This window comes from Schistocerca piceifrons, chromosome 8, assembly GCF_021461385.2.
Source record: "Schistocerca piceifrons isolate TAMUIC-IGC-003096 chromosome 8, iqSchPice1.1, whole genome shotgun sequence".
In the NCBI taxonomy this organism is placed as follows: Eukaryota; Metazoa; Arthropoda; class Insecta; order Orthoptera; family Acrididae; genus Schistocerca; species Schistocerca piceifrons.
In genome coordinates this window covers 502,920,412-503,208,769 of record NC_060145.1, presented here as the reverse complement: position 1 = coordinate 503,208,769, position 288,358 = coordinate 502,920,412, and the positions used below count along the sequence as shown (strand labels likewise).

The 288,358-nt window shown below is 42.2% G+C and overlaps 1 protein-coding gene across 1 annotated transcript; it reads right to left on the bottom strand.

Annotated features, from left to right (window-relative positions):
* Nucleotides 1-75,779: 75,779 nt before the first annotated feature.
* On the bottom strand, nucleotides 75,780-256,147 carry LOC124712493 (uncharacterized PE-PGRS family protein PE_PGRS54-like). The gene is made up of 7 exons (XM_047242787.1): nucleotides 256,035-256,147; nucleotides 182,790-183,357; nucleotides 159,073-159,287; nucleotides 131,651-132,946; nucleotides 84,177-84,526; nucleotides 80,997-81,133; nucleotides 75,780-75,860 (listed from the first exon to the last, which is right to left on the bottom strand). The coding sequence occupies exons 1-7, from the start codon at nucleotides 256,145-256,147 to the stop codon at nucleotides 75,780-75,782; spliced, it is 2,760 nt and encodes a 919-aa protein (XP_047098743.1).
* Nucleotides 256,148-288,358: the final 32,211 nt, after the last annotated feature.

The window sequence follows — 288,358 nt, the reverse complement described above, 5'->3', positions numbered from 1 at the left end:
GTTACTTTATAAGATGGCTGCCCACACACCCACCCACTTACCGCCCACAAACACATACAATGTCTTATTATGGGCAAGTATCAAGCCTGCTGCCTATGATAACTGCAATTTAGTTTGTTTACACAGGTTAGAATCTGATGAGAAAGGGGAACAGTGCTGCAACATCACTCCCCACTCATGAGATGCCTCAGGGTAGTGCCAAGTGACATAGAACATGGTTGTTGCTAGTCGTAATACGAAGTGCAGTGACCTTCAGCATTTGTTGCTACAAAACTTTGAGTTAATTTAATGGCCAGATCATCACCACCTACACAATAGGACAAGAGAAATGGTACAAAGTTGCTAGCCCAAGACCCCAGGGAAGTACAAAGCCACAATGTACAATGCATGTGGTATGAGTGGATTGGTTGGCGAACTACGGATAAGGAGAATTAGTGTGCTGCCACTATCCCTCAAAAACCCATATTTTTTATTCAGGGCAAGTTTTCTATCTGACCATTGGGGCCCCAACTCCTTGTCATTCATAGCCAGCCTCTACTTCTACATTGCTCCAGCAGATTGCCACAACTCTGGATCTCTTATTATATTGGCCACAGTAGTGGAGAGGAGATGGTCCACTTCACATACAAGTGGTGGAAACTAGGGTCTCCATACCTGTACTGAGGGATTGCCAATCAACACTTACGTTGTCTGGAATAATTTTTCTCTTGTTTTTCAAGCACGTGAATTGTCTCGATTATGAACCTTGCATGAATGCCAGGATTCTTGGCTTATCCCAAGCAGACGATATCAAGTACTGATACTGCCTGGTCTCTATCATGACCCCTCTCTCCAGACATTGGAAACCTTTCATATGCACACTAACACACAGTGGAAATTACAATGGGTTTATTACTGAAGTTTAATGAGAAGCAATCATATAACAAAGTAATATCCACTAGAAAAAAATCATATGCTGCCAGCTGACCCAATCTAACACTTCTACAAGCATATTTGATAATGCACTGCCAGTAAGTCTTATTTTTTCATCCTATGCAGTACCAGTTCATTCAACACAAGATGGTATGTGCAAACTTGCAACCAGCGAGATCTGAACTTCGACCATTAGGACTTGACAACTCTGTCAAACATGCATGTCTTATATCTATGATGTGTATCTTAGGTGGCTTTCCGTACCTTCACTTCTGCAAGATACCAAACGGCAACCCTCCAGAATTATGGAGGGGTACAAAGTTTAACATAAATTATCATTGTTCAGAGCCAATAACTCCATTGACACTATGACCTCAAATAATAAGGAGAACAAGGCTACATTATCACATCTCCTCCACACGGATCAGCCAAATAGTACAGGCACAAGGCTGTAGACATTTTAAATACTGAAGTTGAACAACAGTTGCATTACCCCGTATTTGGTTCTTAATAACTAATACCTGGAACAGATACTTCTCTGAAAATGCACCTGTTCTTCTGAGAGAATTTTTTTTTACCACCCAGTCTCACAAGCTATTAAAAAGATTTCTCTAATGAAATTGTGTTTTTCAAGCTTTTTGGCACTAATATTGCAGATATGATAGTATCCCTTACTACCAAATATACTGACAACCTTGAAAAAAAAAATGTACAAGAGATTGTATAGCCATGGATAGTCATGAAATTATGCCAATATTTGGCATTTTGCATTTGACAAGTATAGAGAAAGGTCAGCATGTAAATGTAAAAGAATTTCAGGAGTCAGGCAGTACACATATGAATATCCTGAATGCCATAATGGGCTACGAGAGATTTCTGCTTGTAATACATTGTATGAGATTTGCTGACATTTCCTCTCCAAATGAAATGAAAAAAATTGACAGCATAACTGCTGTCAGAAAATGTCCACATTCCTTTGCAGTCAACCTGAAGTGATTCTATAATCCTGCTGATTATGTTACAGTCCATGAAATGTTGACTGTTTATATAGGGCCCAGGAGTAGCAGCCTCTATACACCACACAAACCCACAAAATATTCAATTAAAATATGTGCCATGAGTGACAAAAAGGTTTTATACCAGTAATATTGAAGTATAGGTAGGGAAGCAGCTTGATGGACCATTTCTAGTAACAAACAGCCCAGCAATAATTGTAGGAAGGCTTGTCAGTGACATCAAAGATACACACAGAAATGTCATCATTGACAATTGTCACACAAACTGCCAGTAGTGGAGGACATGTTGGAGAAAAAATTGACCATTCTACGCACTCCTCACAAGAAGGAAAAGGAGATACCTCTTGAATTTTGCATCTAAGAGACCAACATGTGGAGTTTCAAAATGTTGCTTCCAAGCTAATGAATTCATTTTTTGTACCCAACCAAGAAGTAACTGTTTGCTGATACTCCTATCTACAATGCATGACATGGATGATATCAACCCCAAAACAGGGAAGCCAATTATCATTTTTTTACATTCACACTGAAGGAGGAGTGGATACTGTAGATAAAATGATTACAGGTTATTCTGTTTCCAAAATCAGAAAAAGTTGGCCTATGGTGTTATTTTATAGTAAGCTAAACATATCTGGGATAAATTGCCAAATTTTGGATTCACTTTCAAAACCAAAAGGAACCGTAAAAATTTGATGTAATTTTCTGAAGAATTTAGCATTTCCATTAACAAATGAACACTTAAAAAATAGGTTGGAAATCATATCACTCAGGAGTAAAATTCAGAGTAGGTATTAAAATCCATGGAGAAGAAATAAAAACTTTGAGGTTCGCCGATGACATTGTAATTCTGTCAGAGACAGCAAAGGACTTGGAAGAACAGTTGAACGGAATGGACAGTGTCTTGAAAGGAGGATATAAGATGAACATCAACAAAAGCAAAACGAGGATAATGGAATGTAGCAGAATTAAGTGGGGTGATGCTGAGGGAATTACATTAGGAAATGAGGCACTTAAAGTAGTAAAGGAGTTTTGATATTTGAGGAGACAAATAACTGATGATGGTCAAAGGAGAGAGGATATAAAATGTAGACTAGCAACGGCAAGGAAAATGTTTCTGAAGAAGAGAAATTTGTTAACATTGGGTATGGATTTAAGTGTCAGGCAGTCATTTCTGAAAGTATTTGTATGGAGTGTAGCTATGTATGGAAGTGAAACATTGACGATAAATAATTTGGACAAGAAGAGAATAGAAGCTTTCAAAATGTGGCTCTACATAAGAATGCTGAAGATTACATGGGTTGTCACATAACTAATGAGGAGGTATTGAATAGAATTGGGGAGAAGAGGAGTTTGTGGCACAACTTGGCAAGAAGAAGGGACTGGTTGGTAGGACATGTTCTGAGGCATCAAGGGATCACCAATTTAGTACTGGAGGGCAGCATGGAGGGTAAAAGTCGTAGAGCGAGACCAAGAGATGAATAGACTAAGCAGATTAAGAAGGATGTATGTTGCAGTAAGTACCGGGAGATGATGAAGATTGCACAGGATAGAGTAGCATGGAGAGTTGCATCAAACCAGTCTCACGACTGAAGGGCACAACAACAACAACAACGACAATTCTTTCAAATTAGGTTTTGACTTAAAGTTTTGGGAACTATTTATTAATAGAATGTATTATTTCCTTTGAAATTTTCAGCCTAGTGGAAGGATGATTGTTGTATCTTCATTTCTACGAAAATGTACTCTTTGTGCCTACTACCAGCAACGTGTGAACACATTTGTCTAACTATTGTTGCATTTTTAGCAGTTACATGGAAGAATGATTTAGCCAACAAGATTGCAAAGCATACTCAATGTCAAGAAGTAAAGAAATTCAAAAGCAGATTTCCATATCCACTCTGTGAGGAAATATACTGAAGATGCACATATATTCCATCAAAACTAGCTAATATGGAATTTTCCCTTACAAATGAGAAAATATGAAAATCCAGTGCAAAAGAGAACAGTGCCAATATGAGCAATTTACGTACAATGCATTTAAATCTTGCAGTCCAAACACTAATTTCTGGGCAGGAACAGAAATACACGAGAACACAGATCGTAGGGTGAAACCAGATTCTGTATCATACGAAATGAAATCATATATTAAGTCTGTAGAAACCTTACACTGCTGCACCTCCACCACCACTATTGCTCATTAGAGTAGTGCACCGTTCACTTGCTTTGTGTCCCAAACAGGAGCCACTGATCTCAATCCTGCACCACTATTGCCTGCAGCTGAAACAGAGCTGTCCTTGGCAGGCAAATGTTTCTCATGTAGCTACCTACCTCATACTTATGCTGACACATCCTTACTCACTAACTAGACCATTTCTAACAGCCACAAGTTTTATTGGGTCCAGAGTTAGAAAACAAGTGTAACCAAGTACAACTTTCAAACACTCAGTTTGTGTGACTCTTCTTGTATCTTACCTACGAATGTGGTACCTCTACCACTTGTCTGGCACCAGCAATTTACTATAGCCACCTCGGAAAAACTAGTGGCTACGTTGATGGTTCAGGTTCCACCATCACAGGTGCTACCCACGATGGTTTATGTCATACGACGACTCTGCTGAAGAAGTGAAACATGAAAACTGGCTACACCAACACCTCATTGCATTCAGGATAATTGACACATAAACTTAAGGGTTTGTTGGGGATTCCTGCCATGTGTCCAACAGTAGTTGTGCTTTAAATGAACTGGCCTCACACTTTTGATGAAACGTGTAGTTTGTCATCACCTTATAGCCACGGGCGCATTCAAATCAGTGTCACTTGTGTAGAGTTTTACCAGTAACGCAGGCAGTCACATCAGTCTTATCAGGATTAGGTAGCAGAGCTAAAGGGTTTGAGGGCCGTAAGTGTCACTTTGTTCCTAAAAGCTCCACAGAATCTAACGCAGACTTTGCAGTTGATGATATGATCATCTGCCTAGTGGCGAATAAGGATATTCATCAGAGAACCCTTTCAAGTGAAGATCTGTCTTCAGAAAACATTTTAATACTGGCCATTGTCTAAGTCCCCCATGCAGTAGCCTACAAAATCGAAGAACCAGGCAACGTCACCATCATTTACAGTGAACAATTTCTGCACATGGCGCAAGATGATGAAGACATTGCTGCTCAAGCTGGGAAGCCTAGCTGAGATGGATAAACCCAGTGATGATGCTGACAAGGAAACCGTGTGGCACTTGCAACAAATCCCTCTCACTTTGTGCGGCGTGAGGAGGCTGCTTGCCCCCCAGATGGTGAGAGTTGTGGGACAACAAAATCTACATGGCTTCAATTTGTCACACCCAGCCTTCCTCAATATGAATGGACCTTGACATTCATTCCATTTCATTATTGTCTACAGGTTAGAATGAACTTTTTATTTAAGTGTTTGCACTGAAGAAACCGTTATCTCCAAAAGTGAACACCATATCAACTGTTCCACTCCTCAGCTCGCAGACTCGCACACAGATCAGCTCCCTCTGTCAGCAACCATCAAATGCCATGTGCTAAGCTACAAACGAGCAGCATATTACAATTCTCACTCTGTTTCTGTCCACCACAGCTCATGTGGTTGAACGGACTGCAGATGTGTATTTGGTTATTAATGATAGTGACACCAAAAATGTGTTTGGGTTCCATGCTTTTGTTACTTTTGAATTTTCTATAAATTAAAATATGTATCTTTTGTCAGATCTGGTTCCTTATCAAGACCTAGATTAACTGTGTTCTGAATTTTTGGATTTGTTTTCTGTGCGAGTATGGTGTGTGAACAACTTGATAGCACAAATCAATGTAACAATTTGGCTTGACTGCATTTTTTCATGTCCTTACATGAATGAGTACAACTGAATCTTTTGAGTCACCAAGCATAATTCAACTGCTTTAGACAAGTGAGTGGGCTACATGATTATTTAATGATCAAAAAAACAAACAAAAATAAATAAATAAACAAACAAGTGTGTCACCTCCAACTTTGTGGAGACATGAAATTTATCACAGTCATGTTATCTGCACATACCTTCTGCCACGAGCTCATGAGTTACTTGCAAAATTGCACTAATCCTTTTCCCAAACTGACTGGGGTATGGTCTCCCTCCAGGTTCCATTAAAAGACCAGACACTGCAGCTTTCCAGTTCACAGTACCACTCTCATGGAGGAGGCCAGCAACTGTGCATCTCTGCACACACGACTTTCATTCCAACTCAGCAGTTCACACAAAATGGGAACTGTTGACACCTGTCATGACCGCTTCAAAACTATGGATGTGTCAACTTTAGTGCACCACAGAGGTGCTGTCATCTGGTCACTTTCCCCCCCGAAGCAATGAGAGTTATTAGTAACATACACACTACTGTACCTTTGCCATCACTAATGTACAGTGTGTTGGTATGTGTGCTGATTTGGGTAGCATGCTGTTCAGCTGTTGGGTGCCCCCACCCGAGAACCCTGACCTCTGTCCAACACCTTTATCACATGCAGACAAAAGCCTAGTGCATGACATGTAGGAGCTCCAACTGGAAAACTTGTTTATGGTCTCTAAACTGTATTGTACTTATGCCTTCACACCATGACTAAATAGGTATTAGGCTGGGGTAAAAATTTGTAGCTTTTGTGTTTTGCATGTTGTTATTCCAACTGCTATGAATTTATTTATTGCTTATTTTTTATTTGAGGTTCACCATTGCTTGTCAAGTTTATATATTGTCATTTTTTCAGTTAAAGGCACCTTAACCCACGATGAACTACATCAGTGTACTTGAGAACAGGGAAATACGATTAAGTGTGATCATTTTGCCATATGTTACATTTGCATGCAAAAGGGGAATATTCAAAAACTGTTTTTACAGGTATTGTGTGCTCCAAGCCAAAATCACAAAAACCGGCAGGGGTACATCTGTGTCTCACTGCTTGATCGGATTCTAGTGGTTCATTAAGAACACCAATGATTCCTATCCTGTATTGTCACTGGCCTTGAGAAATGGTGTGTGTGTGCTAACACAAGGAAAAGGAAGGAATGATTGTGTCCAGACAAAGCAGCAACTCCCCATACAAAGATCTGCACACATCAACAAAAGATTCACAAAGAAAATACATTCATTTTAAACAACTACTACTTCTTGCAGATGCAGTCCAAGAACAATGACCAGGAAGACTGTATGAAGTGATGCTGCTCCATTATAACAGCCTCTATCATTCTGCTAGACTGACAAAAAATATTGTACAGGAGTTTCTTTTAGAAGTCATTCCAGACCAATGTGGTTCACTTAATCTTGTGCACTCAGATTTTCACCTTTTTTGCTCTCTGCATAACAACCTTTGAGAAACTTACTTCCTTTCTTTCTGGATGAAAAGGCACTGTGAACATGGATTGGCGAGTTCTTTACTATTCTGCGACTAGAAATCATGTGGTTTTGAGGCAAAGTTGCCCCAGTTTTGGCAGACTGTTGTAAATAGTGAAGAAAAACACATTACTGGTGACTGAAATCTCTTATGTGTGTGTCTTGTGTTTATCAAAATTGGAAAAATGATATGAACATATACACCAACCCAGTATTTGCTTTCTTACTGCCATGACTTTCATCAAGTTCACCATACACACTATCATTTTCTCTCTAACAGATGTAAGTGAATGTCACACTCAACACAAGCAACATATTAACAGTTCAATTTGGAGACTGTAAGATGCAGAAGTCCCAATCACATATGGAGGACAAGAAAAAAAAATCACACAATGAGATCCACATATTGGACTGAAAAACGTGGAGCACTTCAAATCGCCTAAGAGCATACCAGAATTGTGTTTCCAGAAGTCCCTGCACGACTTTCAGTCCCCCTGCTGTCATGCACAAATGGAAATCGCATCTTTCATTCTGATTTCGAAACTCCTGCTTTCTACAGATTAGTTTGTGTAGTGTTTGTTTCCTTTTCTTTTGTTTTGTATTTGGGTGCAAAAGCAACTATAATGATATGTGCCCATATCAGAACTATACAACATGAAGACTAAGAGAGGAGGTAGAAATGACTACACTCTATTCACAATCGATGGAACAGAAGAATGCTAAAACAAAGACGTGGAGAAAAGTGTATGAAGTATGCCATAGAGTAATGGAGGTCCTGAAATAAAAATTACATGGTCTTTGCCATATTGCTTTTATGGATAAAAAGTAACACGCGGTCAACAGCTCGCTTGTCGTTCGCTAAAACGGGCAATAATTCAGATGGAAAACTCAAACAGGCACACAAACTATTAAAAAAAAAACCACCATTCTGCCAGGAAATGTCTGACATTTTAACATTGCACCCAATGTCCACAACATGCTGCTGGAGCGCCACTTAACAAATGGCGAAGGCTGAAAAGGCAGTGCAAAATACGCAGCCTAGATAAAATGACCTCATGAAGGGAGGGCTAACAGGAGTTTGTCCAAGCCACAGGGAGAAGCTTAATAACCCAGAGTTTATTCCATTGAATGGAAAACCAGTGAAGCTAAAGTGACACCACCTCCTGACAGATGGCAACACAGTAATCATTAGAGGGAATTTATGAACCAATGGGCTGAGGTAAAATTACTGCACCCTTGGCACCAGTATCAGTAGCTTTGTTTCCTGCCACACCGACATGGGCATGAACCCACATGAACATCTCAGTGGCTCTATCACGAGTGATCAAGTGACAGTTTTCCTGGAACGATTGCACTAAGGGATGGGTGGTGTACAGCCCACAGAGGCTTTGAAGGGTGCCAACAGTGTCTGACACATCTAAAAAGCCTGTGTCGCCAAATGTATTCAGTGGCCTGATACAGGGTGAAAACTACACTGTAAATACTGAGCAGTGCACCAGAAGCCAATAACTAAAGACGTTGGCACCAATGACAATGGTGTACCCAGCACCATGGTACAGTCACTGAGGAAGGAATACTTAGGAACACAATCTTCAGGAATAAAGGTGATTGACAAGGGAGAGGACACTTGGGCCTTGAAAACTCTGTTCAGGCTGCCACGGAAGTCCCGTGTGTAGAGAGTGCACAGGATACCAAAAACTATTTCCTTGAGGAATTTTTCAGGCATGGAGCAGGTGTCTTAGATTTTCTCCAAATCATAAAACATGGTCATAATCTGGGATTTCTGCAGGAAACCATTCATAACACGGGTGGACGTAGTGAAGAGATGGCGAATTGCAGAACAGCGTCCTCGATATCCACACTGTGCAGTGGTTAGTAAATTGCGAGACTCGAGCCAACATACCACCCAGGCATAAATCATATGCTGCATCACCTTGCAAACGAATCTGGCAAGAGAAATTGGGTGATAACTAGAAAGAATGCATTTGTCCTTACCGGGCTTAGGTATGGGTATGACAATGGCTTCCCACCAGTGACTGGGAAACGTGCATTCTGGTTGTCCACAAGAGAGTATTGCTCTCTCATATCATAGGCAGTACTGAGCCTCACAATTCAGAGAAGGGAAGGGTATCACTTGAGCCACATCCATTCATTTCTGATGGAAGAAGGCCGCGCGACAGTGGGAAGAGCTTGAAATTTCCGCAAAATGATGACCTAAGGTGTTTGACATGCATTGTATAGACGAAGAGCAGGGAACAGAACGTTCTGCGGTGATACGGATAATGTTTGTCCTTACAATGACCAACACTTCCCCAATTGTGATGCCAGGTAGAATATCTTACAAATACGATATGGATAAAAGTCAAGGGGTTTCACCTCTGTGCTCTGGTGGCACGGAGGCTGGCCAGGTGAAGGTAGTACATGATGACACCATCGAAGAGTATCTCCGAGTCAGTTTAGGAGAAGACCATTTGCCTTTGTTGGATTTCTTGAGCCTTTCCAGTTGGCAGAGGAAGTCTTAGATGTTGGTTGACTGAAAGGAGATAGGAAGTCTTCATGGGAGTATTTCATCTGTCCTTTCCAGCAGGTCGGTTATGTATCTGGTGACTTCTCCCATTGTGGCGAGGGTTTGATGGCTTGTTGCACAGCTGGACAAGGGGATGGTGATACTACCATGACAATGGGAGATTTCACAATCTCTGGGATGTATTTGAGCTCACATGTCTGCACGGCCATGTCCTTCATGGAGCAAGATGAAGCAAGAACCACATTATAAGTGCCTGACAGTAGGACACAGGGTTTTTAAGTAGCCAGTAACTTGCGAGTGAACGGGTAAGGAACTTTTTCCTTTACCCAGATCTCCTAGACAGCTGCTCATCAAAACATAACAGATAATTACGACAGGAGGTGGCATGATAACCATTGCAGTAGATGCAGCAGCAAGGTGGTTGGCTTCCCTACATCAAGTTACACAGTTGGCCGCTTGTCAACAAGACTATGAAGTGTGGTTGAAATGATGACACTGGGAGCAGCACTTTAGGTTCATAATGTACAGTCAGACTGTGATAACATCATAGCCTGCTTTGATCCTGGACAGATTCTCCCACTGTAACAAAGATGAGAAAAATAGTGCTTGTGAGCACTAAGGAGGCATCTACCTTTTTTCGTCACCCGATGGACTGCAATGCCACCCTGATTAGACATACATTTGGATTTAGGCCTCTGTTAGACTGTTGAGCAGCACTGTGATGCAGCTGGGAGGGTCTTTGAATTGGGAGCTTCATTCCATTTATGTTTGGTAGACGTGGACTGCAAAGATGATAATTGGCTCACTTCGAGGAAATCTCCCATGACTGCCAGCATGTCTGATGGCTTGCTCCTTCCAACTGGGTGCCCCTTTCAAATGGGCACACAACAGCCTTAGGTGATTGGTCCCTGTGCCAGGTGTTTGGGACATGTGACTTAGGAGTGAACAATCAGCAATTTAGGAAGGTAGCAGTGCAGGCAATCGCCCCTCTCTGGGCCTGGCCTGCACCAGGTGGTACATGCAAACATTACCAGTTGGCCCAAGGCTGGGAATTACATGTTACCCAGTCACCTACCACATTTTAGATGCATTTACTGGCCTTCGCGTGGACAAAGGGGGGAAGAAGGACAAAGAGGAGCCTCAAATATTGAAGAGGAGGAATGATAGGAGAAGGTGAATGAAGGAAGGAAAATGGGCATGAAAACCAGTGGTGAGACTGTGTATGTCAGCTATGAACAGTGTGCAACATTCCAAAGAAAAAAAAACACCAGACATGTTCTCCAAGGAAAGGGAAAAATGATACTAACATGATAGACATGCAGAACGAAAGGGAAAAGATGCTGCAAAGGCTGGGAGCCTGTGGTAGCCAAGTATGAACCCACCAAAGAGCGGCGAGTCCCCTGGAGGTTGTGAGCTCAAGGTTGAAGTGTAAGGTGGGCATTATGTTGTGAGGAGAGAGTATTGTTAATGGATGTGATAGGAGTTGTTAGTAAACAAAATGCACAGCACACATCTTCAGCATTGGCAGTGTTGAGATATTTTTAGTGCAATACAAATACTGGGCTAATCTGGCATGAAAGCAAATGGAATGCAATAACTCTCAAATGAGTTACTGGAGAGTGCAGACCCCTTATGCCAAAATACTGAAAAGGTAACCCTAAATAACCTCTGAAAGCTGGTTGTCGGAGGACTGTTTCACTGTACATGTGGAGTGCTGCTGGATCTGTCTTACGACAGATTTAATCTGGAGTCAGTCTGTCTGTCCTGTTCTGACGATCTTTCTTCATCTGTTTCTATGCGCATCTTCTCCTATGTCGTCCATCACTCCAATTCTTTGTTATAGACAATTCCCACAGAGTATATATCAGAGGCAATACTACTGACTGAAGTGAAATCGATGGATGGATGGATGGATAGATCAGTGAATAACCGACTTTCTTGCATCTCATCAGCATAGTGGCAGTAACTCTAACAGATGCAAGAGCTGGGAGACCCCGATGCTGTACATTAGCCACTCTTCCTTTTGCTGCAACATTCAGCCGCTGATTGATACAGGTGCGGTATGGTACATGTTCGTGGGCGCAACCACAGGTGCACAACCACATGAAAAAAATGTGGAAGTCGGGAGATGTTTAAAAACTCAAAACACAACTGAAGCAAGAGGAAAACTAGGAGACACAGGGGTGTATGTGGTTGGCTGACCATTTACAATATACAGTGAAAGGGTATTTATAGGTGAGAGGGCCTTGAGGAGCAGAAGTTGGTCATATAGTAATTTAATAAAGCACGTCAATTTTGTAACTCCCCCATGAAGGCTCTACAAGTTATTCATCCAAAGAATGATGAAGTCAGATTCTATTTGCGGGGGGGGGGGGGTTATGAAACGGTCTGGCTTCCAAGTATTCCGTAACCCCCTTGATGTTCACATGGAGGTTTAAATCTTAATTCTTGTGTTCAAAGCGGTTTCTGGATGTTACAGTAAAATATAGTCTGGGTATTACTGAGCTAACGAATAACATGGGGATTCTAATAGCAGTCACAAGACATTTGTGTCGCAGGACCAACAGCAACAAAAGAAACTGGATTCTGATCAAATGGCTGTTAACTTAGTGGGGAATGGAAAATGCAATATTTTAAATCTGCCACAATGTCCCTTGGACGACACTTTTGGTTGGCTAAGTCAGAGAAGGAGGCAGCAACAATGAAATTAGAATGTTGAACTGTGTAACCAGCGAATCTCCACCTACGCATTGAGGCTCTTATCCACAAGTAGGATTCATCATGTTCACTTAGTTAGACTCCCTTCTCACTGCACCTGTAGGATCCAGCCACTGGATAAAATGTTTATGGGACTGATGAAGACCTATTACAGTGAGGAAATGTGGCAATGACTGAGGATGCAATATAACACTAGGACCGCACCAACTAATGTTGCAAAACTCTGGTCAAGCCTATATGAAAGTTCAGGATTACTTATTCCTGATGTGGAATAGGTGCTTCTGGATGCCATGGCGAACAGAGGTTTTTGCCAATTGCAGACGGTGGCTCATGTTGGTACTAACACTGATCTGATCCAAAGCAACACACACAGTGTGTCTGCTTTTTGGTGGCTAGCTGATATGGTAAAGATTGCCTGTCTTGCTATTTGAAGGTGGAGCTCACTATCAATAGCATTATGACAGAATTGACCATGGTCCTTTGTAACATACCAGCAATTCCGCTCTGTATCAGGGGCTACGACAGTCCTGCACTCAGTCTGCAGATTCTCTGACTTGCGCCTTACGGTGGTGTTTCCTGGGTTATGCTTAATATGTCAGGGGACCACTACACACAGGAGGTGCCTACTCGGATAGTGGGGGCTGTGTTGTGGTGAATGGCTGTCTTACTATATTAGAGGGTCTCAGTAAGCTACAGAATGGTTGACAGTTTAAAACAGTGCAGGGCAAAAACAGGATGAAGGTAGTTTTAGATGCAGTTGGTATTGTAACTGTAAATTATTGTAGCTGTGTTGGGAAAGATCCAGAACACCAATCGCTAATAGAAAGCACTGAAGCTTACATACCTTGTTTAACCAACCACCTGAATGAGTTGATGAACAGCTCAAAGAAGAGCTTAGCCATTCCAAATAGGTACCCCAGTCAGACAAACACAGTTGATGACTTCAATCTAGCCTCCATATGTTGGCTAAAATACATGTCGCAAGTCGATTTTAGGTATGTCATCTGACATCATACCAAAAGCTTTCTCAGAGAAGTATTTACAGCAATAATTATTAGTGCAGGTGCCCACATTAATTGTAAATTATTGCAAAAGCATTGTTGAGTACTTAGCAACAAATAATAATGAGCAAATAGGGAGCATTACGATGGATACACGGGTTAGTGTCCACACGCTTATTGTAGCGAGACTAAATGTTGTAAGATCCAAACACACAAAAATATACATGTAGAAACACAGTTAAAAATGCACTTGACACCTTTTTCAGAGGCAGCCTGAACTCCATCTGTCTGACTATGTGGGCTTAGACCAGAGATCATGGATACAAATAAATGGAAACAATGGCAGTTGACAGCTTTGTACAAAATAAATTAATAAGAGGTCCCACATAGTACACAAAACAGATTGGAACGCTATTACAGAAGCTATGAAGATATGAATGCTAAATGTAAAACAATGTAAAATCCCAGTGTGAGAGGCTTTTAGTAAGTTCCACAATGAAACTGGCCTTAAAACTAGAAGAATCGATAGAGATCTTGGTCGTATGTAAAGTACAACAACACCAACAAGGAATCAATACCTTCACTGTGCGATAACAATAGTGATGTTACTGATGAAGTGAGACTAAAGCTGAGTTACAGAAAGCATAGTTTGCTTTGCTGAAAGAATTTCAAAAACCAAGAATATATTCCAGTATTCAAATCAAGAATGAATGCGAACATGACTAACTTGGTAGCAGGTTTTCTCCATGTTGAGAAGCAGCTTACATTACTTAATAAAGAATGCTTCTGGTCGGGATTGTATGCCACTCAGGTTTGTTTCAGAGTATGCTTACACAATAACTCCATAATTAGACGAATGGAAAAACTGGTAGAAGCCGACGTCGGGGAAGATCAGTTTGGATTCCGTAGAAATATTGGAACACGTGAGGCAATACTGACCTTACGACTTATCTTAGAAGAAAGATTAAGGAAATGCAAACCTACATTTCTAGCATTTGTAGACTTCGAGAAAGCTTTTGACAATGTTGACTGGAGTACTCTCTTTCAAATTCTAAAGGTGGCAGGGGTAAAATACTGGGAGCGAGAGGCTATTTACAATTTGTACAGAAACCAGATAGCAGGTATTAGAGTTGAGGTACATGAAAGGGAAGCAATGGTTGGGAAGGGAGTGAGACAGGGTTGTAGCCTCTCCCTAATCTTATTCAATCTGTATATTGAGAAAGCAGTAAAGGAAACAAAAGAAAAATTTGGAGTAGGTATTAAAATCCATGGAGAAGAAATAAAAGTGTTGAGGTTCGCCGATGACATTGTAATTCTGTCAGACACATCAAAGGACCTGGAAGAGCAGCTGAACGGAATGGACAGTGTCTTGAAAGGGGGATATAAGATGAACATCAACAAAAGCAAAACTAGGATAATGGAATATAGTCTAATTAAGTCGGGTGATGCTGAGGTAATTAGATTAGGAAACGAGACACAAAGTAGTGAAAGAGTTTTGCTATTTGGGGAGCAAAATAACTGATGATGGCCGAAGTAGAGAAGATTATAAAATGTAAACTGGCAATGGCAAGAAGAGAAATTTGTTAACATCGAGTGTAGATTTAAGTGTCATGAAGTCGTTTCTGCAAGTATAAGAAGGGACTGTTGGTAGGACATGTTCTGTGGCATCAAGAGATCACAAATTTAACATTGGAGGGCAGTGTGGAGGGTAAAAATTGTAGAGGGAGACCAAGAGATGAATACACTGAGCAGATTCAGAAGGATTTAGGTTGCAGTAGGTACTGGGAGATGAAGAAACTTGCACAGTATAGGGTAGCTTGGAGAGCTGTATCAAACCAGAGTCAATACTGAAGACAACAACAACAACAACACACCCATTTGCTCTGGGAAAACAATCTGTTGATACACAGTCAGCATGGATTCAGAAAATGTTTTTCTCGTTAAGCAAGGCAACACATCCACACTTTAGTTCCACAATGTAGCAATTGAGACTGAAAGGGGGATTCAAAGTGGTGTCATATTTTAGGCTTCCAGAAGGCTTTCGACACTATTCCTTAGACACAACTTCTAATAAAATTGCATAGTTATGTGTCAAATCTTAGTTATGCACTGGATTCATGATTTCCTGTCAGAAAGGTCATAAGCCATAATAATTTATGGTGAGCCACTGGACTGTTATAGGCCCTCTGCTGTTCCTGATCTACACAAATGATTTAGGAAACAATCTGAGCAGTCCTCTTAGACTGTTAGCAGATGATCCTTTCATTTACCATCTAGCACAGTTGTCAGATGATCAATACGAATTGCAAAATGATTTATACGATATTTGTATGGTGTGAAGAGTGACAATTGTCTCTCAATAAGGAGAAATGAGAACATCCACAAGAGTACAAGGGGATACCTGCTAAATTTCTGTTTCACAATATCTCAATCTAAAGGCTATCAATTAAGCTTAATACCTAGAAATTACAATTTCAGACAAATTAAATTGGAATGATCATATAGGCATTGTTGTGAGAAAACCTAACCAATGACTGCACTTTATTGACGGTACACTTTGAGAGAACCACAGGTCTACAAGAAAGAGTGCATATAATCAAGATTGTCCACAGTCATCTGAAGTATTGCTGTGCTTTATGAGATCTGCATCAGATATTATTGACAGACTAAAACAATCGGTTCATAGAAGGGCCACTCAATTATTATTATCCTGAACTAGGGGGAGACAGTGTCATGGATATAATAAGCGAATTTGGGTGGCGATCATTAAAACCAAGGTGGTCTTCATTGCAGTGAGATCTTCTGATGAAACTTCAATCACCAGTTTTCTCCTAGTCTACCACCACCCACCACCCACCACCACCACCACCACCACCAATTAAAGTAGAGCTCACATGGTGTGACTAAAGTGTTCATTTTTCCCCATGCTGTCCTTGAGTGGAACGGAAAAGATAGCTTGAAGGTCAGCCAACGAACCCTCTGCACGCACTTTATTCTGAATAGCAGATTAGTCATGTGGATGTAGATGGTGTCAAGCATCACAGTACCGATACTGTGTTTGAACATTAATGGCTTGTTTCTCCTACTCGTCCACATCCACTTACATTTTTTACATGTGGAACAAGCTGCCGTTCATCATACTAAATAGAAATTCAGTCCAAGTCAACATGTATCCTCCAAGAGTTCCTAAATGATGATACGTTTCTGTGTATTACAGCGTCATTAGCAGATGGTACTCTAGGTAAAGTGACCAAAAGGCAAAGCAGCTGAACATAATGCATGTAAGTGTAGAAGAACATAAAGTTATCTTATTTGCTGAGGGTTTGATAGTTCTAATAAAAGTTGAAAACAACGAGAAGCTGCAACAGGTTGTTAACTGCTCCACGAGTCAGATCAGCAGTCTGGCAGACCACATCCACCAATAAGACTGTGGCTTATGTGGGTTGTTCTGCTGTTGTGTACTAACATTTACTGCAACTGTGTTTTCCTTAAGGGTGATAAATTGGAGAGTAGGCCTGTTACAAAACGCAGTGGTGTTTGACTGTGAGAGGCTATGAAAGTGCTTCCCACAGGTACCCTTATTACGTTTAATCCACCACAGAAAATCTTGTTTCTAGAGACTGCATCCTTGGTGACAGAACTCAGCAATTCACATGTGTGGCACTAAACTAAAGAATTATGTGCAGTGCCACTGCTGCAGAGAGATCTACATATGCTGCTGTAAAAATTTTCAACCTCCTTCCCATGGAGCTGAAAACCTTCTGTAGTTTTCTCATATTGCTCAGTTTTGAATAGTTATTTACTATTCCATAACTATATCTCTAATGACCGTTGTACAATGTGTTTATAAACTACTTATCCAACATAAGATATACCTAACAAGTTTCATAACTGACAAAATGTTAATAAAAGTATTTCAGGGGGCAATGCAGCTTCACATGTGCACGTGTCAACCTAAACGGACCCTACACGTGGTCTCTGGGTGTTACTAAAAAACCGACACAACTAGCTAACCTGACTACATGAGAAGTACATACCAGTCAGGGAAGGAATGACTTATCACATCAAAAGCTCTTTACCAGGGCCTAACATCTACAGAAGTGAGACCAAGTATTAAAACATGTCAACTCAACAATGAAGGCATTAGTTGAACCAACCAAATTCTAGGGAAGATACTGTTTAAGCATGTTATCAACATGGTTGTCCAACAGCAAAGCCATACTAATCATGGAGATCAGCTACATACAAGAGGAACGTGGCTAGCAAGCATCAATGTGCAGTAGCGCGTGTGACAAGAAATATCTGTAGAGGTTGTAGGTGAGCAGCTGTGCATTGTGAAAAAGACAAAATTCACCGGAAATCCTCAGACTGTGACAAAGGATGAAAAGGAATAAATAAAGAGCTTCTACTACACAAAATTAATGCAGCATTAGATAAAATAGAGACTAACATTGACAATGCACCTCAAATAACCGCAGATAATGGAACTTTCAGGACAATCAAAAATGGGCACAGGGTGTTCACCTTGGTTGGGTTCAAACAGTTCAAACATTTCAGAAACATTAAACCAAACAGGGCAAAGTAGACGTGTGTGTTAGCCAGATGTAATGTTAAGCAAATATCTGGGTCATTTGTTTAACAAAAATTTATTCCAATTCTGAAGAATTTAAACCACCTTCATAAACAAATTTTGGTTTTGTGAAAAAAAGCAGGATTGAAAATAAAATACTTCCAACATATGCCAGAGAGAGTGCAAAACCAATGGCCAGGTATTCCAAAGCTGAAGTCATAAAGCTGAAGCTGTAATATGTGAAGTTATGATACAGTAAACTAAATGAATTTTGGAAGTTGGCCACTCAGAAACTGAAATTGTCAGAAATGAGTCAGAACACAACCTAGTGCAAACCTGTCACTGTAGTGAGTTAGGATTTATAGAGGAAGGAGAAATGGAAACATGAATACATTTTAATGCTTTTCATGCGAGGAAGATGGGAGCTATTACAGAAAATCTACATCCTTGCATTTTGAATATTTCCTGTTGATCATTTCCATATTGCCATTGCTGTAAACAATCAATGCAATCCCACCAAAGGATAGGCACTATTAAATTTCAGAATTCAGGAGAGTATGTACAAGCAGAGTGTATTCATTTTACCATCACTCGACATCAGTTTAGTTCTCAGAGTTGGCTGATTCTGAATAGCTTTGTAAATGCATTCTCTTGCACTTCCTTCCACTAGTCAGACAGAAATTAACAGAAGAGGAGATAGTTTCAGGATTCATCAAGGGAGACAATTAGGGTGCTCCATTCATAAATATGAGCTTGGGAACTGCATCTTCAAGTAAGTCTGAGGAAATGCTGGTCTGCAGGAGAATAATAATGATTAAGATGCTGTGACTAGTACTCAAAATATGATTCAATCATTAGTGGACATGCCTGAAGGTAAATGGGAGGAACAGGTAAAAATACAAGGGTGTTATGTCGATCTGTTCTAAAAACACTTGGTCCGATCAGATGATGCGCTTGTGAAACTCCAGTTAAGAATCATGAGTCATTCCATAGCAAATTGTACCCAGTATCCTTGCCCTAGAAAGTAGTAGTTAATAAAGCAATTAAGAATATGTAGGAGAATCAGATAATTTATAACTCAGGTAGGGAAGGTTCTATTCCAATCCCCACTGTAACAAAAGAAGATGGCAGTGTGCATTTACTAACTGATGCTCATGGAGAAATGATGCAGTTTACTGTACAATGTGACCAACTGGAAGATGAAGGCATAGCAGGCAGAACACAGGCTTTCTGTGGAGTGGAAGGTGTTACCAGTTTAAAAGAATGGCCTTTGGTCTGTCAGTATCATCAATGGCCTTTATGACAGCACTTAACGAAGTTCAAAGAGAAGAATTATTGACACACTTAGTCCGCAGGTCGTGGTCGTGCGGTAGCGTTCTCGCTTCCCACGCCCGGGTTCCCGGGTTGGATTCCCGGCGGGGTCAGTGATTTTCTCTGCCTCGTGATGACTGGGTGTTCTGTGATGTCCTTAGGTTAGTTAGGTTTAAGTAGTTCTAAGTTCTAGGGGACTGATGACCATAGATGTTAAGTCCCATAGTGCTCAGAGCCATTCAAACCATTGACACACTTAACATTATGTAGGCAGTATACAAATTAGTACTGCCTTTAGAGAGCACATTTAGACATTCTGTGCCATGTAATTAAAGTGTTTAGTGGAGCAAGAGTCACATTAAGGATGGATAAATAAGAATTTGCCAAATTGCAAAACAATTTCCCTGGGCATGTCATTTCTTTGTGTGGAATCATATCTGACCTGATGAAAATGAAACCAGTGAAAAATTTTCCTGCACAAATATGCTGTAGACAACTGAAAAATCTCTCATTTCATGCAATTTCTATCACGGTATTCATCCTTGATTTTTTTTATCTTCACAAGCCCATCTCCATCTGGAAATGGAATAAGGAATGTCAAGAAGCAATTGAGTTAATTAAAAACCAGCTGCATGAGGCACCAGTACTTCATCATCCTGATTTAAGAAGAAATTTCTACATCGGTACTGATTCCATTTATTCCTACTGGTTGCTTAGTACATTTAATCCACCACAGGAAATGAATATGAGTATAGCAATCTCTCTAAATAGGCACATTGAAAGTATTTAGAAACATTCTAGAGAACTACTCCAGCTCTTTGCCTTCTATCCAATCGTAAAGTTACTGAATCACAGTAATCGAGAGGTACAGTGAAAGAATGGAAGTGTGCAAACATGTCTACTCCCATTGACTTGCAATGTAGGGGAAGTTAAACTGCTAAATCAAACCTACTGCAGCTCACTATCTTGGTAATGACCCGATCAGGTCCCCCAACATAATGACAAGTAAATCACGGAGGAACAACTTATGGAAACAGCTGTCTCATGCTTTTGATGGTATTTGTGGGTCTTTGGATTGTGGTAGTCCACACTCACATGCTCCGAGTCCTGTATCCACTAACAGAAGTTCATATTCAAACAACAACAGTTAACAGACACTTTGTATACTTGGTCCCCTGTATTGCAGTGATCAGTATCAGAAGAAGAATGGAACATGTGTTTAAGTAAAGATATGACATAGGAGAATCAAGAACCTTCCACAGCTGGGAACTGCTTCTAACTTTAGCCATAAATTAATGGATTGAGTTAATGATTTATGACCACCCAACAACCATGTACACAAACAAGATCTACACTAATCAATGTTCATGTACCCAAAATTCTTACACATTAAGTAAGAAATGTGCATGGAGTGGACATGCATGGACACATGCATCTGATGGAGAAAAATCTGTAGCCAATGGCTAGTGTAATAAAAAACAGATAAGAGCCCAATGAAGATGCACTATATTAATAACAAGGCTTTTTTGACATAAGTCACTTTACAATCAGACAGTATTGCGAAACTAACTTTCTATGCACAGGATACACATAACGAGTGACATCACTTATTAAACTAATGTTATTCCAGTAACTGACCTTCAAGTTAACTCTTACACTGTGGTACTGGAGATTCAGTTGTATATCCTGGAACCCAGTACCAGTCGCAAGTTGCCTAATTAAAGCCTTCCAGGAACTACAAAAATATTTTGCTTAATTATTGATGGACTTTAACACAACAAGACATTTTTAATGTTAGATTATACGTCTTAGCGAGTAGATATTGTCCAGTAGTACAGTGGGAAACTGTGTGCTTGTCAAGGCAGTGTAACATTATTTGTTGAGTATTTCAGGATGAGTGCACTTACAGACTTCTGACGACTTCAAGCATGTAAAGAAGAAAACGTCAAGCAAATGTTTGCAATTATGCTTTAAGTGAAACATTGAGCTCATTAACTTATTTGCAAACCAGTCAGAAGATTAACTCTTGTGTATAAAAGGCCATCAGAGTCTGAACAATTGGCAATTTGTTGATACCTTTACAAAATCTGGATGGTAAGGTACTAAATTTTCACATATGAACAACAGGAACATGCAAATATCACTATAATTTGTGTACATATGATTATCACAACAGGGATACTATGAATACAAAGACATTATTGCAGTAACTTGTGAACCACAAAATAGTTTGTTGTAACAGAGTAAGTGTGCCATATATACATTCTTGCTGACAGCACATGCACTCAGAATATATTTATGAACGAACTATTGTAATATTACCTGTTGTGTTTCAGTCACATTCTTCACCACTGTAATACTGAATTTAAAAGGGAAACATGGAAGTCGATAACTGAAAACGACAAACTGAGGTAATATTACTACAAAAGACATCTAAACTGAGAATCATATGGACTTCACCAAATAATGATGTTTTTGTATTATTGCATATTTATATTGATTAGGTGAGACTAAAGCAAAGCTTATTAAATGCAAGATTTTTGTGACTATTGAGCCTCAGTAAGTCTACACTCAACACATGCCATCCACCTGCTCACTAATAATTCCAGAGTGTTTCACAATTCCTATTACAGAGAGGTTCTAGAGCAAACTTTATCCACCAGGTTTCATTAATGAACCCATGTCTGGAAACATACAAAGTCCCTTCTATAACTCTTACACACCTGTAATAGGAATTCTGACATGCCTTGGGTACAGCAAGAGGAATCTGTGGCAGTTTTACAACATATTGTATATTTTACATTAAATGCATGTAACACCAATGAAATATCCCAGAAGCATATGGCATTTAAGACTAAATAAATAAATGACCAAAATAGCGACTTTACCATTTCTATTATCCATTTAATTCTGAAGTTATGTGATCCTGCCTAACCACACCAGGTCTCACTGGATGCATCTTAAAACATCTGGAAGGGAATTCCACATCTGAAGTGCTGGGTTAACACTGGAAACTTGCACAATATTTATTTTAAGCTGGCTCCTTCCACGCCAGACAATAGTGATATCCACAACCACTTAACATCACTTTCTGACCAATATGAAGTGCTGTGAGTAGCTACAGTGTCGACACGTGATGGAGAATCCACAACTTGTAGTTGACGACACTCGTGAGCTACCCTTAATACATTTGTGCTCTGGCTTTTATAATGCTGATGCACATTTTTGGGAAGGTGAGGCATGCAAATGGCTGGAAAAAGTGTGATGCTCAGCAAGTAGGGCTTCTGATGTGAGACAGTTTGGTGCCTTCCCCAAGCGATAGGCTGCAGGTAAAGGTACTTCAGGAATCTGACAATGCTAGCTGGACCTTGTGTCATCTTCCTGTTAGCAGCCTTGGAGAACATTCACCCATGATGACAATTATCTGTCTCCCAGTAGTGGACACCAAAATACAAATGATAGGAGCAGAGCAGACATCCACGAGGTCTGGGATGAGAGACATCACTCTGAACATAGTAGCATCTGGGAAACTGTTTAGCAAGAAGATACTCTCTTGTGAGGAGATACAGCAGTACCTCATACTTTCAACACTGCTCCATCACAAAGTCCTGTCCTCATTTCTATTTCAGTCTTCTCCAAACATCTGGCACCTCCAAATTACTTTTGTGTCCATCAGGGATGTCCAGTCTTTTGCACAACTTCACGGAAATTTAATAATGCTCCACCACAGCATGGTCATCACTCTGTTCTGATACAAGTATTGCTTTGAGGAGATACTAGATTGTATCACAACTGCTTCCTCTTCATCTTCATCTTCATCTTGTTCTTGTTCTTCAATACATCAGCATGTCCTCCTTCCATCAGAGAGAAGATTAAATAAAGAAAATGAAAGACACCCTCTGGCCTCGCAACCTAATACCATTGGGGTCGAAAAGATCAAGAGTTGGTCAAGTGAGACCGACAGGAAAGAAAACAGAATATGTCTGACAAGTAAGTGGAAGTAATGTCAGACATTTCTAGAAAGGTGATAGTGAGGCACACATGATTGTTCTGTTTATGGCAAGTGGTATTTGACCATATTTAAAACCAAAGATCATGTCAAATTTAATACTGTGAGATTTACATGTTTATGCTGAGCCAACAAGTTGGCAATACCATGTTTCCTAACATCGCATGTACATTGTTTGGTCATGGTACAATTAACAATGGGTAAATATACAGAAGTGCAACATTAAATTCTTCAAAAATGTAACAGCACTTTATGCACTGATGTATGCTGTTAGATATTCCTTCCAAGTAACTGGTACCTTGCTGATATTAAATTGTTTGAAATTTTATTTTTACAACACAGACACATTAATGAAATTTAACATCTAACAAGCATCTGTAGTCAGTACAGGCTACACCTCAGCTAACATTAAATAATAAGTGTTAAAAGGAATTTCTTAGCACCTATTACAATTTAAATAACTATGCAGCTTGTTTGAGCTGATCATAATACACAAAATAGTATGGATTGTCTAAAATGCTCAATTAATTGTATGAGGGATATACAGTAAGTAATGCAACAATTTTTCAGAAAGCAGGTTGGTTCTATTCAGGATTCCGTAACACCATATTATTTCCTATCATCTTTGATACAAAACCTGAGTTTTCAACATAATTTCTGTTCAATTTGATGGCCTTATGCCACCTTTCTGGGAGGCCTTGTATACCTGTGCGACACCAATCTACTGATTGACATTGGTGCCATCTTGTTGCTTCAACAACTACCCTATCATCCACACACTGCTTTCTGTAGAGAGCATCCTTCAATGGATAGTTCTTCCTTGTCCACACAACAGTCTGGATATCGCACCTTCTGGCTTTCGTTTCTTTGTCCCAATGAAGTATGTGTGCTCCTCTAAAGTGTGCAGACTTGGTGCAGTGTTGCCATGCCATGGAGAAGGAAAAGTTCATTTCAATTTTTGTGGTGATCTACATGCTGAAGTCATTTTTCAACTTCCTGATGGTAGTGCAGAACACTACATTATGATGGAGGTAAGCACAAAGAATAACAACTTCAAAATTTCAGAAGACCACCACCATGACTTCATTGGTTGAGGATGCAGCTTTCAACTTTTTCTTCAGAGGTGGTGATGTGGCACTACTCTGTGGATTGCTGTTTTGTTTCTCAGTTCAAAGTGTTTCACCGTCTGACAAATTCAACAAAAATTATCACTATATCACTCCTAATGCACAGTCTGTTTGGCACAGATGGTCGTTCGTTGGTCTTTACCATCTCTAGTTTGCCGGAACAGAGCAGGGCACATCTTTGATTACCCTAACTGGTGGACAACTGTGTCTGCACTAACAACAGAGATGTCCAGCTGAGAAACAAGATTGTTCCATCCATTGAGATTGCCAGATCACCATCAGAGTGTCTGCATGTTCCGACACTGCAGAGTCACAACTGTCTGCGAATGGCACACGCCTTTTTTCCACTACCAGGTCTCTGAAGATATTCTGCAAGTGCCTATGAATAACTGTGATGGTCTGCTTTTGCACTGAAAACTCAACAAGTCCCTGCTTGGAACATACCTCTGTTACAGACAATTTTTAAGGCACAATTAGTGCTGCCACTTAATGGAACTTTGTGGAATATTCCTACCTCAGCTCCTATAGTTTCATCATATCCAAAGATGTTTCGTGCACATTTTTTTGAACTGGAATAGAAACATGAATAGAAATATGTTCCATTACTTAGTGAATGCCCCTCCTACATTGGGTTACAAATGCAGACTGTCATTATATAGAAAAGCATCATACAGAAATATCAAAGTTGAGAGAAACTAGAATTTTAGGAAAACATACTTATATTGTGGTAATGGTATGAATGTGCGCAGATAACAATTTAACCAACACAAAATATGGTAATTGCCTGTATACACAGGTTACCTAACACATGGTAAATATAACATTCCACAAATTCATCTGAGTTTCTAAATTATGCTAAAGTACGTTTTCTATGAATAAATAAAATTTAAAAACTAATAACAAATCATATTTACAATGTCATTAACAAACTACCATACCTTCTTGACCAGCAGTTATGGTAGCTACATTTAACAACTTTGATTATATGCACGTCCGCAGCCTCCAAATATGATAATCAGTTTGTAAAAGAAAACATCGTCCACTGTAGACTGCACTGAAAAATATGCACCATGTTCCATGAAATGTGATATACAGATAATGAACAGCCCACACACACAGGCACACATGAACAACAGTATGTTCTGTATCAAATACAAAGGAAGGAGCAGTACAGTATGTGAAAATATCCACACCTAGTATGTGAAAATATCCATACCTAGTATAATTTAAGAATGAAGATCCTGTCCTTTCACCTCAGAACCATACTGGATCATGTGTAAACTACAACTAATCGAATCTACCAGTAACATCAACACACAGAATGAGGGATCAATTAGCTCTTCCAGTTTCCACCACAGACACATTAAAAAACAATATACAAGTCTTCCGATTCTGTATGCTAAGGCACATTACATAGTTTTCTGTTGTGCCATTTAGTGTCAGTTGAATCTTATATTCTAAAATGGACCAAAATAGTATAAACACTGTTACTGGAATGTTAGCAACAACTGTATGCAGTGGGACGACTGATAGTATCCAGTCACTCACGATTGCCATCTCATACTTTAGTATTATAAAATATGCATCATATTAGTATAGTAAAGTGCTCTGTCAATCTTGAAAGATTGCTGCTTAGTAAAAATATATGTACATTATGAACTGCTTTTTCAAGTTTTAATGCATGTATCCTTGTAACAGACTACTAACATTCTGATTATTAGGACAATGGCACAATACATTTCAGCAAACACGTGTATCCATTAATTATCTGTGAAGTACAGTTAGAAGAGAAACCTATAACTGAAACTTCTAATAATACTTAGTAATCATTTAGGCTATATACTATTGTTACATCTGCATAAGAGAATTTCAGGCATGAGTGACGAGCCACATTATTGTAAAAATATGCTCAAATTATGATGCACAACAAGTATCTTCCATATAAAACATACTCAGTATGTTTAAGGAATCAAACTACAATGTATATAACAACTTCATACTTCTGACTGCTTTGCAAATGCACAAGTATGTTCTGACATTTAGCATTTAGAAGAGGTTTGAAATTATGTTTGAAGTTTTTGGAAATCACAAAGTGCTCTCACTATGAAACATTGGATATTTACAGTATGTATAAATAGTGCAACTTGAGCAACACTGCTGCAAGACGTGCATGCACAGTTTCCGACTGTAATACTCGTCCTACAGGGTAAAACTTTTGTTGCAACATATAAGTACTAAATTATGGCAGGGATTTAAATTCACTCTACATTTGTATTAAATACTGAAAATCAAAGAAAGCACTTATATAGGCTACCTGCAACTGGTACTGTGTGTCATGAACCTGATAAGTCATCTAATAGTACAGCTGGAACAGAGTTTGGGTAAAGAAACACCTTCTGTCCTTCAGAGTCCTTTAGCATCTCTGATTTATGCTAAGATCTGCCTGCAGTAGTGAATGGTGTATAGTTTAAATGTACCATGTTTACAGATGACACCATCATTGTAACAGAATATCTGTCAAACACAGTTTCCAATAACATTTCACAAAACTTCTGTAACAGGTTCATTAACTCCCTTCCTGCCAATATAAACATGTTAAATTTTATGCAATTTACATGAACTCACAAAAAGCCAGACAAAACACCCAGTGACACTGAATAACCAGCATATTACCAGTTGATACCATCAAGTTATTGGGCATTGACATCCACTGCAAATCATGCAAGTAATGTCACATTTATCACGCTGAGCAGAGTGCCAGCTCAGCAGCTTTTGTTCTCTCATTCTGGATGATGAAGGGGTCAGACAGGTAGCTTATTCTGCTTCTGTGCACTCTATAGTGTCACATAGAAATATGCCCTGGGGGAACTCTTCCTTAATCAAACTATAATCTCCCTGCTGAGCAGTGAAAATAGTCATATATAGAATGAGTCCATGAAACTCTCATTGCAAATAATTTAGCCAGCTGAGAATATTTGCTACTGCTTCTCAACACTTATTTTCTCTAACGTATAGTGTTCCTGGAGACTGGATCCCTTGTGACAGAACTCAGCAGCTCACAGGTGTGGAACTAAACAAAGAATTATGTACACTGTCTCTGCTGCAGCGAGATGCTATGTATGCTGCTGTAAAAATTCTCGACCTCCTTCCCACTGAGCTGAAAATCTTATGGAATAGTAAATATCTATTAAAAACTAAATTACATATATTACAACATAGTGATTGAAGAGAAAGTTATGTTTATAAACTACTTATCCAACATGTGATATACATTTATTAACCTTCTGTCAGTTATGAAGCTTGTTAGCTATATCAGCGGTCAGTGTAGCTTCACAAGTGCATGTGTCAACCTCAAAGAACTCTCCATGTGATCCCTGGGTGGTACTACAAAAAAGAACACAACTGGCTAATCTCCCAACTACATGAGAAGTACATACGTCAGGAAAGGAGTGACTCATCAAGAGTTCCTTACCTGTGCCAAACATCTACAGAAGTGAGACCAAGTATTAAAACATGTCAACTAAACATTGAAGCGTTAGTTGAACCAAAGGCCTAATTCTAGGAAAGATACTGTTTATGCATGTTAACATGGTTGTCCAACAATGAAGTCATACAAATAATGGAGATCAGCTATGTGCAAGAAGAAAGTAACTAGAAAGTGATTTCATAGTTACAAAGTACCACTCTAACTAAAGAAGGGAGCAGTACCCATACATCTTTGAATCTAATATCCCTGACAGCATTAATGTACAGTAGCACACATGGCAAAAAATGTCAATAGAGGTTGTGGGTGAGTGGTAGTGTGTACTGGAGAAAATGAAATCCACCAGCAAGCCATACACTATGAGGAAGTGTCGATGGAAAAAATAGAGGGCTTCTACTGCACAACATTAACGCAGCATCAAGCAAAGTAGAGACTAACATTGATAATGCTGCTCAAATAATTGTAGATAACGCAACTTTCAGGACAATCAAAAAAGGCCACAGGATGTATGCCATGGTTGGGTTCAAACAGTTCATACATTTATTTCAGAGACATCAAACGAAACAGGGCAAAATAGACACATGTATTAGCCACATGTAATGTTAAGCACATATTTGTGTCATATGTGTAACCAAAAATTATTCCAAAGGTGAAGAATTTTAAGCCACATTCTTAAACAAATTTTGGTTTTGTGAAAAGCAACAGGACTACAAACCAAAAATTCCAACATATGCCAGAGAAAGAGTGCAAAAATAATGGCTAGAATTTCCACAAGCCCAAGTCATAATATGAGAAGTCGTGATTCAGCAAACTAAATAAAGCTTTGGAAATGGGTCACTCCAAAACTGAAGTTGTCGGAAATGGTTCAGAAGTCACAATGAACACTACCAAGTGCAAACCCTTCACTGAAGTGAAGGAAGATTTATAGAGGGAGGAAACACAGCATCATAAATACATTTTAATGCCTTTTGTGGAGGTCCAAATATGCTGAATTATGGATGTAACAGCCATTTCGTTGGGGAGAATGGGAATTATGGAAAATCTACCTCATTGCATTGTCGGTATTTCCTGTTAATAATTTGCATATTGCCATTGCTGTAAACAATCAAAGTAAACCCATTAAGGATACTGGGTACTTTTAATTGGTGGAAAAACTTAAATTTTTTAATGCCTTTATTAAATTCTATAGTCTTTCCAGATTACATTGATATATGTACATTATAGGGTTTCAAATGAAAAATGACCTACATATAGCAAATTTTAGAGTTATGGACATGTATGCCACCACACCCCCTTTATTTCTGTTGCAAAAGCCAGTATTATTTTGGGAAGAACAGTGAACTTTCTGTTTCCAGTGATTATTCGTATGATACATTGTATATGTTAGAACAGTGCAGGTTTCTAGTGTCTGTAAATGATTATATTTGTTAGTATTTACCACTGTTCTGCTGAAACAGTTTACCCACATGTTACTGAATGTCTGTTGCCCAAGTGCTACATATATGACAAAGCAAGCCACAATGTTGAAAGTAACTTATGTATCATTTCTTTGGGGAGAAATTCCCACCATGCCTCCCAGTGATTAAAATTTTTTGTTAACAATGATGCTGTTCTGTAGTGGATTTTTTGTTGGTGATGAGGGCATTTTTTCTTCTTTGATAAAGGAAGTGGGGAAATGTAAGCAGCGTGATGGTGTAGGCTGTCTGGAAATAATTGAACAACAAGGTAGCAGGAAGGGTTTAGCATCAAAAGTAGCTTTTTTTTTTTTTTTTTTTTTTTTTGTGGTTTTGGGGCGCACAACTTCAATGGTCATTAGCGCCCTGACTACGTTAAGAATGCACCGCAAGGCACAAGTTTAAAACAACAACTAAAAGGGAAAACACGATAAAAGACAGACTGACAGGCATAGGATTAAAAAGCAGCATCATCAAATGTCCTTAGAGAGGTTTGTCAAATTGATAAAACGAAGAACACTAGCAGCTGTTCGTGGGTCATCCGCTAAAATGGCATCTAAAGTACATGGCAGGTTAAGATCTAGACGCAGTGTGTTAAAATCCGGACAGGACATTAAAATGTGGCGGACCGTCAGCAATTCCCACATGGGCAGAACGGCACTGGCGCAGCCGTCAGCAGATGGCGATGGCTGAACCGGCAGTGTCCAATGCGTAACCGGGCCAAAACGACCTCCTCCCGCCGAGAAGGGCGGGAGGAGGACGTCCAAGCCGCGGGAAGAGGTTTCAAGGCCCGAAGCTTGTTGTCTGTAAGTGCAGCCCAATTGGCATGCCACAGCGATAAAATGCACCGACAAATAACCCTGCTACAATCTGATGAAGGGACACAACAAGAAGCTGTCCGAGGCTGGAGGACTGCAGCCTTGGCCGCGGCATCTGCAGCTTCATTCCCAGGGATACCGACATGGCCAGGGACCCACATAAAGCTAACCGGAGAACCGACGTCCACCAGCTGCCGAAGAGAGCGTTGGATCCGGTGCACGAAAGGGTGAACCGGATACGGATCACTGAGGCTCTGGATGGCAGGGCAGAGACATACAACCCGTATTGACGGTCGAGAGAGTCCTCAAAAAAGGAACGATAAGACGGGTGGTCGGGCATTGACAGTAGCCGACAGGCATACCGACAAAGCAGTATATCGCGCCGGTAGGTGAGTGGCAATTCGCCAGCGTCAGCATGAAGACTCTCTACGGGACTAGTATAAAACGCTCGGATCACAAGTCGTAAACCCTGATGTTGTATGGAGTTGAGGCGGCGTAAAATGGATGGCCATGCAGAGGAGTATACGAAGCTCCCATAATCCAGTTTGGAGCGGTCGATCGACTGATATAGACGGAGCAGGACGGTTCGATCCGCTCCCCACGACATACCACCAAGAACACGGAGGACATTTAAAGAACGGGTACAACGGGCAGCCAAATATGACACATGTGGAGACCAGCTTAGTTTCCTGTCAAATGTAAGACCTAAAAATTTGGTTGTCTCCACGATTGGGAGAGCAACGGGACCGAGTCGTAAGGACGGTGGGAGAAACTCTTTGTAGTGCCAGAAGTTAATACAGACCGTCTTCTTGGCAGAAAAATGGAAGCCATTGGCGACACTCCAGGAGTAAAGACGGTCAACAGAACGCTGAAGACAGCGTTCCAGGATACATGTACACTGCATGCTGCAATAGATGGTAAAATCGTCCACGAAAAGGGAGCCTGATACATCAGCTGGGAGGCAATCCATTATTGAATTGATCGCGATGGCGAAGAGACCGACGCTCAAAACTGAGCCCTGTGGCACCCCATTCTCCTGGCGAAAGGTGTCTGACAGGATAGAACCCACACGTACCCTGAACTGTTGATCCATTAAAAAGGAACGAATAAAAAGAGGGAGGCGACCGCGAAGGCCCCATGTATGCATGGTGCGGAGAATGCCCGCCCTCCAACAGGTGTAAGCCTTCTCCAAATCAAAGAACACAGCCGCGGTCGGGCGCTTCCGCAAGAAGTTATTCATAATGAAGGTCGACAAGGTAACCAAATGGTCAACAGCGGAGCGGCGCCTACGAAATCCACATTGTACATTGGTAAGTAGGCGTCGAGACTCGAGCAGCCAAATCAATCGAGAGTTAACCATTCGCTCCATCACTTTACAGACACAGCTGATAAGCGAGATAGGTCCATAACTGGAAGGCAAGTGCTTCTCCTTCCCCGGCTTAGGAATCCGGACAACAATAGACTCGTGCCAGCATGCGGGAACATGTCCCTCAATCCAGATGCGATTGTAAATACGAAGAAGAAAACCTTTACCCGCAGGAGAAAGGTTCTTCAGCATCTGAATATGAATAGAATCAGGCCCTGGAGCGGAGGACCGTGATCGGCCAAGTGCGTTTTCGAGTTCCCGCATGGTGAATGGGGCATTATAACTTTCATGATTCGAGGAGCGGAAGTTAGGTGGCCTAGCCTCCTCTGCCTGTCTGCGGGGGAGGAAGGCAGGGCGGGAATGAGCGGAGCTCGAAACCTCGGCGAAAAAGCGGCCGAAGGCATTGGAGACATCCTCAGGGGCCACAAGGGCGTCATTCGCGACCGTCAAGCCAGAAACTGGTGAGTGGACCTTAGTGCCAGATAGCCGGCGCAGGCTACCCCAGACCACAGAAGAAGGAGTAAAACTGTTGAAGGTGCTTGTGAAAGCAGCCCAGCTGGCTTTCTTGCTTTCTTTAATAATACGACGACACTGCACGTAATCATTTGTAAGTGATACAATTCGCCACTGTAGGGTGGCATTTAAAGGTGCGTAAAGCACGTCGACGAGCACGTAAAGCATCTCTACACGCTGCGGTCCACCATGGGACCGGTACGCGACGTGGAGAAGAAGTAGGGTGAGGGATGGAATATTCAGCAGCAGAGAGAATGACTTCCGTGAGGTGTGCGACCTGACGATCGCAGCTTGTGAAGGTTTGATCCTGAAAGGTCGCCCTGGAAGAGAAGAGCCCCCAGTCTGCCTTGGAGATGGTCCAACTAGAGGAGCACGGAGAGGGGGTATGCTGCAGGAGATTGATAACACACGGGAAGTGGTCACTCGAATATGTATCAGAAAGTGCATACCACTCAAACCGGCGTGCAAGTTGGGGAGTACATATAGAGAGGTCTAAATGGGAATAGGTGTGAGATGTGTCCGAAAAAAAAGTTGGGGCGCCAGTATTGAGGCAGACAAGATTGAGCTGGTTGAAAAGGTCTGCTAACAGGGAGCCCCTCGGGCAGGATGCTGGAGAGCCCCAAAGGGGATGGTGGGCATTGAAGTCTCCAGTTAACAAAAATGTGCAGGTAGCTGAGCAATAAGTTGCATCATGTCTGCCCTGGTAACGGCAGATGACGATGGAGTGTAAACGCTGCAAATGGAAAATGTAAAAGTGGGGAGAGTAATGTGGATGGCAACTGCCTGCAGGCCGGTGTGCAACGTGATGGGATCGTAGTAAATATCATCCCGGACCAGCAACATAACCCCTCCATGAGCTGTGATACCTACCACAGGGGGTAGGTCAAAACGCACAGAGGTGTAGTGTGCCAAGGCAATTTGATCGCATGGGCGTAACTTCGTTTCCTGGAGGGCTAAGATGAGCGGACGGTGCAAGCGGAGCAGCAACTTCAAGTCCTCTCGATTGGAGCAAATGCTGCGAATATTCCAGTGAATAAGTGCCATCGTAAGAAAAGGAAGATAAAAGAAGGGGTCACCTCCAAGGCCGCGGAGGGCCTGGCTTCGAGCGAGCACTGCCGCCGCTATCAGTAGGCGGACAGTCATCGTCCATTGGGTCTATAGTTTCATCGGCCATCTTGGAAGGATGGCCGGGAGGGGGAGCTTCCTCCGCCAGTGAACGGCCAGATGTTCGGCTACCAGCGGTGCGGCCAGGCGAAACGGATGACGGTCTGGGGCGGCAACACCTGGGTGGCGCAGGAGAAGAAATGCGCCGTGGCGGAGAAGGAGAACTGTGCTTCCTATGAGCCTTCTTGGAAGGACGTTTGGTGGAAGTACCGGTAGAAGGCTGGGAGGTCGAGGTACGTAGGAAGTCTGCACGGGACGGTTCCTTCTTGAAGGCCCGTGCATCTGCCTTCTGTGTCTCCGTCTTAGCAGAAGCTGATGAAGGGGCTGGTGTCTGTGGGGTGACGGGAGGAAGAGGAGACGTCGACCGTGTGATCTTAGCACTGGCCGAACGGACGACCATGGTGCTGAAGGTCAGATCGCATGTCTGGGTTGCCACCTCCCTGGTAGTCCGAGGAGAGGCGAGGACAGTACTGTATTTCCCCGCTGGGAGCAGCGTGGGCTTCCTACTAGCCAATAGCTTGCGAGCAGCCGAGGTGGACACTTTCTCTTTCACCCGAATTTCTTGGATACAGCGTTCTTCCTTATAGACAGGCCAGTCGCGGGAGGATGCGGCATGGTCACCCTGACAGTTCACACAACGATGAGACGGAGGTGGACAGTCACCCTCATGGGTATCCCTGCCACAAGTGACACATTTAGCCGTATTGGAACAAGACTGTCGAGTGCGATTGAAATGCTGACACTGGTAGCAGCGCGTAGGTGTCGGGACATAGGGGTGAACAGAAATAACCTCGTAGCCCGCCTTGATGCGCGATGGCAGCTTAACACTATCGAAGGTCAAGAAAAGTGTCCGGGCCGGTACAAGGTCATTGTTGACCTTTTTCATGACCCTATGGACAGCCGTCACGCCCTGCTCAGCGAGGAAAGATTGAATCTCCTCATCAGTCAATCCATCGAGGGAGCTAGTATAGACTACACCACGAGACGAATTAAATGTTCAGTGGGCCTCCACCCGGACAGGGAACGTGTACAGGAGTGTGGCCCGAAGCAGTTTTTGTGCCTGAAAGGCGCTCTCAGTTTCTAGTAATAAGGTACTGTTACGCAACCTGGTACAAGATTTGACAGATCCGGCTATGGCATCTAGGCCCTTCTGGATAACGAAAGGGTTGACAGAGGAGAAATCCTTTCCGTCCTCAGATCGAGAAACGACGAGGAACTGTGGGGCAGGCGGTAGTACTTTTGTCACTGGTGGCTGGTCATGTTTCCGTTTTTGGGCAGAAGTCGAGAGAAATGTAGTGAAATCCATTGCGGAGGAATCCCCCATGATTGCCAGCGTCTCCGATGACGCGCTCCTTCCTTGTGGGGACCCTCTCAGAGGGCACTCCCGCCTTAGGTGAATGTTTACACCTCAGGTCACACCTCCCGAAAAAAAGACGGAGGGACCAATCAGCATGGTCAGAAGGTATCAGCTCAGGCAATCACCCCTCCCCGGGCCTAGCCTTTACCAGGGGGTACGCGCATGCCTTACATGTCAACCCAGGGCGGGGAATTACGCGTTACCCCGTCACCGGCTAGGCGTGCGAACGCGTGGGTCGGCCTTCAGGCACGTACAGGGAGGAAGGAAGAGGAGGAAAAAGGGGGGAGAGAGAGAGAGGGAGAGAGAGAGAGAGTGAGAGAGAGAGGGAGAGAGAGAGAGAGAGAGAGAGAGGACAGACTGTCTCAAACGCTGAGGCGGAGACCAGATAAGGCAAGGAGAAGAAGGCAATGAGAAGGCAAGGAGAAGGCAAGGAGAAGGCAAGGAGGAGAAGGCAATGAGAAGGCAAGGAGAAGAAGGCAATGAGAAGGCAAGGAGAAGAAGGCAATGAGAAGGCAAGGAGAAGAAGGCAATAAGAAGGCAAGGAGATTTTGCAGGGGAAAGAGTAAGGAAGACAGTGAGGTGGAGAAGAGCAAAGAAAGGAACCAACCAAAGGTAGGAACAAACGAGAAGTGAAAAAGCAAAATGACCGCAAATAGAGGTCGTGGAACCGTCCGTCTACGGACGAAGGCGCTAACTACCCCCGTGAGGGGGAGGGACTCCTTTTAGTCGCCTCTTATGACAGGCAGTAATACCGCGGGCCTATTCTAATCCCCAGACCCGCAGGGGTGGTAGCTGTTCTGTGTACATCCTCCAATAAATAACCTCAAAAATGACTTAACATTGTGCATAATACATATGGTGTGAATCTAAAGTTAGTGCCTGCATGTGTGCAATATGAAAAGGGAAAAGGCTACTCAAACATTTTGTGGTTTGATGGACCTTCCTCTTCCTCAAACTAGGTTCAACAAGTACATAAAAATACTTTTAGGTGCCTTGACAGTTGTGCCTAAGGCATCTACAAAATGTGCAGTTAAAGAAACTGTAAATATTAGTGGAACCAGGGACATCGCCATGTCCCATCAAGTGCAACAGCAATGTCAAGGACATGGTTTCTTGAATGGTGTTTTAAGTGGTACTTCTCTGGAGAATGGAAAAGTTGTTGATGATGAGTGCTTATCTAAGAACTGCCACACCTGTGATGGTAACACTGAAGTATGTATTGAACATCAGTGTTCTAAGAATTATGGTGGTTACAGTGGTGGTACGGAGTGTGATGGAGCTCTAAAAAATATTTCAGAGGTCGGTGCCCACTTATAATGTTACATATACGAAGTACCTAGGCAATGGGGACTCTAAAGCTTTCAACAAAATTTGTTACTAAGGTGTCACCATAGACAATGAAGTCATTAAACTGGAGTGTTGTGGAAATATGCAAAAGAGGATGGGTGCTAGATTGAGGAAGCTATGATGAGAAACGAAAGGAAAGTTGCTATCGGGTGGAAAATCTCTGTCTGGCCAAAGCAGATTGACAGAAACTGAAATAGACCTTCATTCAGAGGTGCATGTCATCTAAAGGTCAGTCCATAACAACTCTGAAGATGTTGCAGCAATGAGAAAAGCTGTATGGGCTACCTACTTTTACGAGTTGCCCACAGATGACCACCCTGTTCACGGACTTTGCCCTAGAGGAGCAGATTCTCGGTGTGGTTACAATAAAGAAAAAAAAAATTTCAGATATATTGTTACAAGCATTCTCTTCCTAAGCCTGTTATGAATAAAATAAAACCAATTTTTAGAGATGTGAGTGACCTTGTTTTGCTTAGTACATGTCTTCACTCAGAAAAACATTGTTGCATAATCTTTCCCATACGCAATGGTTGAAACTTTCCTTTTTATTATAAGACTAAATACATTAAAAATGGTGTACTAGATGCAGTGATATGTTTCAGTGATGGAGTGATAGGAAGGTTGGAAGCTCTGAGAAATTTAGGCATAAAATGTGGATCTAATATGGAAGATCAATTGCTTGTGTGTCACGGACAATGGGTACATGTAGCTGAAAGATTCAGCTCTTGAAGTTACCTAAGAAGCAAGAAGTGCTAAAAGGAGGGCCAAGAGGGAGCTTGAAGATGAATAAATGCTGCAGGGTGAAGAATATGCTTCAGCAATGTTCTGAGGCACGATTTAATTGGACTCATCTTCATTCACAATTTCCCACAACCTGTATTTTTCAGATTTCAAGTACAGATATTTCCTGAAGTTATATGCCATTGCTCTAATATTTTTCTTTAACTTGTAATAGTTGATAGTTAGGTAGGAGATATAAGGTATAATGCAGAATCAACTAAATTATAGAAAATGTAACATTTTTATTAGGATAAAAATTGTAAAGGTTAAAATGTAAGATACAATGTTTTCATACTTGTAATATACATAATAGGTGGAATTAAATAGGTCTAGCAGCTCAGCCATAATATCATGCATATCTGGTAAAAATTTGGTCTCCTTCAAATGTGCAACATTGGATTAAAATGACATGTCAATTTGAGGAAGCATTTTGGGAAAAAAAGAGTTGCATCAGTTTCTATGTAATCTTTTTGAATAACCTTAAGCAGGTTCAAAAATATTGAAAATACTTCTAATTTATTTAGAAAGTGTGCTGCATTATCTGATATCAACAAAAAAATCTGTGAAACATATACAATGTAAACAGTGCCTGAAAGAAATAGGTGTTGATTTTCACATAATATGGAGCCGGAAAAGTACCCTGTATAATTGAAGACCAGGCACTGTTAAAATTCAGAATTCAGGAAAGTATGTGTGAGCAGAGGGAATTCATTTTTGGATCACTTAATATCAGTTTATTTCTCAGAATTGACTGATTCTGAATAGCTTTGTGCATGCATTCCCCTACACTTCATTTCTGTCTGACTAGTGGAGGGAACAGAAGAGAAGAGTGTTTCAGGATTCAACAAGGGAGACGATTAGGGAGCTGCAATCATAAATATGAGCTTATTCATTTTCGACAAAAGGGGCAACTGCAACTTTAAGTAAGTCTGAGGAAGATGCTGAGTTCCAGGAGAATAATATTGATAAAGATGCTCTGACTAATGCTCACAGTATGATTCAAACATTAGTGGACATGCCTCTAGCTAAATGGAAGAAACAGGTAAAAATATTAAGGTCTATGTATTTTAAAAACACCTGGTCTGATCAGATGTTGCACTTGTAAAACTGTAGTTAAGAATCGTGAGTCATTCCATAGCATACTGTATCCAGTACCCTTGCCCTAGAAAGCAGTAGTTAAAGTAATTAAGGGTAAGTTGGAGAATCAGGTAATTTAACACTCAGATAGTGAATGTTCTAATCCGATCCACACTGTAACACAAAGGGATGGCAGTGTGAATTTACTAACCGATGCTCATGGTGCAGTGATGTGGTTTACTGTGCAATGTGACCAACTGGAAGATGAAGGTATAGCTGGAAAAACACAGGCTTTCTGTTGAATGGAACATGTTACGTGTTTAAACGAATACCCTTCAGTCTGTCAGGATCATCAGTAGCCTTTATGACAGAACTCTCAGAAGTTCTAAGAGAAGAATTGACACACTCAGCATTATGTGGGTCATATTCTAATTAGTGCTGCCTTTAGGGAGAACATTTAGACACACTGTGCTGTGTAATTTAAGCATTTAGTGTAGCACGAGTCACATTAAAGATGGATAAAAAAAGAATTCACCAAGTCACAAAACAATTTCCTTGGGCACATTTCTTTGTGCAGGATCATATCTGATCTGACAAAAATAGAACCAGAGGGAAAATTTCCTGCGCCAAAATACTGTAGACAACTGAAAGTCACACAGTATATGTAATTTCTATCACAGTTTTCAACCTCAAAGTTTTTCATCTTCATCTTCACAAGTCGATCTCCATTTGGAAATGGAATAAGGAATATCAAGAAGCATTTAAGTTAATTAAAAAACCAGCTGTGTAAGGCACCGATACTTCATCATTCTAATTATGCAAAATTTCTACATTGGTTCTGATTTTGTTTATTTTTCCCTTGGTGCAGGAAAGTGTGAGGGTAACAGTCATTGAACATTTCACTGTAGCATTCACAATTAGTGTACTCACAAACTCAATCACTCACTGGGAGACGTAGTACATAGTTACTGGAAGAGATGCACTTTCCATATCAAAGTTTTGCTGTTACTGGGATGTAATATTGTCACATATAATAATACACTTTGATTCTTACTAAATTGGTGACTACTATCAAGCAGACCAAACCAATTGAGAGTTAGAATCTGAAGGTTGTGATTTTTAAATTCAGTGTATACCAGTACAACAAAAATTATATCTCAGCAAAACCAAGTTATAATTCTTGTCGAGAGAAATTTAGGAGGTGGGCATCTTAGAGAAAATTTTGTATGTAATACCACATGGGAGTAGGTGGTGGTTGAAATTCTTAAGAGGAATAATAAAAATATGGTGTTCCTGATGCAGACAATGGTTTTAATGGAAGCATTATTTTCTTGTTGGGAAAAAAAAAAGAAAGAAAAAAAAAAAAGGAAAAAAATTGTGCTCAATGATGGTAGAAGAGCAGGAGCTTTCAAAATGTGGCTGAACATTTTACATCACTGCATTCACTATCACCCCACCACCCCCCCCACCCCCCACCCCCCCACCCCCCCACCCCCTAAACAACGAAGTGTGGGAGATTAATTAGCAAATGTAAAACACAAAAAGTTTAGCTCTCACCTCTTTTTATTTTGAAACCTGGAAGAAGTAGTAGCATTTATTTCCCATCTCTATGGTGTTGACCTGTGTCACTACCGTGTTCAGGTCACTGGCAGTATCTCCATTATTTACAGAATTTAATCTGTTTTTGTTTTTATATTCATTCAAACAGCAATTTGCGGATTAACATTTACAAGAAAGATAAATGAATAAAACAAGAGAAGAGTAAAAATGATCTATAGAGCAGCTATCACATTTTCAGTTCATGCAGAATATAAAATGTAATATGTACCTACAAAAAATGGAGATACAAAAAGGTATCAGATTATATAATGATAAGACAGATTTAGGAACCAGGTTTTATATTGTAAGACATTTCCAGGGGGCAGATGTGGACTCTAACCACAATCTATTGGTTATGAACTGTAGATTAAAACTGAAGAAACTGCAAAAAGGTGGGAATTTAAGGAGATGGGACCTGGATAAACTGACTAAACCAGAGGTTGTACAGAGTTTCAGGGAGAGCATAAGGGAACAATTGACAGGAATGGGGGAAAGAAATACAGTAGAAGAACAGTGGGTACCTTTGAGGGATGAAATAGTGAAGGCAGCAGAGGATTCAGTAGGTAAAAAGACGAGGGCTAGTAGAAATCCATGGATAACAGAAGAAATATTGAATTTAATTGATTAAAGGAGAAAATATAAAAATGCAGTAAATGAAGCAAGCAAAAAGGAATACAAACATCTCAAAAATGATATTGACAGGAAGTGCAAAATGGCTGAGAAGGGATGGCTAGTGGACAAATGTAAGGATGTAGAGGCTTATCTCACTAGAGGTAAGATAGATACTGCCTACAGGGAAATTATAGAGACCTTTGGAGAAAGGAGAACCACTTGCATGAATATCAAGAGCTCAGATGGAAACCCAGTTCTAAGCAAAGAAGGGAAAGCAGAAAGGTGGAAGGAGTATATAGTGGGTCTATACAAGGGCAATGTACTTGAAGACAATATTATGGAAATGGAAGAGGATGTAGATGAAGATGCAATGGGAGATATGATACTGTGTGAAGAGTTTGACAGAGCACTGAAAGACCTAAGTCGAAACAAGGCCCCGGGAATAGATAACATTCCATTAGAACTACTGACAGCCTTGGGAGAGCCAGTCCTTATGAAACTCTACCATCAGGTGAGCAAGATGTATGAGACAGGCGAAATTCCCTCAGACTTCTAGAAGAATATAATAATTCCAATCCCGAAGAAAGCAGGCATGGACAGATGTGAAAATTACCGAACTCTCAGTTTAATTCGTCACAGCTGCAAATTACTAATGTGAATTCTTTACAAACAAATGGAAAAACTGATAGAAGCTGACCTTGATGAAGATCAGTTTGGATTCCGTAGAAATGTTGGAACATGTGAGCCAATACTGACCCTACGACTTATCTTAGAAGAAAGTTTAAAGAAAGGCAAACCTACATTTCGAGCATTTGTAGACTTAGAGAAAGTTGTTGATAAAGTTGACTGGAATACTCTCTTTCTAATTCTGAAGGTGGCAGGGGTAAAATACTGGGAGCGAAAGGCTATTTACAATTAGTACAGAAAACAGATGGCAGATATAAGAGTCGAGGGGTATAAAAGGGAAGCAGTGGTTGGGAAGGGTGTGAGACAGGGTTGTAGCCTATCCCCGATGTTATTCAATCTGTATATTGAGCAAGCAATAAAGGAAACAAAAGAAAAGTTCGGAGTAGGTATTAAAATCCACGGAGAAGAAATAAAAACTGACAGAATTACAATGTCATCGGCGAACGTCAGGGACAGCAAAAGACTTTGAAGAGCAGTTGAACAGAATGGACAGTGTCTTGAAAGGAGGGTATAAGATGAACATCAAGAAAAGCAAAACGAGGATAATAGAATGTAGTCTAAGTCAGGTGATGCTGAGGGAATTAGATTAGGAAATGAGACACTTAAAGTAGTAAAGGAGTTTTGCTATTTGGGGAGCAAAATGACTGATGATTGTCAAAGTAGAGAGGATGTAAAATGTAGACTAGCAATGGCAAGGAGAGCGTTTCTGAAGAAGAGAAATTTGTTAACATCGAGTATAGATTTAAGTGTCAGGAAGTCGTTTCTGAAAGTATTTGTATGGAGTGTTGCCACATATGGAAGTGAAATGTGGGCGATAAATAGTTTAGACAAGTAGATAATAGACGCTTTCGAAACGTGGTGCTACAGAATAATGCTGAAGATTAGATCGGTAGATCACATAACTAATGAGGAGGTATTGAATAGAATTGGGGAGAAGAGGAGCTTGTGGCACAACTTGACTAGAAGAAGCGATCGGTTGGTAGGAAATGTTCCGAGACATCGAGGGATCACCATTTTAGTATTAGCGGACAGCGTGGAGGGTAAAAACTGTAGAGGGAGACCAAGAGATGAATACACTAAGCAGATTCAGAAGAATGTAGGCTGCAGTAGGTACTGGGAGGTGAAGAAGCTTGCACAGGATAGGGTAGCATGGAGAGCTGCATCAAACCAATCTCAGGACTGCAGACAACAACAACAACAACAACAACAACAACTAATGGTGCTCAGTTACTACTATCTGAACTGTGTTCTTCACATTTGCGATATTTGAAAATCCATATGAAATTTGGAATGGTGGTCACGCATGCGCTAACTGTGGATGAAGGATGTCATTGGCAAGATAGTTGAGGAGGGAGCAGGTCGAGCATGTGTCGTTGTCTTTTGGTCGCTGTTCTTGCCTGGGTAATGCATTAAGAGCTTCAGCGTATGATGTGTCATCTGTGTGCTGAAGTGGTCAGTGCATCGGTTTGGAACTTGGTAATGTGTATTCATTCTGAATACTGATTTTTGGTACTGAATAGCAATTCAGCAATAACTATTAAAAGTGATTAATTTTTCCTGTCAACGTGGCACACAGCACAAGGACGCTGGCATATGCTCAATGCTGCCTGTACACGCTCTGCTTCTTCTGACTGCACTGCTATTTCAAATCACATTTATTACACTATCTATAATATTAACCTCTGTAGTTGTCAGTACATCCCTATCCTAATAGCCTGTTACCATATCATCCGGTTTAATATTCAACATTTATTGGTGTTTTGCAATATAGTCATTGACTTTCCCTTGTGATTCTCATATTTCTTTAGGGCACAATGGAAGGTTGCGCAACCAGACACCTACGTTAGTAGTGAAAACACTAAGGCAACATAATTTACTTGAGTGGAACTATATAGTTCGAGAGGCCTCAAACACCAATGATATATACATGGAGACTCAAAAGAATGAAAATTAATTGTGAAAGGCAGGATTTGAACCCAAGCCCCCTGCTCATTAGGCAGATGTGCTAACCACTATAGTTAATAAGATGGCAAAGTTGTTTTGCATAACCTCACCAATTATCCTGCATGCTTCACTCCTCAATCTGAACTCCGATTCATGCCACAGCCCACTCAGTATTCCCCAAAAACTAACAGCACTTCATAGAGTCTCAGTATGTAGGTTGTTACTATAAAACCACTGGAGAACACATACACTACTGTAGTTTCATTTGCTTATTTTCGCTTTACAATTTTGTTACTATGAACAAAAGCATTAGGTTGCACAGTAACCTGACAAATGCCAATAGATGAATGAGATATGGACAACAGGTCCCACAGCTGCTGGTTCCTTGTCAGATCCTACTGCTGCAGCAGGTAAGTCCTCTAATGCTCCAGTACTTTAAAGTAATTGAAGAGTAGTAAAAGGAGTGACCTCAGGAGAATTCTACCCCATGATGATGCCAGGGGTGCCAGATCCCCCATGCCATCAGACTCAGAACCCAATTTAATCAACATTCTTCTAGTTCAATTGATGGAGGTGGAACACAATTTTGGTCATCAACAGAGGATAGTACAGTGGTAGCAAGCAATGATGGGTGCCGTAATGAACAACACGACTCCCAACATTACGAGCTCCTCTGAGTACGATCATTTTCAGAGGCAAAGTATTCGTCGTACCATTCGATAGATCACAAAAAACTTGCAGGTAAAAGACTTCAATGGCTCTCTTGTGCCTTACCTGTCACAATATTAAGGTTGATGTGCAGCTCCTTAGAAGTGGAATTGTGTATCAGCATGTGGCCTCTTCCTTATATGTCCTGTCATGTGTTACTTTCGACCTACTGATTACAACCAGTGTAAGCTGATACCAAACAACATCACACTCAAATTTCCAACAATCTGACTTTTTAGAAGTCTTGCCCATTTCCTCAGATGCATGGTTCCCAAGAAATAATAGTTTCTGACAATCCATGTAGTCCTGCACAACTGGTTATCACATATTTGTCTAACTTACTTGTAAGTCTAAGACACATGATATCAGAAAACCATTGCACCAGAATTTGTTAAATTTGTTTCCTGACTGATAACGTCGAGTAGCTATGGAGGGCACTCAAATGTCTTGCTTCAGCCATACAGACCAAATAACTGAATTTCACTTGGTTATGATATTTATATACCATCCAACTGCCACACGCATTGGCTCTTGTACCCCCACAAAGGAATAAAAAATATTATGTCAGTTAAGTTCAGCAAAAACAGCCATTACTAGCAGAGATCAGTGGCATATAATGATAAGATTGTTAAGGTTACATTCATGACCCCAGGAAATAATCATTCGAGAGAAAGTCTCTCCCAACAGTGACAAGCCAAGTGGTAATTGACAACAGTGAGGACAGAGGGCAGGGATAATGAATAACTAGTTTTGCTCTTTTAGTGATATTGCATATGGTAGGTGCGAGAAAGATGGCATCTGGCCAAATCAATTACAACCAATAATGAAATTTAAGGGAACAATTGTGAGGGAGGAGGAAAGGTTGAATGTGAATTACTTTGAACTACATGTGGCAATGACCTAAGTTAGCAGCAACTTTTCTCACTATTGCACTCCTTACCCAACACACAATTTTAAGGGTGGATTATTTAAGTGAACAAGAAGCCCTAATCAATTTCAGCAGTTCAAAAATAAAGCTCACAGTAAACGGTATCTGTGTGTTGTTAAAGAAAGCTGCATCAAACCATACTTTCGACTGAAGACAACATGGACAAAATCTGGAAACTGTGTTTTGTGACAAGGTATCTCAATTATGGTCAGATTAAAATTAGGACAGCTTACATTTGTCACTTTCCGCGGCACTGCTATCACATTGTCAGCCTGCTGCTGCTCATTTATGGGCTGCACACAAAGATAGTGTGACACTTCACAAAGGCTGTTAATGTGTAACAAGAGCAATTTTCAAAATAGGCTCACGCATCTTAGGCTCATGGCCAGAAATTTGTATGTCGGTGCATGTACCTTGTAAGTAAATTTTTGAATGTCTCACCTACAGTTAAGGCACATTATACAAGTAAGCTATTGCAAAGATAATATTTAAGCATTTCAAAGGTTTCTACAAAAACTGGAGTATTACAACTTGAATTTTTGATCGTGATTCTTCCGTCACTGATGGACGCTAGAGGTGTTGCCACAGCCATACAGACCAAGTAACTGGAAATCAAAGACAAAGATTTCTAAATGAGTGTGCATTTTTGGCATCTGAGGCTACTGATCTCTGAATCATAATGACAACAATTATGACAGTAGGTTCAGTAGAAATGGCTATGAGTAGAAAAAAATTGTCGAGATTGGATCTGCAGGATGAGGAAATAATCCTGTGGGAGACAGTACCTCATAACAACAAAAGCAACACCACCAATGACAACAATTACAAAGATGATGACACAGGTGATAGTTGAGTCAACAGTCAGGGTAGAACACATGATGATGATGATTTGTTTGTATTGTGCTCAACTGGGCAGTTATCAGTGCCTGTACAAATCCTTAAATTTACTCTATCCAATCTCACCACTTTCATGAATGATGATGAAAACTATACAAACACAGTCCACATGTGGAGAAAATACCCAACCGGCCCAGGAATCGAACCCAGGACCCTGTAATCCAGAGGAAGCACTATTAGCCACTAGACGGGTTAAACAGAGCAGACTTTGTAGCAAATCACTTTTTACATCATGATGATATATGGGGATGGTATCTGATACACGTTGTTTCATTTTGTATACATCTACACCTACATACATACTCGGCAAGCCACCATGTAGTGCATGGTTGAAAGTATCCCATAACTCTAGTAGTCATAACTATTTCTGTTCAACTTGGAAACAGAGCGAGGGGAAAACAATTATCTGAATTGCTCCATTCAAGCCCTAATTTCTCTTTATCTTACGTGAAATGTATGTTGCCAACAGTAAGATCATTGTGCAGTCAGCTTCAAATAGTGGTTATCTAAATTTTTTCAACAGTGCTCCTAAAAAAGAAAGTTTCCTTTCTTCCAGGGAGTCATTTAACTTCCCAATCTCTATAATACTCACATATAGTTCAAACCTATGGGTAAAACATCTTGCAGCATGCTTCTGAATCTTTCTTTAATCTGACTTTGTACAGAACCCGCAAAGTCATTCACCCTTTTATGATTTCTTTAGGTGAGGTCTTGCTGTTTTGCATGAAGTGGTGTTCTGGTTATCAGCAATATCATGTGTCAAGATGAGAAACCTCACTATTTCAATCACAAAATATAATTGACGTTTGGATTGTGGGAAGGAGAAAAATTCAGTGCTAATTAGGTTGGCCCAGAAGTACCGAGGACATAAGCTGTCACACACACACAGTTGTTGGAGAAGATCTTTAAAATTAACACCAAGCAGTATTGAATTTCAGTGGTGCAAAAACAGAGCTGAGTGTAAATGGAATTTTTGTGTTATTAAGAGCAGCTGCATTAAAAACCCGTGTTTGCACTGAAGCCCACAACAAGAAAATGGTTTGAAAACTGTGTTTTGGGAAAAGATATTGGAACACATTGACTGATGTTTCTCACTCCATCTAGATCATGAACTGAACTAGGATTCTATGAAGGGGGTACAGGTGAGATCGAAATGTCATCAGGTTGAAAGTTCTTCAGATTCAGGCAGACTGTAACTTGTTTATATTTTGTGATTCCAACGTCATGAGAAAGGGAGGTAGAGAAAGAACCGGCACTAAAAGGATGCAACATATTGGCGGAGGCATCAAATTCCTTTGCCATGCAGTGCAACACTTTACAAATCCATCCAAAATTAAATGCCAACCTGGGACCCTCAGATTTCTCGCATTTACCACTGGAGGGCATACCAGTAGGCTGGCACTGTGATGTTCATGATATGTTTTCACTGTTTCAAATATGAACAGCCATCAGTTGTATAATGGAATGACAATCATGAAAATTTCTGCCGGGCCAGGACTCTCAGCCAGATTTCTCCTTATTGCACAAGGTAGTCTTACCATTATGCTATCGAAGCACAATTCATGGGCAAACCCAGACTTCCACTTATTGTCAACCATGTGTCTTCAACTCTCACTCTTACATTCACTAGGTACACTACTGTATGGGTGAAATATTGTGATTGAAATGCACATTTTGATTCAAATGTCACTTACCTGGTATCAGGGGAGAGACATGCTCTGTGCTGTTAAGAAGTACCGTCCAATGTTCCTTCGGACAGGCATGCATGTCCAAAGCAACAGTGCATCATACTTCTGAGCATCACTATCACTGCGTTACCCCACTCCAGTGTTCAGATTGCCACGCTTCACACACTGTATAAGGAACCACAGATAATTGCAATTACTATACAGGTATGACTAGCAGCTTCATTCTGACTTCAATCAAGGCTGTCAAAGAATGTGCAACAATTTTTGTAGCTGTGACATAAAATATGGGTGTAAAACGTATTCAGGTATGTGTTGATAGAAATACAACAGTTTTTTAACCAAGACCAGAGGCCTTTTGTTCAATGTCACATCTGTGAAAGTTGTTGCAGAGCTATTTCACAGATAAAGGTATTGTGCTATGTAATGGACTGAAATTAAGAAGTTGCTGTACCATGTTCTTCATAACTAATCGAAAGAGTGGCCTAACATTAATAAACTGCATTACTGAGGTAAAACTTTAGTCTAACTGGTTGAGCAAGGCAGGATGTAAGGATGAAATCATGCCTATTTTCATGATGAATAGTCCAGTCCTTGAAGTACATTCTATGCAAACACACTAAGGGTTACTCTACTGGAGTCATTAATGACATACTTTATGTGCTGAACTACAGAATCCCGAAAGATAAGGGTTCACCTCTATGCAACAGATTTGGAATCTGTATTACAATTCAGGAGAATACTATAAAAATTACTGTATGTCATATATTGAGAACATATTGACTGGTACATTGTTAAGCTGAAGGCTATTGGAAGTCAGCTTTGGAACTAGAGGATAGGAAATCAGACACAAAGCAGATAGCAGGCAGAGTGACAGTATTTAGAATACCAGAGTTAGATAGTATTGCCTCCAAATAGCAGGCACTAACAGTCCCAGGGTAGAATCTTCAGTTCAGAAAATTAAATGGCAACTCCATTCACTTCCTAAATGCTGCTGAACAGTGTCACTTTATAAGATGGCTGCCCACACACCCACCCACTTACCGCCCACAAACACATACAGTGTCTTATTATGGGCAAGTATCAAGCCTGCTGGCTATGCTAACTGCAATTTAGTTTGTTTACACAGGTTAGAAAATGATGAGAAAGGGGAACAGTGCTGCAACATCACTCCCCACTCATGAGATGCCTCAGGGTAGTGCCAAGTGACATAGAACATGGTTGTTGCTAGTCGTAATACAAAGTGCAGTGACCTTCAGCATTTGTTGCTACAAAACTTTGAGTTAATTTAATGGCCAGATCATCACCACCTACACAGTAGGACAAGAGAAACGATACAAAGTTGCTAGCCCAAGACCCCAGGGAAGTACAAAGCCACAATGTACAATGCATGTGGTATGAGTGGATTGGTTGGCGAACTACGGATAAGGAGAATTAGTGTGCTGCCACTATCCCTCAAAAACCCATATTTTTTATTCAGGGCAAGTTTTCTATCTGACCATTGGGGCCCCAACTCCTTGTCATTCATAGCCAGCCTCTACTTCTACATTGCTCCAGCAGATTGCCACAACTCTGGATCTCTTATTATATTGGCCACAGTAGTGGAGAGGAGATGGTCCACTTCACATACAAGTGGTGGAAACTAGGGTCTCCATACCTGTACTGAGGGATTGCCAATCAACACTTACGTTTTCTGGAATAATTTTTCTCTTGTTTTTCAAGCACGTGAATTGTCTCGATTATGAACCTTGCGTGAATGCCAGGATTCTTCGCTTATCCCAAGCAGACGATATCAAGTACTGATACTGCCTGGTCTCTATCATGACCCCTCTCTCCAGACATTGGAAACCTTTCATATGCACACTAACACACAGTGGAAATTACAATGGGTTTATTACTGAAGTTTAATGAGAAGCAATCATATAACAAAGTAATATCCACTAGAAAAAAATCATATGCTGCCAGCTGACCCAGTCTAACACTTCTACAAGCATATTTGATAATGCACTGCCAGTAAGTCTTATTTTTTCATCCTATGCAGTACCAGTTCATTCAACACAAGATGGTATGTGCAAACTTGCAACCAGCGAGATCTGAACTTCGACCATTAGGACTTGACAACTCTGTCAAACATGCATGTCTTATATCTATGATGTGTATCTTAGGTGGCTTTCCGTACCTTCACTTCTGCAAGATACCAAACGGCAACCCTCCAGAATTATGGAGGGGTACAAAGTTTAACATAAATTATCATTGTTCAGAGCCAATAACTCCATTGACACTATGACCTCAAATAATAAGGAGAACAAGGCTACATTATCACATCTCCTCCACACGGATCAGCCAAATAGTGCAGGTACAAGGCTGTAGACATTTTAAATACTGAAGTTGAACAACAGTTGCTTTACCCCGTATTTGGTTCTTAATAATGAATACCTGGAACAGATACTTCTCTGAAAATGCACCTGTTCTGGTGAGAGAATTTTTTTTTACCACCCAGTCTCACAAGCTATTAAAAAGATTTCTCTAATGAAATTGCGTTTTTCAAGCTTTTTGGCACTAATATTGCAGATATGATAGTATCCCTTACTACCAAATATACTGACAACCTTGAAAAAAAATAAAAATGTACAAGAGATTGTATAGCCATGGATAGTCATGAAATTATGCCAATATTTGGCATTTTGCATTTGACAAGTATAGAGAAAGGTCAGCATGTAAATGTAAAAGAATTTCGGGAGTCAGGCAGTACACATATGAATATCCTGAATGCCATAATGGGCTACGAGAGATTTCTGCTTGTAATACATTGTATGAGATTTGCTGACATTTCCACTCCAAATGAAATGAAAAAAATTGACAGCATAACTGCTGTCAGAAAATGTCCACATTCCTTTGCAGTCAACCTGAAGTGATTCTATAATCCTGCTGATTATGTTACAGTCCATGAAATGTTGACTGTTTATATAGGGCCCAGGAGTAGCAGCCTCTATACACCACACAAACCCACAAAATATTCAATTAAAATATGTGCCATGAGTGACAGAAAGGTTTTATACCAGTAATATTGAAGTATAGGTAGGGAAGCAGCTAGATGGACCATTTCTAGTAACAAACAGCCCAGCAATAATTGTAGGAAGGCTTGTCAGTGACATCAAAGATACACACAGAAATGTCATCATTGACAATTGTCACACAAACTGCCAGTAGTGGAGGACATGTTGGAGAAAAAATTGACCATTCTACGCACTCCTCACAAGAAGGAAAAGGAGATACCTCTTGAATTTTGCATCTAAGAGACCAACATGTGGAGTTTCAAAATGTTGCTTCCAAGCTAATGAATTCATTTTTTGTACCCAACCAAGAAGTAACTGTTTGCTGATACTCCTATCTACAATGCATGACATGGATGATATCAACCCCAAAACAGGGAAGCCAATTATCATTTTTTTACATTCACACTGAAGGAGGAGTGGATACTGTAGATAAAATGATTACAGGTTATTCTGTTTCCAAAATCAGAAAAAGTTGGCCTATGGTGTTATTTTATAGTAAGCTAAACATATCTGGGATAAATTGCCAAATTTTGGATTCACTTTCAAAAGCAAAAGGAACCGTAAAAATTTGATGTAATTTTCTGAAGAATTAACATTTCCATTAACAAATGAACACTTAAAAAATAGATTGGAAATCATATCACTCAGGAGTAAAATTCGGAGTAGGTATTAAAATCCATGGAGAAGAAATAAAAACTTTGAGGTTCGCCGATGACATTGTAATTCTGTCAGAGACAGCAAAGGACTTGGAAGAACAGTTGAACGGAATGGACAGTGTCTTGAAAAGAGGATATAAGATGAACATCAACAAAAGCAAAACGAGGATAATGGAATGTAGCAGAATTAAGTGGGGTGATGCTGAGGGAATTACATTAGGAAATGAGGCACTTAAGATAGTAAAGGAGTTTTGATATTTGAGGAGACAAATAACTGATGATGGTCAAAGTAGAGAGGATATAAAATGTAGACTAGCAACGGCAAGGAAAGTGTTTCTGAAGAAGAGAAATTTGTTAACATTGGGTATGGATTTAAGTGTCAGGCAGTCATTTCTGAAAGTATTTGTATGGAGTGTAGCTATGTATGGAAGTGAAACATGGACGATAAATAATTTGGACAAGAAGAGAATAGAAGCTTTCAAAATGTGGCTCTACATAAGAATGCTGAAGATTACATGGGTTGTCACATAACTAATGAGGAGGTATTGAATAGAATTGGGGAGAAGAGGAGTTTGTGGCACAACTTGGCAAGAAGAAGGGACTGGTTGGTAGGACATGTTCTGAGGCATCAAGGGATCACCAATTTAGTACTGGAGGGCAGCATGGAGGGTAAAAGTCGTAGAGCGAGACCAAGAGATGAATAGACTAAGCAGATTAAGAAGGATGTATGTTGCAGTAAGTACCGGGAGATGATGAAGATTGCACAGGATAGAGTAGCATGGAGAGTTGCATCAAACCAGTCTCACGACTGAAGGGCACAACAACAACAACAACAACGACAATTCTTTCAAATTAGGTTTTGACTTAAAGTTTTGGGAACTATTTATTAGTAGAATGTATTATTTCCTTTGAAATTTTCAGCCTAGTGGAAGGATGATTGTTGTATCTTCATTTCTACGAAAATGTACTCTTTGTGCCTACTACCAGCAACGTGTGAACACATTTGTCTAACTACTGTTGCATTTTTAGCAGTTACATGGAAGAATGATTTAGCCAACAAGATTGCAAAACATACTCAATGTCAAGAAGTAAAGAAATTCAAAAGCAGATTTCCATATCCACTCTGTGAGGAAATATACTGAAGATGCACATATATTCCATCAAAACTAGCTAATATGGAATTTTCCCTTACAAATGAGAAAATATGAAAATCCAGTGCAAAAGAGAACAGTGCCAATATGAGCAATTTATGTACAATGTATTTAAATCTTGCAGTCCAAACACTGATTTCTGAGCAGGAACAGAAATACACGAGAACACAGATCGTGTGGTGAAACCAGATTCTGTATCATATGAAATGAAATCATATATTAAGTCTGTAGAAACCTTACACTGCTGCACCTCCCCCACCACTATTGCTCATTAGAGTAGTGCACTGTTCACTTGCTTTGTGTCCCAAACAGGAGCCACTGATCTCAATCCTGCACCACTATTGCCTGCAGCTGAAACGGAGCTGTCCTTGGCAGGCAAATGTTTCTCATGTAGCTACCTACCTCATACTTATGCTGACACATCCTTACTCACTAACTAGACCATTTCTAACAGCCACAAGTTTTATTGGGTCCAGAGTTAGAAAACAAGTGTAACCAAGTACAACTTTCAAACACTCAGTTTGTGTGACTCTTCTTGTATCTTACCTACGAATGTGGTACCTCTACCACTTGTCTGGCACCAGCAATTTACTATAGCCACCTCGGAAAAACTAGTGGCTACGTTGATGGTTCAGGTTCCACCATCACAGGTGCTACCCACGATGGTTTATGTCATACGACGACTCTGCTGAAGAAGTGAAACATGAAAACTGGCTACACCAACACCTCATTGCATTCAGGATAATTGACACATAAACTTAAGGGTTTGTTGGGGATTCCTGCCATGTGTCCAACAGTAGTTGTGCTTTAAATGAACTGGCCTCACACTTTTGATGAAACGTGTAGTTTGTCATCACCTTATAGCCACGGGCGCATTCAAATCAGTGTCACTTGTGTAGAGTTTTACCAGTAACGCAGGCAGTCACATCAGTCTTATCAGGATTAGGTAGCAGAGCTAAAGGGTTTGAGGGTCGTAAGTGTCACTTTGTTCCTAAAAGCTCCACAGAATCTAACGCAGACTTTGCAGTTGATGATATGATCATCTGCCTAGTGCCGAATAAGGATATTCATCAGAGAACCCTTTGAAGTGAAGATCTGTCTTCAGAAAACATTTTAATACTGGTCATTGTCTAAGTCCCCCATGCAGTAGCCTACCAAATCGAAGAACCAGGCAACGCCACCATCATTTACAGTGAACAATTTCTGCACATGGCACAAGATGATGAAGACATTGCTGCTCAAGCTGGGAAGCCTAGCTGAGATGGATAAACCCAGTGATGATGCTGACAAGGAAACCGTGTGGCACTTGCAACAAATCCCTCTCACTTTGTGCGGCGTGAGGAGGCTGCTTGCCCCCCAGATGGTGAGAGTTGTGGGACAACAAAATCTACATGGCTTCAATTTGTCACACCCAGCCTTCCTCAATATGAATGGACCTTGACATTCATTCCATTTCATTATTGTCTACAGGTTAGAATGAACTTTTTATTTAAGTGTTTGCACTGAAGAAACCGTTGTCTCCAAAAGTGAACACCATATCAACTGTTCCACTCCTCAGCTCGCAGACTCGCACACAGATCAGCTCCCTCTGTCAGCAACCATCAAATGCCATGTGCTAAGCTACAAACGAGCAGCATATTACAATTCTCACTCTGTTTCTGTCCACCACAGTTCATGTGGTTGAATGGACTGCAGATGTGTATTTGGTTATTAATGATAGTGACACCAAAAATGTGTTTGGGTTCCATGCTTTTGTTACTTTTGAATTTTCTATAAATTAAAATATGTATCTTTTGTCAGATCTGGTTTCTTATCAAGACCTAGATTAACTGTGTTCTGAATTTTTGGATTTGTTTTCTGTGCGAGTATGGTGTGTGAACAACTTGATAGCACAAATCAATGTAACAATTTGGCTTGACTGCATTTTTTCATGTCCTTACATGAATGAGTACAACTGAATCTTTTGAGTCGCCAGGCATAATTCAACTGCTTTAGACAAGTGAGTGGGCTACATGATTATTTAATGATCAAAAAAATAAACAAAACTAAAGAAATAAACAAAAATAAATAAATAAACAAACAAGTGTGTCACCTCCAACTTTGTGGAGACATGAAATTTATCACAGTCATGTTATCTGCACATACCTTCTGCCACGAGCTGATGAGTTACTTGCAAAATTGCACTAATCCTTTTCCCAAACTGACTGGGGTACGGTCTCCCTCCAGGTTCCATTAAAAGACCAGACACTGCAGCTTTCCAGTTCACAGTACCACTCTCATGGAGGAGGCCAGCAACTGTGCATCTCTGCACACACGACTTTCATTCCAACTCAGCAGTTCACACAAAATGGGAACTGTTGACACCTGTCATGACCGCTTCAAAACTATGGATGTGTCAACTTTAGTGCACCACAGAGGTGCTGTCATCTGGTCACTTTTCCCCCCGAAGCAATGAGAGTTTGTAGTAACATACACACTACTGTACCTTTGCCATCACTAATGTACAGTGTGTTGGTATGTGTGCTGATTTGGGTAGCGTGCTGTTCAGCTGTTGGGTGCCCCCACCCGATAACCCTGACCTCTGTCCAACACCATTATCACATGCAGACAAAAGCCTAGTGCATGACATGTAGGAGCTCCAACTGGAAAACTTGTTTATGGTCTCTAAACTGTATTGTACTTATGCCTTCACACCATGACTTAATAGGTATTAGGCTGGGGTAAAATTTTGTAGCTTTTGTGTTTTGCATGTTGTTATTCCAACTGCTATGAATTTATTTATTGCTTATTTTTTATTTGAGGTTCACCATTGCTTGTCAAGTTTATATATTGTCATTTTTTCAGTTAAAGGCACCTTAACCCATGATGAACTACATCAGTGTACTTGAGAAATGGGAAATATGATTAAGTGTGAACATTTTACCATATGTTACATTTGCATGCAAAAGGGGAATATTCAAAAACTGTTTTTACAGGTATCGTGTGCTCCAAGCCAAAATCACAAAAACCGGCAGGGGTACATCTGTGTCTCACTGCTTGATCGGATTCTAGTGGTTCATTAAGAACACCAAAGATTCCTATCCTGTATTGTCACTGGCCTTGAGAAATGGTGTGTGTATGCTAACACAAGGAAAAGGAAGGAATGATTGTGTCCAGACAAAGCAGCAACTCCCCATACAAAGATCTGCACACATCAACAAAAGATTCACAAAGAAAATACATTCATTTTAAACAACTACTACTTCTTGCAGATGCAGTCCAAGAACAATGACCAGGAAGACTGTATGAAGTGATGCTGCTCCATTATAACAGCCTCTATCATTCTGCTAGACTGACAAAAAATATTGTACAGGAGTTTCTTTTAGAAGTCATTCCAGACCAATGTGGTTCACTTAATCTTGTGCACTCAGATTTTCACCTTTTTTGCTCTCTGCATAACAACCTTTGAGAAACTTACTTCCTTTCTTTCTGGATGAAAAGGCACTGTGAACATGGATTGGCGAGTTCTTTACTATTCTGTGACTAGAAATCGTGTGGTTTTGAGGCAAAGTTGCTCCAGTTTTGGCAGACTGTTGTAAATAGTGAAGAAAAACACATTACTGGTGACTGAAATCTCTTATGTGTGTGTCTTGTGTTTATCAAAATTGGAAAAATGATATGAACATATACACCAACCCAGTATTTGCTTTCTTACTACCATGACTTTCATCAAGTTCACCATACACACTATCATTTTCTCTCTAACAGATGTAAGTGAATGTCACGCTCAACACAAGCAACATATTAACAGTTCAATTTGGAGACTGTAAGATGCAGAAGTCCCAATCACATACGGAGGACAAGAAAAAAAATCACACAATGAGATCCACATATTGGACTGAAAAAAGTGGAGCACTTCAAATCACCTAAGAGCATACCAGAATTGTGTTTCCAGAAGTCCCTGCACGAGTTTCAGTCCCCCTGCTGTCATGCACAAATGGAAATCGCATCTTTCATTCTGATTTCGAAACTCCTGCTTTCTACACATTAGTTTGTGTGGTGTTTGTTTCCTTTTCTTTTGTTTTGTATTTGGGTGCAAAAGCAACTATAATGATATGTGCCCATATCAGAACTATACAACATGAAGACTAAGAGAGGAGGTAGAAATGACTACACTCTATTCACAATCGATGGAACAGAAGAATGCTAAAACAAAGACGTGGAGAAAAGTGTATGAAGTATGCCATAGAGTAATGGAGGTCCTGAAATAAAAATTACATGGTCTTTGCCATATTGCTTTTATGGATAAAAAGTAACACGCGGTCAACAGCTCACTTGTCGTTTGCTAAAACGGGCAATAATTCAGATGGAAAACTCAAACAGGCACACAAACTATTTAAAAAAAAAACACCATTCTGCCAGGAAATGTCTGACATTTTAACATTGCACCCAATGTCCACAACATGCTGTGGGAGCACCACTTAACAAATGGCGAAGGCTGAAAAGGCAGTGCAAAATACGCAGCCTAGATAAAATGACCTCATGAAGGGAGGGCTAACAGGAGTTTGTCCAAGCCACAGGGAGAAGCTTAATAACCCAGAGTTTATTCCATTGAATGGAAAACCAGTGAAGCTAAAGTGACACCACCTCCTGACAGATGGCAACACAGTAATCATTAGAGGGAATTTATGAACCAATGGGCTGAGGTAAAATTACTGCACCCTTGGCACCAGTATCAGTAGCTTTGTTTCCTGCCACACCGACATGGGCATGAACCCACATGAACATCGCAGTGGCTCTATCACGAGTGATCAAGTGACAGTTTTCCTGGAACGATTGCGCTAAGGGATGGGTGGTGTACAGCCCACAGAGGCTTTGAAGGGTGCCGACAGTGTCTGACACATCTAAAAAGCCTGTGTCGCCAAATGTATTCAGTGGCCTGATACAGGGTGAAAACTACACTGTAAATACTGAGCAGTGCACCAGAAGCCAATAACTAAAGACGTTGGCACCAATGACAATGGTGTACCCAGCACCATGGTACAGTCACTGAGGAAGGAATACTTAGGAACACAATCTTCAGGAATGAAGGTGATTGACAAGGGAGAGGACACTTGGGCCTTGAAAACTCTGTTCAGGCTGCAACGGAAGTCCCGTGTCTAGAGAGTGCACAGGATACCAAAAACTATTTCCTTGAGGAATTTTTCAGGCATGGAGCAGGTGTCTTAGGTTTTCTCCAAATCATAAAACATGGTCATAATCTGGGATTTCTGCAGGAAACCATTCATAACACGGGTGGACGTAGTGACGAGATGGTGAATTGCAGAACAGCGTCCTCGATATCCACACTGTGCAGTGGTTAGTAAATTGCGAGACTCGAGCCAACATACCACCCAGGCATAAATCATATGCTGCATCACCTTGCAAACGAATCTGGCAAGAGAAATTGTGTGATAACTAGAAAGAATGCGTTTGTCCTTACCGGGCTTAGGTATGGGTATGACAATGGCTTCCCACCAGTGACTGGGAAACGTGCATTCTGGTTGTCCACAAGAGAGTATTGCTCTCTCATATCATAGGCAGTACTGAGCCTCACAATTCAGAGAAGGGAAGGGTATCACTTGAGCCACATCCATTCATTTCTGATGGAGAAGGCCGCGCGACAGTGGGAAGAGCTTGAAATTTCCGCAAAATGATGACCTAAGGTGTTTGACATGCATTGTATAGACGAAGAGCAGGGAACAGAACGTTCTGCGGTGATACGGATAATGTTTGTCCTTACAATGACCAACACTTCCCCAATTGTGATGCCAGGTAGAATATCTTACAAATACGATGAGGATAAAAGTCAAGGGGTTTCACCTCTGTGCTCTGGTGGCACGGAGGCTGGCCAGGTGAAGGTAGTACATGATGACACCATCGAAGAGTATCTCCGAGTCAGTTTAGGAGAAGACCATTTGCCTTTGTTGGATTTCTTGAGCCTTTCCCGTTGGCAGAAGGAAGTCTTAGATGTTGGTTGACTGAAAGGAGATAGGAAGTCTTCATGGGAGTATTTCATCTGTCCTTTCCAGCAGGTCGGTTATGTATCTGGTGACTTCTCCCATTGTGGCGAGGGTTTGATGGCTTGTTGCAAAGCTGGACAAGGGGATGGTGATACTACCATGACAATGGGAGATTTCACAATCTCTGGGATGTATTTGAGCTCACATGTCTGCACGGCCATGTCCTTCATGGAGCAAGATGAAGCAAGAACCACATTATAAGTGCCTGACAGTAGGACACAGGGTTTTTAACTAGCCAGTAACTTGTGAGTGACCGGGTAAGGAACTTTTTCCTTTACCCAGATCTCCTAGACAGCTGCTCATCAAAACATAACAGATAATTACGACAGGAGGTGGCATGATAACCATTGCAGTAGATGCAGCAGCAAGGTGGTTGGCTTCCCTACATCAAGTTACACAATTGGCCGCTTGTCAACAAGACTATAAAGTGTGGTTGAAATGATGACACTGGGAGCAGCACTTTAGGTTCATAATGTACAGTCAGACTGTGATAACATCATAGCCTGCTTTGATCCTGGACAGATACTCCCACTGTAACAAAGATGAGAAAAATAGTGCTTGTGAGCACTAAGGAGGCATCTACCTTTTTTCGTCACCCGATGGACTGCAGTGCCACCCTGATTAGACATACATTTGGATTTAGGCCTCTGTTAGACTGTTGAGCAGCACTGTGATGCAGCTGGGAGGGTCTTTGAATTGGGAGCTTCATTCCATTTATGTTTGGTAGACGTGGACTGCAAAGATGATAATTGGCTCACTTCGAGGAAATCTCCCATGACTGCCAGCATGTCTGATGGCTTGCTCCTTCCAACTGGGTGCCCCTTTCAAATGGGCACACAGCAGCCTTAGGTGATTGGTCCCTGTGCCAGGTGCTTGGGACATGTGACTTAGGAGTAAACAATCAGCAATTTAGGAAGGTAGCAGTGCAGGCAATCGCCCCTCTCTGGGCCTGGCCTGCACCAGGTGGTACATGCAAACATTACCAGTTGGCCCAAGGCTGGGAATTACATGTTACCCAGTCACCTACAACATTTTAGATGCATTTACTGGCCTTCGCGTGGACAAAGGGAGGAAGAAGGACAAAGAGGAGCCTCAAATATTGAAGAGGAGGAATGATAGGAGAAGGTGAATGAAGGAAGGAAAATGGGCATGAAAACCAGTGGTGAGACTGTGTATGTCAGCTATGGACAGTGTGCAACATTCCAAAGAAAAAAAAACACCAGACATGTTCTCCAAGGAAAGGGAAAAATGATACTAACATGATAGACATGCAGCACGAAAGGGAAAAGATGCTGCAAAGGCTGGGAGCCTGTGGTAACCAAGTATGAACCCACCAAAGAACGGCGAGTCCCCTGGAGGTTGTGAGCTCAAGGTTGAAGTGTAAGGTGGGCATTATGTTGTGAGCAGAGAGTACTGTTAATGGATGTGATAGGAGTTGTTAGTAAACAAAATGCACAGCACACATCTTCAGCATTGGCAGTGTTGAGATATTTTTAGTGCAATACAAATACTGGGCTAATCTGGCATGAAAGCAAATGGAATGCAATAACTCTCAAATGAGTTACTGGAGAGTGCAGACCCCTTATGCCAAAATACTGAAAAGGTAACCCTAAATAACCTCTGAAAGCTGGTTGTCGGAGGACTGTTTCACTGTACATGTGGAGTGCTGCTGTATCTGTCTTACGACAGATTTAAACTGGAGTCAGTCTGTCTGTCCTGTTCTGACGATCTTTCTTCATCTGTTTCTACGCGCATCTTCTCCTATGTCGTCCATCACTCCAATTCTTTGTTATAGACAATTCCCACACAGTATATATCAGAGGCAATACTACTAACTGAAGTGATATCGATGGATGGATGGATGGATAGATCAGTGAATAACTGACTTTCTTGCATCTCATCAGCATAGTGGCAGCAGCTCTAACAGATGCAAGAGCTGGGAGACCCCGATGCTGTACATTAGCCACTCTTCCTTTTGCTGCAACATTCAGCCGCTGATTGATACAGGTGCGGTATGGTACATGTTCGTGGGCGCAACCACAGGTGCGCAACCACAGGTGCACAACCACATGAAAAAAATGTGGAAGTCGGGAGATGTTTAAAAACTCAAAACACAACTGAAGCAAGAGGAAAACTAGGAGACACAGGGGTGTATGTGGTTGGCTGACCATTTACAATATACAGTGAAAGGGTATTTATAGGTGAGAGGTCCTTGAGGAGCAGAAGTTGGTCATATAGTAATTTAATAAAGCACGTCAATTTTGTAACTCCCCCATGAAGGCTCTACAAGTTATTCATCCAAAGAATGATGAAGTCAGATTTTATTTGGGGGGGGGGGGGGGGGGGTTATGAAACAGTCTGGCTTCCAAGTATTCCGTAACCCCCTTGATGTTCACATGGAGGTTTAAATCTTAATTCTTGTGTTCAAAGCGGTTTCTGGATGTTACAGTAAAATATAGTCTGGGTATTACTGAGCTAACGAATAACATGGGGATTCTAATAGCAGTCACAAGAAATTTGTGTCGCAGGACCAACAGCAACAAAAGAAACTGGATTCTGATCAAATGGCTGTTAACTTAGTGGGGAATGGAAAATGCAATATTTTAAAGCTGCCACAATGTCCCTTGGATGACACTTTTGGTTGGCTAAGTCAGAGAAGGAGGCAGCAACAATGAAATTAGAATGTTGAACTGTGTTACCAGCGAATCTCCACCTACGCATTGAGGCTCTTATCCGCAAGTAGGATTCATCATGTTCACTTAGTTAGACTCCCTTCTCACTGCACCTGTAGGATCCAGCCACTGGATAAAATGTTTATGCGACTGATGAAGACCTATTACAGTGAAGAAATGTGGCAATGACTGAGGATGCAATATAACACTAGGACCGCACCAACTAATGTTGCAAAACTCTGGTCAAGCCTATATGAAAGTTCAGGATTACTTATTCCTGATGTGGAATAAGTGCTTCTGGATGCCATGGCGAACAGAGGTTTTTGCCAATTGCAGACGGTGGCTCATGTTGGTACTAACACTGATCTGATCCAAAGCAACACACACAGTGTGTCTGCTTTTTGGTGGCTAGCTGATATGGTAAAGATTGCCTGTCTTGCTATTTGAAGGTGGAGCTCACTATCAATAGCATTATGACAGAATTGACCATGGTCCTTTGTAACATACCACCAATTCAGCTCTGTATCAGGGGCTACGACAGTCCTGCACTCAGTCTGCAGATTCTCTGACTTGCGCCTTACGGTGGTGTTTCCTGGGTTATGCTTAATATGTCAGGGGACCACTACACACAGGAGGTGCCTACTCGGATAGTGGGGGCTGTGTTGTGGTGAATGGCTGTCTTACTATATTAGAGGGTCTCAGTAAGCTACAGAATGGTTGACAGTTTAAAACAGTGCAGGGCAAAAACAGGATGAAGGTAGTTTTAGATGCAGTTGGTATTGTAACTGTAAATTATTGTAGCTGTGTTGGGAAAGATCCAGAACACCAATCGCTAATAGAAAGCACTGAAGCTTACATACCTTGTTTAACCAACCACCTGAATGAGTTGATGAACAGCTCAAAGAAGAGCTTAGCCATTCCAAATAGGTACCCCAGTCAGACAAACACAGTTGATGACTTCAATCTAGCCTCCATATGTTGGCTAAAATACATGTCGCAAGTCGATTTTAGGTATGTCATCTGACATCATACCAAAAGCTTTCTCAGAGAAGTATTTACAGCAATAATTATTATTGCAGGTGCCCACATTAATTGTAAATTATTGCAAAAGCATTGTTGAGTACTTAGGAACAAATAATAATGAGCAAATAGGGAGCATTACGATGGATACACGGGTTAGTGTCCACACGCTTATTGTAGCGAGACTAAATGTTGTAAGATCCAAACACACAAAAATATACATATAGAAACACAGTTAAAAATGCACTTGACACCTTTTTCAGAGGCATCCTGAACTCCATCTGATCTGACTATGTGGGCTTAGACCAGAGATCATGGATACAAATAAATGGAAACAATGGCAGTTGAGAGCTATGTACAAAATAAATTAATAAGAGGTCCCACATAGTACACAAAACAGATTGGAACGCTATTACAGAAGCTATGAAGAAATGAATGCTAAATGTAAAACAATGTAAAATCCCAGTGTGAGAGGCTTTTAGTAAGTTCCACAATGAAACTGGCCTTAAAACTAGAAGAATTGCTAGAGATCTTGGTCGTATGTAAAATACAACAACACCAACAAGGAATCAATACCTTCACTGTGCAATAACAATAGTGATGTTACTGATGAAGTGAGACTAAAGCTGAGTTACAGAAAGCATAGTTTGCTTTGCTGAAAGAATTTCAAAAACCAAGAATATATTCCAGTATTCAAATCAAGAATGAATGCGAACATGACTAACTTGGTAGCAGGTTTTCTCCATGTTGAGAAGCAGCTTACATTACTTAATAAAGAATGCTTCTGGTCGGGATTGTATGCCACTCAGTTTTGTTTCAGAGTATGCTTACACGATAACTCCATAATTAGACGAATGGAAAAACTGGTAGAAGCCGACGTCGGGGAAGATCAGTTTGGATTCCGTAGAAATATTGGAACACATGAGGCAATACTGACCTTACGATTTATCTTAGAAGAAAGATTAAGGAAATGCAAACCTACATTTCTAGCATTTGTAGACTTCGAGAAAGCTTTTGACAATGTTGACTGGAGTACTCTCTTTCAAATTCTAAAGGTGGCAGGGGTAAAATACTGGGAGCGAAAGGCTATTTACAATTTGTACAGAAACCAGATAGCAGGTATTAGAGTTGAGGTACATGAAAGGGAAGCAATGGTTGGGAAGGGAGTGAGACAGGGTTGTAGCCTCTCCCTAATCTTATTCAATCTGTATATTGAGCAAGCAGTAAAGGAAACAAAAGAAAAATTTGGAGTAGGTATTAAAATCCATGGAGAAGAAATAAAAGTGTTGAGGTTCGCCGATGACATTGTAATTCTGTCAGACACATCAAAGGACCTGGAAGAGCAGCTGAACGGAATGGACAGTGTCTTGAAAGGGGGATATAAGATGAACATCAACAAAAGCAAAACTAGGATAATGGAATGTAGTCTAATTAAGTCAGGTGATGCTGAGGTAATTAGATTAGGAAATGAGACACAAAGTAGTGAAAGAGTTTTGCTATTTGGGGAGCAAAATAACTGATGATGGCCGAAGTAGAGAAGATTATAAAATGTAAACTGGCAATGGCAAGAAGAGAAATTTGTTAATATCGAGTGTACATTTAAGTGTCATGAAGTCGTTTCTGCAAGTATAAGAAGGGACTGTTGGTAGGACATGTTCTGTGGCATCAAGAGATCACAAATTTAACATTGGAGGGCAGTGTGGAGGATAAAAATTGTAGAGGGAAACCAAGAGATGAATACACTGAGCAGATTCAGAAGGATTTAGGTTGCAGTAGGTACTGGGAGATGAAGAAACTTGCACAGTATAGGGTAGCTTGGAGAGCTGTACAAACCAGAGTCAATACTGAAGACAACAACAACAACAACAACAACAACAACACACCCATTTGCTCTGGGAAAACAATCTGTTGATACACAGTCAGCATGGATTCAGAAAATGTTTTTCTCGTTAAGCAAGGCAACACATCCACACTTTAGTTCCACAATGTAGCAATTGAGACTGAAAGGGGGATTCAAAGTGGTGTCATATTTTAGGCTTCCAGAAGGCTTTCGACACTATTCCTTAGACACAACTTCTAATAAAATTGCATAGTTATGTGTCAAATCTTAGTTATGCACTGGATTCATGATTTCCTGTCAGAAAGGTCATAGGCCATAATAATTTATGGTGAGCCACTGGACTGTTATAGGCCCTCTGCTGTTCCTGATCTACACAAATGATTTAGGAAACAATCTGAGCAGTCCTCTTAGACTGTTAGCAGATGATCCTTTCATTTACCATCTAGCACAGTTGTCAGATGATCAATACGAATTGCAAAATGATTTATACGATATTTGTATGGTGTGAAGAGTGGCAATTGTCTCTCAATAAGGAGAAATGAGAACATCCACAAGAGTACAAGGGGATACCTGCTAAATTTCTGTTTCACAATATCTCAATCTAAAGGCTATCAATTAAGCTTAATACCTAGAAATTACAATTTCAGACAAATTAAATTGGAATGATCATATAGGCATTGTTGTGAGAAAACCTAACCAATGACTGCACTTTATTGACGGTACACTTTGAGAGAACCACAGGTCTACAAGAAAGAGTGCATATAATCAAGATTGTCCACCGTCATCAGAAGTATTGCTGTGCTTTATGAGATCTGCATCAGATATTATTGACAGACTAAAACAATCAGTTGATAGAAGGGCCACTCAATTAGTATTATCCTGAACTAGGGGGAGACAGTGTCATGGATATAATAAGTGAATTTGTGTGGCGATCATTAAAACCAAGGTGGTCTTCATTGCAGTGAGATCTTCTGATGAAACTTCAATCACCAGTTTTCTCCTAGTCTACCACCACCACCACCACCACCACCACCACCAATTAAAGTAGAGCTCACATGGTGTGACTAAAGTGTTCATTTTTCCCCATGCTGTCCGTGAGTGGAACGGAAAAGATAGCTTGAAGGTCAGCCAACGAACCCTCTGCACGCACTTTATTCTGAATAGCAGATTAGTCATGTGGATGTAGATGGTGTCAAGCATCACAGTACCGATACTGTGTTTGAACATTAATGGCTTGTTTCTCCTACTCGTCCACATCCACTTACATTTTTTACATGTGGAACAAGCTGCCGTTCATCATACTAAATAGAAATTCAGTCCAAGTCAACATGTATCCTCCAAGAGTTCCTAAATGATGATACGTTTCTGTGTATTACAGCGTCATTAGCAGATGGTACTCTAGGTAAAGTGACCAAAAGGCAAAGCAGCTGAACATAATGCATGTAAGTGTAGAAGAACATAAAGTTATCTTATTTGATAGTTCTAATAAAAGTTGAAAACAACGAGAAGCTGCAACAGGTTGTTAACTGCTCCACGAGTCAGATCAGCAGTCTGGCAGACCACATCCACCAATAAGACTGTGGCTTATGTGGGTTGTTCTGCTGTTGTGTACTAACATTTACTGCAACTGTGTTTTCCTTAAGGGTGATAAATTGGAGAGTAGGCCTGTTACAAAATGCAGTGGTGTTTGACTGTGAGAGGCTATGAAAGTGCTTCCCACAGGTACCCTTATTACGTTTAATCCACCACAGAAAATCTTGTTTCTAGAGACTGCATCCTTGGTGACAGAACTCAGCAATTCACATGTGTGGCACTAAACTAAAGAATTATGTGCAGTGCCACTGCTGCAGAGAGATCTACATATGCTGCTGTAAAAATTTTCAACCACCTTCCCATGGAGCTGAAAACCTTCTGTAGTTTTCTCATATTGCTCACTTTTGAATAGTTATTTACTATTCCATAACTATATCTCTAATGACCGTTGTACAATGTGTTTATAAACTACTTATCCAACATAAGATATACCTAACAAGTTTCATAACTGACAAAAGGTTAATAAAAGTATTTCAGGGGGCAATGCAGCTTCACATGTGCACGTGTCAACCTAAACGGACCCTACACGTGGTCTCTGGGTGTTACTAAAAAACCGACACAACTAGCTAACCTGACTACATGAGAAGTACATACCAGTCAGGGAAGGAATGACTTATCACATCAAAAGCTCTTTACCAGGGCCTAACATCTACAGAAGTGAGACCAAGTATTAAAACATGTCAACTCAACAATGAAGGCATTAGTTGAACCAACCAAATTCTAGGGAAGATACTGTTTAAGCATGTTATCAACATGGTTGTCCAACAGCAAATCCATACTAATCATGGAGATCAGCTACATACAAGAGGAATGTGGCTAGCAAGCATCAATGTGCAGTAGCGCGTGTGACAAGAAATATCTGTAGAGGTTGTAGGTGAGCAGCTGTGCATTGTGTAAAAGACGAAATTCACCGGAAATCCTCAGACTGTGACAAAGGATGAAAAGGAATAAATAAAGAGCTTCTACTACACAAAATTAATGCAGCATTAGACAAAATAGAGACTAACATTGACAATGCACCTCAAATAACCGCAGATAATGGAACTTTCAGGACAATCAAAAATGGGCACAGGGTGTTCACCTTGGTTGGGTTCAAACAGTTCAAACATTTCAGAAACATTAAACCAAACAGGGCAAAGTAGACGTGTGTGTTAGCCAGATGTAATGTTAAGCAAATATCTGGGTCATTTGTTTAACAAAAATTTATTCCAATTCTGAAGAATTTAAACCACCTTCATAAACAAATTTTGGTTTTGTGAAAAAAAGCAGGATTGAAAATAAAATACTTCCAACATATGCCAGAGAGAGTGCAAAACCAATGGCCAGGTATTCCAAAGCTGAAGTCATAAAGCTGAAGCTGTAATATGTGAAGTTATGATACAGTAAACTAAATGAATTTTGGAAGTTGGCCACTCGGAAACTGAAATTGTCAGAAATGAGTCAGAACACAACCTAGTGCAAACCTGTCACTGTAGTGAGTTAGGATTTATAGAGGAAGGAGAAATGGAAACATGAATACATTTTAATGTTTTTCATGCGAGGAAGATGGGAGCTATTACAGAAAATCTACATCCTTGCATTTTGAATATTTCCTGTTGATCATTTCCATATTGCCATTGCTGTAAACAATCAATGCAATCCCACCAAAGGATAGGCACTATTAAATTTCAGAATTCAGGAGAGTATGTACAAGCAGAGTGTATTCATTTTAGCATCACTCGACATCAGTTTAGTTCTCAGAGTTGGCTGATTCTGAATAGCTTTGTAAATGCATTCTCTTGCACTTCCTTCCACTAGTCAGACAGAAATTAACAGAAGAGGAGATAGTTTCAGGATTCATCAAGGGAGACAATTAGGGTGCTCCATTCATAAATATGAGTTTGGGAACTGCATCTTCAAGTAAGTCTGAGGAAATGCTGGTCTGCAGGAGAATAATAATGATTAAGATGCTGTGACTAGTACTCAAAATATGATTCAATCAATAGTGGACATGCCTGAAGGTAAATGGGAGGAACAGGTAAAAATACAAGGGTGTTATGTCGATCTGTTCTAAAAACACTTGGTCCGATCAGATGATGCGCTTGTGAAACTCCAGTTAAGAATCACGAGTCATTCCATAGCAAATTGTACCCAGTATCCTTGCCCTAGAAAGTAGTAGTTAATAAAGCAATTAAGAATATGTAGGAGAATCAGATAATTTATAACTCAGGTAGGGAAGGTTCTATTCCAATCCCCACTGTAACAAAAGAAGATGGCAGTGTGCATTTACTAACTGATGCTCATGGAGAAATGATGCAGTTTACTGTACAATGTGACCAACTGGAAGATGAAGGCATAGCAGGCAGAACACAGGCTTTCTGTGGAGTGGAAGGTGTTACCAGTTTAAAAGAATGGCCTTTGGTCTGTCAGTATCATCAATGGCCTTCATGACAGCACTTAACGAAGTTCAAAGAGAAGAATTATTGACACACTTAGTCCGCAGGTCGTGGTCGTGCGGTAGCGTTCTCGCTTCCCACGCCCGGGTTCCCGGGTTCGATTCCCGGCGGGGTCAGTGATTTTCTCTGCCTTGTGATGACTGAGTGTTCTGTGATGTCCTTAGGTTAGTTAGGGTTAAGCAGTTCTAAGTTCTAGGGGACTGATGACCATAGATGTTAAGTCCCATAGTGCTCAGAGCCATTCAAACCATTGACACACTTAACATTATGTAGGCAGTATACAAATTAGTACTGCCTTTAGAGAGCACATTTAGACATTCTGTGCCATGTAATTGAAGTGTTTAGTGGAGCAAGAGTCACATTAAGGATAGATAAATAAGAATTTGCCAAATTGCAAAACAATTTCCCTGGGCATGTCATTTCTTTGTGTGGAATCATATCTGATCTGATGAAAATGAAACCAGTGAAAAATTTTCCTGCACAAATATGCTGTAGACAACTGAAAAATCTCTCATTTCATGCAATTTCTATCACAGTATTCATCCTTGATTTTTTTTATCTTCACAAGCCCATCTCCATCTGGAAATGGAATAAGAAATGTCAAGAAGCATTTGAGTTAATTAAAAACCAGCTGCATGAGGCACCAGTACTTCATCATCCTGATTTAAGAAGAAATTTCTACATCGGTACTGATTCCATTTATTCCTACTGGTTGCTTAGTACATTTAATCCACCACAGGAAATGAATATGAGTATAGCAATCTCTCTAAATAGGCACATTGAAAGTATTTAGAAACATTCTAGAGAACTACTCCAGCTCTTTGCCTTCTATCCAATCGTAAAGTTACTGAATCACAGTAATCGAGAGGTACAGTGAAAGAATGGAAGTGTGCAAACATGTCTACTCCCATTGACTTGCAATGTAGGGGAAGTTAAACTGCTAAATCAAACCTACTGCAGCTCACTATCTTGGTAATGACCCGATCAGGTCCCCCAACATAATAACAAGGAAATCACGGAGGAACAACTTATGGAAACAGCTGTCTCATGCTTTTGATGGTATTTGTGGGTCTTTGGATTGTGGTAGTCCACACTCACATGCTCTGAGTCCTGTATCCACTAACAGAAGTTCATATTCAAACAACAACAGTTAACAGACACTTTGTATACTTGGTCCCCTGTATTGCAGTGATCAGTATCAGAAGAAGAATGGAACATGTGTTTAAGTAAAGATATGACATAGGAGAAACAAGAACCTTCCACAGCTGGGAACTGCTTCTAACTTTAGCCATAAATTAATGGATTGAGTTAATGATTTATGACCACCCAACAACCATGTACACAAACAAGATCTACACTAATCAATGTTCATGTACCCAAAATTCTTACACATTAAGTAAGAAATGTGCATGGAGTGGACATGCATGGACACATGCATCTGATGGAGAAAAATCTGTAGCCAATGGCTAGTGTAATAAAAAACAGATAAGAGCCCAATGAAGATCCACTATATTAATAACAAGGCTTTTTTGACATAAATCACTTTACAATCAGACAGTATTGCGAAACTAACTTTCTATGCACAGGATACACATAATGAGTGACATCACTTATTAAACTAATGTTATTCCAGTAACTGACCTTCAAGTTAACTCTTACACTGTGGTACTGGAGATTCAGTTGTATATCCTGGAACCCAGTACCAGTCGCAAGTTGCCTAATTAAAGCCTTCCAGGAACTACAAAAATATTTTGCTTAATTATTGATGGACTTTAACACAACAAGACATTTTTAATGTTAGATTATACGTCTTAGCGAGTAGATATTGTCCAGTAGTACAGTGGGAAACTGTGTGCTTGTCAAGGCAGTGTAACATTATTTGTTGAGTATTTCAGGATGAGTGCACTTACAGACTTCTGACGACTTCAAGCATGTAAGGAAGAAAACGTCAAGCAAATGTTTGCAATTATGCTTTAAGTGAAACATTGAGCTCATTAACTTATTTGCAAACCAGTCAGAAGATTAACTCTTGTGTATAAAAGGCCATCAGAGTCTGAACAATTTGCAATTTGTTGATACCTTTACAAAATCTGGATGGTAAGGTACTAAATTTTCACATATGAACAACAGGAACATGCAAATATCACTATAATTTGTGTACATATGATTATCACAACAGGGATATTATGAATACAAAGACATTATTGCAGTAACTTGTGAACCACAAAAAAGTTTGTTGTAACAGAGTAAGTGTGCCATATATACATTCTTGCTGACAGCACATGCACTCAGAATATATTTATGAACGAACTATTGTAATATTACCTGTTGTGTTTCAGTCACATTCTTCACCACTGTAATACTGAATTTAAAAGGGAAACATGGAAGTCGATAACTGAAAACAACAAACTGAGGTAATATTACTACAAAAGACATCTAAACTGAGAATCATATGGACTTCACCAAATAATGATGTTTTTGTATTATTGCATATTTATATTGATTAGGTGAGACTAAAGCAAAGCTTCTTAAATGCAAGATTTTTGGGACTATTGAGCCTCAGTAAGGCTACACTCAACACATGCCATCCACCTGCTCACTAATATTTCCAGAGTGTTTCACAATTCCTATTACAGAGAGGTTCTAGAGCAAACTTTATCCACCAGGTTTCATTAATGAACCCATGTCTGGAAACATACAAAGTCCCTTCTATAACTCTTATACACCTGTAATAGGAATTCTGACATGCCTTGGGTACAGCAAGAGGAATCTGTGGCAGTTTTACAACTGATTGTATATTTTACATTAAATGCATGTAACACCAATGAAAATATCCCAGAAGCATATGGCATTTAAGACTAAATAAATAAATGACCAAAATAGCGACTTTACCATTTCTATTATCCATTTAATTCTGAAGTTATGTGATCCTGCCTAACCACACCAGGTCTCACTGGATGCTTCTTAAAACATCTGGAAGGGAATTCCACATCTGAAGTGCTGGGTTAACACTGGAAACTTGCACAATATTTATTTTAAGCTGGCTCCTTCCACGCCAGACAATAGTGATATCCACAACCACTTAACATCACTTTCTGACCAATATGAAGTGCTGTGAGTAGCTACAGTGTCGACACGTGACGGAGAATCCACAACTTGTAGTTGACGACACTCATGAGCTACCCTTAATACATTTGTGCTCTGGCTTTTATAATGCTGATGCACATTTTTGGGAAGGTGAGGCATGCAAATGGCTGGAAAAAGTGTGATGCTCAGCAAGTAGGGCTTCTGATGTGAGACAGTTTGGTGCCTTCCCCAAGCGATAGGCTGCAGGTAAAGGTACTTCAGGAATCTGACAATGCTAGCTGGACCTTGTGTCATCTTCCTGTTAGCAGCCTTGGAGAACATTCACCCATGATGACAATTATCTGTCTCCCAGTAGTGGACACCAAAATACAAATGATAGGAGCAGAGCAGACATCCACGAGGTCTGGGATGAGAGACATCACTCTGAACATAGTAGCATCTGGGAAACTGTTTAGCAATAAGATACTCTCTTGTGAGGAGATACAGCAGTACCTCATACTTTCAACACTGCTCCATCACAAAGTCCTGTCCTCATTTCTATTTCAGTCTTCTCCAAACATCTGGCACCTCCAAATTACTTTTGTGTCCATCAGGGATGTCCAGTCTTTTGCACAACTTCACGGAAATTTAATAATGCTCCACCACAGCATGGTCATCACTCTGTTCTGATACAAGTATTGCTTTGAGGAGATACTAGATTGTATCACAACTGCTTCCTCTTCATCTTCATCTTCATCTTGTTCTTGTTCTTCAATACATGAGCATGTCCTCCTTCCATCAGAGAGAAGATTAAATAAATAAAATGAAAGACACCCTCTGGCCTCGCAACCTAATACCACTGGGGTCGAAAAGATCAAGAGTTGGTCAAGTGAGACCGACAGGAAAAAAACAGAATATGTCTGACAAGTAAGTGGAAGTAATGTCAGACATTTCTAGAAAGGTGATAGTGAGGCACACATGATTGTTCTGTTTATGGCAAGTGGTATTTGACCATATTTAAAACCAAAGATCATGTCAAATTTAATACTGTGAGATTTACATGTTTATGCTGAGCCAACAAGTTGGCAATACCATGTTTCCTAACATCGCATGTACATTGTTTGGTCATGGTACAATTAACAATGGGTAAATATATATCTAAAAACAAAGATGATGTGACTTACCAAATGAAAGTGCTGGCAGGTCGACAGACACACAAACAAACACAAACATACACACAAAATTCAAGCTTTCGCAACAAACTGTTGCCTCATCAGGAAAGAGGGAAGGAGAGGGGAAGGAGAGGGTAAGGAGTCATTCCAATCCCTCTCCTTCCCTCTTCCCTCTTTCCTGATGAGGCAACAGTTTGTTGCGAAAGCTTGAATTTTGTGTGTATGTTTGTGTTTGTTTGTGTGTCTGTCGACCTGCCAGCACTTTCATTTGGTAAGTCACATCATCTTTGTTTTTAGATATATATTTCCTACGTGGAATGTTTCCCTCTATTATAACAATGGGTAAATATACAGAAGTGCAACATTAAATTATTCAAAAATGTAACAGCACTTTATGCACTGATGTATGCTGTTAGATATTCCTTCCAAGTAACTGGTACCTTGCTGATATTAAATTGTTTGAAATTTTATTTTTACAACACAGACACATTAATGAAATTTAACATCTAACAAGCATCTGTAGTCAGTACAGGCTACACCTCAGCTAACATTAAATAATAAGTGTTAAAAGGAATTTCTTAGCACCTATTACAATTTAAATAACTAAGCAGCTTGTTTGAGCTGATCATAATACACAAAATAGTATGTCCTACATTACTAAATTGGAACATTGGATTGTCTAAAATGCTCAATTAATTGTATGATTGATATACAGTAAGTAATGCAACAATTTTTCAGAAAGCAGGTTGGTTCTATTCAGGATTCCGTAACACCATATTATTTCCTATCATCTTTGATACAAAACCTGAGTTTTCAACATGATTTCTGTTCAATTTGATGGCCTTATGCCACCTTTCTGGGAGGCCTTGTATACCTGTGCGACACCAATCTACTGATTGACATTGGTGCCATCTTGTTGCTTCAACAACTACCCTATCATCCACACACTGCTTTCTGTAGAGAGCGTCCTTCAATGGATTGTTCTTCCTTGTCCACACAACAGTCTGGATATCGCACCTTCTGGCTTTCGTTTCTTTGTCCCAATGAAGTATGTGTGCTCCTCTAAAGTGTGCAGACTTGGTGCAGTGTTGCCATGCCATGGAGAAGGAAAAGTTCATTTCAATTTTTGTGGTGATCTACATGCTGAAGTCATTTTTCAACTTCCTGATGGTAGTGCAGAACACTACATTATGATGGAGGTAAGCACAAAGAATAACAACTTCAAAATTTCAGAAGACCACCACCATGACTTCATTGGTTGAGGATGCAGCTTTGAACTTTTTCTTCAGAGGTGGTGATGTGGCACTACTCTGTGGATTGCTGTTTTCTTTCTCAGTTCAAAGTGTTTCACCGTCTGACAAATTCAACAAAAATTATCACTATATCACTCCTAATGCACAGTCTGTTTGGCACAGATGGTCGTTCATTGGTCTTTACCATCTCTAGTTTGCCGGAACAGAGCAGGGCACATCTTTGATTACCCTAACTGGTGGACAACTGTGTCTGCACTAACAACAGAGATGTCCAGCTGAGAAACAAGATTGTTCCATCCATTGAGATTGCCAGATCACCATCAGAGTGTTTGCATGTTCCGACACTGCAGAGTAACAACTGTCTTCGAATGGCACACACCTTTTTTCCACTACCAGGTCTCTGAAGATATTCTGCAAGTGCCTATGAATAACTGTGATGGTCTGCTTTTGCACTGAAAACTCAACAGGTCCCTGCTTGGAACATACCTCTGTTACAGACAATTTTTAAGGCACAATTAGTGCTGCCACTTAATGGAACTTTGTGGAATATTCCTACCTCAGCTCCTATAGTTTCATCATATCCAAAGAAGTTTCGTGCACATTTTTTTGAACTGGAATAGAAACATGAATAGAAATATGTTCCATTACTTAGTGAATGCCCCTCCTACATTGGGTTACAAATGCAGACTGTCATTATATAGAAAAGCATCATACAGAAATATCAAAGTTGAGAGAAACTAGAATTTTAGGAAAACATACTTATATTGTGGTAATGGTATGAACGTGCGCAGATAACAATTTAACCAACACAAAATATGGTAATTGCCTGTATACACAGGTTACCTAACACATGGTAAATATAACATTCCACAAATTCATCTGAGTTTCTAAATTATGCTAAAGTACGTTTTCTATGAATAAATAAAATTTAAAAACTAATAACAATCATATTTACAATGTCATTAACAAACTGCCATACCTTCTTGACCAGCAGTTATGGTAGCTACATTTAACAAGTTTGATTATATGCACGTCCGCAGCCTCCAAATATGATAATCAGTTTGTAAAAGAAAACATCGTCCACTGTAGACTGCACTGAAAAATATGCTCCGTGTTCCATGAAATGTGATATACAGATAATGAACAGCCCACACACACAGGCACACATGAACAACAGTATGTTCTGTATCAAATACAAAGGAAGGAGCAGTACAGTATGTGAAAATATCCATACCTAGTATGTGAAAATATCCATACCTAGTATAATTTAAGAATGAAGATCCTGTCCTTTCACCTCAGAACCATACTGGATCATGTGTAAACTACAACTAATCGAATCTACCAGTAACATCAACACACAGAATGAGGGATTAATTAGCTCTTCCAATTTCCACCACAGACACATTAAAAAACAGTATACAAGTCTTACGATTCTGTATGCTAAGGCACATTACATAGTTTTCTGTTGTGCCATTTAGTGTCAGTTGAATCTTACATTCTAAAATGGACCAAAATGGTATAAACACTGTTACTGGAATGTTAGCAACAACTGTATGCAGTGGGACGACTGATAATATCCAGTCACTCACAATTGCCATCTCATACTTTAGTATTATAAAATATGCATCATATTAGTATAGTAAAGTGCTCTGTCAATCTTGAAAGATTGCTGCTTAGTAGAAATGTATGTACATTATGAACTGCTTTTTCAAGTTTTAATGCATGTATCCTTGTAACAGACTACTAACATTCTGATTATTAGGACAATGGCACAATACATTTCAGCAAACACGTGTGAAGTACAGTTAGAAGAGAAACCTATAACTGAAACTTCTAATAATACTTAGTAATCATTTAGGATATATACTATTGTTACATCTGCATAAGAGAATTTCAGGCATGAGTGATGAGCCACATTATTGTAAAAATATGCTCAAATTAAGATGCACAACAACTATCTTCCATATAAAACATACTCAGTGTGTTTAAGGAATCAAACTACAATTTATATAACAACTTCATACTTCTGACTGCTTTGCAAATGCACAAGTATGTTCTGACATTTAGCATTTAGTAGAGGTTTGAAATTATGTTTGAAGTTTTTGGAAATCACAAAGTGCTCTCACTATGAAACATTGGATATTTACAGTATGTATAAATAGCGCAACTCGAGCAACACTGCTGCAAGACGTGCATGCACAGTTTCCGACTGTAATACTCGTCCTACAGGGTAAAACTTTTGTTGCAACATATAAGTACTAAATTATGGCAGGGATTTAAATTCACTCTACATTTGTATTAAATACTGAAAATCAAAGAAAGCTCTTATATAGGCTACATGCAACTGGTACTGTGTGTCATGAACCTGATAAGTCATCTAGTAGTACAGCTGGAACAGAGTTTGGGTAAAGAAACACCTTTTGTCCTTCAGAGTCCTTTAGCATCTCTGATTTATGCTAAGATCTGCCTGCAGTAGTGAATGGTGTATAGTGGAAATGTACCATGTTTACAGATGACACCATCATTGTAACAGAATATCTGTCAAACACAGTCTCCAATAACATTTCACAAAACTTCTGTAACAGGTTCATTAACTCCCTTCCTGCCAATATAAACATGTTAAATTTTATGCAATTTACATGAACTCACAAAAAGCCAGACAAAACACCCAGTGACACTGAATAACCAGCATATTACCAGTTGATACCATCAAGTTATTGGGCATTGACATCCACTGCAAATCATGCAAGTAATGTCACATTTATCACGCTGAGCAGAGTGCCAGCTCAGCAGCTTTTGTTCTCTCATTCTGGATGATGAAGGGGTCAGACAGGTAGCTTATTCTGCTTCTGTGCACTCTATAGTGTCACATAGAAATATGCCCTGGGGGAACTCTTCCTTAATCAAACTATAATCTCCCTGCTGAGCAATGAAAATAGTCATATATAGAATGAGTCCATCAAACTGTCATTGCAAATAATTTAGCCAGCTGAGAATATTTGCTACTGCTTCTCAACACTTATTTTCTCTAACGTATAGTGTTCCTGGAGACTGGATCCTTTGTGACAGAACTCAGCAGCTGACAGGTGTGGCACTAAACAAAGAATTATGTACACTGTCTCTGCTGCAGCGAGATGCTATGTATGCTGCTGTAAAAATTCTCGACCTCCTTCCCACTGAGCTGAAAATCTTATGGAATAGTAAATATCTATTAAAAACTAAATTACATATATTACAACATAGTGATTCAAGAGAAAGTTATGTTTATAAACTACTTATCCAACATATGATATACATATATTAACCTTCTGTCAGTTATGAAGGTTGTTAGCTATATCAGCGGTCAGTGTAGCTTCACAAGTGCATGTGTCAACCTCAAAGGACTCTCCATGTGATCCCTGGGTGGTACTACAAAAAAGAACACATCTGGCTAATCTCCCAACTACATGAGAAGTACATACGTCAGGAAAGGAGTGACTCATCAAGAGTTCCTTACCTGTGCCAAACATCTACAGAAGTGAGACCAAGAATTAAAACATGTCAACTAAACATTGAAGCATTAGTTGAACCAAAGGCCTAATTCTAGGAAAGATACTGTTTATGCATGTTAACATGGTTGTCCAACAATGAAGTCATACAAATAATGGAGATCAGCTATGTGCAAGAAGAAAGTGACTAGAAAGTGATTTCATAGTTACAAAGTACCACTGTAACTAATGAAGGGAGCAGTACCCATACATCTTTGAATCTAATATCCCTGACAGCATTAATGTACAGTAGCACACATGCCAAAAAATGTCAATAGAGGTTGTGGGTGAGTGGTAGTGTGTACTGGAGAAAATGAAATCCACCAGCAAGTCATACACTATGAGGAAGTGTCGATGGAAAAAATAGAGGGCTTCTACTGCACAACATTAATGCAGCATTAAGCAAAGTAGAGACTAACATTGATAATGCTACTCAAATAATTGTAGATAACGCAACTTTCAGGACAATCAAAAAAGGCCACAGGATGTATGCCATGGTTGGGTTCAAACAGTTCATACATTTATTTCAGAGACATCAAACGAAACAGGGCAAAATAGACGCATGCATTAGCCACATGTAATGTTAAGTACATATTTGGGTCACTTGTGTAACCAAAAATTATTCCAAAGGTGAAGAATTTTAAGCCACATTCTTAAACAAATTTTGGTTTTGTGAAAAGCAACAGGACTACAAACCAAAAATTCCAACATATGCCAGAGAAAGAGTGTAAAAATAATGGCTAGAATTTCCACAAGCCCAAGTCATAATATGAGAAGTCGTGATTCAGCAAACTAAATAAAGCTTTGGAAATGGGTCACTCCAAAACTGAAGTTGTCGGAAATGGTTCAGAAGTCACAATGAACACTACCAAGTGCAAACCTTTCACTGAAGTGAAAGAAGATTTATAGAGGGAGGAAACACAGCATCATAAATACATTTTAATGCCTTTTGTGGAGGTCCAAATATGCTGAATTATGGATGTAACAGCCATTTCGTTGGGGAGAATGGGAATTATGGAAAATCTACCTCATTGCATTTTCGGTATTTCCTGTTAATAATTTGCATATTGCCATTGCTGTAAACAATCAAAGTAAACCCATTAAGGATACTGGGTACTTTTAATTGGTGGAAAAACTTAAATTTTTTAATGCCTTTATTAAATTCTATAGTCTTTCCAGATTACATTGATATATGTACATTATAGGGTTTCAAATGAAAAATGACCTACTTATAGCAAATTTTAGAGTTATGGACATGTATGCCACCACACCCCCTTTATTTCTGTTGCAAAAGCCAGTATTATTTTGGGAAGAACAGTGAACTTTCTGTTTCCAGTGATTATTCGTATGATACATTGTATATGTTAGTAACAGTGCAGGTTTCTAGTGTCTGTAAATGATTATCTTTGTTAGTATTTACCACTGTTCTGCTGAAACAGTTTACCCACATGTTACTGAATGTCTGTTGCCCAAGTGCTACATTTTTTTTTTTTTTTCGAAACGTAGGTTATCCTTTCTTTAAACTTTCTTCTAAGATAAGTCGTAGGGTCAGTATTGCCTCATATGTTCCAACATTTCTACGGAATCCAAACTGATCTTCATCGAGGTCAGCTTCTATCAGTTTTCCCATTTGTTTGTAAAGAATTCACATTAGTAATTTGCAGCTGTGACGAATTAAACTGAGAGTTCGGTAATTTTCACATCTGTCCATGCCTGCTTTCTTTGGGATTGGAATTGTTATATTCTTCTAGAAGTCTGAGGGAATTTCGCCTGTCTCATACATCTTGCTCACCAGATGGTAGAGTTTCATAAGGACTGGCTCTCCCAAGACTGTCAGTAGTTCTAATGGAATTTTGTCTACTCACGGGGCCTTGTTTCAACTTAAATCTTTCAGTGCTCTGTCAAACTCTTCATGCAGTATCATATCTCCCATTTCATCTTCATCTACATCCTCTTCCATTTCCATAATAATGCCCTCAAGTACATCGCCCTTGTATAGACCCACTATATACTCCTTCCACCTTTCTGCTTTCCCTTCTTTGCTTAGAACTGGGTTTCCATCTGAGCTCTTGATATTCATGCAAGTGGTTCTCCTTTCTCCAAAGGTCTCTATAATTTCCCTGTAGGCAGTATCTATCTTACCCCTTGTGAGATAAGCCTCTACATCCTTACATTTGTCCACTAGCCATCCCTTCTTAGCCATTTTGCACTTCCTGTCAATATCATTTTTGAGACGTTTGTATTCCTTTTTGCCTGCTTCATTTACTGCATTTTTATATTTTCTCCTTTAATCAATTAAATTCAATATTTCTTCTGTTATCCATGGATTTCTACTAGCCCTCGTCTTTTTACCTACTTGATCCTCTGCTGCCTTCACTATTTCATCCCTCAAAGCTACCCATTCTTCTTCTACTGTATTTCTTTCCCCCATTCCTGTCAATTGTTCCCTTATGCTCTCCCTGAAACTCTGTACAACCTCTGGTTCTTTCAGTTTATCCAGGTCCCATCTCCTTAAATTCCCACCTTTTTGCAGTTTCTTCAGTTTTAATCTACAGTTCATAACCAGTAGATTGTGGTTAGAGTCCACATCTGCCCCCTGGAAATGTCTTACAATATAAAACCTGGGTCCTAAATCTGTCGTACCGTTATATAATCTGGTACCTTTTTGTATCTCCATTCATTGTAGGTACATATTACATTTTATGTTCTGCATGAACTGAAAATGTGATAGCTGCTCTATAGATCATTTTTACTCTTCTCTTGTTTTATTCATTTATCTTTCTTGTAAATGTTAATCCGCAAATTGCTGTTTGAATGAATATAAAAGCAAAAACAGGTTAAATTCTGTAAATAATGGAGGTACAGCCAGTGACCTGAACACGGTAGTGACACAGGTCAACACCATCGAGATGGGAAATAAATGCTACTATTTCTTCCAGGTTTCAAAATAAAAGGAGGAGGTGAGAGCTAAACTTTTTGTGGTTTACTTTTGCTAATTACGCTCCCACACTTCATCGTTTGGGGGGGGGGGGGGTGGGGTGATTGTGAATGCAGTTGATGTAAAATGTTCAGCCACGTTTTTTAAGCTCCTGCTCTTCTACCATCATTGAGCACAATTTTTTTCCTTTTTTTCATTCTTTTTTTTCCAAACGAGAAAATAATGCTTCCATTAAAACCATTGTCTGCATCAGGATCACCATATTTTTATTATTCCTCTTAAGAATTTCAACCACCACCTACTCCCATCTGGTATTACATACAAAATTTTCTCTAAGATGCTCACCTCCTAAATTTCTCTTAACAAGAATTAGCACTTGGTTTTGCTGAGATATTATTTTTGTTGTACTGGTATACACTGAATTTAAAAATCACAACCTTCAAATTCTAACTCTCAATTGGTTTGGTCTGCTGGATAGTAGTCACCAATTTAGTAAGAATCAAAGTGTTTTATTATGTGACAATATGACATCCCAGTAACAGCAAAACTTTGCCATGGAAAGTGCATCTCTTCCAGTAACTATGTACTACGTCTCCCAGTGAGTGATTGAGTTTGTGAGTACACTAATTGTGAATGCTACAGTGAAATTTTCAATGACTGTTACCCTCACACTTTCCTGCACCAAGGGAAAAATAAACAAAATCAGAACCAATGTAGAAATTTTGCTTAAATTAGAATGATGAAGTATCGGTGTCTCACACAGCTGGTTATTTAATTAACTTAAATGCTTCTTGATATTCCTTATTCCATTTCCAAATGGAGATCGACTTGTGAAGATGAACAACTTTGAGGTTGAAAACTGTGATAGAAATTACATACACTGTGTGACTTTCAGTTGTCTACAGTATTTTGGCGCGGGAAATTTTCCCTCTGGTTCTATTTTTGTCAGATCAGATATGATCCTGCACAAAGAAATGTGCCCAAGGAAATTGTTTTGTAACTTGGTGAATTCTTTTTTATCCATCTTTAATGTGACTCGTGCTACACTAAATGCTTAAATTACATAGCACAGTGTGTCTAAATGTTCTCCCCAAAGGCAGCACTAATAAGAATATGACCTACATAATGCTGAGTGTGTCAGTTCTTCTCTTAGAACTTCTGTGAGTTCCGTCATAAAGACCACTGATGATCCTGACAGACTGAAGGGTATTCGTTTAAACACGTAACATGTTCCATTCAACAGAAAGCCTGTGTTGTTCCAGTTATACCTTCATCTTCCAGTTGGTCACATTGCTCAGTAAACCACATCACTGCACATGAGCATCAGTTAGTAAATTCACACTGCCATCCCTTTGTGCTACAGTGTGGGTCGGATTAGAACATTCACTATCTGAGTGTTAAATTACCTGATTCTCCAACTTTCATTTTTATTCAGAGTGCCCCTTAATTACTTTAACTACGGCTTTCTAGGGCAAGGGTACTGGATACAGTATGCTATGGAATGACTCATGATTCTTAACTACAGTCTTACAAGTGCAACATCTGATCAGACGAGGTGTTTTTAAAATACATAGACCTTAATATTTTTACCTGTTTCTTCCATTTAGCTGGAGGCATGTCCACTAATGTTTGAATCATACTGTGAGGATTAGTCAGAGCATCTGCATCAATATTATTCTCCTGGAACTCAGCATCTTCCTCAGACTTACTTGAAGTTGCAGTTCCCCCTTTTGCCAAAAATGAATAAGCTCATATTTATGATTGCAGCTCCCTAATCGTCTCCCTTGTTGAATCCTGAAACACTCTTCTCTTCTGTTCCCTCCACTAGTCAGACAGAAATGAAGTGTAGGGGAATGCATTTACAAAGCTATTCAGAATCGGTCAATTCTGAGAAATAAACTGATATTAAGTGATCCAAAATTGAATACCCTCTGCTCACACATACTTTCCTGAATTCTGAATTTTAACAGTGCCTGGTCTTCAATCATACAGGGTACTTTTCCGGCTCCATATTATGTGAAAATCAACACCTATTTCTTTCAGGCACTGTTTATATTGTATATGTTTCACAGATTTTTTTTGTTGATATCAGATAATGCAGCACACTTTCTAAATAAATTAGAAGTATTTTCAATATTTTTGAACCTGCTTAGGGTTATTCAAAAAGATTACATAGAAATTGATGCAACTCTTATTTCCCAAAATGCTTCCTCAAATTGACATGCCATTTTAATCCAATGTTGCACATTTGGAGGAGACCAAATTTTTACCAGATATGCATGATATTATGGCTGAGGTGCTAGACCTATTTAATTCCACCTATTATGTATATTACAAGTATGAAAACATTGTATCTTACATTTTAACCTTTACAATTTTTATCCTAATAAAAATGTTACATTTTTTATAATTTAGTTGATTCTGCAACATGCCTACTACCCAACTATCGACTATTACAAGGTAAAGAAAAATATTAGAGCAATGGTATATAACTTCACGAAATATTTGTACCTGAAATCTGAAAAATACAGGTTGTGGGAAATTGTGAATGAAGATGAGTCCAATTAAATCATGCCTCAGAACATTGCTGAAGCATATTCTTCACCCTGCAGCATTTATTCATCTTCAAGCTCCCTCTTGGCCCTCCTTTTAGCACTTCTTGCTTCTTAGGTAACTTCAAGAGCTGAATCTTTCAGCTTCTTGCACCCATTGTCCGTCACACACAAGCAATTGATCTTCCATATTAGATCCACATTTAATGCCTAAATTTCTCAGAGCTTCCAACCTCCCTATCACTCCATCATTGAAACATATCACTGCATCTAGTACACCATTTTTAATGTATTTAGTCTTAGAAAAACATTATTGCGTAATCTTTCCCATATGCAATGGTTGAAACTTTCATTTTTATTCTGAGTGCCCCCATGAAGACATTTACTAAGCAAAACAAGGTCACTCACATCTCTAACAATTGGTTTTATTTTATTCATAACAGGCTCAGGAAGAGAATGCTTATAACAATATATTTGAAATTTTTTTTTTGTTTGTTTTTTTTCGTTTGTTTTTTTTTTCGTTTTGCTTTATTGTAACCACACCAACAATCTGCTCCTCTAGGGCAAAGTCCGTGAACAGGGTGGTCATCTGTGGGCAACTCATAAAAGTAGGTAGCCCATACTGCTTTTCTCATTGCTGTAACCTCTTCAGAGTTGTTATGGACTGACCATTAGATGACATGCACCTCTGAATAAAGGTCAATTTCAGTTTCTGTCAATCTGCTTTGGCCAGACAGAGATTTTCCATCCGATAGCAACTTTCCTTTCGTTTCTCATCATAGCTTCCTCAATCTAGCACCCATCCTCTTTTGCATATTTCCACAACACTCCAGTTTAATGACTTCATTGTCTATGGTGACACCTTAGTAACAAATTTTGTTGAAAGCTTTAGAGTCTCCATCACCTAGGTACTTCGTATATGTAACATTATAAGTGGGCACCGGCCTCTGAAATATTTTTTAGAGCTCCATCACACTACGTACCACCACTATAACCACCATAATTCTTAGAACACTGATGTTAAATACATACTTCAGTGTTACCATCACAGGTGTGGCAGTTCTTACATAAGCACTCATCATCAACTACTTTTCCATTCTCCAGAGAAGTACCACTTAAAACACCATTCAAGAAACCATGTCCTTGACATTGCTGTTGCACTTGATGGGACGTGGCAATGTCCCTGGTTCCACCAATATTTACAGTTTCTTTAACTGCACATTTTGTAGATGCCTTGGGCGCAACTGTCAAGGCACCTAAAAGTATTTTTATGTACTTGTTGAACCTAGTTTGAGGAAGAGGAAGGTCCATCAAACCACAAAATATTTGAGTAGCCTTTTCCCTTTTCGTATTGCACACATGCAGGCACTAACTTTAGATTCACATCATATGTATTATGCACAATGTTCAAAGTCATTTTTGAGGTTATTTATTGGAGGATGTACACAGAACAGCTACTTTTGATGCTAAACCTTTTCTGCTAGCTTGTTGGTCAGTTATTTCCAGACAGCGTACACCATCACGTTGCTTACATTTCCCCACTTCCTTTATCAAAGAAGAAAAAATGCCCTCATCACCAACAAAAAATCCACTACAGACAGCATCATTGTTAACAAAAAATTTTAATCATCTCTTTGGGGAGAAATTCCCACCAAAGTTACTTTCAACAGTGTGGCTTGCTTTGTCATATATGTAGCACTTGGGCAACAGACATTCAGTAGCACGTGGGTAAACTGTTTCAGCACAACAGTGGTAAATACTAACAAAGATAATCACTTACAGACACTAGAAACCTGCGCTGTTAATAACATGTACAATGTATCATACGAATAGTCACTGGAAACAGTAAGTCCACTGTTCTTCCCAAAATAATACTGTTTTTTGCAACAAAATTGAAACATTTCTGCTCCAAGTTAAAAAATGTGAGACCACTGGACCTTAACAGTTATCAAAGAAGCAGCTTCACTGTACATGGACTACATTTTAATTGTCCCCCCACTGCGGGTCTGGGGTAAGAATAGGCCCGAGGTATTCCTGCCTGTCGTAAGAGGCGACTAAAAGGAGTCCCACCCCCTCAAGGGGGTCGTTAGCGCCTGTGTCCGGAGACGGACGGTTTCACGACCACTATTTGGGGTCATTTTGCATTTTCACTTCTCGTTTCTGCCTTCCTTTGGTTGGTTCCTTTCTTTGCTCTTCTCCACCTCACTGTCTTCCTTACTCTTTCCCTTGTCTTCTTCTCCTTGTCTTCTTCTCCTTGTCTTCTTCTCCTTGCCGCCCCTTCGTCTCCCTGCCGCCCCTTCTTCTCCTTGCCGCCCCTTCTTCTCCTTGCCGCCCCTTCTCCTCCTTGCCGCCCCTTCTCCTCCTTGCCTCCCCTTCTCCTCCTTGCCGCCCCTTCTCCTCCTTGCCGCCCCTTCTCCTCCTTGCCGCCCCTTCTCCTCCTTGCCGCCCCTTCTCCTTCTTGCCGCCTCTTCACCTCGTTGCCACCCCTTCTCCTCGTTGCCGCCCCTTCTTCTCGTTGCCGCCCCTTCTCCTCGTTGCCGCCCCTTCTCCTCGTTGCCGCCCCTTCTCCTCCTTGCCGCCCCTTCTCCCTGCCTTCTCATTGCCCTGCCTGGTCTCCGCCTCGGCGTTTGAGACAGTCTGTCCTCTCTCTCTCTCTCTCTCTCTCTCTCTCTCTCTCTCTCTCTCTCTCTCTTCTTCCTTCCTCCCTGTGTGTGCCTGAAGGTCGACCCACGCCGGTGACGAGGTAACGCGTAATTCCCCGCCCTGTTTAGACATGTAAGGCACGCACGTACCCCCTGGTAAAGGCCAGGCCCAGGTAGGGGTGATTGCCTGAGCTGATACCTTCTGACCATGCCGATTGGTCTCTCTGTCTGTTTCTTGGGAGGTGTGACCTGAGGTGTAAACATTCACCTAAGGCGGGAGTGCCCCGTGAGAGGGTCCCCACAAGGAAGGCCCCCCTGCGGGTCCGGGGAAAAGAATAGGCCCGAGGTATTCCTGCCTGTCGTAAGAGGCGACTAAAAGGAGTCCCACCCCCTCAAGGGGGTCGTTAGCGCCAGCGTCCGACGACGCACGGTTCCACGACCTCTATTTGCGGTCATTTTGCTTTTTCACTTCTCGTTTCTTCCTTCCTTTGGTTGGTTCCTTTCTTTGCTCTTTACCACCTCCCTGTCTTCATTACTCTTTCCTTGTCTTCTTCTCCTTGCCTTCTCATTGCCCTCTTCACCTTGCCTTCTCATTGCCTCCTTCTCCTTGCCTTGTCTTTACCTGTGCGTGTTTGAAGGCCGACCCACACGTTCGCACGCGTAGCCGGTGACGGGGTAACGCGTAATTCCCCGCCCTGGGTAGACATGTAAGGCACGCGCGTACCCCCTGGTGAAGGCCAGGCCTGGGGAGGGGTGATTGCCTGAGCTGATACCTTCTGACCATGCCGATTGGTCCCTCCGTCTGGTTCTCGGGAGGTGTGACCTGAGGTGTAAACATTCACCTAAGGCGGGAGTGCCCTCTGAGAGGGTCCCCACAAGGAAGGAGCGCGCCATCGGAGATGCTGGCAATCATGGGGGATTCCTCCACAACGGATTTCACTCCATCTGTCTCGACTTCTGCCCAAAAACGGAAACGTGACCAGCCACCAGTGACAAAAGTACTACTGCCTGCCCCACAGTTCCTCGTCATTTCTCGATCTGAGGACGGAAAGGAGTTATCCTCTGTCAACCCTTTCGTTATCCAGAAGGGCGTAGATGCCATAGCCGGATCTGTCAAATCTTGTACCGGGTTGCGTAACGGTACCTTATTACTAGAAACTGAGAGCGCCTTTCAGGCACAGAAACTGCTTCGGGCCACACTCCTGTACACCTTCCCTGTGCGGGTGGAGGCTCACCGAACTTTGTATTCGTCTCGTGGTGTGGTCTATACTAGCTCCCTCGACGGATTGACTGACAAGGAGATTCAATCTTTCCTCGCTGAGCGGGGTGTGACGGCTGTCCATAGGGTCATGAAAAAGGTCAACAATGACCTTGTACCGACCCGGACACTTTTCTTGACCTTCGATAGTGTTAAGCTGCCATCGCGCATCAAGGTGGGCTACGAGGTTATTTCTGTTCACCCCTATGTCCCGACGCCTACGCGCTGCTACCAGTGTCAGCGTTTCAATCACACTCGACAGTCTTGTTCCAATGCGGCTAAATGTGTCACTTGAGGCAGGGATGCCCATGAGGGTGACAGTTCACACAACGAGGAGACGGAGGTGGACAGTCAGGGTGACCATGCCACATCCTCCCGCGACTGTCCTGTCTATAAGGAAGAGCGCTGTATTCAAGAAATTCGGGTCAAAGGGAAAGTGTCCACCTCGGCTGCTCGCAAGCTATTGGCTAGTAGGAAGCACACGCTGCTCCCAGCGGGGAAATACAGTACTGTCCTTGCCTCTCCTCGGACTGCCAGGGAGGTGGCAACCCAGACATGCGATCTGACCTTCAGCACCACGGTCGTCCGTTCGGCCAGTGCTAAGATCGCCCGGTCGACGTCTCCTCTTCCTCCTGTCACCCCTCAGACACAAGCACCTTCATCAGATTCTGCCAAGACGAAGACCCAGAAGTCAGATGCACGGGCCTTCAAGAAGGAACCGTCCCGTGCAGACTTCCTCCGTACCTCGACCTCCCAGCCTTCGACCGGTACTTCCACCAAACGTCCTTCCAAGAAGGCTCACAGGAAGCACAGTTCTCCTTCTCCGCCACGGCGCATTTCTTCTCCTGCACCACCCAGCGGTTGCCACCCCAGGCCGTCATCCGTTTCGCCTGGCCGCACCGCTGGTAGCCTAACATATGGCCTTCACTGGCGGAGGAAGCTCCCCCTCCCGGCCATCTTCCCAAGATGGCCGATGAACCTATAGACCCAATGGACGATGACTGTACGCCTACTGATAGCGGCGGCAGTGCTCGCTCGAAGCCAGGCCCTCCGCGGCCTTGAGGTGACCCCTTCTTTTATCTTCCTTTTCTTACGATGGCACTTATTCACTGGAATATTCGCAGCATTCGCTCCAATCGAGAGGACTTGAAGTTGCTGCTCCGCTTGCACCATCCGCTCGCCGTAGCCCTCCAGGAAACAAAGCTACGCCCATGTGATCAAATTGCCTTGGCACACTACACCTCTGTGCGTTTTGACCTACCCCCTGTGGTAGGTATCCCGGCTCATGGAGGGGTTATGTTGCTGGTCCGGGACGATATTTACTACGATCCCATCACGTTGCACACTGGCCTGCAGGCAGTTGCCATCCGCATTACTCTCCCCAATTTTATATTTTCCATTTGTACCGTTTACACTCCATCGTCATCTGCCGTTACCAGGGCAGACATGATGCAACTTATCGCTCAGCTACCTGCACCATTTTTGTTAACTGGAGACTTCAATGCCCACCATCCCCTTCGGGGCTCTCCAGCATCCTGCCCAAGGGGCTCCCTGTTAGCAGACCTTTTCAACCAGCGCCCCTACTTTTCTTTCGGACACATCTCACACCTATTCCCATTTAGACCTCTCTATATGTACTCCCCAACTTGCACGCCGGTTTGAGTGGTATGCACTTTCTGATACATATTCGAGTGACCACTTCCCGTGTGTTATCCATCTCCTGCAGCATACCCCCTCTCCATGCTCCTCTAGTTGGACCATCTCCAAGCCAGACTGGGGGCTCTTCTCTTCCAGGGCGACCTTTCAGGATCAAACCTTCACAAGCTGCGATCGTCAGGTCGCACACCTCACGGAAGTCATTCTCGCTGCTGCTGAATATTCCATCCCTCACACTACTTCCTCTCCACGTCGCGTACCGGTCCCCTGGTGGACTGCAGCATGTAGAGACGCTTTACGTGCTCGTTGAAGTGCCTTACGCACCTTTAAACGCCACCCTACAGTGGCGAATTGTATCAATTATAAACGATTACGTGCTCAGTGTCGTCGTATTATTAAAGAAAGCAAGAAAGCCAACAGTTTGACTCCTCCTTCTGTTGTCTGGGGTGGCCTGCGCCGGCTATCTGGCACTAAGGTCCACTCACCAGTTTCTGGCTTGACGGTCGCGAATGACGTCCTTGTGGCCCCTGAGGATGTCTCCAATGCCTTCGGCCGCTTTTTCGCCGAGGTTTCGAGCTCCGCTCATTACCACCCTGCCTTCCTCCCCCGCAAACAGGCAGAGGAGGCTAGGCCACCTAACTTCCGCTCCTCGAATCGTGAAAGTTATAATGCCCCATTTACCATGCGGGAACTCGACAACGCACTTGGCGATCACAGTCCTCCGCTCCAGGGCCTGATTCTATTCATATTCAGATGCTGAAGAACCTTTCTCCTGCGGGTAAAGTTTTTCTTCTTCGTACTTACAATCGCATCTGGACTGAGGGACATGTTCCCGCATGCTGGTGCGAGTCGATTGTTGTCCCGATTCCTAAGCTGGGGAAGGACAAGGACTCGCCTTCCAGTTATCGACCCATATCGCTTACCAGCTGTGTCTGTAAAGTGATGGAGCGAATGGTTAACTCTCGATTGGTTTGGCTGCTCGAGTCTCGACGCCTACTTACCAATGTACAATGTGGATTTCGTAGGTGCTGCTCTGCTGTTGACCATCTGGTTACCTTGTCGACCTTCATTATGAATAACTTCTTGCGGAAGCGCCCGACCGCGGCTGTGTCCTTTGATTTGGAGAAGGCTTACGACACCTGTTGGAGGGCGGGCATTCTCCGCACCATGCATACATGGGGCCTTCGTGGTCGCCTCCCTCTTTTTATTCGTTCCTTTTTAATGGATCGACAGTTCAGGGTACGTGTGGGTTCTGTCCTGTCAGATACCTTTCGCCAGGAGAATGGGGTGCCACAGGGCTCAGTTTTGAGCGTCGCTCTCTTCGCCATCGCGATCAATCCAATAATGGATTGCCTCCCAGCTGATGTATCGGCTCCCTTTTCGTGGACGATTTTACCATCTGTTGCAGCGCGCAGCCTACACGTGTCCTGGAGCGCTGTCTTCAGCGTTCTCTTGACCGTCTTTACTCCTGGAGTGTCGCCAATGGCTTCCATTTTTCTGCCGAGAAGACGGTCTGTATTAACTTCTGGCGCTAAAAAGAGTTTCTGCCACCGTCCTTACGACTTGGTCCCGTTGCTCTCCCAATCGTGGAGACAACAAAATTTTTAGGTCTTACATTTGACAGAAAACTTAGCTGGTCTCACATGTGTCATATTTGGCTGCCCGTTGTACCCATTCTTTAAATGTCCTCCATGTTCTCAGTGGTATGTCGTGGGGAGCGGATCGAACCGTCCTGCTTCGTCTATATCGGTCGATCGTCCGCTCCAAGCTGGATTATGGGAGCTTCGTATACTCCTCTGCACGGCCATCCATCTTACGCCGCCTCAACTCCATACATCGGGGTTTACGACTTGCGATCGGAGCGTTTTATAATAGTCTTGTAGAGAGTCGTCATGCTGACGCTGGTGAATTGCCACTCACCTACCGGCGCGATATACTGCTTTGTTGGTATGCCTGTCGCCTACTGTCAATGCCCGACTGCCCGTCTTATCGTTCCTTTTTTGAGGACTCTCTCGACCGTCAATACGGGTTGTATGTCTCTGCCCTGCTACCCCCTGGAGTTCGCTTTCGTCGCCTCCTTCAACACCTTAATTTTTCACTCCCTGCAACCTTTCAAGTGGGCGAGAGCCACACGCCACCTTGGCTCCAGGCTCAGGTCCGCGTTCACCTTGACCTCAGCTCGCTCCCAAAAGAGGTTACCCCCGGTTCGGTCTACCACTCCCGTCTTGTTGAACTTCGTTCGAAGTTCATCAATATGACCTTCATTTATACAGATGGCTCAAAGACCAATGACGGGGTCGGGTGTTCTTTTATTGTCGGGGCACAAAGTTTCAAATACCGGCTCCATGGCCATTGTTCGGTCTTCACAGCTGAGCTCTTTGCCCTCTACCAGTCTGTTCTTTACATCTGCCGCCACAGACATTCTGCTTATGTCATCTGCTCCGATTCCCTGAGCGCCATCCAGAGCCTCAGCGATCCGTATCCGGTTCACCCTTTCGTGCACCGGATCCAACGCTCTCTTCAGCAGCTGGTGGACATCGGTTCTCCGGTTAGTTTTATGTGGGTCCCTGGCCATGTCGGTATCCCTGGGAACGAAGCTGCAGATGCCGCGGCCAAGGCTGCGGTCCTCCAGCCTCGGACAGCTTCTTGTTGTGTCCCTTCATCGGATTGTAGCAGGGTAATTTGTCGGCGCATTTTATCGCTGTGGCATGCCGATTGGGCTGCACTTACAGACAACAAGCTTCAGGCCTTCGTGTTTTCCCTTTTAGTAGTTGTTTTAAACTTGTGCCTCGTGGTGCATTCTTAATGTAGTCAGGGCGATAATGACCATTGAAGTTGTACGCCCTAAAACCACAAAAAAAAAAAAAAAAATCTTAATCGTCTGGGCAAGAATACTCTAGCAACTGACATCAACAGAGCTATTTAGGAAACAAAATGCGATAATTCAAATGTGATACCTTGTATCTCAGATGTTATACACACGAAAGACGGAAGTGATAATTATATATGCCTGCAGAGCAAGCAAACAGAAATAATTCCTCACTGCAGTGTCAAGACTGTTGATTTTTTAGGATAAAAAAGTCCCTCAGTGTTCCCAATTTAGAAACCTTGAGAAGGATATATCCTCTCATGATTGTACTAATGTATCATTTTGATATTATAATGTTGAGGGCTTGGGTAACAAAATCGATGTATTTGAGGCCTTAGTTACAGATCTAGCTCCACATGTAATCGTGGTTACAGAGCATCAAAAAGCTAACCATAATATTCAGTATTATAAGTTACAGGAGTATAATCTTACATCGTTTTTTTGTAGAACAGAACATAAAGGAGGGGGTGTTGCTACTTACGTAAGGAAATGTAACCTAATAAGTTCTGTAGAAAAAGTATCATGGGTTAAGGTATATTGTATCAAGAAAGACTTTGAAGCAGTGATAATTAAGTTAATGATTGTATCTGTCCCACTTATTGTGCTAGGTATATATCGAGCCCCTTCTAGTAATCTCGAGGTTTTCCTGGAAGCACTGGATAGTGTATTGGGGAAGCTAAGCAAGGGTGGCAGTTCAGTAAATATTGTAATGTTAGGAGACTTTAATATAAACACACTAAGCAACAGCCAGGAATGCAAAGGTTTACAAGACTGCATAAGATCCTATGATATTAAAGATCTACTTGGTCATGTGCCCACTACAATAACTGTGCTGAAACAACATTTTCATAATTGGTCATCACATGATCTATGGAAGTGCTGCTTGACTCAGACTGTAAACGGGCACATATCTGATCATCTAGGACAATTATTAGCGATTGGTTGTCTTAATAAACTTAAGGAAAACAAAAAATTTGAGAATAGAAGATTATTTTCTGAATACATCACCACCTTGCTAAAGAATACTTTATAAACTGATTCCCAAGATTCTTGATCCAGAGAAAGGGGAGTTGACAGCAAATGGGTAGTATTTGTAAAAATTTTAACTAGACATATTGATATTACTATTCCGGCAAAGAATATGAATGTAAATAAAAATAAACCTCCAGTAGTCAAACGTGTAAAACTTGATGAAAAAACGAAAAGACTCAAAGAAGGAATGGAGCATATGTATAAGCTACACAGAGAAACCAGTCTTGATTCATATAAAGAGGATTATAAAAAATATAAATATGAGTATCGCAAGGAAGTAAGGAGAAGGAAAGTAGAACATATTAGTAAACAGATCCGAAATTCTGACTGTGTCTCAAAGTCGTGCTGGGCAGTAGTTAATGATATGAAGAACACTGATTCAAAAACTAAAATTAACAATATAGTGTTAAGTATACATAATGATAATTTTTCTGATCCTTATATAGTTAGCAATATATTTAATGATTACTTTATTTATGCTATTGAAAATGATATTTGCATGAAACAGGAGAGGCCGTTTAAATATGATAAGGAAAAGGAAAGGGACTCTTGTATGCTACCTACAGTAACCATCAAGGACGTAACAGAGCTAATTGAAAACCTAAAAAATAAAAGATCAGCTGGATGGGATGAATTACCTCCTTTTCTACTGAAAAAATGCAAGGGTGAGTTAGCCAGACCATTAGTCCATCTAATAAATTGTGTACTTGAAGGAGGTGTGTTTCCGAAGAAACTGAAACTTGCTTTAGTTAAACCTTTATATAAAAAAGGGGAAAGAAAACAACCACAGAACTACAGACCAGTTGCCTTAACGTCAGTGTTTGGTAAATTAATTGAAAAAATAATGCTAGAAATCCTAATTGAGCACTATAATATGAATAACTTAATAGGAGATTTCCAACACGGCTTTAGAAGTCGTCGGAGCACCATATCTGCAGCAGTACAGTTTGTACACTGTCTGATGGAGAAAACAAATGAGGGATACGAAATGGCAGGAGTGTATTTAGATGTTTCCAAAGCGTTTGACAGAGTCCATCATGGCGCTCTTTCAAGTAAACTTGCTTATAATGGTGTCAGTGGGAAACTGTTGCTTTTAATAGAATCTTACCTTAAAGATAGACAACAATGCACAGAAGTTGTGTATGATAATGGAGAGGTAATTAGAAAAAGAAGATCAAAGATGAGGAACATAAATTTTGGTGTGCCACAAGGCTCTATCTTGGGCACCTTCTTGTGTTTTTGCTACATGAATGATTTCCCAAAAGCATTAGACACCAGTCATCGTATTACTATGTATGCTGATGACACCTCTGGGGTTTGCTGGGCACGTAGTAATGATGACCTAAATTCCGTGGTACAGAATTTTGTTGAAAAAGCCCAAACTCATTTTGAAAAAGAAAACATGAGGGTCAATATTAACAAAACTAATTTAATTTATTTTAAGACAAGTAGTTCAAATAAAAATACTGTTCTAAATGAGGACATTTAGGAAAATACCTGTTCAGAATGTAAATTTCTGGGGATGTATATAGATGACAAGACTTTCATGGAATCAGCAAATAGATCATTTCTGTGGTAAAATAACATCTAGTCTGTATTTACTAAGGAGATTAGTTCAATATTTAGATATCAAAGCCAATACAATATAAAAAGGGTATTTGTATTGCAGAAAAGAGTAATAAGAACTATGGCAAAAGTAAGACCCAGAACTTCATGTAAAAACCTGTTTATTAAGTTTAATATTATGACTATCTATGCAGTATATATGTTTCAATCAATATTATTAGTGAAAAAAGACAAAAAGTGACAAACAGGAATATGGAAATCCATGATTACAATACAAGACAAAAATCAGACTTTCATATGGTGAGCAGACGATTGAATCTAACAACAAATACCCCATTCAATAAGGGAGCAATATTTTATAATTCTCTGCCAAACAACCTGAAACAGCTTTCTGGCAGAATTTTTAAAAACGAGTTAAAAAAATGGCTTGTATTGAAGTGCCCATACAGTCTGGTGCTGACATGATTTGACCTCAGGAATGCTATATTAAATATACTTAAATGATATTTTACTTAGTAGCATGTAATCCATTTATATTGTGTATCAATAATCTGAATGTAATTATTATAACATTGCCCATGCATGTTAAATACATGTTTCGAGCTGTAAGATAAATAAAAATTAATCAGAAATAAAGGGGTTGTGGTGGCATACATGTCCATAACTTTAAAATTTGCTATATGTAGGTCATTTTTCATTTGAAACCCTATAATGTACTTATATCAATGTAATCGGGAAAGACTAAAGAATTTAATAAAGTCATTAAAAAATTTAGGTTTTTCCACCAATTAAAAGCACCCAGTATCCTTAATGGGTTTACTTTGATTGTTTACAGCAATGGCAATATGCAAATTATTAACAGGAAATACCGAAAACGCAATGAGGTAGATTTTCCATAATTCCCATTCTCCCCAACAAAATGGCTGTTACATCCATAATTCAGCATATTTGGACTTCCACAAAAGGCATTAAAATGTATTTATGATGCTGTGTTTCCTCCCTCTATAAATCTTCTTTCACTTCAGTGAAAAGTTTGCACTTGGTAGTGTTCATTGTGACTTCTGAACCATTTCCGACAACTTCAGTTTTGGAGTGACCCATTTCCAAAACTTTATTTAGTTTGCTGACTCACGACTTCTCATATTATGACTTGGGCTTGTGTAAATTCTAGCCATTATTTTTGCACCCTTTCTCCGGCATATGTTGAAATTTTTGGTTTTTAGTCCTGTTGCTTTTCACAAAACCAAAATTTGTTTAAGAATGTGGCTTAAAATTCTTCACCTTTGGAATAATTTTCGGTTACACAAATGACCCAGATATGTGCTCAACATTACATGTGGCTAATGCATGTGTCTATTTTGCTCTGTTTCGTTTAATGTCTCTGAAATAAATGTATGAACTGTTTGAACCCAACCATGGCATACATCCTGTGGCCTTTTTTGATTGTCCTGAAAGTTGCGTTATCTACAATTATTTGAGTTGCATTATCAATGTTAGTCTCTACTTTGTTTAATGCTGCATTAATGTTGTGCAGTAGAAGCCCTCTATTTATTCCATCGACACTTCCTCATAGTGTATGACTTGCTGGTGGATTTCATTTTCTCCAGTACACACTACCACTCACCCACAACCTCTATTGACATTTTTTGCCATGTGTGCTACTGTACATTAATGCTGTCAGGGATATTAGATTCAAAGATGTATAGGTACTGCTCCTTCATTAGTTACAGTGGTACTTTGTAACTATGACATCACTTTCTAGTCACTTTCTTCTTGCACATAGCTGATCTCCATTATTTGTATGACTTCATTGTTGGACAACCATGTTGATAACATGGATAAAGAGTATCTTTCCTAGAATTAGGCCTATGGTTCAACTAATGCTTCAATGTTTAGTTGACATGTTTTAATACTTGGTCTCACTTCTGTAGATGTTTGGCACAGGTAAAGAGCTCTTGATGAGTCATTCCTTTCCTAACGTATGTACTTCTCATGTAGTTGAGAGATTAGCCAATTGTGTTCTTTTTTGTAGTACCACCCAGGGATCACATGGAGAGTGCTTTGAGGTTGACACATGCACTTGTGAAGCTACACTGACCGCTGATATAGCTAACAAGCTTCATAACTGACAGAAGGTTAATAAAAGTATATCATATGTTGGATAAGTAGTTTATAAACATATATTACAACATAATGATTGAAGAGAAAGTTATGTAATTTAGTTTTTAATAGATATTTACTATTCCATAATATTTTCATGTCAGTGGGAAGGAGGTCGAGAATATTTACAGCAGCATACATAGCATCTCACTGCAGCAGAGACAGTGTACATAATTCTTTGTTTAGTGCCACACCTGTGAGTTGCTGAGTTCTGTCACAAAGGATCCAGTCTCCAGGAACACTATACGTTAGAGAAAATAAGTGTTGAGAAGCAGTAGCAAATATTCTCAGCTGGCTAAATTATTTGCAATGAGAGTTTGATGGACTCATTCTATATATGACTATTTTCACTGCTCAGCAGGGAGATTATAGTTTGATTAAGGAAGAGTTCCCCCAGGGCATATTTCTATGTGACACTATAGAGTGCACAGAAGCAGAATAAGCTACCTGTCTGACCCCTTCATCATCCAGAATGAGAGAACAAAAGCTGCTGAGCTGACTCTCTGCTCAGTCTGATAAATGTGACATTACTTGCATGATTTGCAGTGGATGTCAATGCCCAATAACTTGATGGTATCAACTGATATTATGCTGGTTATTCAGTGTCACTGGGTGTTTTGTCTGGCTTTTTGTGAGTTCATGTAAATTGCATAAAATTTAACATGTTTATATTGGCAGGAAGGGAGTTAATGAACCTGTTACAGAAGTTTTGTGAGATGTTATTGGAGACTGTGTTTGACAGATATTCTGTTACAATGATGGTGTCATCTGTAAACATGGTACATTTCCACTATACACCATTCACCACTGCAGGCAGATCTTAGCATAAATCAGAGACGCTGAAGGACTCGGAAGGACAGAAGGTGTTTCTTTACCCAAACTCTGTTCCGGCTATACTACTAGATGACTTATCAGGTTCATGACACACAGTACCAGTTGCATATAGCCTATTTAAGTGCTTTCTTTGATTTTCAGTATTTAATACAAATGTAGAGTGAATTTAAATCCCTGCCATAATTTAGTACCTATATGTTGCAACAAAAGTTTAACCCTGTAGGACGAGTATTACTGTCAGAAACTGTCAATGCACGTCTTGCAGCAGTGTTGCTCGAGTTGCGCTATTTATACATAGTGTAAATATCCAATGTTTCATAATGAGAGCACTTCGTGATTTCCAAAAACTTCAAAAATAATTTCAAACCTCTCCTAAATGCTAAACATCAGAACATACTCGTGCATTTGCAAAGCAGTCAGAAGTATGAAGTTGTTATATACATTGTAGTTTGATTCCTTAAACATACTGAGTATGTTTTATATGGAAGATACTTGTTGTGCTTCATGATTTGAGCATATTTTTACAATAATGTGGCTCGTCACTCATGCCTGAAATTCTCTTATGCAGATGTAACAATAGTATATATCCTAAATATTACTAAGTATTATTAGAAGTTTCAGTTATACGTTTCTCTTCTAACTGTACTTCACAGATAATTAATGGATACACGTGTTTGCTGAAATGTATTGTGCCATTGTCCTAATAATCAGAATGTTAGTAGTCTGTTACAAGGATACATGCATTAAAACTTGAAAAAGCACTTCATGATGTACGTACATTTCTACTAAGCAGCAATCTTTCAAGATTGACAGAGCACTTTACTATACTAATATGATGCATATTTTATAATACTAAAGTATGAGATGGCAATCGTGAGTGACTGGATATTATCAGTCGTCTCACTGCATACAGTTGTTGCTAACATTCCAGTAACAGTGTTTATACCATTTTGGTCTATTTTAGAATGTAAGATTCAACTGACACTAATTGGCACAACAGAAAACTATGTAATGTGCCTTGGCATACAGAATTGGAAGACTTGTATATTGTTTTTTAATGTGTCTGTGGTGGAAATTGGAAGAGCTGATTAATCCCTCATTGTGTGTGTTGATGTTACTGGCAGATTCGACTAGTTGTAGTTTACACATGATCCAGTACGGTTCTGAGGTGAAAGGACAGGATCTTCATTCTTAAATTATACTAGGTATGGACATTTTCACATACTGTACTGCTCCTTCCTTTGTATTTGATACAGAACATACTGTTGTTCATGTGTGCCTGTGTGTGTGGGCTGTTCATTACCTGTATATCACATTTCATGGAACATGGTGCATATTTTTCAGTACAGTCTACAGTGGACGATGTTTTCTTTTACAAAATGATTATCATATTTGTAGGCTGTGGACGTGCATATAATCAAACTTGTTAAATGTAGCTACAATAACTGCTGGTCAAGAAGGTATGGGAGTTTGTTAATGACATTGTAAATATGATTGTTATTAGTTTTTAAGTTTTATTTATTCATAGAAAACGTACTTTACCATAATTTAGAAACACAGATGAATTTGTGGAATGTTATATTTACCATGTGTTAGGTAACCTGTGTATACAGGCAATTACCATATTTTGTGTTGGTTAAATTGTTATCTGCGCACGTTCATACCATTAACACAATAGCAGTATGTTTTCCTAAAATTCTAGTTTCTCTCAACTTTGATATTTCTGTATGATGCTTTTCTATATAATGACAGTCTGCATTTGTAACCCAATGTAGGAGGGGCATTCACTAAGTAATGGAACATATTTCTATTCATGTTTCTATTCCAGTTCAAAAAAATGTGCACGAAACATCTTTGGATATGGTGAATCCTGAATAGAACCAACCTGCTTTCTGAAAAATTGTTGCATTACTTACTGTATATCACTCTTACAATTAATTGAGCATTTTAGACAGTCCAATGTTCCAATTTAGTAATGTAGGACATATTATTTTGTGTATTATGATCAGCTCAAACAAGCTGCATAGTTATTTAAATTGTAAAAGGTGCTAAGAAATTCCTTCTAACACTTACTATTTAATGTTAGCTGAGGTGTAGCCTGTACTGACTACAGATGCTTGTTAGATGTTAAATTTCATTAATGTGTCTGTGTTGTAAAAATAAAATTTCAAACAATTTAATATCAGCAAGGTACCAGTTACTTGGAAGGAATATCTAACAGCATACATCAGTGCATAAAGTGCTGTTACATTTTTGGATAATTTAATGTTGCACTTCTGTATATTTACCCATTGTTTATTGTACCATGACCAAACAATATACATGCGATGTTAGAAAACATGGTATTGTCAACTTATTGGCTCAGCATAAACATGTAAATCTCACAGTATTAAATTTGACATGATCTTTGGTTTTAAATATGGTCAAATACCACTTGCCATAAACAGAACAATCATATGTGTCTCACTATCACCTTTCTAGAAATGTCTGACATTACTTCCACTTACTTGTGTCAGACATATTCTGTTTTCTTTCCTGTCGGTCTCACTTGACCAACTCTTGATCTTTTCGACCCCAATGGTATTAGGTTGCGAGGCCAGAGGGTGTCTTTCATTTTCTTTATTTAATCTTCTCTCTGATGGAAGGAGGACATGCTCATGTACTGAAGAACAAGATGAAGATGAAGATGAAGAGGAAGCAGTTGTGATACAATCTAGTATCTCCTCAAAGCAATACTTGTATCAGAACAGAGTGATGACCATGCTGTGGTGGAGCATTATTAAATTTCCGTGAAGTTGTGCAAAAGACTGGACATCCCTGATGGACACAAAAGTAATTTGGAGGTGCCAGATGTTTGGAGAAGACTGAAATAGAAATGAGGACAGGACTTTGTGATGGAGCAGTGTTGAAAGTATGAGGTACTGCTGTATCTCCTCACAAGAGAGTAGCATCTGGGTACCTGTTTAGCAAGAAGGTACTATGTTCAAAGTGATGTCTCTCATCCCAGACCTCATGGATGTCTGCTTTGCTCCTATCATTTGTATTTTGGTGTCCACTAGTGGGAGACAGATAATTGTCATCATGGGTGAATGTTCTCCAAGGCTGCTAACAGGAAGATGACACAAGGTCCAGCTAGCATTGTCAGATTCCTGAAGTACCTTTACCTGCAGCCTATCGCTTGGGAAAGGCACCAAACTGTCTCACATCAGAAGCCCTACTTGCTGAGCATCACACTTTTTCCAGCCATCTACATGCCTCACCTTCCCAAAAATGTGCATCAGCATTATAAAAGCCAGAGCACAAATGTATTAAGGGTAGTTCACGAGTGTTGTCAACTACAAGTTGTGGATTCTCCATCACGTGTCGACACTGTAGCTACTCACAGCACTTCATATTGGTCAGAAAGTGATGTTAAGTGGTTGTGGATATCACTATTGTCTGGCGTGGAAGGAGCCAGCTTAAAATAAATATTGTGCAAGTTTCCAGTGTTAACCCAGCACTTCAGATGTGGAATTCCCTTCCAGATGTTTTAAGTCGCATCCAGTGAGACCTGGTGTGGTTAGGCAGGATCACATAACTTCAGAATTAAATGGATAATAGAAATGGTAAAGTCGCTATTTTGGTCATTTATTTATTTAGTCTTAAATGCCATATGCTTCTGGGATATTTTCATTGGTGTTACATACATTTAATGTAAAATATGCAATCTTTTGTAAAACTGCCACAGATTCCTCTTGCTGTACCCAGGGCATGTAAGAATTCCTATTACAGGTGTATAAGAGTTATAGAAGGGACTTTGTATGTTTCCAGACGTGGGTTCATTAATGAAACCTGGTGGATAAAGTTTGCTCTAGAACCTCTCTGTAATAGGAATTGTGAAACACTCTGGAAATATTAGTGAGCAGGTGGATGGCATGTGTTGAGTGTAGCCTTACTGAGGCTCAATAGTCACAAAAATCTTGCATTTAAGAAGCTTTGCTTTAGTCTCACCTAATCAATGTAAATATGCAATAATACAAAAACATCATTATTTGGTGAAGTCCATATGATTCTCAGTTTAGATGTCTTTTGTAGTAATATTACCTCAGTTTGTCGTTTTCAGTTATCGACTTCCATGTTTCCCTTTTAAATTCAGTATTACAGTGGTGAAGAATGAGACTGAAACACAACAGGTAATATTACAATAGTTCGTTCATAAATATATTCTGAGTGCATGTGCTGTCAGCAAGAATGTATATATGGCACACTTAATCTGTTACAACAAACTTTTTTGTGGTTCACAAGTTACTGCAATAATGTCTTTGTATTCATGATATCATCCCTGTTGTGATAATCATATGTACACAAATTATAGTAATATTTGCATGTTCCTGTTGTTCATATGTGAAAATTTAGTACCTTACCATCAAGATTTTGTAAAGGTATCAACAAATTGCCAAATGTTCACAGACTCTGATGCCCTTTCGTACACAAGAGTTTAGTCTTCTGACTGCTTTGCAAATAAGTTAATGAGCTCAATGTTTCACTTAAAGCAAGATTGCAAACATTTGCTTGACGTTTTCTTCCTTACATGCTTGAAGTCATCAGAAGTCTGTAAGTGCACTAATCCTGAAATACTCAATAAATAATGTTACACTGCCCTGACAAGCACACAGTTTCCCACTGTACTACTGGACAATATCTACTTGCTAAGACGTATAATCTAACATTAAAAATGTCTTGTTGTGTTAAAGTCCATCAATAATTAAGCAAAATATTTTTGTAGTTCCTGGAAGGCTTTAATTAGGCAACTTGCGACTGGTACTGGGTTCCAGGATATACAACTGAATCTCCAGTACCACAGTGTAAGAGTTAACTTGAAGGTCAGTTACTGGAATAACATTAGTTTAATAAGTGATGTCATTCGTTATGTGTATCCTGTGGATAGAAAGTTAGTTTTGCAATACTGTCTGATTGTAAAGTGACTTATTATGTCAAGAAAGCCTTGTTATTAATATAGTGCATCTTCATTGGGGCTCTTCTCTGTTTTTTATTACACTAGCCATTGGCTACAGATTTTTCTCCATCTGATGCATGTGTCCATGCATGTCCACTCCATGCACATTTCTTACTTAATGTGTAAGAATTTTGGGTACATGAACATTGATTAGTGTAGATCTTGTTTGTGTACATGGTTGTTGGGTGGTCATAAATCATTAACTCAATCCATTAATTTATGGCTAAAGTTAGAAGCAGTTCCCAGCTGTGGAAGGGTCTTGATTCTCCTATGTCATATCTTTACTTAAACACATGTTCCATTCTTCTTCTGATACTGATCACTGCAATACAGGGGACCAAGTATACAAAGTGTCTGTTAACTGTTGTTGTTTGAATATGAACTTGTGTTAGTGGATACAGGACTCGGAGCATGTGAGTGTGGACTACCACAATCCAAAGACCCACAAATACCATCAAAAGCATGAGACAGCTGTTTCCATAAGTTGTTCCTCCGTGATATACTTGTAATTATGTTGGGGGATCTGATCGGGTCATTACCAAGATAGTGAGCTGCAGTAGGTTCGATTTAGCAGTTTACTCCCATTGACTTGCAATGTAGGGGAAGTTAGACATGTTTGCACACTTCCATTCTTTCACTGTTCCTCTCTATTACTGTGATTCAGTAACTTTACAATTGGATAGAAGGCAAAGAGCTGGAGTATTGCTCTAGAATGTTTCTAAATACTTTTAATGCGCCTATTTAGAGAGATTGCTATACTCATATTCATTTCCTATGGTGGATCAAATGTACTAAGCAACCAGTAGGAATAAATGGAATGAGTACCGATGTAGAAATTTCTTCTTAAATCAGGATGATGAAGTACTGGTGCCTCATGCAGCTGGTTTTTAATTAACTCAAATGCTTCTTGATATTCCTTATTCCATTTCCAGATGGAGATGGGCTTGTGAAGATAAAAAAATTCAAGGATGAATACTGTGATAGAAATTGCATGAAATGAGAGATTTTTCAGTTGTCTGCAGCATATTTGTGCAGGAAAATTTCTCACTGGTTTCATTTTCATCAGATCAGATATGATTCCACACAAAGAAATTACATGCCCAGGGAAATTGTTTTGCAATTTGGCAAATTCTTATTTATCCATCCTTAATGTGACTCTTGCTCCACTAAACTCTTCAATTACATGGCACAGAATGTCTAAATGTGCTCTCTAAAGGCAGTACTAATTTGTATACTGCCTACATAATGTTAAGTGTGTCAATGGTTTGAATGGCTCTGAGCACTATGGGACTTAACATCTATGGTCATCAGTCCCCTAGAACTTAGAACTACTTAAACCTAACTAACCTAAGGCCATCACAGAACACCCAGTCATCACGAGGCAGAGAAAATCACTGACCCCGCCGGGCTTCAGCATTATGACTTCAGCTTTGGAATATCTGGCCATTGGTTTTGCACTCTCTCTGGCATATGTTGGAAGTATTTTATTTTCAATCCTGCTTTTTTTTTTTTCACAAAACCAAAATTTGTTTATGAAGGTGGTTTAAATTCTTCAGAATTGGAATAAATTTTTGTTAAACAAATGACCCAGATATTTGCTTAACATTACATCTGGCTACATCTGGCTACATATGTCTACTTTGCCCTGTTTGGTTTAATGTTTCTGAAATGTTTGAACTGTTTGAACCCAACCAAGGTGAACACCCTGTGCCCATTTTTGATTGTCCTGAAAGTTGCATTATCTGCGGTTATTTGAGGTGCATTGTCAATGTTAGTCTCTATTTTGTCTAATGCTGCATTAATTTTGTGTAGTAGAAGCTCTTTATTTATTCCTTTTCATCCTTTGTCACAGTCTGAGGATTTCCGGTGAATTTTGTCTTTTACACAATGCACAGCTGCTCACCTACAACCTCTACAGATATTTCTTGTCACACGCGCTACTGCACATTGATGCTTGCTAGCCACGTTCCTCTTGTATGTAGCTGATCTCCATTATTAGTATGGCTTTGCTGTTGGACAACCATGTTGATAACATGCTTAAACCGTATCTTCCCTAGAATTTGGTTGGTTCAACTAATGCCTTCATTGTTGAGTTGACATGTTTTAATACTTGGTCTCACTTCTGTAGATGTTAGGCCCTGGTAAAGAGCTTTTGATGTGATAAGTCATTCCTTCCCTGACTGGTATGTACTTCTCATGTAGTCAGGTTAGCTAGTTGTGTCGGTTTTTTAGTAACACCCAGAGACCACGTGTAGGGTCCGTTTAGGTTGACACGTGCACATGTGAAGCTGCATTGCCCCCTGAAATACTTTTATTAACCTTCTGTCAGTTATGAAACTTGTTAGGTATATCTTATGTTGGATAAGTAGTTTATAAACACATTGTACAACAGTCATTAAAGATACAGTTATGGAATAGTAAGTAACTATTCAAAACTGAGCAATATGAGAAAACTACAGAAGGTTTTCAGCTCCATGGGAAGGAGGTTGAAAATTTTTACAGCAGCATATATAGAATCTCTCTGCAGCAGTGGCACTGCACATAATTCTTTAGTTTAGTGCCACACATGGGAATTGCTGAGTTCTGTCACCAAGGATGCAGTCTCTAGGAACAAGATTCCTGTGGTGGATTAAACGTAATAAGTGTACCTGTGGGAAGCACTTTCATAACCTCTCACAGTCAAACACCACTGCATTTTGTAACAGGCCTACTCTCCAATTTATCACCCTTAAGGAAAACAGAATTGCAGTAAATGTTAGTAAACAACAGAAGAACCCACATAAGCCACACTCTTATTGGTGGATGTGGTCTGCCAGTCTGCTGATCTGACTTGTGGAACAGTTAACAACCTGTTGCAGCTTCTCGTTGTTTTCAACAAATAAGATAACTTTATGTTCTTCTACACTTACATGCATTATGTTCAGCTGCTTTGCCTTTTGGTCACTTTACCTAGAGTACCATCTGCTAATGATGCTGTAATACACAGAAACATTCTATTTAGTATGATGAACGGCAGCTTGTTCCACATGTAAAAAATGTAAGTGGATTTGGATGAGTAGGAGAAACAAGCCATTAATGTTCAAACACAGTATAGGTACTGTGATGCTTGACACCATCTACGTCCACATGACTAATCTGCTATTCAGAATAAAGTGCGTGGCAGAGGTTTTGTTGACTGACCTTAAAGCTATCTTTTCCGTTCCACTCACGGACAGCATGGGGAAAAATGAACACTTTAGTCACACCATGTGAGCTCTACTTTAATTGGTGGTGGTGGTGGTGGTGGTGGTGGTGGTGGTGGTGGGTGGTGGGTGGTGGTAGACTAGGAGAAAACTGGTGATTGAAGTTTCATCAGAAGATCTCACTGCAATGAAGACCACCTTGGTTTTAATGATCGCCACCCAAATTCGCTTATTATATCCATGACACTGTCTCCACCTAGTCCAGGATAATACTAATTGAGTGGCCCTTCTATGAACCGATTGTTTTAGTCTGTCAATAATATCTGATGCAGATCTCATAAAGCACAGCAATACTTCAAATGACGGACAATCTTGATTATATGCACTCTTCCTTGTAGACCTGTGGTTCTCTCAAAGTGTACTGACAATAAATTGCAGTTGTTGGTTAGGTTTTCTTACAACAATGCCTATATGATCATTCCAATTTAATTTGTCTGAAATTGTAATTTCTAGGTATTAAGCTTAATTGATAGCCTTTAGATTGAGATATTGTGAAACCGAAATTTAACAGGTATCCCCCCTGTACTCTTGTGGATGTTCTCATTTCTCCTTATTGAGAGACAATTGCCACTCTTCACACCATACAAATATCTTATATAAATCATTTTGCAATTTGTATTGATCATCTGACGACTGTGCTAGATGGTAAATGAAAGGATCATCTGCTAACAGTCTAAGAGGACTGCTCAGATTGTTTCCTAAATCATTTGTGTAGATCAGGAACAGCAGAGGGCCTATAACAGTCCAGTGGCTCACCATAAATTATTATGGCCTATGACCTTTCTGACAGGAAATCATGAATCCAGTGCATAACTAAGATTTGACACATAACTATGCAATTTTATTAGAAGTTGTGTCTAAGGAATAGTGTCGAAAGCCTTCTGGAAGCCTAAAATATGACACCACTTTGGATCCCCCTTTCAGTCTCAATTGTTACATTGTGGAACTAAAGTGTGGATGTGTTGCCTTGCTTAACAAGAAAAACATTTTCTGAATCAATGCTGACTGTGTATCAACAGATTGTTTTCCCGGAGCAAATGGGTGTGTTGTTGTTATTGTTGTTGTTGTCTTCAGTCTTGAGTCTGGTTTGGTGCAGCTCTCCATGCTACCTTATACTGTGCAAGCTTCATCATCTCCCAGTACCTACTGCAACTTAAATCCTTCTGAATCTGCTTAGTGTATTCATCTCTTGGTCTCCCTCTACAATTTTTACCCTCCACGCTGCCCTCCAATGCTAAATTTGTGATCCCTTGATGCCACAGAACATGTCCTACCAACAGTCCCTTCTTCTCGTCAAGTTGTGCCACAAACTCCTCTTCTCCCCAATTCTATTCAATACCTATTCATTAGTTACGTGATCTACCCATCTAATTTTCAGCATTCTTCTGTAGCACCACATTTCGAAAGCTTCTATTCTCTTCCTGTCCAAACTATTTATCGTCCATGTTTCACTTCCATACATGGCTACACTCCATACAAATACTTTTAGAAACGACTTCATGACACTCAAATCTATATTCGATGTTAACAAATTTCTCTTCTTGCCATTGCCAGTCTACATTTTATATCTTCTCTACTTTGGCCATCATCAGTTATTTTGTTCCCCAAATAGCAAAACTCTTTCCCTACTTAGTGTCTCATTTCCTAATCTAATTCCCTCAGCATCACCTGACTTAATTCGACTACATTCCATTATCCTCATTTTGCTTTTGTTGATGTTCATCTTATATCCCCCTTTCAAGACACTGTCCATTCCGTTCAGCTGCTCTTCCAGGTCCTTTGATATGTCTGGCAGAATTACAATGTCATCCGCGAACCTCAACATTATTTCTTCTCCATGGATTTTAATATCTACTCCGAATTTTTCTTTTGTTTCCTTTACTGCTTTCTCAATATACCGATTGAATAACATTAGGGAGAGGCTACAATCCTGTCTCACTCCCTTCCCAACCATTGCTTCCCTTTCATGTACCTCAACTCTAATACCTGCTATCTGGTTTCTGTACAAATTGTAAATAGCCTTTCGCTCCCAGTCTTTTACCCCTGCCACCTCTAGAATTTGAAAGAGAGTACTCCAGTCAACATTGTCAAAAGCTTTCTCGAAGTCTACAAATGCTAGAAATGTAGGTTTGCGTTTCCTTAATCTTTCTTCTAAGATACGTCGTAAGGTCAGTATTGCCTCACGTGTTCCAATATTTCTACAGAATCCAAACTGATCTTCCCCGACGTCGGCTTCTACCAGTTTTTCCATTCGTCTAATTATGGAGTTATTGTGTAAGCATACTCTGAAACAAACCTGAGTGGCATACAATCCCGACCAGAAGCATTCTTTATTAAGTAATGTAAGCTGCTTCTCAACATGGAGAAAACCTGCTACCACGTTAGTCATGTTCGCATTCATTCTTGATTTGAATACTGGAATATATTCTTGGTTTTTGAAATTCTTTCAGCAAAGCAAACTATGCTTTCTGTAACTCAGCTTTAGTCTCACTTCATCAGTAACATCACTATTGTTATCGCACAGTGAAGGTATTGATTCCTTGTTGGTGTTGTTGTACTTTACATACGACCAAGATCTCTATCGATTCTTCTAGTTTTAAGGCCAGTTTCATTGTGGAACTTACTAAAAGCCTCTCACACTGGGATTTTACATTGTTTTACATTTAGTATTCATTTCTTCATAGCTTCTGTAATAGCGTTCCAATCTGTTTTGTGTACTATGTGGGACCTCTTATTAATTTATTTTGTACATAGCTCTCAACTGCCATTGTTTCCATTTATTTGTATCCATGATCTCTGGTCTAGGCCCACATAGTCAGATCAGATGGAGTTCAGGCTGCCTCTGAAAAAGGTGTCAAGTGCATTTTTAACTGTGTTTCTATATGTATATTTTTGTGTGTTTGGATCTTACAACATTTAGTCTCGCTACAATAAGCGTGTGGACACTAACCCGTGTATCCATCGTAATGCTCCCTATTTGCTCATTATTATTTGTTGCTAAGTACTCAACAATGCTTTTGCAATAATTTACAATTAATGTGGGCACCTGCACTAATAATTATTGCTGTAAATACTTCTGAGAAAGCTTTTGGTATGATGTCAGATGACATACCTAAAATCGACTTGCGACATGTATTTTAGCCAACATATGGAGGCTAGATTGAAGTCATCAACTGTGTTTGTCTGACTGGGGTACCTATTTGGAATGGCTAAGCTCTTCTTTGAGCTGTTCATCAACTCATTCAGGTGGTTGGTAAAACAAGGTATGTAAGCTTCAGTGCTTTCTATTAGCGATTGGTGTTCTGGATCTTTCCCAACACAGCTACAATAATTTACAGTTACAATACCAACTGCATCTAAAACTACCTTCATCCTGTTTTTGCCCTGCACTGTTTTAAACTGTCAACCATTCTGTAGCTTACTGAGACCCTCTAATATAGTAAGACAGCCATTCACCACAAGACAGCCCCCACTATCCGAGTAGGCACCTCCTGTGTGTAGTGGTCCCCTGACATATTAAGCATAACCCAGGAAACGCACCACCGTAAGGCGCAAGTAAGAGAATCTGCCGACTGTATCAGGGGCTACGACAGTCCTGCACTCAGAGCTGAATTGGTGGTATGTTTCAAAGGACCATGGTCAATTCTGTCATAATGCTATTGATAGTGAGCTCCACCTTCAAATAGCAAGACAGGCAATCTTTACCATATCAGCTAGCCACCAAAAAGCAGACGCACTGTGTGTGTGGCTTTGGATCAGATCAGTGTTAGTATCAACATGAGCCACCATCTGCAACTGGCAAAAACCTCTGTTCGCCATGGCATCCAGAAGCACCTATTCCACATCAGGAATAAGTAATCCTGAACTTTCATATAGGCTTGACCAGAGTTTTGCAACATTAGTTGGTGCGGTCCTAGTGTTATATTGCATCCTCAGTCATTGCCACATTTCTTCACTGTAATAGGTCTTCATCAGTCGCATAAACATTTTATCCAGTGGCTGGATCCTACAGGTGCAGTGAGAAGGGAGTCTAACTAAGTGAACATGATGAATCCTACTTGCGGATAAGAGCCTCAATGCGTAGGTGGAGATTCACTGGTAACACAGTTCAACATTCTAATTTCATTGTTGCTGCCTCCTTCTCTGACTTAGCCAACCAAAAGTGTCGTCCAAGGGACATTGTGGCAGCTTTAAAATATTGCATTTTCCATTCCCCACTAAGTTAACAGCCATTTGATCAGAATCCAGTTTCTTTTGTTGCTGTTGGTCCTGCGACACAAATGTCTTGTGACACAAATGTCTTGTGACTGCTACTAGAATCCCCATGTTATTCGTTAGCTCAATAATACCCAGACTATATTTTACTGTAACATCCAGAAACCGCTTTGAACACAAGAATTAAGATTTAAACATCCATGTGAACATCAAGGGGGTTACGGAATACTTGGAAGCCAGACTGTTTCATAACCCCCCCCAAATAAAATCTGACTTCATCATTCTTTGGATGAATAACTTGTAGAGCCTTCATGGGGGAGTTACAAAATTGACTTGCTTTATTAAATTACTATATGACCAACTTCTGCTCCTCAAGGACCTCTCACCTATAAATACTTTTTCAGTGTATATTGTAAATGGTCAGCCAGCCACATACACCCCTGTGTCTCCTAGTTTTCCTCTTGTCATTTGTGTTTTAATTGACAGTTTTTAAACATCTCCCGACTTCCACATTTTTTTCATGTGGTTGAGCACCTGTGGTTGAGCACCTGTGGTTGAGCACCTGTGGTTGAGCACCTGTGGTTGAGCACCTGTGGTTGAGCACCTGTGGTTGAGTCCACGAACACGCATATGTACCATACCGCACCTGTATCAATCAGCGGCTGAATGGAGCAGCGAAAGGAAGAGTGGCTAATGTACAGCATCGGGGTCTCCCAGCTCTTGCATCTGTTAGAGCTGCTGCCACTATGCTGATGAGATGCAAGAAAGTCAGTTATTCACTGATCTATCCATCCATCCATCCATCGATTTCACTTCAGTTAGTAGTATTGCCTCTGATATATACTGTGTGGGAATTGTCTATAACAAAGAATTGGAGTGATGGACGACATAAGGGAAGATGCGCATAGAAACAGATGAAGAAAGATCGTCAGAACAGGACAGACAGACTGACTCCAGATTAAATCTGTCGTAAGACAGATCCAGCAGCACTCCACATGTACAGTGAAACAGTCCTCCGACAACCAGCTTTCAGAGGTTATTTAGGGTTACCTTTTCAGTATTTTGGCATAAGGGGTCTGCGCTCTCCAGTAACTCATTTGAGAGTTATTGCATTCCATTTGCTTTCATGCCAGATTAGCTCAGTATCTGTATTGCGCTAAAAATATCACAGCACTGCCAATGCTGAAGATGTGTGCTGTGCATTTTGTTTATTAACAACTCCTATCACATCCATTAACAGTACTCTCTGCTCACAACATAATGCCCACCTTACACTTCAACCTTGAGCTCACAACCTCCAGGGGACTCGCCGCTCTTTGGTGGGTTCATGCTTGGCTACCATAGGCTCCCAGCCTTTGCAGCATCTTTTCCCTTTCGTGCTGCATGTCTATCATGTTAGTATCATTTTTCCTTTCCTTGGAGAACATGTCTGGTGTTTTTTTGGGAATGTTGCACACTGTCCATAGCTGACATACAAACAGTCTCACCACTGGTTTTCATGCCTATTTTCCTTCCTTCATTCACCTTCTCCTATCCTTCCTCCTCTTCAATATTTGAGGCTCCTCTTTTTCCTTCTTCCTCCCTTTGTCCACGCAAAGGCCAGTCAATGCATCTAAAATGTTGTAGGTGACTAGGTAACATGTAATTCCCAGCCTTGGCCCAACTGGTAATGTTTGCATGTACCACCTGGAGCAGGCCAGGCCCAGAGAGGGGCGATTGCCTGAACTGCCACCTTCCTAAATTGCTGATTGTTCACTCCTAAGTCACATGTCCCAAGCACCTGGCACGGGGACCAATCACCTAAGGCTGCTGTGTGCCCATTTGAAAGGGGCACCCAGTTGGAAGGAGCAAGCCATCAGACATGCTGGCAGTCATGGGAGATTTCCTCGAAGTGAGCCAATTATCATCTTTGCAGTCCACGTCTACCAAACATAAATGGAATGAAGCTCCCAATTCAAAGACCCTCCCAGCTGCATCACAGTGCTGCTCAACAGTCTAACAGAGGCCTAAATCCAAATGTATGTCTGATCAGGGTGGCATTGCAGTCCATTGGGTAACAAAAAAAGGTAGATGCCTCCTTAGTGCCCACAAGCACTATTTTTCTCATCTTTGTTACAGTGGGAGAATCTGTCCAGGATCAAAGCAGGCTATGAAGTTATCACAGTCTGACTGTACATTATGAACCTGAAGTGCTGCTCCCAGTGTCATCATTTCAACCACACTTTATAGTCTATATAATAGAGGGAAACATTCCACGTGGGAAAAATATATCTAAAAACAAACATGATGTGACTTCCCGAACGAAAGCGCTGGCAGGTCGATAGACACACAAACAAACACAAACACACACACAAAATTCAAGCTTTCACAACAAACTGTTGCCTCATCAGGAAAGAGGGAAGGAGAGGGAAAGACGAAAGGATGTGGGTTTTAAGGGAGAGGGTAAGGAGTCATTCCAATCCCGGGAGCGGAAAAACTTAACTTAGGGGGAAAAAAGGATGGGTATACACTCGCGCGCGCGCGCACACACCATATGTCCATCCACACATATACAGACACAAGCAGACATCTCACAAGCAGACATATTTAAAGACAAAGAGTTTGGCCAGAGATGTCAGTCGAGGCTATCTCCTTCTTCTCTTCACTTCCGCCTCGACTGACATCTCTGCCCAATATGTCTGCTTGTGAGATGTCTGCTTGTGTCTGTATATATGTGTGTGTGTGTGTGTGTGTGCGTGTGTGCGTGTGTGTGTGTGTGTGTGTGTGTGTGTGTGTGTGTGTGTGTGTAACCATCCTTTTTTCTCCCTAAGGTAAGTCTTTCCGCTCCCGGGATTGGAATGACTCCTTACCCTCTCCCTTAAAACCCACATCCTTTCGTCTTTCCCTCCCCTTCCCACTTTCCTGATGAGGCAACAGTTTGTTGCGAAAGCTTGAATTTTGTGTGTGTGTGTTTGTGTTTGTTTGTGTGTCTATCGACCCGCCAGCGCTTTCGTTCGGTAAGTCACATCATCTTTGTTTTTAGATACACTTTATAGTCTTGTTGACAAGACAATTGTCTGCCACCACCTTGCTGCTGCATCTACTTCAATGGTTATCATGCCACCTCCTGTCGTAATTATCTGTTATGTTTTGATGAGCAGCTGCCTAGGAGATCTGGGTAAAGGAAAAAGTTCCTTACCCGGTCACTCGCAAGTTACTGGCTAGTTAAAAACCCTGTGTCCTCCTGTCAGGCACTTATAATGTGGTTCTTGCTTCATCTTGCTCCATGAAGGCCATGGCCGTGCAGACATGTGAGCTCAAATACATCTCAGAGATTGTGAAATCTCCCATTGTCATGGTAGTATCACCATCCCCTTGTCCAGCTGTGCAACAAGCCATCAAACCCTCGCCACAATGGGAGAAGTCACCAGATACATAACCGACCTGCTGGAAAGGACAGATGAAATACTCCCATGAAGACTTCCTATCTCCTTTCAGTCAACCAACATCTAAGACTTCCTCTACCAACTGGAAAGGCTCAAGAAATCCAACAAAGGCAAATGGTCTTCTCCTAAACTGACTCGGAGATACTCTTCGATGGTGTCATCATGTACTACATTCACCTGGCCAGCCTCCGTGCCACCAGAGCACTGAGGTGAAACCCCTTGACTTTTATCCTCATTGTGCTTGTCCTTACAATGACCAACATTTCCCCAACTGTGATGCCAGGTAGAATATCTTACAAACATTATCCGTATCACCGCAGAACGTTCTGTTCCCTGCTCTTCGTCTATACAATGCATGTCAAACACCTTAGGTCATCATTTTGCGGAAATTTCAAGCTGTTCCCACTGTCACCCGGCCTTTTTCCATCAGAAATGAATGGAGGTGGCTCAAGTGATACCCTTCCCTTCTCTGAATTGTGAGGCACAGTACTGCCTATGATATGAGAGAGCAATACTCTCTTGTGGACAACCAGAATGCACGTTTCCCAGTCACTGGTGGGAAGCCATTGTCATACCCATACCTAAGCCCGGTAAGGACAAACGCATTCTTTCTAGTTATCACCCAATTTCTCTTGCCAGATTCATTTGCAAGGTGATGCAGCATATGATTTATGCCTGGGGGGTATGTTGGCTCGAGTCTCGCAATTTACTAACCACTGCACAGTGTGGATATCGAGGACGCTGTTCTGCAAATCACCATCTCGTCACTATGTCCACCCGTGTTATGAATGGTTTCCTGCAGAAATCCCAGATTATGACCATGTTTTATGATTTGGAGAAAACCTATGACACCTGCTCCATGACTGGTATCCTGTGCACTCTCTACACACGTGACTTCCATGGCAGCCTGAACTATTTCCTTGAGGAATTTTTCAAAGACTGAGTGTTCAAGGCCCAAGTGTCCTCTCCCTTGTCAATCACCTTTATTCCTGAAGATTGTGTTCCTAAGTATTCCTTCCTCAGTGACTGTACCTTTGTGTATACTGATGGTTCTCGGATTGACCATGGTGTTGGGTACACCATTGTCATTGGTGCCAAGGTCTTTAGTTATTGACTTCTGGTGCACTGCTCAGTATTTACAGCGTAGCTTTTCACCCTGTATCAGGCCACCGAATACATTTGGCGACACAGGCTTTTTAGATGTGTCAGACACTGTCGGCACCCTTCAAAGCCTCTGTGGGCTGTACACCACCCATCCCTTAGTGCAATCGTTCCAGGAAAACTGTCACTTGATCACTCGTGATAGAGCCCCTCAGATGTTCATGTGGGTTGATGCCCATGTCGGTGTGGCAGGAAACAAAGCTACTGATACTGGTGCCAAGGCTGCAGTAATTTTACCTCAGCCCATTGGTTCATAAATTCCCTCTAATGATTACTGTGTTGCCATCTGTCAGGAGGTGGTGTCACTTTAGCTTCACTGGCTCTCCATTCAATGGAATAATGGTTGGTTGGTTTGGGGAAGGAGACGAGACAGCATGGTCATCGGTCTCATCGGATTAGGGAAGGATGGGGAAGGAAGTCGGCCGTGCCCTTTTAGAGGAACCATCCCGGCATTTGCCTGAAGTGATTTAGGGAAATCACGGAAAACCTAAATAAGGATGGCCGGACGCGGGATTGAACCGTCGTCGTCCCGAATGCAAGTCCAGTGTCTAACCACTGCGCCACCTCGCTCGGTACTCAATGGAATAAACTTTTCCCTGTGGCTTGGACAAACTCCTGTCAGCCCTCCCTTCACGAGGTAATTTTATCTAGGCTGCGTATTTTGCACTGCCTTTTCAGCCTTCGCCATTTGTTAAGTGGCGCTCCCCCAGCATGTTGTGGACATTGGGTGAAATGTTAAAATGTCAGGCATTTCCTGGCAGAATGGTGTTTTTTTTTTAATAGTTTGTGTGCCTGTTACAGTTTTCCATCAGAATTATCGCCCATTTTAGCGAACGACAAGCGAGCTGTTGACTGCGTGTTACTTTTTATCCATAAAAGCAATATGGCGAAGACAGTGTAATTTTTATTTCAGGACCTCCATTACTCTATGGCATACTTCATACACTTTTCTCCACGTCTTCTACCTCCTCTCTTAGTCATCATGTTGTATAGTTCTGATATGGGCGCATATCATTATAGTTGCTTTTGCACCCAAATACAAAACAAAAGAAAAGGAAACAGACACCACACAAACTAATGTGTAGAAAGCAGGAGTTTCGAAATCAGAATGAAAGATGCAATTTCCATTTGTGCATGACAGCAGGGGGACTTAAACTCATGCAGGGACTTCTGGAAACACAATTCCGGTATGCTCTTAAGCCATTTGAAGTGCTCCACGTTTTTCAGTCCAATGTGTAGATCTCATTGTGTGATTTTTTTCTTGTCCTCCATATGTGATTAGGACTTCTGCATCTTACAGTCTCCAAATTGAACTGTTAATATGTTGCTTGTGTTGAGCTTGACATACACTTACATCTGTTAGAAAGAAAACGATAGTGTGTATGGTGAACTTGATGAAAGTCATGGCAGTAAGAAAGCAAATACTCGGTTGGTGTATATGTTCATATCATTTTTCCAATTTTGATAAACACAAGACACACACATAAGAGATTTCAGTCACCAGTAATGTGTTTTTCTTCACTATTTCCCCCCTGCGGGTCTGGGGGTAAGAATAGGCCCGCGGTATTCCTGCCTGTCGTAAGAGGCGACTAAAAGGAGTCCCTCCCCCTCAAGAGGATAGTTAGCGCCTGCGTCCGCAGACGGATGGTCCCACAACCTCTATTTGCGGTCATTTTGCTTTTTCACTTCTCGTTTCTTTCTTTCGTTGGTTGGTTCCTTTCTTTGCTCTTCTCCACCTCACTGTCTTCCTTACTCTTTCCCTTGCCTTCTTCTCCTTGCCTTCTAGTTGCCTTCTTCTCCTTGCCTTCTCGTTGCCTTCTTCTCCTTGCCTTCTCTGGTCTCCGCCTCGGTGTTTGAGACAGTCTGTCCTCTCTCTCCTTCTCCCTCTTCTTTTTCCTCTTCTTCCTTCCTCCCTGTGCGCGCCTGAAGGCCGACCCACGCGTTCACATGCGTAGCCGGTGACGGGGTAACGCGTAATTCCCCGCCCTGGGTAGACATGTAAGGCACGCGCGTACCCCCTGGTAAAGGCCAGGCCCGGGGAGGGGTGATTGCCTGAGCTGATACCTTCTGACCATGCTGATTAGTCCCTCCGTCTGTTTCTCGGGAGGTGTGACCTGAGGTGTAAACATTCACCTAAGGCGGGAGTGCCCTCTGAGAGGGTCCCCACAAGGAAGGAGCGCGCCATCGGAGATGCTGGCAATCATGGGGGATTCCTCCGCAACGGATTTCACTCCATCTATCTCGACTTCTGCCCAAAAACGGAAACGTGACCAGCCACCAGTGCCAAAAGTACTACCTCCTGCCCCACAGTTCCTCGTCGTTTCTCGATCTGAGGACGGAAAGGATTTTTCCTCTGTCAACCCTTTCGTTATCCAGAAGGGCGTAGATGCCATAGCTGGATCTGTCAAATCTTGTACCAGGTTGTGTACCGGTACCTTATTACTAGAAACTGAGAGCACCTTTCAGGCACAGAAACTGCTTCGGGCCACACTTCTGTACACGTTCCCAGTGCGGGTGGAGGCTCACCGAACTTTGAATTCGTCTCGTGGTGTTGGCTATACTAGCTCCCTCGACGGATTGACTGACAAGGAGATTCAATCTTTCCTCGCTGAGCAGGGCATGACGGCTGTCCATAGGGTCATGAAAAAGGTCAACTATGACCTTGTACCGACCCGGACACTTTTCTTGACCTTCGATAGTGTTAAGCTGCCATCGCGCATCAAGGCGGGCTACGAGGTTATTTCTGTTCGCCCCTATGTCCCGACACCTACGCGCTGCTACCAGTGTCAGCGTTTCAATCACACTCGATAGTCTTGTTCCAATGTGGCTAAATGTGTCACTTGAGGCAGGGATGCCCATGAGGGTGACTGTCCACCTCCGTCTCCTCGTTGTGTGAACTGTCAGGGTGACCATGCCGCATCCTCCCGCGACTGACCTGTCTATATGAATGAACGCTGTATCCAAGAAATTCGGGTGAAAGAGAAAGTGTCCACCTCGGCTGCTCGCAAGCTATTGGCTAGTAGGAAGCCCACGCTGCTCCCAGCGGGGAAATACAGTACTGTCCTCGCCTCTCCTTGGACTACCAGTGTGATGGCAACCCAGACATGTGATCTGACCTTCAGCACCACGGTCGTCCGTTCGGCCATTGCTAAGATCGCGCGGTCGACGTCTCCTCTTCCTCCCTTCATCCCACAGACACCAGCCCCTTCATCAGCTTCTGCTAAGACGAAGACCCAGAAGTCCGATGCACGGGCCTTCAAGAAGGAACCGTCCCGTGCAGACTTCCTACGTACCTCGACCTCCCAGCCTTCGACCGGTATTTCCACCAAACGTCCTTCCAAGAAGGCTCATAGGAAGCACAGTTCTCCTTCTCCGCCACGGCGCATTTCTTCTCCTGCGCCACCCAGCGGTTGCCGCCCCAGGCCGTCATCCGTTTCGCCTGGCCGATGACTGTCCGCCTACTGATAGCGGCGGCAGTGCTCGCTCGAAGCCAGGCCCACAGCAGCCTTCGAGGTGACCCCTTCTTTCATCTTGCTTTTCTTCTTACGATGACACTTATTCACTGGAATATTCGCAGCATTCGCTCCAACCAAGAGGACTTGCAGTTGCTGCTCTGCTTGCACCGTCCGCTCGTCGTAGCCCTCCAGGAAACGAAGCTACGCCCATGCGATCAAATTGCCTTGGCACACTACACCTCTGTGCGTTTTGACCTACCCCCTGTGGTAGGTATCCCAGCTCATGGAGGGGTTATGTTGCTGGTCCGGGGTGATATTTACTACAATCCCATCACGTTGCACACCGGCCTGCAGGCAGTTGCCATCCGCATTACTCTCCCCACTTTTACATTTTCCATTTGCACCGTTTACACTCCATCGTCATCTGCCGTTACCAGGGCAGACATGATGCAACTTATCGCTCAGCTACCTGCACCATTTTTGTTAACTGGAGACTTCAATGCCATCCCCTTTGGGACTCTCCAGCATCCTGCCCGAGGGGCTCCCTGTTAGCAGACCTTTTCAACCAGCTCAATCTTGTCTGCATCAATACTGGCGCCCCAACTTTTCTTTCGGACACATCGCACACCTATTCCCATTTAGACCTCTCTATATGAACTCCCCAACTTGCACGCCGGTTTGAGTGGTATGCACTTTCTGATACATATTCGAGCGACCACTTCCCGTGTGTTATCCATCTCCTGCAGCATACCCCATCTCCGTGCTCCTCTAGTTGGACCACCTCCAAGGCAGACAGGGCGCTCTTCTTTTCCAGGGTGACCTTTCAGGATCAAACCTTCACAAGCTGCGATCGTCAGGTCGCACACCTCACGGAAGTCATTCTCGCTGCTGCTGAATATTCCATCCCTCACCCTACTTCTTCTCCACGTCGCGTACCGGTCCCCTGGTGGACCGCAGCATGTAGAGACGCTTTATGTGCTCGTCGACGTGCTTTACGCACCTTTAAACGCCACCCTCCAGTGGCGAATTGTATCAATTATAAACGATTACGTGCTCGGTGTCGTCGTATTATTAAAGAAAGCAAGAAAGCCAGCTGGGCTGATTTCACAAGCACCTTCAACAGTTTTACTCCTTCTTCTGTTGTCTGGGGTAGCCTGCGCCGGCTATCTGGCACTGAGGTCCACTCACCAGTTTCTGGCCTGACGCGAATGACGTCCTTGTGGCCCCTGAGGATGTCTCCAATGCCTTCGGCCGCTTTTTCGCCGAAGTTTCGAGCTCCGCTCATTACCACCCTGCCTTCCTCCCCCGCAAACAGGCAGAGGAGGCTAGGCCACCTAACTTCCGCTCCTCGAATCATGAAAGTTATAATGCCCCATTCACCATGCAGGAACTCGAGAACGCACTTGGCCGATCATGGTCGTCCGCTCCAGGGCCTGATTCTATTCATATTCAGATGCTGAAGAACCTTTCTCCTGCGGGTAAAGGTTTTCTTTTTCGTACTTACAATCGCATCTGGATTGAGGGCCATGTTCCCGCATGCTGGCGCGAGTCTATTGTTGTTCCGATTCCTAAGCCAGTTATCGCCCCATCTCACTTACCAGCTGTGTCTGTAAAGTGATGGAGCGAATGGTTAACTCTCGATTGGTTTGGCTGCTCGAGTCTCGACGCCCACTTACCAATGTACAATGTGGATTTCGTAGGCGCCGCTCTGCTGTTGACCACCTGGTTACCTTGTCGACCTTCATTATGAATAACTTCTTGCGGAAGCGCCCGACCGCGGCTGTGTCCTTTGATTTGGAGAAGGCTTACGACACCTGTTGGAGGGCGGGCATTCTCCGCACCATGCATACATGGGGCCTTCGCGGTCGCCTCCCTCTTTTTATTCGTTCCTTTTTAATGGATCGACAGTTCAGGGTACGTGTGGGTTCTGTCCTGTCAGACACCTTTCGCCAGGAGAATGGGGTGCCACAGGGCTCAGTTTTGAGCGTCGCTCTCTTCGCCATCGCGATCAATCCAATAATGGAATGCCTCCCAGCTGATGTATCAGGCTCCCTTTTCGTGGACGATTTTACCATCTATTGCAGCGCGCAGTGTACACGTGTCCTGGAGCGCTGTCTTCAGCGTTCTCTTGACCGTCTTTACTCCTGGAGTGTCGCCAATGGCTTCCACTTTTCTGCCCTAAAACCACAAAAAAAAAAGGCCTCAAAGAAGAAGTCTCTATCCCCCTCTCCACCCCGGCGCGTTTCGTCTGACGCTCCATCCGTGAGTTGCTGCTCCCGGCCGTCCTCAGTTTCGCCGGGAGGCTCTGCTGCCAGGCGCTCAGCTGGCCTCTCGTCGACAAATGATGCTGCCCCTCCAACACAACCAGGGACAGCGGCCGCAGCTGGCGACGAGTCGATGGAACCGGATCCGCCTCCCGTCGGTTGTAGCGTTGTTCCCTCGCAACCTGGCCCTCCGCGGCCGTCGAGGTGACCAGCTCTTCCCCCGTCTCGTTCCCCCAACTTTTTGACTAGCGATGGCGTTGTTTCATTGGAACATAAGAGGTATTCGATCTAATCGGGAGGAATTACAACTGCTCCTCCGTCTGCACTGTCCGCTCGTCCTTGGTCTCCAGGAAACCAAGTTGCGCCCGACTGACCGTATTGCCTTTTCCCACTATACCTCGGAGCGGTATGACCTCACCCCTGTGGACGGTACCCCAGCTCATGGTGGGGTCATGTTGCTCGTTCAGGACGATGTCTATTACCGTCCCATCCAATTGACCATCCCACTCCAAGCAATAGCTGTCTGCATTACTCTTTCTGCTTTTACTTTTTCAGTTTGTACCATCTACACTCCACCGTCATCTGCTGTTAGTCGGGCTGACATGATGCACCTGATCGATCAGCTTCCCCCGCCGTTCTTATTGTTTGGCGACCTCAATGCCCATCATCCCCTTTGGGGCTCTCCTGCATCCTGTCAAAGAGGCTCACTCTTGGCGGATGTCTTCAACCATCTCAATCTTGTCTGCCTCAATACCGGCGCCCCGACTTTCCTCTCGGACTCTACTCATACCTACTCCCACTTGGACCTCTCTATCTGTTCTACCACTCTTGCCCGTCGGTTCGAGTGGTATGTCCTTTCTGACACCTATTCGAGCGACCACTTCCCCTGTGTTGTTCGTCTCCTGCACAACACCCCATCCCCATGTCCTTCGCGCTGGAACATACCGAAAGCTGACTGGGGACTTTACTCCTCCTTGGCGACTTTTTGGGACCACGATTTTCTCAGTTGTGACAGTCAGGTCGAATACCTCACGGCTGTTATTATCAATGCTGCCGAACGTTCCATACCTCGTACTACTTCTTCTTCACGTCGCGTTTCCGTCCCCTGGTGGAACGAGGCTTGTAGGGAGGCTATCCGTGCTCGACGACGTGCTTTACGCACCTTTCGCCGCCATCCTATGTTGGCGAATTGTATTGAATACAAACGACTCAGAGCGCAATGCCGTAGAGTCATCAAAGACAGCAAAAAAGTTTGTTGGGCCTCTTTCACGAGCTCCTTTACCAGTTTTACTCCCTCTTCCGTCGTTTGGGGTGGCCTGCGCCGGCTGTCGGGCATTAAGGCCCACTCCTCGGTACCTGGCCTGACCTCAGGTAATGAGGTCCTTGTTGATCCTGTGGCAGTCTCCAACGCCTTTGACCGCTTTTTCGCGGAGGTTTCAAGCTCCGCCCATTACTACCCTGCCTTCCTTCCCAGGAAAGAGGCTGAAGAGGCTCGGCGACCTTCCTTCCACTCGCTGAATCTGGAAACTTATAATGCCCCCTTTACTATGCGGGAACTCGAACGTGCGCTTGCACTGTCCTGGTCCTCTGCTCCGGGGCCAGATGCCATTCACGTTCAGATGCTGGCACACCTTTCTCTGGCGGGCAAAAGCTTCCTTCTTCGTACCTACAATCGCGTCTGGACTGAAGGTCAGGTCCCCATGCATTGGCGTGACGCCGTCGTTGTTCCTATACCCAAACCCAGGAAGGACAGACACCTTCCTTCTAGTTACTGCCCCATTTCTCTTACAAGCTGTGTCTGTAAGGTGATGAGCACATGGTTAATTCTCAGTTAGTCTGGATTCTTGAATCTCGACGTCTGCTTACTAACGTCCAATGCGGCTTTCGTCGCCGCCGCTCCGCTGTTGACCACCTTGTGACCTTGTCGACATTCATCATGAACAACTTTTTGCGAAGACGCCAAACGGTAGCCGTGTTCTTCGACTTGGAGAAGGCTTATGATACCTGTTGGAGAAAAGGCATCCTCCGCACTGTGCACAGGTGGGGCCTACGCGGTCGCCTGCCCCTTTTTATTGATTCCTTTTTATCGGATCGAAAGTTTAGGGTACGTGTGGGTTCCATATTGTCCGACGTCTTCCTCCAGGAGAACGGAGTGCCTCAGGGCTCCGTCTTCAGTGTAGCCGTTTTTGCCATCGCGATCAATCCAATTATGGATTGTATTCCACCTAACGTCTCAGGCTCTCTCTTTGTCGATGACTTCGCGATCTACTGCAGTGCCCAGAGAACATGCCTCCTGGAGCGCTGCCTTCAGCGTTGTCTAGACAGCCTCTACTCATGGAGCGTGGCAAATGGCTTCCGGTTCTCTGAAGAGAAGACGGTTTGTATCAACTTTTGGCGATATAAAGCGTTCCTTCCACCATCCTTACATCTCGGTCCCGTTGTTCTCCCATTCGTGGAAACAACTAAGTTTCTAGGGCTCACGTTGGATAGGGAACTGTGTTGGTCTCCACATGTCTCTTATTTGGCGGCCCGTTGTACTCGTTCCCTTAATGTCCTCAGAGTTCTTAGCGGTTCATCTTGGGGAGCGGATCGCACTGTCCTGCTTCGCTTGTATCGGTCCATTGTCTGATCGAAGCTGGATTATGGGAGCTTCGTCTACTCGTCCGCTCGGCCATCCCTCTTACGCCAGCTCAACTCCATCCACCATCGGGGGATACGTCTTGCGACCGGAGCCTTCTACACTAGTCCTGTGGAGAGTCTTTATACTGAAGCTGCCGAATTACCATTGACCTACCGGCGCGACGTACTGCTGTGTCGGTATACCTGCCAGCTGTTGTCTATGCCCAACCACCCCTCTTACCAGTCCTTCTTCGCCGATTCTCTCGACCGTCAGTACGGGTTGTGTGTGTCTGCCCTGCTGCCCCCAGGAGTCCGCTTCCGTCGCCTGCTTCGACAATTGGATTTTGCCCTCCCTACCACCTTCAGAGAGGGTGAGAGCCCGACACCACCTTGGCTCCAGGCTCCGGTTCATATTTATCCCGACCTCAGCTCACTCCCGAAGTGGGTACTCCGGCTGCAGTGTATTGCTCACGGTTTGTCGAACTTCGTGCTCGACTTGCCGGTCACACCTTTATTTACACCGATGGCTCCAAAACTGACGATGGTGTCGGCTGTGCCTTTGTCGTCGGGGCCGCCATCTTTAAATACCGGCTCCTCGACCAATGTTCGAGCTTTACGGCCAAGCTTTTTGCTCTCCATCAGGCCGTTCAGTATGCCTGCCGCCACCGCCATTCATCGTATGTACTTTGCTCTGACTCACTCAGTGTTGTTCAGAGCCTTGGACCTCCCCATCTGGTCCATCCCTTGATTCAACGGATACAGCAGTCCCTCCATTCTTTCGCTGATAATGGTGGTTCTGTCAGCTTTCTGTGGGTTCCCGGACATGTAGGAGTGCCTGGGAATGAGGCTGCGGAAGCTGCAGCCAAGGCTGCAGTCCTCCTGCCTCGGTCAGCCTCCCATTGTGTCCCGTCATCTGACGTTCGTGGGGATGTATGTAAGAGGCTTGTGTCGTTGTGGTGGGATGCTTGGTCATCCCTCCAAGGAAACAAGCTCCGGGCAGTTAAACCGCTCCCAACTGCTTGGACTACCTCCTCCCGACCATCTCGGCGAGAGGAGGTCCTTCTGACCAGGTTGCGGATTGAGCATTGCCGGTTTAGCCACCGCTACCTGCTCTCCGGTGACCCAGCCCCGCAGTGCCCTTGTGGTCAGGCATTAACAGTGCGCCATTTTTTATTGTGTCCCCGTTATAGTCAATTTCGTGTTGTCCTGTCCCTGCCATCTACTTTACCAGATGTTTTAGCTGATGACGCTCGAGCAGCTGCTCGTATTCTGCGTTTTATAACTTTAACTGGCTTGTCCAAAGACATTTAACCTTTTTACTTATTTTATCTGCATCTTTGTCAGGTCCTTCTGATGTCCCCCAATCCCCTTGAGTTTTACTAGATTCCATGTGCTCTAACAACAGTGACTGGGCGCTAATGACCTCAGCAGTTGAGCGCCCTTAAACCCTAAGAAAAAAAAAAAAAAAACTTCTAAGGAGCTGCACATCAACCTTGATATTGTGACAGGTAGGGCACAAGAGAGCCATTGAAGTCTTTTACCTGCAAGTTTTTTGTGATCTATCGAATTGTACGATGAATATTTTGCCTCTGAAAATGATCGTACTCAGAGGAGCTCGTCGTAATGTTGGGAGTCGTGTTGTTCATTACGGCACCCATCATTGCTTGCTACCACTGTACTATCCTCTGTTGATGACCAAAATTGTGTTCCACCTCCATCAATTGAACTAGAAGAATGTTGATTAAATAGGGTTCCGAGTCTGATGGCATTTGGGATCTGGCACCCCTGGCATCATCATGGGGTAGAATTCTCCTGAGGTCACTACTTTTACTACTCTTTAATTACTTTAAAGTACTGGAGCATTAGAGGACTTACCTGCTGCAGCAGTAGGATCTGACAAGGAACCAGCAGCTGTGGGACCTGTTGTCCATATCTCATTCATCTATTGGCGTTTGTCAGGTTACTGTGCAACCTAATGCTTTTGTTCACAGTAACAAAATTGTAAAGCGAAAATAAGCAAATGAAACTACAGTAGTGTATGTGTTCTCCAGTGGTTTTATAGTAACAACCTACATACTGAGACTCTATGAAGTGCTGTTAGTTTTTGGGGAATACTGAGTGGGCTGTGGCATGAATCAGAGTTCAGATTGATGAGTGAAGCATGCAGGATAATTGGTGAGGTTATGCAAAACAACTTTGCCATCTTATTAACTATAGTGGTTAGCACATCTGCCTAATGAGCAGGGGGCTTGGGTTCAAATCCTGCCTTTCACAATTAATTTTCATTCTTTGAAGTCTCCATGAATATATCATTGGTGTTTGAGGCCTCTGGAACTATATAGTTCCACTCGAGTAAATTATGTTGCTTTAGTGTTTTCACTACTAACGTAGGTGTCTGGTTGCGTAACCTTCCATTGTGCCCTAAAGAAATATGAGAATCACAAGGGAAAGTCAATGACTAAATTCCAAAACACCAATAAATGTCAAATATTAAACCGGATGATATGGTAACAGGCTATTAGGATAGGGATGTACTGACAACTACAGAGGTTAATATTATAGATAGTGTAATAAATGTGATTTGAAATAGCAGTGCAGTCAGAAGAAGCAGAGCGTGTACAGGCAGCATTGAACATACGCCAGTGTCCTTGTGCTGTGTGCCACAACGTTGGCAGGAAAAATTAATCCCTTTTAATAGTTATTGCTGAATTGCTATTCAGTACCAAAAATCAGTATTCAGAATGAATACACACTACCAAGTTCCAAACCGATGCACTGACCACTTCAGCACACAGATGACACATCATACGCTGAAGTTCTTAATGCATTACCCAGGCAAGAACAGCGACCAAAAGATGACAACACATGCTCGACCTGATCCCTCCTCAACTATCTTGTCAATGACATCCTTCATCCACAGTTAGCGCATGCCTGACCACCATTCCAAATTTCATATGGATTTTCAAATATCGCAAATGTGAAGAACACAGTTGTTCAGATAGTAGTAACTGAACACCATTAGTTGTTGTTGCAGTTGTTGTTGTCTGCAGTCCTGAGATTGGTTTGATGCAGCTCTACATGCTACTCTATCCTGTGCAAGCTTCTTCTGAATCTGCTTAGTGTATTCATCTCTTGGTCTCCCTCTACAGTTTTTACCCTCCATGCTGTCCTCCAATACTAAATTGGTGATCCCTCGATGTCTCAGAACATGTCCTACCAACCGATCCCTTCTTCTAGTCAAGTTGTGCCACAAGCTCCTCTTCTCCCCAATTCTATTCAATACCTCCTCATTAGTTATGTGATCTACCGATCTAATCCTCAGCATTCTTCTGTAGCACCACGTTTCGAAAGCTTCTATTATCTACTTGTCCGAACTATTTATCGCCCACATTTCACTTCCATATGTGGCAACACTCCATACAAATACTTTCAGAAACAACTTCCTGACACTTAAATCTATACTCGATGTTAACAAATTTCTCTTCTTCAGAAACTCTTCCCTTGCCATTGCTAGTCTACATTTTATATCCTCTCTACTTCGACCATCAACAGTTATTTTGCTCCCCAAATAGCAAAACTCCTTTACTACTTTAAGTGTCTCACTTCCTAATCTAATTCCCTCAGCATCACCCGACTTAATTAGACTACATTCCATTATCCTTGTTTTGCTTTTGTTGATGTTCATTTTATACCCTCCTTTCAAGACACTGTCAATTCTGTTCAACTGCTCTTCCAAGTCTTTTGCTGTCCCTGATGTTCGCCGATGACATTGTAATTCTGTCGGTTTTTATTTCTTCCCCATGGATTTTAATACCTACTCCGAACTTTTCTTTTGTTTCCTTTATTGCTTGCTCAATATACAGATTGAATAACATCGGGGATAGGCTACAACCCTGTCTCACTCCCTTCCCAACCACTGCTTCCCTTTTATACCCCTTAACTCTTATATCTGCCATCTGATTTATGTACTAATTGTAAATAGCCTTTCGCTCCCAGTATTTTACCCCTGCCACCTTCAGAATTAGACAAAGCTTTTGATAATGTTGACTGGAATTCTCTCTTTCTAAGTCTACAAATGTTCGAAACGTAGGTTATCCTTTCTTTAAACTTTCTTCTAAGATAAGTCGTAGGGTGAGTATTGCCTCATATGTTCCAACATTTCTACGGAATCCAAACTGATCTTCATCGAGGTCAGCTTCTATCAGTTTTCCCATTTGTTTGTAAAGAATTCACATTAGTAATTTGCAGCTGTGACGAATTAAACTGAGAGTTCGGTAATTTTCACATCTGTCCATGCCTGCTTTCTTTGGGATTGGAATTGTTATATTCTTCTAGAAGTCTGAGGGAATTTCACCTGTCTCATACATCTTGCTCACCAGATGGTAGAGTTTCATAAGGACTGGCTCTCCCAAGACTGTCAGTAGTTCTAATGGAATTTTGTCTACTCACGGGGCCTTGTTTCAACTTAAATCTTTCAGTGCTCTGTCAAACTCTTCATGCAGTATCATATCTCCCATTTCATCTTCATCTACATCCTCTTCCATTTCCATAATAATGCCCTCAAGTACATCGCCCTTGTATAGACCCTCTATATACTCCTTCCACCTTTCTGCTTTCCCTTCTTTGCTTAGAACTGGGTTTCCATCTGAGCTCTTGATATTCATGCAAGTGGTTCTCCTTTCTCCAAAGGTCTCTATAATTTCCCTGTAGGCAATATCTATCTTACCCCTAGTGAGATAAGCCTCTACATCCTTACATTTGTCCACTAGCCATCCCTTCTTAGCCATTTTGCACTTCCTGTCAATATCATTTTTGAGACGTTTGTATTCCTTTTTGCCTGCTTCATTTACTGCATTTTTATATTTTCTCCTTTCATCAATTAAATTCAATATTTCATCTGTTATCCATGGATTTCTACTAGCCCTCGTCTTTTTACCTACTTGATCCTCTGCTGCCTTCACTATTTCATCCCTCAAAGCTACCCATTCTTCTTCTACTGAATTTCTTTCCCCCATTCCTGTCAATTGTTCCCTTATGCTCTCCCTGAAACTCTGTACAACCTCTGGTTCTTTCAGTTTATCCAGGTCCCATCTCCTTAAATTCCCACCTTTTTGCAGTTTCTTCAGTTTTAATCTACAGTTCATAACCAGTAGATTGTGGTTAGAGTCCACATCTGCCCCCTGGAAATGTCTTACAATATAAAACCTGGGTCCTAAATCTGTCGTACCGTTATATAATCTGATACCTTTTTGTATCTCCATTCATTGTAGGTACATATTACATTTTATGTTCTGCATGAACTGAAAATGTGATAGCTGCTCTATAGATCATTTTTACTCTTCTCTTGTTTTATTCATTTATCTTTCTTGTAAATGTTAATCTGCAAATTGCTGTTTGAATGAATATAAAAGCAAAAACAGGTTAAATTCTGTAAATAATGGAGGTACTGCCAGTGACCTGAACACGGTAGTGACACAGGTCAACACCATAGAGATGGGAGATAAATGCTACTACTTGTTCCAGGTTTCAAAATAAAAGGAGGAGGTGAGAGCTAAACTTTTTGTGGTTTACTTTTGCTAATTAGGCTCCCACACTTCGTCGTTTGGGGGGGGGGGGGGGGAGGGGGGGGTGATTGTGAATGCAGTTGATGTAAAATGTTCAGCCACGTTTTTTAAGCTCCTGCTCTTCTACCATCATTGAGCACAATTTTTTTCCTTTTTTTTCTTTCTTTTTTTCCCAACGAGAAAATAATGCTTCCATTAAAACCATTGTCTGCATCAGGATCACCATATTTTTATTATTCCTCTTAAGAATTTCAACCACCACCTACTCCCATCTGGTATTACATACAAAATTTTCTCTAAGATGCTCACCTCCTAAATTTCTCTCAACAAGAATTAGCACTTGGTTTTGCTGAGATATTATTTTTGTTGTACTGGTATACACTGAATTTAAAAATCACAACCTTCAAATTCTAACTCTCAATTGGTTTGGTCTGCTGGATAGTAGTCACCAATTTAGTAAGAATCAAAGTGTTTTATTATGTGACAATATGACATCCCAGTAACAGCAAAACTTTGCCATGGAAAGTGCATCTCTTCCAGTAACTATGTACTACGTCTCCCAGTGAGTGATTGAGTTTGTGAGTACACTAATTGTGAATGCTACAGTGAAATTTTCAATGACTCAGTTACCCTCACACTTTCCTGCACCAAGGGAAAAATAAACAAAATCAGAACCAATGTAGAAATTTTGCTTAAATTAGAATGATGAAGTATCGGTGTCTCACACAGCTGGTTTTTTAATTAACTTAAATGCTTCTTGATATTCCTTATTCCATTTCCAAATGGAGATCGACTTGTGAAGATGAACAACTTTGAGATTGAAAACTGTGATAGAAATTACATACACTGTGTGACTTTCAGTTGTCTACAGTGTTTTGGCGCAGGAAATTTTCCCTCTGGTTCTACTTTTGTCAGATCAGATATGGTCCTGCACAAAGAAATGTGCCCAAGGAAATTGTTTTGTGACTTGGTGAATTCTTTTTTATCCATCTTTAATGTGACTCGTGCTACACTAAATGCTTAAATTACATAGCACAGTGTGTCTAAATGTTCTCCCTAAAGGCAGCACTAATAAGAATATGACCTACATAATGCTGAGTGTGTCAGTTCTTCTCTTAGAACTTCTGTGAGTTCCGTCATAAAGACCACTGATGATCCTGACAGACTGAAGGGTATTCGTTTAAACACGTAACATGTTCCATTCAACAGAAAGCCTGTGTTGTTCCAGTTATACCTTCATCTTCCAGTTGGTCACATTGCACAGTAAACCACATCACTGCACATGAGCATCAGTTAGTAAATTCACACTGCCATCCCTTTGTGCTACAGTGTGGGTCGGATTAGAACATTCACTATCTGAGTGTTAAATTACCTGATTCTCCAACTTTCATTTTTATTCAGAGTGCCCTTTAATTACTTTAACTACGGCTTTCTAGGGCAAGGGTACTGGATACAGTATGCTATGGAATGACTCATGATTCTTAACTACAGTCTTACAAGTGCAACATCTGATCAGACGAGGTGTTTTTAAAATACATAGACCTTAATATTTTTACCTGTTTCTTCCATTTAGCTGGAGGCAAGTCCACTAATGTTTGAATCATACTGTGAGGATTAGTCAGAGCATCTTCATCAATATTATTCTCCTGGAACTCAGCATCTTCCTCAGACTTACTTGAAGTTGCAGTTCCCCCTTTTGCCAAAAATGAATAAGCTCATATTTATGATTGCAGCTCCCTAATCGTCTCCCTTGTTGAATCCTGAAACACTCTTCTCTTCTGTTCCCTCCACTAGTCAGACAGAAATGAAGTGTAGGGGAATGCATTTACAAAGCTATTCAGAATCGGTCAATTCTGAGAAATAAACTGATATTAAGTGATCCAAAATTGAATACCCTCTGCTCACACATACTTTCCTGAATTCTGAATTTTAACAGTGCCTGGTCTTCAATCATACAGGGTACTTTTCCGGCTCCATATTATGTGAAAATCAACACCTATTTCTTTCAGGCACTGTTTATATTGTATATGTTTCACAGATTTTTTTTGTTGATATCAGATAATGCAGCACACTTTCTAAATAAATTAGAAGTATTTTCAATATTTTTGAACCTGCTTAGGGTTATTCAAAAAGATTACATAGAAATTGATGCAACTCTTATTTCCCAAAATGCTTCCTCAAATTGACATGCCATTTTAATCCAATGTTGCACATTTGGAGGAGACCAAATTTTTACCAGATATGCATGATATTATGGCTGAGGTGCTAGACCTATTTAATTCCACCTATTATGTATATTACAAGTATGAAAAGATTGTATCTTACATTTTAACCTTTACAATTTTTATCCTAATAAAAATGTTACATTTTTTATAATTTAGTTGATTCTGCAATATGCCTACTACCCAACTATCGACTATTACAAGTTAAAGAAAAATATTAGAGCAATGGTATATAACTTCAGGAAATATTTGTACCTGAAATCTGAAAAATACAGGTTGTGGGAAATTGTGAATGAAGATGAGTCCAATTAAATCATGCCTCAGAACATTGCTGAAGCATATTCTTCACCCTGCAGCATTTATTCATCTTCAAGCTCCCTCTTGGCCCTCCTTTTAGCACTTCTTGCTTCTTAGGTAACTTCAAGAGCTGAATCTTTCAGCTTCTTGCACCCATTGTCCGTCACACACAAGCAATTGATCTTCCATATTAGATCCACATTTAATGCCTAAATTTCTCAGAGCTTCCAGCCTCCCTATTACTCCATCATTGAAACATATCACTGTATCTAGTACACCATTTTTAATGTATTTAGTCTTAGAAAAACATTGTTGCGTAATCTTTCCCATATGCAATGGTTGAAACTTTCATTTTTATTCTGAGTGCCCCCATGAAGACATTTACTAAGCAAAACAAGGTCACTCACATCTCTAACAATTGGTTTTATTTTATTCGTAACAGGCTCAGGAAGAGAATGCTTATAACAATATATTTGAAATTTTTTTTTTGTTTTTTTTTTTCGTTTGTTTTTTTTCGTTTTGCTTTATTGTAACCACACCAACAATCTGCTCCTCTAGGGCAAAGTCCGTGAACAGGATGGTCATCTGTGGGCAACTCATAAAAGTAGGTAGCCCATACTGCTTTTCTCATTGCTGTAACCTCTTCAGAGTTGTTATGGACTGACCATTAGATGACATGCACCTCTGAATAAAGGTCAATTTCAGTTTCTGTCAATCTGCTTTGGCCAGACAGAGATTTTCCATCCGATAGCAACTTTCCTTTCGTTTCTCATCATAGCTTCCTCAATCTAGCACCCATCCTCTTTTGCATATTTCCACAACACTCCAGTTTAATGACTTCATTGTCTATGGTGACACCTTAGTAACAAATTTTGTTGAAAGCTTTAGAGTCTCCATCACCTAGGTACTTCGTATACGTAACATTATAAGTGGGCACCGACCTCTGAAATATTTTTTAGAGCTCCATCACACTACGTACCACCACTATAACCACCATAATTCTTAGAACACTGATGTTAAATACATACTTCAGTGTTACCATCACAGGTGTGGCAGTTCTTAGATAAGCACTCATCATCAACTACTTTTCCATTCTCCAGAGAAGTACCACTTAAAACACCATTCAAGAAACCATGTCCTTGACATTGCTGTTGCACTTGATGGGACGTGGCAATGTCCCTGGTTCCACTAATATTTACAGTTTCTTTAACTGCACATTTTGTAGATGCCTTGGGCGCAACTGTCAAGGCACCTAAAAGTATTTTTATGTACTTGTTGAACCTAGTTTGAGGAAGAGGAAGGTCCATCAAACCACAAAATATTTGAGTAGCCTTTTCCCTTTTTGTATTGCACACATGCAGGCACTAACTTTAGATTCACACCATATGTATTATGCACAATGTTCAAAGTCATTTTTGAGGTTATTTATTGGAGGATGTACACAGAACAGCTACTTTTGATGCTAAACCTTTTCTGCTAGCTTGTTGGTCAGTTATTTCCAGACAGCGTACACCATCACGCTGCTTACATATCCCCACTTCCTTTATCAAAGAAGAAAAAATGCCCTCATCACCAACAAAAAATCCACTACAGGCAGCATCATTGTTAACAAAAAATTTTAATCACATGTATCATCTCTTTGGGGAGAAATTCCCACCAAAGTTACTTTCAACAGTGTGGCTTGCTTTGTCATATATGTAGCACTTGGGCAACAGACATTCAGTAGCACGTGGGTAAACTGTTTCAGCACAACAGTGGTAAATACTAACAAAGATAATCATTTACAGACACTAGAAACCTGCGCTGTTAATAACATGTACAATGTATCATACGAATAGTCACTGGAAACAGTAAGTCCACTGTTCTTCCCAAAATAATACTGTTTTTTGCAACACAATTGAAACATTTCTGCTCCAAGTTAAAAAATGTGAGACCACTGGACCTTAACAGTTATCAAAGAAGCAGCTTCACTGTACATGGACTACATCTTAATCGTTCCCCCAATGCGGGTCCGGGGTAAGAATAGGCCCGAGGTATTCCTGCCTGTCGTAAGAGGCGACTAAAAGGAGTCCCACCCCCTCAAGGGGGTCGTTAGCGCCTGTGTCCGGAGACGGACGGTTTCACGACCTCTATTTGCGGTCATTTTGCATTTTCACTTCTCGTTTCTGCCTTCCTTTGGTTGGTTCCTTTCTTTGCTCTTCTCCACCTCACTGACTTCCTTACTTTTTCCCTTGTCTTCTTCTCCTTGTCTTCTTCTCCTTGTCTTCTTCTCCTTGTCTTCTTCTCCTTGTCTTCGTCTCCTTGTCTTCTTCTCCTTGTCTTCTTCTCCTTGTCTTCTTCTCCCTGTCTTCTTCTCCTTGCCGCCCCTTCTTCTCCTTGCCGCCCCTTCTTCTCCTTGCCGCCACTTCTCCTCCTTGCCGCCCCTTCTCCTCCTTGCCGCCCCTTCTCCTCCTTGCCGCCCCTTCTCCTCCTTGCCGCCCCTTCTCCTCCTTGCCGCCCCTTCTCCTCCTTGCCGCCCCTTCTCCTCCTTGCCGCCCCTTCTCCTCCTTGCCGCCCCTTCTCCTCCTTGCCGCCCCTTCTCCTCGTTGCCGCCCCTTCTCCTCGTTGCCGCCCCTTCTCCTCCTTGCCACCCCTTCTCCTCCTTGCCGCCCCTTCTCCTCCTTGCCGCCCCTTCTCCTCGTTGCCGCCCTTCTCCTCGTTGCCGCCCCTTCTCCTCCTTGCCGCCCCTTCTCCTCCTTGACGCCCCTTCTCCTCCTTGCCGCCCCTTCTCCTCGTTGCCGCCCCTTCTCCTCGTTGCCGCCCCTTCTCCTCGTTGCCGCCCCTTCTCCTCGTTGCCGCCCCTTCTCCTCGTTGCCGCCCCTTCTCCTCCTTGCCGCCCCTTCTCCTCCTTGCCGCCCCTCCTCCTCCTTGCCGCCCCTTCTCCTCCTTGCCGCCCCTTCTCCTCCTTGCCGCCCCTTCTCCTCCTTGCCGCCCCTTCTCCTCCTTGCCGCCCCTTCTCCTCCTTGCCGCCCCTTCTCCTCCTTGCCGCCCCTTCTCCTCCTTGCCGCCCCTTCTCCTCCTTGCCGCCCCTTCTCCTCCTTGCCGCCCCTTCTCCTCCTTGCCGCCCCTCCTCCTCCTTCCCGCCCCTCCTTCTCCTTGCCGCCCCTTCTTCTCCTTGCCGCCCCTTCTTCTCCTTGCCGCCCCTTCTCCTCCTTGCCGCCCCTTCTCCTCCTTGCCGCCCCTTCTCCTCCTTGCCGCCCCTACTCCTCCTTGCCGCCCCTTCTCCTCCTTGCCGCCCCTTCTCCTCCTTGCCGCCGCTTCTCCTCCTTGCCGCCCCTTTTCCTCCTTGCCGCCCCTTCTCCTCCTTGCCGCCCCTTCTCCTCCTTGCCGCCCCTTCTCCTCCTTGCCGCCATTTCTCCTCCTTGCCGCCCCTTCTCCTCCTTGCCGCCCCTTCTCCTCCTTGCCGCCCCTTCTCCTCCTTGCCGCCCCTTCTCCTCCTTGCCGCCCCTTCTCCTCCTTGCCGCCCCTTCTCCTCCTTGCCGCCCCTTCTCCTCCTTGCCGCCCTTTCTCCTCCTTGCCGCCCCTTCTCCTCGTTGCCGCCCCTTCTCCTCGTTGCCGCCCCTTCTCATTGCCCTGCCTGGTCTCCGCTTCGGCGTTTGAGACAGTCTGTCCTCTCTCTCTCTCTCTCTCTCTCTCTCTCTCTCTCTCTCTCTCTTCTTCCTTCCTCCCTGTGTGTGCCTGAAGGTCGACCCACGCCGGTGACGGGGTAACGCGTAATTCCCCGGCCTGTTTAGACATGTAAGGCACGCACGTACCCCCTGGTAAAGGCCAGGCCCAGGAGGGGTGATTGCCTGAGCTGATACCTTCTGACCATACCGATTGGTCTCTCTGTCTGTTTCTCGGGAGGTGTGACCTGAGGTGTAAACATTCACCTAAGGCGGGAGTGCCCCCTGAGAGGGTCCCCACAAGGAAGGCCCCCCCTGCGGGTCCGGGGATAAGAATAGGCCCGAGGTATTCCTGCCTGTTGTAAGAGGCGACTAAAAGGAGTCCCACCCCCTCAAGGGGGTCGTTAGCGCCAGCGTCCGGAGACGGACGGTTCCACGAACTCTATTTGCGGTCATTTTGCTTTTTCACTTCTCGTTTCTTCCTTCCTTTGGTTGGTTCCTTTCTTTGCTCTTTACCACCTCCCTGTCTTCATTACTCTTTCCTTGTCTTCTTCTCCTTGCCTTCTCATTGCCCTCCTTCTCCTTGCCTTCTCATTGCCTCCTTCTCCTTGCCTTGTCTTTACCTGTGCGTGTTTGAAGGCCGACCCACACGTTCGCACGCGTAGCCGGTGACGGGGTAACGCGTAATTCCCCGCCCTGGGTAGACATGTAAGGCACGCGCGTACCCCCTGGTGAAGGCCAGGCCTGGGGAGGGGTGATGCCTGAGCTGATACCTTCTGACCATGCCGATTGGTCCCTCCGTCTGGTTCTCGGGAGGTGTGACCTGAGGTGTAAACATTCACCTAAGGCGGGAGTGCCCTCTGAGAGGGTCCCCACAAGGAAGGCGCGCACCATAGGAGATGCTGGCAATCATGGGGGATTCCTCCGCAACGGATTTCACTCCATCTGTCTCGACTTCTGCCCAAAAACGGAAACGTGACCAGCCACCAGTGACAAAAGTACTACTGCCTGCCCCACAGTTCCTCGTCATTTCTCGATCTGAGGACGGAAAGGAGTTATCCTCTGTCAACCCTTTCGTTATCCAGAAGGGTGTAGATGCCATAGCCGGATCTGTCAAATCTTGTACCGGGTTGCGTAACGGCACCTTATTACTAGAAAGTGAGAGCGCCTTTCAGGCACAGAAACTGCTTCGGGCCACACTCCTGTACACGTTCCCTGTGTGGGTGGAGGCTCACCGAACTTTCAATTCGTCTCGTGGTGTGGTCTATACTAGCTCCCTCGACGGACTAACTGACGAGGAGATTCAATCTTTCCTCGCTGAGCAGGGCGTGACGGCTGTCCATAGGGTCATGAAAAAGGTCAACAATGATGTTGTACCGACCCGGACACTTTTCTTGACCTTCGATAGTGTTAAGCTGCCATCGCACATCAAGGTGGGCTACGTGGTTATTTCTGTTTGCCCCTATGTCCCGACGCCTACGCGCTGCTACCAGTGTCAGCGTTTCAATCACTCTCGACAGTCTTGTTCCAATGTGGCTAAATGTGTCACTTGAGGCAGGGATGCCCATGAGGGTGACAGTTCACACAACGAGGAGACGGAGGTGGACAGTCAGGGTGACCATGCCGCATCCTCCCGCGACTGTCCTGTCTATAAGGAAGAGCGCTGTATTCAAGAAATTCGGGTCAAAGGGAAAGTGTCCACCTCGGCTGCTCGCAAGCTATTGGCTAGTAGGAAGCACACGCTGCTCCCAGCGGGGAAATACAGTACTGTCCTTGCCTCTCCTCGGACTACCAGGGAGGTGGCAACCCAGACATGCGATCTGACCTTCAGCACCACGGTCGTCCGTTCGGCCAGTGCTAAGATCGCCCGGTCGACGTCTCCTCTTCCTCCCGTCATCCCTCAGACACAAGCACCTTCATCAGCTTCTGCTAAGACGGAGACACAGAAGGCAGATGCACGGGCCTTCAAGAAGGAACCGTCCTGTGCAGACTTCCTACGTACCTCGACCTCCCAGCCTTCTACCGGTACTTCCACCAAACGTCCTTCCAAGAAGGCTCATAGGAAGCACAGTTCTCCTTCTCCGCCACGGCGCATTTCTTCTCCTGCACCACCCAGCGGTTGCCGCCCCAGGCCGTCATCCGTTTCGCCTGGCCGCACCGCTGGTAGCCGAACATATGGCCATTCACCGGCGGAGGAAGCTCCCCCTCCCGGCCATCTTCCCAAGATGGCCGATGAACCTATAGACCCAATGGACGATGACTGTCCGCCTACTGATAGCGGCGGCAGTGCTCGCTCGAAGCCAGGCCCTCCGCGGCCTTGAGGTGACCCCTTCTTTTATCTTCCTTTTCTTACGATGGCACTTATTCACTGGAATATTCGCAGCATTCGCTCCAACCGAGAGGACTTGCAGTTGCTGCTCTGCTTGCACCGTCCGCTCGTCGTAGCCCTCCAGGAAACGAAGCTACGCCCATGCGATCAAATTGCCTTGGCACACTACACCTCTGTGCGTTTTGACCTACCCCCTGTGGTAGGTATCCCAGCTCATGGAGGGGTTATGTTGCTGGTCCGGGGTGATATTTACTACAATCGCATCACGTTGCACACCGGCTTGCAGGCAGTTGCCATCCGCATTACTCTCCCCAATTTTATATTTTCCATTTGTACCGTTTACACTCCATCGTCATCTGCCGTTACCAGGGCAGACATGATGCAACTTATCGCTCAGCTACCTGCACCATTTTTGTTAACTGGAGACTTCAATGCCCACCATCCCCTTCGGGGCTCTCCAGCATCCTGCCTGAGGGGCTCCCTGTTAGCAGACCTTTTCAACCAGCGCCCCTACTTTTCTTTCGGACACATCTCACACCTATTCCCATTTAGACCTCTCTATATGTACTCCCCAACTTGCACGCCGGTTTGAGTGGTATGCACTTTCTGATACACATTCGAGTGACCACTTCCCGTGTGTTATCCATCTCCTGCAGCATACCCCCTCTCCATGCTCCTCTAGTTGGACCATCTCCAAGCCAGACTGGGGGCTCTTCTCTTCCAGGGCGACCTTTCAGGATCAAACCTTCACAAGCTGCGATCGTCAGGTCGCACACCTCACGGAAGTCATTCTCGCTGCTGCTGAATATTCCATCCGTCACCCTACTTCCTCTCCACGTCGCGTACCGGTCCCCTGGTGGACTGCAGCATGTAGAGACGCTTTACGTGCTCGTCGACGTGCCTTACACACCTTTAAACGCCACCCTACAGTGGCGAATTGTATCAACTATAAACGATTACGTGCTCAGTGTCGTCGTATTATTAAAGAAGCAAGAAAGCCAACAGTTTGACTCCTCCTTCTGTTGTCTGGGGTGGCCTGCGCCGGCTATCTGGCACTAAGGTCCACTCACCAGTTTCTGGCTTGACGGTCGTGAATGACGTCCTTGTGGCCCCTGAGGATGTCTCCAATGCCTTCGGCCGCTTTTTCGCCGAGGTTTCGAGCTCCGCTCATTACCACCCTGCCTTCCTCCCCCGCAAACAGGCAGAGGAGGCTAGGCCACCTAACTTCCGCTCCTCGAATCGTGAAAGTTATAATGCCCCATTCACCATGCGGGAACTCGACAACGCACTTGGCGATCACGGTCCTCCACTCCAGGGCCTGATTCTATTCATATTCAGATGCTGAAGAACCTTTCTCCTGCGGGTAAAGTTTTTCTTCTTCGTACTTACAATCGCATCTGGACTGAGGGACATGTTCCCGCATGCTGGCGCGAGTCGATTGTTGTCCCGATTCCTAAGCTGGGGAAGGACAAGGACTTGCCTTCCAGTTATCGACCCATATCGCTTACCATCTGTGTCTGTAAAGTGATGGAGCGAATGGTTAACTCTCGATTGGTTTGGCTGCTCGAGTCTCGACGCCTACTTACCAATGTACAATGTGGATTTCGTAGGTGCCGCTCTGCTGTTGACCATCTGGTTACCTTGTCGACCTTCATTATGAATAACTTCTTGCGGAAGCGCCCGACCGCGGCTGTGTTCTTTGATTTGGAGAAGGCTTACGACACCTGTTGGAGGGCGGGCATTCTCCGCACCATGCATACATGGGGCCTTCGTGGTCGCCTCCCTCTTTTTATTCGTTCCTTTTTAATGGATCGACAGTTCAGGGTACGTGTGGGTTCTGTCCTGTCAGACACCTTTCGCCAGGAGAATGGGGTGCCACAGGGCTCAGTTTTGAGCGTCGCTCTCTTCGCCATCGCGATCAATCCAATAATGGATTGCCTCCCAGCTGATGTATCGGCTCCCTTTTCGTGGACGATTTTACCATCTATTGCAGCGCGCAGTCTACACGTGTCCTGGAGCGCTGTCTTCAGCGTTCTCTTGACCGTCTTTACTCCTGGAGTGTCGCCAATGGGTTCCATTTTTCTGCCGAGAAGACGGTCTGTATTAACTTCTGGCGCTACAAAGAATTTCTGCCACCGTCCTTACGACTCGGTCCCGTTGCTCTCCCAATCGTGGAGACAACAAAATTTTTAGGTCTTACATTTGACAGGAAACTTAGCTGGTCTCACATGTGTCATATTTGGCTGCCCGTTGTACCCGTTCTTTAAATGTCCTCCATGTTCTCAGTGGTATGTCGTGGGGAGCGGATCGAACCGTCCTGCTTTGTCTATATCAGTCGATCGTCCGCTCCAAGCTGGATTATGGGAGCTTCGTATACTCCTCTGCACGGCCATCCATCTTACGCCGCCTCAACTCCATACATCGGGGTTTACGACTTGCAATCGGAGCGTTTTATAATAGTCCTGTAGAGAGTCGTCATGCTGACGCTGGTGAATTGCCACTCACCTACCGGCGCGATATACTGCTTTGTCGGTATGCCTGTCGCCTACTGTCAATGCCCGACTACCCGTCTTAGTGTTCCTTTTTCGACGACTCTCTCGACCGTCAATACGGGTTGTATGTCTCTGCCCTGCTACCCCCTGGAGTTCGCTTTCGTCGCCTCCTTCAACACCTTAATTTTTCACTCCCTGCAACCTTTCAAGTGGGCGAGAGCCACACGCCACCTTGGCTCCAGGCTCAGGTCCGCGTTCACCTTGACCTCAGCTCGTTCCCAAAAGAGGTTACCCCCGGTTCGGTCTACCACTCCCGTCTTGTTGAACTTCGTTCGAAGTTCATCAATATGACCTTCATTTATACAGATGGCTCAAAGACCAATGACGGGGTCGGGTGTTCTTTTATTGTCGGGGCACAAAGTTTCAAATACCGGCTCCATGGCCATTGTTCGGTCTTCACAGCTGAGCTCTTTGCCCTCTACCAGGCTGTTCTTTACATCTGCCGCCACAGACATTCTGCTTATGTCATCTGCTCCGATTCCCTGAGCGCCATCCAGAGCCTCAGTGATCCGTATCCGGTTCACTCTTTCGTGCACCGGATCCAACGCTCTCTTCAGCAGCTGGGGGACGTCGGTTCTCCGGTTAGCTTTATGTGGGTCCCTGGCCATGTCGGTATCCCTGGGAACGAAGCTGCAGATGCCGTGGCCAAGGCTGCGGTCCTCCAGCCTCGGACAGCTTCTTGTTGTGTCCCTTCATCAGATTGTAGCAGGGTTATTTGTCGGCGCATTTTATCGCTGTGGCATGCCGATTGGGCTGCACTTACAGACAACAAGCTTCGGGCCTTGAAGCCTCTTCCCGTGGCTTGGACGTCCTCCTTCCGCCCTTCTCGGTGGGAGGAGGTCGTTTTGGCCCGGTTACGCATTGGGCACTGCCGGTTCAGCCATTGCCATCTGCTGACGGCTGCGCCGGCGCCGTTCTGCCCATGTGGGCAATTGCTGACGGTCCGCCACATTTTAATGTCCTGTCCGGATTTTAACACACTGCGTCTAGATCTTAACCTGCCATGTACTCTAGATGCCATTTTAGCGGATGACCCATGAGCAGCTGCCCGCGTTCTTCGTTTTATCAATTTGACAAACCTCTCTAAGGACATTTGATGATGCTGTATTTTAATCCTATGCCTGTCAGTCTGTCTTTTATCGTGTTTTCCCTTTTAGTAGTTGTTTTAAACTTGTGCCTCGTGGTGCATTCTTAATGTAGTCAGGGCGATAATGACCATTGAAGTTGTACGCCCTAAAACCACAAAAAAAAAAAAAAAAAAAATCTTAATCGTCTGGGCAAGAATACTCTAGCAACTGACATCAACAGAGCTATTTAGGAAACAAAATGCGATAATTCAAATGTGATACCTTGTATCTCAGATGTCATACACACAAAAGATGGAAGTGATAATTATATATGCCTGCAGAGCAAGCAAACAGAAATAATTCCTCACTGCAGTGTCAAGACTGTTGATTTTTTAGGATAAAAAAGTCCCTCAGTGTTCCCAATTTAGAAACTATCAATTTGTGTGATAATGTTAACCTTGAGAAGGATATATCCTCTCATGATTGTACTAATGTATCATTTTGATATTATAATGTTGAGGGCTTGGGTAACAAAATCGATGTATTTGAGGCCTTAGTTACAGATCTAGCTCCACACGTAATCGTGGTTACAGAGCATCAAAAAGCTAACCATAATATTCAGTATTATAAGTTACAGGAGTATAATCTTACATCGTTTTTTTGTAGAACAGAACATAAAGGAGGGGGTGTTGCTACTTACGTAAGGAAATGTAACCTAATAAGTTCTGTAGAAAAAGTATCATGGGTTAAGGATTATTGTATCAAGAAAGACTTTGAAGCAGTGATAATTAAGTTAATGATTGTATCTGTCCCACTTATTGTGCTAGGTATATATCGAGCCCCTTCTAGTAATCTCGAGGTTTTCCTGGAAGCACTGGATAGTGTATTGGGGAAGCTAAGCAAGGGTGGCAGTTCAGTAAATATTGTAATGTTAGGAGACTTTAATATAAACACACTAAGCAACAGCCAGGAATGCAAAGGTTTACAAGACTGCATAAGATCCTATGATATTAAAGATCTACTTGGTCATGTGCCCACTACAATAACTGTGCCGAAACAACATTTTCATAATTGGTCATCACATGATCTATGGAACTGCTGCTTGACTCAGACTGTAAACGGGCACATATCTGATCATCTAGGACAATTATTAGTGATTGGTTGTCTTAAGGAAAACAAAAAATTTGAAAATAGAAGATTATTTTCTGAATACATCACCACCTTGCTAAAGAATACTTTATAAACTGATTCCCAAGATTCTTGATCCAAAGAAAGGGGAGTTGACAGCAAATGGGAAGTATTTGTAAAAATTTTAACTAGACATATTGATATTACTATCCCGGCAAAGAATATGAATGTAAATAAAAATAAACCTCCAGTAGTCAAACGTGTAAAACTTGATGAAAAAACGAAAAGACTCAAAGAAGGAATGGAGCATATGTATAAGCTACACAGAGAAACCAGTCTTGATTCATATAAAGAGGATTATAAAAAACATAAATATGAGTATCGCAAGGAAGTAAGGAGAAGGAAAGTAGAACATATTAGTAAACAGATCCGAAATTCTGACTGTGTCTCAAAGTCGTGCTGGGCAGTAGTTAATGATATGAGGAACACTGATTCAAAAACTAAAATTAACAATATAGTGTTAAGTATACATAATGATAATTTTTCTGATCCTTATATAGTTAGCAATATATTTAATGATTACTTTATAGATGCTATTGAAAATGATATTTGCATGAAACAGGAGAGGCCGTTTAAATATGATAAGGAAAAGGAAAGGGACTCTTGTATGCTACCTACAGTAACCATCAAGGACGTAACAGAGCTAATTGAAAACCTAAAAAATAAAAGATCAGCTGGATGGGATGAATTACCTCCATTTCTACTGAAAAAATGCAAGGGTGAGTTAGCCAGACCATTAGTCCATCTAATAAATTGTGTACTTGAAGGAGGTGTGTTTCCGAAGAAACTGAAACTTGCTTTAGTTAAACCTTTATATAAAAAAGGGGAAAGAAAACAACCACAGAACTACAGACCAGTTGCCTTAACGTCAGTGTTTGGTAAATTAATTGAAAAAATAATGCTAGAAATCCTAATTGAGCACTATAATATGAATAACTTAATAGGAGATTTCCAACACGGCTTTAGAAGTGGTCGGAGCACCATATCTGCAGCAGTACAGTTTGTACACTGTCTGATGGAGAAAACAAATGAGGGATACGAAATGGCAGGAGTGTATTTAGATGTTTCCAAAGCGTTTGACAGAGTCCATCATGGCGCTCTTTCAAGTAAACTTGCTTATAATGGTGTCAGTGGGAAACTGTTGCTTTTAATAGAATCTTACCTTAAAGATAGACAACAATGCACAGAAGTTGTGTATGATAATGGAGAGGTAATTAGAAAAAGAAGATCAAAGATGAGGAACATAAATTTTGGTGTGCCACAAGGCTCTATCTTGGGCACCTTCTTGTGTTTTTGCTACATGAATGATTTCCCAAAAGCATTAGACACCAGTCATCGTATTACTATGTATGCTGATGACACCTCTGGGGTTTGCTGGGCACGTAGTAATGATGACCTAAATTCCGTGGTACAGAATTTTGTTGAAAAAGCCCAAACTCATTTTGAAAAAGAAAACATGAGGGTCAATATTAACAAAACTAATTTAATTTATTTTAAGACAAGTAGTTCAAATAAAAATACTGTTCTAAATGAGGACATTTAGGAAAATACCTGTTCAGAATGTAAATTTCTGAGGATGTATATAGATGACAAGACTTTCATGGAATCAGCAAATAGATCATTTCTGTGGTAAAATAACATCTAGTCTGTATTTACTAAGGAGATTAATTCAATATTTAGATATCAAAGCAATAAAAATAGCGTATTTTGGGTTGGTGCATCCCCATCTATCTTATGGAATTGTATTGTGGGGTGGGTGTAGCCAATACAATATAAAAAGGGTATTTGTATTGCAGAAAAGTGTAATAAGAACTATGGCAAAAGTAAGACCCAGAACTTCATGTAAAAACCTGTTTATTAAGTTTAATATTATGACTATCTATGCAGTATATATGTTTCAATCAATATTATTAGTGAAAAAAGACAAAAAGTGACAAACAGGAATATGGAAATCCATGATTACAATACAAGACAAAAATCAGACTTACATATGGTGAGCAGACGATTGAATCTAACAACAAATACCCCATTCATTAAGGGAGCAATATTTTATAATTCTCTGCCAAACAACCTGAAACAGCTTTCTGGTAGAATTTTTAAAAACGAGTTAAAAAAATGGCTTGTATTGAAGTGCCCATACAGTCTGGTGCTGACATGATTTGACCTCAGGAATGCTATATTAAATATACTTAAATGATATTTTACTTAGTAGCATGTAATCTATTTATATTGTGTATCAATAATCTGAATGTAATTATTATAACATTGCCCATGCATGTTAAATACATGTTTCGAGCTGTAAGATAAATAAAAATTAAGGGGTTGTGGTGGCATACATGTCCACAACTTTAAAATTTGCTATATGTAGGTCATTTTCATTTGAAACCCTATAATGTACATATATCAATGTAATCGGGAAAGACTATAGAATTTAATAAAGTCATTAAAAAATTTAGGTTTCTCCACCAATTAAAAGCACCCAGTATCCTTAATGGGTTTACTTTGATTGTTTACAGCAATGGCAATATGCAAATTATTAACAGGAAATACCGAAAATGCAATGAGGTAGATTTTCCATAATTCCCATTCTCCCCAACAAAATGGCTGTTACATCCATAATTCAGCATATTTGGACTTCCACAAAAGGCATTAAAATGTATTTATGATGCTGTGTTTCCTCCCCCTATAAATCTCCTTTCACTTCAGTGAAAAGTTTGCACTTGGTAGTGTTCATTGTGACTTCTGAACCATTTCCGACAACTTCAGTTTTGGAGTGACCCATTTCCAAAACTTTATTTAGTTTGCTGACTCACGACTTCTCATATTATGACTTGGGCTTGTGTAAATTCTAGCCATTATTTTTGCACCCTTTCTCTGGCATATGGTGAAATTTTTGGTTTTTAGTCCTGTTGCTTTTCACAAAACCAAAATTTGTTTAAGAATGTGGCTTAAAATTCTTCACCTTTGGAATAATTTTTGGTTACACAAATGACCCAGATATGTGCTCAACATTACATGTGGCTAATGCATGTGTCTATTTTGCCCTGTTTCGTTTAATGTCTCTGAAATAAATGTATGAACTGTTTGAACCCAACCATGGCATACATCCTGTAGCCTTTTTTGATCGTCCTGAAAGTTGCGTTATCTACAATTATTTGAGTTGCATTATCAATGTTAGTCTCTACTTTGTTTAATGCTGCATTAATGTTGTGCAGTAAAAGCCCTCTATTTATTCCATCGACACGTCCTCATGGTGTATGACTTGCTGGTGGATTTCATTTTCTCCAGTACACACTACCACTCACCCACAACCTCTATTGACATTTTTTGCCGTGTTTGCTACTGTACATTAATGCTGTCAGGGATATTAGATTCAAAGATGTATGGGTACTGCTCCTTCATTAGTTACAGTGGTACTTTGTAACTATGACATCACTTTCTAGTCACTTTCTTCTTGCACATATCTGATCTCCATTATTTGTATGACTTCATTGTTGGACAACCATGTTGATAACATGGATAAAGAGTATCTTTCCTAGAATTAGGCCTATGGTTCAACTAATGCTTCAATGTTTAGTTGACATGTTTTAATACTTGGTCTCACTTCTGTAGATGTTTGGCACAGGTAAAGAGCTCTTGATGAGTCATTCCTTTCCTAACATATGTACTTCTCATGTAGTTGTGAGATTAGCCAATTGTGTTCTTTTTTGTAGTACCACCCAGGGATCACATGGAGAGTGCTTTGAGGTTGACACATGCACTTGTTAAGCTACACTGACCGCTGATATAGCTAACAAGCTTCATAACTGACAGAAGGTTAATAAAAGTATATCATATGTTGGATAAGTAGTTTATAAACATATATTACAACATAATGATTGAAGAGAAAGTTATGTAATTTAGTTTTTAATAGATATTTACTATTCCATAATATTTTCATGTCAGTGGGAAGGAGGTCGAGAATTTTTACAGCAGCATACATAGCATCTCACTGCAGCAGAGACTGTGTACATAATTCTTTGTTTAGTGCCACACCTGTGAGTTGCTGAGTTCTGTCACAAAGGATCCAGTCTCCAGGAACACTATACGTTAGAGAAAATAAGTGTTGAGAAGCAGTAGCAAATATTCTCAGCTGGCTAAATTATTTGCAATGAGAGTTTGATGGACTCATTCTATATATGACTATTTTCACTGCTCAGCAGGGAGATTATAGTTTGATTAAGGAAGAGTTCCCCCAGGGCGTATTTCTATGTGACACTATAGAGTGCACAGAAGCAGAATAAGCTACCTGTCTGACCCCTTCATCATCCAGAATGAGAGAACAAAAGCTGCTGAGCTGACTCTCTGCTCAGTCTGATAAATGTGACATTACTTGCATGATTTGCAGTGGATGTCAATGCCCAATAACTTGATGGTATCAACTGATATTATGCTGGTTATTCAGTGTCACTGGGTGTTTTGTCTGGCTTTTTGTGAGTTCATGTAAATTGCATAAAATTTAACATGTTTATATTGGCAGGAAGGGAGTTAATGAACCTGTTACAGAAGTTTTGTGAGATGTTATTGGAGACTGTGTTTGACAGATATTCTGTTACAATGATGGTGTCATCTGTAAACATGGTACATTTCCACTATACACCATTCACCACTGCAGGCAGATCTTAGCATAAATCAGAGACGCTGAAGGACTCGGAAGGACAGAAGGTGTTTCTTTACCCAAACTCTGTTCCGGCTGTACTACTAGATGACTTATCAGGTTCATGACACACAGTACCAGTTGCATGTAGCCTATATAAGTGCTTTCTTTGATTTTCAGTATTTAATACAAATGTAGAGTGAATTTAAATCCCTGCCATAATTTAGTACCTATATGTTGCAACAAAAGTTTAACCCTGTAGGACGAGTATTACTGTCAGAAACTGTCCATGCACGTCTTGCAGCAGTGTTGCTCGAGTTGCGCTATTTATACATACTGTAAATATCCAATGTTTCATAATGAGAGCACTTCGTGATTTCCAAAAACTTCAAAAATAATTTCAAACCACTCCTAAATGCTAAACGTCAGAACATACTCGTGCATTTGCAAAGCAGTCAGAAGTATGAAGTTGTTATATACATTGTAGTTTGATTCCTTAAACATACTGAGTATGTTTTATATGGAAGATACTTGTTGTGCATCATGATTTGAGCATATTTTTACAATAATGTGGCTCGTCACTCATGCCTGAAATTCTCTTATGCAGATGTAACAATAGTATATATCCTAAAGATTACTAAGTATTATTAGAAGTTTCAGTTATAGGTTTCTCTTCTAACTGTACTTCACAGATAATTAATGGATACACGTGTTTGCTGAAATGTATTGTGCCATTGTCCTAATAATCAGAATGTTAGTAGTCTGTTACAAGGATACATGCATTAAAACTTGAAAAAGCACTTCATGATGTACGTACATTTCTACTAAGCAGCAATCTTTCAAGATTGACAGAGCACTTTACTATACTAATATGATGCATATTTTATAATACTAAAGTATGAGATGGCAATCGTGAGTGACTGGATATTATCAGTCGTCTCACTGCATACAGTTGTTGCTAACATTCCAGTAACAGTGTTTATACCATTTTGGTCTATTTTAGAATGTAAGATTCAACTGACACTAATTGGCACAACAGAAAACTATGTAATGTGCCTTGGCATACAGAATTGGAAGACTTGTATATTGTTTTTTAATGTGTCTGTGGTGGAAATTGGAAGAGCTGATTAATCCCTCATTGTGTGTGTTGATGTTACTGGCAGATTCGATTAGTTGTAGTTTACACATGATCCAGTATGGTTCTGAGGTGAAAGGACAGGATCTTCATTCTTAAATTATACTAGGTATGGATATTTTCACATACTGTACTGCTCCTTCCTTTGTATTTGATACAGAACATACTGTTGTTCATGTGTGCCTGTGTGTGTGGGCTGTTCATTACCTGTATATCACATTTCGTGGAACATGGTGCATATTTTTCAGTACAGTCTACAGTGGACGATGTTTTCTTTTACAAAATGATTATCATATTTGGAGGCTGTGGACGTGCATATAATCAAACTTGTTAAATGTAGCTACAATAACTGCTGGTCAAGAAGGTATGGGAGTTTGTTAATGACATTGTAAATATGATTGTTATTAGTTTTTAAGTTTTATTTATTCATAGAAAACTTACTTTAGCATAATTTAGAAACTCACAGGAATTTGTGGAATGTTATATTTATCATGTGTTAGGTAACCTGTGTATACAGGCAATTACCATATTTTGTGTTGGTTAAATTGTTATCTGCGCATGTTCATACCATTAACACAGTAGCAGTATGTTTTCCTAAAATTCTAGTTTCTCTCAACTTTGATATTTCTGTATGATGCTTTTCTATATAATGACAGTCTGCATTTGTAACCCAATGTAGGAGGGGCATTCACTAAGTAATGGAACATATTTCTATTCATGTTTCTATTCCAGTTCAAAAAAATGTGCACGAAACGTCTTTGGATATGGTGAATCCTGAATAGAACCAACCTGCTTTCTGAAAAATTGTTGCATTACTTACTGTATATCACTCTTACAATTAATTGAGCATTTTAGACCGTCCAATGTTCCAATTTAGTAATGTAGGACATATTATTTTGTGTATTATGATCAGCTCAAACAAGCTGCATAGTTATTTAAATTGTAAAAGGTCCTAAGAAATTCCTTCTAACACTTACTATTTAATGTTAGCTGAGGTGTAGCCTGTACTGACTACAGATGCTTGTTAGATGTTAAATTTCATTAATGTGTCTGTGTTGTAAAAATAAAATTTCAAAGAATTTAATATCAGCAAGGTACCAGTTACTTGGAAGGAATATCTAACAGCATACATCAGTGCATAAAGTGCTGTTACATTTTTGGATAATTTAATGTTGCACTTCTGTATATTTACCCATTGTTTATTGTACCATGACCAAACAATATACATGCGATGTTAGAAAACATGGTGTTGTCAACTTATTGGCTCAGCATAAACATGTAAATCTCACAGTATTAAATTTAACATGATCTTTGGTTTTAAATATGGTCAAATACCACTTGCCATAAACGGAACAATCATATGTGTCTCACTATCACCTTTCTAGAAATGTCTGACATTACTTCCACTTACTTGTGTCAGACATATTCTGTTTTCTTTCCTGTCGGTCTCACTTGACCAACTCTTGATCTTTTCGACCCCAATGGTATTAGGTTGCGAGGCCAGAGGGTGTCTTTCATTTTCTTTATTTAATCTTCTCTCTGATGGAAGGAGGACATGCTCATGTACTGAAGAACAAGAACAAGATGAAGATGAAGAGGAAGCAGTTGTGATACAATCTAGTATCTCCTCAAAGCAATACTTGTATCAGAACAGAGTGATGACCATGCTGTGGTGGAGCATTATTAAATTTCCGTGAAGTTGTGCAAAAGACTGGACATCCCTGATGGACACAAAAGTAATTTGGAGGTGCCAGATGTTTGGAGAAGACTGAAATAGAAATGAGGACAGGACTTTGTGATGGAGCAGTGTTGAAAGTATGAGGTACTGCTGTATCTCCTCACAAGAGAGTAGCATCTGGGTACCTGTTTAGCAAGAAGGTACTATGTTCAAAGTGATGTCTCTCATCCCAGACCTCATGGATGTCTGCTTTGCTCCTATCATTTGTATTTTGGTGTCCACTAGTGGGAGACAGATAATTGTCATCATGGGTGAATGTTCTCCAAGGCTGCTAACAGGAAGATGACACAAGGTCCAGCTAGCATTGTCAGATTCCTGAAGTACCTTTACCTGCAGCCTATCGCTTGGGAAAGGCACCAAACTGTCTCACATCAGAAGCCCTACTTGCTGAGCATCACACTTTTTCCAGCCATCTACATGCCTCACCTTCCCAAAAATGTGCATCAGCATTATAAAAGCCAGAGCACAAATGTATTAAGGGTAGTTCACGAGTGTTGTCAACTACAAGTTGTGGATTCTCCATCACGTGTCGACACTGTAGCTACTCACAGCACTTCATATTGGTCAGAAAGTGATGTTAAGTGGTTGTGGATATCACTATTGTCTGGCGTGGAAGGAGCCAGCTTAAAATAAATATTGTGCAAGTTTCCAGTGTTAACCCAGCACTTCAGATGTGGAATTCCCTTCCAGATGTTTTAAGTCGCATCCAGTGAGACCTGGTGTGGTTAGGCAGGATCACATAACTTCAGAATTAAATGGATAATAGAAATGGTAAAGTCGCTATTTTGGTCATTTATTTATTTAGTCTTAAATGCCATATGCTTCTGGGATATTTTCATTGGTGTTACATACATTTAATGTAAAATATGCAATCTTTTGTAAAACTGCCACAGATTCCTCTTGCTGTACCCAGGGCATGTCAGAATTCCTATTACAGGTGTATAAGAGTTATAGAAGGGACTTTGTATGTTTCCAGACATGGGTTCATTAATGAAACCTGGTGGATAAAGTTTGCTCTAGAACCTCTCTGTAATAGGAATTGTGAAACACTCTGGAATTATTAGTGAGCAGGTGGATGGCATGTGTTGAGTGTAGACTTACTGAGGCTCAATAGTCACAAAAATCTTGCATTTAAGAAGCTTTGCTTTAGTCTCACCTAACCAATGTAAATATGCAATAATACAAAAACATCATTATTTGGTGAAGTCCACATGATTCTCAGTTTAGATGTCTTTTGTAGTAATATTACCTCAGTTTGTCGTTTTCAGTTACCGACTTCCATGTTTCCCTTTTAAATTCAGTATTACAGTGGTGAAGAATGTGACTGAAACACAACAGGTAATATTACAATAGTTCGTTCATAAATATATTCTGAGTGCATGTGCTGTCAGCAAGAATGTATATATGGCACACTTAATCTGTTACAACAAACTTTTTTGTGGTTCACAACTTACTGCAATAATGTCTTTGTATTCATAATATCATCCCTGTTGTGATAATCATATGTACACAAATTATAGTAATATTTGCATGTTCCTGTTGTTCATATGTGAAAATTTAGTACCTTACCATCAAGATTTTGTAAAGGTATCAACAAATTGCCAATTGTTCACAGACTCTGATGCCCTTTCATACACAAGAGTTTAATCTTCTGACTGCTTTGCAAATAAGTTAATGAGCTCAATGTTTCACTTAAAGCAAAATTGCAAACATTTGCTTGACGTTTTCTTCCTTACATGCTTGAAGTCATCAGAAGTCTGTAAGTGCACTAATCCTGAAATACTCAATAAATAATGTTACACTGCCCTGACAAGCACACAGTTTCCCACTGTACTACTGGACAATATCTACTCGCTAAGACGTATAATCTAACATTAAAAATGTCTTGTTGTGTTAAAGTCCATCAATAATTAAGCAAAATATTTTTGTAGTTCCTGGAAGGCTTTAATTAGGCAACTTGCGACTGGTACTGGGTTCCAGGATATACAACTGAATCTCCAGTACCACAGTGTAAGAGTTAACTTGAAGGTCAGTTACTGGAATAACATTAGTTTAATAAGTGATGTCATTCGTTATATGTATCCTGTGGATAGAAAGTTAGTTTTGCAATACTGTCTGATTGTAAAGTGACTTATTATGTCAAGAAAGCCTTGTTATTAATATAGTGCATCTTCATTGGGGCTCTTCTCTGTTTTTTATTACACTAGCCATTGGCTACAGATTTTTCTCCATCTGATGCATGTGTCCATGCATGTCCACTCCATGCACATTTCTTACTTAATGTGTAAGAATTTTGGGTACATGAACATTGATTAGTGTAGATCTTGTTTGTGTACATGGTTGTTGGGTGGTCATAAATCAACTCAATCCATTAATTTATGGCTAAAGTTAGAAGCAGTTCCCAGCTGTGGAAGGTTCTTGATTCTCCTATGTCATATCTTTACTTAAACACATGTTCCATTCTTCTTCTGATACTGATCACTGCAATACAGGGGACCAAGTATACAAAGTGTCTGTTAACTGTTGTTGTTTGAATATGAACTTGTGTTAGTGGATACAGGACTCGGAGCATGTGAGTGTGGACTACCACAATCCAAAGACCCACAAATACCATCAAAAGCATGAGACAGCTGTTTCCATAAGTTGTTCATCCGTGATATACTTGTAATTATGTTGGGGGATCTGATCGGGTCATTACCAAGATAATGAGCTGCAGTAGGTTTGATTTAGCAGTTTACTCCCATTGACTGGCAATGTAGGGGAAGTTAGACATGTTTGCACACTTCCATTCTTTCACTGTTCCTCTCTATTACTGTGATTCAGTAACTTTACGATTGGATAGAAGGCAAAGAGCTGGAGTATTGCTCTAGAATGTTTCTAAATACTTTTAATGTGCCTATTTAGAGAGATTGCTATACTCATATTCATTTCCTATGGTGGATCAAATGTACTAAGCAACCAGTAGGAATAAATGGAATGAGTACCGATGTAGAAATTTCTTCTTAAATCAGGATGATGAAGTACTGGTGCCTCATGCAGCTGGTTTTTAATTAACTCAAATGCTTCTTGATATTCCTTATTCCATTTCCAGATGGAGATGGACTTGTGAAGATAAAAAAATTCAAGGATGAATACTGTGATAGAAATTGCATGAAATGAGAGATTTTTCAGTTGTCTACAGCATATTTGTGCAGGAAAATTTCTCATTGGTTTCATTTTCATCAGATCAGATATGATTCCACACAAAGAAATTACATGGCCAGGGAAATTGTTTTGCAATTTGGCAAATTCTTATTTATCCATCCTTAATGTGACTCTTGCTCCACTAAACACTTCAATTACATGGCACAGAATGTCTAAATGTGCTCTCTAAAGGCAGTACTAATTTGTATACTGCCTACATAATGTTAAGTGTGTCAGTGGTTTGAATGGCTCTGAGCACTATGGGACTTAACATCTATGGTCATCAGTCCCCTAGAACTTAGAACTACTTATACCTAACTAACCTAACTAACCTAAGGACATCACAGAACACCCAGTCATCACGAGGCAGAGAAAATCCCTAACCCCGCCGGGAATGGAACCCAGGAACCCGGGCGTGGGAAGCGAGAACGCTACCGCACGACCACGACCTGTGGACTAAGTGTGTCAATAATTCTTCTCTTTGAACTTCGTTAAGTGCTGTCATAAAGGCCATTGATGATACTGACAGACCAAAGGCCATTCTTTTAAACTGGTAACACCTTCCACTCCACAGAAAGCCTGTGTTCTGCCTGCTATGCCTTCATCTTCCAGTTGGTCACATTGTACAGTAAACTGCATCATTTCTCCATGAGCATCAGTTAGTAAATGCACACTGCCATCTTCTTTTGTTACAGTGGGGATTGGAATAGAACCTTCCCTACCTGAGTTATAAATTATCTGATTCTCCTACATATTCTTAATTGCTTTATTAACTACTACTTTCAAGGGCAAGGATACTGGGTACAATTTGCTATGGAATGACTCATGATTCTTAACTGGAGTTTCACAAGCGCATCATCTGATCAGACCAGGTGTTTTTAGAACAGATCGACATAACACCCTTGTATTTTTACCTGTTCCTCCCATTTTCCTTCAGGCATGTCCACTAATGATTGAATCATATTTTGAGTACTAGTCACAGCATCTTAATCATTATTATTCTCCTGCAGACCAGCGTTTCATCAGACTTACTTGAAGATGCAGTTCCCAAGCTCATATTTATGAATGGAGCACCCTAATTGTCTCCCTTGATGAATCCTGAAACTATCTCCTCTTCTGTTCATTTCTGTCTGACTAGTGGAAGGAAGTGCAAGAGAATGCATTTACAAAGCTATTCAGAATCAGCCAACTCTGAGAACTAAACTGATGTCGAGTGATGCTAAAATGAATACACTCTGCTTGCACATACTCTCCTGAATTCTGAAATTTAATAGTGGCTGGCCTTTGGTGGGATTGCATTGATTGTTTACAGCAATGGCAATATGGAAATGATCAACAGGAAATATTCAAAATGCAAGGATGTAGATTTTCTGTAATAGCTCCCATCTTCCTCGCATGAAAAGCATTAAAATGTATTCATGTTTCCATTTCTCCTTCCTCTATAAATCCTAACTCACTACAGTGACAGGTTTGCACTAGGTTGTGTTCTGACTCATTTCTGACAATTTCAGTTTCTGAGTGGCCAACTTTCAAAATTCATTCAGTTTACTGTATCATAACTTCACATATTACAGCTTCAGCATTATGACTTCAGCTTTGGAATATCTGGCCATTGGTTTTGCACTCTCTCTGGCATATGTTGGAAGTATTTTATTTTCAATCCTGCTTTTTATTTTCACAAAACCAAAATTTGTTTATGAAGGTGGTTTAAATTCTTCAGAATTGGAATAAATTTTTGTTAAACAAATGACCCAGATATTTGCTTAACATTACATCTGGCTAACACACACGTCTACTTTGCCCTGTTTGGTTTAATGTTTCTGAAATGTTTGAACTGTTTGAACCCAACCAAGGTGAACACCCTGTGCCCATTTTTGATTGTCCTGAAAGTTCCATTATCTGCGGTTATTTGAGGTGCATTGTCAATGTTAGTCTCTATTTTGTCTAATGCTGCATTAATTTTGTGTAGTAGAAGCTCTTTATTTATTCCTTTTCATCCTTTGTCACAGTCTGAGGATTTCCGGTGAATTTCGTCTTTTACACAATGCACAGCTGCTCACCTACAACCTCTACAGATATTTCTTGTCACACGCGCTACTGCACATTGATGCTTGCTAGTCACGTTCCTCTTGTATGTAGCTGATCTCCATTATTAGTATGGCTTTGCTGTTGGACAACCATGTTGATAACATGCTTAAACCGTATCTTCCCTAGAATTTGGTTGGTTCAACTAATGCCTTCATTGTTGAGTTGACATGTTTTAATACTTGGTCTCACTTCTGTAGATGTTAGGCCCTGGTAAAGAGCTTTTGATGTGATAAGTCATTCCTTCCCTGACTGGTATGTACTTCTCATGTAGTCAGGTTAGCTAGTTGTGTCGGTTTTTTAGTAACACCCAGAGACCACGTGTAGGGTTCGTTTAGGTTGACACGTGCACATGTGAAGCTGCATTGCCCCCTGAAATACTTTTATTAACCTTCTGTCAGTTATGAAACTTGTTAGGTATATCTTATGTTGGATAAGTAGTTTATAAACACATTGTACAACAGTTATTAAAGATACAGTTATGGAATAGTAAGTAACTATTCAAAACTGAGCAATATGAGAAAACTACAGAAGGTTTTCAGCTCCATGGGAAGGAGGTTGAAAATTTTTACAGCAGCATATATAGAATCTCTCTGCAGCAGTGGCACTGCACATAATACTTTAGTTTAGTGCCACACATGGGAATTGCTGAGTTCTGTCACCAAGGATGCAGTCTCTAGGAACAAGATTCCTGTCGTGGATTAAACGTAATAAGTGTACCTGTGGGAAGCACTTTCATAACCTCTCACAGTCAAACACCACTGCGTTTTGTAACAGGCCTACTCTCCAATTTATCACCCTTAAGGAAAACAGAATTGCAGTAAATGTTAGTAAACAACAGAAGAGCCCACATAAGCCACACTCTTATTGGTGGGTGTGGTCTGCCAGTCTGCTGATCTGACTCGTGGAACAGTTAACAACCTGTTGCAGCTTCTCATTGTTTTCAACTTTTATTAGAACTATCAAACCCTCAGCAAATAAGATAACTTTATGTTCTACTACACTTACATGCATTATGTTCAGCTGCTTTGCCTTTTGGTCACTTTACCTAGAGTACCATCTGCTAATGATGCTGTAATACACAGAAACATTCTATTTAGTATGATGAACGGCAGCTTGTTCCACATGTAAAAAATGTAAGTGGATTTGGATGAGTAGGAGAAACAAGCCATTAATGTTCAAACACAGTATAGGTACTGTGATGCTTGACACCATCTACATCCACATGACTAATCTGCTATTCAGAATAATGTGCGTGGCAGAGGTTTCGTTGACTGACCTTAAAGCTATCTTTTCCGTTCCACTCACGGACAGCATGGGGAAAAATGAACACTTTAGTCACACCATGTGAGCTCTACTTTAATTGGTGGTGGTGATGGTGGTGGTGGGTGGTGGGTGGTGGTAGACTAGGAGAAAACTGGTGATTGAAGTTTCATCAGAAGATCTCACTGCAATGAAGACCACCTTGGTTTTAATGATCGCCACCCAAATTCGCTTATTATATCCATGACACTGTCTCCCCCTAGTTCAGGATAATACTAATTGAGTGGCCCTTCTATGAACCGATTGTTTTAGTCTGTCAATAATATCTGATGCAGATCTCATAAAGCACAGCAATACTTCAAATGACGGACAATCTTGATTATATGCACTCTTCCTTGTAGACCTGTGGTTCTCTCAAAGTGTACTGTCAATAAATTGCAGTTGTTGGTTAGGTTTTCTTACAACAATGCCTATATGATCATTCCAATTTAATTTGTCTGAAATTGTAATTTCTAGGTATTAAGATTAATTGATAGCCTTTAGATTGAGATATTGTGAAACCGAAATTTAACAGGTATCCCCCTGTACTCTTGTGGATGTTCTCATTTCTCCTTATTGAGAGACAATTGCCACTCTTCACACCATACAAATATCTTATATAAATCATTTTGCAATTTGTATTGATCATCTGACGACTGTGCTAGATGGTAAATGAAAGGATCATCTGCTAACAGTCTAAGAGGACTGCTCAGATTGTTTCCTAAATCATTTGTGTAGATCAGGAACAGCAGAGGGCCTATAACAGTCCAGTGGCTCACCATAAATTATTATGGCCTATGACCTTTCTGACAGGAAATCATGAATCCAGTGCATAACTAAGATTTGACACATAACTATGCAATTTTATTAGAAGTTGTGTCTAAGGAATAGTGTCGAAAGCCTTCTGGAAGCCTAAAATATGACACCACTTTGGATCCCCCTTTCAGTCTCAATTGTTACATTGTGGAACTAAAGTGTGGATGTGTTGCCTTGCTTAACAAGAAAAACATTTTCTGAATCAATGCTGACTGTGTATCAACAGATTGTTTTCCCGGAGCAAATGGGTGTGTTGTTGTTATTGTTGTTGTTGTCTTCAGTCTTGAGTCTGGTTTGGTGCAGCTCTCCATGCTACCTTATACTGTGCAAGCTTCATCATCTCCCAGTACCTACTGCAACCTAAATCCTTCTGAATCTGCTTAGTGTATTCATCTCTTGGTCTCCCTCTACAATTTTTACCCTCCACACTGCCCTCCAATGCTAAATTTGTGATCCCTTGATGCCACAGAACATGTCCTACCAACAGTCCCTTCTTCTCGTCAAGTTGTGCCACAAACTCCTCTTCTCCCCAATTCTATTCAATACCTATTCATTAGTTACGTGATCTACCCATCTAATCTTCAGCATTCTTCTGTAGCACCACATTTCGAAAGCTTCTATTCTCTTTCTGTCCAAACTATTTATCGTCCATGTTTCACTTCCATACATGGCTACACTCCATACAAATACTTTCAGAAACGACTTCATGACACTCAAATCTATATTCGACGTTAACAAATTTTTCTTCTTGCCATTGCCAGTCTACATTTTATATCTTCTCTACTTTGGCCATCATCAGTTATTTTGCTCCCCAAATAGCAAAACTCTTTCCCTACTTAGTGTCTCATTTCCTAATCTAATTCCCTCAGCATCACCCGACTTAATTCGACTACATTCCATTATCCTCATTTTGCTTTTGTTGATGTTCATCTTATATCCCCCTTTCAAGACACTGTCCATTCCGTTCAGCTGCTCTTCCAGGTCCTTTGATATGTCTGGCAGAATTACAATGTCATCCGCGAACCTCAACATTATTTCTTCTCCATGGATTTTAATATCTACTCCGAATTTTTCTTTTGTTTCCTTTACTGCTTTCTCAATATACCGATTGAATAACATTAGGGAGAGGCTACAACCCTGTCTCACTCCCTTCCCAACCATTGCTTCCCTTTCATGTACCTCAACTCTAATACTTGCTATCTGGTTTCTGTACAAATTGTAAATAGCCTTTCGCTCCCAGTCTTTTACCCCTGCCACCTTTAGAATTTGAAAGAGAGTACTCCAGTCAACATTGTCAAAAGCTTTCTCGAAGTCTAAAAATGCTAGAAATGTAGGTTTGCGTTTCCTTAATCTTTCTTCTAAGATAAGTCGTAAGGTCAGTATTGCCTCACGTGTTCCAATATTTCTACAGAATCCAAACTGATCTTCCCCGACGTCAGCTTCTACCAGTTTTTCCATTCGTCTAATTATGGAGTTATCCTGTAAGCATACTCTGAAACAAACCTGAGTGGCATACAATCCCGACCAGAAGCATTCTTTATTAAGTAATGTAAGCTGCTTCTCAACATGGAGAAAACCTGCTACCAAGTTAGTCATGTTCGCATTCATTCTTGATTTGAATACTGGAATATATTCTTGGTTTTTGAAATTCTTTCAGCAAAGCAAACTATGCTTTCTGTAACTCAGCTTTACTCTCACTTCATCAGTAACATCACTATTGTTATCGCACAGTGAAGGTATTGATTCCTTGTTGGTGTTGTTGTACTTTACATACGACCAAGATCTCTATCGATTCTTCTAGTTTTAAGGCCAGTTTCATTGTGGAACTTACTAAAAGCCTCTCACACTGGGATTTTACATTGTTTTACATTTAGTATTCATTTCTTCATAGCTTCTGTAATAGCGTTCCAATCTGTTTTGTGTACTATGTGGGACCTCTTATTAATTTATTTTGTACATAGCTCTCAACTGCCATTGTTTCCATTTATTTGTATCCATGATCTCTGGTCTAAGCCCACATAGTCAGATCAGATGGAGTTCAGGCTGCCTCTGAAAAAGGTGTCAAGTGCATTTTTAACTGTGTTTCTATATGTATATTTTTGTGTGTTTGGATCTTACAACATTTAGTCTCGCTACAATAAGCGTGTGGACACTAACCCGTGTATCCATCGTAATGCTCCCTATTTGCTCATTATTATTTGTTCCTAAGTACTCAACAATGCTTTTGCAATAATTTACAATTAATGTGGGCACCTGCAATAATAATTATTGCTGTAAATACTTCTCTGAGAAAGCTTTTGGTATGATGTCAGATGACATACCTAAAATCGACTTGCGACATGTATTTTAGCCAACATATGGAGGCTAGATTGAAGTCATCAACTGTGTTTGTCTGACTGGGGTACCTATTTGGAATGGCTAAGCTCTTCTTTGAGCTGTTCATCAACTCATTCAGGTGGTTGGTTAAACAAGGTATGTAAGCTTCAGTGCTTTCTATTAGCGATTGGTGTTCTGGATCTTTCCCAACACAGCTACAATAATTTACAGTTACAATACCAACTGCATCTAAAACTACCTTCATCCTGTTTTTGCCCTGCACTGTTTTAAACTGTCAACCATTCTGTAGCTTACTGAGACCCTCTAATATAGTAAGACAGCCATTCACCACAACACAGCCCCCACTATCCGAGTAGGCACCTCCTGTGTGTAGTGGTCCCCTGACATGTTAAGCATAACCCAGGAAACACCACCGTAAGGCGCAAGTCAGAGAATCTGCAGACTGAGTGCAGGACTGTCGTAGCCCCTGATACAGAGCTGAATTGGTGGTATGTTACAAAGGACCATGGTCAATTTTGTCATAATGCTATTGATAGTGAGCTCCACCTTCAAATAGCAAGACAGGCAATCTTTACCATATCAGCTAGCCACCAAAAAGCAGACGCACTGTGTGTGTGGCTTTGGATCAGATCAGTGTTAGTATCAACATGAGCCACCATCTGCAACTGGCAAAAACCTCTGTTCGCCATGGCATCCAGAAGCACCTATTCCACATCAGGAATAAGTAATCCTGAACTTTCATATAGGCTTGACCAGAGTTTTGCAACATTAGTTGGTGCGGTCCTAGTGTTATATTGCATCCTCAGTCATTGCCACATTTCTTCACTGTAATAGGTCTTCATCAGTCGCATAAACATTTTATCCAGTGGCTGGATCCTACAGGTGCAGTGAGAAGGGAGTCTAACTAAGTGAACATGATGAATCCTACTTGCGGATAAGAGCCTCAATGCGTAGGTGGAGAGTCACTGGTAACACAGTTCAACATTCTAATTTCATTGTTGCTGCCTCCTTCTCTGACTTAGCCAACCCAAAGTGTCGTCCAAGGGACATTGTGGCAGCTTTAAAATATTGCATTTTCCATTCCCCACTAAGTTAACAGCCATTTGATCAGAATCCAGTTTCTTTTGTTGCTGTTGGTCCTGCGACACAAATGTCTTGTGACACAAATGTCTTGTGACTGCTACTAGAATCCCCATGTTATTCATTAGCTCAATAATACCCAGACTATATTTTACTGTAACATCCAGAAACCGCTTTGAACACAAGAATTAAGATTTAAACATCCATGTGAACATCAAGGGGGTTACGGAATACTTGGAAGCCAGACTGTTTCATAACCCCCCCCCCCCCCAAATAAAATCTGACTTCATCATTCTTTGGATGAATAACTTGTAGAGCCTTCATGGGGGAGTTACAAAATTGACTTGCTTTATTAAATTACTATATGACCAACTTCTGCTCCTCAAGGACCACTCACCTATAAATACTTTTTCAGTGTATATTGTAAATGGTCAGCCAGCCACATACACCCCTGTGTCTCCTAGATTTCCTCTTGTCATTTGTGTTTTAATTGACAGTTTTTAAACATCTCCCGACTTCCTCATTTTTTTCATGTGGTTGAGCACCTGTGGTTGAGCACCTGTGGTTGAGCACCTGTGGTTGAGCACCTGTGGTTGAGCACCTGTGGTTGAGCACCTGTGGTTGAGCCCACGAACACGCATATGTACCATACCGCACCTGTATCAATCAGCGGCTGAATGGAGCAGCGAAAGGAAGAGTGGCTAATGTACAGCATCGGGGTCTCCCAGCTCTTGCATCTGTTAGAGCTGCTGCCACTATGCTGATGAGATGCAAGAAAGTCAGTTATTCACTGATCTATCCATCCATCCATCCATCGATTTCACTTCAGTTAGTAGTATTGCCTCTGATATATACTGTGTGGGAATTGTCTATAACAAAGAATTGGAGTGATGGACGACATAAGGGAAGATGCGCATAGAAACAGATGAAGAAAGATCGTCAGAACAGGACAGACAGACTGACTCCAGATTAAATCTGTCGTAAGACAGATCCAGCAGCACTCCACATGTACAGTGAAACAGTCCTCTGACAACCAGCTTTCAGAGGTTATTTAGGGTTACCTTTTCAGTATTTTGGCATAAGGGGTCTGCGCTCTCCAGTAACTCATTTGAAAGTTATTGCATTCCATTTGCTTTCATGCCAGATTAGCTCAGTATCTGTATTGCACTAAAAATATCACAGCACTGCCAATGTTGAAGATGTGTGCTGTGCATTTTGTTTACTAACAACTCCTATCACATCCATTAACAGTACTCTCTGCTCACAACATAATGCCCACCTTACACTTCAACCTTGAGCTCACAACCTCCAGGGGACTCGCCGCTCTTTGGTGGGTTCATGCTTGGCTACAATAGGCTCCCAGCCTTTGCAGCATCTTTTCCCTTTCGTGCTGCATGTCTATCATGTTAGTATCATTTTTCCTTTCCTTGGAGAACATGTCTGGTGTTTTTTGGGAATGTTGCACACTGTCCATAGCTGACATACAAACAGTCTCACCACTGGTTTTCATGCCTATTTTCCTTCCTTCATTCACCTTCTCCTATCCTTCCTCCTCTTCAATATTTGAGGCTCCTCTTTTTCCTTCTTCCTCCCTTTGTCCACGCAAAGGCCAGTCAATGCATCTAAAATGTTGTAGGTGACTAGGTAACATGTAATTTCCAGCCTTGGCCCAAGTGGTAATGTTTGCATGTACCACCTGGAGCAGGCCAGGCCCAGAGAGGGGCGATTGCCTGAACTGCCACCTTCCTAAATTGCTGATTGTTCTCTCCTAAGTCACATGTCCCAAGCACCTGGCACGGGGACCAATCACCTAAGGCTGCTGTGTGCCCATTTGAAAGGGGCACCCAGTTGGAAGGAGCAAGCCATCAGACATGCTGGCAGTCATGGGAGATTTCCTCGAAGTGAGCCAATTATCATCTTTGCAGTCCACGTCTACCAAACATAAATGGTGAATCTCCCAATTCAAAGACCCTCCCAGCTGCATCACAGTGCTGCTCAACAGTCTAACAGAGGCCTAAATCCAAATGTATGTCTGATCATGGTGGCATTGCAGTCCATTGGGTGACAAAAAAAGGTAGATGCCTCCTTAGTTCCCACAAGCACTATTTTTCTCATCTTTGTTACAGTGGGAGAATCTGTACAGGATCAAAGCAGGCTATGAAGTTATCACAGTCTGACTGTACATTATGAACCTGAAGTGCTGCTCCCAGTGTCATCATTTCAACCACACTTTATAGTCTATGTAATAGAGGGAAACATTCCACGTGGGAAAAATATATCTAAAAACAAACATGATGTGACTTCCCGAACGAAAGCGCTGGCAGGTCGATAGACACACAAACAAACACAAACACACACACAAAATTCAAGCTTTCACAACAAACTGTTGCCTCATCAGGAAAGAGGGAAGGAGAGGGAAAGACGAAAGGATGTGGGTTTTAAGGGAGAGGGTAAGGAGTCATTCCAATCCCGGGAGCGGAAAAACTTAACTTAGGGGGAAAAAAGGATGGGTATACACTCGCGCGTGCGCGCACACACCATATGTCCATCCACACATATACAGACACAAGCAGACATCTCACAAGCAGACATATTTAAAGACAAGGAGTTTGGCCAGAGATGTCAGTCGAGGCTATCTCCTTCTTCTCTTCACTTCCGCCTCGACTGACATCTCTGCCCAATATGTCTGCTTGTGAGATGTCTGCTTGTGTCTGTATATATATATATATATATATATATATATATATATATATATGTGTGTGTGTGTGTGTGTGTGTGTGTGTGTGTGTGTGTGTGTGTGTGTGTGTGTGTGTGTGTGTGTGTGTGTGTGTACCCATCCTTTTTTCCCCCTAAGGTAAGTCTTTCCGCTCCCGGGATTGGAATGACTCCTTACCCTCTCCCTTAAAACCCACATTCTTTCGTCTTTCCCTCCCCTTCCCACTTTCCTGATGAGGCAACAGTTTGTTGCGAAAGCTTGAATTTTGTGTGTGTGTGTTTGTGTTTGTTTGTGTGTCTATCGACCTGCCAGCGCTTTCGTTCGGTAAGTCACATCATCTTTGTTTTTAGATACACTTTATAGTCTTGTTGACAAGCGGCCAACTGTGTAACTTGATGTAGGGAAGCTAAGCAGACCTATTGTCTGCCACCACCTTGCTGCTGCATCTACTGCAATGGTTATCATGCCACCTCCTGTCGTAATTATCTGTTATGTGTTGATGAGCAGCTGTCTAGGAGATCTGGGTAAAGGAAAAAGTTCCTTACCCGGCCACTCGCAAGTTACTGGCTAGTTAAAAACCCTGTGTCCTCCTGTCAGGCACTTATAATGTGGTTCTTGCTTCATCTTGCTCCATGAAGGACATGGCCGTGCAGACATGTGAGCTCAAATACATCCCAGAGATTGTGAAATCTCCCATTGTCATGGTAGTATCACCATCCCCTTGTCCAGCTGTGCAACAAGCCATCAAACCCTCGCCACAATGGGAGAAGTCACCAGATACATAACCGACCTGCTGGAAAGGACAGATGAAATACTCCCATGAAGACTTCCTATCTCCTTTCAGTCAACCAACATCTAAGACTTCCTCTGCCAACTGGAAAGGCTCAAGAAATCCAACAAAGGCAAACGGTCTTCTCCTAAACTGACTCGGAGATACTCTTCGATGGTGTCATCATGTACTACATTCACCTGGCCAGCCTCCGTGCCACCAGAGCACTGAGGTGAAACCCCTTGACTTTTATCCTCATCGTGCTTGTCCTTACAATGACCAACATTTCCCCAACTGTGATGCCAGGTAGAATATCTTACAAACATTATCCGTATCACCGCAGAACGTTCTGTTCTCTGCTCTTCGTCTATACAATGCATGTCAAACACCTTAGGTCATCATTTTGCGGAAATTTCAAGCTGTTCCCACTGTCACCCGGCCTTTTTCCATCAGAAATGAATGGAGGTGGCTCAAGTGATACCCTTCCCTTCTCTGAATTGTGAGGCACAGTACTGCCTATGATATGAGAGAGCAATACTCTCTTGTGGACAACCAGAATGCACGTTTCCCAGTCACTGGTGGGAAGCCATTGTCATACCCATACCTAAGCCCGGTAAGGACAAACGCATTCTTTCTAGTTATCACCCAATTTCTCTTGCCAGATTCGTTTGCAAGGTGATGCAGCATATGATTTATGCCTGGGTGGTATGTTGGGTTGAGTCTCGCAATTTACTAACCACTGCACAGTGTGGATATCGAGGACGCTGTTCTGCAAATCACCATCTCGTCACTATGTCCACCCGTGTTATGAATGGTTTCCTGCAGAAATCCCAGATTATGACCATGTTTTATGATTTGGAGAAAACCTACGACACCTGCTCCATGACTGGTATCCTGTGCACTCTCTACACACGTGACTTCCATGGCAGCCTGAACTATTTCCTTGAGGAATTTTTCAAAGACTGAGTGTTCAAGGCCCAAGTGTCCTCTCCCTTGTCAATCACCTTTATTCCTGAAGATTGTGTTCCTAAGTATTCCTTCCTCAGTGACTGTACCTTTGTGTATACTGATGGTTCTCGCATTGACCATGGTGTTGGGTACACCATTGTCATTGGTGCCAAGGTCTTTAGTTATTGGCTTCTGGTGCACTGCTCAGTATTTACAGCGTAGCTTTTCACCCTGTATCAGGCCACTGAATACATTTGGCGACACAGGCTTTTTAGATGTGTCAGACACTGTCGGCACCCTTCAAAGCCTCTGTGGGCTGTACACCACCCATCCCTTAGTGCAATCGTTCCAGGAAAACTGTCACTTGATCACTCGTGATAGAGCCCCTCAGATGTTCATGTGGGTTGATGCCCATGTCGGTGTGGCAGGAAACAAAGCTACTGATACTGGTGCCAAGGCTGCAGTAATTTTACCTCAGCCCATTGGTTCATAAATTCCCTCTAATGATTACTGTGTTGCCATCTGTCAGGAGGTGGTGTCACTTTAGCTTCACTGGCTCTCCATTCAATGGAATAATGGTTGGTTGGTTTGGGGAAGGAGACGAGACAGCATGGTCATCGGTCTCATCGGATTAGGGAAGGATGGGGAAGGAAGTCGGCCGTGCCCTTTTAGAGGAACCATCCCGGCATTTGCCTGAAGTGATTTAGGGAAATCACGGAAAACCTAAATAAGGATGGCCGGACGCGGGATTGAACCGTCGGCGCCCGAATGCAAGTCCAGTGTCTAACCACTGCACCACCTCGCTCGGTACTCAATGGAATAAGCTTTTCCCTGTGGCTTGGACAAACTCCTGTCAGCCCTCCCTTCACGAGGTCATTTTATCTAGGCTGTGTATTTTGCACTGCCTTTTCAGCCTTCGCCATTTGTTAAGTGGCGCTCCCCCAGCATGTTGTGGACATTGGGTGAAATGTTAAAATGTCAGGCATTTCCTGGCAGAATGGTGTTTTTTTTTAATAGTTTGTGTGCCTGTTACAGTTTTCCATCGGAATTATCGCCCATTTTAGCGAACGACAAGCGAGCTGTTGACTGCGTGTTACTTTTTATCCATAAAAGCAATATGGCGAAGACCATGTAATTTTTATTTCAGGACCTCCATTACTCTATGGCATACTTCATACACTTTTCTCCACGTCTTCTACCTCCTCTCTTAGTCATCATGTTGTATAGTTCTGATATGGGCGCATATCATTATAGTTGCTTTTGCACCCAAATACAAAACAAAAGAAAAGGAAACAAACACCACACAAACTAATGTGTAGAAAGCAGGAGTTTCGAAATCAGAATGAAAGATGCAATTTCCATTTGTGCATGACAGCAGGGGGACTTAAACTCATGCAGGGACTTCTGGAAACACAATTCCGGTATGCTCTTAAGCCATTTGAAGTGCTCCACGTTTTTCAGTCCAATGTGTAGATCTCATTGTGTGATTTTTTTCTTGTCCTCCATATGTGATTAGGACTTCTGCATCTTACAGTCTCCAAATTGAACTGTTAATATGTTGCTTGTGTTGAGCTTGACATACACTTACATCTGTTAGAGAGAAAACGATAGTGTGTATGGTGAACTTGATGAAAGTCATGGCAGTAAGAAAGCAAATACTCAGTTGGTGTATATGTTCATATCATTTTTCCAATTTTGATAAACACAAGACACACACATATGAGATTTCAGTCACCAGTAATGTGTTTTTCTTCACTATTTCCCCCCTGCGGGTCTGGGGGTAAGAATAGGCCTGTGGTATTCCTGCCTGTCGTAAGAGGCGACTAAAAGGAGTCCCTCCCCCTCAAGAGGATAGTTAGCGCCTGCGTCCGCAGACGGATGGTCCCACAACCTCTATTTGCGGTCATTTTGCTTTTTCACTTCTCGTTTCTTTCTTTCGTTGGTTGGTTCCTTTCTTTGCTCTTCTCCACCTCACTGTCTTCCTTTTCCTTACTCTTTCCCTTGCCTTCTTCTCCTTGCCTTCTAGTTGCCTTCTTCTCCTTGCCTTCTCGTTGCCTTCTTCTCCTTGCCTTCTCTGGTCTCCGCCTCGGTGTTTGAGACAGTCTGTCCTCTCTCTCCTTCCCCCTCTTCTTTTTCCTCTTCTTCCTTCCTCCCTGTGCGCGCCTGAAGGCCGACCCACGCGTTCACATGCGTAGCCGGTGACGGGGTAACGCGTAATTCCCCGCCCTGGGTAGACATGTAAGGCATGCGCGTACCCCCTGGTAAAGGCCAGGCCCGGGGAGGGGTGACTGCCTGAGCTGAAACCTTCTGACCATGCTGATTGGTCCCTCTGTCTGTTTCTCGGGAGGTGTGACCTGAGGTGTAAGCATTCACCTTAGGCGGGAGTGCCCTCTGAGAGGGTCCCCACAAGGAAGGAGCGCGCCATCGGAGATGCTGGCAATCATGGGGGATTCCTCCGCAACGGATTTCACTCCATCTGTCTCGACTTCTGCCCAAAAACGGAAACGTGACCAGCCACCAGTGACAAAAGTACTACCTCCTGCCCCACAGTTCCTCGTCGTTTCTCGATCTGAGGACGGAAAGGATTTTTCCTCTGTCAACCCTTTCGTTATCCAGAAGGGCGTAGATGCCATAGCCGGATCTGTCAAATCTTGTACCAGGTTGTGTAACGGTACCTTATTACTAGAAACTGAGAGCGCCTTTCAGGCACAGAAACTGCTTCGGGCCACACTTCTGTACACGTTCCCTGTGCGGGTGGAGGCTCACCGAACTTTGAATTCGTCTCGTGGTGTTGGCTATACTAGCTCCCTCGACGGATTGACTGATGAGGAGATTCAATCTTTCCTCGCTGAGCAGGGCGTGACGGCTGTCCATAGGGTCATGAAAAAGGTCAACTATGACCTTGTACCGACCCGGACACTTTTCTTGACCTTCGATAGTGTTAAGCTGCCATCGCGCATCAAGGCGGGCTACGAGGTTATTTCTGTTCGCCCCTATGTCCCGACACCTACGCGCTGCTACCAGTGTCAGCGTTTCAATCACACTCGATAGTCTTGTTCCAATGCGGCTAAATGTGTCACTTGAGGCAGGGATGCCCATGAGGGTGACTGTCCACCTCCGTCTCCTCGTTGTGTGAACTGTCAGGGTGACCATGCCGCATCCTCCCGCGACTGACCTGTCTATATGGAAGAACGCTGTATCCAAGAAATTCGGGTCAAAGAGAAAGTGTCCACCTCAGCTGCTCGCAAGCTATTGGCTAGTAGGAAGCCCACGCTGCTCCCAGCGGGGAAATACAGTACTGTCCTCGCCTCTCCTCGGACTACCAGGGTGATGGCAATCCAGACATGCGATCTGACCTTCAGCACCACGGTCGTCCGTTCGGCCAGTGCTAAGATCGCGCGGTCGACGTCTCCTCTTCCTCCCATCATCCCACAGACACCAGCCCCTTCATCAGCGTCTGCTAAGACGAAGACCCAGAAGTCCGATGCACGGGCCTTCAAGAAGGAACCGTCCCGTGCAGACTTCCTACGTACCTCGACCTCCCAGCCTTCGACCGGTATTTCCACCAAACGTCCTTCCAAGAAGGCTCATAGGAAGCACAGTTCTCCTTCTCCGCCACGGCGCATTTCTTCTCCTGCGCCACCCAGCGGTTGCCGCCCCAGGCAGTCATCCGTTTCGCCTGGCCGCACCGCTGGTAGCCGAACATCTGGCCGTTCACCGGCGGAGGAAGCTCCCCCTCCCAGCCATCTTCCCAAGATGGCCGATGAACGTATAGACCCAATGGACGATGACTGTCCGCCTACTGATAGCGGCGGCAGTGCTCGCTCGAAGCCAGGCCCTCAGCGGCCTTCGAGGTGACCCCTTCATTCATCTTGCTTTTCTTCTTACGATGACACTTATTCACTGGAATATTCGCAGCATTCGCTCCAACCGAGAGGACTTGGAGTTGCTGCTCTGCTTGCACCGTCCGCTCGTTGTAGCCCTCCAGGAAACGAAGCTACGCCCATGCGATCAAATTGCCTTGGCACACTACACCTCTGTGCGTTTTGACCTACCCCCTGTGGTAGGTATCCCAGCTCATGGAGGGGTTATGTTGCTGGTCCGGGGTGATATTTACTACAATCCCATCACGTTGCACACCGGCCTGCAGGCAGTTGCCATCCGCATTACTCTCCCCACTTTTACATTTTCCATTTGCACCGTTTACACTCCATCGTCATCTGCCGTTACCAGGGCAGACATGATGCAACTTATTGCTCAGCTACCTGCACCATTTTTGTTAACTGGAGACTTCAATGCCCACCATCCCCTTTGGGGCTCTCCAGCATCCTGCCCGAGGGGCTCCCTGTTAGCAGACCTTTTCAACCAGCTCAATCTTGTCTGCCTCAATACTGGCACCCCAACTTTTCTTTCGGACACATCGCACACCTATTCCCATTTAGACCTCTCTATATGAACTCCCCAACTTGCACGCCGGTTTGAGTGGTATGCACTTTCTGATACATATTCGAGTGACCACTTCCCGTGTGTTATCCATCTCCTGCAGCATACCCCATCTCCGTGCTCCTCTAGTTGGACCACCTCCAAGACAGACAGGGCGCTCTTCTTTTCCAGGGCGACCTTTCAGGATCAAACCTTCACAAGCTGCGATCGTCAGGTCGCACACCTCACGGAAGTCATTCTTGCTGCTGCTGAATATTCCATCCCTCACCCTACTTCTTCTCCACGTCGCGTACCGGTCCCCTGGTGGACCGCAGCATGTAGAGACGCTTTATGTGCTCGTCGACGTGCTTTACGCACCTTTAAACGCCATCCTACAGTGGCGAATTGTATCAATTATAAACGATTACGTGCTCGGTGTCGTCGTATTATTAAAGAAAGCAAGAAAGCCAGCTGGGCTGCTTTCACAAGCACCTTCAACAGTTTTACTCCTTCTTCTGTGGTCTGGGGTAGCCTGCGCCGGCTATCTGGCACTGAGGTCCACTCACCAGTTTCTGGCCTGACGGTCGCGAATGAAGTCCTTGTGGCCCCTGAGGATGTCTCCAATGCCTTCGGCCGCTTTTTCGCCGAGGTTTCGAGCTCCGCTCATTACCACCCTGCCTTCCTCCCCCGCAAACAGGCAGAGGAGGCTAGGCCACCTAACTTCCGCTCCTCGAATCATGAAAGTTATAATGCCCCATTCACCATGCAGGAACTCGAGAACGCACTTGGCCGATCATGGTCGTCCGCTCCAGGGCCTGATTCTATTCATATTCAGATGCTGAAGAACCTTTCTCCTGCGGGTAAAGGTTTTCTTTTTCGTACTTACAATCGCATCTGGATTGAGGGCCATGTTCCCGCATGCTGGTGCGGTCTATTGTTGTTCCGATTCCTAAGCCAGGGAAGGACAAGCACTTGCCTTCCAGTTATCGCCCCATCTCACTTACCAGCTGTGTCTGTAAAGTGATGGAGCGAATGGTTAACTCTCGATTGGTTTGGCTGCTCGAGTCTCGACGCCTACTTACCAATGTACAATGTGGATTTCGTAGGCGCCGCTCTGCTGTTGACCATCTGGTTACCTTGTCGACCTTCATTATGAATAACTTCTTGCGGAAGCGCCCGACCGCGGCTGTGTCCTTTGATTTGGAGAAGGCTTACGACACCTGTTGGAGGGCGGGCATTCTCCGCACCATGCATACATGGGGCCTTCGTGGTCGCCTCCCTCTTTTTATTCGTTCCTTTTTAATGGATCGACAGTTCAGGGTACGTGTGGGTTCTGTCCTGTCAGACACCTTTCGCCAGGAGAATGGGGTGCCACAGGGCTCAGTTTTGAGCGTCGCTCTCTTCGCCATCGCGATCAATCCAATAATGGAATGCCTCCCAGCTGATGTATCAGGCTCCCTTTTCGTGGACGATTTTACCATCTATTGCAGCACGCAGTGTACATGTGTCCTGGAGCGCTGTCTTCAGCGTTCTCTTGACCGTCTTTACTCCTGGAGTGTCGCCAATGGCTTCCATTTTTCGGCCGAGAAGATGGTCAGTATTAACTTCTGGCGCTACAAAGAGTATCTCCCACCGTCCTTACGACTCGGTCCCGTTGCTCTCCCAATCGTGGAGACAACAAAATTTTTAGGTCTTACATTTGACAGGAAACTTAGCTGGTCTCCACATGTGTTATATTTGGCTGCCCGTTGTACCCGTTCTTTAAATGTCCTCCGTGTTCTCAGTGGTATGTCGTGGGGGGCGGCCATTGTTCAGTCTTCACAGCTGAGCTCTTTGCCCTCTACCAGGCTGTTCTTTACATCTGCCGCCACAGACATTCTGCTTATGCCATCTGCTCCGATTCCCTGAGCGCCATCCAGAGCCTCAGCGATCCGTATCCGGTTCACCCTTTCATGCACCGGATCCAACGCGCTCTTCAGCAGCTGTTGGACGTCGGTTCTCCAGTTAGCTTTATGTGGGTCCCTGGCCATGTCAGAATCTCCTATAACGAAGCTGCAGATGCCGCGACCAAGGCTGCGGTCCTCCAGCCTCGGACAGCTTCTTGTTGTGTCCCTTCATCAGATTGTAGCAGGGTCATTTGTCGGCGCTTTTTATCGCTGTGGCATGCCGATTGGGCTGCACTTACAGACAACAAGCTTCGGGCCTTGAAGCCTCTTCCCGCGGCATGGACGTCCTCCTCCCGCCCTTCTCGGCGGGAGGAGGTCGTTTTGGCCCAGTTGCGCATTGGACGCTGCCGGTTCAGCTATCGCCATTTGCTGACGGCTGCGCCGGCACAGTTCTGCCCATGTGGGCAATTGCTGATGGTCCGCCACATTTTAATGTCCTGTCCTGATTTTAACACACTGCGTCTAGATCTTAACCTACCATGTACTTTGGAAGCCATTTTGGCGGATGACCCACGGGCGGCTGCTCGTGTTCTTCGTTTTATCGATTTGACGAACCTCTCTAAGGACATTTGATGATGCTGTATTTTAATCCTATGCCTGTCAGTCTGTCTTTTATCGTGTTTTCCCTTCTAGTAGTTGTTTTAAACTTGTGCCTCGTGGTGCATTCTTAACGTAGTCAGGGCGCTAATGACCATTGAAGTTGTGCGCCCTAAAACCAAAAAAAAAAAGGCCTCAAAGAAGAAGTCTCTATCCCCCTCTCCACCCCGGCGCGTTTCGTCTGACGCTCCATCCGTGAGTTGCTGCTCCCGGCCGTCCTCAGTTTCGCCGGGACGCTCTGCTGCCAGGCGCTCAGCTGGCCTCTCGTCGACAAATGATGCTGCCCCTCCAACACAACCAGGGACAGCGGCCGCAGCTGGCGACGAGTCGATGTAACCGGATCCGCCTCCCATCGGTTGTAGCGTTGTTCCCTCGCAACCTGGCCCTCCGCGGCCGTTGAGGTGACCAGCTCTTCCCCCGTCTCGTTCCCCCAACTTTTTGACTAGCAATGGCGTTGTTTCATTGGAACATAAGAGGTATTCGATCTAATCGGGAGGAATTACAACTGCTCCTCCGACTGCACTGTCCGCTCGTCCTTGGTCTCCAGGAAACCAAGTTGCGCCCGACTGACCGTATTGCCTTTTCCCACTATACCTCGGAGCGGTATGACCTCACCCCTGTGGACGGTACCCCAGCTCATGGTGGGGTCATGTTGCTCGTTCAGGACGATGTCTATTACCGTCCCATCCAATTGACCACCCCACTCCAAGCAATAGCTGTCTGCATTACTCTTTCTGCTTTTACTTTTTCAGTTTGTACCATCTACACTCCACCGTCATCTGCTGTTAGTCGGGCTGACATGATGCACCTGATCGATCAGCTTCCCCCGCCGTTCTTATTGTTTGGCGACCTCAATGCCCATCATCCCCTTTGGGGCTCTCCTGCATCCTGTCAAAGAGGCTCCCTCTTGGCGGATGTCTTCAACCATCTCAATCTTGTCTGCCTCAATACCGGCGCCCCGACTTTCCTCTCGGACTCTACTCATACCTACTCCCACTTGGACCTCTCGATCTGTTCTACCACTCTTGCCCATCGGTTCGAGTGGTATGTCCTTTCTGACACCTATTCGAGCGACCACTTCCCCTGTGTTGTTCGTCTCCTGCACAACACCCCATCCCCATGTCCTTCGCGCTGGAACATACCGAAAGCTGACTGGGGACTTTACTCCTCCTTGGCGACTTTTTGGGACCACGATTTTCTCAGTTGTGACAGTCAGGTCGAATACCTCACGGCTGTTATTATCAATGCTGCCGAACGTTCCATACCTCGTACTACTTCTTCTTCACGTCGCGTTTCCGTCCCCTGGTGGAACGAGGCTTGTAGGGACGCTATCCGTGCTCGACGACGTGCTTTACGCACCTTTCGCCGCCATCCTACGTTGGCGAATTGTATTGAATACAAACGACTCAGAGCGCAATGCCGTTGAGTCATCAAAGACAGCAAAAAAGTTTGTTGGGCCTCTTTCACGAGCTCCTTTACCAGTTTTACTCCCTCTTCCGTCGTTTGGGGTGGCCTGCGCCGGCTGTCGGGCATTAAGGCCCACTCCTCGGTACCTGGCCTGACCTCAGGTAATGAGGTCCTTGTTGATCCTGTGGCTGTCTCCAACGCCTTTGACCGCTTTTTCGCGGAGGTTTCAAGCTCCGCCCATTACTACGCTGCCTTCCTTCCCAGGAAAGAGGCTGAAGAGGCTCGGCGACCTTCCTTCCACTCGCTGAATCTGGAAACTTATAATGCCCCCTTTACTATGCGGAAACTCGAACGTGCGCTTGCACTGTCCTGGTCCTCTGCTCCGGGGCCAGATGCCATTCACGTTCAGATGCTGGCACACCTTTCTCCGGCGGGCAAAAGCTTCCTTCTTCGTACCTACAATCGCGTCTGGACCGAAGGTCAGGTCCCCATGCATTGGCGTGACGCCGTCGTTGTTCCTATACCCAAACCCAGGAAGGACAGACACCTTCCTTCTAGTTACTGCCCCATTTCTCTTACAAGCTGTGTCTGTAAGGTGATGAGCACATGGTTAATTCTCGGTTAGTCTGGATTCTTGAATCTCGACGTCTACTTACTAACGTCCAATGCGGCTTTCGTCGCCGCCGCTCCGCTGTTGACCACCTTGTGACCTTGTCGACATTCATCATGAACAACTTTTTGCGAAGACGCCAAACGGTAGCCGTGTTCTTCGACTTGGAGAAGGCTTATGATACCTGTTGGAGAAAAGGCATCCTCCGCACTATGCACAGGTGGGGCCTATGCGGTCGCCTGCCCCTTTTTATTGATTCCTTTTTAACGGATCGAAAGTTTAGGGTACGTGTGGGTTCCATATTGTCCGACGTCTTCCTCCAGGAGAACGGAGTGCCTCAGGGCTCCGTCTTGAGTGTAGCCCTTTTTGCCATCGTGATCAATCCAATTATGGATTGTATTCCACCTAACGTCTCAGGCTCTCTCTTTGTCGATGACTTCGCGATCTACTGCAGTGCCCAGAGAACATGCCTCCTGGAGCGCTGTCTTCAGCGTTGTCTAGACAGCCTCTACTCATGGAGCGTGGCAAATGGCTTCCGGTTCTCTGAAGAGAAGACGGTTTGTATCAACTTTTGGCGATATAAAGCGTTCCTTCCACCATCCTTACATCTCGGTCCCGTTGTTCTCCCATTCGTGGAAACAACTAAGTTTCTAGGGCTCACGTTGGATAGGGAACTGTGTTGGTCTCCACATGTCTCTTATTTGGCGGCCCGTTGTACTCGTTCCCTTAATGTCCTCAGAGTTCTTAGCGGTTCATCTTGGGGAGCGGATCGCACTGTCCTGCTTCGCTTGTATCGGTCCATTGTCTGATCGAAGCTGGATTATGGGAGCTTCGTCTACTCGTCCGCTCGGCCATCCCTCTTACGCCAGCTCAACTCCATCCACCATCGGGGGATACGTCTTGCGACCGGAGCCTTCTACACTAGTCCTGTGGAGAGTCTTTATACTGAAGCTGCCGAATTACCATTGACCTACCGGCGCGACGTACTGCTGTGTCGGTATACCTGCCAGCTGTTGTCTATGCCCGACCACCCCTCTTACCAGTCCTTCTTCGCCGATTCTCTCGACCGTCAGTACGGGTTGTGTGTGTCTGCCCTGCTGCCCCCAGGAGTCCGCTTCCGTCGCCTGCTTCGACAATTGGATTTTGCCCTCCCTACCACCTTCAGAGAGGGTGAGAGCCCGACACCACCTTGGCTCCAGGCTCCGGTTCATATTTATCCCGACCTCAGCTCACTCCCGAAGGAGGGTACTCCGGCTGCAGTGTATTGCTCACGGTTTGTCGAACTTCGTGCTCGACTTGCCGGTCACACCTTTATTTACACCGATGGCTCCAAAACTGACGATGGTGTCGGCTGTGCCTTTGTCGTCGGGGCCGCCATCTTTAAATATCAGCTCCTCGACCAATGTTCGAGCTTTACGGCCGAGCTTTTTGCTCTCCATCAGGCCGTTCAGTATGCCTGCCGCCACCGCCATTCATCGTATGTACTTTGCTCTGACTCACTCAGTGTTCTTCAGAGCCTTGGAGCTCCCCATCTGGTCCATCCCTTGATTCAACGGATACAGCAGTCCCTCCATTCTTTCGCTGATAATGGTGGTTCTGTCAGCTTTCTGTGGGTTCCCGGACATGTAGGAGTGCCTGGGAATGAGGCTGCGGATGCTGCAGCCAAGGCTGCAGTCCTCCTGCCTCGGCCACCCTCCCATTGTGTCCCATCATCTGACGTTCGTGGGGATGTATGTAAGAGGCTTGTGTCGTTGTGGTGGGATGCTTGGTCATCCCTCCAAGGAAACAAGCTCCGGGCAGTTAAACCGCTCCCAACTGCTTGGACTACCTCCTCCCGACCATCTCGGCGAGAGGAGGTCCTTCTGACCAGGTTGCGGATTGGGCATTGCCGGTTTAGCCACCGCTACCTGCTCTCCGGTGACCCAGCCCCGCAGTGCCCTTGTGGTCAGGCATTAACAGTGCGCCATTTTTTATTGTGTCCCCGTTATAGTCAATTTCGTGTTGTCCTGTCCCTGCCATCTACTTTACCAGATGTTTTAGCTGATGACGCTCGAGCAGCTGCTCGAATTCTGCGTTTTATAACTTTAACTGGCTTGTCCAAAGACATTTAACCTTTTTACTTATTTTATCCGCATCTTTGTCAGGTCCTTCTGATGTCCCCCAATCCCCTTGAGTTTTACTAGATTCCATGTGCTCTAACAACAGTGACTGGGCGCTAATGACCTCAGCAGTTGAGCGCCCTTAAACCCTAAGAAAAAAAAAAAAAAAAAAAAACTTCTAAGGAGCTGCACATCAACCTTGATATTGTGACAGGTAGGGCACAAGAGAGCCATTGAAGTCTTTTACCTGCAAGTTTTTTGTGATCTATCGAATTGTACGACGAATATTTTGCCTCTGAAAATGATCGTACTCAGAGGAGCTCGTCGTAATGTTGGGAGTCGTGTTGTTCATTACGGCACCCATCATTGCTTGCTACCACTGTACTATCCTCTGTTGATGACCAAAATTGTGTTCCACCTCCATCAATTGAACTAGAAGAATGTTGATTAAATAGGGTTCTGAGTCTGATGGCATTTGGGATCTGGCACCCCTGGCATCATCATGGGGTAGAATTCTCCTGAGGTCACTCCTTTTACTACTCTTTAATTACTTTAAAGTACTGGAGCATTAGAGGACTTACCTGCTGCAGCAGTAGGATCTGACAAGGAACCAGCAGCTGTGGGACCTGTTGTCCATATCTCATTCATCTATTGGCATTTGTCAGGTTACTGTGCAACCTAATGCTTTTGTTCACAGTAACAAAATTGTAAAGCGAAAATAATCAAATGAAACTACAGTAGTGTATGTGTTCTCCAGTGGTTTTATAGTAACAACCTACATACTGAGACTCTATGAAGTGCTGTTAGTTTTTGGGGAATACTGAGTGGGCTGTGGCATGAATCGGAGTTCAGATTGACGAGTGAAGCATGCAGGATAATTGGTGAGGTTATGCAAAACAACTTTGCCATCTTATTAACTATAGTGGTTAGCACATCTGCCTAATGAGCAGGGGGCTTGGGTTCAAATCCTGCCTTTCACAATTAATTTTCATTCTTTGAAGTCTCCATGTATATATCATTGGTGTTTGAGGCCTCTGGAACTATGTAGTTCCACTCGAGTAAATTATGTTGCTTTAGTGTTTTCACTACTAACGTAGGTGTCTGGTTGCGTAACCTTCCATTGTGCCCTAAAGAAATATGAGAATCACAAGGGAAAGTCAATGACTAAATTCCAAAACACCAATAAATGTCAAATATTAAACCGGATGATATGGTAACAGGCTATTAGGATAGGGATGTACTGACAACTACAGAGGTTAATATTATAGATAGTGTAATAAATGTGATTTGAAATAGCAGTGCAGTCAGAAGAAGCAGAGCGTGTACAGGCAGTGTCCTTGTGCTGTGTGCCACAACGTTGGCAGGAAAAATTAATCCCTTTTAATAGTTATTGCTGAATTGCTATTCAGTACCAAAAATCAGTATTCAGAATGAATACACATTACCAAGTTCCAAACCGATGCACTGACCACTTCAGCACACAGATGACACATCATACGCTGAAGTTCTTAATGCATTACCCAGGCAAGAACAGCGACCAAAAGATGACAACACATGCTCGACCTGATCCCTCCTCAACTATCTTGTCAATGACATCCTTCATCCACAGTTAGCGCATGCCTGACCACCATTCCAAATTTCATATGGATTTTCAAATATCGCAAATGTGAAGAACACAGTTGTTCAGATAGTAGTAACTGAACACCATTAGTTGTTGTTGCAGTTGTTGTTGTCTGCAGTCCTGAGATTGGTTTGATGCAGCTCTACATGCTACTCTATCCTGTGCAAGCTTCTTCTGAATCTGCTTAGTGTATTCATCTCTTGGTCTCCCTCTACAGTTTTTACCCTCCATGCTGTCCTCCAATACTAAATTGGTGATCCCTCGATGTCTCAGAACATGTCCTACCAACCGATCCCTTCTTCTAGTCAAGTTGTGCCACAAGCTCCTCTTCTCCCCAATTCTATTCAATACCTCCTCATTAGTTATGTGATCTACCGATCTAATCCTCAGCATTCTTCTGTAGCACCACGTTTCGAAAGCTTCTATTATCTACTTGTCCGAACTATTTATCGCCCACATTTCACTTCCATATGTGGCAACACTCCATACAAATACTTTCAGAAACGACTTCCTGACACTTAAATCTATACTCGATGTTAACAAATTTCTCTTCTTCAGAAACTCTTCCCTTGCCATTGCTAGTCTACATTTTATATCCTCTCTACTTCGACCATCAACAGTTATTTTGCTCCCCAAATAGCAAAACTCCTTTACTACTTTAAGTGTCTCACTTCCTAATCTAATTCCCTCAGCATCACCCGACTTAATTAGACTACATTCCATTATCCTCGTTTTGCTTTTGTTGATGTTCATTTTATACCCTCCTTTCAAGACACTGTCAATTCTGTTCAACTGCTCTTCCAAGTCTTTTGCTGTCCCTGATGTTCGCCGATGACATTGTAATTCTGTCGGTTTTTATTTCTTCCCCATGGATTTTAATACCTACTCCGAACTTTTCTTTTGTTTCCTTTATTGCTTGCTCAATATACAGATTGAATAACATCGGGGATAGGCTACAACCCTGTCTCACTCCCTTCCCAACCACTGCTTCCCTTTTATACCCCTTAACTCTTATATCTGCCATCTGATTTATGTACTAATTGTAAATAGCCTTTCGCTCCCAGTATTTTACCCCTGCCACCTTCAGAATTAGACAAAGCTTTTGATAATGTTGACTGGAATTCTTTCTTTCTAAGTCTACAAATGTTCGAAACGTAGGGTCAGTATTGCCTCATATGTTCCAACATTTCTACGGAATCCAAACTGATCTTCATCGAGGTCAGCTTCTATCAGTTTTCCCATTTGTTTGTAAAGAATTCACATTAGTAATTTGCAGCTGTGACGAATTAAACTGAGAGTTCGGTAATTTTCACATCTGTCCATGCCTGCTTTCTTTGGGATTGGAATTGTTATATTCTTCTAGAAGTCTGAGGGAATTTCGCCTGTCTCATACATCTTGCTCACCAGATGGTAGAGTTTCATAAGGACTGGCTCTCCCAAGATTGTCAGTAGTTCTAATGGAATTTTGTCTACTCACGGGGCCTTGTTTCAACTTAAATCTTTCAGTGCTCTGTCAAACTCTTCATGCAGTATCATATCTCCCATTTCATCTTCATCTACATCCTCTTCCATTTCCATAATAATGCCCTCAAGTACATCGCCCTTGTATAGACCCTCTATATACTCCTTCCACCTTTCTGCTTTCCCTTCTTTGCTTAGAACTGGGTTTCCATCTGAGCTCTTGATATTCATGCAAGTGGTTCTCCTTTCTCCAAAGGTCTCTATAATTTCCCTGTAGGCAGTATCTATCTTACCCCTAGTGAGATAAGCCTCTACATCCTTACATTTGTCCACTAGCCATCCCTTCTTAGCCATTTTGCACTTCCTGTCAATATCATTTTTGAGACGTTTGTATTCCTTTTTGCCTGCTTCATTTACTGCATTTTTATATTTTCTCCTTTCATCAATTAAATTCAATATTTCATCTGTTATCCATGGATTTCTACTAGCCCTCGTCTTTTTACCTACTTGATCCTCTGCTGCCTTCACTATTTCATCCCTCAAAGCTACCCATTCTTCTTCTACTGTATTTCTTTCCCCCATTCCTGTCAATTGTTCCCTTATGCTCTCCCTGAAACTCTGTACAACCTCTGGTTCTTTCAGTTTATCCAGGTCCCATCTCCTTAAATTCCCACCTTTTTGCAGTTTCTTCAGTTTTAATCTACAGTTCATAACCAGTAGATTGTGGTTAGAGTCCACATCTGCCCCCTGGAAATGTCTTACAATATAAAACCTGGGTCCTAAATCTGTCGTACCGTTATATAATCTGATACCTTTTTGTATCTCCATTCATTGTAGGTACATATTACATTTTATGTTCTGCATGAACTGAAAATGTGATAGCTGCTCTATAGATCATTTTTACTCTTCTCTTGTTTTATTCATTTATCTTTCTTGTAAATCTTAATCCGCAAATTGCTGTTTGAATGAATATAAAAGCAAAAACAGGTTAAATTCTGTAAATAATGGAGGTACTGCCAGTGACCTGAACACGGTAGTGACACAGGTCAACACCATAGAGATGGGAGATAAATGCTACTACTTGTTCCAGGTTTCAAAATAAAAGGAGGAGGTGAGAGCTAAACTTTTTGTGGTTGGAGAATCAGGTAATTTAACACTCAGATAGTGAATGTTCTAATCCGACCCACACTGTAGCACAAAGGGATGGCAGTGTGAATTTACTAACTGATGCTCATGTGCAGTGATGTGGTTTACTGTGCAATGTGACCAACTGGAAGATGAAGGTATAACTGGAACAACACAGGCTTTCTGTTGAATGGAACATGTTACGTGTTTAAACGAATACCCTTCAGTCTGTCAGGATCATCAGTGGTCTTTATGACGGAACTCACAGAAGTTCTAAGAGAAGAACTGACACACTCAGCATTATGTAGGTCATATTCTTATTAGTGCTGCCTTTAGGGAGAACATTTAGACACACTGTGCTATGTAATTTAAGCATTTAGTGTAGCACGAGTCACATTAAAGATGGATAAAAAAGAATTCACCAAGTCACAAAACAATTTCCTTGGGCACATTTCTTTGTGCAGGATCATATCTGATCTGACAAAAATAGAACCAGAGGGAAAATTTCCTGCGCCAAAATACTGTAGACAACTGAAAGTCACACAGTGTATGTAATTTCTATCACAGTTTTCAACCTCAAAGTTGTTCATCTTCACAAGTCGATCTCCATTTGGAAATGGAATAAGGAATATCAAGAAGCATTTAAGTTAATTAAAAAACCAGCTGTGTGAGACACCGATACTTCATCATTCTAATTTAAGCAAAATTTCTACATTGGTTCTGATTTTGTTTATTTTTCCCTTGGTGCAGGAAAGTGTGAGGGTAACTGAGTCATTGAAAATTTCACTGTAGCATTCACAATTAGTGTACTCACAAACTCAATCACTCACTGGGAGACGTAGTACATAGTTACTGGAAGAGATGCACTTTCCATGGCAAAGTTTTGCTGTTACTGGGATGTCATATTGTCACATAATAAAACACTTTGATTCTTACTAAATTGGTGACTACTATCCAGCAGACCAAACCAATTGAGAGTTAGAATTTGAAGGTTGTGATTTTTAAATTCAGTGTATACCAGTACAACAAAAATAATATCTCAGCAAAACCAAGTGCTAATTCTTGTTGAGAGAAATTTAGGAGGTGAGCATCTTAGAGAAAATTTTGTATGTAATACCAGATGGGAGTAGGTGGTGGTTGAAATTCTTAAGAGGAATAATAAAAATATGGTGATCCTGATGCAGACAATGGTTTTAATGGAAGCATTATTTTCTCGTTGGGAAAAAAAAGAAAGAAAAAAAAGGAAAAAAATTGTGCTCAATGATGGTAGACGAGCAGGAGCTTAAAAAACGGGGCTGAACATTTTACATCAACTGCATTCACAATCACCCCCCCTCCCCCCCCCCCCCCCCCCCCCCAAACGACGAAGTGTGGGAGCCTAATTAGCAAAAGTAAACCACAAAAAGTTTAGCTCTCACCTCCTCCTTTTATTTTGAAACCTGGAACAAGTAGTAGCATTTATCTCCCATCTCTATGGTGTTGACATGTGTCACTACCGTGTTCAGGTCACTGGCAGTACCTCCATTATTTACAGAATTTAACCTGTTTTTGCTTTTATATTCATTCAAACAGCAATTTGCGGATTAACATTTACAAGAAAGATAAATGAATAAAACAAGAGAAGAGTAAAAATGATCTATAGAGCAGCTATCACATTTTCAGTTCATGCAGAACATAAAATGTAATATGTACCTACAATGAATGGAGATACAAAAAGGTATCAGATTATATAACGGTACGACAGATTTAGGACCCAGGTTTTATATTGTAAGACATTTCCAGGGGGCAGATGTGGACTCTAACCACAATCTACTGGTTATGAACTGTAGACTAAAACTGAAGAAACTGCAAAAAGGTGGGAATTTAAGGAGATGGGACCTGGATAAACTGAAAGAACCAGAGGTTGTACAGAGTTTCAGGGAGAGCATAAGGGAACAATTGACAGGAATGGGGGAAAGAAATACAGTAGAAGAAGAATGGGTAGCTTTGAGGGATGAAATAGTGAAGGCAGCAGAGGATCAAGTAGGTAAAAAGACGAGGGCTAGTAGAAATCCATGGATAACAGATGAAATATTGAATTTAATTGATGAAAGGAGAAAATATAAAAATGCAGTAAATGAAGCAGGCAAAAAGGAATACAAACGTCTCAAAAATGATATTGACAGGAAGTGCAAAATGGCTAAGAAGGGATGGCTAGTGGACAAATGTAAGGATGTAGAGGCTTATCTCACTAGGGGTAAGATAGATACTGCCTACAGGGAAATTATAGAGACCTTTGGAGAAAGGAGAACCACTTGCATGAATATCAAGAGCTCAGATGGAAACCCAGTTCTAAGCAAAGAAGGGAAAGCAGAAAGGTGGAAGGAGTATATAGAGGGTCTATACAAGGGCGATGTACTTGAGGGCATTATTATGGAAATGGAAGAGGATGTAGATGAAGATGAAATGGGAGATATGATACTGCATGAAGAGTTTGACAGAGCACTGAAAGATTTAAGTTGAAACAAGGCCCCGTGAGTAGACAATGCCTAAATTTCTCAGAGCTTCCAACCTCCCTATCACTCCATCATTGAAACATATCACTGCATCTAGTACACCATTTTTAATGTATTTAGTCTTAGAAAAACATTGTTGCGTAATCTTTCCCATATGCAATGGTTGAAACTTTCATTTTTATTCTGAGTGCCCCCATGAAGACATTTACTAAGCAAAACAAGGTCACTCACATCTCTAACAATTGGTTTTATTTTATTCATAACAGGCTCAGGAAGAGAATGCTTACAACAATATATTTGAAATTTTTTTTTTGTATGTTTTTTTTGTTTGTTTTTTTTCGTTTTGCTTTATTGTAACCACACCAACAATCTGCTCCTCTAGGGCAAAGTCCGTGAACAGGGTGGTCATCTGTGGGCAACTCATAAAAGTAGGTAGCCCATACTGCTTTTCTCATTGCTGTAACCTCTTCAGAGTTGTTATGGACTGACCATTAGATGACATGCACCTCTGAATAAAGGTCAATTTCAGTTTCTGTCAATCTGCTTTGGCCAGACAGAGATTTTCCATCCGATAGCAACTTTCCTTTCGTTTCTCATCATAGCTTCCTCAATCTAGCACCCATCCTCTTTTGCATATTTCCACAACACTCCAGTTTAATGACTTCATTGTCTATGGTGACACCTTAGTAACAAATTTTGTTGAAAGCTTTAGAGTCTCCATCACCTAGGTACTTCGTATATGTAACATTATAAGTGGGCACCGACCTCTGAAATATTTTTTAGAGCTCCATCACACTACGTACCACCACTATAACCACCATAATTCTTAGAACACTGATGTTAAATACATACTTCAGTGTTACCATCACAGGTGTGGCAGTTCTTAGATAAGCACTCATCATCAACTACTTTTCCATTCTCCAGAGAAGTACCACTTAAAACACCATTCAAGAAACCATGTCCTTGACATTGCTGATGCACTTGATGGGACATGGCAATGTCCCTGGTTCCACTAATATTTACAGTTTCTTTAACTGCACATTTTGTAGATGCCTTGGGCGCAACTGTCAAGGCACCTAAAAGTATTTTTATGTACTTGTTGAACCTAGTTTGAGGAAGAGGAAGGTCCATCAAACCACAAAATATTTGAGTAGCCTTTTCCCTTTTCGTATTGCACACATGCAGGCACTAACTTTAGATTCACACCATATGTATTATGCACAATGTTCAAAGTCATTTTTGAGGTTATTTATTGGAGGATGTACACAGAACAGCTACTTTTGATGCTAAACCTTTTCTGCTAGCTTGTTGGTCAGTTATTTCCAGACAGCGTACACCATCACGCTGCTTACATTTCCCCACTTCCTTTATCAAATAGAAAAAATGCCCTCATCACCAACAAAAAATCCACTACAGACAGCATCATTGTTAACAAAAAATTTTAATCGCATGTATCATCTCTTTGGGGAGAAATTCCCACCAAAGTTACTTTCAACAGTGTGGCTTGCTTTGTCATATATGTAGCACTTGGGCAACAGACATTCAGTAGCACGTGGGTAAACTGTTTCAGCACAACAGTGGTAAATACTAACAAAGATAATCATTTACAGACACTAGAAACCTGTGCTGTTAATAACATGTACAATGTATCATACGAATAGTCACTGGAAACAGTAAGTCCACTGTTCTTCCCAAAATAATACTGTTTTTAGCAACAAAATTGAAACATTTCTGCTCCAAGTTAAAAAATGTGAGACCACTGGACCTTAACAGTTATCAAAGAAGCAGCTTCACTGTACATGGACTACATCTTAATCGTCCCCCCACTGCTGGTCCGGGGTAAGAATAGGCCCGAGGTATTCCTGCCTGTCGTAAGAGGCGACTAAAAGGAGTCCCACCCCCTCAAGAGGGTCGTTAGCGCCTGTGTCCGGAGACGGACGGTTTCACGACCTCTATTTACGGTCATTTTGCATTTTCACTTCTCGTTTCTGCCTTCCTTTGGTTGGTTCCTTTCTTTGCTCTTCTCCACCTCACTGTCTTCCTTACTCTTTCCCTTGTCTTCTTCTCCTTGTCTTCTTCTCCTTGTCTTCTTCTCCTTGTCTTCTTCTCCTTGTCTTCTTCTCCTTGCCGCCCCTTCTCCTCCTTGCCGCCCCTTCTCCTCATTGCCGCCCCTTCTCCTCCTTGCCGCCCCTTCTCCTCCTTGCCGCCCCTTCTCCTCCTTGCCGCCCCTTCTCCTCCTTGCCGGCCCTTCTCCTCCTTGCCGCCCCTTCTCCTCCTTGCCGCCCCTTCTCCTCCTTGCCGCCCCTTCTCCTCCTTGCCGCCCCTTCTCCTCCTTGCCGCCCCTTCTCCTCCTTGCCGCCCCTTCTCCTCGTTTGCTTCCCTTCTCCTCGTTGCTGCCCCTTCTCCTCGTTGCCGCCCGTTCTCCTCGTTGCCGCCCCTTCTCCTCGTTGCCGCCCCTTCTCCTCCTTGCCGCCCCTTCTCCTCCTTGCCGCCCCTTCTCCTCCTTGCCGCCCCTTCTCCTCCTTGCCGCCCCTTCTCCTCCTTGCCGCCCCTTCTCCTCCTTGCCGCCCCTTCTCCTCGTTTGCTTCCCTTCTCCTCGTTGCTGCCCCTTCTCCTCGTTGCCGCCCGTTCTCCTCGTTGCCGCCCCTTCTCCTCGTTGCCGCCCCTTCTCCTCGTTGCCGCCCCTTCTCATTGCCCTGCCTGGTCTCCGCCTCGGCGTTTGAGACAGTTTGTCCTCTCTCCCTCTCTCTCTCTCTCTCTCTCTTCTTCCTTCCTCCCTGTGTGTGCCTGAAGGTCGACCCGACGGGGTAACGCGTAATTCCCCGCCCTGTTTAGACATGTAAGGCACGCACGTACCCCCTGGTAAAGGCCAGGCCCAGGGAGGGGTGATTGCCTGAGCTGATACCTTCTGACCATGCCGATTGGTCTCTCTGTCTGTTTCTCGGGAGGTGTGACCTGAGGTGTAAACATTCACCTAAGGCGGGAGTGCCCCCTGAGAGGGTCCCCACAAGGAAGGCCCCCCTGCGGGTCCGGGGATAAGAATAGGCCCGAGGTATTCCTGCCTGTCGTAAGAGGCGACTAAAAGGAGTCCCACCCCCTCAAGGGGGTCGTTAGCGCCAGCGTCCCTAGACGGACGGTTCCACGACCTCTATTTGCGGTCATTTTGCTTTTTCACTTCTCGTTTCTTCCTTCCTTTGGTTGGTTCCTTTCTTTGCTCTTTACCACCTCCCTGTCTTCATTACTCTTTCCTTGTCTTCTTCTCCTTGCCTTCTCATTGCCCTCTTCTCCTTGCCTTCTCATTGCCTCCTTCTCCTTGCCTTGTCTTTACCTGTGCGTGTTTGAAGGCCGACCCACACGTTCGCACGCGTAGCCGGTGACGGGGTAACGCGTAATTCCCCGCCCTGGGTAGACATGTAAGGCACGCGCGTACCCCCTGGTGAAGGCCAGGCCTGGGGAGGGGTGATTGCCTCAGCTGATACCTTCTGACCATGCCGATTGGTCCCTCCATCTGGTTCTCGGGAGGTGTGACCTGAGGTGTAAACATTCACCTAAGGCGGGAGTGCCCTCTGAGAGGGTCCCCACAAGGAAGGAGCGCGCCATCGGAGATGCTGGCAATCATGGGGGATTCCTCCGCAACGGATTTCACTCCATCTGTCTCGACTTCAGCCCAAAAACGGAAACGTGACCAGCCACCAGTGACAAAAGTACTACTGCCTGCCCCACAGTTCCTCGTCATTTCTCGATCTGAGGACGGAAAGGAGTTATCCTCTGTCAACCCTTTCGTTATCCAGAAGGGCGTAGATGCCATAGCCGGATCTGTCAAATCTTGTACCGGGTTGTGTAACGGTACCTTATTACTAGAAACTGAGAGCGCCTTTCAGGCACAGAAACTGCTTCGGGCCACAATCCTGTACACGTTCCCTGTGCGGGTGGAGGCTCACCGAACTTTGAATTTGTCTCGTGGTGTGGTCTATACTAGGTCCCTCGACGGACTAACTGACGAGGAGATTCAATCTTTCCTCGCTGAGCAGGGCGTGACAGCTGTCCATAGGGTCATGAAAAAGGTCAACAATGACCTTGTACCGACCCGGACACTTTTCTTGACCTTCGATAGTGTTAAGCTGCCATCGCGCATCAAGGTGGGCTACGAGGTTATTTCTGTTCGCCCCTATGTCCCGACGCCTACGCACTGCTACCAGTGTCAGCGTTTCAATCACACTCGACAGTCTTGTTCCAATGCGGCTAAATGTGTCACTTGAGGCAGGGATGCCCATGAGGGTGACAGTTCACACAACGAGGAGACGGAGGTGGACAGTCAGGGTGACCATGCCGCATCCTCCCGCGACTGTCCTGTCTATAAGGAAGAGCGCTGTATTCAAGAAATTCGGGTCAAAGGGAAAGTGTCCACCTCGGCTGCTCGCAAGCTATTGGCTAGTAGGAAGCACACGCTGCTCCCAGCGGGGAAATACAGTACTGTCCTTGCCTCTCCTCGGACTACCAGGGAGGTGGCAACCCAGACATGCGATCTGACCTTCAGCACCACGGTCGTCCGTTCGGCCAGTGCTAAGATCGCCCGGTCGACGTCTCCTCTTCCTCCCGTCACCCCTCAGACACAAGCACCTTCATCATCTTCTGCCAAGACGAAGACCCAGAAGTCAGATGCACGGGCCTTCAAGAAGGAACCGTCCCGTGCAGACTTCCTCCGTACCTCGACCTCCCAGCCTTCGACCGGTACTTCCACCAAACGTCCTTGCAAGAAGGCTCATAGGAAGCACAGTTCTCCTTCTCCGCCATGGCGCATTTCTTCTCCTGCACCACCCAGCAGTTGCCGCCCCAGGCCGTCATCCATTTCGCCTGGCCGCACCGCTGGTAGCCGAACATATGGCCGTTCACCGGCGGAGGAAGCTCCCCCTCCCGGCCATCTTCCCAAGATGGCCGATGAACCTATAGACCCAATGGACGATGACTGTCCGCCTACTGATAGCGGCGGCAGTGCTCGCTCGAAGCCAGGCCCTCCGCGGCCTTGAGGTGACCCCTTCTTTTATCTTCCTTTTCTTACGATGGCACTTATTCACTGGAATATTCGCAGCATTCGCTCCAATCGAGAGGACTTGAAGTTGCTGCTCCGCTTGCACCATCTGCTCGTCGTAGCCCTCCAGGAAACGAAGCTACGCCCATGTGATCAAATTGCCTTGGCACACTACACCTCTGTGCGTTTCGACCTACCCCCTGTGGTAGGTATCCCGGCTCATGGAGGGGTTATGTTGCTGGTCCGGGACGATATTTACTACGATCCCATCACGTTGCACACTGGCCTGCAGGCAGTTGCCATCCGCATTACTCTCCCCAATTTTATATTTTCCATTTGTACCGTTTACACTCCATCGTCATCTGCCGTTACCAGGGCAGACATGATGCAACTTATCGCTTAGCTACCTGCACCATTTTTGTTAACTGGAGACTTCAATGCCCACCATCCCCTTCGGGGCTCTCCAGCATCCTGCCCGAGGGGCTCCCTGTTAGCAGACCTTTTCAACCAGCGCCCCTACTTTTCTTTCGGACACATCTCACACCTATTCCCATTTAGACCTCTCTATATGTACTCCCCAACTTGCACGCCGGTTTGAGTGGTATGCACTTTCTGATACACATTCGAGTGACCACTTCCCGTGTGTTATCCATCTCCTGCAGCATACCCCCTCTCCATGCTCCTCTAGTTGGACCATCTCCAAGTCAGACTGGGGGCTCTTCTCTTCCAGGGCGACCTTTCAGGATCAAACCTTCACAAGCTGCGATCGTCAGGTCGCACACCTCACGGAAGTCATTCTCGCTGCTGCTGAATATTCCATCCCTCACCCTACTTCCTCTCCACGTCGCGTACCGGTCCCCTGGTGGACTGCAGCATGTAGAGACGATTTACGTGCTCGTCGACGTGCCTTACGCACCTTTAAACGCCACCCTACAGTGGCGAATTGTATCAACTATAAACGATTACGTGCTCAGTGTCGTCGTATTATTAAAGAAAGCAAGACAGCCAACAGTTTGACTCCTCCTTCTGTTGTCTGAGGTGGCCTGCGCCGGCTATCTGGCACTAAGGTCCACTCACCAGTTTCTGGCTTGACGGTCGCGAATGACGTCCTTGTGGCCCCTGAGGATGTCTCCAATGCCTTCGGCCGCTTTTTCGCCGAGGTTTCGAGCTCCGCTCATTACCACCCTGCCTTCCTCCCCCGCAAACAGGCAGAGGAGGCTAGGCCACCTAACTTCCGCTCCTCGAATCGTGAAAGTTATAATGCCCCATTCACCATGCAGGAACTCGACAACGCACTTGGCGATCACGGTCCTCCGCTCCAGGGCCTGATTCTATTCATATTCAGATGCTGAAGAACCTTTCTCCTGCGGGTAAAGTTTTTCTTCTTCGTACTTACAATCGCATCTGCACTGAGGGACATGTTCCCACATGCTGGCGCGAGTCGATTGTTGTCCCGATTCCTAAGCTGGGGAAGGACAAGGACTTGCCTTCCAGTTATCGACCCATATCGCTTACCAGCTGTGTCTGTAAAGTGATGGAGCGAATGGTTAACTCTCGATTGGTTTGGCTGCTCGAGTCTCGACGCCTACTTACCAATGTACAATGTGGATTTCGTAGGAGCCGCTCTGCTGTTGACCATCTGGTTACCTTGTCGACCTTAATTATGAATAACTTCTTGCGGAAGCGCCCGACCGCGGCTGTGTCCTTTGATTTGGAGAAGGCTTACGACACCTGTTGGAGGGCGGGCATTCTCCGCACCATGCATACATGGGGCCTTCGTGGTCGCCTCCCTCTTTTTATTCGTTCCTTTTTAATGGATCGACAGTTCAGGATACGTGTGGGTTCTGTCCTGTCAGACACCTTTCGCCAGGAGAATGGGGTGCCACAGGGCTCAGTTTTGAGCGTCGCTCTCTTCGCCATCGCGATCAATCCAATAATGGATTGCCTCCCAGCTGATGTATCGGCTCCCTTTTCGTGGACGATTTTACCATCTATTGCAGCGCGCAGTCTACACGTGTCCTGGAGCGCTGTCTTCAGCGTTCTCTTGACCGTCTTTACTCCTGGAGTGTCGCCAATGGCTTCCATTTTTCTGCCGAGAAGACGGTCTGTATTAACTTCTGGCGCTACAAAGAGTTTCTGCCACCGTCCTTACGACTCGGTCCCATTGCTCTCCCAATCGTGGGGACAACAAAATTTTTAGGTCTTACATTTGACAGGAAACTTAGCTGGTCTCACATGTGTCATATTTGGCTGCCCGTTGTACCCGTTCTTTAAATGTCCTCCATGTTCTCAGTGGTATGTCGTGGGGAGCGGATCGAACCGTCCTGCTTCGTCTATATCGGTCGATCGTCCGCTCCAAGCTGGATTATGGGAGCTTCGTATACTCCTCTGCACGGCCATCCATCTTACGCCGCCTCAACTCCATACATCGGGGTTTACGACTTGCGATCAGAGCGTTTTATAATAGTCCTGTAGAGAGTCGTCATGCTGACGCTGGTGAATTGCCACTCACCTACCGGCGCGATATACTGCTTTGTCGGTATGCCTGTCGCCTACTGTCAATGCCCGATTACCTGTCTTATCGTTCCTTTTTTGAGGACTCTCTCGACCGTCAATACGGGTTGTATGTCTCTGCCCTGCTACCCCCTGGAGTTCGCGTTCGTCGCCTCCTTCAACAGCTTAATTTTTCACTCCCTGCAACCTTTCAAGTGGGCGAGAGCCACACACCACCTTGGCTCCAGGCTCAGGTCCGCGTTCACCTTGACCTCAGCTCGCTCCCAAAAGAGGTTACCCCCGGTTCGGTCTACCACTCCCGTCTTGTTGAACTTCGTTCGAAGTTCATCAATATGACCTTCATTTATACAGATGGCTCAAAGACCAATGACGGGGTCGGGTGTTCTTTTATTGTCGGGGCACAAAGTTTCAAATACTGGCTCCATGGCCATTGTTCGGTCTTCACAGCTGAGCTCTTTGCCCTCTACCAGGCTGTTCTTTACATCTGCCGCCACAGACATTCTGCTTATGTCATCTGCTCCGATTCCCTGAGCGCCATCCAGAGCCTCAGTGATCCGTATCCGGTTCACCCTTTCGTGCACCGGATCCAATGCTCTCTTCAGCAGCTGGTGGACGTCGGTTCTCCAGTAAGCTTTATGTGGGTCCCTGGCCATGTCGGTATCCCTGGGAACGAAGCTGCAGATGCCGTGGCCAAGGCTGCGGTCCTCCAGCCTCGGACAGCTTCTTGTTGTGTCCCTTCATCAGATTGTAGCAGGGTTATTTGTCGGCGCATTTTATCGCTGTGGCATGCCGATTGGGCTGCACTTACAGACAACAAGCTTCGGGCCTTGAAGCCTCTTCCCGTGGCTTGGACGTCCTCCTCCCGCCCTTCTCGGTGGGAGGAGGTCGTTTTGGCCCGGTTACGCATTGGACACTGCCGGTTCAGCCATTGCCATCTGCTGACGGCTGCGCCGGCGCCGTTCTGCCCATGTGGGCAATTGCTGACGGTCCGCCACATTTTAATGTCCTGTCCGGATTTTAACACACTGCGTCTAGATCTTAACCTGCCATGTACTCTAGATGCCATTTTAGCGGATGACCCATGAGCAGCTGCTCGCGTTCTTCGTTTTATCAATTTGACAAACCTCTCTAAGGACATTTGATGACGCTGTATTTTAATCCTATGCCTGTCAGTCTGTCTTTTATCGTGTTTTCCCTTTTAGTAGTTGTTTTAAACTTGTGCCTCGTGGTGCATTCTTAATGTAGTCAGGGCGATAATGACCATTGAAGTTGTACGCCCTAAAACCACAAAAAAAAAAAAAAAAAAAAAAATCTTAATCGTCTGGGCAAGAATACTCTAGCAACTGACATCAACAGAGCTATTTAGGAAACAAAATGCGATAATTCAAATGTGATACCTTGTATCTCAGATGTCATACACACGAAAGACGGAAGTGATAATTATATAGGCCTGCAGAGCAAGCAAACAGAAATAATTCCTCACTGCAGTGTCAAGACTGTTGATTTTTAAGGATAAAAAAGTCCCTCAGTGTTCCCAATTTAGAAACTATCAGTTTGTGTGATAATGTTAACCTTGAGAAGGATATATCCTCTCATGATTGTACTAATGTATCATTTTGATATTATAATGTTGAGGGCTTGGGTAACAAAATCGATGTATTTGAGGCCTTAGTTACAGATCTAGCTCCACATGTAATCGTGGTTACAGAGCATCAAAAAGCTAACCATAATATTCAGTATTATAAGTTACAGGAGTATAATCTTACATCGTTTTTTTGTAGAACAGAACATAAAGGAGGGGGTGTTGCTACTTACGTAAGGAAATGTAACCTAATAAGTTCTGTAGAAAAAGTATCATGGGTTAAGGATTATTGTATCAAGAAAGACTTTGAAGCAGTGATAATTAAGTTAATGATTGTATCCGTCCCACTTATTGTGCTAGGTATATATCGAGCCCCTTCTAGTAATCTCGAGGTTTTCCTGGAAGCACTGGATAGTGTATTGGGGAAGCTAAGCAAGGGTGGCAGTTCAGTAAATATTGTAATGTTAGGAGACTTTAATATAAACACACTAAGCAACAGCCAGGAATGCAAAGGTTTACAAGACTGCATAAGATCCTATGATATTAAAGATCTACTTGGTCATGTGCCCGCTACAATAACTGTGCCGAAACAACATTTTCATAATTGGTCATCACATGATCTATGGAACTGCTGCTTGACTCAGACTGTAAACGGGCACATATCTGATCATCTAGGACAATTATTAGCGATTGGTTGTCTTAATAAACTTAAGGAAAACAAAAAATTTGAGAATAGAAGATTATTTTCTGAATACATCACCACCTTGCTAAAGAATACTTTATAAACTGATTCCCAAGATTCTTGATCCAGAGAAAGGGGAGTTGACAGCAAATGGGAAGTATTTGTAAAAATTTTAACTAGACATATTGATATTACTATCCCGGCAAAGAATATGAATGTAAATAAAAATAAACCTCCAGTAGTCAAACGTGTAAAACTTGATGAGAAAACGAAAAGACTCAAAGAAGGAATGGAGCATATGTATAAGCTACACAGAGAAACCAGTCTTGATTCATATAAAGAGGATTATAAAAAATATAAATATGAGTATCGCAAGGAAGTAAGGAGAAGGAAAGTAGAACATATTAGTAAACAGATCCGAAATTCTGACTGTGTCTCAAAGTCGTGCTGGGCAGTAGTTAATGATATGAGGAACACTGATTCAAAAACTAAAATTAACAATATAGTGTTAAGTATACATAATGATAATTTTTCTGATCCTTATATAGTTAGCAATATATTTAATGATTACTTTATAGATGCTATTGAAAATTATATTTGCATGAAACAGGAGAGGCCGTTTAAATATGATAAGGAAAAGGAAAGGGACTCTTGTATGCTACCTACAGTAACCATCAAGGACGTAACAGAGCTAATTGAAAACCTAAAAAATAAAAGATCAGCTGGATGGGATGAATTACCTCCTTTTCTACTGAAAAAATGCAAGGGTGAGTTAGCCAGACCATTAGTCCATCTAATAAATTGTGTACTTGAAGGAGGTGTGTTTCCGAAGAAACTGAAACTTGCTTTAGTTAAACCTTTATATAAAAAAGGGGAAAGAAAACAACCACAGAACTACAGACCAGTTGCCTTAACGTCAGTGTTTGGTAAATTAATTGAAAAAATAATGCTAGAAATCCTAATTGAGCACTATAATATGAATAACTTAATAGGAGATTTCCAACACGGCTTTAGAAGTGGTCGGAGCACCATATCTGCAGCAGTACAGTTTGTACACTGTCTGATGGAGAAAACAAATGAGGGATACGAAATGGCAGGAGTGTATTTAGATGTTTCCAAAGCGTTTGACAGAGTCCATCATGGCGCTCTTTCAAGTAAACTTGCTTATAATGGTGTCAGTGGGAAACTGTTGCTTTTAATAGAATCTTACCTTAAAGATAGACAACAATGCACAGAAGTTGTGTATGATAATGGAGAGGTAATTAGAAAAAGAAGATCAAAGATGAGGAACATAAATTTTGGTGTGCCACAAGGCTCTATCTTGGGCACCTTCTTGTGTTTTTGCTACATGAATGATTTCCCAAAAGCATTAGACACCAGTCATCGTATTACTATGTATGCTGATGACACCTCTGGGGTTTGCTGGGCACGTAGTAATGATGACCTAAATTCCGTGGTACAGAATTTTGTTGAAAAAGCCCAAACTCATTTTGAAAAAGAAAACATGAGGGTCAATATTAACAAAACTAATTTAATTTATTTTAAGACAAGTAGTTCAAATAAAAATACTGTTCTAAATGAGGACATTTAGGAAAATACCTGTTCAGAATGTAAATTTCTGGGGATGTATATAGATGACAAGACTTTCATGGAATCAGCAAATAGATCATTTCTGTGGTAAAATAACGTCTAGTCTGTATTTACTAAGGAGATTAGTTCAATATTTAGATATCAAAGCAATAAAAATAGCGTATTTTGGGTTGGTGTATCCCCATCTATCTTATGGAATTGTATTGTGGGGTGGGTGTAGACAATACAATATAAAAAGGGTATTTGTATTGCAGAAAAGAGTAATAAGAACTATGGCAAAAGTAAGACCCAGAACTTCATGTAAAAACCTGTTTATTAAGTTTAATATTATGACTATCTATGCAGTATATATGTTTCAATCAATATTATTAGTGAAAAAAGACAAAAAGTGACAAACAGGAATATGGAAATCCATGATTACAATACAAGACAAAAATCAGACTTTCATATGGTGAGCAGACGATTGAATCTAACAACAAATACCCCATTCATTAAGGGAGCAATATTTTATAATTCTCTGCCAAACAACCTGAAACAGCTTTCTGGTAGAATTTTTAAAAACGAGTTAAAAAAATGGCTTGTATTGAAGTGCCCATACAGTCTGGTGCTGACATGATTTGACCTCAGGAATGCTATATTAAATATACTTAAATGATATTTTACTTAGTAGCATGTAATCTGTTTATATTGTGTATCATTAATCTGAATGTAATTATTATAACATTGCCCATGCATGTTAAATACATGTTTCGAGCTGTAAGATAAATAAAAATTAAGGGGTTGTGGTGGCATACATGTCCATAACTTTAAAATTTGCTATATGTAGGTCATTTTCATTTGAAATCCTATAATGTACATATATCAATGTAATCGGGAAAGACTATAGAATTTAATAAAGTCATTAAAAAATTTAGGTTTTTCCACCAATTAAAAGCACCCAGTATCCTTAATGGGTTTACTTTGATTGTTTACAGCAATGGCAATATGCAAATTATTAACAGGAAATACCGAAAATGCAATGAGGTAGATTTTCCATAATTCCCATTCTCCCCAACAAAATGGCTGTTACATCCATAATTCAGCATATTTGGACTTCCACAAAAGGCATTAAAATGTATTTATGATGCTGTGTTTCCTCCCTCTATAAATCTCCTTTCACTTCAGTGAAAAGTTTGCACTTGGTAGTGTTCATTGTGACTTCTGAACCATTTCCGACAACTTCAGTTTTGGAGTGACCCATTTCCAAAACTTTATTTAGTTTGCTGACTCACGACTTCTCATATTATGACTTGGGCTTGTGTAAATTCTAGCCATTATTTTTGCACCCTTTCTCCGGCATATGTTGAAATTTTTGGTTTTTAGTCCTGTTGCTTTTCACAAAACCAAAATTTGTTTAAGAATGTGGCTTAAAATTCTTCACCTTTGGAATAATTTTCGGTTACACAAATGACCCAGATATGTGCTCAACATTACATGTGGCTAATGCATGTGTCTATTTTGCCCTGTTTCGTTTAATGTCTCTGAAATAAATGTATGAACTGTTTGAACCCAACCATGGCATACATCCTGTGGCCTTTTTTGATTGTCCTGAAAGTTGCGTTATCTACAATTATTTGAGTTGCATTATCAATGTTAGTCTCTACTTTGTTTAATGCTGCATTAATGTTGTGCAGTAGAAGCCCTCTATTTATTCCATCGACACTTCCTCATAGTGTATGACTTCTTGGTGGATTTCATTTTCTCCAGTACACACTACCACTCACCCACAACCTCTATTGACATTTTTTGCCATGTGTGCTACTGTACATTAATGCTGTCGGGAATATTAGATTCAAAGATGTATGGGTACTGCTCCCTTCATTAGTTACAGTGGTACTTTGTAACTATGACATCACTTTCTAGTCACTTTCTTCTTGCACATAGCTGATCTCCATTATTTGTATGACTTCATTGTTGGACAACCATGTTGATAACATGGATAAAGAGTATCTTTCCTAGAATTAGGCCTATGGTTCAACTAATGCTTCAATGTTTAGTTGACATGTTTTAATACTTGGTCTCACTTCTGTAGATGTTTGGCACAGGTAAAGAGCTCTTGATGAGTCATTCCTTTCCTAACGTATGTACTTCTCATGTAGTTGTGAGATTAGCCAATTGTGTTCTTTTTTGTAGTACCACCCAGGGATCACATGGAGAGTGCTTTGAGGTTGACACCTGCACTTGTGAAGCTACACTGACCGCTGATATAGCTAACAAGCTTCATAACTGACAGAAGGTTAATAAAAGTATATCATATGTTGGATAAGTAGTTTATAAACATATATTACAACATAATGATTGAAGAGAAAGTTATGTAATTTAGTTTTTAATAGATATTTACTATTCCATAATATTTTCATGTCAGTGGGAAGGAGGTCGAGAATTTTTACAGCAGCATACATAGCATCTCACTGCAGCAGAGACAGTGTACATAATTCTTTGTTTAGTGCCACACCTGTGAGTTGCTGAGTTCTGTCACAAAGGATCCAGTCTCCAGGAACACTATACGTTAGAGAAAATAAGTGTTGAGAAGCAGTAGCAAATATTCTCAGCTGGCTAAATTATTTGCAATGAGAGTTTGATGGACTCATTCTATATATGACTATTTTCACTGCTCAGCAGGGAGATTATAGTTTGATTAAGGAAGAGTTCCCCCAGGGCATATTTCTATGTGACACTATAGAGTGCACAGAAGCAGAATAAGCTACCTGTCTGACCCCTTCATCATCCAGAATGAGAGAACAAAAGCTGCTGAGCTGACACTCTGCTCAGTCTGATAAATGTGACATTACTTGCATGATTTGCAGTGGATGTCAATGCCCAATAACTTGATGGTATCAACTGATATTATGCTGGTTATTCAGTGTCACTGGGTGTTTTGTCTGGCTTTTTGTGAGTTCATGTAAATTGCATAAAATTTAACATGTTTATATTGGCAGGAAGGGAGTTAATGAACCTGTTACAGAAGTTTTGTGAGATGTTATTGGAGACTGTGTTTGACAGATATTCTGTTACAATGATGGTGTCATCTGTAAACATGGTACATTTCCACTATACACCATTCACCACTGCAGGCAGATCTTAGCATAAATCAGAGACGCTGAAGGACTCGGAAGGACAGAAGGTGTTTCTTTACCCAAACTCTGTTCCGGCTGTACTACTAGATGACTTATCAGGTTCATGACACACAGTATCAGTTGCATGTAGACTATATAAGTGCTTTCTTTGATTTTCAGTATTTAATACAAATGTAGAGTGAATTTAAATCCCTGCCATAATTTAGTACCTATATGTTGCAACAAAAGTTTAACCCTGTAGGACGAGTATTACTGTCAGAAACTGTCCATGCACGTCTTGCAGCAGTGTTGCTCGAGTTGCGCTATTTATACATACTGTAAATATCCAATGTTTCATAATGAGAGCACTTCGTGATTTCCAAAAACTTCAAAAATAATTTCAAACCTCTCCTAAATGCTAAACGTCAGAACATACTTGTGCATTTGCAAAGCAGTCAGAAGTATGAAGTTGTTATATACATTGTAGTTTGATTCCTTAAACATACTGAGTATGTTTTATATGGAAGATACTTGTTGTGCATCATGATTTGAGCATATTTTTACAATAATGTGGCTCGTCACTCATGCCTGAAATTCTCTTATGCAGATGTAACAATAGTATATATCCTAAAGATTACTAAGTATTATTAGAAGTTTCAGTTATAGGTTTCTTTTCTAACTGTACTTCACAGATAATTAATGGATACACGTGTTTGCTGAAATGTATTGTGCCATTGTCCTAATAATCAGAATGTTAGTAGTCTGTTACAAGGATACATGCATTAAAACTTGAAAAAGCACTTCATGATGTACGTACATTTCTACTAAGCAGCAATCTTTCAAGATTGACAGAGCACTTTACTATACTAATATGATGCATATTTTATAATACTAAAGTATGAGATGGCAATCGTGAGTGACTGGATATTATCAGTCATCTCACTGCATACAGTTGTTGCTAACATTCCAGTAACAGTGTTTATACCATTTTGGTCTATTTTAGAATGTAAGATTCAACTGACACTAATTGGCACAACAGAAAACTATGTAATGTGCCTTGGCATACAGAATTGGAAGACTTGTATATTGTTTTTTAATGTGTCTGTGGTGGAAATTGGAAGAGCTGATTAATCCCTCATTGTGTGTGTTGATGTTACTGGCAGATTCGATTAGTTGTAATTTACACATGATCCAGTATGGTTCTGAGGTGAAAGGACAGGATCTTCATTCTTAAATTATACTAGGTATGGATATTTTCACATACTGTACTGCTCCTTCCTTTGTATTTGATACAGAACATACTGTTGTTCATGTGTGCCTGTGTGTGTGGGCTGTTCATTACCTGTATATCACATTTCATGGAACATGGTGCATATTTTTCAGTACAGTCTACAGTGGACGATGTTTTCTTTTACAAAATGATTATCATATTTGGAGGCTGTGGACGTGCATATAATCAAACTTGTTAAATGTAGCTACAATAACTGCTGGTCAAGAAGGTATGGGAGTTTGTTAATGACATTGTAAATATGATTGTTATTAGTTTTTAAGTTTTATTTATTCATAGAAAACTTACTTTAGCATAATTTAGAAACTCACAGGAATTTGTGGAATGTTATATTTATCATGTGTTAGGTAACCTGTGTATACAGGCAATTACCATATTTTGTGTTGGTTAAATTGTTATCTGCGCACGTTCATACCATTAACACAATAGCAGTATGTTTTCCTAAAATTCTAGTTTCTCTCAACTTTGATATTTCTGTATGATGCTTTTCTATATAATGACAGTCGGCATTTGTAACCCAATGTAGGAGGGGCATTCACTAAGTAATGGAACATATTTCTATTCATGTTTCTATTCCAGTTCAAAAAAATGTGCACGAAACATCTTTGGATATGATTGCGCCTTTTGTATTAAATCCCGACGCAATTTCTCAGATTCAGATTCAGATTCTTTATTAGTCATTCAGCGTTGTTACATGCAATAGACTTTGTCAGTTCACTTAACCTATTAATTTTACAAAATAAATTTTTACATATTTAAGTTGATATTGCGCATTTCTAAAAATTCTTCTAATGAATAGAATGGATTAGTTAACAAGAAGTTATGAACATTATCTTTAAATAATTTGTCAGGCTTGATTGACCCATTTTTAGACAATTTGTTATATATTTTAATTGCCATATACTTATGACTATTGTTAGTTTTAGCTAATCTATTTTGTGTCAGCAGCAGAGGAGTACACGTTCTTGTATAGTAGCCATGCCTTTCATTTGTTACACTTAAATTAGGTAGTTCAGCAAGTATGTAGTTAACACTGTCAAGAATATATAAGTTAATTACTGTTAAAATTCTATATTTAATGAACAATGGTTTACAATGTGTTCTATTATCTACCTTAGCCATTACTCTGATTGCTTTCTTCTGGATCACCATAATTTCATTTATTTTTCTGCTGTTCCCCCAAAGTATTAACCCATACCTTAAAACAGATTGAAAAAAGGCGAAGTACGCTGTCCTTACGTACTCAAATGTCACACAACACATCAGTCTCTTCAACAAATATATAACTCTTGACAACCTAACCACTATGTGATCAACATGAGAGTTCCATGTTAGACTGTTGTCAAGTACAATACCTAAAAACTTTGCCTTTTGTTTTTCTATTTTTGTAGTCTTTGATAGACTGAACCACATATTCTGGGTCTTTTCCTCATTTAATAGCAGACCATTGGCATTAAACCATGATGTTGCATTTTCTTTTGCCAATTTCATATCACTTACAAGGTTATCAAGTACATGGTTTACAGATAGAAAAGTTGTGTCATCTGCATACATATATGTCTTTACATCTATATTTCCTGGTAAGTCATTTATGTGTACAAGGAAAAGAAGTGGTCCCAATTTAGATCCCTGTGGCACTCCATGTTGAACCTCGAGTATGTTTGACAGATGACTTCCTGAACTCACCACCTGGTTCCTTTTATTGAGGTATGATTTGATGAGTTTTAAACTTTTATCACATATTCCATAGTACTCAAGTTTAGAGAGCAGAAGTGAGTGGTCAACACAGTCAAAAGCTTTGCTCAGATCACATAAGGTTACCTGTGCGTGCGCATGGTCCTCAAATGCTGCTAGAATGTCTCTGACTAAGAGCTCTATGGCATGTATAGCTGAACTTCCTTTTCTGTAACCAAACTGTGATGCGCTTAACATACCGTTTAGTTCTAGGTACTCATACATCTGCTTATATATTATGCCTTCAAACACTTTTCCTAGTACTGGAATTAGTGAAATTGGTCTGTAGTTTGCAGGATCTGATTTGACACCCTTCTTAAAGACTGGAGTTACCTTGGATAGCTTGAGAGGATCAGGAAAAAACCCTTCTATCAGACACAGGTTTATAGAATATGTTAATGGTGCTGCAATGTAATGCATGATTTTTTTCAATAGATTGTTTGACATATTAAAAATATCTGTACTGTATGAATTTTTCATTTCTTTGACTGTTTTAAGAACTTCATGTTGGCATACCTCTTTGAAGTGTTTCAATGATGATCTGGCCCTATTATGATTTAGGTTTGCTCTCTTCAGATAATCTATACATGTTACATTGGGTTTACTGATCAGCTTTTTGATATCATCAGCACAGCTTACAAAATATTTATTGAATGTATCTGCTGGTATTGGGACTGTCTTGTCGAAGTTCCTGACTTCACCTTTAACAGTATTAATTACTGACCAGGCTGTTTTGCATTGGTTTTTACTATTTTTTATGAAATTTGTGTTGTATCTTAGTTTCGCCAATTGCAACTCTTTCTTATACTGTTTCTTAGTGGTTTTTTTGAGATCCTTAATTTCATTAGAATTGTTTACTTTGGCAAGGCGCTTCAACAGCAGTAGCTTATTTTTTAGATTCTCCAGTTCTTTGGTGTACCAAAATTTACCCTTTCTTGTTTTATGGTATTTCTTTCGAACAAGATGGGCTTTTAAAATATCTGTTAAGTAATTGTGGAATGTTTCATAAACTGTTTGGGCACTGGAATCACAGTTTTGAAATAATTTGTCCCAGTTTGTTATGCTCAGCTGGTGTGTTAGTTTTATGAGATTGTGTTTTGTTAATATTAAGGTATTAGATATTGTTAACTTTTGTGCAGCCTTGCTCTCATCCCCTTTTATAAAATGTCTTAACTCTACCGTTAGCATGGAGTGGTCTGAGAAAACAAATTCGTTTACCTTGGTGGAGTACATATCACGAGCACAGTTGACAAAAGCATTGTCCAAGCACGCTTGTAGTCTTGTTGGTTCTGAATTTACATGATGGAAGTTGTGCTGCCTTAGCATATTCAGTAACTTATTTACACTGGGTTTGTTACATGTTACATCAAAGCTTGAATTAAAGTCTCCCCCAATTACAGTTACATACTGTTTCCATTTCGTTATGTAGCAGAGTACACTGTCTAAATTATCTAAAAAAGTTTTATCATCTGAGTCAGGGGAATGGTAGACACATACTATGATAATTTTCATCATATCACATATGATCCCGGTAATTTCAAAGTGTTTCTCTACACATGCCCAACTAAGATCTAGTTCTCTACACTCTATTTCATTTGAAACATAGATAACAGTACCACCATTACGGTACTGAGATCTGCAAAAACTGTTTCCATATTTATAACCTTCTGGAACATAGTATTGTATTTGTTCCGGTTTAAGCCAATGTTCTGATAGACATAAGAAAGAATACTTATTCTGTGGCAATGACTCCTCCAGAATTTCAACTTTATTTTCAAGACCCTGAATGTTTAAAAATAGGATGTTGTTGTGACTTATCTGTGAGTTAGCAGGCCGGTTTTTTACATTTTTATTTTCTTCTTGGCTTGAAACCATAAAAAATTATCACTGAATGACACAGATGTATTTTTCCTTTGGCTCCTCCTTAAGCATTGCTGTGTTGCTGCTCCAGTCGTTGCTGGTTCTGCTGCTGCTGCTTCTGCTGATAATGATGGTGCTGCTGCTGTTTCACTTATTTCTGGTGTTTGTTGTTCTATAACTGCTGTGCCTTTCTGAATTATTAATATTTGGAGTGTTCACTTGCATTAATAAAATTTCACATTTGTCTTGGAGGGGTGTAGCATCACTGACATCAGATTTCACATTGGATTCTACAGGATACACACACTTCCTGTCCATGAGAGGTATGACTTTTCTATCATCACACTGCACATTTGAGATTTTATTTAAAAGTTCTAAAATTTTTGTTACTATTACGTTTTTTCCAAGTACATTTAGATGGGAACCATGTGTTGTGTGAAATCTTTTCCCTAATTTGCTGATGTTCACAAATGTTACATTTTCAAACCGCTTGCAAATATTTTGCATCTCTTTATTTGCAGTTTCAATTTCTTTGTTTACACAGGACCATTCCATCAAGTCGTAACGGTGTGGCACTGAAAAAACAATAACATTTGTTCCTCTCAGCTCATACAGTTTTCTTTTTAGCGAGATTAAGAGATCGTTTTTTTCGTTCCTAGCTATATCATTTGATCCCGCCAGGAAGATGGAAAAGTGCTTTTTGCTCAATGAGGAAATTTTTTCCTGACTCATTGACGTAGCAGCACTGAATTTTGCTCCTGGTTTTATTGTACAGTTAAAACTAAAATTCTGACTACTTGTACGCCGAAATTCAGCGGCTGTATTTCGTCCTTGGCTGTCAGCATACAGTTCAATTTTACCGGTACTTGCTGTTCCGAGATTGCCTGTTTCCTGCCTACCTTTGCAGTAAGCGAAGTCTTGTTTGGTAATATTTATTGTGTCTTGTTTGCTAACACATGTCGATATTGTCTCAGTAGAGCAGCTTAGCGGTGGAAGATTTTTCGTGAGCACTTTCGCATATGATCTTTTACTTAACTGCTGCTGAAATATTCCATGTTTTACCTTATTCACAAAGTCGTTTGGTTTTCCACATGGTACACTCGTACTGTTAACTTCACTTTCACAATCCGTAGTCGAAAGTGCTTGAAAGTAATTTTCGTTCACTATATTTATGTTTCTTTCGCCGTTTTCTGTATCTTGTATTATCTGTTTGCGTCTTTTGTACTTCACTTCCGTCCAATTCTCCGACATATTCGTACTTTCATGGCGCGAGTTTTTCATGTTCCGTTCACTTTTTTCTTCTTTAAGTTTCTTGATATCCATCTTCAAGGAACTGATAATAAATTGTAAACTAGACACCCGTTCGCTGAGCTTTGTAATTTCATCCTTACAACTGTCACAATTTTTCTTTTTCAGGGCAAAATTCACACTTTTTCTCGGACAAGCACAACGAATTTTTACACTAGCCGCCTGTTTCATCGTCAATGTGAGGGTCCAACGAATACAGTAAAGCTGCAGTGGTTATAACGATATGTTTACGTAATGTGTATACATAAACATACAGTTACAAATGTCCCCGTTCATAGTCGCTAATTATAGCAATATGTTTACTTTTGTGCCGTAACATATAGCTATAATCAGCGGTGGAAACATATTTGCGAACGCCGACCGTGTGCGGCTGTTTCTTGTTTGATCGTCTGATCAGTCGGAAGTTGCATTGCAGAGGAGAGTAAATGCCTATTCGAAATATTATTATTTTTGGATAGCTCAACATGAATTTCCTAGGGGACCGTAGTTTATCATGCATTTACCAGTACAATATGGAGCGGAGAAAATATTTCGCCGCATACAACTTCCGTCCGATTTCGACGAAAAAATTCGTGACTGTGAACTCTCTATTTGGCAGGAACATAAAGAAAATTAAATAACTTGATGAAGGAGTGGGACATAGCTTCTACACTAAATAAATAGTCCATACACTAGTTCCATTTAACTCTGAATTTATGGCAATTAATAGATGAACTTACACTGCAATGAAAGATTTAACATGGATGCCGTATTGACTGGCACTTCTCGTAATGAAAACAATTCCTTTGACGTTTTCACATACACGTCGCACAATAAATCTACTACTAGGCACTTTTAGTATTACACATTTTCTTTACACTAAAACAATAATATTTTTAACGATAATAATACGGTGGCAAGACATGAGCGTCCGACACAAGTTACAAGAGACAAGAGAAGAATGAGTAACTGTTCATCGAGAATATCTCGTACACCAAAAATAAAAAAAATGTGTAAAAGTGATCTTCTTCTGTCCGTTTTTCGCGCCGCGGTTTTCAAAGTCAATAACTCACTGCATCTCTGACGGCGCTTCGACAATAAACAGGTTACGTCACAGGTCGTTCACCTGTTACATTCTCGCAATATTAATTGCTAACTGTAGCTGTTGCCGTGCGACTGCTCGGTTAGTGAATGATTTAAAATGATAAGGCAATCACGTAATGTTACATTGCCTTCCATGGGAATCTTGGTAATCTCCTTGATTTCCAAAATTCACATGTCGCCGTTAACATTATGGGATTGAGTACTTTAGAGATTTACATTGATCAAACCCAGTATTCCTGTCATTTATTATTAGGATTACACAAATATGGTGATCTCTCATTCATAGACAAAGACAGTTTTTAAATTTTTTGTGTATATTTACCTTAAGAACTAAGACAAGTTTACAATGGACATTATACATTATACTCATTACCGTCCTTTTTTTTACAGAGTTCATACCGACCATCTTTGTGGCCTCAAGTTATTGACCAGAGCTCATAGGCTCTTTGCTCCTGAAAGAAAACACATAGGATTCATCTTTTTATACACATATAATTCTCACACATGAAATTTCTCATACGTGTCCATTTTCCATTACTCACTAGTTGTCATGATTTTTACGCTTTCATTGTTTGTGTATTTGACAGGTAAGTTAAAATTTGATTCTTCTCCAGGTGAAGCTTATGCCTTGAGAAGTTGGATCGCTACTATGCGGTCTCCGAGTAGAAAACTTTTCATCAGCTCTGGCGGGCGAGTCTCACTCGCACGTTACGTACACACGTTACATGTAACAAAAAAATATAAATACCCATTAGCCAAAAATCTAAGCTTAAATCTAATTTTAGGACTTGGGATTCATAGGAATTTGACTTTGTCACTATTCGCATGTGGTTTGGCTGTTCGCATTTCAATCGCGGGATATAACATTAGCATAGTATATGTCGTGAACACATATAAGAGTCTTTTATTTTGGGAGCGGCTTTCATGGAAAGTCCGTTTCGTCGAACTGCAGCGGGAGTGCTGTGCTAGTACATCACTTTAAATTTAACGCGTTTGTTGCGTCGGTGGACGTTGGCACAGGCTGATTGTTAAAGCTGAATCGCAACTTGCGGCGCTCACTAGCCTCCACGCGGTACTTCAGCTTTTCCGCGCACGGTTCAGTGAACACGTTGCGTCGATGGTGTTGTGGTATTTTGTTGTTTGCTGAGCTGGTGCGGAGGGACGAGGATTACCAGGGACAGAGACTCCATTGAAACCATCCCTGTCTCCACATTTTCCAGCCGATTTTGAAGATTTTAAGGTAGGCTAGCGCTCGCACTTTGCAAAGCAGCTAACACACTTGGTTTCCGATGCACTGCACGTAATCACATCACCGCCTTCGGTTACACAACCGGACTATCATTGTCCGTCGGCCTATCTGCACGTTTAACACATTTCATCTTAATCGTGAATGAAATTATCATTTACTTATAACAACGAAGCATTGCTTCGTGTCTGTGGCTGACTTCCACACCATTTTAAGCCTTCACTTACACACTACTATGTACACAATTTTTTTCAGTTTATAATCAAATAGTTTGTCTCACTTTGAAGCTTGCTAATTCAGAGCTTTGGTTATCATGTCCATTTCAATTTCTGTTACTTTGTTGGTAACTATCTTTAACATTTCGCTTTACATTGAACTAAAAGCATAATTAGTCGTAGAGAAAGATGATGAACACAGTCACAATACATTAGTTTCTCCGATCTGTTAGCAATTATTATTATTATTATTTAAATTCATTTGAATCGTTCTTTTTATTTATTAGATTCATTAAAGTTATCACTGTCATTTCAACAAAAATTTCCTCTTTACTAGATCTGAGGATCAGTCACATTTGATCGCCCTCTCACATGAGAACAGAACACCATTCAAGAAAATATTCAAATTCCTTATCGCTATCTCGGTTTGCGTCTCGGATTGACTTTAAAAGGAAAAATAAAGACGTTTCAAAACTAGCTTTTCCCGATTTCGTTCACGCGTTTCCTTTTGAAAATCGTATGCCAAAACAGCCTTCCACGTCAACTGCATTTCTCAATCTGTGACGTCAAGTCTATGGGACAGGTTTAGGCGGGTTAGGATATTTACACAAATTCAGAAGAAAGACATAGATATAATAGTACGTAGAAGAAGAAATCTAGTAAACAACTCCTTGTTCCTTATGACTTAGAAATTAATTTTCCTTTGCGCCGTACGTCTGCGTACGCGCTCCAATTAAGAACTAGTTCCGTTCTTTTGCCGGTTGCTTCATTGTCATTTTATTCTCGCCTTGACGCCTGCTTGCGCTACACTGCATTGACCTCTATATATGACCTTAAGCCATCATTGCTTTGTCCTTGCCACTTACGCTCTTATACTTGGTATTTATTTCATTTATGGATTTGAATGTGTCTGACATGCGTATTGCAATTACAATTAATGCTACTTTGTTTATCTAGCTGAAGGATAGCGCTTTCGTGGTCATGTTGGTACTTACAAGAAACTCACATGCTTCCTAAACATTACGTTATTTTAATGCAGAGATGAACCTGTTCCAGATTTCTGTGTACATTAGAATTTAATCTAGACATAGCTGACTCATAAACTAGTTACTTATTTTCATTTTTAGTGGGATCAGGAACCAATAATTGTCAAGCGACCCTTGTCCTTGACGAAAATAAATTTCATTTCTCGATCATTGCTCCTTGAACTTCAAAAAAAAATTTCTTACGTACTATGTTTTATTTTCACATCTTTAGCATTTCATATCGCAGAAACCGGCTTGTTAGGCACATCCTTCGCTTTATATTTCATTTTTCTCTCTCAAATATAATCTCCTTAAAACTAGAGTTCTTGGAGTTGATCACTTTCTTTGTTAAACAAGAATTTTTTTATTTATCAGCTTGTCTGTACTTAAATTATGGCTTAAAATAATGTATTTTAAATTCTCTGCTGTATAGCAAGATAAACTCACTGTCGTGTAATTTATTCTAAGGAAGCATTTTTTTTTTTTTTTTTTTTTTTTTTTTTTTTTACGAAGTCAGATCAGTTGATCACTTAGTCACTAGCGGCTAACCTTCTCTTGCCATTATAAAGCTTTCCTTTTGACTTATTCTGTAGCATGATATTTTTTAAGATCGGAGTGATGGTATAACCCTTTTATTTTTGCATTTGCGGGATCAGAAATCAGATAACAACCTGTGTGTGGTATACGAAGGATCTCGTAAGGTCCCTCAAAAAGACTTTAAACCATCGTTGCTCTTACGCAAAAATCGAAAATGGCAAATTGTGTTTTTAGCAAGACCTTTTCGCCTACTTTGTAAGATAACACCTTATTAATATGTTTGTCATACGCCTTCTTGCGTAAATTGGCTTGGGTGGTCAACGTTGTTAGACCTTGTCTTATTCTGGCGTCTAAACTAGCACTTGTGTTGTTACACTTAGGAATTGAATTGACCTTGGACGGGTAATGTTGGAATTTTAATTAATGTACTAATTTGCTTATAGAAACATAAGGACACAACATTAATATTTGCACCTGTATCTAGGATTACAGTCGTCAAAATTCCGGCTATAGGAAGTTTTGTCATAGCTTGCACTTGGTCATCTATCGGTTCATCACCGTCAGTTGTCTCTTTCTCTTGTAATAATTCTTGTCTCATGTCAATCCCGTCATTGTATCTCAGTACAAGTACGTCATGGTTAGTCTCTCCGTCGAAGTGGTCGCCCCCATTCTGTCTCACAGCATCACTTAGGGAGCTTTCAGATGCTGAACTTCGTTTTCCTGTTAGTGTGGTTTTGATTGGCCTTCATCATTAGAAAGTTCGACCAATCTGACATTATGAGAACACTGAGGAACAAAATTACTGTTATGCACAAACCTTGTGTCAAAATGTTGCTGCGTTTGTTCTGGTGTCCAATACGTGTTACTGTCTTCTGCGTTTGCGAAAAATACAGGGGGATTGTAATACCTTTGCGGGGTCTGATGATTTTTATTACTATTATGATTTCCGGAATTGTTACTGTGAAATCCACCTTCACACGGTGGTTTGCCGTTAAACTGTGTGTTTCTGTGCATTCCCTGCGCTTGATTTTTACTAGGCGCGGAGTTGTGTTGGTATGAGTGGGCGTTATCAGCTGCTTGTTGCTGCCCGTAATTTGAGTGTTGGCTGCGCGAGTACGGTGCATTCCATTGCTATTGAGTGTTGGCTGCGCGAGTACGGTGCATTCCATTGCTATCCGCTCTGCTGTTGCCAACCTTTTTGACTGAAACCGTTTCCAAACTTCTGCTTGCACGACTGATTGCCGTACTGGTTACCAGTCGTGTTATACACGGGATTGAATCGGTTGTGTTGATTATGTCTATTCTTTTTGTGCGGATACCCATTGCCTTTATTTCCGTTTTGCCAATCGTTATTATTTTTGTAACCGTTCCCTGGCTTTTCATAGCCGTTACTCTCGTAATGTTGTGGCCAAGAATTGTGCGGAGTATTCCGCGGTTTGTCCTCATAGATCAGGTCTAAAGAATCTAATATCGACAGAAAGGTATCTGGATCATCATCTGGTATGGCTATCAGCTTTTCACGAATCGAAATGGGTAATTTAGACTTGAGAATCATAATTACATCTTTACTATTGATAGGGTTATCCCAATACCTGATTTTGCCAAGATATTTTTCGAAGTACTTTCTCAGGCTACTATTCCTGGGGTCAAATTGTTCTGCATTATAGACTTCTTTACGAAGGCGCTTCTGAACACCTTCGCTCCAAAATTTGCTGAGGAAACAGTGCTCAAACTCCTCATATGTTCGACACTTATCAACCATTTCGGTTCCCCATATTGCCGATTCGCCACCTATATATCCGGTAACAAATTGTATATGCTGTCTATCAGTCCACGAATTTGGAAAAATGCCAGAGAATCCACGAAGAAAAACAATTGGGTGGATTTTTAGTTTTTCCGGGTTAAAGGTTTGAAAAACTAAATGCTTTATCATGCTTTCTTCCTTCATCATTTGTACTACTGAGTCAGATTTCGGTGACTAACTAGAATATGTGGTGGTGAAGTGTGTTCATTAGATGCAACAGGTATTCGGAATTGCTGAAATAATTCATCTTCTTCCTCTGAGGCTAAAGAGTTAGGATAATTCGGTCTCTGAATTCGGGAACTACTACTCACTTGCGCCTTCAGGTTATTTAGCTGTTCCGTTACCTCTTGCTTCCAATTTGGTAATTCTTGCTGAAGGGTACGCCTAATGCTACAGAGTTCAGACATTACGGTATCTCCGGAGCTTCCAGGAGCTGACAAGATACCAAGAGTGGTTGCTTTCACAGTCTCTACTAGGTCTTTGTTAATTTTATCTTCGACAAATTTGTCCTTTCCAGCAATCCAGTTCTCATACTTTTCTCTAAATTCTCTCTCATGACTATCTAGCCTCTCCTTTACTTTAGTTTTCGTTTCCAGAGTCAAGTTTGACATTCCCTCGGTTAGTTTTTCTACCTGCGTAGTTACTCTGTCTAATCTGTGATTAACCGTGGTTACGGTGGAGTCAAGATTCTTGGTTGCGTTTCGGATGTCAGCTGTCTCGCTTTGCATGGTAGCTAAAGTGTCATTCAGTTCGAAAATTATTCCACTTCGCATTTGAGAAACAGCGTCCTTAACTTGCTTTGCTACTTCTTTGGCTACGTTTTCTCTAACAGTTTTTATTTCTTCGCTTACTGTAGACAGTTTATCTTCAAGCGAGGCTAACATTTGTCTATTTTCGTCTTTCAAATCATTTTTAATGGAATTCACCATTTGGCGATTTCCGTCCTGCATCATTTGACTTATTTGACTCGGTAGCTGTTTAAATACATCGTCTGTCACCACCCCTGAATTGCTTTCACCTGCCTCCCTTGTAACCGGTATATGGCTACGACTACTAGTGGCAGAAACTATGCTGGCATTGTCTAATTCAGTACCAGTAACATTATGGTGTGAGGCACTAAAGTCCGTAAGATTTCCCACTTCACTTTCTACAGTTGTTTCGATTGGTGTCTCAGCCCTACTAATTATCGTGCGGGAGCGTAAGCGACGCGACACTTCACTCGTTTCGTTCTGTTCATTTGAATCTAGTGATGACATTTTATCGTCTGCCATAGCTCACTTATTTACAAACAGTAAATCAATGAAGTTCGTTTGAGCTACGGCCGTCAGCTGTCGGCAGAGATGTAATTTATCGGTTGCGAGTCAGTTGTCACTGCTACGTGACAAGATTGGAATGTCGGGAGATCCACGTCACGAGAACAAGAGACTATTCTGGACCGTAAAGAAAGTATGGCTGCACACTGTTCAAAACAGATGAAAACTAAGGCTGGTCAGCTCCGTGAACAGGTAGCGGACATTTAAAAACAAATGATATGCAATACACAACAATGGAATTTAATAATTTCTTCAAGTATTGTTTAATCTACTAAATGCAATCTAGTAGTTGCAGTAAAATTTGCTTTAAATTCAGTAAAGATCGTCACAAATTGATTAATGTCGGCTGAAATGAAGGAAGCTTGGCTACGGCTAACGAAATTTTAACTTACGTTGCTGATGACTGCCTTGGGCATTGCAACTAGATTTTCGCACAAATTCGGTTCCAAAAAAAATAATCTCTCTTCCGCAATTTACTCTGAATAACTCGTTTCTTTCGCTCAATGGAAATTTTATTCGATGGTGTTTGATGCTATGTAACAAATAAAAAGGACAAGATTAGCTACAATTCTTTATGAATATTCCCACAATGCGTATCTTAAAACAAAACAAAAAAAGAAACAAAGGAATAAATTTTATATGTTTTTTAATTCGCGTCCCTGTTCGGGCGCCAATTATAACGATATGTTTACGTAATATGTATACATAAACATTCATTTATCAATGTCCCCGTTCATAGTCGCTAATTATAGCAATATGTTTACTTTTGTGCCCTAACATATAGCTATAATCAGCGGTGGAAACATATTTGCGAACGCCGACCGTGTGCGGCTGTTTCTTGTTTGATCGTCTGATCAGTCGGAAGTTGCATTGCAGAGGAGACTAAATGTCTATTCGAAATATAATTATTTTTGGATAGCTCAACATGAATTTCCTAGGGGACCGTAGTTTATCATGCATTTACCAGTAGAATATAGCGCGGAGAAAATATTTCGCCGCATACATCTTCCGTCCGATTTCGACGAAAGAATTCGTGACTGTGAACTCTCTATTTGGCAGAAACATAAAGAAAATTAAATAACTTCGTGAAGGAGTGGGACATTAATTCAACACTAAATAAATAGTCCACACACTAGTTCCATTTAACTCTGAATTTATGGCAATTAATAGATGAACTTACACTGCAATGAAAGATTTAACATGGATGCCGTATTGACTGGCACTTCTCGTAATGAAAACAATTCCTTTGACGTTTTCACATACACGTCGCACAATAAATCTACTACTAGGCACTTTTAGTATTACACATTTTCTTTACACTAAAACAATAATATTTTTAACGATAATAATACGGTGGCAAGACATGAGCGTCCGACACAAGTTACAAGAGACAAGAGAAGAATGAGTAACTGTTCATCGAGAATATCTCGTACACCAAAAATAAAAAAAAATGTGTAAAAGTGATCTTCCTCTGTCCGTTTTTCGCGCCGCGGTTTTCAAAGTCAATAACTCACTGCATCTCTGACGGCGCTTCGACAATATACAGGTTACGTCACAGGTCGTTCACCTGTTACATTCCCGCAACACTATTTGCTAACTGTAGCTGTTGTCGAGCGACTGCTCGATTAGTGAATAATTTAAAATGATAAGGCAATCACATAATGTTACATGGTGCATCGGAATCTAATACTGGTGTCCCAGGAAACGCTCAAAGCAAACCACAAACAATGGGAAGACGCACTCTTCTTGTATTTAAGTCGGCATTGTGCCTTTTGTATTTAATTCCAAAGCAATTTCTGTGTTTCATCGTCAATATGAAGGTCCAACTGATACAGTAAACCTGCAGTGAAGCATCGGAATCTAAAACTGGTCTCACAGGGAAGGTTCAAAGCACAGAAAGTATGAAGAGTCAGTCTCCTTGTACTTAAGTCGGCATTGTGCATTTTGTATTAAATTCCAATGTACACTCCTGGAAATTGAAATAAGAACACCGTGAATTCATTGTCCCAGGAAGGGGAAACTTTATTGACACATTCCTGGGGTCAGATACATCACAGAATCACACTGACAGAACCACAGGCACATAGACACAGGCAACAGAGCATGCACAATGTCGGCACTAGTATAGTGTATATCCACCTTTCGCAGCATTGCAGGCTGCTATTCTCCCATGGAGACGATCGTAGAGGTGCTGGATGTAGTCCAGTGGAACGGCTTGCCATGCCATTTCCACCTGGCGCCTCAGTTGGACCAGCGTTCGTGCTGGACGTGCAGACCGCGTGAGACGACGCTTCATCCAGTCCCAAACATGCTCAATGGGGGACAGATCCGGAGATCTTGCTGGCCAGGGTAGTTGACTTACACCTTCTAGAGCACGTTGGGTGGCACGGGATACATGCGGACGTGCATTGTCCTGTTGGAACAGCAAGTTCCCTTGCCGGTCTCGGAATGGTAGAATGATGGGTTCGATGACGGTTTGGATGTACCGTGCACTATTCAGTGTCCCCTCGACGATCACCAGTGGTGTACAGCCAGTGTAGGGGATCGCTCCCCACACCATGATGCCGGGTGTTGGCCCTGTGTGCCTCGGTCGTATGCAGTCCTGATTGTGGCGCTCACCTGCACGGCGCCAAACACGCATACGACCATCATTGGCACCAAGGCAGAAGCTACTCTCATCGCTGAAGACGACACGTCTCCATTCGTCCCTCCATTCACGCCTGTCGCGACACCACTGGAGGCGGGCTGCACGATGTTGGGGCGTGAGCGGAAGACGGTCTAACGGTGTGCGGGACCGTAGCCCAGCTTCATGGAGACGGTTGCGAATGGTCCTCGCCGATAACCCAGGAGCAACAGTGTCCCTAATTTGCTGGGAAGTGGCGGTGCGGTCCCCTACGGCACTGCGTAGGATCCTACGGTCTTGGCGTGCATCCGTGCGTCGCTGCGGTCCGGTCCCAGGTCGACGGGCACGTGCACCTTCCGCCGACCGCTGGCGACAACATCGATGTACTGTGGAGACCTCACGCCCCACGTGTTGAGCAATTCGACGGTACGTCCACCCGGCCTCCCGCATGCCCACTATACGCCCTCGCTCAAAGTCCGTCAACTGCACATACGGTTCACATCCACGCTGTCGCGGCATGCTACCAGTGTTAAAGACTGCGATGGAGCTCCGTATGCCACGGCAAACTGGCTGACACTGCCGGCGGCGGTGCACAAATGCTGCGCAGCTAGCACCATTCGACGGCCAACACCGCGGTTCCTGATGTGTCCGCTGTGCCGTGCGTGTGATCATTGCTTGTACAGCCCTCTCGCAGTGTCCGGAGCAAGTATGGTGGGTCTGACACCCCGGTGTCAATGTGTTCTTTTTTCCATTTCCAGGAGCGCAATTTCTGTGTTTCATCGTCAATAAGAAGGTCCAAGGGATACAGTAAACCTGAAGTGGAGCATCGGACTCTAAAACTGGGCTCGCAGGAAAGGTTCAAAACACAGACAGTAAGAAGAGTCAGTCTTCTTATACTTATGTTGGCATTGTGCCATTTGTATTTAATTCTGCGCAATTTCTGTGTTTCATCGTCAATAAGAAGGTCCAAGGGATACAGTAAACCTGGCATGAAGCATCGTAATGTAAAACAGGTCTCACAGGAATGGTCAAATCATAGAATGTAAGAAGAGTCAGTCCTCATGTACGTAAGTCGGCATTGTGAATTTTTGATTTAGTTCCGAAGCAATGTCTGTGTTTCATCGTCAAAAAGAAGATCCAAGGGATTCAGTAAACCTGAAGAGAAGCATCAGAATCTAAAACTGATCTCACAGGAAAGGTTCAAATCATAGAATGTAAGAAGGGTCAGCCCCTTGTACTTAAGTCGCCACTGTGCATTTGTATTTAATTCCGATGCAATTTCTGTGTTTCATCGTCAATAAGAAGGTCCAAGGGATTCAGTAAACCTGAAGAGAAGCATCAGAATCTAAAACTGATCTCGTAGGAAAGGTTCAAAACATAAGTACAAGTAGACGGGCTCTTCTTACTGTCTAAGTCGCCATTGAGCTTTTTGTATATAATTCCGATGCAAATTCTGTGTTTCATTGTCAATAAGAAGGTCCAACGGATACAGTAACCCTGAATTGAAGCATCGGAATCCAAAACTGATCTCAGGGGAAACGCTCAAATCAAAGAATGTAAGAAGAGTCAGGCCCCTTTTATTTAAGTGGGCATTGTGCCTTTGTGTTTAATTTCCTTGCAATTTCTGTATTTCATCGTCAATAAGAAGGTCCAAGGGATACAGTAAACCTGAAGTGAAGCATCGGAATCTAAAACTGGTCTCACAGGAAAGGTTCAAAAATTAGACAGTAAGGTTCAAAAATTAGACAGTCCTCTTGTACTTAAGTCTGCATTGTGGCTTTTGTATTTAATTCCGATGCAATTTCTGTGTTTCATCGTCAATAACAAGGGCCAAGGGACACAGTAAACCTGAAGTGAAGCATTGGAATCTAGAACTGGGCTCACAGGAAAGGTTCAAAACATAGACAGTAAGTAGAGTCAGTCATCTTGTACTTAAGTCGGCATTGTGCCCTTCGTATTTCATTCCGATAAGATATCTGTGTTTTATCGTCAATAAGAAGGTCCAAGGGATACAGTACACCTGAAGTGAAGCATCGGAATCTAAAACTGGTCTCACAGGAAGGGTTCAAAACGTAGACAGTAAGAAGAGTCAGTCCTCTTGTACTTAAGCAAGCATTGTCCCTTTGTATTTGATCCCGATGCAATTTCTGTGTTTCATCGTCAATAAGAAGGTCCAAGGGATACAGAAAACCTGAAGTGATGCATCGGAATCTAAAACTGGTTTCATAGGAAAGGTTCAAAACATAGACATTAAGAAGATTCAGTCTTCCTGTACTTAAGTCGGCAATTTGCCTTTTGTGTTTAATTCCGATGCATTTCTGTGTTTCATCGTCAAAGTGAAGGTCCAAGGGATACAGTCAACCTGCAGTTGTGCATCGGAATCTAAAACTGGTGACAGAAAAGACTCAATACATTGACACTAAGAAAAGGCCGTCTTCTTGTACTTCAGTCGGCATTGTGCCTTTTGTATTCAATTCCGATTTCAATTTTTGTGTTTCATCGTCAAAGTGAAGGTCCAAGGGATACACTAAACCTGCAGTTGTGCATCGAAATCTAAAACTGGTGACACAGGAATGGATCAAGACATAGACACTAAGAAAAGTCAGTCTTCTTGTACTTAAGTCGGCCCTTTGTATTTAATTCTGATGCCGACTTCAGTTCAAGAAGACTGAGTCTTCTTACCGTCTATGCTTTGTGCCTTTCCTGTGAGACCAGTTTTAGATTCTGATGCTTCACTTCTGGTTTACTGTATTCCTTGGACCTTCACATTGACGATGAAACACTGAAATTGCGTAGGAATCAAATACAAAAGGCACAATGCCGACTTAAGTACAAGAAGCCCGAGTCTTCTTATTGTCTATGTTTTGAGCCTTTCCTGAGAAACCAGTTTTAGATTTCGATGCATCACTGCAGGTTTACTGCATCCCTTGGACCTTGACCTTGACGATGAATTACAGAAATTACAACGGATTTAAATAGAAAAGGCACATTGCCAACTTAAGTACAAGAAGACTGAGTCTTCTTACCATCTATGCTTTGAGCCTTTCCTGTGAGACCAGTTTTATATTACGATGCTTCACTTCAGGTTTACTGTACCTCTTGGCTGCTGGCAGCGGCCGTGGCGACAGCAGCGGCGCTGCACTCCCCCGTTCTTTATCGAAAGCGCCTGCCCCCGCTCATCGCTTTTGATGATTTAAAACGCTTTATTATTAAATGTTGCTCCACAGAAAATTTCTACGATTTCCATTCACGCTCAAAAGCAAGGGAGACAGACGCCCTGATTAGTAGGCGGGTATTATATTACATTAATCGGCAAGAGTTGAGTATGGCCCGAAATTAATTTTATAGACTGGGACGAAATTAAACCACCTCGCTACATTCGATGAATTTATAAATGCTTCATACCTCGTTTCTTTTCCTGTCAATGTTCGGATGTTTTCGTCAAGCCGGGGTGAGCGTCTGTGGTGTGAAGTGTATTACAGTTCTTGTTTCATTCCTTATGGTAACTCTATGCGATAAACTGTGTGAATACCTTGCTCTGTAGCAGTGCAGGAACACTGCACATTTGGAGTTCCATGTATGGGTTCATGAAGTATTTAATGTTGATCGGAAGTGATAGTTAAGGTCATCAGATTTAGACCAGAAAAATTTGTCGTTTTGGAGGTTTCAGAGAACAGAAAGGAATTGCTAACACCGGTGTTAGAAAACGCCTACAGTTAAATGCTATTGCAAAAATTTAGAAGAGGGGAACTATATTAATCAACATGTGCACTTCATAAACAACCTTCTGACATGTTAGACCTATATGACGAACAAAACTCAAATTCATATCGTTGACAGTCGCTTTGAATCTTTTCAGGATCTATTTTGCAGTGAAGCACCTTGGCATTTGCAAAGCAGACATCCATGATATTAACTTGATTTACTAAGTCGAATCGGACGAAGATTCATGTTTAAAGGCATTCTTCAGATTTCGTATAAAGAATTTTTACTAGCTGTTTGCAACTCCATTAATTAAAATGGAAAATAAAAGGTTGTAGTCAGCGGCTTCCACCGAGATTGGAACTGCTGTGTCATACAGTACGACCACCGCAATGCACAAGGAAACTTCTTTTTTTTTTAATTTTGCTTTTTTTCTTTTACTTTTTTTGACGATTACCCCTTTTTTCTCTCTTATTTTAAAGCCTCTTAGGAAAATGGCAATAAAAAAAACTAAATGCCACCGCCACTTTTCATCCTACAACAAAAAAAAAAAAAAAAAAAATCTGGTCCACTTCAGGCGGTGGCTACTGACTAAACCTACCCCAAGAGCTGCCTATATACCAGGGGAAATATGGGAATTCAAGGTTAGGGCTATCATTACAAACAAAACAAAATCTTCCTTTTTCTGAATTTTATTTTTATTTTGATTTTTGGTTTGTTTATTTTTGTTGTGTAATTGATCAGACGCCTTCTGCACCCCACTGGTAATATGTTGAGTCACGTCTTCTCGAAATTGGTGTGTTCCGTTCAGTAGTTCAGAAATGTTCATTGGTTCAAACTGGAAACCTTCTTCGCTCTTGGCTTAACACATTCCAGCTGCGAGGCGGGTTGTGGAAAGCACTCCCAAGGAAGTTCGAGAAAAATTGTCTGTATTTTGGGTGGCGGACATAATGACGGTCGTTGAGGTATGTCCAAAAATCGAGTACAGAGTCTACAGTTTGACCAAATAGGTAGTGAATGGCATGTCCGCGAATTCACAGCATTGGTCTTTGTCCGAGGAAAATAGTCACGTCCCGGAACTAATAATTAAAGGGGAGTATTCTGATTCAGAATGTCCCGCGTTAGAAAAGCCACAATATGACGAATAACCTCTGAGCTAACGACACACTGGCGACCACAGACCACAGACGGACTATAGTCACTGCGATGTTGCCTGAGCCTCAAAACGCAGCCTTAAAACACACAAACAGGTGTTACTTATGTGAAGAACGCCGTTCTTGGAGTCCAGAAATTAATTATACTTTCTAAGTGTCTCATCTTACAGTGGATTCTATCGTACGAGTCTTCGATGTGGAAAACGAATGTCAAGTGAATTTAGCGAGGTAACGCCGGCCTACACCCGGAAGTAAATGCACTATCAGAGTGTTGACAAATACTTACTACGACGCTGCCATTTCTCGGTTCTCTTACGAGGCAGCTCTTCAGCGAAATGCTTGCCGTGATTCTCCAATACGGTCCTTCGCAGTGGAGACGCGCGCGCACGTTTGGTTTTTATGCGGCGTTCTCCCCTCATGGTTCCTGACGTCGCCTTGTGGGCTATGTCTACATTTGAGACATTCAATTATCATTAATCCAGAATGATACAAGTTTCAGCTTCCGGCGTGGAAGAAGGCTGTTGACGCCGACATTATATCATTTCAACGTAGGGAAAGCAAAACGGGTCATTCAATGTTTCTCATTCAACATAAAGCATGTGAGATAATTTTCCGTAACGTTCATAATCATCTAAAAATACAAACGAAGTAAAAATACATCTGAAGCTTATTCGAATTGAATATAATGTTAGATACCAAACGCTTTGCACCTCGATGTCGAATTTGCCCACGTGCAATCTTTTGCAGCATACAAAGAGAATGTCATGATTACCACGAGAATGAAGAAATATGTTGGTACGGATGGAAGCAAGAAGAGACGCAGTCAACAAATATTCGATTCCTCATGGCATTCATTTCATTTGAGACGTAAGAAGAGTTAAAGCGGGATATTACTTTCGTTAACACGAAAGATATGCCGCACATATTGATAACGAGGAAGTCTCCGTCTTCATACGTTTCCTCCTTGAAATCTGTATGCTCTCTTATATACTTAGTAGCCGGATCGTTGTTTCAGTAATGTTACCCTCTTGTTTGACCCCGTAACGATGAACACATTCCAAATGCATGTCTCTGCATGAAAGCAGCTGTTCGAACCCTTCCTGGGTTACTTTTTGTGTTTTATTGCTTGGAATTCCTGAAGCAGACCACTGTGCCTTCTCCCCTTGTGGGTTAGGTCTCAAAACTAAACCGCTTTTTATCCAATGGCATAATTTATTCAGACAGCATCAGCACAAGACTGTCAAACAAAGCCTTCCATTTACAGTTGCAACACTCTAACCAGCACTGACCGAAGTGTAATCTACGGTCATGGTCCGAAATTAGCAGCTGTCTGCTACTGTGGCAAAGTCCGTACTACACTTTCGATTCCGCATCACCATTTTATCTGGTAACACTGTGTAGTTGCAGAGTTGTGCCAGCATGTCTGTCCTCACACTGTCAACTTTATGTATCTCACTTCCCCTGCAGCGTTGATCACGAGGAGCAGAAGTAAATGAGTGTATTCTGCATGACGTAACATTCCGTATTCCCTTCTTTCATAGCCACTCTTCATGTGCATCGATACCAAATAGGAATGTGAAAACTCTTGCGAGTGAGAGAATGACAATAATCGTAACAAGAACAATTAAATAATGAATAATGTTTATTCCAACGCAGAATGAGAATGGCTTTAAATATAAAAATCTATATCTATATCCATATCTATTGATCTTTGAGTTGGCACAATGCAAATATATTCTTAGCATTTAGTTACTGAATTTAGTTCGGGATGTTTGCAGAGAAAAGGAAAAGTCGGTACTTCTCGCTAGTGTAATATAATGTGAACCAGCAACTACCCTTTCCTTAGAACACGACTCAAGCAGGTCCCCAAGTAGGTACCAAGGCACTGCTGCATCCTGTTCCCTGACATTGCTCTGATGACGGTTAATGCAGATAGTTCCGATTATGAAATACAAAACGTATTGCAGGTTAGTTCCTAGGATAGTAACATTAAATTTGCGTTGTAAACGGCACATGAACGTGACGACTATCCATATTACTCATCAATATAAAAAGACAATATTATGGGAATTTAGCAGGATTACTCTACATGAATTCTGAAATTGGTTGACTGACCGCACAGGTGCTAAACGTCGTCAAGAGTATACTATGTCCTAATCGCATTAGGAATATGAAGATCGTCTTCGACAGCTCGCAACTTTCACATTGCTATCTCCACCCTACTCCAGACAGCCCTCGGTGGAGTTGCACTAAGTTGCCGATGCAATGTAAGGCCTTCAAACCGACGACAGACCACATATTGAAAAATACAAGCGATTTCTCTTGCAGCGTAAGCTTATTGTAACTAATCTAAAAATTATTGGACAGGAACATTGTCCTATTCAAAAAAAGCTGTCCAGCAGGTCCTCTAATCGCTCCTTGGTACAGTCGTTTGACTATTGAAAATGGTTCCAACAAGTCACCACTAGAAAACACTGCTCTGTACCGCAATAACTCAAGATGTAAAGTAATACCACGGTACTACAAATATCAGGGAACACCTTATCACAGATAAGACTGTCCTTAAGGCCTGTAAGCTCACATTTATTACAATAAATGACATACCTGAAATGTTACCACTCTCATTATTACGTCAGATTGGTAATGCACGTAGTAAGTTCGTCGTATTCATGATTTCCTCTTCAAAGTAACATACCGTACTTATTATTTAACACAAAATGACATTAAAAATTTAAGTTATTCACGAGCAGCTAGTTGAGAATATGTATGAACTTCAAATGACACGACGAACCGTCTTGTTCCGCATATGGATTCAAACCCAGCTCATGCAGACTAAGCAAAGATTTCGTTACTGACGGAAACTAACAGTCATTCCTGATTAAGCATACAGAGAGTGATATACCTCGATTTTAGACAGTATCAGTTAGCAAATATCAACTTTAAATTGCATAATGCAAACATGTTTAACAGACGCGAATTCCTACCCATCATCTATTGTCCCTGTTAACGAACTACGAGAGACGTTAAATATTGCTTCTTCACAAGTAACTTACTTGAAATGCCGTGAGGTAAAGCTTTGTGTTGGACACGGATTCGAACCCAGAACCTAATCGGATTGCTATCGAAGCACAGTCAAATGTGACATATCGGATTTTCGCGGCAGTAGCAAGATGTTTTAACTGAAATGACGAGACGAAACATTAATTTTTTCCTTCCCAGGACTCCTGCCCGGCACCTATCGCTGTTATATTCTAGAGAAAACGAACGTTAAATATGGGTTTGTTGCGCCAGCAGTGATATGTGAGCATGTTTGAACTAGAAATAATATGACGAAGAGTTCAGCGCTCACTGGGATTAGAGCCCCACACATATCGTTGTTGACTACACACAAAGAGACGTCAGCTACCGAATTCTTCTCCACCAGCTGCTCAGAATAACATCTTGAACTTACAGTCATCTCGCAAATAGTTCTGTGTCTCACTGGGAGTTAAAAACGTCAGATATTGTTAGTGTTGACAACGAATGAAAATACATTAAAAATCAAAATTCTTATCCACCAGCAGATAGGTGTTCTCATGCTAGAGCTTGATAATACATAATTAAATCTTTAGTGCCGGGCCAGGATTCGATCCCATTCACGCGTAATATGTGGAGATGTTAAGGAATCTGCAGTTTTGAACAAACAACGAATTGTAGCCGAGCTGTATTGTCACAAAGGGATCAAATTCCGCGTTAAGGGCGGTCTGAATTGCATTCCCAGTTCAGAACCAATTTTATCGACATACAGAAGCTCAGATAAAAGATGGAATAAGTGTCCTGTGACCATACATAGCGTTTGTTTCGTCACTTGAAATAAATAACTAGTATAAGAAAGGTTACTGCTGATAGAGTTTCTACATGTCGCCACTCCAGACTTTATTGTGGTTCAACCTACCGTCTACTTGGTAGAGAAGGAAAATCATCTTTAATGTGAATTTTCAGACCACACTGCCATTACACCTTCTTCACTTGGTGTAGCCAGGGGAGAATGGACTCTGTCTCACCCTATCTAAAATCATTGACAGAAGTGGGAATCCAACCCAGACCATAGGTATAACAATCTACCATCCGTCCAACAGACCACGAAATCCTCTTCTCTCATTTTTCTATCGTAACGCCGTTGCGCCACACTGGATGAGAATTCTGACACTCAGGCGTCCTGTAGTAATTTGCAGCATGTTCAGTAAATTCATTTACTTGGTTGACCGAATCACCATGAACTAGCTGCCTCGGCTACCCAGTGCATACATTCCACTCTATATTTTGTAATCACCGAAATAAAATCACGTAACTGCCACCTACACAGAACTGCCAACAGCGTAGGATGCAGAAGTTTAAATAGGAAGTGTTCCTTTCCACTTGAGCTATTCTATTGCGTTATCTGTTTGTAGAAAACGTCGTTCAGCAAAAAAAAAGAAAAGCTGTAACTGTTTGTCTCTCAGAAGTCAAGACCTGGCCATATGCATAATCTCACAGTGCTGTGGAATCCAAAAGTTCTGGAGGAATAGTTGTCGAGCTCTGGAGCTGTTGTAGCTACGTGTCAGCTAGTAGCGTAGATAAGATGTCGCGAGTTCGAATACATTCAGTGCTACATTTTTTAAAACGCAATTCTGCTGTCTGCTGAAGTTGTCAATCTAATGGAACTTTGAACATACTTCCCTTCACTTCTCAACCCAAAGTAGCCGCATGTGGAAAAAGGGCTAACTACTGTGACATTTTGTTCTGTTCAGGTTTAATAGACAGCAGGCAGCAGATGCATCTCGAAGATGTGTAGGGAGAGCGCATCGTGCCATAATATGTCAGAAAAGTATTTTCTACATTAGCTGTCGTGTGGTAGTGAGATTTTATTCTTCTTCAAACTTTGTTTGACAGCTTCAATTCAGAACAAGTTTTCTACATGCATGTAATCAATAAACTGCACGTGCATTGTCATACTGTCATAGATAACATCAGAGAATTCGCATATATCGTTGATGATTAATTTCTCTCTCATGTTTACTAATGTTTTAACAACACTAAAGGAAACCTTACGAAAATTGTGCACTGTATTATAAGAAATGAAATAAAACTAACCACGATAACCTTACGACGAAAGTATGTTTTAATAAAACCGAGTATCTGTACACAAATGTGCCTCTATCGACACGAATTAGTAAAATAGTACTCACTTAGATTTTGATTGGGTCTGTTTTTCATTGGTATGCTGTGTCGTACTCAAGAGGTATGCAAATGTGGTATTTCATAAATGTAGTTACGTATTCCTAGAAACCCAAAATTTGCTTGTCAGCAGCGGAACCCGGGGCCATAGACAGGGAAAGAACCTGTTCTTGGGAAACTACTTCTATAGTAACCAAAAGGCATTAAATGATCTTCAAGCACTTGTGTTCCAGCAGCGGTATGAATTAAATGATAGTAATAATAACAGTAATAATCGAATTATCCGGCAACTTCACACTTCACAGTGGATTTTTTCGAACTAAGAAATTTTCTGAATTTGTGAAAAATCAAAATGGCTTCACATCCAGCCTATGATGCCTAGAAGAGTCTTTACATCCTGCTGACATGAGAATAGCATAATCTCTGCGTCAGAAGCTTGCTTCTACTAAACCATTTAATAGATTCGCATTTTTTCCACCGTGATTAATTTTGTAAGCTAAGCACATCATCCGTTACAGCACACTCCAGGGGCTGGGATATGTGTCCACAATGTCTGGTGGAACGAACTATCACAGGTGCAATGCGTGGGTTCAGGCATTTGCTTTTAAGAGGCACAAACAGATTTATTTTACCTCTGGTAACCTCAAGAGAAAGACGTTATAATCCAGAATCAGCATTAAGCATCACGTTCCTTCATTGCCAACTGGGCAGAGCCAGTTTACGTTGGGAAATGACATAGCGGAAGTCATTGTAAACAGAAATACAGTCGCCAGTAAGCTTACTTACATTAGCAAATTTTATTTTATTTGATGAACCGATAGCCATTGAAAGGGACAGGGCTCTTAGTTTACTTGTATTTGATTGAACTAGAGACGTTGAAAAATTTGGTGCTGGACTGTGATTCGCATTCGTATCTCCTCTTTCGAGGATCTGAATCTCTCGGAACAGTATAGTTCAATCATTTCGTTCCTTTCCCCAAGACTGCAGTCTTCTCTAGGTCTCCTCCAAAGGTAAATATGTCGGTCTGAATCCTGATCCAGTACAAAAATATTCATAATTTCATTTCCAGCTCTATCAAGTGCACACCCACCTGCTAGTGAAAATTAACGCGCATTTTTTATGTCTGTTCATGTGTTGCCAACAATTGTAACAGGTGTCGTTATTTCTGGTCAAACACGCACACATCTTACTGTTCGTGAGTAAGAAACTGATACTTAAGCTACATTCGTGGATGCACGGTAGGTGTGCAGTTCGATTGTCTCTTAGGCACAAAAGTTTTTATCCGTATCTTAGATTCAGACACCTAGCGGCTCGTAAGAAAAACCGATACGTAACATTTGATTTTTCTTAGTTAATAATCCGATTACGTGTTGGGTTTGTATCTCCGTCACAGAACTTCACATCATGCATTTCATCTTTAAATGCATGCACGCTTTGTTGCTTCAGAATGGAGGTATATCAGACATCTTTCGTGGTTAGATAACAGGGACGAAAGGGTCTTGATAGGAGTCACGGTTTATTACAAAACTTGCCGTCTTTTATTTTCAAGTTTAGATTTGGTTACTGGTATTGGCAAAAATTTCGGTAATTCATGACTCTTTATGGCTAGTCATCAATATGATGTGATTAGATTATATTACATTACATTAGATTACATCTTGTTCCATAGATCATGAATACAATATTTCGTAATGATGTGGAACGTGTCATTACAATGAAAAACTTCTTTAAATACCATGATTCAATTTCTTTACAACAATTTTTTACACTCTCTCTCTCATTCTTTTTTATCTTTCTCTCTCTCTCTCTCTCTCTCTCTCTCTCTCTCTCTCTCACTCACACACACACACACACACACATATAAACATTCTTTTTATTTTTATTTGTTTGTTGTGCTCGACTATCGGCGAGGCACGAAAACGCCTGTGAATGAGTTTCTTAGTTTTGAGTACACTTACTAGAGAAATATAAAAACAACAATGAGAGTTACTGATTTATGATGCTTAGTTTGCAGTCAGTTCTGAGTATTATTAGTAACTACGCTCCAGTCCCTAAACCTAGTTACAGTAAGCGAGTCAGACGCATTACGTATTCCAGGCCGTAGCAGCCGCGACTTGGAGACACCAGCTATGGTCACTTCCCAGCCCGCTGTAGGATCACATCGGTTCGTCTTCTTCCTGCTGGTACTGTAACTGAGATTTGGCAACGTATGTTTGGCAACTCTGTGATCGACGAGTTACTTCCTGGTGTGCACGGAATTAAGCCTCAAAGTTCACTTGATTTTACCTGTCATTTCCATTGAATAATCTGAGTTATTATCGCTTGAAGGGTAACAAAAGATTGTAAATTTACGGTTTTCAGCCCAGGAAAGTCGTTGCAGGTGGAAATCGCAACTAATCTCGACCTTTAAATAGCGGTTTACGAGTTCTAGGCACTATTGCCGTCGCAAGAGGACGCTCAGACCCATACCTCTTCGCCAGCTCTGTGGTAACTTGCTGACCTGTGAAAAAGCGTATGTTATGGTTCGCAGTTCCAGTCTCACTGACTGCAACGTTTTTATCCCTTCTGTGAAAGAGCTACAAGGAGTCGGATCAAACATCAATAAGGAAATCGCAAGAAAATACTTTCGGCTCATAGTGCAATGTTGAAAAACTTACAATGCTGCACAACAGGTAACGCCTCTTTCCGCTGCTGACAAGCGAATTTTGGGTTTCTAGGAATACGTAACTACATTTATGAAATACCACATTTGCATACCTCTTGAGTACGACACAGCATACCAATGAAAAACAGACCCAATCAAAATCTAAGTGAGTACTATTTTACTAATTCGTGTCGATAGAGGCACATTTGTGTACAGATACTCGGTTTTATTAAAACATACTTTCGTCGTAAGGTTATCGTGGTTAGTTTTATTTCATTTCTTATAATACAGTGCACAATTTTCGTAAGGTTTCCTTTAGTGTTGTTAAAACATTAGTAAACATGAGAGAGAAATTAATCATCAACGATATATGCGAATTCTCTGATGTTATCTATGACAGTATGACAATGCACGTGCAGTTTATTGATTACATGCATGTAGAAAACTTGTTCTGAATTGAAGCTGTCAAACAAAGTTTGAAGAAGAATAAAATCTCACTACCACACGACAGCTAATGTAGAAAATACTTTTCTGACATATTATGGCACGATGCGCTCTCCCTACACATCTTCGAGATGCATCTGCTGCCTGCTGTCTATTAAACCTGAACAGAACAAAATGTCACAGTAGTTAGCCCTTTTTCCACATGCGGCTACTTTGGGTTGAGAAGTGAAGGGAAGTATGTTCAAAGTTCCATTAGATTGACAACTTCAGCAGACAGCAGAATTGCGTTTTAAAAAATGTAGCACTGAATGTATTCGAACTCGCGACATCTTATCTACGCTACTAGCTGACACGTAGCTACAACAGCTCCAGAGCTCGACAACTATTCCTCCAGAACTTTTGGATTCCACAGCACTGTGAGATTATGCATATGGCCAGGTCTTGACTTCTGAGTGACAAACAGTTACAGCTTTTCTTTTTTTTTACTGAACGACGTTTTCTACAAACAGATAACGCAATAGAATAGCTCAAGTGGAAAGGAACACTTCCTATTTAAACTTCTGCATCCTACGCTGTTGGCAGTTCTGTGTAGGTGGCAGTTACGTGATTTTATTTCGGTGATTACAAAATATAGAGTGGAATGTATGCACTGGGTAGCCGAGGCAGCTAGTTCATGGTGATTCGGTCAACCAAGTAAATGAATTTACTGAACATGCTGCAAATTACTACAGGACGCCTGAGTGTCAGAATTCTCATCCAGTGTGGCGCAACGGCGTTACGATAGAAAAATGAGAGAAGAGGATTTCGTGGTCTGTTGGACGGATGGTAGATTGTTATACCTATGGTCTGGGTTGGATTCCCACTTCTGTCAATGATTTTAGATAGGGTGAGACAGAGTCCATTCTCCCCTGGCTACACCAAGTGAAGAAGGTGTAATGGCAGTGTGGTCTGAAAATTCACATTAAAGATGATTTTCCTTCTCTACCAAGTAGACGGTAGGTTGAACCACAATAAAGTCTGGAGTGGCGACATGTAGAAACTCTATCAGCAGTAACCTTTCTTATACTAGTTATTTATTTCAAGTGACGAAACAAACGCTATGTATGGTCACAGGACACTTATTCCATCTTTTATCTGAGCTTCTGTATGTCGATAAAATTGGTTCTGAACTGGGAATGCAATTCAGACCGCCCTTAACGCGGAATTTGATCCCTTTGTGACAATACAGCTCGGCTACAATTCGTTGTTTGTTCAAAACTGCAGATTCCTTAACATCTCCACATATTACGCGTGAATGGGATCGAATCCTGGCCCGGCACTAAAGATTTAATTATGTATTATCAAGCTCTAGCATGAGAACACCTATCTGCTGGTGGATAAGAATTTTGATTTTTAATGTATTTTCATTCGTTGTCAACACTAACAATATCTGACGTTTTTAACTCCCAGTGAGACACAGAACTATTTGCGAGATGACTGTAAGTTCAAGATGTTATTCTGAGCAGCTGGTGGAGAAGAATTCGGTAGCTGACGTCTCTTTGTGTGTAGTCAACAACGATATGTGTGGGGCTCTAATCCCAGTGAGCGCTGAACTCTTCGTCATATTATTTCTAGTTCAAACATGCTCACATATCACTGCTGGCGCAACAAACCCATATTTAACGTTCGTTTTCTCTAGAATATAACAGCGATAGGTGCCGGGCAGGAGTCCTGGGAAGGAAAAAATTAATGTTTCGTCTCGTCATTTCAGTTAAAACATCTTGCTACTGCCGCGAAAATCCGATATGTCACATTTGACTGTGCTTCGATAGCAATCCGATTAGGTTCTGGGTTCGAATCCGTGTCCAACACAAAGCTTTACCTCACGGCATTTCAAGTAAGTTACTTGTGAAGAAGCAATATTTAACGTCTCTCGTAGTTCGTTAACAGGGACAATAGATGATGGGTAGGAATTCGCGTCTGTTAAACATGTTTGCATTATGCAATTTAAAGTTGATATTTGCTAACTGATACTGTCTAAAATCGAGGTATATCACTCTCTGTATGCTTAATCAGGAATGACTGTTAGTTTCCGTCAGTAACGAAATCTTTGCTTAGTCTGCATGAGCTGGGTTTGAATCCATATGCGGAACAAGACGGTTCGTCGTGTCATTTGAAGTTCATACATATTCTCAACTAGCTGCTCGTGAATAACTTAAATTTTTAATGTCATTTTGTGTTAAATAATAAGTACGGTATGTTACTTTGAAGAGGAAATCATGAATACGACGAACTTACTACGTGCATTACCAATCTGACGTAATAATGAGAGTGGTAACATTTCAGGTATGTCATTTATTGTAATAAATGTGAGCTTACAGGCCTTAAGGACAGTCTTATCTGTGATAAGGTGTTCCCTGATATTTGTAGTACCGTGGTATTACTTTACATCTTGAGTTATTGCGGTACAGAGCAGTGTTTTCTAGTGGTGACTTGTTGGAACCATTTTCAATAGTCAAACGACTGTACCAAGGAGCGATTAGAGGACCTGCTGGACAGCTTTTTTTGAATAGGACAATGTTCCTGTCCAATAATTTTTAGATTAGTTACAATAAGCTTACGCTGCAAGAGAAATCGCTTGTATTTTTCAATATGTGGTCTGTCGTCGGTTTGAAGGCCTTACATTGCATCGGCAACTTAGTGCAACTCCACCGAGGGCTGTCTGGAGTAGGGTGGAGATAGCAATGTGAAAGTTGCGAGCTGTCGAAGACGATCTTCATATTCCTAATGCGATTAGGACATAGTATACTCTTGACGACGTTTAGCACCTGTGCGGTCAGTCAACCAATTTCAGAATTCATGTAGAGTAATCCTGCTAAATTCCCATAATATTGTCTTTTTATATTGATGAGTAATATGGATAGTCGTCACGTTCATGTGCCGTTTACAACGCAAATTTAATGTTACTATCCTAGGAACTAACCTGCAATACGTTTTGTATTTCATAATCGGAACTATCTGCATTAACCGTCATCAGAGCAATGTCAGGGAACAGGATGCAGCAGTGCCTTGGTACCTACTTGGGGACCTGCTTGAGTCGTGTTCTAAGGAAAGGGTAGTTGCTGGTTCACATTATATTACACTAGCGAGAAGTACCGACTTTTCCTTTTCTCTGCAAACATCCCGAACTAAATTCAGTAACTAAATGCTAAGAATATATTTGCATTGTGCCAACTCAAAGATCAATAGATATGGATATAGATATAGATTTTTATATTTAAAGCCATTCTCATTCTGCGTTGGAATAAACATTATTCATTATTTAATTGTTCTTGTTACGATTATTGTCATTCTCTCACTCGCAAGAGTTTTCACATTCCTATTTGGTATCGATGCACATGAAGAGTGGCTATGAAAGAAGGGAATACGGAATGTTACGTCATGCAGAATACACTCATTTACTTCTGCTCCTCGTGATCAACGCTGCAGGGGAAGTGAGATACATAAAGTTGACAGTGTGAGGACAGACATGCTGGCACAACTCTGCAACTACACAGTGTTACCAGATAAAATGGTGATGCGGAATCGAAAGTGTAGTACGGACTTTGCCACAGTAGCAGACAGCTGCTAATTTCGGACCATGACCGTAGATTACACTTCGGTCAGTGCTGGTTAGAGTGTTGCAACTGTAAATGGAAGGCTTTGTTTGACAGTCTTGTGCTGATGCTGTCTGAATAAATTATGCCATTGGATAAAAAGCGGTTTAGTTTTGAGACCTAACCCACAAGGGGAGAAGGCACAGTGGTCTGCTTCAGGAATTCCAAGCAATAAAACACAAAAAGTAACCCAGGAAGGGTTCGAACAGCTACTTTCATGCAGAGACATGCATTTGGAATGTGTTCATCGTTACGGGGTCAAACAAGAGGGTAACATTACTGAAACAATGATCCGGCTACTAAGTATATAAGAGAGCATACAGATTTCAAGGAGGAAACGTATGAAGACGGAGACTTCCTCGTTATCAATATGTGCGGCATATCTTTCGTGTTAACGAAAGTAATATCCCGCTTTAACTCTTCTTACGTCTCAAATGAAATGAATGCCATGAGGAATCGAATATTTGTTGACTGCGTCTCTTCTTGCTTCCATCCGTACCAACATATTTCTTCATTCTCGTGGTAATCATGACATTCTCTTTGTATGCTGCAAAAGATTGCACGTGGGCAAATTCGACATCGAGGTGCAAAGCGTTTGGTATCTAACATTATATTCAATTCGAATAAGCTTCAGATGTATTTTTACTTCGTTTGTATTTTTAGATGATTATGAACGTTACGGAAAATTATCTCACATGCTTTATGTTGAATGAGAAACATTGAATGACCCGTTTTGCTTTCCCTACGTTGAAATGATATAATGTCGGCGTCAACAGCCTTCTTCCACGCCGGAAGCTGAAACTTGTATCATTCTGGATTAATGATAATTGAATGTCTCAAATGTAGACATAGCCCACAAGGCGACGTCAGGAACCATGAGGGGAGAACGCCGCATAAAAACCAAACGTGCGCGCGCGTCTCCACTGCGAAGGACCGTATTGGAGAATCACGGCAAGCATTTCGCTGAAGAGCTGCCTCGTAAGAGAACCGAGAAATGGCAGCGTCGTAGTAAGTATTTGTCAACACTCTGATAGTGCATTTACTTCCGGGTGTAGGCCGGCGTTACCTCGCTAAATTCACTTGACATTCGTTTTCCACATCGAAGACTCGTACGATAGAATCCACTGTAAGATGAGACACTTAGAAAGTATAATTAATTTCTGGACTCCAAGAACGGCGTTCTTCACATAAGTAACACCTGTTTGTGTGTTTTAAGGCTGCGTTTTGAGGCTCAGGCAACATCGCAGTGACTATAGTCCGTCTGTGGTCTGTGGTCGCCAGTGTGTCGTTAGCTCAGAGGTTATTCGTCATATTGTGGCTTTTCTAACGCGGGACATTCTGAATCAGAATACTCCCCTTTAATTATTAGTTCCGGGACGTGACTATTTTCCTCGGACAAAGACCAATGCTGTGAATTCGCGGACATGCCATTCACTACCTATTTGGTCAAACTGTAGACTCTGTACTCGATTTTTGGACATACCTCAACGACCGTCATTATGTCCGCCACCCAAAATACAGACAATTTTTCTCGAACTTCCTTGGGAGTGCTTTCCACGACCCGCCTCGCAGCTGGAATGTGTTAAGCCAAGAGCGAAGAAGGTTTCCAGTTTGAACCAATGAACATTTCTGAACTACTGAACGGAACACACCAATTTCGAGAAGACGTGACTCAACATATTACCAGTGGGGTGCAGAAGGCGTCTGATCAATTACACAACAAAAATAAACAAACCAAAAATCAAAATAAAAATAAAATTCAGAAAAAGGAAGATTTTGTTTTGTTTGTAATGATAGCCCTAACCTTGAATTCCCATATTTCCCCTGGTATATAGGCAGCTCTTGGGGTAGGTTTAGTCAGTAGCCACCGCCTGAAGTGAACCAGATTTTTTTTTTTTTTTTTTTTGTTGTAGGATGAAAAGTGGCGGTGGCATTTAGTTTTTTTTATTGCCATTTTCCTAAGAGGCTTTAAAATAAGAGAGAAAAAAAGGGGTAGTCGTCAAAAAAAGTAAAAGAAAAAAAGCAAAATTAAAAAAAAGAAGTTTCCTTGTGCATTGCGGTGGTCGCACTGTATGACACAGCAGTTCCAATCTCGGTGGAAGCCGCTGACTACAACCTTTTATTTTCCATTTTAATTAATGGAGTTGCAAACAGCTAGTAAAAATTCTTTATACGAAATCTGAAGAATGCCTTTAAACATGAATCTTCGTCCGATTCGACTTAGTAAATCAAGTTAATATCATGGATGTCTGCTTTGCAAATGCCAAGGTGCTTCACTGTAAAATAGATCCTGAAAAGATTCAAAGCGACTGTCAACGATATGAATTTGAGTTTTGTTCGTCATATAGGTCTAACATGTCAGAAGGTTGTTTATGAAGTCCACATGTTGATTAATATAGTTCCCCTCTTCTAAATTTTTGCAATAGCATTTAACTGTAGGCGTTTTCTAACACCGGTGTTAGCAATTCCTTTCTGTTCTCTGAAACCTCCAAAACGACAAATTTTTCTGGTCTAAATCTGATGACCTTAACTATCACTTCCGATCAACATTAAATACTTCATGAACCCATACATGGAACTCCAAATGTGCAGTGTTCCTGCACTGCTACAGAGCAAGGTATTCACACAGTTTATCGCATAGAGTTACCATAAGGAATGAAACAAGAACTGTAATACACTTCACACCACAGACGCTCACCCCGGCTTGACGAAAACATCCGAACATTGACCAAAAGTTGCACAAATATTTGAGTTTGAAAGGAAAAGAAACGAGGTATGAAACATTTATAAATTCATCGAATGTAGCGAGGTGGTTTAATTTCGTCCCAGTCTATAAAATTAATTTCGGGCCATACTCAACTCTTGGCGATTAATGTAATATAATACCCGCCTACTAATCAGGGCGTCTGTCTCCCTTGCTTTTGAGCGTGAATGGAAATCGTAGAAATTTTCTGTGGAGCAACATTTAATAATAAAGCGTTTTAAATCATCAAAAGCGATGAGCGGGGGCAGGCGCTTTCGATAAAGAACGGGGGAGTGCAGCGCCGCTGCTGTCGCCACGGCCGCTGCCAGCAGCCAGCAAATGGATCCCGGAGCTTTGCCGCATACGGCGTCCAGAGGAGGACAGTCTGCAGGAAATCTGCCGCAAAATCGTTACTGGATAAAATTTTGATATCGGTGTGTCAGAAAGCGAAATAGATTGAATCTGCGCTACCATTACATTCACGTCTTCAGCATTCAGACAGAAGAGGCTACAAAAATATTTTATGCCACTTGCTCTCGATCCACTGACATTACGAACGGAAACAACGCACGCTACCGCTAGACCACAGGCGTAATCAGCCTAGTGTTTCTCAATCATGGGACAAGTTTTCCTCCAGGAAGTGCCGCAGTCTGCAGTGTTGCCAGATTGTGCAGATAACCGGACTTAGAGATTTAGCGAGTTGGCCAGTTTTATTGTCCCATGTCGCGATCGGCGCGGACTTAGCCTCTGAAGCGGCCGGCCGCCGGTCGAGTTTTATGTCAAAGAGTGTACAAGAAGACTGAGTCTTTCCTGTGAGACCAGTTTTTGATTCCGATGCTTCACTTCAGGTTTTCTGTATACCTTGGACCCTCACATTGACGATGAAACACAGAAATAGCATCGGAATTAAATACAAAAATCACAATGCCGACTTAAGTACAAGAAACTGACTTTTCTTTTTGTGTTCACCAGTTTTAGTTTCCGATGCACAACTGCAGATTTACTGTATCCCTTTGACCTTCACATTGACGATAAAACACAGATATTGCATCGGAATTAAATGCAAAAGGCACAATGCCGACTTAAATACAATAAAACTGTCTCTTCGTAGTGTCTATGATTTGAACCTTTCCTGTGCGACCAGTTTTTGATTCTTCACTGAAGGTTACTGTATTCATTGGACCTTCTCATTGACGATGAAACACAGAAATTGCAACGTAATGAAATACAAATGGCACAATGTCGAAATAAGTACAAGAAGACTTACTCTTCTTGGTGTATCTGTTTTGAGCCTTTTTGTGACACCAGTTTCAGATTCCGATGCTTCACTTCAGGTATACAGTATCCCTTGGACCTTCACATTGACGATGAAATTTAGAAATTGTATCGGAATTAAATACAAATGGCACAATACCGACTTAAGTACAAGAGTACTGACTCTTCTTACTGTCTATGTTTTAAGCCTTTACTGTGAGACCAGTTTTGGTTCACGATGCTTCACATCAGGTTTACTGTACTCCTTGGACCTTCACAATGACGATGAAACACAGAAATTGCATCGGAATTAATTACAAAAGGCACAATGAAAATTAAGTACGAGAAGACTGACTCTTCATATTGTCCATGTTTTGAGCTTTTCCTTAGAGGGATGATTTAGAATCCGATGCTACACATCAGGTTTACTGTATCCCATGGACCTTCACATTGACGATGAAACACAGAAATTGCATCGGAATTAATTACAAAAGTATTTTCCGACTTAAGTACAAGTAGACTGACTCTTCTTAGTGTCTATGATTTGAGCCTTTCCTGTGAGACCGGTTTTGGTTTCCGATGCTTCACTTCAGGTTTACTGTATCTCTGGGATCCTCCCATTGACGATGAAACACATAATTTGCATCGGAATTAAATACAAAAGGCACAATGCCGAATTAAGTACATGAAGACTGACTATTCTTAGTGTCTATGTTATGAGCCTTTCCTGTGAGGGAAGTTTTAGATTCCGATGCTTCACATCAGATTTACTGTATCCCTTGGACCTACACATTGACGAAAAAACGAAGAAATTACATCGGAAATAAATACAAATGGAACAATGCCGACTTAATTACAAGAAGACTAACTCTTCCTAATGTCTATGTTTGGTGCCTTTACTGTGAGACCAGTTTTGGATTCCGATGCTTCACTTCAGGTTTACTGTACCCCTTGGAACTTCGCATTGACGATGAATCACAGAAATTGCATCTGAATTAAATACAAAGGCACAATGCCGACTTAAGCACGAAAGACTGACCCTTCTTACTGATTACGATTTGAGCCTTTCCTGTAAGACCAGTTTTATATTCCGATGCTTCACGTCAGGTTTACTCTATCCCTTGGAAATTCACATTGACGATGAAACACAGAAATTGATTCGGAATTAAATACAAATAACGCAATGCCGACTTCAGTTCAAGAAGACTGACTCTTCTTACTGTCTATGCTTTGAGCCTTTACTGTCAGACCAGTTTTAGATTCCGATGCTTCACTTCAGGTTTACTGTATCCCTTGATACATTGACGATGAAAAGCAGAAATTGCATCGGTGTAAATACAGCAGGCACAATGCTGATTAAGTACAAGAAGACCGACTCTTCTTACTGTCTATGTTTTGAGCCTTAACTGTGAGACCAGTTTTATATTCCGATGCTTCACTTCAGGTTTACTGTGTCCCTTGGAACTTCACGTGGTCGATGAAACACTGAAATTGCATCTGAATTAAATACAAAAGGCACAATGCCGACTTAACTACAAGAAGACAGACTCTTCTTACTGTCTATGATTTAAGCCTTTAATGTGAGACCAGTTTTAGATTCCGATGCTTCCCTTCAGGTTCACTGTATCCCTTGGTTTTCGACATTGACGATGTAGCACAGAAATTGCACCGGAATTAAATAAAAAAGGCACAATGCCGACTTCAGTAAAAGAAGACTGACTCTTCTTACTGTCTATGATTTGGGCCTTTCCCGAGAGACCAGTTTTTAATTCTTATGCTTCAATTCAGGTTTACTGTATCTCTTGGACCTTCACATTGACGATGAACCACAGAAATTGCATCGCAATTAAATACAAAAGGAACAATGCTGACTTAAGTACAACAAGACTGACTCTTCTGAGTGTCTATGTTTGAGCCTTTCCAGTGAGACCAGTTTTAGATTCCGATGCTTCACTTCAGGTTTACTGTACCCCTTGGACCTTCACATCGACGAGGAAACACAGATATTGCATCGGAATTAAATACAAAAGGCACATTGCCGACTTAAGTACAAGAAGACTGCCTCTTCTTATTATCTATGTTTTAGGACTTTCCTGTGAGCCCAGTTTTAGATTCCGATGCTTCACTTCAGGTTTACTGTATCCCTTGGAGCTTCACATTGACGATGAAACACAGAAATTGCATCAAAAATGTTGTGTCTAGACAAGACAGCCTAGACACAATGAGAGTAACCCGAAAGGCACGCGCTAAGCTAAAGCAGGATGGCGTGAGGTCTGAAACAGGATACGTAATGAATGCTATAAAGAAAAGTACGTATCTTCTGGAATACTTAACTTTAATCCATCCTTGTGGTACATCTGGAGATTGTGGCGATACAAGTGAGACTCTTTAGATACATGCAATGTTACTAATGGCGCCTTGCTAGGTCGTAGCCATTGACTTAGCTGAAGGCTATTCTAACTATCTGCTCTGCAAATGAGCGAGGCTTTGTCACTGTGCATCGCTAGCTACGTCGTCTGTACAACTGGGGCGAGTGCTAGTCCATATCTCGAGACCTGCCTTGTGGTGGTGCTCGGTCTGCGATCACACAGTGGCGACGCGCGGGTCCGGTATGTACTAATGGGCCGCGGCCGATTTAAAACTACCACCCAGCAAGTGTGGTATTTGGCGGTGACACCACATTCCTCCCCCGCAAATCGGCGAACGGCCGTGTTATAAGGCTTCCGCCCGCCGTGGGGAGGACCCCATGTTGACGTATGCGATGAGGAGGGGAGCCTAACAGCAGGCGAGGCTGTGCCACCCGCACCCGGCCATTCGGTCCGAGGGAGCTAGGAAACGCCTGAAAACCTAGTCCAGGGTGCACGTCAACATGCGGTGTATGCGCCCGTAAAGAGGTAGGAGGGGCCGAAGGGTCGACCTCCATTGCGTCGGGGTACCCGACGCGCAAAGACGCTATGTGGTCCGGAGCGGGCAAGAGTTCCATGGCGGGGGACGGCTGGTCACGGGAAGCGATCGGCGGCGCGTGTCCCAGGGAGGCGCTTGGCGGCTGCAGCGAAGCGTCCACTGCGGGCGGCGCCGGCGGTAGACAAAGCGGCGGCGGCGGCGGCGGCGACGGCGACGCGTCGCCATGGGGCAAAAGGGAAGGCAGCGTCGGTAACACCTGGGGATGAGGAGAGCCAGTAGATGGGTCCCCAGGGCGCTGACCGGACGGCACCGTCACTGAAAGCAGACGGGGAGCGGCAGAACACGTGCGACGACAAAAGCGTAGCTGATTGAGATGCCGACGCACCTCACCAGAGGCCCCCAAAACCAAATACATCGCGCGGCCGAGGCAGCGAAGAATGCGCCCTGCGAGCCAACGCCGTGAACCTCGATAGTTGCGATAGAATACAACGTCGCCTGGAGCAAAAGCAGAAGTCTGCCGCTGCACAGGAACCTGATGCGGCGGGTGCAACAACGACATCAAGGTTCGATGAGGACGACCGTGGTGCAACTCAGCCGGCGAGCGACCATCTCGGGGCTGAGAGCGATACGATGACAAAAATAGCAACAACGCGTCCTCCCGAGAATGCGACTCTTTTAGCTTCAACATCTGGGACTTGAAAGTCTGGACCAATCGTTCAGCGGCACCGTTTGACTGAGGCGAAAACGGCGCGGATGTCAGATGTTGAATACCATTGGCCTGGCAGAATGACTGAAATTCTGTGGACATGGATTATGGGCCATTGTCGGAAACAATAGTCTGCGGAAGACCTTCAATGCAAAAGATAGCAGACAACGCTTGGATGGTGGCAGTTGACGTCGTGGAAGACATCCGTACAACAAAAGGAAAATTACTGAAGGCATCTACCAGAACCAACCATCGAGCATTCCAGAATGGACCAGCAAAATCGATGTGCAAGCGTTGCCAAGGGGAAGTTGCTTGTGGCCATGCAAAGACTTTCTGCGGCGGTGCGGATTGTTGTTCGGCACACGCCATGCAAGAAGAACACATATTCGTAATCGCAGCATCGATTCCGAACCAAGTACAGTGCTGACGAGCAAGTTGTTTCGTTCGCACTATACCCCAACGTCCTTGGTGAAGAAGCTGTAAAACAGAGGACTGTAACGAAAGTGGGACCACGACTCTGGACTGATCATTATCAGAACGCAACAACAAAACACCACGTCGAACAAAAAGTCTCTCCTTGTGAGCAAAAAATCGGTGAAACAACGGATCCTCGATCCGAGGCTTTGACAAAGGCCATTGCGTAGCAACAAAACGCAAAACAGTAGCAAGGACCTGGTCAGCAGCTGTGGCTGTAGCGACACGACGAAAATCAATCGGAAACGATTCGACCACTTAATCGGTTTCCGAATCAATGAACATGCAAGCAAGTTCGGAAGAATCGAACGCTCTATCCTCAGCAACAGGCAACCGGGACAACGCATCGGCGTTTCCGTGCTTAGCAGTGGACCGATACAAGATATCGTAGCGGTACTGCGGGAGGAAAATAGACCAGCGAATGAATTTCTGCGCTGTACGCGGAGGTACAGGCTTGGTCGGATGAAAAAGCGATGTCAAAGGTTTGTGGTCTGTGATGACGGTAAAGTGACGACCATACAAGAAATCATGAAACTTTGTAACACCAAAGACGAGAGCCAAAGCTTCTTTATCTGCGAGTAATTTCTTTGCGCAGACAGAGCAATTTGGACGCAAAGGCAATAGGGCGATCATGCGACCCATCTCTGTGCGCAAGCACAGCACCGATCCCGAAAGCCGATGCATCTATCATCAACAAAATGGGTTTCTGGGGATCGAATGGCGTAAGGCAAGTATTTGAAAGCAACGCCGATTTCAACTGGCGAAAGGCGCGTTCGCATTCCGTCGTCCAGGCGAACGGAACACCTGTACAGCGTAAGCGATGAAGCGGAGCTGAAATGGAAGAGGCATTGCGCACATTCATTCACACCTTGTGATTCCAAATCATGTAAGGTTCTCGCGACCTTATCACGCAATGCGTGAGGAACATTGCGCGCTCTGAAAAATTTCGGTTGTGCGTTGACTTTCAGTTCCAAATGTGCTTCATACTTCTGAGCGCAACCTAAGCCCAGTGCCAAAATGTCTGCAAATTCTTCACACAGACGAGAAACACTGTCTGAAGGCACAGTCTGATTCACTGATAGGACCTGATTTACTATAGACATGTTAAACAACTGAAATAAATCTAAACCAAACAAGTTCACTGCAGTAGGAGAACGAAGAACGTAAAATGACACAAGTTTTGTTTGTCCCTTGTATGTTGCAAGAAGAGTGCACTGTCCTAACACAGGGATCTGCTGTCCTGAATAACTATGTAACTTAACAGTGGCGGCACGCAACGGAGGTTTGCCCAGTTGTTTGTACGTGTCGTGATTGATCAATGAAGCTGCAGCTCCGGTATCGAGCTGGAATGGTATGACCTTGCCATTAAAGTCCAAATCTACAAAAAGTTTATTGTCCTGCTGACGACAAGAGAGACTGTCTCGTGCAATTTGAACTGATACAGGTACAGCATCACTTGCTAAGTGACGTGATTTCCGGCGACGTCGACGCACACTTTTTGGGGGACGAACACAGTCACTGTTAGAGAAAGTGGCACTGGACGGAGTGGAAGTAACTACATGAATGTCCAGGGGTGAAGGTCCACGAGCCTGAGTATTCTTGGTTCGATTCCGGCGCGAAGCAAAGGGCCTGGAATGGTGAAGAGTGTCTGATCTGAGCTTTTTCTGGCAAACCTTTTGAACATGTCCTTTCTTATTACAGAAAAAGCAAATAGCTTGGCGTGACGGTCAATTTTCACGCGAATGTCTAGTAACACACCGCGGGCATGATTTCACTGCATTTGTATGCTGGCGCGGCACACCTGGTTTAGAGCGTGGCGGCAGCTGCGCGGACGTGTGCGAGGGCAGTTAACCGTTCTGTGCAGCGCGCCCGGCGGGCTGGTTAATGTGACACACGGCCAGCGAAGTTTCAAATGATTCCTGAGCAAAGTCAAGCGTGTCTTGTCTATCCAATATGTCTATCACTTGTTGAAGGGAGGGATTGACGAGTTTCAAAAACTGTTTCCTTATACGAACATCAGAAACGTTCTGTGCTATTGCATCACGTACCATAGTATCGGAATAAGGGAGTCCACATTCACACTCAAAAGCACAATCCCTTGTAAGGCCTAGCAATGTTGCAACCCACTCCCTATTAGTTTGACCGGCCGTACGTTTTGTACGAAAGAAAGTATAGCTTTTTGCAACTACATTGACTGTTTCTTTGAAATAGGCATCTAAAGCAGACAAAATTTCTTCGTTGGACAGAGTTGCTACGTCGCGTCGGGGAAATAATTTCACTATCACACGGTACGTTTGCACCCCTACACACGACAATAAATGAGGCTGCCGCTCGTTACCTTGAATTCTGTAGGCGGCGAGATGAAATACAAACTGGCGTGACCACTCCGTCCATGTTTCCTTAGCTGGGTCAAAATGCCGGAACGTGGGTGCAACAGCATGTTGTGGCTGCGGTAGCGGTGAAGCGGCGGCGGCCGACTCGTTTTGCAGTGCACGTTGACCCTGGACGAGCTGTCCAAGGGCATCCAATAACGCCTGCGTCTGCTGATTCTGCAAGCGATAAAATTCGGACAGTACATCTGGCGAAGCCATGACAAGTAAATGTAAGCAAGTAGAAAGAACAAGACCCTTTTTTGACTCGTCGACAAAAATGTTGTGTCTAGACAAGACAGCCTAGACACAATGAGAGGAAGCCGAAAGGCATGCGCTAAGCTAAAGCAGGATGGCGTGAGGTCTGAAACAGGATACGTAATGAATGCTATAAAGAAAAGTACGTAGCTTCTGGAATACTTAACTTTAATCCATCCTTGTCGTACATCTGGAGATTGTGGCGATACAAGTGTGACTCTTTAGATACATGCAATGTTACTAATGGCGCCTTGCTAGGTCGTAGCCATTGACTTAGTTAAAGGCTATTCTAACTATCTGCTCTGCAAATGAGTGAGGCTTCGTCACTGTGCATCGCTAGCTACGTCGTCCGTACAACTGGGGCGAGTGCTAGTCCGTAACTCGAGACCTGCCTTGTGGTGGCGCTCGGTCTGAGATCACACAGTGGCGACACGTGAGTCCGATATGTACTAATGGACTGCGGCCGATTTAAAACTACCACCTAGCAAGTGTGGTGTCTGGCGGTGACAATGCCGACTTAAGTATAAGAAGACTGACTCTTCTTAGTGTCTATGGTTTGAGCATTTCCTGTGAGGCCAGTTTTGGATTCCGATGCCTCACTTCAGGTTTACTGTATCCCTGAGACCTTTACATTGACGATGAAACACACAAATTGCATCGGAATAAAGGACAAAAGGCACATGGCCGACTTAGGTACAAGAAGACTGACTCTTCTTGATGTCAATGTTTTGAGCTTTTCCTGACAGAACAGTTTTAGATTCCGATGCTTCACTTCAGGTTTACTGTATCCCGACGATTAGACACAGAAATTGCATCGGAATTAGATACAAAGGGCATAATACCGACTTAAGTACAAGAAGACAGACTCTCCGTACTGTCTATGTTTTCAGCCTTAACCGTGAGACCAGCTTTTGTTTCCGTTGCTTCTCTTCAGGTTTACTGTATCCCTTGAACTTCACATTGTCGATGAAACACAGAAATTTCATCGGAATTAAATACAAAAGGCACAATGCCGACTCAAGTACAAGAAGACTGACCCCTCTTACTGACTATGGTTTGAGCCTTTTCTGTGAGACCAGTTTTAGATTCCGATCCATCGTATCAAGTTTACTGTATCCCTTGGACTTTCACATTGGCGTGAAACACAGAAATTGCATTGTAATTAAATTCAAAAGGCACAATGCCGACATAAATATAAGGAGACTCAATCTTCTTACTGTCTATGATCTGACCCTTTCCTGTGACACCAGCTATAGATTCCCATACTTCACGTCAGGTTTACTGTATCCCTTGGCCTTTCACATTGGCGATGAATCACAGAAATTGCATCGTAATTAAATAAAAAAGGCACAATGCCGACTTAAGTACAAGAAGACTGACTCTTCTTACTGTCTATGATTTGAGCTTTTCCTGTCAGAACAGTTTTAGATTCCGATGCTTCACTTCAGGTTTACTGTTTCCCTTCTACCTTCACATCGACGATTAGACACAGAAATTGCATTGGAATTAGATACAAAGGGCACAATACCGACATAAGTACAAGAAGACTGACTCTTCTTATTGTCTATGTTTTGGGACTTTCCTGTGAGACCAGTTTTAGATTCCGATGCTTCACTTCAGGTTTACTGTACCCCTTGGACCTACACATTGACGACGATACACAGAAATTGCATCGGAATTAAATACAAAAAACACAATGCCGACCTCAGTACAAGATGACTGACTCTTCTTACTGTCTATGTTCTGAGTCTTTCCTGTGAGACCAGTTTTAGATTGCGATACTTCACTTCAGGTTTATTGCATCCCTTGGACCTTCACACTGACAATAAAACACAGATATTGCATCGGAATTAAATGCAAAAGGCACATTGCCGACTTAAGTACAAGAAGAGTGAGTCTTCTTACCGTCTATGTTTTGCGCTTTTCCTGTGATACCAGTTTTAGACCCCGATGCTTCACTTCAGGTTTCCTGTATCCCTTGGACCTTCACACTGACGGTGAAATACAGAAATTGCATCGGAATTAAATACAAAAAGCACAATGCCTACTTAAGTTCAAGACGACTGACTCTTGTTACTGTCTACGTTTTGAGCCTCTCCTGTGAGACCAGTTTTAGATTCCGATGCTTCACTGCACGTTTACTGTATCCCTTGGACCTTCACATTGACGATGAAACACAGAATTTGAATCGGAAATAAATACGGATGGCACAATGCCGACTTAAGTACAAGAAGACTGACTCTTCTTACTGTCTACGTTTTGAGCATTTCCTGTGAGACCAGTTTTGGTTTCCGATGCTTCACTTCAGGTATACTGTATCCCTGGGACCTTTACATTGACGATGAAACACAGAAATTGCATCGGAATAAAGGAAATAAGGCACATGGCCGACTTAATTACAACAAAAATGAATCCTCTTGCTGTCTGTGTTTTGAGCCTTTCCTATGAGACCAGTTTCAGATTCCTAAGCTTCACTTCAGGGTTACTGTATCCCTTGGACCCACACATTCACGATGAAACACAGAAATTCCATCGAAATTAAATACAAAAGGCACAATGCCGACTTTAGTACAAGAAGACTCACTCTTGATACTGTCTACGTTTTGAGCCTTTCCTGTGAGACCAGTTTTAGATTCCGATGCTTCACTGCAGGTTTACTGTATCCCTTGGACTTTCACATTGACGATGAAACACAGAAAATGCATCGGAATTAAATAAAAAACCCACAATGACGACTTAAGTACAAGAAGACTGAGTCTTCTTACTGTCTATGTTGTGAGCCTTTCCTGTGAGGGAAGTTGATATTCCGATGCTTCAGTTCAGGTTTATGTTATCCCTTGGACCTTCATATTGACGATGAAACACCGAAATTGCATCGGAATTTAATACAAAAGGCACAATGGTGACTCAAGTACATGAAGACTGACTCTTCTTACTGACTATGGTTTGAGCCTTTCCTGTGAGACAAGTTTTAGATTCCGATGCTTTGAAACACGTGTGTATTCAGTAGCAGCGATGGCGAGACATGACAGAATCTCTGACCAGAGATTTGTTTATCGTTGCTAGTCTGCGGTTGACCGCGCGAGTGTTCAGTTGCTTGTTGGGTTTAGTTGCGAGTTAGCAGTTGCGAGTTGTACTCAGTCGGAGTTGTGTGTGAGGAGTCGGCGGGGGTCGACATGAGTCTCTGGTCAAGGTTCGGGACGAGGTATATTGTTAAATAAGGTAGTGAAGCAGCATTGCGCTCAGCCAATAACATCTGTTAATTGTAATTAATTTGTTCAAGAAATGCCCCAGTAATAATTTTGTTTTCAAAGCAATCTTTTTTAAGAAAAGAATCATTACAATTGAAACAATATTTCCTATGCTTTTCCTCCCTGAATCAATTTATCAGATTAATTATTGCACAGGGCCTAGGGTCAGCGGTGCTGCCCTTATAAAATTTATCAGGTTCATTTTAGCGTTAATTTTGTAGGGACTTAACATTTTTGCACATTTTTAGTATCATAGACTTTTCTTTTATTTTTGCTGAGAAGTCACACTTTGATCTATTCACAGTAACATTTATATTGTTTTGTAAAAATCTCTGGGGAGATTACACTTGGCGACATCCGGACCAGGATCGTATTTCTTTGAGAATCTTCTGAAAAGTAGCCAGATATCTGCTCATATTTACTAAATATACTTAGCATTTGGCGCAACGCTTTTACTAATTTTGTGATTTTCTTCCACAGATCGTCGGCAATTCGTTGCTGTCTGTTGTATTTGTTGTTTGTTGCTTTTTGCATTGTGCTTATTTCATTTGTGAATAATTGTGACTATTGTAAAAATGCCGCGAAAAACTATTAATAGTGCATCGCGAGGTATAATGAGTGAAATGGTCGACTTAAAGAACTTGACCGATTGTACTTGTGGCGCGCAGTGTAATGATGACAATCCTGCGTTCACTGACAATAAGTGCGTTCCAACCACTAATGATGATTTTTGTCTTAATGATGAACAAACAAACTCGGTTATGTCCTCTGTTGATTTGACGACAATCGACGACGCGGGGCGTCCTGTTGAAGTGAGCGCTGCCCAGGTTAACACAACCGGTTTTCAGGATTTACGTGACGAGCAGACAAATTTTTCTAATGAAAATGAACAGGATACTCAAAGTAGGACGGATTTATTTAATTCCGAAATAGTGACCGACAGTGTACATTCGACTGGCAAACCTTTTTGTAAATTACAGAATGACCAAATGGTCATACAAAACGCGACAATTGCAGATACTCCATCACATTGTACAGAGAATAGAGTAGGTAATTTTGGAACGGAACGAGTTGAGGCATTATTGGTAAATGAAAAACAAGATAACTTTAATGAATCGGATAAACCACTTAAAGAAAAACCTGACAACTTTTCCGAAAAGATGAATGAAATGATAGACAACAATTCCAGACAGCTTAATGAAATAATAGGCAAGTATTTCACACAACTTAGTGAAATGATCAAACAGTGGTATGAAAGTTGCCAACAGCCGAACGAAAAACAAGACAACCTTAACCAACAGAACAAACAAGTTAGGGAACAGATTACAGCGGTTACCGTACAATGTCATGACACTAAAGCACAGTTACGTGAGGATACTAAGGCTTGTGCAAGTAACAGTAATAAGGAAGTTGGAACTGTTGCACAAGAATTAGATAATAGACATGTAACCACAACAGAATCACATATAGACGAAATTAGTGCAGTCACTGAACAATGTTCAGCAAACGCAACACAGATACACGAAATTAATGCAGTCACTGAACAATGCCCTAAAAACGCAGTACAGATACGCGACGAGTTTAATTTAGAGTCACTGGAAATTTGACGAAAGTATTAAAGTAACAGAATTGAAAACTATTTCAGTCACCAATACGTCACAGAATACGCCACTTAGCGAACATTTGTCAGACTTACGGAGCGCGTATAATTTGAGCAATTTACAGAGACTACGCGACTTAAAATCCGAAAAGCTACGCGACTTAAAATCTGAAAAGCTACGCAACTTGAAATCCGAAATGACACAGACAAACAGATTCTCACACAAACCTGAACGTGTCCTTAAATTCAGTGATAAGAACGTTGATTATAAGCAATTTGTATGTGTAAAAAAATCTAAGGAATTTAATAATGACAGAGCACAGATACACGATTTACACTGTATACAACAATTTATTTTTGTACTTTCACCGCTATTACCCGTAATGCAGAAACTAGCTTTAAACTGGATACGACAATTTGCTATTGTATTTTCATCAGCATTGCCTATAATGCAGAAATTGGAATTAGCAAGGATACAACAATTTGTTTTTGGATTTTTACCGCCATTGCCTGCAACGCAAAAACTAAAATTTATTCACAGCGCGTAATTGACCTCAGGGGATTCATTACGCTTTAATGAATATGTGCCGTAGCGTGCATAGGGCCCCGAGCTGTAGTAGTGCTGTTTCATCTTTAGTTTTCTGCACTGCTGCCTTCTCTTCTACTGTCCTTTATATCTATCAAAACAGCTCTTTAACTATTGCTCTACCTAGGATTAAGAAACGTGTAAAGAAAACCCGATGAGACAAGTTCCTACCGAAAGTGACATTTTTCATTAGACGCTCCAGAAATGACAACTACGAGAACTTTAATATTAAAAAAAAAAAAAAAAAAAAAAAAAAAAAAAAAAAAAAAAAAATTAGTCATCAGTATGTACAAAATTTTCAGCAGTCGCAACCACATTTTGGTAACAATAGACGTTCTTCACCACAACAGCATGAAAGTCAGCCGCTTAGCATACCTAACCAACAATGCAGTCTACAAGGTCAACCAAACTTTAATGTTTCGCCGCATGCACGTGTAGTCTCAGCTACAGCGAATAGTAACGCACAGCAGCAAAGAAATAACTACGTACAGAAAACACACTATTTCAATTCCTATCGCACTGCACCGTATAGAAATGACTATCATGACAGACGTAAAAATAATGAACACAATTTTCAGCGTACATTTAATAACAGTCGATCTTATGAGCAGCAACAACATCAGCAACAACATATTATCATGAACGAACCAGACAATAGGTGTAGTGTCATCCATAGCGTAATACGTCAGGAAGAAATAACAGAACAGTACAAATAGTGGAACTGCCACAGCACCCTCCCGAAAATAATAACACACCAGATAGAATTTAATTAAATACAGTACAGGTTGCATATTCCAGTAACGTAAGCAATAATTTTGACACACAGAATCTTGTTCACGAGAATGTTATTTGAAACACGCCTTGTTGAATGCACCACTTTTATCGCACCCAGATCTTACCAGAAATTTTTCCATTGCCACCGACAGTTCCAACATCGCTTTAGGCGTACATAATTTCCAGGAAATTGAAGAAGATGGCTCTACAGTAATTAAAAACATCGCATTTGCAAGTCGCATTCTGTCACCTGCTGAACGAAATTATTCTGTTACAGAACTGGAAACGTTATGTGTTGTTTGGGCTTTTACGAGATTTAGGCACTTTCTTTATGGAAGACATACCACCGTCTACACAGATCACAGAGCGATACAATTTTTACTTTCAGCTAAATTCACACACGATAGATTAAGCAGATGGAAGCTTTATTTACAGGAATTTAATTTCACAATTGTTCATATTCCCGGCACACAAAATGTTATAGCAGACGCCCTACCTCGTTCTCTCAGCAACAATCAGCAAGACATCGCAACCAACTTCTGCAAAGCAAATTTCAGCGTCATGTACATTCAACAAGTTGCATTTGAAAATTTCATTTCGTCGTCATTACAGGACATAGCACAAGAGCAGGGTAAAGACAACGTGTGGAAAGAAATTAAACACCTTTGGCAAGATAAGAATAATGTTACGATTAGGAACCATTACACTATACGCAACGACATTCTATTTCGCCGCTCTGATCCTGACAGCAACAAGTGGTTATTATGTATTCCTGACGAATTTGTTAACAAATTAATCTGGTATACTCATTTCAGTTACGCACATTACGGAGCTAGAAAATGTTTTCTTATACTGAGACAGAACTGTTATTTTACCAACATGGAGAAACGTATACGACGAGTTTTAGCGTCATGTAAAATCTGCCAGAAAGCTAAGTCAGACACAACTTCACATATTCCTCCATTGTATCCCATTGTACCTGTTAAATTAAGACATATGGCCGCTGTAGACATTTTTGGTCCGATTCCCAGAACTAATAGAGGTTTTTGCTACATCTTTGTCGCTGTTGAACTCACTTCTAAATTTGTTACCTTCACTCCGTTACGCAAAGCTACTGCTAAAACTGTTTCGAAAGCATTTGTAAAACATTTTCTATTTCATGTAGGGCATGTGTTGAAAGTAATTTCCGATAATGGATCACAATTTCGTTCTGCTATATGGACACGCATGTTACGAGCTAGAAACATTTCTCCGATCTATATATCCAAGTACCATGCTTCTTCGAACCCTTGTGAACGATTAATGAAAGAAATTGGTAAACTGCGTAGAATATACTGCCACAAAAGACATATTGATTAGGACACACACATATTCTCATTCCAAGATGTAATTAATTCCATTCCAAATGAATCCACTATGATATCTCCGTCTGCTTTACTGAAAAATATTGAACCACCTAACAAAATTAAAGAATTAGTAACCTTTCCTACATCTCGTCGATTACGTCACCACGAAATAATCGACATTGCGCTGAACAACATCAAACGTGCCGCAGAGCGCCGGAGAAGACAGCAAAAACAGGTTTGTACACGCTGTGACTTTCACATTGGACAGAAAATATTACACACGTACGAATATACGTACACACTATTTATCCAACAAAGGAAAAGGTAGGTGCAGTAAATTTGAACTTCTATACGCAGGTCCATATCGGATTCGCAGCATTCCTCACCCCAATGTTGTACACGTGGAAACTCTGAGAACCAGAAAAAGTAAAGGCAACCACCATGTCTCCAATATTAAACCCTTTATTGACTGAAGACACTTTATGATTTAACATACTATGATTCCATTTACTAATTTTTATGATCACTTATGCAATTATATTCACATGACTAATTACTGATGATTATCGTATTTTTTTCTTGGCAAGTGCCCGGCAAGGTAAGGTTAGCAGGTCGCTCTTCTTGTCGTTACATATCAGACTGTGCACATTTTTTTCAGAGAAACTTACGTATCTTATGAATAATCATGCAATTTTATCTAGTCACATATTAATTTTTGTTAAATTTTCTCTCCATTAAAGTCTTTAATTCTCGCCCCTATTAACTACACAACATACAAGCTGAACACAAGGAACGTCACATTTTTTGTCTTTCTTATGTATATACGATTGTTTCATGTTTTGTTTGTATGCACTATGAAATGGTTAAGATATAGCAAACACCAGTTAACTTTGACATTTTGCCTTATGATATCTCAACTCGTGACTACTTTACTGTTACATTGTGATACACTGAGAACATTTCTGCCTCTGAACACTATCTATGTTTTTGACATATTACGTTTTCTGTCATGATTATGCTGTATGCTTAATTATGTTACCATAAACCAGTCATTATTTAATGAGTATATGATTTAAATGCAAGACATTAATCTCTGTTCATCAATTTCAGAAAGAAATGATGCGTAAAAGAAATAAATTAAACAGAAATGGGAATTTCACCTTCGGAATGATCGAAAGAAGATGCAAACCTCGTGAGGAAGAGTAAATGGATCAGGATTAACAAGCATTGACAAGAATATACTATACACATCGGAGAATAGCAGTCTTAACTAATTTTTTCTTTTTCAGAATACAAGGCGATTGATGCTGGCTGTCAGACAGAACTACACATCTTAGTTTTAGTGATGGAATATGCTAGAGATAAGGAATAGTTTTTTTTTTCAACGCCTGTTTGCAGCTAGGGTGTCTATTTAATTATCATTTCATAAGGAATAGTTATGTAATGAGTAATGAAGTGATTTTTTTTTGCAGATGATAATGAATGCTGATGAATAATGATGAAGAATATGCTACTATGGATAATGAAGTTTTTCTTTACAGGTGATGATAATAATGGAGTTATGATAATGAAGTGATGGATAATGAAGTTTTTTTTTCCTTACAGCTGAGGATATTGTTGAAGTTATGTATTTATGCTATGTAGTTATTTAAGTATTTGTTGCAGTTTGCTTTGACAGCATAGTATAATGACGGAAGGTTTTGGAAAGGACAGCTATGGAACACATTTTTATACACATTTCGCTACCTGTTAATTCGAAGTTCACTACTTTTCAGCATAAAATGCATTTCTTCCTTCTGCTTAGTAATCCATTTTTTGTATATTTTGCAGGAGAAATTATTTATGAAATTGATGTGCTATAAGCAGTTGTTCATTAAATCTATATCATTTATGAATGTGATTACATATACTCTACTTGTTTCATAATCTTGCCACAGCTGACACATGACGAATGATGTTACACATTTTCATTTACAGGAACAACTCATAAGTAATTTTTTTTTCTTCTTGCTTTCCCCTATAATTACCCAAAGCAATGCATTGCTAACAAAAAATGTATTACCAGTATCAAATAATGATACCAGTTCAAGAGAGTTCTGAGTAATTCTGATCAGCTATGAATAATATGTCACTTGAATAATGAATGCTACTGATTACTGTATTGAGATGAACAATAATTAATTAATTATGGTTTGTAACTAGGAAATGAATGCTACTAATTATGCTTTGTAACTGGGAAATGAATGCTACTGATTACTGTATTGACATGGATAATGATTAATTAATAATGCTTTGTAACTAGGAAATGAATGCTACTGATTACTGTATTGAAATGACCAATGATTAATAATGCTTTGTAACTAGGAAATGAATGCTACTAATTATGCTTTGTAACTAGGAAATAAATGCTACTGATTATGCTTTGTAACTGGGAAAAGAATGCTACTGATTACTGTATTTAAATGACCAATGATTAATTAATAACGGGTTGTAACTAGGAAATGAATGCTACTAATTGTGCTTTGCAACTGGGAAATGAATGCTACTGATTACTGTATTGGGTTGACCAACGGTTAATTTTCAACATTATTCTGTAATATTGACTACCTCCTGTTTTAAGTAATGACTTCTGATGATTTGTAATGAGTGCCAAAGTTGTCTGTAAAACAATTAATGAACATTTTTCTGTAATACTACATACATGGTACAGAAATGTTCAATAACTGGGCTATGAATGCCGCAAACTACTAATGTAATTCCCAATGAAGACTAGTATGTGACTTAATGTCCTTCACTTTCTGACCTAACTACCCTGAATTACTGTAATATCCATTTGTCCTGTATATCCTCTTGATCATGGAGCACTATATTTGGTTTTTGCACTAATTCTACGTTGGTGTGCCTTGTAAGAGCGTGGTGTTGACACGACATGCTGTCCACCACCGTGAGCGATGGAGACGTTATTATGGTCCCACTGTTTGGTGTACCTGATGTACTGCCAAAATGATAACATGGAATATTACTACGGCAGTGTCTTGGGTACGCTGATAAATACTTCTGGGAAAAGAACTTCAGATTGTCTCACATGGTGTTGTACTTCTGTGGAAAGATATGGACTTTCAATGCAGCTGCGTGCAACCTAAAGTGCTACAACCATGATGCAATCCTTCCCTTTCCTATCCTAATTCTTGTAACATAGTGACAATCATTTTTCTGCTAACATCATTTGTATTCATGGCCTATAATTTTTTTTCGATTTGCTGATATATTCTGAATTTCAGTGCGTGTGCACTTTTGTCATTTTCTAACAGGATCACTACTCATTGTATGTACATTTTGATTTGCTGATATATTGTGAACTACAGTGCATGTGCACTTACGTCACTTGTCAACATGATTTTTTTTTTTTGCCATTATGTTTATTTGTTGTGAAAATGCTAAAGAGTTTTTCAGTGCGTGTGCACTTTTGTCATTTTCTAACATGATTACTACTCATTGTATATACATTTTGTTATTTGCTGATATATTCTGAATTTAAGTGCGTGTGCACTTTTGTCATTTTTCTAATATGATTACTACTCATTGTATGTACATGTTCATTTGCTGATATGTTCTGAACTGCAGTGCATGTGCACTTATGTGACTTGTCAACATGATTTTTTGCCATTATGTTTATTTGTTGTGAAAATGCTAAAGAGTTTTACAGTGCGTGTGCACTTATGTCATTTGTTAATATGTTTTATACTCATTGTATATACATTTTGTTATTGCCTAATATGTTTTGTACTCGGTCCATGTGCACCACATTTACTTCATGTTCTACATCTGAATATTCTGTGATGGTAAAGTTAATTAGTGAAGAAAAAGTTTTTTGCTCATGCAAGTCCAAATGACTCACCATCGCTGCCAAACTTTGCCTCCCCAGTGGAGGGTTATGAAACACGTATGTATTCAGTAGCAGCGATGGCGAGGCATGACAGAATCTCTGACCAGAGATTTGTTTATCGTTGCTAGTCTGCGCTTCACCGCGCGAGTGTTCAGTTGCTTGTTGGGTTCAGTTGCGAGTTAGCAGTTGCGAGTTAGCAGTTGCGAGTTGTACTCAGTCGGAGTTGTGTGTGAGGAGTCGGCGGGGTCAACATGGGTCTCTGGTCAAGGTTCGGGACGAGGTATATTACAAAATTGTTGAGGCTTTCGTGGCCACTTGTTGACAATTTGCCTATTGACTTCTGTCTCGGGTTCTTCGGCCGACGTTCAGCTAATGATTTTTCTGACGTTTCGCCAGCACGAGTGGCTGGCATTGTCAAAGCTTCACCCTCCATTGCCGGTGGTGAACTGAAGGCGAGCTCGCGGCCGCAGACTATATGTACCTGGCACGCCAACGTCCGAGGGCTTCTCCGCGGTCATTTCCGGTGCGGTTCTCCTCTTGCTACCTGCGACGGTCGTTCGCTGCAGTACGGGAAGCCAGGATCCGTTTACCTTAAGACTTTCCTGTTTCTTGTTGAAACTGTTCGCGTGTTTTTGGATTTCTACAGCTTCTCTGAACAAGCGCGTGTGATAGTGCTTCTCTGCAGCCAGAACTTCCGTGTCGGCGAATTTTATTACGTGGTCGGTCTCATTCAGTGCGTGCTCTGCCATGGCCGATTTCTCCACCTGCCCCAACCTGCAATGTCGCTTATACTCTTTGATCCTGGTGTTAATGGATCGTCCAGTCATTCCGACATAAACTTTTCCGCATGTGCAAGGTATACGGTATATTCCTGACATTGCAAGTGGGTCTCTTTTCTCCTTCGCCGATCTAAGACACTCTTTGATCTTCCTTGTCGGTTTGAAAATCGTCTTTACGCCGTGTTTGCGCAATATACGGCCGATTCTGTCCGTCACTCTGGGAATGTATGGCAGAAAGGCCGTACCCGACATTTCTTTTTCTGGTTCCTTACTTCGCCGAGTGTTTGGCTCTGTTACACTTCTAATGTAATTTGTGGAGTACCCATTGCTCCTCAGAACAGTTTCCAGGTGTTGCATTTCTCGTTTGAGGTGTTGCGGCTCACATATTGGTCCTGCTCTCGTTACGAGCGTACTAATCATGCCTCTTTTCTGGCTCGGGTGGTGGTTTGACAGTTTGTGCAGGTATCGGTCCGTGTGTGTCTGTTTTCGATACACGCTGTGTCCCAGGTTTTCGCCGTCCCTTGTGACCAGCACGTCTAGAAATGGCAGTTTCTTGTCCTTTTCTACTTCCATGGTAAATGTTATGTTGGCATGGAGGCTGTTCAAGTGTCTTAGGAAGTCACCGAGCTGTTCTTCACCATGGCTCCACACCACAAAAGTATCATCGACGTACCTGTACCACACCTTAGGTTTGCAAGTCGCCGCGTCCAGTGCCTGTGCTTCGAATTGTTCCATGAAGAAGTTGCCCACCACTGGACTGAGAGGACTACCCATGGCGACGCCTTCCAGCTGTTCGTAGAAATCGCCATTCCACTTGAAATAGCTCGTGGTGAGACATGCATGGAAGAGCTTTTTGATGTGTTGCGGGAACATGGAACCGATGTGCTCCAGAGCGTCGCTGAGTGGCACTTTCGTAAATAACGTAACAACATCAAAACTGACCAGGATGTCGTTTGGCGCAAGTTTCAGTTTCTTCAGCTTCTCAATGAAATGTCCTGAGTCCTTAATGTATGTGTCGGTCTTTCCCACGTGTGGCTGGAGCAGAGAGGCCAAGTGTTTCGCCAGTTTACACGTTGGTGAGCCAGGAGCGCTAACGATCGGTCTCAGTGGAACGTTGTTCTTATGGATCTTGGGTAATCCATACAGCCGTGGTGGTAGGGCTTCTGTGTTGCGCAGGTTTCTCTGTATGTCCGCCGGCAGAGAAGACGCCTTGATTAATGGATTCGTATTCCGAGTGATACGCTGCGTCGGATCTGCGCTTAGTTTTCGGTACGTCGTCGGAGACCTATTGGATGCGACGACCAATAGGTCTCCGACGACGTACCGAAAACTAAGCGCAGATCCGACGCAGCGTATCACTTCAGTTTTACTGTACCCCTGGGACCTCCACATTGACGATGAAACACAGAAATTGCTTCGGAATAAAGTACAAACGGCACAATGCCGACATAAGTACAAGAAGACTGACTCTTGTTACTGTCTATGGTTTGAGCCTTTCCTGTAGGACCAGTTTTAGATTCCGATGCTTCACTTCAGGTTTACTGTATCCCTTGGACGTTCACACTGACGATGAAACACAGATATTTCTTCGGAATTTAATACAAAAGGCACAATGCCGACCTAAGTACAAGAGGACTGACTCTTCGTAGTGTCTGTGATTTTAGCCGCTCCTGTGAGACCAGGTTTAGATTCCGATGCTTTATTATAGGTTTACTGTATCCCTTGGACCTTCACATTGACGATAAAACACAGAAATCGCATCGGGATTAAATACAAAAGGCACAATGCCGACTTAATTACTAGTAGACTGACTCCTCCCTACTGTCCATGTTTTGAGCCTTTCCCGTGAGACCAAATTATATATATCTTATTCTTCACTTCAGGTTTACTGTATCCCTTGGACCTTCACATTGACGATGACACACAGAAATTGCATAGGAATTAAATACAAAAGACACAATGCCAATTACGAGAAGACTGACTCTTCTTACCGGCTATGTTTTGAGCATTTCCTGTGACATCAGTTTTGGTTTACGATGCCTCACATCAGGTTTACTGGATCCCTTGGACCTTCACATTGACGATGAAACACAGAAATTGCGTCGAAATTAAATACAGAAGGCACAGTGCCTACTTAAGTACAAGAAGACTGACTCTTCTTTCTGTCTATGTTTTGAGCCTTTCCTGTGACATGAGTTATAGAATCCCATGCTTCACGTGACGTTTCCTGTATCCCTTGGTCCCTCGCATTGACGATGAAGCACAGAAATTGCATCGGAATTAAATACAAAAGGCACAATGCCGACATAAGTACAAGAAGACTGATTTTTCTTACTGTCTATGTATTGAGCCTTTCGTGTGAGACCAGTTTTGCATTCCGAAGCTTCACTTTATGTTTACTGTACCCCTTGGACCTTCACATTGACGACGAAACACAGATTGCACCGGAATTAAATACAAAAGGCAAATGCCGACTTAAGTACAAGGAGACTGACTCTTCTTAGTGTCTATGTTTTGACCCTTCCCTGTGAGAACAGTTTTAGATTCCTATGCTTCATTAAAGGTTAACTGTATCCCTTGTACCCTCACATTCCCGTTTAAACACAGAAATTGCTTCGGAATTAAATACGAAAGGTACAATGCGGACTTTGGTACACGAAGATTGACTCTTCTTTGAGTCTATGTTTTGAGCCTTTCCTGTGAGACCCATTTCATATTTCTTATTCTTCACTTCAGGTTTACTGTACCCCTTGGACCTTCACATTGACGATGAAACACAGAAATTGCATCGACATTAAATACAAAAGGCACAATGCTGACATAAGTACAAGAAAACTGACTCTTCTTAGTGTCTATGATTTGATCCTTTCCTATGGGAACAGTTTTAGATTCCGATGCTTCACGTAAGGTTTACTGTATCCCTCGGACCTTCACATTGACGATGAACCACAGAAATTTCATCGGAATTAAATGCAAAAGCACAATGCCGACTTAAGTACAAGAAGACTGGTTCTCCTTAGTGTCTATGTTTTGAGCCTTTCCTGTGAGGACAGTTTTAGATTCCGATGCCTCACTTCAGGTTACCTGTATCCCTTGGACCTTCACATTGACGATGAAACACAGAATTTGCATCGGATTTAAATACAAAAGGCACAATGCCGACTTAAGTAGGAGAAGACTGACTCTTCTTTTTGTCTATGTTTTGACTCTTTCCTGTGAGACCAGTTTTAGATTCCGATGCTTCACTTAAGGGTTACTGTATCCCTTGGGGCTTCACATTGTCGATGAAACACAGAAATTGCAATGGAATTAAATACAAAGGGCACAATGCCGACATAAGTACAAGTAGACTGACTTTTCTTACCGTCTATGTATTGAGCCTTTCCTGTGAGACCAGATTTAGATTCCGATACTTCACTTCAGGTTTACTGTATCCCTTGCACTTTCACATTGGCGATGAAACACAGAAATTGCACCGGAATTAAATAAAAAAGGCACAATGCCGACTTAAGTACAAGAAGACTGCCTCTTCTTACTGTCTATGCTTTGAGCCTTTCCTGTGACACTAGTTTTAGATTCCCATGGTTCACGTGAGGTTTACTGTATCCCTTGGACCTTCACATTGACGATGAAACACAGAAATTGCATCGGAATTAAATACAAAAAGCACAATGCCGACTTAATTACAAGAAGACTGACTCTTCTTAGTGTTTATGTTTTGAGCCGTTCCTGTGAGACCAGTTTAAGATTCCGATGCTTCATTATAGGTTTACTGTATCCCTTGGACCCTCACATTGACGATAAAACACAGAAATTGCTTCGGAATTAAATACGAAAGTCTCAATGCGGACTTTGGTACACGAAGGTTGACTCTTCTTACTCTCTATGTTTTGAGCCTTTCGTGTGAGACCAGTTTTGGATTCCGATGCTTCAATTCAGGTTTACTGTACCCCTTGGACCTTCACATTGAGTATGAAACACAGAAATTTCATCGGAAATTAATACAAAAGGCACAATTCCGACTTACGTACTAGAAGACTGACTCTTCCTTACTGTCTATGTGTTGAGCCTTTCCCGTGAGAAAAATTTTATAATTCTTATGTTTCAATTCAGGTTTACTGTATCCCTTGGAACTTCACATTGACGATGAACCCCAGAAATTGCATCGGTATTAAATACAAAAGGCACAATGCTGTAAAGGATGAGCCAGACAATAGGAGATTTTACTTTATTATATGAGCCTCCAACCAGTAACTTCATTTTTCCATTGCGGCCAAGCCACGGCCGGCAGCGTTAGCTGCCTGTAAATTCTTTCGTCCCACGGTTTAGTAACAGGAAGTCAGCACCGATGAAGGGCACCTTGTTCACACGCCTCTCTCATGTGCTGACGAGGTAACGCCGCTCGAGGCGTCGCTTAGCAGGCAACGCTCTGGAAAGTTCCATGCCGCCCGCACGGTTTGCTCGGTCCTGACCAATCACGGTGGAGGAAGCCGCGTGGTGCGTCGAATATACCCGGCCGCCCGTCGCCGGGCACGCTCTCTGGTATTCTTGCTCACCCGCAAGTCGGATGCGCGCCCTGTAGCACTGAACATCTCCCGGTGCTGCGGCACTGTGGACTTAGTTTCGGCAGACAACCATTTTCGGTAGCTTCGCGAACAATGTTCGCCAAATTGTAAGCTCTGGCTCACCCTCACCTCCGTAGGCCTATGTAGCCCCCTTTCAACATGTTTTAGCCAATAAATGGCCTTTCTCTAAAAATTACTCTATTATTCCATAACGCCCACCGCCTGCCCATACCCGCCATCCTGTACAACTGGTGTCAGAAGTGGGATGCGTTCCCGTAGTGACTTTGTCGCTACACTAAATTTTTCCCGGCAAGACGCCGTACACTTCGCGCATGGAATGCGCCAACCGGCCGCCACGTTTGCTGCACGTGGGCCGTGGCTGCGCCAGTGAACACGCACAGGGCCGCGCTGCAGCGGTGCAGCCCACGCTAGTCAGCCACGTGAGCCGCACGCCGCCGCGCTGCCCTCTGCCCGCTGCCTGAGTTCGAGGGGCCTGCGCTGCGCTTCGCGACCGGCCGGGCCGCCGTCATCCGCCGCCGCGCCAGCCGCCGCCGCGACGCCGCCGCCGCCTGCCGCTGTCACCGACGTGCCAGGGGCTGCCGCCATCGCCGACCGGCCGAGCCAGCGCCGTCCGCCGCCAACACATTCGCCGCCGCCCGAGGATCCGGACGCCGTTGCCGCCCGCCGACCGCCGCCGCCGCAGCCACTGCACCACGCCGTCGCCGCCACCACTGCGTCGCACCGCCTCCATCGCCATGTAAGTCGCCGCGATGCTTACAACTATAGCTTCGACGATCTTCCGCCGCTGGATTGAGAATCTTTGTGGCTGTCCTTTTTTTGTAACGATCATTACTTTTTTCTGGTCACTAGCGTCCCATAAAATTGTAAACATGCCGATGGGAACACGAGCGACGGAACGGGATACCCCCGTAGAGGCACCTGCCTCGCAAGACCCACTCGAGGCCATAAATGCACAAATGCGCCAGTTATTCGCACAAAATCAGGAACTACTTGAGCAAAACCGCGTCTTGAAACAGACGCTGGAAGCTAGTGCGCGAACTTCCATACCTGTGGCTAGCTCAACCCCTGTAACAAATGCTCAAACAGAGGCAACTAACACTAATTCTGTCTCTAATACAAACGCCACAATTTCTGCTAACATGGCGACTGTAAGCAATTTTCCTGCGGCTGATTTCATTCCCACCTTTTCTGGGAAGTCCCACAAAAATGTAGCTATGTTGTTACAAAATATTCGTGATGTGGGTCGCACGTGTGCCTGGCCGGATGATCTATTGGTCAATGTAGCCAGACTCAAGTTGACAGGGGAAGCCCGAATGTTCATAGAAACGGTGGACGAATTGCGTGACACGCACGAATTTGAAGTTTTGGCCCGCGGATTGACTACGCGTTATTCCGATACCAGAGGTACCGCATATTATAGAGATCAATTGTCAACCCTTAGGCAGAAGCCTAATGAGGATTTTGATGCCTTTACAAATCGCATACGAGCAGTGTCTTGTCGTACCTACAAGCTAGGTGAAAATGCCAGTGAAAACAGAATTTTGCGCTCAGAAGCCGAAGCGCGTGCAATTGATGCATTTGTTCGCGGTATTGACCCCCGCATCGGAGGAGAAGTCAAAGCTGCCTCCCCCACTTCTCTGTTTGAAGCTGTTCGTTTGGCAATGTTACGCGAAGAGGTATTGCGTTTTTGCGCTGCCGCCCCGCGCCCAACGAACCCAGTACCGGTCCCAGCAAAAGAAGTATTTTGTCAGCGTTGTGGGAAGCCCAACCATACGGCAATGCGCTGTCGCGCGCCGTATTGCACTATTTGCCAGACAGTAGGTCATGCTAATAATGTTTGCTCCACAAAGTCACCATTTTCAAATCAGATGCGCGGCCACCGCCGCAACGCGGGGTCGAATCAGGGAAACGCTTGGGGGGCAGGTTCCGCCACCAACCCGCGCCCCCGACAAAAATAATACACCCGGTTAGGACCGAAAAATGTAAAGAGGTGGAACACGTTAGTCTATTTGGCGTACTCGGGAACAAATCAGTTAGAATTTTAGTTGATACTGGTGCTCAAGTTAGTGTACTGTTTGTGGAGAAAAATGATCGAAGGGCGTTACAGCCACCCCTGTACCATATCAGTGGCCTTGGAGAGGAAGTAATTGTCCCTGCAGGTTCGTGTGTAGTGAATCTGCAAATAGACGGTGGTAAATACAGTCAGAGGATGGAGATAGTAAGGCTAAAGAAGGGTGAATTTGACATGATACTAGGGAATGACTTCCTGCACCGTTATCAGGGGATAGTGGATTATCGAACGCGAACTGTGCAGTTCGGCGAAGCAATTCACCGATTTGGCAGTGCGCACCCCCGTCAGACGCGAGGGAGCTGCGAAAGGCGCCGTTCACAGTCTCCCATAAAACCGCAGATGTGGGCGATAAAAACCACTGACCCTGTTAGGATAAAAGGCGGAAGTGGAAAGATTCTCTGGATAGATGTCAAAAATCAAGAACGCCCCAAGACAGACATTCTGGTTGACCCGCTCAACCAGAATGATGTTTTAGATCGTCAGTCAGTTCATACAAAGAGAAGTATCTGCCGACCAGAGAGGAGACAGAAGGGTTTCGCGATACCAGTAAGTTTAGATAATTTTGGTGTAGAAGATGTCGTGATACCAAAGGGTACTATTGTTGCCAGTGGACAGGAAATTTTTGAGGGAATAAGAGGAGCTAAGAAGCAGCGAGATAAAGATGAGAAAGGAAGGAGAGGAAAGAAATGTTCAGTTAGGGAAGTGCGATATGTCGCGTCGACGTTAAGGAGTCAGTTAGCAGAGAAGTTAGGTCATTTAAACAGTGAGGAGAAAAGGATGTTTTGCAAAGGTTAAAAGGAGCTCATTTGAGTGTAAAATTAGAAAAGTGTGCTTTCGCCCAGTCACAAGTACAATATTTATGTCATATAATAAGTGGAGAAGGTGTGAAACCGGACCCCTGTTTGACCACCGCAGTAAAGGAATTCCCAACACCGACAAATGCCAAAGAACTACAGTCATTTTTAGGCCTTGCAAACTACTACAGACGTTTCGTGAATAATTATGCCACCCTTGCTAAGCCCGTGACTAATTTATTGAAAAAAGGAGTTAGTTTTATTTGGACCAAAGAATGTGATAAAGCTATGCAACAAATTCAACATGTTTTAACTAGAGCCCCTGTACTAGCGTACCCGGATTTTGAAAAACCATTCATACTGTCAGTGGACGCCTCAGATTATGCTGTAGGAGCCATCCTGTCACAAGAAATAGATGGCGAAGAACGACCAATTGGTTATGCGTCTCGACAGCTTAATAAAGCAGAGTCAAATTACAGCACAACTGAGAAGGAACTACTAGCACTCATGTTTGGTGTAACTTATTTCCGATGTTATTTGTATGGGAGAAAATTCACTGTCATCACTGATCACGCCGCGTTACAGTGGATGTTGAGCTTAAAAGACCCTAGTAGTAGGCTAACTCGTTGGGCTTTGAAATTGAGCGAATTTGAGTATGAGGTGAAACACAAACCGGACAAGTTACATCAGAACGCCGACGCATTAAGCCAAAAGGTCAGAGTGATCGTAGCTAATGACGTTTCTATTGAAGAATTAAGGGAGGCACAGCAAAGAGACGTCGAATGTCAGAAATATGTGGCTTTGCCTGAATTTTCCGTTGGAGATGGAATTTTATATCGAAAGACCCACTTGGGTAAACAGGCAGTAATCCCGAAAGAATTACGTTCCAAGATTATCGCACAGTGTCACGATAGCCTGCAGGCATGTCATAACGGCCTTCGCGCCACAAACTGCCGAATAGCCGCCCGTTATTCCTGGGCAGGAAGACGGAAAGACGTGCAAAAGTATATACAAAATTGTCTACCTTGCGTTAAGAGGTCATTACCACCTCGAACGAAAGTGCCTTTACAGCAGGTACCAGAAGCCATTTATCCCTGGGCAGTAGTAGCAGCAGATATTGTCGGTCCTTTCCCTGGGAACCCCCAAAATAATCGGTATATTCTGTCCCTTATAGATCATTTCTCTAGGTTCTTGATCCTCATTCCTATACCAGATATGTCCGCTGAAACAGTAGCGCGTGCTTTTGTCAGCCATTTGGTGTTACCATACGGAAGCCCTGAAGCTGTACTCACAGATCAGGGTACGAATTTCATGTCTGCGGTATTTACCGAAGTTTGTCGGTTATTGCGAATTAAAAAGTGGCGAACGACACCGTTCCACCCAAAAGCAAACGGTCGCCTGGAACGAGTCCACCGCACCGTTATGCGCATGCTGTCTTACTATGTTAATAAACATCACTCTGACTGGGACAAGTATGTTCAATACGTTACGTCAGCATATAACAGCCGTGTCCATGAAGCCACAGGGTACTCACCTTATGAAGCAGTATATGGCCGCCCTATGAATTCACCTTTTGAAATTGACAAACTGCCCCCTGGAATTATATCCAAAGATGTGAAAGGTCTAGCTCGACGTCTAAAATCCATTTGGAAAAAAGTAAGAGGGAACAATGCCCGAGCCACCGCCCAACAGTTAAAGAGAAGTAATCAAAAAGCAAAAATGCCTGAGTACAAAGTAGGAGACCTAGTTATGTTGAGCAATCCAGTAGTAAAAAAGGGAAGAACCAAAAAGTTTACACCTACTTATGAAGGGCCGTACCGTATCATCCGGCTTACTTCACCAGTAAATGCGGAAATTCAGTTAGCGGAACGCACAGTGATCGTTCATTTTGACAGATTGAAACTGTATAAAGGACCCAAGCCACCCCCACCTAACAGTGAAACCGGGCCTATTACGCCAGTAGTTCCACCCAAAAAAGCAAGAAAGAAGGTAATACAACCGCCTAGACAGCAACGTAGATATGCTCTAAGGTCAAACCCCTATGATTTGCGTCCCTGAAAGTAGGTCTGGAATGGTATGTAAACAGTTGGAAAAGTCCTGCATGCAGCAAGAGAATTAATTGACGGAAAACACCGTAGTTACTATACATTTAATTAAATTGTGCATGTTAGTTATAAGAAGACATAAGAATTGGCAACTGTTGGTAACTGGTAATAGAATTTATGACGTCACATGTTAATGGAAGTGACTGAAGTTATGTAATCATTTTGTCTTGTCATTTAACGTCTCCAGTAATGTTATCGTAGCAGTCGAGAATTAAAAACACGTTCTTTAATCATGGAATTAAGGGGAAAGTTGTCCTTTTCAACAGAACACTTAAAGAAAGAATCAGTTAATCTAGAATATACCAAAGGGATTCACATTTCACCTGTTAATTTAGTGAATAGTGCACGAACACAGGTATTAAAGCTTGACCATAAAAACATGATAGGAACACGCCTTCGTAACTACCAGTAGATCAATGACTACATGCTGCCGTCTACCTGTCCTTTGAAATACGCCCTATTACATGTATGTTTTGCTAAATGATCACACAACGATAATAACAAGAATAAATACGTCCAAGTTAAACAACAAATAGGCTACTCTAAAGTAAAAGGAGTCTTCCTGAAGTGCTATTTTATTGTTTTTATGATGCGATGTTGAACAGACAACGAGGTAAGTTTTTTGGTACCACGTATTTCTGTATATTAAATGCCACGCAAGGAGTGCGTAAATACCTCCACTGTGGTCTACAGCTGTTCACATGCGCCGAGTCCCGCCCCTCCCTGTCAGCTGGCGACGCGGCCCCCTTCCCTTCCCTCCCCACCCGCCGGCCTGCAGAGAGAGAGAGAGCGGCCATTGCAGTTCCCCCTCCCCCACCCACCGCCAGCATCTGCACCTCTCCCCTCGCCCCTCCTCACCACCCAACCATCGCCCTGCAGGCCACGTGCCTCAGCCACGCTACACATTCCTACATTCGTACGTTGCAGTTTAAACAGCAAACCTAAAGGGATGGTTATAAAAATAAAATCACCAGCTTAATATTGCCCTACAGATTTTATTAGTCTTATCTAAAGACGGGAATCTACGTGTATTGTCTATTTGAATTTTCAGTATAGAACAAAAATCGTGAGAGAGAACTTTTCCTGGTACGCATTGTCTAAACCATCAGGATTAGAAAACATTGGAATTTCAGATCGATCTCCGGCTATGTTGTATGACCACCACGGTTAATAAACGGATCTATATGGCGTCAAGAAAGCCGGCACTTGTCGCTATATCTGTCCTGTAAACGACCGCTGTGTGGGAAACGCGTTTGCTAAGGAGTTGGGTTTAGAATGCCATCGCAAAATACAGTTTATCTAGAAGCCTAACACCTGCCAGTTACCTAAATTTTTGAAGAACAGAGTGTTTAAGTAAAATAGTTGTAACCCGATAGTTTTGTGACCTCTAGCGATTGAAGTTATTAGAGTCCCTTAGAAAAGAACATCCTCCATGCATAACTGTCGTGAACAACATAAGATAACTCTGGAAGGAAATTTTGTGACTGTACCGAGAGGTAAACTCCATGCGTAGCAAGAGGACGGACCCAGCATGAACGCCAGTTATGCTGCCGAGCCAGTGAAACCGGACGCAGCCGTAGTGTCAGCTGTGCTGTCAGCAACTTACAATCTCACGAGCGCGGCGCGTGTCGCACCTTAGCACCTCAAGCTGCACTGAATCTCAACACAGAAATTCTTAACCATGATATAACGAACCCTTTGAATTTTCAATAGTAAGGAACATACTTTGCTCCCTACACACTTTTTATATGACAAATGAACTCATTTTATTAAAAACCAAAACACCGACAGGTAAGTCATATCGACGTCTTCCGAGATGCAACTAGCTTCGTCGAGCCGCCAATATTGATTATATGGAAGCAGGTAAGTGAGGGAATTAACAAAAGGAACAACAATCATATCCCTGAACGATTGACTGGGTGACTGATAATCACAAATATTTGCAAAAACAAATCAACACAGGAAACGGTTTATCACACGTTTAATAATTATTGGTCTGACCATTGAAGGAGACATAAAATCATTTTTCATCAGAATCTTCTTAAAGGAAGTATTAACGTGACATTACACTATTCCACAGCATTACACACAACATTGCCATTACTTAATGATAGTTTTCCTGTGGGTAGAAGTACCAAAGATCGGTTGGAATGAAAATACAAACGAGAGCTTAAAGGAATACCAGGGGATGCTTACATTCATTTTGCTACGAAATGTAACTGGAGGATAAGGAAGTTTTGTTTGAAGGAAATAATATTTTAAACTTTCGCTTTTATTAAGGTTTTGCCACCGCTTATATCACTATGACGAGTTGCCAATTACTTATGTCAAATTGATTGTGTCTAATTGATTACGTCCAATTACTTATGTCTAATTACTTGTGTCCAATTACTTAAGTCCATGGATTATCTTATTGTTGTTCATTTTGACTGTTTTATTACTAACTATTTAGAGAATTTTGCTAAAGTTTTGCCAGCACCAGTAATTTAGTATTTGTATCAACCTAGTGTTTCCATGTGTCGCTGTGTTACTATATTGATGAGGATAATAATTTTGTAGGATTTCAAGTATGCTAGAGTAAGTTACCGAGTACTGCCAATTATCTGGTTAATAATAATGATGTCTTAGGTGATAAATTGTTTTAGAAGAGTAGTTCAGGATGTAACCATGCTTTATTTTGATTTGTATTTGAATGTTTATCTGGAGGGACATACCACATGCACCACCCGCAACGGCACGTACCTTACGTGACGCGGCTGGCACCCGCGCGGTCCCTTAGCTGTCTGTGTCGTTCCTTCACTTTTCCGTTTCGCGGCATAGTCCGTTCTACCCACTTTGATCTGTCAACTTTCAACAGACACAAAACTATTCAGCCAAGACTTTGATCTTCCATCTCGAAGAAGAGTTCACGAGAACAGTGTTCCGTGCTCCCTGACGACAGCTGATCAAGCAACGTCAGACGCGAACCGCGTCTAGCCCGCAGCTAAACGCCAGTAAGCGGAAATCTCTGTTCAAAACCTTGAGCCTTCTTTGTTTTCCCGTTGTATTTTCCGAAGGAATACCGACTATTGAAGTAGTAGCATTTAACTGTATGACGTGTCCCAGGACACTGCGATACAAGGAAGGATAGACGGAGTTTTAAGCAACCAGCTGGGCCCAATGAGGCCAGCACCATGGAGTTATAGAGACGGCGAGTTTAGTCGCAAAATGTTGAGAGGATGAAGACGGCGAATTTGGTCGCAAAGTAAAGTTAGTCGCAAGATGTTGAGAGGATGAAGACGGTGAATTTTGTTGCGCAGTGAAGTTTTGTTTTAGGTGAGAGAAGTCGGGTTTGAAGAAGAAGAAGAAGTATGCAGTAGCTATCTTGGAGTCGCAGAATTGTCATTTACACAGTTAAGAACGCGATAACGTCTTGTCAACGATGCGCCGCGCACTATACCTTCATGAAGGAAAAGTCCTTCAGAAATTACGCTCAACTTAGTTGATTCTAATTCAAATCCTTACACTTTCTGTTCCCACTATGGAAATCTCTAGATTCTTGTCGAGTTTTGTTTTTCTCCTCTTGTTAGCAACAGCGTTGACATCCTACGACACAATCTATGTCCCACCTGCACCAAACTGGTGTCACTTTTCTTCGTCACTCTCACTTAATGGCGTGCAGCAAATATATTGAGTGACGAGAAAATTCTTCTCAAAATGTGAATGTTATTACACGTAGAGGGCCAGCCAAAAGAGGCACTTAACTTTCTTTGTTTACCGATATGGAATATGCAGTAAATTTAATATGATATTTGTGTACTTCACTTTTATATTTTCATGTTTTTATAACAATTATGTTTGGGCTAAAATGGATTTCATAGGAACTTGGTTACGAACCAACTTACTAATGCATAATGTAATTTTAAACAGGACCCACTGTAACAGCTCATCTAGCTTTATGTCACGCGTAACCCCACTTCTATTTAGTTGCATTTGACAGTCGTAGACCCCTCAGCTGCCGCGTGCAGCCCCGACGCCGCGCTGGCCTTGGAAATTATCTGCCGCGCGCCTTTCTGACTTAGCGCGAGATTCGGCCTTGCAGTCAGCTGCCACTCTGACGTAGCCTCCGCGCAGATCTTTAGCAAACGGTTCCTGTTGGAACACCACTTATAACCTTTCATGCCACTACGCATTACTTAGTATTCGCACCCCTTTAATTATTATGTTATACCTGAAAGCTCATTCATGATTCCCTTGTCAGCTAACGTTCAAGTTTTACCTAAAAAATCAAATAATCACATCCTAACGTCAATTGATGATTTGCTAAAACATGAAAAAGGACAAATTTCTTACGTTCGCCTGTTGGCACTTAAATGAATGGTAAACAGCCACAAACTAAACTCAACAATAAAGAGAAAACAAGAACCTATCAGGCATGTGCCGTCCCTTAGTTATAAGAGTGCAATTCTAATATTGGAGAAACTGGTGTAGTGTAGTGAAGTGTTCCCTTAGTAATAACTCCCTTTTCAACCGTGTTTTGAAACGTGTGAATTTCCCCTCATACTCCCCCTGCGCTGAGTTCCAGTGCACGGCCCTGGCCACGGCCACGCCCCCTTCCTGCCGGCAGCCTGCGCGCTGCCCGCTGAGGACAACACCCCACGCCGCCGCGCGTCTGTCGCCCTCGCCGTGACTCATCAGTGGTGATGTGATTAAATTTTCAACTTATTCAAACAAAAGCAAAAAAAAGACATTTTTACCTCAGCAACAAGAACACTTAGCATGTTTACCTAATTCACACTGTTATGTTTTGTTCTAATTTTGTTTTGATATTCTATGATATTTTATGATGTTCTGATGTTTTACGATGTTTTGATGTTTTATGATGATTCTTGTATACACACAATATTGTTGACATGTGTAAGTCCCCTTGCGACCCTTAGGAGGTCTTTAGAGTCTCTATACCCTCCCATAGATTAAGACCCCTGCCGTCTTCCGTGAGGGCCATTCTTAATCAAGTAATGTTTACTTTGCTTTACAAGCTAAATTTGTTTACATTCAAATAATAATTACATTGAGCGAATTCACGTACGTTCTCCGCTCCCACGGAAGGGGGAGGAATGTAAAGGATGAGCCAGACAATAGGAGATTTTACTTTATTATATGAGCCTCCAATCAGTAACTTCATTTTTCCATTGCGGCCAAGCCACGGCCGGCAGCGTTAGCTGCCTGTAAATTCTTTCGTCCCACGGTTTAGTAACAGGAAGTCAGCACCGATGAAGGGCACCTTGTTCACACGCCTCTCTCATGTGCTGACGAGGTAACGCCGCCCGAGGCGTCGCTTAGCAGGCAACGCTCTGGAAAGTTCCATGCCGCCTGCACGGTTTGCTCGGTCCTGACCAATCACGGTGGAGGAAGCCGCGTGGTGCGTCGAATATACCCGGCCGCCCGTCGCTGGGCCCGCTCTCTGGTATTCTTGCTCACCCGCAAGTCGGATGCGCGCCCTGTAGCACTGAACATCTCCCGGTGCTGCGGCACTGTGGACTTAGTTTCGGCAGACAACCACTTTCGGTAGCTTCGCGAACAATGTTCGCCAAATTGTAAGCTCTGGCTCACCCTCACCTCCCTAGGCCTATGTAGCCCCCTTTCAACATGTTTTAGCCATTAAATGGCCTTTCTCTAAAAATTACTCTATTATTCCATAACGCCCACCGCCTGCCCATACCCGCCATCCTGTGCAATGCAGACTTAAGTACAAGAGGACTTACTCTTCTTACTGACAACGTTTTGAGCCTTTCCTGTGAGATCGGTTTTAGATTCCGATGCATCACTTCAGGTTTACTGTATCCCTTGGATCTTCACATTGACGATGAAACACAGAAATTGTATCGGAATTAAATACAAAAGGCACACTGCCGACTTATGTACAAGAAGACTGACTCTTCATAGTGTGTATGTTTGATCCTTTCCTGTGAGTCCAGTTTTAGATTCCGATGCTTCACTTCTGTGTTTCATCGTCAATGTGAAGGTCCAAGGGATACAGTAAACCAGAAATTGCATAGGAATTAAATACAAAAGGCACAATGCCGATTACGAGAAGACTGACTCTTCTTACTGTCTATGTTTGAGCCTTTCCTGTGAGACCAGTTTTAGATTCCGATGCTTCACTTCAGGTTTACTGGATCACTTGGACTTTCACATTGACGATGAAACACAGAAATTGCATCGAAAATAAATACAAAAGGCACAATGCCGACATAAGTACGAGAAGACTGACTCTTCTTATGTCTATATTTTGAGCCTTTCCTGTGAGACCAGTTATAGATTCCGATGCTTGACTTCAGGTTTACTGTATCCCTTGGACCTTCACACTGACGATGAAACACAGACATTCCTTCCGAATTAAACACAAAAGGCACAATGCTTACTTTTTTACAAGAAGACTGACTCTTCTTACTGTGTATGTTTTGAGCATTTCCTGTGAGATCAGTTATGGTTTCCGATGCCTCACTTCAGGTTTACTGTATCCCCAGGACCTTCACATTGACGATGAAACACAGAAATTGCTTCGGAATAAAGTACAAAAGGTACAATGCCGACTTAAGTACAAGTAGACTGACTCTTCTTAGTGTCTATGTTTTGAGCCGTTCCTGTGAGACCAGTCTTAGATTACGATGCTTCATTATAGGTTTTATTTATCCCTTGGACCCTCACATTGACGATGATACACAGAAATTGCTTCGGAATTAAATACAAAAGGCACAATGCCGACTTAAGTACAAGAAGAGTGACTCTTCTTAGTGTCTATGTTTTGAGCCTTTCCTGTGAGACCAGTTTTAGATTCCGATGGTTCACGTCAGGTTTACTGTATCCCTTGGACCTTCACATTGACGATGAAACGCAGAAATTGCTTCGGAATAAAGTACAAAATGGCACAATGCCGACTTAAGTATAACACGACTGACTCTTCTTACTGTCTATGTTTCGAGCCTTTCCTGTGAGACCAGTTTTAGCTTCCGATTCTTCACTTCAGGTTTACTGTATCCCTTGGGCCTTCACATTGACGATGAAACACAGATATTTCTCCGGAATTAAATACAAAAGGCACTATGCCGACTTCAATACAAGAAGACTTACTCTTCTTAGTGTCTATATTTTGAGCCGTTCCTGTGAGGCCAGATTGAGATTTCGATGTCTCATTTTTGATTTACTGTATCCTTTGGACCCTCACATTGACGATGAAACACAGAAATTGCATCGGAATTAAATACAAAAGGCACAATGCCGACTTATGTATAAGAAGACTGACTCTTCTTAGTGTCTATGATTTAGCCGTTCCTGTGAGACCAGTTTTAGATTCCGGTGCTTGATTATAGGTTTACTGTATCCCTTGGACCCTCACATTGTCGATGAAATACAGAAATTGCTTCGGAATTAAATAGGAAAGGCACAATGCGGACTTTGGTACAAGAAGATTGACTCTTCATAGAGCCTATGCTTTGAGCCTTTCGTGTGAAACCACTTTTAGATTCCGAAGCTTCACTTCATTTTTACTGTACCCCTTGCACCTTCACATTGACGATGAAACACAGAAATTGCATCGGAATTAAATACAAAAGGCACAATGCCGAGTTAAGTGCTAGAAGACTGACTCTTCAATACTGTCTATGTTTTGAGCCTTTCCCATGAGACCAATTTTGTAATTCTTATGCTTCAATTCAGGTCGACTGTCTCTCTTGGACCTTCACATTGACGACGAACCACAGAAATTGCATCGGAATTAAATACAAAAGGCACAATGCCAAGTACGAGAAGACTGACTCTTCTTACTGTCTATGCTTTCAGCATTTCCTGTGAGATCAGTTTTGGTTTCCGATGCCTCACTTCAGGTATACTGTATCCCTGGGACCTTCACATTGACTATGAAACACAGAAATTGCATCGAAATTTAGCACAAAAGGCACAATGCCGACTAAAGTACAAGAAGACTGACTGTTCTTAGTGTCTATGTTTTGAGCCCTTTGTGTGAAAATAGTTTTATCTTCCGATGCTTCGCTTCAGGTTTTCTGTGTCCCTTGTACCTTCATATTGAAGATGAAACATAGAAATTGCATAGGAATTACATACAAAAGGCACAATGCCAAGTACAAGAAGACTGTCTCTTCTTACTCTCTATGTTTTGAGCATTTCCTGTGATTTCAGTTTTGGTTTCCGATGCCTCACTTCAAGTTTACTGTAGTCCTTGGACCTTCACATTGACGTTGAAACACAGAAATTGCATCGGAATAAAGTTCAAAAGGCACAATGCCGACGTAAGTACGAGAAGACTGACTCTTCTTATGTCTATATTTTGAGCCTTTCTTGTGAGACCAGTTTTTGATTCCGATGCTTGACTTCAGGTTTACTGTATCCCTTGGATCTTCACACTGACGATGAAACACAGATATTCCTTCCGAATTAAATACAAAAGTCACAATGCCAACTTTGTACAAGAAGACTGACTCCTCTTACTGTCTATGTTTTGAGCATTTCCTGTGAGATCAGTTATGGTTTCTGATGCCTCATTTCAGGTTTACTGTATCCCCGGGACCTTCACATTGACGATGAAACACAGAAATTGCTCCGGAATAAAGTTCAAAAGGCACAATGTCGACTTAAGTACAAGAAGACTGACTCTTCTAAGTGTCTTTGAGACGTCCCTGTGAGACCAGTTTAAGATTCCAATGCTTCACTTCAGGTTTACTGTATCTCTTGGACCTCATATTGACGATGAAACACAGAAATTCCATCGGAATTAAATACAAATGGCACAACGCCGACATAGGTACGAGAAGACTGACTATTCTGATGTCTATGTTTTGAGCCGTTCGTGTGAGACCAGTCTTAGATTCTGATGCTTCACTTCAGGTTTACTGTATCCATTGGCCCTTCACATTGAAGATGAAACACAGAAATTGCATCGGAATTAAATACAAAAGGCACAATGCCGACTTAAGTATAAGTAGACTGACTCTTCTTAGTGTCTATGTTTTGAGCCTTTCTTGTGAGACCAGTTTTTGATTCCGATGCTTGACTTCAGGTTTACTGTATCCCTTGGATCTTCACACTGACGATGAAACACAGATATTCCTTCCGAATTAAATACAAAAGTCACAATGCCAACTTTGTACAAGAAGACTGACTCCTCTTACTGTCTATGTTTTGAGCATTTCCTGTGAGATCAGTTATGGTTTCTGATGCCTCATTTCAGGTTTACTGTATCCCCTGGACCTTCACATTGACGATGAAACACAGATATTTCTCCGGAATTAAATACAAAAGGCACTATGCCGACTTCAGTACAAGAAGACTAACTCTTCTTAGTGTCTATGGTTTGAGCCGTTCCTGTAAGACCTGTTTTAGATTCCGATGCTTCATTGTAGGTTTACTGTATCCCTTGGACCCTCACTTTGACGATGGAACACAGAAATTTCTTCGGAATTAAGTACGAAAGGCACAATGCCGACTTTGGTTCAAGAAGATTGTCTCTTCCTAGAGTCTACGTTTTGAGCCTTTCGTGTGAGACCAGTTTTGGATTCCGAAGATTCACTTCAGGTTTACTGTACTCCTTGGACCTTCACATTGACGATGAAACACAGATATTCCTTCCGAATTAAACACAAAAGGCACAATGCCTACTTAGTACAAGAAGACTGACTCTTCTTACTGTCTATGCTTTGAGCATCTCCTGTGAAATCAGTTTTGGTTTCCGAGGCCTCACTTCAGGTTTACTGTATCCCCGGGACCTTCACATTGACGATGAAACACAGAAATTGCATCGGAATAAAGTACAAAAGGCACAATGCCGACTTAAGTACAAGAAGACGGACTCTTCTTAGTGTCTTTGTTTTGAGACGTTCCAGTGAGACCAGTTTTAGATTCCGATGTTTCACTTCAGGTTAACTGAATCCCTTGGACCTTCACATTGACGATAAAACACTGAAATTGCATCGGAATTTAATACAAAAGGCACAATGCTGACTTAGGTACAAGAAGACTGACTCTTCTTAGTGTCTATGTTTTGAGCCTTTTCTGTGAGAGCAGTTTTGGTTTCCGATGCTTCACTGCAGGTTGGTTGGTTGGTTTGTGGGATTAAAGGGACCAGACTGCTATGGTCATCGGTCCCTTTTTCCAAGTACTAAGAACACCCACAGAGAATAAAAACGATTAACAGAATAGAGCACAGACGACGCAGAACAAGAGAAACTGAGACAAAGACCAGACAAAACGAACTAAAATCACTCAGAGTGTGACCGTGGTTGGCCGACCATAGAAATAAAAAAGGAAAAGCCAACCACTTAAAACACATTAAAAAGTCAGTTGAAAACCGGAGGCCAAAGGCTACAATCAACACAAAACAATAAGATAAAACAGAAACACTTAGATTGAATGATAAAAAAACCCAGCCCGAATAAAACGTAAAACTAAGTCAGCCGTAGCAGAGTCGTCTGTTAAAAGGTCAGGGAGCGCGTCAGGCAGTGCGAACGACTGCCTGAGCACAGCTAAAAGCGGACACTCCAATAAAATATGGACCACAGATAAAACGGAGCCGCAGCGACATAGAGGTGCGTCCTCACGCCGCAATAAGTGGCCGTGCGTAAGCCGAGTGTGCCCAATGCGCAGAGAACAATAGACTCCTTGCGGGAGACCCGCATGGACCACCGCCACACAGTCGTCGTCGCCTTGATTGGACGGAGTTTGTAGGGCGTGGGCAGATTGCGCCATTCAGCGTCCCATACCGAAAGAACTGCGTGGCGTAAGACTGCCCGCAAATCAGTCTCCGGGAGGCCAATCTCCAGAGATGGTTTACTGGTGGCCTCTTTCGCCAGGCGGTCAACAGTCTCATTGCCAGGTATCCCAACATGGCCTGGGGTCCACACGAAGACCACAGAGCGGCCGCAACGGGCAAGAGTATGCAGGGACTCATGGATAGCCATCACCAGACGAGAACGAGGGAAAAAATGGTCGAGAGCTTGTAAACCGCTCAGGGAATCGCTACAGATAACGAAGGACTCACCTGAGCAGGAGTGGATATATTCTAGGGCACGAACGATGGCAACCAGCTCAGCAGTGTAAACGCTGCAGCCATCCAGCAAGGAACGTTATTCGGAATGGTCTCCTAGAGTTAGCGCATACCCGACACGACTAGCAACCATCGAACCGTCAGTGTAAACAATGCCAGAGCCCTGATACGTGGCCAGGATGGAATAAAAGCGGCGCCGGAAGGCCTCTGGAGGAACTGAGTCCTTCGGGCTCTGTGCCAATTCGAGCCGAAGGCAAGGGCGAGGAACACACCATGGGGCTGTGCGCAGAGGTGCCCGGAAAGGAGGTGGAACATGGAAAAACCCAGGCGCAGAGAGGAGCTCTTTGACGCATACTGCGATCGGAAAACCCGACCGGGGCCGACGTTCTGGCAGATGGACGACTGATTGCAGGAGCAGGACACGGTAATTTGGATGCCCGGGCAAGCTAAAAACATGGGCAGCATAAGCAGCCAGTAATTGTCGGCGTCGTAACCGCAGTGGACGGACACCTGCCTCCACTAGTATGCTGTCCGCAGGGCTGGTGCGGAAAGCACCAGTGGCAAGGCGTATCCCACTGTGGAAAATTGGGTCCAGCACCCGCAACGCAGATGGGGAAGCTGAGCCATAAGCCAGGCTCCCATAATCCAGACTGGACTGGATTAACGCCTGGTAGAGCCGTAACAGGGTAGATCGGTCGGCGCCCCAGCGGGTGTGGCTCAAGCATCTCAGAGCGTTGAGATGCCGCCAACACGCCTTTTTAAGCTGCCCGTTATGAGGCAGCAAAGTCAGTCAGGCATCAAAAACTACACCCAAAAACCTGTGGGGCTCCTCCACATCAAGAAGTTCGTTGTCAAGGGAAAGCTGCGGCTCAGGATTGAACGTTCGGCGCCGGCAGAAATGCATAACGCAGGTCTTGGCTGCCGAAAACTGGAACCCATGAGCTACAGCCCAAGACTGCGCCTTGCGGATAGCGCCCTGTAGCTGACGTTCAACAGCTGCAATGCCAGTAGAGCTGTAGTAAAGGCAGAAGTCGTCAGCATACAGGGAAGCGGAGACAGAATTTCCCACGGCCGCAGCGAGCCCGTTAATGGCTATTAAAAACAGGCAGACACTTAAAACAGATCCCTGTGGCACACCGATCTCCTGGACGTGGGAGGAACTATATGAGGCCGCGACTTGCACGCGGAAGGTACGACACGACAGAAAATAGCGGATAAAGATCGGCAGAGGGTCCCGAAGACCCCATCCATGAAGCGTAGAATGGATGTGATGACGCCATGTCGTATCATACGCCTTTCTCATGTCGAAGAAGACAGCGACCAGGTGCTGACAGGCGGGCAAAGGCAGTACGGATGGCCGACTCCAGGCTCACCAGATTGTCGGCGGCGGAGCGGCCTTTACGGAACCCACTCTGAGACGGAGCCAGAAGGCCCCGAGATTCCAGTACCCAATTCAACCGCCGGCTCACCATCCGTTCGAGAAGCTTGCAAAGAACGTTGGTGACGCTAATGGGGTGGTAGCTGTCCACCTCCAAAGGGCTCTTGCTCGGTTTCAAAACGGGGATGACAATGCTTTCCCGCCATTGCGACGGAAACTCACCCTCGACCCAGAGACGGTTGTAAAGGTCGAGGAGGCGTCGCTTGCAGTCCAATGAAAGGTGTTTCAGCATCTGACAGTGGATGCGATCTGGCCCGGGAGCGGTATGAGGGCAAGTGGCAAGGGCACTGTGAAATTACCACTCACTGAATGGAGCCTTGTAGGATTCAGAAGCGTGGGTGTGAAAAGAAAGGCTCCGACGTTCCATCCGCTCTTTAATGGAGCGGAAGGCCTGGGGGTAATTCGCAGAAGCGGAACTCATAGCAAAATGCTCTTCTAAGCGGTTTGCAATGACGTCGGAGATAGTACAAACTGCTCCATTCAGTGAGAGCGTAGGGACGCTGACAGGGGTCCGACAGCCGTAGACGCGTCGAATCTTGGCCCAGACCTGCGATGGAGTGACATGGAGGCCAATGATGGACACATACCGCTCCCAGCACTCCTTCTTGCCTTGACGGATAAGGAGGCGGGCCCGCGCACGCAGCCGTTTGAAGGCGATACGGTGGTCTATGCAGGGATGTCGCTTGTGACGCTGGAGCACCCGTCGGCGATCTTTAATCGCTTCAGCGATCTCAGGCGACCACCAAGGCACAGCCCTCCGCCGAGGGGACCCAGAAGAACGGGGAATGGCAGATTCGGCGGCAGTAACGATGCCGGTGGTAACCGATTTAACCACCGCAGCAATGTCATCACTAGAGAGAGGCTCAATAGCGGCAGTGGAGGAAAACAAGTCCCAGTCAGCCTTATTCATAGCCCATCTGCTGGGGCGCCCAGAAGAGTGACATGGTGGCAGTGACAGAAGGATCGGAAAGTAGTCACTGCCACACAAGTCGTCATGCACACTCCATTGGACAGACGGTAAGAGGCGAGGGCTACAGATCGAAAGGTCGATGGCAGAGTATGTGCCATGCGCCACGCTGAAGTGCGTGAAGGAACCATCATTTAGAAGTGAAAGATCGAGCTGTGCCAAGAAATGCTCAATGGTGGCGCCTCGACCTGTTGCCACTGACCCACCCCACAGAGGGTTATGGGCGTTGAAGTCGCCCAGTAACAAGAAAGGTGGCGGCAATTGGGCTATCAGTGCAGCCAGGACATGCAGCGGGACATCACCATCCGGTGGAAGGTAAAGACTGCAGACGGTAACAGCCTGCGGCGTCCACACCCTAACAGCGACAGCCTCTAAAGCTGTTTGTAGAGGGATAGACTCGCTGTGAAGAGAGTGAAGGACAGAGATGCAGACGCCGCCAGACACCCTTTCATAAGCTGCTCGGTTATTATAATAACCCCGATAGCCACGGAGGGCGGGGGTTCGCATTGCTGGAAACCAAGTTTCGTGCAGAGCAATACAGAGGAAAGGATGAAGGCTGATAAGTTGGCGGAGCTCAGCTAGATGGTGGAAGGAACCGCTGCAGTTCCACTGGAGGATGGTGTTGTCCATGGCTGAGAAAGGCGTGACGGGACTGGGAAGGCAGACTACACCGCTAGGTCACCTGCTACCTCTGATTGAGCACCTGTGCTAGTGCTATCCATGGCGTCTGAGGGCCGGCGAGATCGAGGTCCTCAGCAGACGCCAGAATCTCCACCTCGTCCTCAGACGCATAGCTGGAAGGTTGCAGTGGGGTGGCTGCCACCGCGAGTTCCTTGGGCTCTTCTTCTTGGATTTCTCACGCTGCTCCTTGGGTTTAACTGGCTGGGAGGGTTTCACCGATTCAGTCTCCGGGACTGAGGAGGATCGTGAAGCCCTTCGACCAGCTGATTGTGGGCACTTACGCCACTGTCGGTCTTCAGCCTTCCCACTGGTGGAAACCTGGGAAGGGAGGGACCCAAGGGACCCCTTGCGAGCGTGAGAAGCCGAAGAAGTTGGACACTTCTCCGGCTTAGAAGCAGGGACGGACGTCCCTGATTGGGGAGGATGGTGTTGCTCCTGAGGTAGGTAGCACAGGAGCAACCCGGTGGGTAGAGCCCACCACTGGCAAGGGGGCAGGAGGAGTTGTACCACTCATCAATCCGGCCGGAAGTCGCGAATCTGATGGGGCGAGCACAGGTGTTGTAGCAGCGGCGTAGGAAGATGTCATTCTCACGGGATGTAATCGGTCGTATTACCTTTTGGCCTCAGTATAAGTCAGTCGGTCCAGGGTCTTATATTCCATGATTTTGCGTTCTTTCTGGAAGATTCTACAGTCTGGCGAGCAAGGTGAATGGTGCTGCCCGCAGTTGGCACAGATGGGAGGCGTGGCACATGGAGTATCGGGATGAGATGGGCGTCCGCAATCTCGACATGTGAGGCTGGAAGTGCAACGGGAAGACATATGGCCGAACTTCCAGCACTTGAAGCACCGCATCGGGGGAGGAATATAGGGCCTGACGTCACATCGGTAGACCATCACCTTGACCTTTTCCGGTAACGTATCACCCTCGACGGCCAAGATTAAGGCACCGGTAGCTATCTGAGTTTCCTTCGGACCCCGATGAACGCGCCGAACGAAATGTTCACCTCTGCGCTATAAGTTGGCCGGCAGCTCGTCATCAGACTGCAAAAGAAGGTCCTTATGGTAAATAATTCCCTGGACCATATTCAAACTCTTATGCGGTGTGATCGTAACAGCAACATCCCCCAACTTGTCACAAGCAAGTAACTGTCGTGACTGGGCAGAGGATGCCGTTTGTATCAGGACCGATCCAGAGCGCATTTTGGACAAGCCCTCCACCTCCCCAAACTTGTCCTCTAAATGCTCGACGAAGAACCGAGGCTTTGTCGAGAGAAAAGACTCCCCATCAGCTCTCGTACAAACTAAGAATCGGAGCGAATAACTGCTACTGATATCCTGAGACTTACGTTCCTCCCACGGTGAGGTCAGGGAGGGGAACGTTTTCGGATCGTACTTCTGAGCGTTAAAGTGAGCCCGAGAACGCTTAGAGACTGCTGGCGGCTGGCCGCCAGCGAGAGACGATGTACCACGCTTTATTGCGGGTCATCCGCCCTGATGCCACCTACTCCGACCAAGGGCCCTCCCCACGGGCGCCACCCAGCCACAGCAAAGGCCACCTGGCAGGATGGCTGTTGCCGGGAGTCCCGATACCCCAGGAGGATAGGCATCTACTCCTTGGCTTACCTGGGGAGTAAACGGCGCAGGCATCAGTAGAGCAATCCCTTTGTTGTCAGGGGGCTACAACCAACAGGGTACATGGCGGTCCCATCACAACGGACTGGCTACCGTGCAGGATGTTAGGTAACATGTAGTCCATGGTCGCCGTCAGTGTAGAAAGAGGCACTGCACAGTGCAAGGTGTAATCTGCACCCAGGAACGTAGACATGCCCAAGAGATGGAAAGCGGGCAGGACTGCAATTCAACAGCAAATGAGCTGGCGAAAGGTCTGATCGGAAGATGGACACAATGCACCAAGTAAGGCGCCCTTCCCCAATCGGCACGCTCTTCAGAAAATTTTGAGAGATGGAGGTCAATCCCAACAGGGGACCATCACAGAAGGCCGAAAAGTTTGAGACTCCTTTTAGTCGCCTCTTACGACAGGCAGGAATACCGCGGGCCTATTCTTACCCCCGAACCCGCAGGGGGCTCACTTCAGGTTTACTGTATCCCTTGGACCTTCAGATTTACGTTGAAACACCGAAATTGCATCGGGATTTAATACAAAAGGCACAATGAAGACTTAAGCACAAGAGGTGTGATTCTTCTATCAGTCTGAGTTTTGAGCTCCTCCTGGGAGACCAGTATTAGATTCCGATGCAACGCTGCAGGTTTTCTGCGTCCCTTGAACCTTCACATTGACGATCAAACACAGACATTGGATTGGGATTGAATACAAAAGGCACAATGTCGACTTAAGTACAAGAGGTGTGACTCTTCTAATAGTCTGTGCTAAGAGCTCCTCCTGGGAGACCAGTATTACATACCGATGCAACGTTGCAGGTGTTCTGTATCACCGGTACCATCACATTGTTGATGAAACAGAGAAATTTGCTTCGGGATTGAATACAAAAGGCACAATGACATCTTAAGTACAAGATCAGTGACTCTTCTAATAGTGTGTAATTTGATCTCCTCCTGGGAGACCAGTATTAGATTCTTATACACCACTGCAGGATTTCTGTTTTCCTTGGACCTTCGCATTGACGATAGAACACAGAAATTGCATCGGGATTGAATGCATAAAACACAATGCCGTCTTAAGTACTAGAAGAGTGTCCCTTCAAATTGTCAATGCTTTTAGCGTCTCCTGGGAGACCAGTATTAGATTCCGATGCACCACTGCAGGTTTTCGGTACCTTTTGGACCTTCACATTGACAATGAAACACAGAAATTGCATCGGGATTTAATACAAAAGGCACAATGTCGATATAAGTTAAAGAGGAGTGACTCTTCTAATAGTCTGTCATTTGAGCTCTTCCTAGGAGACCAGAATTAGATTCCGATGCACCACTACTGGTTTTCTGTATCCCTTGGACCTTCACATTCATGATGAAACAGAGAAATTGCATCGGGATTGAATACAAAGGGCACAATACTTTTCTAATTGTTTGTGATTTGAGCTCCTCCTGGGAGAAGAGTATTCAATTCCGATGCACCACTGCAGGTTTTCTGTATCCCAAGGACTTTCACATTGATGATGGAACACAAAACGTGCATCGGGATTGAATACAAAAGGCACAATGACGTCTTAAGTACAAGGTCAGTGACTCTTCTAATAGTCTGTGCTTTGAGCTCATCCTGGGTGACCAGTATTAGCTTCCGTTGCACCACTGAAAGTTTTCTGCATCCCTTGGAACTCCGCATTGACGATGAAACACAGAAATTGCATCGGGATGGAATACAAAAGGCACAATGCCGACTTAAGTAAAAGAGGTGTGACTCTTCTAATAGTCTGTGTTTTGAGCTCCTACTGGGAGACTAGTATTAGATTCCGATGCATCACTGCAGGTTTTCTGTATCCCTTGGACTTTCGCATTGACGATGAAACACCCAAATTGCAGCGGGATTGAATACAAAAGGCACAATGTCATCTTAAGTACAAGAAGAGGGTCTCTTCAAATTCTCTTTGCCTTGTGCTTCTCCATGGATACCAGTATTAGATTCCGATGCACCACTGCAAGTTTTCTGTATAGCTTTGACATTCACTTTGACAGTGAAGCACAGAAATTGCACCGGGATTGAAAAAAAAATTGCATCGGGATTGCATACAAAAGCCAAAATATCGACTGAAGTACAAGAGGTGTGACTCTTCTAATAGTCTGTGCTGTGAGCTCCTCCTGGGGCACCAGTATTAGATTGCGATGCACCACTGCAGGTTTTCTGTATCCCTTGGACCTTCGCATTGACGATGAAATACAGAAATTGCATTGGGATTGAATACAAAAGGCACAATGACGTCTTAAGTACAAGGTCAGTGACTCTTCTAATAGTCTGTGCTTTGAGCTCATCCTGGGTGACCAGTATTAGCTTCCGTTGCACCACTGAAAGTTTCCTGCATCCCTTGGAACTCCGCATTGACGATGAAACACAGAAATTGCATCGGGATGGAATACAAAAGGCACAATGCCGACTTAAGTAAAAGAGGTGTGACTCTTCTAATAGTCTGTGTTTTGAGCTCCTACTGGGAGACTAGTATTAGATTCCGATGCATCACTGCAGGTTTTCTGTATCCCTTGGACTTTCGCATTGACGATGAAACACCCAAATTGCAGTGGGATTGAATACAAAAGGCCCAATGTCATCTTAAGTACAAGAAGAGGGTCTCTTCAAATTCTCTTTGCCTTGTGCTTCTCCATGGATACCAGTATTAGATTCCGATGCACCACTGCAAGTTTTCTGTATAGCTTTGACATTCACTTTGACAGTGAAGCACAGAAATTGCACCGGGATTGAAAAAAAAATTGCATCGGGATTGCATACAAAAGCCAAAATATCGACTGAAGTACAAGAGGTGTGACTCTTCTAATAGTCTGTGCTGTGAGCTCCTCCTGGGGCACCAGTATTAGATTGCGATGCACCTCTGCAGGTTTTCTGTATCCCTTGGACCTTCGCATTGACGATGAAATACAGAAATTGCATTGGGATTGAATACAAAAGGCACAATGCCGACTTAAGTACAAGATCAGTGACTATTCTAATATTCTGCGCTCTGAGCTCCTCCTAGCACAGGAGTATAAGATTCCGATGCCCTACTGCAGATTTTCTGTATCAGTTGGACCTCCACATTTCCGATGAAACGCAGAAATAGCATCGGGATTAAATATAAATTGCACAATGTCGACTTAAGTACAAGAGGAGTGACTCTTCTAACAGTCTGTGTTTTGAGCTCCAAATGGTAGACCAGTATTAGATTTCGATGCACCACTGCAGGTTTTCTGTATCTCTTGGACCTTCACATTGACGATGAAACACTGAGATTGCATTGGGATTGAATTCAAATTGCACAATGCCGACTTAAGCACAAGAAGAGTGACTCTTCTAATAATCTGTGCTTTGAACTCCTCCTGGGGGACCAGTATTAGATTCCGATGCACCACTGCAAATTTTCTGTATCACTTGGAGAAACCCAGATAATCCTGACGTTCTTCTGGAAGGACGACGTCACTCACTATTGAAATTATTTATTTTTACGAAAAAGCATTGTTGCCATGGACTGTGACGCATTGTTATATGAAGTAGGCAGAGTCAGTTGAGCGATGCTACAGTCAGTTTGACGCTGTCGTTTATAGTGAGTGAGAAACTGTGTCTTGAAAATAGGGACGATTTTACCTTGGACGCACTGACTGAACTTGTCATCAATGGGTATGTATATTTTCTTTCATACTGCGTCAACAATTATGAAACTTCTCATATAATATCTTAAGGAATTAACCTATATTATTTATTAGTTCATATTATGATTGAAAGTTTTCGTCAGTTGTGATTCAATAACGTTTTCAACCGTCCCTCCAGAAGGACGTCAGGGTAATATGTTGTCATTTTGTATTCTCAGAAAACGACACACACTGATGGAACTTTTGGACATGTTAGAAGCAAAAGATGAGGAAATACCTAATACTGGAGTGAATGTAACATTACACCCTCTTCTAAATTCAACTGATGACGTAACAGATGAAGATTTGGGTGCTGAAGGAAATCCGAGTGTAGATAAATTACCAGCAAGTCAGCTCAATGCTACTGCGCTCTGTGATTTGGCCATTTCTACCAATGGTAATGCTGTGAATGCAACAAGGAAACAATCCTTTACCTCTTTATGTTGTTCCAGGACCCTCCAGCACTACAAAACAGTAACAATAACAACAACCACAAACAAACCAGCAAGGCTATCGAAGAATAAAGTTTTAAACCTCAAGAAAAATAACTGGAAAAGTGGTGAAATAGTTAATCCAACACCTGTACGGCCTCTAATGTTCACAGTTGCGATGAAGAAAGGGCGAACACCGCTTGAATATTTCCAATAGTTTTTTGATGACAAAGTGCTTCAAATGATGGTCACTTACGCAAATCAGTACGCAGCCGCGAGAAATAGACTAGGTGATTGTTCAGAAGATGAGGTGTTGGTGTTTATTGCAATACTTCTGCAAGTGGATATGTAACAGTGTCACGGAGAAAGATGTATTGGCAATCAGATAAAGACAGTCACAACGACCTCGTAACAAATGCCATGTCCAGAGATTAATTTGACTTTATCTTTTCCAATTTACATGTATGCAACAATGACAATTTAGATAAATCAGACTGTTTTGGGAAAATCAGCCCATTACAGCGTATGCTGAACGATAGAGTCAAACAATTTGCGCCTCACGTGCAGCATCATTCTGTCGATGAATCGGTGGTCCCATACTTCAGAAGTCACGGGTGCAAATAATTCACAAAAGGGAAACCAATCCAATGCGGATTCAAATTTTGGTATGGAGGCACAAGTGGTCCACATATTATTTGGCTCGAACCCTACCATGCAGTTGGCACGTGTAGTACGAATTATGAAACAAAAGGTATGAGGTACGGTGTGGTAATGACTTATGTTGACCAGTTACTTCCATATGTTCCATGTCGAATACACTTTGATAACCTCTTTACCAGCGTGGAAGCAATAGGAACAATAAGAGGAAACAGAGTTAAGAATTGTACTCTATCTTCTGTAGATAAAATGATAAAAGAAAATAGAGGATCATACGAAGTTTGCTCTGGCTCAGCATCCGGGATTTCCATTGTACGTTGGAATGATAACAATGTTGTTACTGTAGCCACCAACTGTGACAAAGTGCAACCACTACCCCCTGTAGCAAGATTTTTAGGGAGCAAAAGAAAAGGATTAGCGTGCCTTAACCTAACTTATTACACTCCTACGATACTCATGTGGGAGGCATAGATCGAGCTGACCAAAATGTATCCCTATATAGATGCTCTATAAGAGGGAAAAAGTGGTGTTTCCCGATCATTGCACATTTTATAGACATTGCAGATCAAAATGCCTGGGATCTTTACAGGCACAACGAAGAACCCATAGATCATCTGACATTTTGCCGTCGAATCGTCACTGCAATTCTTAAAAGTAACAAAAGAGTCACTACCTGGAGAGGATGTCCTAATAAGAGGGCAAAACTAGATTCTAGATTTGATGGAAGAGAACATTATATTGCTGAATTACCGATGGAAGAGATAACAAAAAAGAAGAAGCAGCTGCAATGTCGAAGTTGCCACAAAAAAACTACTACTATGTGCATAAAATGTGACGAACCATTTCATTTTTGCTGCTTTGTCTTCTCATACTAGTAAATAAAATATGTGTATAGGTTATTTACTTTGTTTCTTGTATTTATTGCCTGTATTAGCCCATAATTCAAATTTATTTATGTTTATTTGAAAGTATAAAAACCAAAACAAGTTAATTGTGCAATGTCATATACTTTAAAAACATGGTCCCTTATTGTCCTGAAGTCCTTCTGGAAGGATGCCCATTTTTGGAACTACTAAATAAAAATAAATACTCAAAATTGGTTTTATATTCTTCCTTATAACCTTGTGAATGAATGTAGAGAATATACACATCAATTTTGAAAAACAAATAATTCAGGACTATCTGGGTTAACATTGACGATGAAACATAGAAATTGCCTCGGGAATGAATACAAAAGGCAAAATGTCGACTTAAGTGAAAGAAGAGTGACTCTCCTAATAGACTGTGCTTGGTGCTCCTCCTGGGAGACCTGTATTAGATACCGATGCACCAATACCGGTTTTCTGTTTCCCCTGGACATTCACATTCACGATGAATCACAGAAATTGCATCGGGATTGAATACAAAAGGTAACATGTCGCCTTCAGTACAAGAGGAGTGACTCTTCTAACAGTATGTGCTTCAAGCTCCTCCTGGGAGACCAGTATTACATTCTGATGCACCACTGCAGGTTTTCTGTATCCCTTGGACCTTCACACTGACGATGAAACACTGAGATTGCATCGGGATTGAATACAGAAGACACAATGACAACTTAAGTACAAGATCAGTGACTCTTCTTATAGTCTGTGCTTTGAGCTCATCCTGGGAAAAGAATATTAGATTCCGATGCACTACTGCTGGTTTTCTGTATCCCTTGGACTTTCCCATTGACGATGAAACGCAGAAATTGCATCGGGATTGAATACAAATTGCACAATGTCGACTTAAGTACAAGAGGAGTGACTCTTCTAACAGTCTGTGTTTTGAGCTCCAAATGGGAGACCAGTATTAGATTCCGATGCACCACAGCAGGTTTTCTGTATCCCTTGGACCTTCCCATTGACGATGAAACACAGAAAATGCATCAGGATTTAATACAAAAGGCACAATGACGTCTTAAGTGCATGAAGAGTGACTCTTCTAATTGTCTGTGCTTTGAACTTCTCCTGGGATACATGTATTCGATTCCGATGCACCACTGCAGGTTTTCAGTATACCTTGGACCATCACATTGACGATGAACCACAGAAATTGCATCGAGATTGAATACAAAAGGCACAATGCCGACTTAAGTACAAGATCAGTGACTATTGTAATTGTCTCAGCTTAGAGCTCCTCCTAGCAGAGGAGTATTAGATTTCGATGCGCTACTGCAGATTTCTTGTATCCGTTGGACCTCCACATTGACGATGAAACATTGATATTGCATGGGGATTAAATACAAAAGGCACAATGCGACTTAAGACAAGACGAGTGTCTCTTCCAATACTCTGTGCTTTGAACTCCTAATGGGAGACCAGTATAAGGTTACGATGCACCATTGCAGGTTTTCTGTATCCCTTGGACATTAACATTGATGAAGAAACACAGAAATTGTATCAGGATTGAATACAAAACGCACAGTGCCGACTTAGGTACGAGAGAAGTGAATCTTCTAATTGTCTGTGCTTTGAACTTCTCCTGGGAGAAGAGAATTAGTGTCGAATGTATCACTGCAGGTTTTCTGTATCCCTTGGACCTTCACATGGACGATGAAACACAGAAATTCCATCGGGATCGAATACAAAATGCACAATGCTGACTTAGGTTCAAGAGGAGTGACTCTTCCAACAGTCTGTGGTTTGAGCTCCTCCTGGGAGACCAGTATTAGCTTCGATGCACCACTGCAAGTTTTCTGTATCACTTGTACATAACATTGACGCTGAAACACAGAAATGGATCGGGATAGAATACAAAAGGCACAATGTCGCATTAAGTAGAGGAGAAGTGACTTTTCCAATAGTCTGTGCTTTGAGCTCCTCCTGGGAGGCCAGTATTAGAATTCGATGCACCACTGCAAGTTTTTTGTATCCCCAGGACCTTCACATTGACGATTAAACTCTGAATTTCCATCCGTTGGACCTCCACATTGTGGATGAAACTCAGATATTGCATCGGGATTGAATACAAAAGGCACAATGCCGACTCAGGTACAAGAGGAGTAACTCCCCCAATAGTCTGTGTTTTGAGCTCCCCCTGCGAGACAAATTTTAGGTTCCGATGCACTACTGCAGGTTTTCGGTATCCCTTGGACATTCACATTGACGATGAAACACAGAAACTGCGTCGGGATTGAATACAAAAGGCATAATGATGTCTTTAGTGCATGAAGGGTGACTTTATTAATTGTCTGTGTTTGGGCTTCTCATGGGAGACCAGTATTCGATTCCGATGCACCACTGCTGGTTTTCTGTTTCCCTTGGACATTCACATTGACGATGAAACACAGAAATTGCATCCGGATTGAATACAAATGGCACAAAGCCGGCATAAGTTCTAGAGGAGTGCCTTTATTAATTGTCTGTGGTTTGAGCTCCTCCTGGGAGACCAGTATTAGCTTCTATGCACCACTGCAAGTTCTCTGTATCACTTGGACATAACATTGACGCTGAACACACAGAAATGGATCGGGTTAGAATACAAAAGGCACAATCTCGCATTAAGTACAGGAGAAGTCACTCTTCCAATAGTCTGTGCTTTGAGCTCCTCTTGGCAGACCAGTATTAGCTTCCCATGCACCACTGCAGGTTTTCTGTATCGCTTGAAACTTCGAGTTGACGATGAAGAACAGAAATATCATCAGGAGTGAATACAAAAGGCACAATGCTGACTTAAGTACATGAGGTGTGGCTCTTCTAATAGTCTGTGTTTTGAGCTCCTCCAGGGATCCCAGTATTAGATTCCGATGCACCACTGCAGGTTTTCTGTATCACTTGGGCATTTACATTGACGATGAAACACAGATATTGCATCGGGATTTAATACAAAAGCCACAATGCCGTCATAAGTACAACTTGAGTGCCTCTTCTAATTGTCCTTGGTTTTAGCTTCACCTGGTAGGCCAGTATTAGATTCAGATGCACCACTGCAGGATTTCGGTACCCCTTCGACTTCACACTGACGATGAAACACAGAAATTACGTCGGGATTAAATGCAAAAGTAACAATGTCGACATAAGTACAAGAGGATTGACTCTCCTAATAATCTGTGCTTTGAGCTCCTCCTCGGGGACCAGTATTAGATTTCGATGCACCACTGCATGTTTTCTGTATGCCTTGGACCTTCACATTGACGATGAAACACTGAAATTGCATTGGGGTTGAATGCAAACGGCACAATGCCGACATAAGTGCAAGAGGAGTTACTCTTCTAATTGTCTGTAAATTGAGCTTCTCCTGGGAGATCAGTAATAGGTTCTGTGGTGTCACCGCCAGACACCACACTTGCTAGGTGGTAGCTTATAAATCGGCCGCGGTCCGGTAGTATACGTCGGACCCGCGTGTCGCCACTGTCAGTAATTGCAGACCGAGCGCCACCACACGGCAGGTCTAGAGAGACGTCTTGGCACTCGCCCCAGTTGTACAGCCGACGTTCATAGGAATGGTTCACTGACAATAACGATCTCAATTGCCGAGACGATAATTAGCATAGCCTTCAGCTACGTCATTTGCTACGACCTAGCAAGGCGCCATTAAACATTGGTTATTTATTTTGCCATGCCTGTACCAACAGACCACTGTTCTACAATTATGGATTAAAGTTAAGTATTCCAGAAGCTACGTACTTTTCTTTATAGCATTCATTACATATCCTGTTTCGGACTGCATGCCAGCCTGCGTGAGTTTAATCGCGTGCCTTTCTGCTTCCTCTCATTGTGTCTAGGCTGTCTTGTCTAGACACAACATTTTTGGCGACTCGGATACAAACGGTCGTATTGCTCTAATTTACTTGTGTCATGGCTTCGCCACAATCTCCAGATGTACTGTCCGAATTTTATCGCTTGCAGAATCAGCAGACGAAGGCGTTATTGGATGCCCTTGAACAGCTCATCCAGGGTGAACGTGCAATGAAAAACGATGCGGCAGCCGCCGCTCCACCGCTACCGCAGCTCCAACATGCAGTTGCACCACCTTTTCGTCAGTTCTATGCGTCAATGGAAAGCTGGTCGAAGTGGTCACGTCAATTTGGATTCCATCTCGCCGCCTACAGAATTCAAGGTAATGAGCGGCAGCCTTTTCTTCTTTCCGCCGTCGGCGTGTCGACGTACCGTGTGATAGTGAAATTGTTTCCCCAACGCGACGTAGCAACTGTGTCCTACAACGAAATTTTGTCTGCATTAGATGCATATTTCAAGGAATCTGTCAATGTAGTTGCAAAAAGGTATACGTTCTTTCGTCCAAAACGTATGGCCGGTCAAACTAATAGGGAGTGGGTTGCAACATTGCAAGGCCTTACTAGGGATTGTGCTTTTGAGTGTGAATGTGGCCTCCCTTATTCAGATACTATGGTACGTGATGCAATTGCACAGAACGTTTCTGATGTTCGTATAAGGGAACAGATTTTGAAACTAATCAATCCTTCCCTTCAACAAGTGATGGACATATTGGATAGGCAAGACGCAATTGACTTTGCTCAGAAATCATTTGAAACTTCTCCAGCTGTGTGTCACATTAAACGGCCCGCCGGGCGAGCTGCACGGAACAGTAAACATCCCTCGCGCTCGTCCGTGCAGCTGCCGCCAAGCACTCCGCTACGTTTGCCGCGCCAGCAGGCAAATGCAGTGCTAAAATCATGCCCGCGGTGTGCTACTAGACATTCGCGTGAGAACTGCCCGTCACGCCAAGCTATTTGCTTTTTCTGTAATAAAAAAGGACATGTTCAGAGTGTTTGCCAGAAAAAGCTCAGAACGGACACTAACAACCATTCCAGGCCCTTTGCTTCGCGTCGGAATCGAACCAAGAATACTCGGGCTCGTGAACCTTCGCCCATGGACATTCATGTAGTTACTTCCACTCCGCCCAGTGCTACTCTGTCTCACAGTGACTGTGTTCATCCCACAAATAGTGTGCGTCGACGTCGACGGAAATCACGTAAAGTCGCAAGTGCTTCTGTACCAGTGTCAGTTCCCGTTGCACGAGACAGTCACTCTTGTCGTCAGCAGGACAATAAACTTTTTGTAGATTTGGACTTTAATGGCAAGGTCATACCATTCCAGCTCGATACCGGAGCTGCAGTTTCCTTGATCAATAAAGACACGTACAAACAACTGGGCACACTTCCGTTGCATGCTGCAAATGTTAAGCTAACTAGTTATTCAGGACAGAATATCCCTGTGTTAGGACAGTGCAGCCTTCTTGCAACATACAAGGGACAAACAAAACTTGTGTCTTTTTACGTACTTCGTTCTTCTTCTGCTGTGAACTTGTTTGGTTTAGATTTATTTCAGTTGTTTAACTTGTCTATAGTCAATCAGGTCCTATCAGTGAACCAGACTGTGCCTTCAGCCAGTGTTTCTCGTCTGTGTGAAGAGTTAGCAGACATTTTTGCACCGGGCCTAGGTTGCGCTAAGAACTATGAAGCACATTTGCAACTGAAAGTAAACGCGCAACCAAAATTTTTCAGAGCGTGCAATGTTCCCCACGCATTGCGTGATGAGGTCGCAAGAACTCTCTCTGGGCATCACCCTTAGTAATTTTGCCAAAACCTTCCAGAAAATTGAGACTTTGTGTGGACTTCAAGGCAACGGTGAATCCACAACTAGTGATGGCAACTTTTCCTTTGCCCCGCCCGGAAGATCTTTTTGACAAACTGTGCCCGGGTAAATATTTTTTCGAAGTTGGACCTCGCAGATGCGTACTTGCAACTACCAGAGGACGACGAATCCCAGCGCGTCTTGGTGGTTAACACGCATCTTGGTTTGTATCGATTCAAAAGACTGCCATTCGGGTGTGCATCCGCCCATGCATTGTTTCAGCAATATCTACAAACTGTTTGTGCCTCGGTCCCTACTGCAGCAAACTATCTGGACGATATTGTGATCTCCGGAAAGACAGAAGAAGAACACTTAGCCAATCTCAGAACTTTATTTCAGGTCTTGCGACAAAATGGTCTTCGCTTGCGGAAGGACAAATGTGTGTCTTTTGCTCGTGACTTACCATATTTGGGACATGTAATCAATGCACAAGGTATACATCCGTGTCCAGAGCACCTCCGTGCCATACAGGACTTGCCTTCGCGCAGAATTTGAAGCAGCTACAGAGTGTGTTGGGAAAAATTAACTATTATACTAAATTTGTGCCGCGCGCTTTTTCCATTTCAGCTCCGCTTCATCGCTTACGCCGTAAAGGTGTTCCGTTCGTCTGGACGACGGAATGCGAACGCGCCTTTCGCCAGTTGAAATCGGCGTTGCTTTCTAATACTTGCCTTACGCCATTCGAT

Bases quoted from the DNA above. Each gene is read 5' to 3' on its own strand.
- LOC124712493 (XM_047242787.1), bottom strand. From the start codon at position 256,147: ATGGCGGCAGCCCCTGGCACGTCGGTGACAGCGGCAGGCGGCGGCGGC. The intron at 159,288-182,789 runs GTAAGGAAGACA...GCATCTCATCAG, and splicing joins AGAAGAAGACAAGGGAAAGA to CATAGTGGCAGCAGCTCTAA. The intron at 81,134-84,176 runs GTAAGGAAGACA...TTTTGGCAAAAG, and splicing joins AGAAGAAGACAAGGGAAAGA to GGGGAACTGCAACTTCAAGT.